Source organism: Brassica napus, chromosome A2, assembly GCF_020379485.1.
Source record: "Brassica napus cultivar Da-Ae chromosome A2, Da-Ae, whole genome shotgun sequence".
Classification (NCBI taxonomy): Eukaryota; Viridiplantae; Streptophyta; class Magnoliopsida; order Brassicales; family Brassicaceae; genus Brassica; species Brassica napus.
The window spans coordinates 8,625,510-8,877,512 of NC_063435.1; the positions used below are offsets into that span (position 1 = coordinate 8,625,510).

The 252,003-nt window shown below is 34.4% G+C and overlaps 32 protein-coding genes, 2 long non-coding RNA genes, 2 other non-coding genes and 3 pseudogenes across 46 annotated transcripts; 18 read left to right on the forward strand and 21 right to left on the reverse strand.

Moving 5' to 3' along the window:
- The first annotated feature begins 2,077 nt into the window (after positions 1-2,077).
- Positions 2,078-2,502, forward strand: LOC106409465 (heat shock protein 90-5, chloroplastic-like). Its single transcript, XM_013850101.2, has 2 exons — positions 2,078-2,326; positions 2,389-2,502. The coding sequence occupies exons 1-2, from the start codon at positions 2,078-2,080 to the stop codon at positions 2,500-2,502; spliced, it is 363 nt and encodes a 120-aa protein (XP_013705555.2).
- A 6,397-nt stretch (positions 2,503-8,899) lies between these two features.
- Positions 8,900-12,655, reverse strand: LOC106419569 (transcription factor TCP1). The gene is made up of 2 exons (XM_013860387.3): positions 9,250-12,655; positions 8,900-9,153 (listed from the first exon to the last, which is right to left on the reverse strand). Exons 1-2 carry the CDS (start codon positions 10,253-10,255, stop codon positions 9,143-9,145), a joined length of 1,017 nt encoding a protein of 338 aa, XP_013715841.2. The 5' UTR covers positions 10,256-12,655; the 3' UTR covers positions 8,900-9,142.
- Positions 12,656-14,344: 1,689 nt separating this feature from the next.
- On the reverse strand, positions 14,345-17,536 carry LOC106419586. Its single transcript, XM_013860404.3, has 15 exons — positions 17,227-17,536; positions 17,047-17,144; positions 16,886-16,972; positions 16,690-16,810; positions 16,586-16,604; positions 16,424-16,497; positions 16,320-16,338; positions 16,035-16,234; positions 15,801-15,943; positions 15,522-15,713; positions 15,356-15,446; positions 15,109-15,277; positions 14,918-15,028; positions 14,742-14,837; positions 14,345-14,651 (listed from the first exon to the last, which is right to left on the reverse strand). The coding sequence occupies exons 1-15, from the start codon at positions 17,368-17,370 to the stop codon at positions 14,647-14,649; spliced, it is 1,569 nt and encodes a 522-aa protein (XP_013715858.2). The 5' UTR covers positions 17,371-17,536; the 3' UTR covers positions 14,345-14,646.
- Positions 17,537-26,348: 8,812 nt separating this feature from the next.
- Positions 26,349-27,614, reverse strand: LOC111214407. The gene is made up of 2 exons (XM_048752048.1): positions 27,053-27,614; positions 26,349-26,560 (listed from the first exon to the last, which is right to left on the reverse strand). Exons 1-2 carry the CDS (start codon positions 27,612-27,614, stop codon positions 26,349-26,351), a joined length of 774 nt encoding a protein of 257 aa, XP_048608005.1.
- Positions 27,615-27,906: 292 nt separating this feature from the next.
- Positions 27,907-31,661, reverse strand: LOC111208832 (glutathione S-transferase T3-like). 2 transcript variants are annotated; one of them, XM_048755195.1, is made up of 2 exons: positions 30,610-31,661; positions 27,907-30,519 (listed from the first exon to the last, which is right to left on the reverse strand). In XM_048755195.1, exon 2 carries the CDS (start codon positions 29,746-29,748, stop codon positions 28,981-28,983), a length of 768 nt encoding a protein of 255 aa, XP_048611152.1. In that variant the 5' UTR covers positions 29,749-30,519; positions 30,610-31,661; the 3' UTR covers positions 27,907-28,980. The 2 variants fall into 2 exon arrangements, with proteins under 2 accessions (XP_048611152.1, XP_048611156.1); XM_048755199.1 differs by having other exon boundaries at positions 29,964-30,519.
- Positions 31,662-33,373: 1,712 nt separating this feature from the next.
- On the reverse strand, positions 33,374-35,756 carry LOC106409484 (aldehyde oxidase GLOX1-like). Its single transcript, XM_013850119.3, has 2 exons — positions 35,244-35,756; positions 33,374-34,900 (listed from the first exon to the last, which is right to left on the reverse strand). The coding sequence occupies exons 1-2, from the start codon at positions 35,688-35,690 to the stop codon at positions 33,569-33,571; spliced, it is 1,779 nt and encodes a 592-aa protein (XP_013705573.1). The 5' UTR covers positions 35,691-35,756; the 3' UTR covers positions 33,374-33,568.
- Positions 35,757-39,154: 3,398 nt separating this feature from the next.
- On the forward strand, positions 39,155-40,708 carry LOC111203253. The gene is made up of 2 exons (XM_048755209.1): positions 39,155-40,104; positions 40,309-40,708. The coding sequence occupies exons 1-2, from the start codon at positions 39,453-39,455 to the stop codon at positions 40,677-40,679; spliced, it is 1,023 nt and encodes a 340-aa protein (XP_048611166.1). The 5' UTR covers positions 39,155-39,452; the 3' UTR covers positions 40,680-40,708.
- Positions 40,709-42,723: 2,015 nt separating this feature from the next.
- On the reverse strand, positions 42,724-47,621 carry LOC106391978 (calmodulin-binding transcription activator 4). Of its 2 annotated transcripts, XM_022701959.2 has the most exons (14): positions 47,569-47,621; positions 47,347-47,429; positions 47,125-47,250; positions 46,920-47,035; positions 46,705-46,793; positions 46,560-46,614; positions 45,842-46,475; positions 45,580-45,668; positions 45,359-45,443; positions 45,062-45,285; positions 44,273-44,922; positions 43,561-44,125; positions 43,201-43,494; positions 42,724-43,107 (listed from the first exon to the last, which is right to left on the reverse strand). In XM_022701959.2, the coding sequence occupies exons 2-14, from the start codon at positions 47,354-47,356 to the stop codon at positions 42,997-42,999; spliced, it is 3,048 nt and encodes a 1,015-aa protein (XP_022557680.1). In that variant the 5' UTR covers positions 47,357-47,429; positions 47,569-47,621; the 3' UTR covers positions 42,724-42,996. The 2 variants fall into 2 exon arrangements, with proteins under 2 accessions (XP_022557680.1, XP_048611168.1); XM_048755211.1 differs by having other exon boundaries at positions 47,347-47,592.
- An 835-nt stretch (positions 47,622-48,456) lies between these two features.
- LOC106391989 (probable DNA primase large subunit) lies at positions 48,457-51,905 on the reverse strand. The gene is made up of 18 exons (XM_013832750.3): positions 51,678-51,905; positions 51,543-51,604; positions 51,356-51,459; positions 51,197-51,278; positions 51,055-51,114; positions 50,927-50,984; positions 50,783-50,802; positions 50,600-50,683; positions 50,442-50,506; positions 50,316-50,364; positions 50,189-50,236; positions 50,014-50,103; positions 49,858-49,917; positions 49,662-49,721; positions 49,332-49,406; positions 49,159-49,244; positions 48,767-48,860; positions 48,457-48,667 (listed from the first exon to the last, which is right to left on the reverse strand). Exons 1-18 carry the CDS (start codon positions 51,814-51,816, stop codon positions 48,539-48,541), a joined length of 1,365 nt encoding a protein of 454 aa, XP_013688204.1. The 5' UTR covers positions 51,817-51,905; the 3' UTR covers positions 48,457-48,538.
- A 3,677-nt stretch (positions 51,906-55,582) lies between these two features.
- Positions 55,583-56,784, forward strand: LOC106419597 (probable methyltransferase At1g27930). The gene has a single exon (XM_013860413.3). The coding sequence runs from the start codon at positions 55,655-55,657 to the stop codon at positions 56,519-56,521; it is 867 nt and encodes a 288-aa protein (XP_013715867.1). The 5' UTR covers positions 55,583-55,654; the 3' UTR covers positions 56,522-56,784.
- Positions 56,785-84,581: 27,797 nt separating this feature from the next.
- LOC106391997 (F-box protein At1g67340-like) lies at positions 84,582-86,541 on the forward strand. The gene is made up of 3 exons (XM_013832761.3): positions 84,582-84,916; positions 85,001-85,163; positions 85,592-86,541. The coding sequence occupies exons 1-3, from the start codon at positions 84,678-84,680 to the stop codon at positions 86,321-86,323; spliced, it is 1,134 nt and encodes a 377-aa protein (XP_013688215.2). The 5' UTR covers positions 84,582-84,677; the 3' UTR covers positions 86,324-86,541.
- A 1,523-nt stretch (positions 86,542-88,064) lies between these two features.
- On the forward strand, positions 88,065-88,816 carry LOC106409494 (annotated as a pseudogene).
- A 489-nt stretch (positions 88,817-89,305) lies between these two features.
- Positions 89,306-90,414, reverse strand: LOC106392006 (REF/SRPP-like protein At1g67360). The gene is made up of 2 exons (XM_013832773.3): positions 90,041-90,414; positions 89,306-89,963 (listed from the first exon to the last, which is right to left on the reverse strand). Exons 1-2 carry the CDS (start codon positions 90,278-90,280, stop codon positions 89,493-89,495), a joined length of 711 nt encoding a protein of 236 aa, XP_013688227.2. The 5' UTR covers positions 90,281-90,414; the 3' UTR covers positions 89,306-89,492.
- A 229-nt stretch (positions 90,415-90,643) lies between these two features.
- On the forward strand, positions 90,644-92,562 carry LOC111208835. Its single transcript, XR_002660737.2, has 2 exons — positions 90,644-92,328; positions 92,398-92,562. It is a non-coding gene; the product is annotated as an uncharacterized LOC111208835 (long non-coding RNA).
- Positions 92,563-95,420: 2,858 nt separating this feature from the next.
- LOC106392013 (ELMO domain-containing protein A) lies at positions 95,421-101,780 on the reverse strand. 2 transcript variants are annotated; one of them, XM_048755223.1, is made up of 8 exons: positions 101,528-101,780; positions 96,706-96,848; positions 96,435-96,619; positions 96,316-96,370; positions 96,113-96,233; positions 95,979-96,026; positions 95,799-95,893; positions 95,421-95,720 (listed from the first exon to the last, which is right to left on the reverse strand). In XM_048755223.1, the coding sequence occupies exons 1-8, from the start codon at positions 101,619-101,621 to the stop codon at positions 95,622-95,624; spliced, it is 840 nt and encodes a 279-aa protein (XP_048611180.1). In that variant the 5' UTR covers positions 101,622-101,780; the 3' UTR covers positions 95,421-95,621. The 2 variants fall into 2 exon arrangements, with proteins under 2 accessions (XP_048611180.1, XP_048611182.1); XM_048755225.1 differs by having other exon boundaries at positions 96,706-96,833; positions 101,528-101,770.
- A 271-nt stretch (positions 101,781-102,051) lies between these two features.
- On the reverse strand, positions 102,052-103,885 carry LOC106375633 (probable arabinosyltransferase ARAD1). Its single transcript, XM_013815593.3, has 3 exons — positions 103,236-103,885; positions 102,733-103,164; positions 102,052-102,624 (listed from the first exon to the last, which is right to left on the reverse strand). Exons 1-3 carry the CDS (start codon positions 103,719-103,721, stop codon positions 102,208-102,210), a joined length of 1,335 nt encoding a protein of 444 aa, XP_013671047.2. The 5' UTR covers positions 103,722-103,885; the 3' UTR covers positions 102,052-102,207.
- A 7,896-nt stretch (positions 103,886-111,781) lies between these two features.
- Positions 111,782-113,206, forward strand: LOC106392065 (60S ribosomal protein L17-2). The gene is made up of 6 exons (XM_013832846.3): positions 111,782-111,851; positions 111,946-111,982; positions 112,076-112,116; positions 112,437-112,770; positions 112,845-112,912; positions 113,001-113,206. The coding sequence occupies exons 1-6, from the start codon at positions 111,849-111,851 to the stop codon at positions 113,043-113,045; spliced, it is 528 nt and encodes a 175-aa protein (XP_013688300.1). The 5' UTR covers positions 111,782-111,848; the 3' UTR covers positions 113,046-113,206.
- On the forward strand, positions 112,210-112,342 carry LOC125589640. The gene has a single exon (XR_007325813.1). It is a non-coding gene; the product is annotated as a small nucleolar RNA snoR74 (small nucleolar RNA).
- Positions 113,207-116,930: 3,724 nt separating the features above from the next.
- LOC125575268 (F-box/kelch-repeat protein At1g67480-like) lies at positions 116,931-119,681 on the forward strand. Its single transcript, XM_013815596.3, has 5 exons — positions 116,931-117,111; positions 117,525-117,594; positions 117,675-118,430; positions 118,505-118,823; positions 119,224-119,681. The coding sequence occupies exons 3-5, from the start codon at positions 117,970-117,972 to the stop codon at positions 119,530-119,532; spliced, it is 1,089 nt and encodes a 362-aa protein (XP_013671050.2). The 5' UTR covers positions 116,931-117,111; positions 117,525-117,594; positions 117,675-117,969; the 3' UTR covers positions 119,533-119,681.
- Positions 119,682-120,888: 1,207 nt separating this feature from the next.
- On the forward strand, positions 120,889-123,407 carry LOC125584132 (F-box/kelch-repeat protein At4g38940-like). Its single transcript, XM_048752056.1, has 2 exons — positions 120,889-121,113; positions 122,409-123,407. Exons 1-2 carry the CDS (start codon positions 120,889-120,891, stop codon positions 123,405-123,407), a joined length of 1,224 nt encoding a protein of 407 aa, XP_048608013.1.
- Positions 123,408-129,707: 6,300 nt separating this feature from the next.
- LOC125589687 lies at positions 129,708-129,814 on the forward strand. Its single transcript, XR_007325859.1, has one exon. It is a non-coding gene; the product is annotated as a small nucleolar RNA R71 (small nucleolar RNA).
- Positions 129,815-132,250: 2,436 nt separating this feature from the next.
- On the forward strand, positions 132,251-133,714 carry LOC125585693. Its single transcript, XR_007322686.1, has 6 exons — positions 132,251-132,537; positions 132,650-132,726; positions 132,847-132,986; positions 133,077-133,148; positions 133,222-133,290; positions 133,386-133,714. It is a non-coding gene; the product is annotated as an uncharacterized LOC125585693 (long non-coding RNA).
- A 3,971-nt stretch (positions 133,715-137,685) lies between these two features.
- On the reverse strand, positions 137,686-139,421 carry LOC106392074 (p21-activated protein kinase-interacting protein 1-like). Its single transcript, XM_013832852.3, has 3 exons — positions 138,686-139,421; positions 137,967-138,264; positions 137,686-137,882 (listed from the first exon to the last, which is right to left on the reverse strand). Exons 1-3 carry the CDS (start codon positions 139,352-139,354, stop codon positions 137,815-137,817), a joined length of 1,035 nt encoding a protein of 344 aa, XP_013688306.1. The 5' UTR covers positions 139,355-139,421; the 3' UTR covers positions 137,686-137,814.
- Positions 139,422-147,359: 7,938 nt separating this feature from the next.
- On the forward strand, positions 147,360-151,517 carry LOC106392083 (U-box domain-containing protein 7). 4 transcript variants are annotated; one of them, XM_013832867.3, is made up of 6 exons: positions 147,360-147,536; positions 148,016-148,088; positions 148,316-148,501; positions 148,635-148,742; positions 148,899-150,058; positions 150,507-151,517. In XM_013832867.3, exons 2-6 carry the CDS (start codon positions 148,038-148,040, stop codon positions 151,354-151,356), a joined length of 2,355 nt encoding a protein of 784 aa, XP_013688321.2. In that variant the 5' UTR covers positions 147,360-147,536; positions 148,016-148,037; the 3' UTR covers positions 151,357-151,517. The 4 variants fall into 4 exon arrangements, with proteins under 4 accessions (XP_013688321.2, XP_013688313.2, XP_022557712.2 ...); XM_013832859.3 differs by having other exon boundaries at positions 147,370-147,536; positions 148,011-148,088; XM_022701991.2 differs by lacking the exon at positions 147,360-147,536 and adding an exon at positions 147,818-147,840 and having other exon boundaries at positions 148,011-148,088.
- Positions 151,518-151,871: 354 nt separating this feature from the next.
- Positions 151,872-152,846, reverse strand: LOC106392103. Its single transcript, XM_013832881.3, has 2 exons — positions 152,792-152,846; positions 151,872-152,710 (listed from the first exon to the last, which is right to left on the reverse strand). The coding sequence occupies exons 1-2, from the start codon at positions 152,792-152,794 to the stop codon at positions 151,970-151,972; spliced, it is 744 nt and encodes a 247-aa protein (XP_013688335.3). The 5' UTR covers positions 152,795-152,846; the 3' UTR covers positions 151,872-151,969.
- Positions 152,847-157,690: 4,844 nt separating this feature from the next.
- LOC106392110 (urease) lies at positions 157,691-162,571 on the forward strand. Its single transcript, XM_013832889.3, has 18 exons — positions 157,691-158,023; positions 158,115-158,188; positions 158,274-158,319; positions 158,428-158,533; positions 158,822-158,964; positions 159,048-159,158; positions 159,253-159,416; positions 159,493-159,874; positions 159,952-160,060; positions 160,149-160,288; positions 160,372-160,509; positions 160,592-160,683; positions 160,836-160,965; positions 161,058-161,216; positions 161,417-161,584; positions 161,788-161,922; positions 162,022-162,093; positions 162,184-162,571. Exons 1-18 carry the CDS (start codon positions 157,898-157,900, stop codon positions 162,403-162,405), a joined length of 2,517 nt encoding a protein of 838 aa, XP_013688343.2. The 5' UTR covers positions 157,691-157,897; the 3' UTR covers positions 162,406-162,571.
- A 3,687-nt stretch (positions 162,572-166,258) lies between these two features.
- Positions 166,259-172,894, forward strand: LOC125585696 (lipoxygenase 6, chloroplastic-like). The gene is made up of 9 exons (XM_048755249.1): positions 166,259-166,770; positions 169,455-169,729; positions 169,828-170,062; positions 170,151-170,471; positions 170,553-170,638; positions 171,023-171,136; positions 171,226-171,530; positions 171,626-171,892; positions 171,979-172,894. The coding sequence occupies exons 1-9, from the start codon at positions 166,392-166,394 to the stop codon at positions 172,736-172,738; spliced, it is 2,742 nt and encodes a 913-aa protein (XP_048611206.1). The 5' UTR covers positions 166,259-166,391; the 3' UTR covers positions 172,739-172,894.
- A 1,680-nt stretch (positions 172,895-174,574) lies between these two features.
- LOC106419612 lies at positions 174,575-177,704 on the reverse strand. Its single transcript, XM_022702005.2, has 5 exons — positions 176,505-177,704; positions 176,301-176,420; positions 175,166-176,212; positions 175,019-175,088; positions 174,575-174,939 (listed from the first exon to the last, which is right to left on the reverse strand). The coding sequence occupies exons 1-5, from the start codon at positions 177,123-177,125 to the stop codon at positions 174,908-174,910; spliced, it is 1,890 nt and encodes a 629-aa protein (XP_022557726.2). The 5' UTR covers positions 177,126-177,704; the 3' UTR covers positions 174,575-174,907.
- Positions 177,705-182,802: 5,098 nt separating this feature from the next.
- BNAC02G17360D (remorin 1.4) lies at positions 182,803-184,474 on the reverse strand. The gene is made up of 3 exons (XM_013876483.3): positions 183,386-184,474; positions 183,199-183,280; positions 182,803-183,064 (listed from the first exon to the last, which is right to left on the reverse strand). Exons 1-3 carry the CDS (start codon positions 184,150-184,152, stop codon positions 182,849-182,851), a joined length of 1,065 nt encoding a protein of 354 aa, XP_013731937.2. The 5' UTR covers positions 184,153-184,474; the 3' UTR covers positions 182,803-182,848.
- A 5,092-nt stretch (positions 184,475-189,566) lies between these two features.
- LOC106392190 (uncharacterized membrane protein YuiD-like) lies at positions 189,567-190,920 on the reverse strand. 2 transcript variants are annotated; one of them, XM_022702025.2, is made up of 5 exons: positions 190,636-190,920; positions 190,387-190,543; positions 190,233-190,283; positions 190,063-190,155; positions 189,567-190,003 (listed from the first exon to the last, which is right to left on the reverse strand). In XM_022702025.2, the coding sequence occupies exons 1-5, from the start codon at positions 190,773-190,775 to the stop codon at positions 189,926-189,928; spliced, it is 519 nt and encodes a 172-aa protein (XP_022557746.1). In that variant the 5' UTR covers positions 190,776-190,920; the 3' UTR covers positions 189,567-189,925. The 2 variants fall into 2 exon arrangements, with proteins under 2 accessions (XP_022557746.1, XP_013688442.1); XM_013832988.3 differs by having other exon boundaries at positions 189,567-189,977; positions 190,636-190,916.
- Positions 190,921-195,585: 4,665 nt separating this feature from the next.
- Positions 195,586-199,314, reverse strand: LOC106392198 (DNA polymerase alpha subunit B-like). The gene is made up of 15 exons (XM_013832997.3): positions 199,127-199,314; positions 198,952-199,027; positions 198,654-198,785; positions 198,125-198,584; positions 197,946-198,025; positions 197,662-197,737; positions 197,397-197,576; positions 197,035-197,139; positions 196,842-196,937; positions 196,653-196,745; positions 196,513-196,551; positions 196,365-196,406; positions 196,142-196,269; positions 195,934-196,060; positions 195,586-195,842 (listed from the first exon to the last, which is right to left on the reverse strand). The coding sequence occupies exons 1-15, from the start codon at positions 199,206-199,208 to the stop codon at positions 195,693-195,695; spliced, it is 1,866 nt and encodes a 621-aa protein (XP_013688451.1). The 5' UTR covers positions 199,209-199,314; the 3' UTR covers positions 195,586-195,692.
- Positions 199,315-199,541: 227 nt separating this feature from the next.
- LOC106345351 (lysine histidine transporter-like 2) lies at positions 199,542-205,225 on the reverse strand. Its single transcript, XM_013784559.2, has 6 exons — positions 203,909-205,225; positions 203,143-203,526; positions 202,407-202,906; positions 202,235-202,326; positions 202,069-202,137; positions 199,542-201,967 (listed from the first exon to the last, which is right to left on the reverse strand). The coding sequence occupies exons 1-6, from the start codon at positions 204,088-204,090 to the stop codon at positions 201,869-201,871; spliced, it is 1,326 nt and encodes a 441-aa protein (XP_013640013.1). The 5' UTR covers positions 204,091-205,225; the 3' UTR covers positions 199,542-201,868.
- LOC125584134 lies at positions 205,192-207,761 on the reverse strand (annotated as a pseudogene).
- A 2,396-nt stretch (positions 207,762-210,157) lies between these two features.
- On the forward strand, positions 210,158-211,075 carry LOC106392206 (thionin-like). Of its 2 annotated transcripts, none has more exons than XM_048755268.1 (3): positions 210,158-210,351; positions 210,578-210,628; positions 210,736-211,075. In XM_048755268.1, exons 1-3 carry the CDS (start codon positions 210,219-210,221, stop codon positions 210,834-210,836), a joined length of 285 nt encoding a protein of 94 aa, XP_048611225.1. In that variant the 5' UTR covers positions 210,158-210,218; the 3' UTR covers positions 210,837-211,075. The 2 variants fall into 2 exon arrangements, with proteins under 2 accessions (XP_048611225.1, XP_048611228.1); XM_048755271.1 differs by having other exon boundaries at positions 210,171-210,351; positions 210,551-210,628.
- Positions 211,076-211,974: 899 nt separating this feature from the next.
- Positions 211,975-213,954, reverse strand: LOC111212416 (putative L-type lectin-domain containing receptor kinase V.8). Of its 3 annotated transcripts, none has more exons than XM_048755278.1 (2): positions 213,518-213,954; positions 211,975-213,421 (listed from the first exon to the last, which is right to left on the reverse strand). In XM_048755278.1, the coding sequence occupies exons 1-2, from the start codon at positions 213,952-213,954 to the stop codon at positions 211,975-211,977; spliced, it is 1,884 nt and encodes a 627-aa protein (XP_048611235.1). The 3 variants fall into 3 exon arrangements, with proteins under 3 accessions (XP_048611235.1, XP_048611231.1, XP_048611241.1); XM_048755284.1 differs by having other exon boundaries at positions 212,541-212,683; positions 212,760-213,954; XM_048755274.1 differs by having other exon boundaries at positions 211,975-213,954.
- A 7,567-nt stretch (positions 213,955-221,521) lies between these two features.
- On the forward strand, positions 221,522-223,179 carry LOC106392214 (very-long-chain 3-oxoacyl-CoA reductase 1-like). The gene is given in 3 exon segments (NM_001316039.1): positions 221,522-222,153; positions 222,243-222,312; positions 222,922-223,179. Coding segments are annotated over 3 exon segments (960 nt in total).
- A 1,551-nt stretch (positions 223,180-224,730) lies between these two features.
- Positions 224,731-225,692, reverse strand: LOC125585712 (photosystem II core complex proteins psbY, chloroplastic-like). The gene has a single exon (XM_048755292.1). The coding sequence runs from the start codon at positions 225,429-225,431 to the stop codon at positions 224,829-224,831; it is 603 nt and encodes a 200-aa protein (XP_048611249.1). The 5' UTR covers positions 225,432-225,692; the 3' UTR covers positions 224,731-224,828.
- A 12,830-nt stretch (positions 225,693-238,522) lies between these two features.
- LOC125589559 lies at positions 238,523-238,589 on the reverse strand (annotated as a pseudogene).
- A 7,181-nt stretch (positions 238,590-245,770) lies between these two features.
- Positions 245,771-246,435, forward strand: LOC125584136. The gene is made up of 2 exons (XM_048752066.1): positions 245,771-245,961; positions 246,006-246,435. The coding sequence occupies exons 1-2, from the start codon at positions 245,771-245,773 to the stop codon at positions 246,433-246,435; spliced, it is 621 nt and encodes a 206-aa protein (XP_048608023.1).
- The last annotated feature ends 5,568 nt before the right edge of the window (positions 246,436-252,003 follow it).

The window sequence follows — 252,003 nt, forward strand, 5'->3', positions numbered from 1 at the left end:
TCTGAAGTTAACCCAAGAGGTAGAGATCTCAAGATACAGCATACGGGATGAGAATGAATTACGAAGGATGGATTAAAATCCGGACTTAGCCGGAAGAAAGACTTTATTTAGGTTCACCCAAGTTAGAAAAGGATGGGACTGATAATCAGCTCTGAACTTAGTTGAACTTTTCATCCCAAAATCGTCAACACGACAAAAGAAATCGCCAACGCGAATAGGAAATCGCCAACGCGAAATCGATCATAGATAAAAGCTATTCACAACCAAAAACAAAAGAAAAGGATGGTAACCGGCGGCAAGAGCCACCGGCTACCGCTTTCAACTATAATTAAGTAACCTGTTTTAGAGAGAGGTGGGAGAGAACTCGGAAGAGAACTTTTTTGATTTAACTCTGGTTCAATTAATATCTCAGTTTTCGTCTTTCATAAAGAAGCAAAATCTCTTTCTTTGGTAAGAGCAATCCCCACTGTCCATTGGACATGCGCTAAACATTTCATATTTTTATTACATATTTTGAACATTACCATTTCTAAAAAATGAAGTTGAGTTTGACGTAAATCTTCAACTTCATTTTTTATTCGATAGCTAAATTGTAAAGAAGTTAAAATAAATTTTGGTCAAATCAGTAAATTTTAACCCTAAATATTGGACGCAGTGGAGAGGTCCAGTCAAGGTCAGAGTAATAAAAAAATAATTAAAATAGTACCACAACGACACGCAGAAAAGATATTGTGTGAATATTAAAATCAGCTATTTGTGGGTGTTTATTTCATAGGATTGTCTGACAAATTTAATTTTATATAGTAAAGTTACTCTCACTTTTCAACCAAAATCTTCTGAGACAATCAGTTTCCAGGCATTTGCTTATTAAAATATTATAGATTATTCATAGATAACTTAACTAATTCAGCTAGCCAAGTCGAGATAAATTGCCAGTACACTTTTTACTTTCGTTGAAGTGTGGAAAAAAGCAAGAAAATGAAATGATTTTGAAGAATTGAAGAAGTAAGAAACGGAAGCTAATCCGAATATACGTTCAGTAAAAAAAACAAGAAACTGAAGCTAATCCGAATATCCGACCCAACTCTTCCACATATAGTTTTGGTAGTTTTCTCCTAACATATGTATGTACATAAATACTTTATATATAAGATAGAACCAACTCTATTCTCATTTTTTCCTTTCTACCAACTAAAAATCTTTTGTTTGCTTATGTATTCCTTCAAGAATCAAGATGGTATTATGTGCTTCAGAATGCTATTCGGATTTGAAATCTGAAGAAACGATGAACAATTTTCAAAGGTATCTATATCTCGCATGAGCTGCATGTATATCCTTGTCTAAATTTTAGAGAGCATTTCTTTCTTTGTTTTTAATTCGTTGCAAGAATTGGTTACTGACTATATACTTTATCTAAACGTCAACGCACAAAGCTTCAAGGTTGATTCGTTAAATATTTAGGAGAAAATGATACGTGGATCATCTAATATATATACTCAATTTTAAGTAGTTTTATTGGGTAAGAGTTTTCAACGAGGTTCGTAATGTTTAACTAATTTTTTTGTTCCAGTCCAGCGTATCGCTTTTGGAAGGGTACTTATACTTTCTATACATCCATATGTGTTAGCAAATGCTATATAGGTAGAGTTCCAAATAAGAAAATTAAATGTATATACAACTAAATTTATGCAAATAATAGATAATAAAAGGACTTGGTGGATACAACGCATACCTTCTTCTTTTTTTGTCTAAATGGTAAATGTCATTACTAAGTAATGTAGGTTTGGTACACGATTAATTTGACCACATTTTGCTTAAAAGCAGTCTGGTCTTTTTTAAAATGCATATCTATGAGAAGAAGGTACTATATAGTCTGTTAGACCATGTTTAACGGTACCTCTTGTGTGGGTTCTTAAGCCCAAACCCATTAAAAATATTTTTAAAAAATAAAAAGAAGTAAGAGGCGGGTGTCATGAAATCCTGCGGGAGAGGCGCCTCTTGCACTAACGCACTTCGTCTCTCTCTCTCTCCTTTACGTTACTCCAACTACACAACTACTTCTCTGTAATCATCTAAAATGGCTCCTGCTTTGAGTCGAAGCCTCTACACGACTCCTTTGACTTCACTTCCACTCACCCCGACCCGTCTCTCTCCTCTCAGAACCGCGTTTCTCCCTCGCGCCGGCAGTGGACTGAGAACCAGCGTTTCATGTAGCTGGAACCTCGAGAAGAGATGCAGCCGCTTCGCCGTGAAGTGCGACGCCGCCGTGGCGGAGAAGGAGACGGCTGAGGAAGGGTCCGGCGAGAAGTTCGAGTACCAAGCCAAAGTTCGTTCCTCTTCAAAAAAGTTTCGATTTTTATTTCTTGGTACTTCTCAATTTGGTGAAAGTTGGATAAGCTGAGGTTCTTGAGTGTGACAGAGCCTGCATTGCTTGGAGATGGTGGTGTGCTTGAGATTAGAATCAAGCCTGATCCTGATAACGGCACTATCACCATTACGTAACGATAAATACTCAAATTCTTTTCTAAGTTCAGTATTGACAATTTTTAAAATGATTACTTAAAGAGATTGGAGCAAGAGGCACTTCCCACAATTTTCTTAAGAACCCAAATTAAGAACTTTACCATTGGAGCCAAAAAATTAAGTGTTTCTTAACTACAACCTCTTAACTATCATTAATTATTAAAAAATTATTAAGAACCCAATTTCAACTCTTAGGGTTAATCATGCTCTTATTTTTTTCTGCAATTAAAGCTGATATATGTCAATTAATTGTTTCCTAAATCAGATTTAAGTTCATAAGTCTAGTTGTAGATAATCTAACTAGAAGTTAAATCAATAAAAGCTCGTTGACATCTTAAGTCAAATGAGTTTAACCTAATACTAGTTTTTAATGTAGAAGTTAATAGTCCCTTTTCCAAAGGTTTGATGATACTACACACCGTAGAAGTTAACTATCCTCTTTTCCAAACTCTAGACGCCATTAATATATACTTTCGATCTAGGAAAAAGCATATAGTATATCATCACAAACAATTCTTATCTGGGCAAGAGAATATAGTGTCAAAACTAAGTTCTATGTACCACATATTTGGATGGCCAAATCATAACCAAAGGCACGCTTCCACGGTTCACACACACTAGTGCTCAGTTTCATTTCAATTTTCCATATAACTCAATCAAACGTTTCATGTGTTTGTGTGGATATATACTCGTATAAGGGACCCTCAACATTCATCATCATGCATGTGTGATTATGTGGGTCATAATGGAAATTAGGGTTTGAGGAACGAACCTTATGTAGAGCTTTCTGTGAGATGATTAACTGTAAATTGATTAGTCTCAAGGACTGTTGTGTGTAGCACCTAATCGAATTATGAATCTTTAGTTGGACAAAGGCAGTTTGGTATAAGGGAAACATTCCTAAGCATGCTTTCACCTTTTGGGTTGCTCATCTCAACCGACTCCCAACTAGAGAAAGGACAGCAGGTTGGGGGCAAAACAACCCAAGTCTATGTTGTGTGTGCGGAGCTAGCTCAGAATCGAGAGACCATCTCTTCCTGCACTGCTCCTTCAGCGAAAGTGTCTGGAGAACTGTTCTTCACAGGTTTGGGAGACAACACCTTTTCTGTGATTGGTCTGAAATGGTTGCTTGTGTTAATCTTTTACCAACCGCTTGTGTTACACAACGATCACAATGTGTTACACACGAGTTCGAGAGAAAGAATAAGATAGACGTTTCAGGCTTATAAACTTTTCTGAAAATACTTTTGTATTATTGAGATTCGGTTATATGTTTACAACAGATGATTGATCTTTATATAGAGATCGAATCAATACAAGTATAAGAGACACAACTCTTTATACTAAAGGACACAACTTGAAGAGTTACAACTCTTTGTGTAATAACATAAATAACTAACTTATGTAAATGTATTAAGGAGAGATTAGATTATAGTTTAACACTCCTCCTTAATCATATCTCGACTTGACTCCAAGCTGCTTCCTTAGATCTTCAAATCTTGAACCGCCCAATGCCTTTGTGAGAATGTCTGCGAGTTGATCATCCCCTTTGCAATACTTCAGTTCAATGATTCCCTTTTGCTCAGCTTCCCTCACGAAATGGTACTTGATCTCTATGTGCTTCGTCCTTCTGTGTTGCACCGGATTCTTCCCAATTGCTATTGCTGATTTGTTGTCACATAAGATCGGAATGCCTCCTTCAAACTTCTGACCAAAGTCTTCAAATAGTCTTTGTAACCACACTGCTTGATTTGCTGCTGCACACACGGCTATGTACTCTGCCTCAGCCGTTGATTGCGCCACTGTTTGTTGCTTGCTTGACTGCCAACAAAACATGGCTGATCCAAGAGTAAACACATAACCTGAAGTGCTTTTCTTGTCTTCCTTAGAACCACCCCAATCGCTGTCTGTGTAGCCTACAAGTCTTGGTTCTTTCACGCTTGTGAAGTATACTCCAAAGTTTGATGTTCCTTTGACATATCTTAACACCCTCTTGGCTTCTTGGTAGTGCTTCATGCGAGGTGATGACATGTATCTTGAGAGATAGGCGCTTGCATACATCACATCAGGTCTTGATGCACACAAGTACAAAAGCCCTCCAATGATGCTTCTATACTTAGTCGGATCTCCATACTCCTTGTCATCCTCAACTCCTTTTCCTTGTGGTGTAAGTGGGTTGCTTACACTCTTGCTGTCTCGCATCCCAAACTTGTCTACAAGTTTGTTTGCATACTTTTCTTGTGAAAGAAATATGCCTCCATCGTCTTGAATTACTTCCATTCCAAGAAAGTAGTTCAACAATCCAAGATCCACCATCTCGAATTCTTTCTTCATGTTCTCCTTGAATGTGTTGATGCTCTGAATGTTGCTTCCTGTGATGATTATATCATCCACATATAGACTCACGATCAACACATCTCCTCCTTGCTTCTTGATGTATAAGGCCGCATCATTCATACTCCTCTCAAAACCGTTTTGAAGAAAGTATGAATCTATCCTTCCATACCATGCCCTTGGGGCTTGCTTTAAACCATATAAAGCTTTGTGTAGCCTTAACACTTTGTGTTCCTTCCCGTGTGTCACATACCCAGGCGGTTGTGTGACATACACTTCTTCCTTGAGGTCGCCATTGAGAAAGGCTGACTTCACATCCATCTGATACAATTGCCACTTCATCTGAGCCGCATAGGCAAGTATGGCTCGTATTGTATCATGTCTTGAGACAGGGCAAACGTCTCAAGGTAGTCAACACCATACTCTTGAGAGAACCCTCTTGCAACTAGCCGCGCCTTGTGCTTGATGTGATTGCTGTTTGCATCGGTCTTGATCTTGTAGATCCACTTCACACTTATCACATTCTTCTTCTTTGGCTTGTCCACTAGTTCCCACGTCTTGTTCTTCTCAATCATGGCTATCTCCTCATTCATTGCTTCTCTCCATTCCTTGGTACCACACGCTTCATCATAAGTGTATGGTTCTTCATTTGCATGAAGACAAGCTTCTATAGCTTGAGCCGCTTCATCAAGCTCTACTCTCGGTGCCCTTTCCATGATATCAACCATGGACCTGAACTTCCTTGGTGCCTCAGAAGTTTCTTCATCTCCACTACTAGTATCATGATCATCATTTTGAAAAGAAATAGGGCTGAAAGTACCTCCAAATTGTTCCTCAGGACTGGATGCACCTTCGGTTTGTTCCTCAGGACTGGATGCACCTTCGGTTTGATCCTCAGGCGAGTGAGAGTCTTCCATAGACAACTCCAATGTCTTCCTCACTTCTTCTTGCCTTTTCCAATCCCACTTCTTTCCTTCTTCAAACTCGACATCTCTTGATACTTCAATCTTCTCATTCTCCAAAATGAGAACTCTATAGCCTTTGGATTGGTTGCTATATCCAACAAAGACTCCACGCTTTGCCTTGACGTCTAGCTTCCTCCTCTTTTGATTTGGGATATGTATGTAGCATATGCTACCAAACATTCTCATGTGTGACACATCTGGCTTGTGTCCACACCACTTCTCTATAGGAGTGACATCTTCTTCTATTGCCTTTGATGGCAGACGGTTTTGAAGATATGAGGCAGTGTATACCGCTTCTGCCCATAACTTGAGCGGTAAGTCTTGTTCTGCCAACATCGATCTAGCCATCTCCACCAAGGTCCTATTCATGCGCTCCGCTGCACCATTTTGTTGCGTGAATAAGGCAAGGTGACTTGCTTATTGATTCCTTCTTCTTCACAGAACCGGTTGAATTCTCGTGAAGTGAACTCACCACCTCCATCTGATCTCAGTGTCTTGATGGTACAATCCGACTGCTTCTCCACCATTGCTTTGAACTTCTTGAACAGTGAGAATGTCTCTGACTTTTGCTTCATGAAGTATACCCAACACATGTGAGTATGATCATCCAAGAATAGCAAAAAGTATCGGCTTCCATCAACAGACTGGTGCTGCATCGGCCCACATACATCCGTATGTACAATCTCAAGCTTCTCTCTTGTCTTAGTTTGAGATTCCTTTGGGAAGCTTTTGCGTGATTGCTTTCCAAGTCTACACGCCTCACATGCTTCCTTCTTGACTTTAAACTTTGGTAATCCCTTTACCAAGTCTTTGTCTTGCATTTGTTGCAACCTTTTGTCGCCTACATGACCAAGTCTCTTGTGCCATGTCTCCATCTTTCCTTGCTCACTAGCGCTCAAGGCCTCTTCTACCTGAGCCGAACTCATCCTGATTCGATAGCTTTTGTGAGTCATTGGGATATCCATTATCCTCCTTCCTTTTGCATCATCTATGATGCATCTCTTCTCTTGGAAACTCACCCGGTATCCGCTTGAAACAATTTGTGGAACACTCAACAAATTTTTCGCCAAACCCGGAACCAAGAATACATTTCTGATGGTCTTCTTGCCACCTTTAGTCATGACGGTAATGTCTCCTTTACCGGCTGTCATGACTGTGCTTCCATTTCCAATCTTTATTGGAACCTTGATACTCCTATCAAGCTTTGAGAAGTAACTCTCCTCCTTTGTCATATGATTAGTTGCTCCACTGTCTACTAACCAGACATCTTCCATCACTGTTGTTGCTGCTTCGCTCGCACTGAACAACATGTGATCTTCATTTGAATCTTCTTCGAGACTCACATGTGCCTTCTCTTTCTTCTTTGAGTAGCACTGATTTGCAAAGTGGCCTAACTTGCCACAATTGTAACACTCCTTGTTACTTCTGTGATCCTTCTTTGGATCTTCCTTCTTCTGTTTCCTCCAACACTCGCTCTCATTGTGGTTGTTTCTCTTGCAGAAACCGCACCACTTCTTGCCTCCTTGGCGCTTTGAGTTGTCTTGTGTAACACCAGAATTTTTGTGTTTAACACGAGCATCGAATGCTCCTTCACTGGTGCTTTCTTCTCTTGCAGCCAGCCTTGCTTCATGAGCCTTCAAAATCCCGATCAACTCTGTCATCTTTGTTGAAGTCAAATCGCTTGTTTGCTCCAACACACTGACTATGCTATCGAACTTGGCTGGGAGAGAGATGAGTATCTTTTGTATGAGTTGAACATCTGACTTCTGTTCACCATGATAAGTTAATTGATTTGCCAATTCAACTATCTTATCTGTGAAGACCTTAATGTCTTCATTCTCATACATCTTCAGATTCTCATACTCCCTTCGCAATGTTTGAAGTTTAATCAAACGAACTTGAGGAGAGCCTTCATACTCCTCCTTCAATGCATCCCACGCCTCTTTGGATGTTGATGCTGCTGCAATCCGTGAGAATATATGATCCGATACAGCAGTTTGCAAGATTTGCAAAGCCAATGTATCGTTCATCATCGCTTCTTCTCTAAGCGATCTTGTCCTTGCTGTTTCAGGGGTTTCATCCACTTGTGCTGGTGGGGCTGCTACGCCTTCTTCAACCACAGACCATAACTTCCTGGTCTTGAGAATGGTTGTCATCTTGATGCTCCAGAAGTCGTACTTCTCTCCATCAAATATGGGGATTACTTGATTCTTCATCGTTTCGAATGATTCCGAAATCGTATGACAAAATCCTCTAGCCTCCTTTTCTCCACGCCAAGTGTTTCTCTTACTAGTGCTTTTTTCTTTGTCCTCTCAAACGTAAAGCTCTGATACCATGTTAATCTTTTACCAACCGCTTGTGTTACACAACGATCACAATGTGTTACACACGAGTTCGAGAGAAAGAATAAGATAGACGTTTCAGGCTTATAAACTTTTCTGAAAATACTTTTGTATTATTGAGATTCGGTTATATGTTTACAACAGATGATTGATCTTTATATAGAGATCGAATCAATACAAGTATAAGAGACACAACTCTTTATACTAAAGGACACAACTTGAAGAGTTACAACTCTTTGTGTAATAACATAAATAACTAACTTATGTAAATGTATTAAGGAGAGATTAGATTATAGTTTAACAGCTTGGATATCATTGAACTCTGGCCAGTTCAGTTTGACTCTAAAAAGACTAGTAGCTCAGACAGTGATCTTCCACATCTGGAAAGAACGGAATGCGCGCCTCCACAGCTCCACCATCTCCTCCCCAGTAGTAGTTTTCAAGCGGATTGATCGCAGCATTCGGGACTCTATATTAGCTCGCTCAACCCGCAAGAACTTCAGAGGTCTACTTTCACAATGGTTCACATTTGAATAGTTGCTCCTCCTCTTTCTAGTATCTTTGTTATTTGTAGGCTTTTTTCCACTTTTTTTTTTTGGGCCTTAGATAACGTTTAGCTCCGCCGAGCTGTTAGCTTGTAACCGTTCCAGTTTTTGGTAAATAAAATTCACATTTTATCAAAAAAAAAAATTATGAATCTTGGACTGGCGTTCGCCAAATATTTAAATAGTTTTTAGATTCATCTTCATTATACTTTAAAGGTTACAATATACCACTTGAAATAGCTAAACAATTTGAAGGTAGACACTGAATCATAAAAAGCTATCTTGATCAATGACACATAAGATCAGATAACAAGCATATATATATCTAGAGGAACACAAATAACCAACGATTTAATATACATTGAAAAGATATAAAGGATTATTTTCCTTACATGTTTAAATTTGATGCCTACTGCCCGGAGAATATCAACCTTTAAGGAAACCCTGCCAGATAAGACAAGAGAAAGATACATATCATGGAATGCAAAGACATAAGAATCATAAACTACGCTAGAGAAGAGTCTTGAACCAAAACTTTACCCCTGGGGAAATTCCTGTTGGTGACTGCACAAAAGAGTTGATCCATAAAAGGGTTTTGATCATAACCATAATCCAAGTTTTGAGGCAGAATGGTATTGTAGTTGCTGCTAGAACCCTTATCTTTTAACATAAACGTCCCATAATGCTGATTGTAACTTTGATCCATATCCGTCGGAAGATTGACATTTGTCTTGGTTAAGATACATTCTTGATTATCAAACTCTTGGATTGCTTCCTTGTAGAAAGAGTGTGTCATGTCATCCCCTTCATTGAAGATTATAGACCTCTTGAATGGGTCCATGATTTCAGTTTGTGTGATCTCGGAGACGGCTTCTGGATGATCATAGACCATCTCTCTTGTTATCTGCTTTGACTTTCCTCTAGCTTTGTCCATTAATCCCTTTGAAGATATGTTGCTCTTCTCTGTCTTCTTGACCTCATATACCACTTCTTCGCAGGAATCTGGACTCCAACCATACACAAAGCTCTTATCGCCATCTTCTTCATCCTCTTCTACACCACCCCTATTGTTTCCATAATCTCCATCCTTGTTGTTGAGCTTTTTTTCTTGGACAAGCTCATTGATGCCTCTTCTTGATTTCTTGAGAAGCCAGTCCAATGTTTCACTGGCTTTATCAAACCCCAACATATCCTGGAGATCGAAGAATTGTCGAGCAACTCCAATAGAAAGCCTTACCCTCCTGTCTCTAAGACCTTGTGCCGTGTGAATCTTGCTGTGTCTATCTTTCTTCACCGCCTTCTTGATTTCTCTCGACACCTCAGGAATCTCATAACCTTTCTGATTCACAGCACTGTTTGAGTTAAACGACATGTAATCTATCAGAGACTCAGGCACGGCTGATACCATTTGACCCGGAGATGCTGTTGACTGATGATTGTAGGGATTACGGATGATGCCTTGATGGCCCGGCAGCGAAGAAAGGTAAAGTGAGAGAGGGTACACTCCACTGTTACCATTATTGTAATCATTGTTGGAAGAAGACATCACCGAGCTTCAGAAATCAAAAATCAAGAATTTGCGTTTTCTTTTAGAAATAATACCACAACTTTCACATCATCAAAAGAGAGAAGCAGCTAAAAAGAGGAAAGAGAAAAGATGAAACCCAGAAACAAGTGAGAGGGAGTAAGCGTCCAACTCTGATTTCTGACTCCAAGACAAAAACTGCTTTATAGATATTAATGGTAGATACATGAGAGATGTGTAACAAGAAACTAGTTAGCTATAGAGTGACGAAGACATGGTTTTGTGTTTGTTAATTGTAGATTTGCTTGCAAAAGATGATTTTTGGTATGATTTAGAAATATCATTTCTTCCTCATTCAATTTATACAGGTAAAAAATTTCAGCCTAGGGTTTAGTTTTTAGGGTTTTCAATTCCAGATCCTATACGAATTAACTTGAAATGCAGCTACTTTTAGTATCATCTTAGAATTACTTTTACTATGTATACGTATGCAAGTTGGTCCCTTTGTATGTAATCTCGGCAATAGGCCAATGGCATTAATATCAACTGGTCCAGAAATATAACAAAGAAAACTCTGAAATGCAAGTTGGTCCCTTTGTATGTAATCTTGGTTCCATTTCGATAATAAAGACTGGGCTTTTAGAGTCAGGAGTTAAAGATGTTCTTGAATGTACACTATTTTGCTTTAGGGATCTCGAATAAGTTCTGCTTTTCATTATATTTTTTATCCAGAGGTCCTTTAGTTTTTTTCCTAAATACTTGCCATGAAAATGATAAATAAACTCTTTTATTTGGGGTGAAAGTTTTGTTCCAAAATAATCTGTAGTGTATATAACATAAACATTAACCCCTTTTTAGGGTTTTGTCAAAAGAAAAAGGAAAGTGGCTTCAATGTGACCTGAGTTGGTTCCCCGTACGATTTCATATAAAGATTTTGAAAGGATTTGTCGTTTTCAAATTTTCATTTTGACGTCCCTAGCCTTTAGTGAAGGGTTGTTTGTTCTTATTTCAGGGAAAACAACAGCGGCATATATCTATTGAGAAAACGCCATTTTTTTAAAACATTTTTTTTTTGAAACACGAGAAAACGCCATTTAAATCCAGAACTTTCAAAAATAAGTAAAAAAAAGTTCCAACTTGTCACATATGTTACAGTTCAGTTAGTTTAAGCGTAGATGTTAGTGTTGTTTCGTTTCTGGGTTTGATCCATCGCTGGATGGATGTGTTACACCATATATAGTATTAGTGTGTCAGCCGGATCTCGGGTCTGGGAGGGAGGATTATTTGGGCCCGAAAGTCCAGACATCTCCTGGTTATAAGAAAAACTTGAACTTTTAAGTACGCCAAATAAATCCTAATTTTTTAAAATGTTCCCAAATTAATCCTAATCCAGGGCCGGTTCAATGGTGCCATGAGCCCTTGGGCAAAAAAAAAAAATTTAATTTCCAAACTATTATTTTTCTTTAAAAAATCTAATAGATATATGTTTTTTTCAAAATACCAGAAGTATTTTTTAAAATAAATCTATGGAGATAAAAAATACTTTCATATAAAAAATATTTTGGCCCTTTTTCTTATTTTTAATATTAAAATACAAGTATTTTTTTTTAAATCGGGCCCTTATCTATTAAGAAATAAGAGGACAACGGATTGGGTCCAGGACTGTTGCACCGCTCGCTCCCTATCTAAGCCGGCCTTGTCCTAACCTTCTGTCAACTCATGCTTATTAATCTTTTCTGAAAAATCTGCATATCCAGACCCAAATCTGAAAAACATGCATATCAAAAAACGTTTAAATGACTTCAAAATGAGAAAATGAGTGGAAGATTAGATATATCTACCTTTATAGAACAAAACAAAATAGATATCAAAAATTTATAGATTTACTTTTAAATGAGTAGAAGATAAGAGCCATGTGATAAAAAAAATCTACAAAAACAAGATAAATTTGTGAGATGAGACAAAAAAATGAAAAATTCATATAAAATTTGATGTTTTCAAGTTCAAATGGATTAAAGAGAGGTTGAAGAGTTATAGTGAGAATCATTACATTTTTTTATATATATGGAGATAAAAATGTCAATTTAGGTTAAATATTTTCGATTCAGAAGACGTTCAGGGAAGTCTTCAATTAGATGCCTTCTTGGAAGTCTTCTACCTCTAAATATACTACTCGCACAGAATCTAAACTCTAAATTTATACCTAAACTTAAATGATTAACTAAATAGAAAAAAACACTTCATTAAACTTAAAATAAACTTTGAAACTGTTTAATATACACGAAACTAAACACACAGAGGTCAAATTTTAATTTTTCAAAAAAAAATGTTTAGCTTCCAAAATCTAACCGTAAAAATACACACAATACTATAACTTATGTTACTAAATCCAAAACCAAATAATATAATGACTCACTACATTCACTAATATATGTTGAAAAGTTTTCCTCTTATCAAAAAATTTTCGAAAAAACTAAAAAAATATGTTTAAGATCTATAATATGAGAAAACTTCACGCAAGTCTTATCGCAGAAGAAGACTTCTAGGGCTATATTCGTAAAAATACATTCTGTTTTGGGTTAGTATAGCATTTGATTTAAGTTGGAGTATACTTTTGTGTTTAAAACCAAGTTTTGGGTCATATTTGGCAATTTCCCCAATATAAAAAGTATTTTAGTTTTCATAATTTATCATTAATCAGATATAATATTTTTTTTTAAATTGTTAGTAACTAATGTCAATTATGAAATGCAATAAATAATGAGGAAACAAAAAAAAATATTCCCATAATAACGATAGTAATTTGTTTATGAAAATAAAACTTGTAAGAAGTAGTTAACAAAAATAAAAATAAACATTGGTATAAGGTATATGAAAAACAAATATACACGTAAACTGCATATAATCTAACAATTTCACATTTGATTTTTATTGTACAAAAACAATTCTCACATGATTGTATTGAAAATTATTTATGTTATAGAAATGTTGAATGGATTTTGGTTATTGTTACTACAAATTATAAGTTTTGATTATATAAGTTTAATGAATGAATAAGTATAAACTTAATTTAATTTTAAATAGTTCTTTAACACTTATTTTTAAAATATCATTTAATATAATAGTTTTATAGAAATTCCCTAGGATATCATTTTTTTAAGTTTTTATCACAAAATAACTCTCAATGAAAAAAATGACCAAAATAAGTTTTATTAAAAAGTATAAATAAAAAATAAATATTAAAAATTTCAAAAGAAAAGTGAGTTATTTTGGTCGTTTTTTTTTAGGATTATTTTGTGACAAAAACTAAAAAGAAAATATTTGAGAGAATTGCTCATAGTTTTATCGTTTAATATTTTTTTTTCTGAAAAAAAATCAATAAAAGAATAAGGGGCCAAAATTTCTTTATTGTTTCTAGCTTCATAAATGTTAGAGCCGGTTCTGCCCATATCTACTGAGGTTTTTGAGTTTTTCAGATTATGGACTACCTTTTCTATTGGCTGAGAGCTCAACACCATTTAGTATTGCGGAGTTCTATACAACTACCATTATATCCAATGTAAATCGAATATGTTTGAACCACTTTACAGATATAGTTGAGCCAATTGTACTTACTTTATGATAGAGTTAGTACATGAAAACATATTTGATGAAGCTACAAGCACGTATATATATATATATGCTTACTAACCTATCGTTGATTACTAACCTATTCTTGCTAATGAACTGGAGAGAAGAAGAGACAACTAGGCGAGGGCTTTGTGAATTGCAAAAGCGGTCAAGATAATAGAAAGTAACCGCAGAGCAGAGTAAGAAATTATAAGATTAATAGATATGAGTAGTGTTGTAATTCGAAGTTACTTTTCAATTTTCATAAGTTAGATGTTAGGGTTTTGAAGAGTACATGTTGTAACGTAGATCCTTAAGCTCACCTAGGCGAGGCTTTGTGGATCGTGCCTTAGAGGACTATAATATCCCTTACATTTGGTACCAAAATTGAAGACCAAATATTCAAAAGCTTTGGAAACGTTTTTTTCTCTAAGATTCAAAAGGAACAAGCAACATTGTTGTGTTTACTAGGGGTGGGCTAAGATTAGATTATAAAAAGTTACAAACCTAATATGTATTCTCATATGAAAAAACTTTCAACTGTCTTATTAAAGATTAGTGCGACTAAAATAAAATTAGAAATTACGAGTAGATTATAACTGATGTTGATAATATTCTGAAACAGCTAAGATTGAGGTTTTTTCATTATAATAAGAGTTTGAGGCATAAAACAAGCATATCATCAAACAATAGAATTAGCCGAACTGATGGAAAGAAGCCAAGATAAAAAAAAAAAAAAAAGGGAAGAAATGAGTTAAATGACTTCTGAAAATTACATGATGGCCTTCCCCACTCTTCAAGTTTCAACCTACAAAAAAAGCAAAGAATTTATATTGTTTCATGTCCAGGAACTTGATTAATTTTGACCTTTTAAATGCATATATGAGAATGAGCTCACCTTTGGCAGAGATATACTTCTCAACCTCTTGTTTCTGCTCAGGCTTAAAAGCTAACCATTTTTCATGTGGGGATAAATCACCAAAAGTACCTAGATCTGTGTATGAATAAAAAGGATGAGATCTCAAACACTCCCAATAAAAAAACGTAAAACAAAGAGTTCAGTAAATTTCACACCTTGAAGCAGAAACTTTGGTTCTTCTTCAAAGCACTTGAGTTTCCAGAGAACAAGACCATCATCATTCAATAGGATGGGGTCAGTTCCAGCAGCATCACATCTTTGCCTCTCTGCAAACGAGTTTCATTAGGTTAAGCATGAAGCACAATATATGCAAGACCATTAATTAAAAAAGAGAATTTAAATTTACTTCTAGATATCATGCCCTTTGCCTCCAGCATCTTGTCATGAGCTTCTTTAACTTCAGCTTTTATTTGAGACAAAATTGCATGATGCTCTTCAATGGATAACGGTGCTCCGTTTCTTTCCATATGGGCTTTGGCAAGATCACCTTGCATCTTCTGCCTCAGCTGTTTCTCCTATGATAAGAAAAATAACAAAGTTTAGCACAAATAGTTTTGATAGTTTAATAACATCTTGACAGATTATAGAAATACCTTTTCCTTTGCAGCTGCAGCCTTTTCTTTTGCTTCTCTTCTCTGTGCTTCAGACTCCACACTTTTGGTCTCAATGAAATTTCTCATTGCTCTGGAATGATTCCACACAAGTTTGTTAAGTCAAAACGAAGCATGAATTACAAGATAAGTGAACACAAATACATACAGAGTGCTAAGTGACTCATCACATAAGAAGTTGAGAAGCTTGAGCCTTGTTGACGCATCCATCTTCGTATACTCAGAGACACCTGAAGTGAAAGTCTCTGGTGGGAACACATCACTCAGAACACCTGACTGCAATAGGCACTCTCCAAGAGAACTGAACCAAGTGCTGTCTGTTGCACTTAGAGACAAAGACCTGAAACAATCATATTCAAATGCATCAGAAATAAGAACATATACATATATACATACCATTTCAGGGTAAGAGTAAAAAGAATCATACATATCTCTATCATGTGATATTAGTTCCAGCAACTGGATCATCATTGGGATAACAGAGCAGTATTGTTGCCTCCTTGTGCTACGCCCACAAGAGAACAACTCAGAAACAATAGATTCAGCTTGCCCTTCTTTCAAATCAAGAGCCTAAAAGAAAAGTCCAAAATGAAACACAGATTAAGATTAAACACCACAAGGAAAGGAATGATTACAGATGATAAGTTTATTTACAAAATACCTCTCCAAAGGCTGAACAAAACTCAAGAAACTGCAATACATTTCCTGTTTCTTCACTCGGTATATCAATCCCTGCGACATTAGTCAAGCTTATACCAATAGGAAGTTTAGCCTCAATCTGAATATCCTCCTCTTTCACTTCGTTGGTGGCTTTGGCTTTCTTGATCTTGCCAGCCGCTTTGCTGTTCTCATTGGCAACATCTGATTCATAACAGTTAAAACTGTTACCCTTAGTCTGTTCGTTATAAGACAAAAAAAAAAAAAAGCAAACCGATACCACTTGTACCTTCAATGGAAACATCATCCTGCAAGAAACAATATAATCAAATCAGCAACACATAAATAAACGTATATCTAAATAAACTTGAATAAGATTAGATAAATGAATACCAGGTTTGCCTTTGTTTTCTTATTCAAGGCATTCTTCTTCTTGCCAGCCGCTTTATTGTCCTCATTGGCAACATCTGATTCATAACATTAAAAACAGTTAGTCTTAGTCACTCCTTTCTAATACAACTTTAAAGCAAACAGAGTCACTGTTGCCACTTCTACCTTCAATGAAATCATCCTCCTGCATTAAGAATATAATCAATTAGCATCATTAACGTCACACAAACAAAGCTTAGATCAAAATGTTCTCGAGTTACCAGCTTTACCTTTTTCGCATAAGCGAAGCTATCATCACCCTCAACTTGTAGAAGCTCAGAGACTGATGACAACCCACTTGCTTTAGCTCTGTGTGACAATATTCCTGTAGGTTCCAGTCCTTTTTCCTTCCTGTAAAAACCCTCAACACAGTTTACCTCAAAGCTCAACTCTCAAAACCAATAAAAAAAAAAAAAAAAAATTTACCTGCAGAAACTGCAGTTGCAGAGGCCTCTGCACTTAGGACAATGCCAATCACTTAAGGTAGCTACCTCTTGTGCCCTCTCACCATACCTATTAATACATATAATAACTGATCAGAAAACACATAACCGCAGGAAAACAAAACAAGGAAACTGAAAGCAAACCTGTTCAACAAGCAGGTATGGCAAATGTTAAGTTTGCATTGCTTGTTATTCTTCACGGCCTTGCATGACGCTACGAAGTCCATCGTCTTCTGTCGGCACTGCAAGAAAGAAACAAGAGCACGGTCACAAACATGATCCATCATCGGTTTCGATTTGAGACGTGTAGAGATGTGTCTTCACCTGGTGACAACATTTGCCGTTGCTAGAGTCGTAGATCCTCCCTCCGACAACTCGAACGCCTGGGTTCGTTTTGCGTTTCGATGGTTTCTTGCCGCTGGGCTTCTTTGTGCGCTTAGATGGTTTCGTCGATGCGTCCAAAGCCATAGCAATTGGAAAGATGGAGACTTTGTTATCTGGGTTTAGAGGGATGATCCAGGAGAGAGCAACCAAAGCTATTTATGAGAGACGAAGGGGAAAATGAAAATGGGGTTTTGGAAGAAGAGGGAAAGCAAATTTCGAAAAGGGACTTTGGCGCTTGTGCTTTCCCTTTGGGTATTTTCAGTGCTGAAAGTATATTTTCACAAAAAGAAGTAAATTTTTAATGGTCAAATTCACATTTTCATTTAAGGAAGTAAATCCAAAATGTATTTGACTTTGACTTTTTTTCTTGCAAGGTGGAGGCATTGAATCTAAAAATTGGACTGAATCTGAAGAAGTTTAAGTTTCCATTAAATTCTAATGTTATACAATTGTTTTATGTATGCGTGGACACTTTACCCGATACCCAAAACTGTACCCGAAAAACTTGACTCGAAATCCGAACCGAAATAGTAAAATAACCTAACGGATTGACGTCGTCGGGAGCATAACCGAACATATGTATACTTAACCTTATATTTATAGTTTACTTCTCTCATCTTATTTTATAAATATATTATGATGCTATATATACATACTTTGAGATCATATGATATACATATAATTATAGACAAAATGATTTCCTACTCACTTAAATGTATGTCAAAATTTTTGTTTCATGCATTAATAAAAATTGCATCCAAAATTTAAAAATAATAATCAAATTAGTGTCTTTTTATTTTTAAAATATCATCTCTAAATCTATTAATCATTCAGTATATATATAAAAAAAGCAGTTAAGCGAGAGTTATATTTTTTAAATACAAGAAACTTGAGAAATGAAGAATTTAATTTTGTTTTTCAAAATCTAAATATCCAAAATCCGACCCGAAATAACTGAACCCGAACTAAAAATACCCGAACGGGTTCTATACTCCTATACTGAAATACCCGAAAATCCGAAATACTCGATTTGAACCCGAAGGGATATCCGAAAGCCCACCCCTAGTTTTATGGATAATTCTCTCAAGTATCAATTTTTAATTTTTTGTTATCAAAATAGCTCTAAAAATGACTAAAATAGTCCATTTTTATTTTAAAAGTTTTAATATTTATTTTTTAAAAAATTTGAAACTTCACATCTCTTAACTCTAAACTATAAGTCTAGATTAGTTAACCCTATGGTATAAGTTTATACTTACATTTTAATAAAACTTCTTTTGGTTTTTTTTACGTTGAAAGCTATTTTTGTGAAAATAAACTAAAAAAAAACTATTCTAGAAAATTCTTGTTTTATTCATCAATTTGTTATAATAATATTTATAATTTTATTGTATCGGAAATTTTAAATAACGACGAAAATTTATACACTCAAAAGGGAGATGATACTGATACAATGATAATAGCGAGAGAAAATATGTTATAAGAAGGAGAAGAGATGATGTGTTTACAATCGAACGAATTCGTTCGTTTATATAGAAGTAAAAAGTAGTAGTTATTGTATGCGCATAATGACAGATTGGCTCCATTTAATTTACATTCATATAGTTTCATCAAGTTTGGTGTGTATAATATTGGTGTTCCCTTTCTTCACGTTTATAACACTTCTCCTTTGAGACCAGTGCCACTATCGTTTTTTGTTTAATGTCTTTGTTGCCTCATTAAAAACCTTTATAAGAAAATCCAATGGAAAAAACCATATAAGGTAAAAAGATTAAAACGACGCAAGCTTTCCCTCGAATATGTCATCTCATAGATCCATTTGATGACGCATCCCAATGCTATGGACATGTTTTATGAATACCGAAATAGGAAGTGATTTTGTGAAGAGGTCTGCTTCATTGTCACTGTAAGACCCGATCCCGGCCGTCTACGCTGCGGTCGACGCCTCACGTTGCTCAGTCCACTTCCTGGCCGAACCTCTAAATTTTTCGCCATTTATCTATAATATCACCCATAGGCAAGGGCTAACTTAGATTAGCTTAAGACTACCTTAGTCATTTCCTAGCTTAGATCATTTCAACTCATATGCAGCGGAATATTCTCTACAAACCATTGGACTAAATCCAATCTAATACTCGTCCGGTCGAATCACCTCAGCTGTGGTAAGTCTACCCAACTACCAGCTAGTTCAAAGGTCGATCCTAAACCCGAATCAAGTCATACAAATCCGAGGTTCCATTCCCCTAAACCATTCTCTCTAGACCTATACAAGTATTGCTAGATCATACATTAGTCACATCCACAGAGCTTGTCAGCTCATCGGCCGAGCTGCTCTAACTGAATGAACTCATAGACCAGCTGATCGAGTTGTGACACTCGAACTGATCTAAGACAGAGCTATGGCCAGCTGCCATATACTGCGTGCAGCTCTTTACTCATAAAACAACTCCGTTAGGTACTTAGTCATTTAACCAACTATCTCCACAAATTTAAGTAACCCTTGGGAAGTCTTCAAACATCTAAGGATATGCATTCGGCCCTTCGCGGCTCATGCACCATCCAAACATCCTTTTGCCTCATCAGCTTATAATATCAAGTCCAGCTTATGGACTAACAATGCCCATCAGATCCTAAGTCAATCAACTATGGTTTAATGTTCAAAGTAATCAAAGACTGAATCTCTTAATCTTAATCCTACTCAATGTCTCTGGAACCTCAGCAATTTTTACTAAAAATTCAAGTAGCTAAATCCAAAGCCCATTTCAACCCAACCTTATTTATTCCTTTATATAATTAGAGTAAAAAAGTAAAATTCATCTATTCTTTCTTCTATAATAGGATAAATCTATTATACATGCATATCATTTGAGCAAAAGTTATCATATAATAGAGTTACTCAATTTTAAAGGAAAATATAGAGAAAAAATAGAATTGCTCTAGAGATGCTCTAAGGTCAAGTAAGTAGGTACGTGTAAGTACTTTCACCAATTTTCTCTAGCTTCTCAAATCAAGAGCTACCACTAGGTCCCACATCGGCAATTATACCTGGTTGAAGAACCCGTAAATGACCCGCTATGCAATCTCAGCAGTTTCTATTGCATCGTCTGCAGCAGCCGAGTAACTGTCACCAGCACATTGTTCGTTGTCACCTGGATTTTAGCTGATGGATTTTGACGGAGAAGTAAGATCATAAAAGAATCAACAAGAATGAGACATATAATAAATGATTTTCTAAATAATATTATAAAATTGGATATTTCGTCCACGCATGCGGACATAAACGTTTTATAAATACTTATTAATACATGCATTACTAATATTCATTATATAGAAATAAATCTCAAAAAATCACTAACTATTTTCTTTTCAATTATATACAATTAAAATTTTTACTTGATTAATATTTAATTATGTATTTTTTAAATTTTTAAATTTTTATTAAAATATGTTTTCAGATAACAACAAAATATATATATATATATATATGTGAATTTTTTATTTTAAAATATTTTGATTTTAGATTGTTCTCACTATTATTAGTTTTAATCACTTATCTGTTAATAAAAAATTAAAATTTGTTTGTATTTTGTGGTTAATTTATATATTTTATTCATTAAGACCACTATAACTGTTAACATGAGAGTTCGAATGCAAAAAATTATTTCGCAAATAATAGTATAGATTTCTGGTTCAATTTAAATTTGGTTTCAATTATTCGTTTTTCTTGGTATAAAACATTTCAGTTTAACCAGTTAAGTTTAGTTTGGTTTAGATATAATTATTTTAGTCTGTTTAGAAGGAAACAGATCTGCAATTAAAAAAAAACACCATCTAAGGTCAAAAGGAAACATATTAGTCAGCAGTAGTTAAGTTTGTCAAGTCAAGGTGGAAAATGAAACAAACTTGTGAAAAACTATAAAATCTATCATAAGTAAATAATTTTTTTTCAAAAAGAAACAAATTTGCACAAAACTAGTAGGCTATCAAAATTAAATAAATTTGTAAATAAAGAAAAAATAATTTGAAATTAAATCATTATTCTTCTCAAAATTATATAAATATGTCAATATATATATATATATATTGATAATATGGGGAAATCTGATTAAGTGTATCAAATTTAACTAAATTTGTGGAAACAAATAAATATATTGTAAGAGTTTATTCCTTCATGTAATTGATAAAATAAGTCTTATCTTAGGACAACTTAATATTTTGAGTTGTAAAACATACTAATAACTTTAATATGAATAAGACTTTTGATAACAAAAGAAGAGGAATAACATACATTAAAAATAAATCAATAATTGAAATAAACTATAAATTTAATTTAGTATGAAAACGATAATTAGTGACAAACAAATATTTCCCTGATTTTATTCAAAAAATTAGTTTGTTGATACATAATCAGTTTTAGTCAAACTTCATAATCTTATTATTCAACGTCAACAAAGTGCCGACTATTGTTTTGCATTTGTTTAGTATGGTAGATTAGACAAAAAATACTATCTATAATTGGTATGGTGGAATATATGTATAAATTGCTTTGTTGTAAATCTCGAATTACCTTTGATTCTAATAACATATCCATGAATTTTTTTTAACATATCCATGAATTAGTGTCAATAATATACAATAAAATATGAATATATTTGAATAAATCGTTATTAGCAAATAAATCAGATTTATTTAAGGTAAAATAATAATAATAGAATTAAAAGAAAAGATTTTCAAACTATACCAGGCAAGAGACCTCATATAAATAGAGCTAGCTCTACATGAAGGACCAGAACATTATATAAGACAATTATATATATAGTTTATTACTAGAAAATATGAGTGCCATAAAAAAAATTGTTACATTTTTTCTCATAGTGTTGTTGGCAATATCACTGTCAAAGAACGACGTTTTGGGCTTTGAACGTATGTTGTTTTTTACAAAAATAAATCTTTTTTTTTGTTATGTAAACAACAACATGACCCTGCAAATATCATATAAATTGATAATAGTTACTAGCCATGTACATTCATGTCTATATACTTATAATAATATTTTATTTAATATTAATAAATATATATATCATATAATAATACTGATGTTTGATTGTATATGTGTAGAGCCAGAAAACTGCCTTGGTATCCAATGTGGACCAACTGCGCACGGAAGATACGGAGCGTACGAGTGCCAGAAGGAATGTCAAGGCCGAGGATTCCACAGTGGGCAGTGGCGAAGCCACGTTATAGGGTCTGGGTGCAAGTGCACCCGTAATTATATCAAATCGAAACTTTTGCATATAAAAACAGTTAAGTTTAGGTAGCTACTATGGTAAAAGGGCGCATATGCACCCCCACTTTCTTAGGTTCGATGCTTGCCAAATGCATTTTTTATCTTTTACTTGCAATAGTGCACCCAGTACTTAAAAAGTCTAGATTCGCCCCTGACAGTGGGGCTTGCTTTATTATTTCTACACATGATACTCAATGTTGTTGCAATAAGTGATAAAATAGTCAGTCAATCCCCTAATGATTTGAAGTTTCCGTGGTGAATGCATTTTTACTTTAGAAGATGAATCTCTTATTATGGTCACTTTTCGTATTTCTTCATAAACGAATCTAATAAATATAAACTACTTTATTATACTGCTGATTTTATTCAATTGAAAATCTGTTCAATTTTTTTCAACTAGTGTCATGTTAAACTAAAAAAAATCATGTACGAGTGGATTGTTTTTTTTTTAACATTGGATAATTATGCTATTACAATTACGAAAAATATTACAGACGATTTTACAGTCGACAATTCTATCTGCCGTATGAGAATTCACGCCTGACTGTATCATCTGAGCCGCCATATGAGATCCATGCTTGCCGATATTCCTTGCGCCATACTGCAAATCTCTTGTAAGCTTTTTCTCTCTTAATTCGCAGAATTTCGCCTTTTCCGGGATTTGGAATCCAGATCTCATAGTGTACAAGAATTAATGGACCATTAGTTAAACTACTGAACCAAGGAGGCTTCCACGAGTGAATTGTTACGAATTCAATAACAATTGTTATATATTACATCCGCTCTGTACATAGACGCCATTACTGTACATGTAATTGTTTCAAATTTGTTTATGTAACCGAGTAAATTTATTTATCTTCAGTAACTATTTTACCAGTATTATTGGTTGTACAAGGTGAAATCAACTTCATTAAATTAAATAGATCAGATTTAAGATTTTTTTATTTAGTTTTACAATTTAATTGCATTCTCCGACCGTCTACGGTTAATTGGCTTTCCATGCCCGATCTCTCGATCGGCGGACCTTATTCCATGCGATAGACGGTGCGTTAGTTTTTCCAAAGCTCAAAAATTTTGTTTACTCATCCTCCAATCACCACATTACATTTTTTGTACTTTGGCCTCACTCACACGATATCACGAATCACTTCCTGATAAGTCACCAGACATCATTTCACTACTCCAGCTCAAGCATCCTTAACTTTAGAGTTCTAAACTAATGTGTGCCCAAAAAAATAAGTGCACATTGGTGACATAGGTAGTCAAATAAATTATTTTAAGACTTTCCATATACCACAAACCGGAATGTTATAATTCACCCCCTCTCACAGAACGCTACGTCCTTGTTAGTGTGGGTCTAATACCACTTGTAACATACCGACTGCCATGGCTAATGGGCCTCTCACGCCTTCTCACTCGGACCGTGGACCCATTATATATAACGGGCTGTGCGTTAATTTTTCCACAGTTTGAAACTCTTTTTTACTAATCTTACAATTCCCACATAACTTTTTCCCGTGCTTTGGCCCACTCACACGATACCACATATAACTTTTCGATAGGACACCCATCCTTCCACTATTTCAAATCAACCACGCTTAACTATGGAGTTGTAAAATAATCTGAAATTGTAAACGTATGTGTGTCCTAAAAAGTAAATGCACTTTGGTGACATAGATAGCCAAATTACTTCTCTTAAGTCTTTCCATATATAACAAATCGGTATATTACATTGATATATATTATTTATATGGAATTTATTTTTATTTTAATAGAACTGATTTTTATTTTTAAGGGATTCTAATTTGAAATGTCATTTTTTAATATAAATATAAGAATATAAAATTATTTTAAAATACTAAAAAAAATAATACTATATCTATATTATTAAAACTAAAGTACACATTGAGATTGTTTGGAAACTTGAATAGTAGTCTTAATGAAATTTTTTTTGGAAATATGGATATCAGTTTAAAAAAAAAGTTTGTTTGTAAACATGAATAGTAGCATAAAAAAATATAATATTGTTTGAAAAATGGATAGCAGTTTAAAAAAAAATTGTTTGGAAACATGAATAATAGTATAAAAAATATAATATTGTTTGGAAACATCGATAACAGTATATTAAAAAAAAAAGTAAAGGGCTTATGTTAATAATAAAAATTTGAAGTCCATATGATAAACTATCTATTTGAGCAAACTTTAAAATATACATAAATTGACTAATCTAATTACCTAAAAGCATTTTTTAAATAAAATAAGCATAAAATAAAATTTAAACTTTGTATACATATTTCAAATCAAAATAATAACTTAAGGTTTTCATTTATATCAAAAATTGATTTAAAATATACATATATTCAAAATTTTATTTTTACTAAAACATTTTCCAATAACCATTATTAAAATAATGTTTTCAATATATATAAGAAACACACAATAAAAAGTCCAATTTCATATACCAACTTTAATTATGGTTTTTATATTTCACATTAAATTTAAAAATATTATATATTATTATTTATACGGTAAAACATATAAAATACTATTAATTATATGATTATTTATATGATGGTATATATAAATTACGATTAATTATATGATGACATATATATGATATATAATAGTGACTAGGGGTGGGCTTTCAGGTATCCGTTCGGGTTTGGTTCGGATTTGTTTGGATTTTGGATTTCTGGGGTCAAAGATTTAAGACACATTCAAATATTTCTAAATTTTTGTTCGAATTCTTTTCAGATCTTTGTGGGTTCGGGTTCAGATAACCTATTTAAATTATTTTTAAAATTTTTAAATTCATTATATACTTTAAATTTCTCAAAATCTATAAACAAAATAAAATATCACATATAAATTTGAATAATATATGGTAGAATACCTAAACTTAACATATAAATTAGTTTGTTTTAAGTATTTGGATCGAGAATCAATAATTATTTTAAATATTTTTGGTGTTTTGAGTATACTTTAAATATTTTAGATATTTATTTTTGACCATTTGTAGATATTGTTAAGTATTTAAACCAACTTAAAAGTATCATATGTATTATGGATGTCTTTATATACATTATTAAATCTAAAAATAATTAATATGTATAAGTATATAAACTTTTTTCGGATACATTTGAGTATCCGAATACTTCGGTTTGGATCAGATTTCGAATATCTAAATATCAAAATTTTGAATAATTTGGATCAGATTTCGAATATCTAAAAATTGGGTTTTGGAGATAGGTTTGTTACAATTCTCTCCATGTTGATGGGAATTTGACTCAAATTCATAATGCTCAAATCCAAACCATAACCCCCTATCCTAAAGGATACATCGAAGACACGAAGAATCTACCAGAAAGAACTCAAACACAAAATGGAACTTTTACTGAAGGATCTTTCTAAAGGAAACAAATGAATTTAATGAATGAAATTTTGAGTAGGGCTACAATAGAATAAGTTAAGACCATGAGCATTAGTGAACCCCCTTGGGGTTCACAAGTATTTTTTAATATTTTTATGTGGGTCCATGAATAGTTAAGAACCTGAATCTCTTGTTTTCTGCATTAGTGAACCTAAAGAAGAAGTTCATAGAAATAAAATAATAATATTTATTATTCATAATAATTATTTTTTTTTCAAATTTCTAATTATTGAGAAAACATGAATAAAATAATACATTAAAATATATTATAAATATTTTTAAACATTTTATTCAATACATAAAGAGTAGAATACATAAAACAAGAAATTCAATAACATACAAAGCTTATTCATCGTCATCACCAAACTTTTGCCATATATTTTCCATTAAATCAGCTTTAAGACGAGCATGTTTCGCTGGATCTCGAACTTCTCTGCGCATGCCTAACATATCGACATGAATACTATCCCTCCTTGTCACCCTCGAACTTCTACTTGACTCTCCTGACTCGAACTCAGATGTGTCAATTTGAGCGTATCCGTGTCGTTCGTTCTCCACTATCATATTGTGCAATATGACACAAGTTCTCATTATCTTTCCTATCTTTTCCTTGTCCCATAGTAGAGCTGGGTTTTTAACAATTGCAAACCTTGATTGTAATACTCCAAAAGCCCGTTCGAAATCTTTTCTGGCGGATTCTTGCTTTTTTGCAAATTTCTCGGCTTTAGGACCTTGAGGAAGTGGGATGGATTGGATAAATGTTGACCAGTTTGGATAAATTCCGTCAATAAGATAGTAGGCCATACGATAAGTGTGGTTGTTGACCTTGAACTTAACTTTTGGTGCTCGACCTTGTACGATGTCATCGAAAACCGGTAACCGATCAAGAACATTGATATCATTGAGGGTACCTGGTAATCCGAAAAATGCGTGCCATATCCAAAGATCTTGTGATGCCACAGCTTCTAAGACAATTGTCGGCTTTCCCGTACCACGTGTGTACTGACCTTTCCAAGCGGTTGGGCAGTTTTTCCACTCCCAATGCATACAATCGATGCTGCCTATCATCCCTGGAAAACCGCGTACCTCTCCAACACCGAGCAATCGTTGAAGATCCTCAGCTGTAGGGCTGCGTAGATACTCATCTCCAAACAATTTTATAATTGCATTAGTGAAATTTTCCAAACATAAACGTGAAGTACTGTCAGCAAGTCGGAGATACTCGTCATATGTATCTCCTGATTGACCATATGCCAGCATACGTATAGCTGCCGTACACTTTTGAAGTGCAGATAGCCCATACCTTCCGCAAGCATTTCGTCTTTGCTGAAAGTATGGAACTTCATTATTTACACGTTCGACAATGTGGAGGAACAATGGCTTGTTCATTCGAAAACGCCTCCTAAACATTTGCGGTGGGTATGTAGGATTTTCTTGGAAATAATCGTTCCATAGCTGATTGTGTCCTTGTTCACGATGTCTTTCGATATAAGCCCGTCTTTTCTGCTTGTTGGGGTCAGCATCTATCACTGAGTCGATGAAATTATCAACTACTTGGTCGACCATTTCTTCTAAAGCTTCATCAACTTCATCACTTGATGAGGAAGACATTAGTGAAATTTTTTCCTAAAATCAGAAAAGGGGATGTGTTCATATTTTTTATAATATTTTTTTTTCATTATTCTATTATATTTTTTAAAATCTGGTTTTTTTCATTATTCTATCATATTTTTCCTAATCTTCTGTTTTTTTTCATTATTCTATCATATTTTTCCTAATCTTATTTTTTTCCCATTATTCAATAATATTAATCAACTTCATCACTTTTTTTTTTCATTATTCAATCATATTTTTCCTAATCTTTTTTTTTCATTATTCAATTATATTAATTCTATCATATTTTTCCTAATCTTTTTTTTTCATTATTCAATTATATTAATTCTATCATATTTTTCCTAATTTTTTTTTCATTATTCAATTATATTAATTCTATCATATTTTTCCTAATCTTATTCATTTCCCATTATTCAATAATATTAATCAACTTCATCACTTTTTTTTTTCATTATTCAATCATATTTTTCCTAATCTTTTTTTTTCATTATTCAATTATATTAATTCTATCATATTTTTCCTAATCTTTTTTTTTCATTATTCAATTATATTAATTCTATCATATTTTTCCTAATCTTTTTTTTTTCATTATTCAATTATATTAATTCTATCATATTTTTCCTAATCTTATTTATTTTTCATTAATATTTCATAAATTATGTTCACTTACCTTGAGTTTGTTGTTGAGTGTTTGAAGGTTGTTGTGGTTTGAAGCAAGTTGAGTTGTGAAGCTAGTTGAGGTTGTGAAGGTTGTTCAAGTTGAGTAGTTGTTGTGGTTTGAAGCTTGTTGAGTTGTGGAGAGCACCACGATCAGATAGAAGTTTGTGGAAGTGTGTTGTTACAGAAGAGAGTATGGAGAGACATAAAGAAGAGAAAGAAGAGAAAGAATAGAATAGAAGAGAAGTTTGTCAAGGGAGAGAGTTCAAGTTTGCCTTGTTCTGTACAATAACGAAAGACAATACATTTATATAAAGGGAGAGAGTTTAAGTTTACACATAGATTAAGGCTACACAACCATCCGTGAATCAACAGCAACATTACAACAAACATGATCCGTGAATCGAAATGACATATAGTCTAGACATAGTACATGAAAGATGTAGCATGAAACAAAAGGCTACACTTTCTACCCGTGATTAAAAACTGACATCATACCCGTGGCTTCAAACAGAGAAAAGACAAGAGATTCCTTCACCTACAACACCCGTGACTTCAAGACGCTTTCCCACCTGCAAAAGAAAACACAAGTTCAATGAACACATTCAAAATGTAATCAAAACAATTAGACAACACATTCAATCAACACATTCAAACAACACATTCAAAATCAATCATATTCAAACAAGTTCCTACACATGAGACGTCAAAGCATTTCAGAGATGAGTTTCTCCTTGAGAGCTTCTTCACTAGGGGAAAGTGTGTCCTTTACTAGCAGACGATCAAGGATCTTTTGTCTGGAAATGGTGTTTTTATTTGCTAGGATGCTATGTATTTGATCATAAGCTACGTCGTCTGGCTTCTTGCGTTTCCCCGCTTTGCAAGCCTTAATGCCTGGAGGCCTAACCTCTGCCTCCTCAGCCACCGGCTCCGCACCAGATTCCTTCTTTTTCTCCTTCGGCTGAGAGTGTGACTTCCACTTCTGATCAAACCGAAGTTCCCTCCAGCAATGTTCAAGCGCAAACTTGACATTATAATCATTGAAATAGATGTCATGAGCCGCCTTCATGACATCATTTTCACTTTGCCCACTAGCTTGCTGCTTCAGAGCGGCCTCATGGGAACCCACAAACCTACAAACCTCCGCATTCACCCTTCCCCACCTCTGCTTACATTGACCCCACTCTCTAGGAAGGGAGCCAATGAGCTGAGGACTAGCATTGAAGTACGCCTCAATTCTCTTCCAAAAAGCGCCTAACTTCTGCTCATTACTAATTATCGGATCTTTGCTGGTGTTCAACCAAGCACTAATCAACTCAAGATCTTCTTTTGTGGTCCACTTTCTCCTTTCCGCTGGTTTAACTAACCCGGGAGAGCTAACATGTGCCTCAGCAGAGTCTACGTCTATTGTAGGACTGCTCTGCGAAGCTAACAAGTTAACAAACCCGTGAGAGTTTAGGGAAAAAGGGTCCATTGTGTGATTTAGGTTTGTTGTTAAGAGGTTTGTGTGATTTTTAAGGTTTGATTGTTTGTGTTTTTAGAAGTGAAATGCCTATGTTTTAAACTAGTTTCGCATTGCTTTATTACACAACAACTACTGCAGTAAATTACACAACTACTTAACTTAATTACACAACAACTTATTCACAGTTACCATTCATTACCCATCAAATCACTTTAAAATTTTTCGATAAGTTTTTAAACATCAAGTACGAGTTGTACTCTACCTAGTTAAGAGTTTGAAAAGTTATTAAAAATTATAAAAGTTTTTAACAGAAACATTTTAAAACATTTAATGCTCTACTCAACCTAATACAATCCTAATTCACTTCTACCTACGAAGTAACCAACATCTACTTGCAGTTCTGTTCTAGTTCAGTTAAGATTGAGTGTTTACCTTTGCTTGTTAGTCGAAGCAGAGCTTCTCCAGCACAGAAACTTGCACCGTCAGGTTGTAAACCTCCCCAGTTAGTCGATCAACCTGGTCACTCCGCCCTTTTGCCTCGGCCTGCACATAGAAACAATAATTAAATTGTGATAGTCAGGTAATAAGTCATTACAAAAATTGCAGCAAAATAGGAGACGATATACAAACTCATTTACTCACCTCCAGAGTCTGAATATTGTTTTTGAGACTCGGCACCCACTTCATCACCTCCTCTGCCTCCTCAAGACGCTTGAGTAAGCGTTCCATCTGCTCCTGGACACCAAACACCCAAGGCTGACGGTAGTGAAACCCATCAGCCTTGTTTGGAACAAAACAAATATCAGAGGTGGTTTTTCAAGAAATATATTCAATGTAAAAACAAAATCAGGACATTCAAACACACATTACCTCGTAGTTGACGCACGTGAAGAACCTCTTCCCAGGAAGAGTGTCGTACTCCTCCTTGGCTCGAACCTCGTCGATGATTCTCCCACCACAGGAACACCTTCTAGGAATCCCATATTCTGAATCACAAGTATATTGTAGCATGTCAAAATACTCCTTTTGTCTCTTTGAATGGCTTCTCTCATCCGCGGGATCCATCTGTCAAAGAAACAGAATATATTAGAACATTATAATCGAAACAATATACTAAACCGACCCCTATATCGAGCCCTCTTGAGGAATTAAAACTATAAAACGAATCAACGAATCAATTGAGAACCCTAACTTCAAACCCCTCAATCGATTTGAAATCTCACACAAACAAACCCTAAATTAAACGCGCATGTCGATTTACATCAATTAATCGAAACCCAGTTATTGATTTACATCCGAAACTCGAAAACCCCAAATTGATATCAAATCTCACTAAACAATTTCGACCAAATTCAACGAAATTAAACCGTCGATCTACTCGATACTCACCAGAGGTCGTGGAGAAGACTCTCCGTCGTCGATTTGAACGAGAAAATCGGCAAGACTCCGCGTCGCTCGTATTATCGCCTCTCACACAACAAACCCTAGATTTTGTTTCGAGAAGAGAAAATGAGAAGAGACACGGGGAAACCCGTCTTTCCTCCCCCTCTACGCGGTTTGTTTCGTCCAACCAGGAAATGACGCGTGGCTAAATCCGCTTCATAGCGGATCAACCGTAAGGCCCGTTTCATCGATACAAACCCATTTTTTATTGTTTTTTAATCACTCCGGCCTTAGAACTCGGGCCCGTGAACCCGTCTAAAGCCCCTGATGCGCATGGTCTAAAAGCTCAAGGCATCAGCTCAATCAGCATAAAGCTTTAGAATAAGAAATGAACACCTAAAAGCCAACAATGAAAATAAGTAAAACACATATCCTACTCCTACGAAATGAACCCAGATTTTCACCTAGCCACTATGAGATGGTGAAGTGCGTTCTTAATCGGATCTATGATTGGAAGCACGGGCAACTCTAACTGGCGATTCCAGCTCATCTTCCCCCTGCAAATCTTTAGACGGAACCTCCTAGGGATTGGAACTCGAGATATTAATGGCTCTATCAGTGATTAACTCCACTGATTCCATGGCTTGACCAACGAGGCAACGATCTGCTTCACCAAAAAAAAATCAAGGGTTTCAAAATGCTATTAAAAGCAACTGAAATGTCCTTATGGAATCTCGCCTTGTACAACTGGCAGCATTCCTTCATAGGTTTTGTCTTGCACCTCTTAGCCTTATCCAGAAATTCATCAGTCAATCTTTTACTGAACGGAATCTCTGCAGCATCTGAACTACGGTTCCATACTAGCACGTCAGGAACTTTTTCTTGAGCTGCCCATATCATCAATCAGGATCTTCCACAGATGACCCAGCTTCCTCTTAAGCAGCTCCTCCGTGGACGACAGCTGCACCCACCCCGGGAGCACTGCGCCTTCCTTGGGAGACCACGTCTTCTTTTGACTGGCGTCACTTTGGGGTCGGGTGATTGCAGAAACAACTAACGGCCTTGTTCTAGACGCCACTATTGTGCCATCATCTGGAAATGGGACATCAACAATCTCCGTTTCACCGTTGACTTTGGCGGGTATGTGAAATGTATCACATTACCATTTCTGTCATAAATGGACTTACTAGCATATGCACGAGTTCCGTCCATGAAGCATAAGATCATCTCCATAGTAGACTCCGGCTGGCGAAGACATCCTGTAAGTAAAAGGATCCTATCAGAAACATAAGTATAAGCATACACATGACATATGGTTGATATATCAAAATATTTCGCAAAGTTTTCACAAACTAAAATAATGATTTGTAAGAGGCTGAAATTGATCCCTCAGGTTAGTACTGAGAGATCTTAACCTAGAACCAAAGTGTAAACCCGTTCACCCTACAAGACGGAGACACGCGTCTATACCATTAGGCAAGCCACTATGTTCCGCCATCTGTCCCAGAATACCCAGATGTGTTCCCTGTTGTTTAAGTCCACAAATCCAACCATATCCATCAATCCTACTTACAGCCTTGCATGCAAGAAAATGGAAGCAGAGGAGTGAGCAAGTGGAATGCTTAGAGAGATAGCTTCTAGACCAGCCTCTCCGCATGAACAATTATACTACTCAATGCAGAACATGGACTAATTAGCCACAAACAACAAGATTCATGTACAACATTAAATTCACTACAAGTTATCACCAAACATGCATAATCACAATTATAACTCAATAGACTATCTACTTCCCACTGCTATGCCTCCTAGGCCAACCGCCTGTACAGACAATATTGGGCCACTGCTGTCCCCCCAAGGCCATCACCCGTTCACAAAGTGCCCTAACATGCCCAACCAGCACTCCTATCGTTCAGACTCTTCTTCTTCACCGATCTTGACCTGCAACAATCACATACCTCACATAGTCTCATCCTAACAATAAAAATCCACCAATATTTACCCAAATATTTATTATTCTTAGATGCAAACAAAACTATATAAAATTTTGAAAGATCAATTTTGTAAATAGAAATTTTAATAATAAAATGAGATTGTGAACAGTTTTTCTCAACTTGAAAGGATATTATTCGTATCTTTATTTTTTATTTAAAATGATACACCATTAAAAATGATTTTTTTTCTTCATTTTTATGTTTTTTTTTTCAAAACGAAAGACCATTAGAGATGAGCTTTCCATCCCATTGTCATGAATCATGATAATTTATCCTTAAATCTCTTATCTTATATACAAAATAAATTTAAACAAATATACAGTAACTGTAAGAATCAAAATAAAATATTTATGTTAGTAGAAAAAATGTTTTATTTTACAAAAATGGTATGGGTGCGACAAATGGCTAAATTCAAAAATATGTTCATCATTATTTGTACTTGGTAATTAGACTCACACGATCTGAATCCATTCTCCAACGCTTGGGACACCATTGTAGACAGCATAGAGAAGATAATAACCAGGAGGAGCAACATTTCCACTGGGAGGAGCAACAGCCTGAATCTGATGAACGTCACCATGCTCCTTCTTGACATCAGAAATACCCAACAAGAGCAACCTCATGTTCATCGATACAGCATGTGTAGTAAACGGTGGTGCCAACATTGTAACCATGACATTCTCCTTTGCCACATTCGCTTGTTTAAGCTCGATCTTCACGTTAAACGTTTGTCCAAACTTGATCTGTTTCGGTGTATCGGTGTGCACAATCTTTGGTCTCATATTGGCAAGAGCCGGGTCGAGATAAGGCGGTGAGAACTTCTCGATGCGGAGCTCGGTCGGGTACTCAACGTCGTACCTGTAACCATCGTTGGTGTTGCTACCACCGATAAGAACTTTACCATCAGGAAGAGCGATAGCGATGGAATGATACATGCGGGGGATAGTGGAAGCGGCGAGTTCTTTAAAACGTTTGCCTATTGGTTTGTTTGGAGTGTACAAGAGTGGTGTGAAGTTCGGGTCTTTGGCTAAGCCCCATCCAGATGTTCCATGTTTCGCGCCGTTAATGATGAGAACTTCCCCATTGGGGAGGACCACAGTGTCGCTCATGACCCGCGGCGCTGGCATCTTCTCTGTTTTCCATGCAGGCCTTCTACTGTTGAGGCTTATCCTTGCACAATCATTCAAGGCCGGATCGAAAAGCTTCAACCTGTCAGCACGGAAGTATCCATCCTGTCTGGCGCCGCCACAGATAAGGACGTCAGCAGGGATGACAGGAGGGTTGTTGACGTAGAGGCGGATGGGTAGAAGAGCGGAGGAGGCGGAGCCAGGGTAGTTACGGGCACCGCCAGGGAGCTGAGGGAACTCTTTGATGACTTTATTTGTTTTCGGGCTAAGAAGGATGGAACGGTTGTTGGCGAACATGAAGAGGTTACCATCAGTGTTGAGCCAAACGAATGGGTATAGATTGTTTTCTTCTCGGTCAGTTGTTTCTTTAAGAAGATGCGAGTCGTAGAGTTTCTTGTTGTCCATTCCTTCCGGGAGGATGTACTCGTAGTTGAGAGCTTGTCGGCCTCCAACAACGATAAAAGTGCCATCAGGGAGAGTGGCTTGTGTTGAGTACCAGCGCTGTGCAGCTAATGCCTTTGGATACTCCACCCAGTTGCAGTTATCGCATGAAGCAAGGTATCTGGCTGTGTTTGCTCCTCCTTGGAATCCTCCAGTGCTTACCAATGTCCCGTTTATGGTTAGTCCTCCTGACGAACACCATGTGTCCGTTGTAAGCTGCCATAATAACAAGGTCCTTATTTAGGTGTTTTGTAAGGTTTTACCAAAAACATTGGTGTAGTAGATTAGGATGAAAAATAATTTTAAATTCTTGGTGTAGATTTGTATCTACAGTTTTTTTTATATTTTTCTATTTCAAATTAGATGATGTATTCAATTATCAAAGTAAAGAATTTTTTTTAATAAGACTATTGTATTTTCAGGTTGTTTTATTATTGTATATTTATATAAATAACTATATTTTAAACTCATATGCATAATCTTAAAACGTTTTAAGTAATAAAATGGATGAAGTATATTAAACTAGTAATAATAGTAATAATAAACAGTAATTTGTTACCGATAGAGGCCTGATGTGTCCGGATTCGATATCAATTAGGACAGAGTGAGCCCAACAATCAACTTTATTATGGACGTGGTCAAAAACGTGGCAAGGTACGCCTGGAGGGAGCTTGATTTGTGAAATTCTCCAAATGGTTGCGTCGTAAAACTGTACTTTGTTGATCAATGGCAGAAGAATAGCGTGCATGGCCGATACGCCGGAGCTCTTCAGGAATAACTCCCATTTGCCGGGCCAATTCATCTCAGCAACTTGGGCGATGCCGCCACGACCACCTCTACCCTTACGGTTTCCTGCTCTCTGTGGTTGCATCTCGGCGGCTTCATGTCCGTTCCCCGTCTCCGTTTCATCCGATGAACCAGTATCACCTGAGAAAGATGGTTGAGAAAAGACTGCTAACAAAACAATGATAGATAGTTTCCATAATAGGCTTCTTGACGCTCTCATTTTCTTGACTCTTTTTATTGTCTCAGGTTTAATTGGTTGATGATTGCTTATGGAGAATAAGTTAGTATATTCAGGAATTTATAAGTTTATGTTTGTTTATTTTTGTCTTTTTTTTTTTGAACGAGAGGTTAGCAAGTTATTCCTCGATTCATTGTCTTTTGAACGGTGGTTCCGTAAGCATTAGAATGACTGTTTTATGTTAAAGGCAACATATATTTACATGCGTATGGTGTCTTTTGTATGGTGTTCCCTTTTTCTCTATTGATTTTATTTGTTTATGCTCGGCTAGTTTTTCTTTCGAATGGTTGGTTAGAGCAACATTAACGTTTGGGTTCTTAAAAAAAAAGTTTTTAACAACAAAATATCATTATTTTAATATATTATAATTAAACATTTAAATTTTAATTAAAATTAAACAACTAAACTAATTAGATGTTGCTGGAAAAAAAGGGTCGTTATAAGGGCATGATCGAGAGAGAGAAAGCGTGAAAAGTAGCCACGGCATCCGGTGGCGCGTCCGAGCGCATACCGGCGCCGTTGGTTCTCTTCTTTGTTCTTCCGCTCATGTCTTCCTGTGTTTTGCTCCGATCTGTCGACTTTCTCCGACATGCGCGCGGTTCTGGGCAGGAGCGAAGCCAGACCCGATTTTTCTTGGGTGCATACAATTAATATAAGTTAAAATAATTTATAATATAGTGATATAGTGGGGCATTGAACTCTGGATCATTGAAAAATGTGGGTGCACCTTAACCAAATAAGCTATTTCAACCATTACGTACAATGCAAAATAAATTAAAATAAAGATAATAGGGGGTGCACGTGCACCCAGACTCTTCCACCTAGCTTCGCCCCTGGTTCTGGGTTATGGTTTTGCTCCGGGAAGACTTCGGCTCTCTGCAACTCTTCTTCCTCTGGAGTCACGGCAAGGAGGTAGGACTGTCAGATCTCCTTTTTCAGCGTTGTTTTTGTTCCGGGTTGTAGAGGCTTCCACAGCTCTTGCATCGCCGTTAAAGTTCCCGGGTTGTGGAGGCTCCTTCAGCTCTGTGGCGCCGGCTACGCTTCCGGAACGTGGAGGCTCCTACAGCTCCATTGTTGCCGGCTTCTGGTCCCTTAGCTCCATTCTAGGGTTTAGTTTCTTTCTTTTTGATGGTTTGTTCACTAGTTAAGGTAAGTTCGCTCGGGTTTGTTGGATGAGCTCTCGTCGGAGGACGATGGAAGCTATCCGGTGGAAAGGTTGATGTTAGTGCGAAGCCCCCTCCTTGGTCCCTGTATTGAACTTTGGCGGATGAGATCTCGGTCATGATTGATTCTCTCCATGATTAGGCGCGCCTGGGAGGTTTGGCGGTCGCGGTGAAGAAGGTGAGGAGTCAAAGAGCTCCGGTGTGGACGGTGAATCGGCGGATGATTCTCCGGTGGTAGTTGAGGAGGAGGAGATGTTGCGGATCGCGATGGAAGGCGGCCCGACATCCGATTCTCTCTTGGGCCTACGAGTTGCTGGGTTTGGTTATTGGGCCTTAAGCCCGTCTTAGTGTTTTTGGGTTTTAGCCTGCTCGTTTGTACCTCAATGGTTGTTTGTGGCTTTTGTAGGTTTCTGAGGAACTTGGGCTTTGGGCATGTTATTAATATAACAAATCTTGAGGGAAAAAAAGGCATGATTATTGGAGAAAACCTTAGTAGGTTCTTAATAAATATTTAATTAATAAAATTAAGTAAAATAGTGTAAAAACACTAAAAGATGTTCCTTATGTGCCTTATTTAAAGGACATTTCTTGCCATCTCTTAGCTAAAAGCTGTTTTTTTTCTTTTTTTTCTAATTCTTAATTATAATAAGATACTTGTCTAAGTATCTTCCAACATGCAATTTAAGAACCTATGACTACTTTCTCTCCTAATTTTGTATTTTTTCTTTTTCTAAAATTATTAGATATTCTTAATATCTCACTTTTGGAGAAGCTCTTAGGTTTTACCAGTATATACTTTTACAATCTAGCTTCTCCAGCAGTACTTTTTAAGTAGGTATCTCACTCATTAAAAAAAGAATAGTCAGAAAGAGATAAAATCTATTTTTATACAAAAATATTAGTATGATACAAAATCAATAGATTTGATATATGTCATGCTTTAGTAAATATGGTTTTTTCTGAGTTAATTGTGTTCTTTGAGAAATCATTTTTCGTTGAATAGAAATATTAATATAATTTAAATAAAAAATTTTATTTAGAAAAATAATACTTGTTGTATATATTTGTAATATATCACGAATTTGTGTATAAGGATTAACATCTTAAGAATATTTAGAAAATCTATGATAGTTAAAATATATATACACAATTAGTAACTGTTGGGATTATATGTTCTGATATATCTGAATTCATACTTTTTAGATTTGTTTGATTTGGAATTAAAATTTATTTAAATATATTATAACGGTTAATTTTCAAAATGTATAGTATATTATTGTGTCAAATAATTTAAATGTGTAGTTAAAAATAATAACTTAAACGTATTTATAGTATAACTAATACATTATTATGTAACACATAATACATTATTATGTAACACATAATACATTATTACGTAACACATAATATAATATTGTAGGACTGGGCATAAAACCCGAATCCTAAGAATTAAACCGAATCTGATCCAGAAAAAATAGTACCAAACCCAAACCAAAAATGATTAAATATCCGAACAGATTCAAAATTTTGGTATCTAGAGAACCAGAACCGAACCCGATCCGAACCAAAATATTACGAATATCCGAATACATCTGAATCAGATTTATACACTTAAATATATTAGTTATTTTTAGATTTATTATCAAATCATTTCATGTATTAGTATTAAATATTATGGTATAGTTAGATGTGATTTATATATCATATATTCTATCATATGTGTATGTATTAGCTTGGTAGTATATGGTATTATTTATATGACCCAAGAGTTTTTCTTATTTCTTTTACCAAATTGTCATTAGTGAATAATTTAAATTAATAGTAAAAATCAGCGACATATATTGTAATAAACACATCAACTAAAGATTTTTTTCAGAAATTATTTATTTTAATAAATTAGATTATAATTTAGAAGGTCTAAAATCGAAAGAATGGGACCAAACGCGTTTGTATTATTGGTTAGGCTCACCCGACAGCATTTATGAGTAATTTGATTTCTGATTTTTGCCTCGTAGATAAAAATATTTTAAAAAGGTCTAAAAAGTAAAATATAATACAATAGCTAAAGGTTTAGTCCAAATAAGATTCTACATTAATAAATAAGATAAAATTTATGAAAACACATCTGTCTTATTAATCTAATTTCTATAAAATAAAATCAATATGTACCATAGCGATATAGATGATCATACTTTATATATATATAACCCTATTTATGGGGCATCATTTTGCGAAAACAGCATATAGTACACTGGCTAAAGATGTTCTATATCGTTGAGATACGAGAGAGTATATCAGCTTTTAGAAAACATTTAAAAAATAAAAAAATTTGAAAGAGAACTGAGATTTCAAACCATATATTCTGATAAACTCACAAAAATCTTTCATGCCAAGTGTTTTATCGTGATTGATTATAACCTTTTATCATTTTAATTTGAAGTCAATAATCTATTTATATGAGAAATATTTTATTATAATTTTGTATGAAAAGCTTTTCTCTCTGACGCACATTTCAAGACAAACGTTCTCCGACGCCGGTGGAGCAAAATTTCACCGGCGTCGCCTCCGCTCCATCTTCCACATGTCTTCTCTCGTTCCAAGTCAAAGCTTCCATTATGTTTCTTGTTTCGCCGTTTCTCAATCATTATTGGATCTGGGGTCCTCAACATTAAAAAAGACCTTCGTGGTCACTGCTCGTGTTCTTGAGACCACCAGAACTGCATTCTACACCGGGGGTTCCCGGAAAAGCTGTACAACCACCTCTCTACGCCACGACCCGAAGAAGGAAGGGCTCTCTGAGCTTCACCTTGCAGCTAACTCCACTTGCGCAAGTGGCGCATCGTTTCACCGCTTTCCCCTCTCTGAGTTCGGACTTCACTTGAGCTTCAGATCTGTGAGGACCTTCATAGAATGTTCCGGATCTGAACTACTTTTGAAGAAAGCTCAAAGCTCAGGCGTGTTGAGCGTCTCAGGCCGCCGCAGTCCATCATTTTCGCTTTGTAAACGGGGCTCCGTTTCCTTGCTCGGCGGCTGCTCAACCCCCATCCGCCGGACCATCACGATCTCCTCTCCTCCACCCTGCGCCACAGACCGTTATCCCGGCGACGAAGTGCTTCGTAGCTGGAGAAGCTCCGCCGCACACAACTTTCCCATCAAGCTCAAATCCAGTGAGGCTGCAGACGTCAGCCCTAACCTTTCTTCTACATGGGCCAGGCCCAAGTTGTTTTCAAGAGGTATCAGTCCAGTTTCTATCTCTCAAAATATTAATTTTATTGAGAGGACCAGGCCCAGAAATTGCTTTGCGGCCTTGGTTTTATTTATACCAATGATCTCTGGTGGGTTCACCGAGGCTTTGGTCCGATCTAGAGTGCATATAACGCCATATATGTCTGTTCTAAAGAGATTTTCATCCTCGTGGTTGCCGGTGGGTTCATCAGCACCATCATCAAAGACCTTTCTCATGAGAAGTGTCACCTCTCCTGCAATAAAGCAGATGAAATTGCCAAAATCCCTAACCGTTTTGTTATCTTGCGGAACGGTCTGTACGGGGCCTGAAGATGCAACGGGTTTCGTTTCGACGATATTCCGAGGTGTGGATTGGCTATCAACGTCACGATTTAATGTGACTATGTTTCAACTTTCCGGCTGTGCCGTGAAATTTACCTTGACGCATTCGAGTTGTTCTCTGAATTCGCTGTCGATTTATCCTAGAGGTTTCTCTACATCTATCATTTATGTTGTATTGTCTTACTGTTTTGCTTCTAGTGCTAGGATTGTCTCTTCTTCAAAGTGTAATCCGGAAGTTTAAGTATTAATGAAAGTTTGTGTTTCAAAAAAAATAATTTTGTATGAGAAATATATTAATTATAATTTTAAGTATCTAAAGCAATTAGGGTTCTCTAAGAACTTAAATTCAATATTCCATAATGAACTAAGCAGTAGACTAGTAGTAGTAGCCTAGTTGAAAGAAGAAGGTTTGGGGTAACCTATCAGTCGTGGGTTCGAATTCTCTCAAGAACTAAGTTGTTTTTCTTGGCCGGACGAAGATAGAGCTATGCTTAGGTCTAACTAGAGAATTTGGAGCCGGTTTAGTGGTCTGTACTGACTCCTTTGGGGGATTAGGACTTCTTTGCAACCAGTTATGCTATGGACTGGAATCCATAGAGACAAGGCTGCCATCAGTCCCAAAAATGTAGCTGTCTGTATGAAGTTCCGCTAAGAAAAGGTGGTCTAACATTTGCATACGAAAATTCAAGCGGCTTGAAACTTGTAGCAGAGTAAGATCCATAATAAATGCTTCAGACATTGCGTTGATATACCTATGTCGAAAAAGCAGAAGCTTCAAGAGGAAGAAGAGTTTGGGTTGCTTAATGGCCGAATTATCGATCATGGAGAAAGGATACAAGACGGGATATGGTGCATGAAATATATCATGTGAACAAGATTTTAACTCTATAGAGCCTTTGAGAGGTGTGAGACCACGCATCCCCTTTTTCTCTCTAACCGTAAAAATCGCAGGGTCGTTTGGGGTGGAGGCTCTTCGTATCTGATGGTGACGTCGGAACGATTCGAGTTCTTCCACCTCCTCCCCCTCTTTCGTTTCTGACGGTGACATCGGAACGATTTGAATGTTGGGATTGTGAAATCCCGTGTCCAACTCTATATTATTCGATTAGTATGATATTTTCCACTTTGGGCTAAATTGGCAAACCCACATGGATTTACTTTTGGTTTCCATCCCAAAAAGACTCGTACTATTAGAGTACACTCTTTGTCTAATTCTCCAATGTGGAACTTAGTTTGTTACGTTACATAGAACATAATAGGAGTAGAAATCTGAATGTACAATCTGCTTACTAGTTGGCTAGAAATTTGAAGATTAAGACTAATCATTCTGAAGTCCTTGTCCTCCGCTAAATACTATACATGAGAAGGTTTGGAAGATTCAGACGATACCCAAGATCAGGATTTTTCTATGGAAACCGCTGAGTGAGGCCCTTCCTGTGGTCTAATCAATGCTATAGGAATGAAGGTGGATGAAAGATGTCAGTTGTCTGGTATGGGTGAAGAATCGATTCATCACTCGCTTTTTGAATGCTCAAGTTCAAGACAGGTTTGGGCTCCAGGAAGCCAATATGGGTTTCAGAAAGCCAATGCTTGCACTAATATCAATTTTCTTCTTAATATATAATCGGTGTCGCGTGGTGATAATGAGGATAAAATAGCCTGGCCAATGATAGTGTGGTTTATTTGGAAGAGCATAAATGATTTCTTCTTTAATGGCATAAGATGGTCGCCAATGGAGATTCAGCTCAAGGAAAAAAGGAGTCGACAGATTGGTATTTAGCTCAGCTATTGGAGAGAGAAGTATCAAATGAAGCTGTTACATCAATGGTTCAGAACATAGGTTGGTGGAGAGACCTCCTCATCAAGGGTGGTTGATGTGTAATGTGGCTTTCGAGTGGGATAAGGAGAAGGGGCTGATGGATGGAGCGTGGGTGGTTTAGGAATTACAGAGGAGTTGTTCTAATTCACAGTAGACGAACCTTCTCTAATGTGCTCAGCTTGGACGAAGCTAGGCTGACAACCATTCTGTGGGAAGTGAAAAGTATGACCAGTTTGCATTTCAATATAATTATCTTTACTGGTGATTTTAAAGAGATGTTCTGTGCAGTAGAAAAACCTCATCAGTGGCCTGCGTTTAGGCACCAGGGCGAGGAGGAAAAAACCTCATCTAAGTTTGCTTTCAAGCAGAAGGAAAAAAAAAATACCATGTTCTTTGTTTGTTTTTCTACCCAAAGACGGCTTGGAGATACGCACGTGCCACCTCTATGTTAGACTTGCCTGATTGCCTCTCTAAAACTTATGCTTTATCTTCTTTGTATTTTTCCTTTTACAAGAAAAATTCATTTATGCTTTTATAAGTTGGCCACAATAAAGAGAGAGAGATCATTTACAAACACTCGCAACTAATAACAGCTTTTCCCACTTGTTTTCTTCTTCTTCTTCAATGCAACTCTACAAAACTACTTTCACTCTTGAAACTTCATAAATCTACAGACTATTATTATTATTTAATACCTCTAAATCCACAGTTTTTTTATCTAGCTGCCTGTCTTTCCCTCTTAAGGCAGTGTACGCAAATTCTCATATCGCATATCCGCTATGTCCAGCAACACATCATCATCCTCATCACCACCGTCTGTTCCTAATGTCTCTGTTTTCCCAAGCTCAGCCTTCAAACATTTAAAGAATCATTCAAAAAACACCTCAAACACACTAACTTATTAGTTAACTAACTATATCCTCCTAAGTTAACTAGTACTCACCTTTGTCTGACAGTATCTCTTGAGCACGCGCTGGTATTGCTGGCGAGCGTCCGGAGAATTAGTCATCGACAGAACACGAGAGAAAGCCTCATTCACTGCTCCGTCTACTTTCTCCTTGCGGAACACTTTGAGAATGTCTTCATCTTCGCTCTCCTCTCTACTCTCTACATCTTGCCTAAACCCTTTAAGGCCAACACCTTTTCTTCTCCACCTCAGTACAACCTTATCTAGTATCCCTACTGCCCAGCAGATAACCTTGTAATGCTTCCTTACTTGGTAACCTCGAACATAAGCCTGCCAAGATAATAAACAGCTGCAATGATACCACCAAAGGCTAATGAGAAACAACTATAACCATACCTGTATCTTCACAACTTTCTGGCGCTTGGCAAGAAACTCTTTTCGACCTTTATAGCCACGGTACTTCTTCTGGATAGACAAAGCTGCTGAGTTGTAGTTCTTCACATTTCCAAACGCTAGCTTCGACATGGCTGCGATCCCTTCGATATCTGCGTAGATCCCGTACTCCTGATAGCAAGCAGCCATAGCTGCTTCTCTCTCTTGCCGCTTTCTGAACGAATGCGCACGAAACGCTGCCTGGATTCTCGCAGCTGCTTGAGCTACGTTTCTCAATGCAGCCCGTGAGTGTGGATCGTCATTACCGGGAGGACTTCTTCCTGAGATGGAATTCACGATCATCTCTGCTTGCATTTGAGCTGAGCCTAGAGAGTGTTCCGTTTCCTCGAGTGTGAGCGACGAGAGATGGTTTGTTAGCGCCACCTCTGATAAATAGCCTGCGAGACCCTTGTGGCCGTTAGAGGCAGCTATGGAAGCTGCGGTTTTACCAGCAGGGTCTTGCGCGTTGGGATCAGTCACTGCTCCAGCTGATGCCCCTGAGGCTATAAGGGCAGCCACCATTTTTTCTCTGCCACAGCAAAGACAGACAACAGTATCGGTTATTAGATTCAGATGAAAGCAATATTTGACTTATGATGCTATAACAATCTTTCACTCTATTCAAATAATAAAAGTTTAAATAACAGTGTTGGTCTACTGTTTATAGGCTGCTCACCTCCCATAGCGTGCAGCCCAATGAAGAGCGCTCCATCCGTTACTATCACGAAAATCCACACTGACACCAAGACCAAGAAGTGGATGGAGTGCCCACTCGAATCCAAGGCCTGCAACCATATGAATAATGCCTTGTTCTTGCTTTGACAAAGAACAAGATGTTTGATCTTCATCTTGTGATCTCGAAGACAGCCACGCATCCAGTTTATCTTTAAGCAGTTTTTGTAGAAGCCAATCAACTGTACTTGACGGTGTTGCAGTGTCATCTAGAATCGTGTCAATGATATGGCTCCATTCCTCATCATCATCATCAGCTTTGATTTTCTTCAACTTATCAATGCCTGGTTCTATGTTGCTTTTCTTATCTGATAGAAGAGTTTGCACAAACCTAACAAGTAAGAAAAGCTCATCTCGACTGCACGTAGAGCAAGATGTATCAGGCTTATCACGATACACGAACTCCTTTATTTGACTACAAGAGAGTCCATCTCGAGAAGTAATGCATAAGTTCACTTTCCCAGGGCCACATGGAGGGGCTTCGCAGCGTATGACACCTTCCTTAATGATCTCAAAAGGAACTTCAACGCTCCCAAACATGCAAGACCATGTTGATTCAGATGGATCACAGAGAAATGATCCAATGATTATCACCTGCATTGTCCAATTAATCACCAACCATTTATTCAAAGCATCATTTTCTGTATATCACTTATAAAGAGTAGATTTATCAACTCCCACATAGACCAGAATCTCATCTAAATATTTAAAAAGATGGTGCAAGAGATCACACCTTTGTAGTTTCATTGGCGTAACCCCACTGTGGTGAAACGTCCTGGATAGTAAACTCTTGCTTATGTGAAACTGTCGGTCTCATTTCTTGCTGGAGAGGCATCCTGATAATCCCTTCATCATCCATTATTCTACTGTACTCGGCATTATTCTCTGGAGCTCCTAGCTCAGGATAACGAGCAGGATTTTCGAAAGAACCAAGTTCTTGAGGCAACAACAATGTACCTGAAATTTAAACACAACTATTATAACCGAACAATGTTAAACAGGGCATGAAGCCTAACAGTATTCACCATACCTTGGTCAGCCTCGTTGCTGTAACTCCAGTTAGAATCTTCCTGCATTCCAGGTAGTAATCCTTTCACCGAACTTGGTGTGCTTCCCTGCTTTCAACAAAACAGTAGATAAACTCCTAGATTATAAACTTTTTTACTTACTAATTTGAAAATTAGATAACAGATACAAGATAGTCTTCCTCTTTTGATCCCACATTTCATTTGAATTATACGAGAGAATTACCTCAGAGTTAAGAGCTATAGAAACCTCACATGCCTCCAGCACATCTTTCCAAGATTCAGACGCTTGATCTCCACTCCCTCCATTACCACCTGTAACAAGAATTCTTTTTACTCTTACCTAATAACCTTATCCAATACCATACAGAGAAAAACAAGGAAAGAAAAGCATGACAAGACTACAAGAGCATGCTGAAGTTATACAGTCTACTACTGGGAGGAGCATAGAACGAAACTAAAACCAATGTTTTGTAACTTTGGCGTACCTGAATCATTCTTTACGAGCGTGAGATTGTTAGGATGATAATCGGCTCCAATATACCCTCCGTAACTTCTCTCTAGTCTGTTATTCTCTGGTCTCTGATGTCCAGTTGCTGGTTGAGCAAGGTGATTGATGTCCTCAGCAGAGTCTAAAGATAAGAGACTATCCAAACTTTCGTTTTGACTGTAGAGTGGATCTACATTATATTGGGCTCCAACGTACCCTCCATAACATCTTTCTAGTTTGTTATTCTCTGGTCTCTGATACACAGTCCCTGGTTGAGCAAGAAACTGGAGACCATCTAAACTTTCGTTTTGGGCGTAGAGTGGATCTACAGTACTAACAATGTCATCACCGAGACTCAGTTGTTCCTCAAGCCTCTTTATAGCCTGCCTATTTTCAAACACATAAGAGCTTCCACTGCCCTCCGGGGTCTCAACTCCGTTACTGTTGAAGAAAACTTCAGAGTTGACCTCTGCGATGCCCGGTGAAGTAGATGAATGCTGCTGAAGTAAATCAGTAGAGTCACCCATGTAGTGATTGTAGCTTGCATTCTGAGTCCCAATGGAGCTTGGACTTGAAAAGAGAGTGGAAGCATTCTGTGAGAACTGCAAAACAGTTCCACTACTTTGTCTTCCCTGAAAAGTTAAACCCAACCAATAACGTCTCAGAATGAAACCGAACTTATGGTATAATAAGTACAGCTTATAGGAGAAAGTCACCTCTTTTCCATCACTTATATCCCTGTAATGAACAAGAACAATATGGTCGTACTCCCTAATATAAAGAGCAATAAACTTCATGTGAGAAAAAATTTCACTTTAACACAACAAAGTAAGAAGTATGGAGTATGAGTGCAGCACTCACGGATCTAGCATCCAGTAGATACGTCTCTGGAAAGTAGGATCATGCTCTCCATGGACATAATAACAACTCAAAGCCTCGACGTTACCCACCTGTTCACAACACACACATCAAAGGAGTCATTAACAACCTTAAAGAACATATCTAAAGACTGGAATAATCTTAACCACTAGCAAACTAACATCTAAGAACTTAAAGATAAGTATCCCTAAAACAACCTTAAGGCGTTCGTGAGCTTCAGCGATAGCTCTACCATCCTTCTTTCTCCGCCACTGATGACCATCTTTACGGAAGAACTTAAGAACCCTTCTATTGAAAAGAAGCAAAGACCCACCTGAGACAACAAAGTTGCAAGCCTTTTGTATCAAAAACTAAATTCGTCTCATCTCAAACTAGTAAAGAACGAGTAAAAGTCAAACTTACTGGGAGGGTTTTGAGGTGCCTTATGTGTTAGCTGATAGCGTTCATGATTCTGCAAAATGAAGTGCACCTCAGGGGGTTTCAACCAACGAGTCTGAGCTTCATGGTACAGATTACTAATCTCGTATTCTATACAAACAAACAAAAAGGTTTAGCCTTTAGTCATCGGAAGACAGAAGAAAACGAAAGGTTTAACCTTTAGCCCTTCTGTGTTGAGAAACTCACCAGACTGCATAATGATCTATGGATTGAGGAATCAATCTACTTTGCTCTCGACACAAACATGAGGATCAGTTCGGTCTTCGTTCCTAGGATGTTCGCAAATGATTGATTAAGATAAGGATCGTAAATAAGAGAGAGAGGAGTCGGTAAAGAGTATTTAACGATAAAGAAGATGATTTTTAAGAAAGAAGGGAGTAAGGTGTTAAAAATTGACTATGGACTGACCAAGTTTTTTTCTGGGAACAGCAGAGGACGCTTCCGACAGATAGCCACGAAGATAGATGTTATGTTTATGCGTGATTCTCTGTGGCGATGCCCATGCTATCGAAGCGAGGCTATTGGTCGATAGATAGTTAAACTAATTCCTGTCAAGCTGTCTTCCTCGCAGCTACGGAAGGAAAATTACGGAATCACCCTTAGTCTCGTTTGACTTTAGTTGATGTAGAGAGACTGGAGAGCACGACGACAAATTAATTCAACTTGTCATTGACAATTTTTCGGGGTATAGTTGTCATTATTTTTAAGATTCTTTTTCTCATTAATATTATATTTATTCTTTGGCCGACGTTACTGAACTATGGATGATACTTGTCCGGTGGACACAGAGCAAATATCCAAAATTGTGGTGCTACTCATAATTAATTTCGATCTATTTAGATTAATAATTTTATAATTTGTATTTTATTTAGATATCCGTTGTTCATTATGAATATTTGTGTAAAAATTTAAATCTTTAGTAGGATACTCACTTTATAAAAATATAAAAGATTTTTATTACGAAGAAAACAAACAAAGAATATTCTGATAAATTTGACAACACAACCGTTGAAGTCTATAAAATATATGAAAATGATTACTGCATGATGATTTGAAGTTGGGAACTTGGCTTATTTTAATACCCTTAGGACATGTTGATCATATGCAAAGACTCTAATAGTGCCACGGAGATGAAGGTTTTTAAATGTAAAGCCATGCCACTGAGCTGGTAAAATAAGACCGAGTCCGAATCCAATGTATAATGCTGGCGAGGGAGACATTGCGTGAGAGAGGAGAGAACCATATTTGGTTTGAATATTGGTGTACTTAAAGCCTAAAGGTTTATGCATGCCATGGTTTTTAGGAGTTGAAATTTCTGAAAAAATTAGATTCTAATTCAACACAATTCCTCATCATATTCATAATTTGATAACATTATTTAAACCGGAGCAGGGGGCGTCTTGGATTTCAAAATCTTCTGACTCTCCTCGAAGTATTGGTTCGGATGGTTGATACCAGCATCACACGATGTACCATAAACAGCTTCAAAGGTCATTGTGCATGCAAGCTTTTAGTATTATTGTACATGCATATAAAGAAGACCACGTTAGTGTTTGCTCGTAAAAAAAAGATTTAAGGTTTAGTTAGAGATACAAAGATGAATCACCTGATAATGTTTGTTCCGCACTTGATCCATAACACCTTCCATTCCACGAGAACTCAATCCCATTCTACCAAGTGCTGCTCTCAGGTTATCCTCACTGTCATTTTTAGCACCATAAATCCATGAGATACATTACTCTGATATTCACCTAACACATCTTTACTTCAACGAAAGAGTCTACGTTTCTCTAAGATATACTCCCTATGTTTCCTAATTAAGATATAAATGAAAACTATAGCTAAAGCTCAAAATGTTTGCAGCCGCTAGCAACTGTTTCTATCCAGCAAAACAATAATACATGCAGGGTTGGTAGATACAACAACCTTACATGATAACTATAATGCTTTCCTAGTTCTTTCACAGAAAGAGAGCAGATTTTTACTAAGCAAACTGACCTGAAATGTCGATAAGGACAGCCATGATGATCCCCAGCACCAGGAGCAGATAAGATGATCTTCTGACAAGCATAAGGGGTATAATCCTGTAATTGCAATGTGAAAATTAGGTATCAGAAGCTCATCATTGCAGCTTTCCTTGACATGTAATGAAATTATAATAAGCATCTTACCGTTCTCTTGCCTTCCTTCCCGTAGTTATGGCGAATGGAGTAGGCGTACTCTTTATCGAATCTCTCAGAGCCAACCTAAAAATAAAAAAAAAAACAAAAAAAAACAAACAAGTGTCTATAGCTCAGTAGAACTTAGTTTTAGCCTACAAAAGTCTACCCATCATGTCCTTATTCAAATTTGATAGCACACAAAAACATGTGGAAAGGGAGTTGACCATGAAAAACTAGCTTTCTTTTGAGAAAGTTGTTGTAAACTGGATTATAGTACATATCAACTTCTAGGAGAGACATAAAACAGATATGATAAAAAACATTTTGGAATCAAGTTACCTTTTTGGTGAATTCTGCTCTCCAAAATGCTAGGGCGTCATCCAGCTTCAGACCCACACCCTACACATCAATAGCCAACTTCAGTGAGGTACAAATACAAGACAAAGCATAAGAAAAATTAACCTTTGGATCTTTACTAGCCTCAACTCATTATGTGAATATATGAGAAAAGGGAGGGGGTTTAAAGAGAATAGACCTTCAAAAACAGACCCAGTTGCATTCTTCCTCCATGTTTTAGATGATGATCTTCTCGAACCTGTGTGTGTAAAAGTTCACATGTTACAGTTGCATGGAAGTAAGATATGTAAAACAATGACGAATGGAAGATTTGAAAGCCATGAAGCAAACTTACTTTTTCAAAAAGATGCCTCATACAAAGTGGGAAGGAGCTCTTGGCAACTTGATCAATATCCTTAAGTGATATCTCGGCGTACTCAGTTGACTGTTGAGGAAAAGTAACAGCTTCAATGATTCCATATCTATGAATGTATATAATAATATAACAAGTTATAAAGGACGATCCTTACCTGAGAATAGTCGGGACCCAAGTAGCTTGTAGATAAGGCTTCTACTATCTGAATGATTAACGATAATAAAGTTAAGGAGACAAATGACAGTGAATAAAGCAGTTGATTTCAAGTCCAAGCGCTTAACTGGAGTTAGTCTGTCTTTCTCTCGCTCTCGAATGGTCGTAGTCCATTTTCTGCCAAAAAAAAAATAGAAAGTCTTGTTAAAGCAAGTTAGAACTTGTAGATATTCATATAACCAGGGAATAATAACCTGTTTGTCAAGATGAGGGCCTTTGATATATGAGATCGAAATTGTGTGACAACAAGAGAAACCAACTGATAGGAGAAATAAGGAAATCCAAATGAGAAACTACTATCAACTGAAGAGACGTTATATTTTGAAACTGGAAAGGGAAACCAATACTTTACCTGACTCCCAGCAACAAAGGCATACCCTTTCTGTATAAGTACTCTCCGGCTAGCTACAAGGTCAGGAACCTCTTCAAAAGGAACCTTTTTTTTTATAACGAGTAAATGAATAATGGATCAGATAAGTGAAACTCCTAGCTATTGGTATATGAACATATACAAAAGAAGATGCAGCAGGCGTACCTTGTAGTATATGGCTTCAACTGCAAAGAATAAAACAAGAAACTTTCCGTAAGAAAAAGTACAAGTCCTACTGCTAAATAGCTCAGAGATAAAGGTAAGAAAATCATATATAAATGCAGCAAAGTTCATCTATGTGATCATTACCTGTAGGTGAAATTTGACCCAGTGAACGTACCACTTGCCCCAACCTCTCCTTCAAACCCTGCAAATAGTCAAAGATATACGATTTGGACTCTGAATAAACACCATAAAATAAAACTCTAAAACGTTACCTCAAGTTCTGCTCCTGTGACTGCCTTATACGGTAATCCAAACTCTCCCACAATTGCTCTCTGTGAACAAGAATAGAAAATTAAACTTTTATCACCAGATACATCCAAAAGCAAACCAAACCAAAAAGAAGGAACAGAGTACCTGAGCTTCAAAGTTCTGAAGCCGGAACCTATGTCGGAAAAGAGCAGTCTCCATGCTAAGAAACCATTTCTTCAATTCATCCCTTTAAAAAAAAAAAGAATCAGCTTTAAGAAACCAAAACAAACTGAAGATAGAAAATAAGACAAGAACAAAGCTTACGATCTGCAATAAACGAGACGTAACACAAAATGTGAGATGATATCTTTGTTGAACATTAAGGACGCATCAGGGTCTCTCATATGTTCTTTCCACAAAGTGTCCACCTTTAATCACAAAAACGAATCGGATTGAGATAACAATTAACAAAACAATCTAGAAGCAATTGAGTTTTCATGGTGAAGCTCACCAGATCATCCATTTCCTTAGGGTTTCTCCCGCGGGCTAATCCATCTGAGACCCCTTTCAGAACTAATCACAAATCAACAAAATTGATCAGAACCCAGATAGATTCTCAGCGTAAGGAGATGGATTTGAGTTAAACCTCGGAGGCGATCTATGGCGAAGAGCTCGAATTCTTCTAATCGGACTTCCATCTGTGGAGCTGTGAGGTATAGTGGGATCTTGGGATTTGAAACGGTGTCGTTGGAGGGAGTTCGTTTCTGAGATCGTATCACCTCCATCTCTAACTTGTTCTTCTTTCGACGTTCTCTGTGTGTGTTGTTGTTTCCTCACTCTCTCGGCAAAGTAAGCACAAAGGGGCGCGGCGCTAAACAGAAAAGGGTTGACGATAAAAAGCGCGGGAAAATATGTAGGCTGGAGAGCGGGACTTTCTTTGTTGGGCCTGTTAGAGGGCTTTTGTCAGTAATAATATTAGAATAACGGAACCCACGAGATTAAAAAAAAGTTTTTTATTCTTCTTTTAACTGTGTATATAATATTTGTTTCTACAAATTTTGTTCATGAAAATTTATATGAAAAATATTTTGTGATAAGTAATTATTGTTTAGACATAATTTCACTTTTCGTTCTACAGATATTATAAAGTTGAATCTACCGTCTATGGGTACGTAAAATGTAATTTCATCTAATTTCATAATTATCTACAGTTATTACCAAAAGTATAGTGTTTTTATAAATAAAACTATACATGTCATAATATCCTCTTGCAAAATCATATGTGGTAATACGTGTGAGATTGGACAATCTTCAAAATAAGGACAAACTTTAAAAATGTTATTCTAGATAACATTTTAAATTTTCTATGTGAAAGTTATTAACAATTAATTTTGTGTGACCAATAATCTTATACCTTTTATTTTATTAATGATTGAAATGTAGTTAGATAAATGACTAATGACATTTTACTTTGAAAAAAAAAAATTCTTAATATATGTGCATAATCATAAAATGATCTATTTTAAAAACGGAGAGAGTTAACTATGTAACAAAATTTAATGATTTTCTGAATCTAATCTATGTGAAAAGAAATTATTTATAAAACTAAGAGAGTATAAGTAATTATTCTCTATGTTCCACACAAAGATAAATTTTTAGTGTTTTCACACATTAGATTACTATAAACAATGTATCATTTTTTGTAATTTTCAATAACCTTAACCAGTAGCTAACAAAAAAACACACAATAATTTTAACCAATAATAATTCAATAAATTTTCTTGCAATATACAGCTTTTTAATAGAAAACACAAAAGTATCTTTATGAAACAAATGTTTTTTTCTAAAACATCCATCTTAATTCAATGGAGAGATAATTAGTTTCATTTATAAAAAAAAATAGAAATGTTAGTAGCATTTCTTACAGCTGTAACAAAATCTTTGAGGGGGTGTATTGAGTCTAAAATTTGAAACTATTTGATTTTAGTGAGTTTTAGATGATTGTAGGTGAATATTAGAATTTCGTGTGATTTTTGTTAAACAACTCCAGAATTCCAACTAAAACCATGAGATTTAGATATTTATTTTTATAACTAATCTTCAACTTAAATTGTGTTCAATAACAATAGATTTCAGAGTGTTTTATAAAATGACAAGTTCAATAATAGTGGACTAGGTAATAATCTGCGCCTTGCGCGGGATGTGATTATTAGTTTCGTTATTTTTAATAAAAAGACACTAAATATGTTTAATCTGGATATTAGTTCGGTTTTAAGTTTTTTTTTTGTTTTTAATCTTTTGGTAAAAACCAAAAATTAATATTATTTGTTTATTTTCATGTTATGAATTTTAAATATTCGTCATGTCGAACTAATAGTTTCAAAACAGATAATAGTTTAAGAAATAAAAAAGAAAATTATTAAGACAAATAATTTCACTACAATTTGGTCAGTAGTGAAAAAAGAATTAAGAAAAATATTTCAACTTTCAAAAAATTAGATTCTTCAGTTGTGGTGAATACTTAGTTACAGAGTGTTCACATCAAGGTGCACATGTATGTGTATGTAAAAAATATATAAAAATAGTTTAGAAATATATAAAGATATTATCAATTAATATTAAATAACATTTTTGTTCAAAATAATACATGAAAAATAAAATTAAAATTAATTTAAAATAAAAAAGGCCTTGACATTAGTCATTTTTTCATATAAAGAAAATACAATTGTATTTGTAAATAAGGGTGGACACATATCGAATATCTGGGTATTTGGAAGCATTCGTATCGATTTGATCTTTAGCCACCTAGATATTCGGTGACTCGGATATCCGAAATATTTTAGAATTTTGAAGAATATCCTATTTGATCCGTAAATAAAATATAAAAAATTTAAATAATTGAAAAATTTAATGATAACATTTTATTACAAAAATAAAACATTATTTAACTTTTTAAATTCTAGTACCTAATATAATAAATTTAATTCATAAAAATATTGTAAAACTGATATCAAATATAATATATATATATATATAACGTATATATATAATTCTTTACATATATGTATATATATATGCATATAATAGATCGAATTAGATATTTGTTCTTAAAAATATTGGTATTTGTGATTTGCTTCTTTTTTGGATATTGTATTTTAGTATTTGATTGTTTCGTAGAGTTACGGATATCCAGATTTTTTTGTTCAAATCAAAAAGGATAATGAATCGAATTAAAATTTATGAATATTTTGCTCAACTTTATCCGTAAGCAATAAAAATAATATATATAGTTTGGCTTTTGATTTGTTATCTATTTTTATTTGAACCGAAAACTTCAGAGTTTTATTGGAACCATGTATGTGAGTTTTATATTAAAAAAAACATAAAGTAAATAGTGTGAACACATTTATGAGTATAGTGTGAACGCGTTAGCATATTTATTATCAAATCATTGTGAGGCTAACACGTGTCTATTATAATGTGAATGCATTTATTGCAATGCTTCTCTTTTAATATATAAGAGATTTTAAAGTGTTTTTTTTTTAAATATTCATTTGAATAACATTGGATTTATCAGTTTAATACAAATCATTTGAAACTCTTAGTTGAATACACCTCTCTTAGCATTCATCATTTCTTCATTATAGTTTTGTATTATTTTCATTATATTTTGAACAATATTGGGTTAACAACCCGTATAGTGAATGCATAGTGAATGGTTAAATTTACTTCACCTTTTTATAAGGACAATTCTGTCAAATAATTTTTTTAAAAATTTTGTAAAAAAAAATAACTTTCAAGGAGAAAAGTGACCAAAATAATTTTTTTTTTGTTTTGAAAATTTTAATTCTTTTTTTATGTTTTAAAATTTGAAACTAAATCCTAAGTCTAGATTAGTTAACCCTAAGGTATAAATATATTTTTATCTTTTAATAAAATTTATTTTAGTCATTTTTTTTCATGACTATTTTGTGAAAATAAACAAAAAATGCTATCATATGGAATTTTTATTTTTATAATCAACCAACGTGTCATTTTATGATTAGTTAAAAAATAAAAATAATAATAAAATAACTAGAACACGAACGTTAAGGCCGCCTAAAAACCCCTAAACTCTAAAATACTAAAATCAAAACCTTAAATTCTAAACCATAAATATTAAACCATAAACTCTAAACTTTAAATCCAAAATCCTAAACTTTAAACCTAAAATTCTAAATCTTAAACTCTAAAGCTTAAATCATAAACTCAAAACTCTAAACCATAAACCATAAATTTTAAACTCTAAACCCTAAACTATAATTAAATTTGCCTGATATAATAATTTTTTGTTCATTAATATGTCAACTACGTACGATACATTTTTTCTTACAATTACTATTTTTTAAGTTTTCAATTGGCAGGTAAATAATGCAATAAAATCAAGATCCGACCAGCAAAGATTTATTTATAAATGAAATAATTAAATTAGATGATAAGAACAACAAGTAACGTGCAATGATTGAGACCGACGTGCGTCGTGTTCGTTGACGTCTCCCTGAGCATTATTTCTCCACCTTCTCATCCACCCTTGTATAACAATCTCTCGCCAAACGCAAGAAAATACGAAAAACAAAATCAAACATGAATCACAAAAGTGCAAAGCACACGCTTCTAGAGCGACCTTGGTTCATCGTGCTGGCTCTAGCTGGACTTATTGGTGGCGCAGTGCTCATCACCAGTTTCATCCGATCTACGGACAACACTTTATCACTATGTTCCACGGCTAAAACAACTGCAAAATCCATAGCAGAATACACAGCCACACCAATCCAGCTCCAATCCATCGTCCATTACGCAACCTCACGCACCGTCCCTCAACAAACCTTCGATGAGATCTCTATCTCCTTAGAAGTCCTTAAGGACCGTTTACCTTGCAATTTTCTTGTCTTTGGCCTCGGTCGTGACTCCCTCATGTGGGCCTCCCTCAATCCAGGTGGCACCACTGTGTTCATGGAGGAGGATCCTGAATGGATCCAGGCCGTCCTCAAGGACGCACCGTCCCTAAGAGCCCACCATGTTCAGTATCGGACCCAACTTTCTCAAGCGGACCGTCTTCTCAAAACCTACCGGTCTGAACCTAAATGTTTACCAGCCAACGCTTTCCCCATCCGCTACAACGAAAAATGTCCATTGGCGTTGACTTCACTTCCTGATGAGTTTTATGATACCGAGTGGGATTTGATCATGGTGGACGCACCAAAAGGGTACTTCGCAACCGCGCCAGGGAGGATGGCAGCCATATTCTCATCAGCCGTCATGGCACGTAACCGGAAGGGTGCTGGCACGACGCACGTTTTCCTTCATGACGTTGACCGCAAAGTGGAGAAAGCTTACGCCAATGAGTTTCTTTGTGAGAAGTATAGAGTCAAATCCGCTGGTAGGCTCTGGCACTTCGAAATACCCAACGCCGCTAACATGAGCGATCAGCCAGGGGATCGATTCTGCTAGATTGCGCCCATATTCGGTTACTGGTTACTTCCTTTACATTGAACACCGCATAGCTTTTCTGATTTTTAAATCGTTTGTTTTTAAATACAACTATCCAAAGGCTTCACATTAAAATAAATCATTTATCCTATCGCTATTACTCTTTATTTTTATATGGTGTGCTGTAGAAAATTACTGAATCAAAGATCTAGTCTTTTTGACTTGGCGTGCAAGGCTGGTTTGTCTTGGACATCAATGTTCGAGGCTGGTTTCATTTTTGCTAAGTTATAAATTTTACAAATTGCTAAATGATTCATTGTTGTAATATTTAGGCGTTCTCACTTCTATCCAGTTAAAAGATGATTCTAACAAATAGGATGGAAATTTTAAGGTTAAAACGTTTAAAAAAAAGAGTTGTATGCCCTTGACAAAAAAATAAGAGTTGTATGAAAAATTTAAAATGATAGAGAAAGTAAACATGGTTGCTATCAACTTAAAATATCTCGTATATTTTAGGAGATTGATTCCCCCTCTCCCCATTGGTTATTTACAATAAGCTATTGAGATACAAACAAACCTAAGATTTTACGTGCAGTTGACAATCCTAAACTTTATTCTAGTCCTTATTCAATGATATATGTGGACCATCTGGGCTTATAATTGGACTTGTAGGTAGAAATGGGCTCAACTATTCATTAGAATCAATTGGGTCAATATATGTTCAAGCTTATCATAAAAGATGTAACAAGTTGACGACAGTTCTCGATAAAAGAAAAAAAATCTTATTATACTATAATATAATTTCTTAAAATCAAGTTTATCACTTAAATTTGATATATATATATATATATATATATATATATATATATGAAAATCTTTTAACATAATAAAAGTTATATACTAAACCTTTTTTGCTCAGCACTAAACCCATTAGTCCTATTAATATATTAGATCAATTTAAACAAGAGAAATACCCTCAAATAGCAGTAATAGAATTAGCACAGTAAAAAGATTTTTAAAATAGCATTAGTTAAAAGTTAAATGAACATTTTATATTTTGATTTAGGTGTATTAATTAGGATTTAGTATTAAAGGGTGGAGTGGGATTAATGTTTAAAAGTTAGAGTAATTTAATGTTTTCTTGTCAAATTAGTTTTATTTGGAGTATTTTTATCATTGAATAATATTTTTGGATAAATATTAAAATATAATTATGGAGATTTTCCCTGAAAATGTGTCATAAATTACTAATTCTAAATAGAAAGATTAGAACTTCTATTTTATAAAAGTATATTTCTATGATATATTATTTAATTGAACTTAGTAATTGACATGATCACAACACATGTTTAAATAGACTTTGACACATATAACTTCTTATATCAATTAAATAAAATTCAAATAAGATAGAAACGTAACTTAAAACCAGTTATCAATCAAACGTAAAACGAAGATTAGGTCAAGCCACTTCTTGTCTATGATGGCTTCCATAGCACCGGAGGCAATCACTTTTCTTGTTATCGTTGTCTCTTTCATAATGTTATATATGTTCTAGTTTTTCTTTTTTCCAAGATGAGATAGGTCTTTGGTTTAAAGGCCATTGGAGGCACATGAAGAATGTTTTCGTCAAGTAGTGGTGGTGAATCGGCAGTTTAGACAATCAGTTTTCCGTTGTGGCTTTTCTCTTTGGTTTTGCTCTGGCATTTTCGTTCAACGGTTGTGGTTTTTTTATATCTTATGTATCACCTCCTTTCAAATTTGATAAAGTTTCATTTTGGGTGGTCTGGCTTCTATTGTCTTCTTGGACACGTTTCAGTGATGGTGATATTTGATGTGATCAACTATCTATAAGGCTAGTACTTTTCAGTTTAAATTTGTTCAACGGTAGCTAAACTGAAGCCGACTAGGAACATAATTGATAAAGGAATAAAAGAAGAAGACTTGTCTACACTATGATAATTATTGTCATGTTTTCGTTAATAGTATTAGAAGTCCGTATACTGCTGGAACGGGAACACCTAATTGTCTCATTTCAAAACAAGACCATTTGGTATTGCTAATGTGTCATCAATTCTTATTGCTGGAAGCGTTACAACTTACCACTGGTACCAATCATACCTTGCGACTGGTGGACCTTGTTAGCTTGATTCTAGTATCCAAGAAGAGGCCTCCAAAGGGAAATGGCTGACTATGGTCTCTTTTCAAGATCCATATCAGTGTCTAGTAAGCTGGCTATTCCCAACTAGTGTTGGAGTGCTAGGGCTTGTTCCTAGACTTTTTGCTGTAATAACACCTACTGGTTTATCTTGTCTTTCGTGCTATATTATCTCTTTTCCTTTCTATTTATCTTTCCCTCCTAATCCTCTATCTTCAGAGGTGTGTGTGCCGGGAGAAATTTTGTTTGTCCTTATTTCTTTTCCTTTTATGGAATAAAACCAGTGTAAGAAAACAATTATCAGAACAACAATAAACGTTACTTTACTTGAATAGAAATGAAAAAAATGTCATTTAAATCATCAACTTTCAACTTTGGTTGAAATAAAGCACCTATTTTTTTGGTAAAAATTTCAAAATAAAAATTTCAATAATTTTCATTTGTATTCTAAAATAATTAATTAACATATCATTAATTGAGTATTTAGCTATAAAGTGATTATAAAAACTTTATAATGATTTATGATCAATTTTATAACTATGTATATAATCTTATTTGGATCATGTTAGCGAAATGTTAATTCAAATTTTAATTCTCAAACGAAAAGAGTTACCGGTTGATAGATTCTTCATGTTTCTTTATGTTTATAATCAATATCTTCAAAAACAAAATTTATATAATTTCTATGAATGTGTTATAAGATTCCAAAATGTTGCTACATCATTGGAATCACCAAGTATCCATATACCATTAATTTTATTCTTCTGAGAATCAAAAAGATACGTTAATATTTTCTTTTTAAAAAAAATTTGACAGTAAAATTATAAAACATAATCCATAATCCAATTAGGATTATAAGAATAGTTATTAAAAGTTTCATAATTATCATAAATAATTATAAAATTTCTTGATAATTATTTATAAATAATCACTGAACTAATGATATATTAACTTATTATTTTTAATATAAATGAAAATTATATAAATTTTATATAAATAAAATAAATAAAATAAATATTTTTGTTTATTCAGTATTCATATAGTTACTAAATAATTTATTCTAAAATTTAACATCCAATTTTTATTGAAAAATGCTGATTTATATTTTTACCAAAAAAATGCAACACCTTTAAAAGCTATTTTAGGCCTATTGTTAGTCAATTTTAACCGTTGACTAAGAGTATGACTCAAATGATATGATCAACGGAAGTTTATGATTAAAATGGCTTTTCAACCAAAGTTAAGTGTTTTTTGGTCTATGTAAAAATTGATGTTTTATTTCAACCAAATTCGAAAGTTGTGATTTAAAATGATATTTTTTTTCAAATAGAAATAGTTACTGTTTAATCAAGATTTTAGTAAAATAAATACATAGATAACTAGTAAACACTAATATGATTTAAATATAAAAGAATCTAAACATAATTTTTTTTTGTCGACAGCATAACCAGATTCTATGACAACTAGGCAAACCAAGTTTGGGAACTCTGTATCCATGTGAACAAATAAAAACAACTGTTTTCAAGCACTGTACGCCAGGTTATCTGTTCTTATATTTTGCGTTTTTGGTACACGTAAAATCTTCCAATACTGAAAATTTCCTTAAAGGTATGAATGTGAAGCATGAGAGAGACAAGAGATATACATGTGAAATAATTATGCAGAGAAAACTGCATTTAACACTTATTCATCAATTATACTAAAAATAATGAATAAACTAATAATGTTCTAAATGCAGATTATTGTTATATTGATTTTTTGGACTGCATGTAAAAAAGGGAAGGAGGGAGCTCGTGAATCGTGATGGGCAGGTGACCAATGGGCATTTGTAGTTTTTTTTCTCTCTTTAATATATCATCTATAAATAATATAATATTTTATTTCTGTTTATTTAAAATAAATTAGATTTTAGATTCATTAATAGTTTAATACTTAGTAAATATTGACTTATTCTTTTAAAATATAGTATGACATATACATGCACTTTCATGTTTTATTTAGTTAATTTTATTTTTTAATAAAGCAGTATTTTATCTTATGCTTAATTAGTTTTTTTAAATATTTTTAGTTGATTCATATATCTACATATATTAAAAATTATTCAAAATGTTTAGCTACACGTTTAATTAATTTTTAATGAATGATTAAAAATTTAATATGTTTAAAATAAGTTAAGTTTTATATTTCATAATACTTAGTAAAGAATTACTTAATTCTCTACAAATATATTATGACACATGTATGCATTTTATCTTTTACTACATGATTACTGTTTTTATATAACATTCTTAAAAATAGTTAAATATAAATTATATTTGTAATAGTTGAATACAATGTATTATAACACATGCATGGATTTTTTACTACATCCATTCAAATAAAAAAAAGTAAAATATGTTTTGAATTAGTTAATTTAATAAATTAGGAAAAATATATGTTACAAATAAGTTAAAGTTTATGATTAATAATATTCAATATTAGTTTGATTTGCATTTGTTATGTTTGATCTGCATTTGTTTTGCTTGATATGCGTTTCTGTTTGATCTGCATTATTTTTTATCTTCGTTACCTATTTGAGGCCTAAGTATGTGAATATCTTTCAAATATGTTGCATAAGCAAACCATTTAACCTAAACAGAAATATATATGATAAATTTAGCTGAAACCAATATAGAAATATAGAAAACAAAATAATTATTTCTTTCTTTTTATATTTTAGATAACCTATATATTTTTATTTGTTGTTTCTTTTACACGAGTAATGAAAATCTCATTTTTGAGGTTGAAATGGTGCTTAACTGATATAAAATCATTACAAGTGATTAGCGAATCATATTTGTAAATGCAATTATATCTGGTCAAAGGGATGTTCTAAAGTAAACTACTCGCTCTGGTAAAGAGAGCATATATATATTGACAGCACTGATAGCCTGAAAGAGAATTTCACTCACGGGACGATTTTGTATTTGTCAACTATTTGGCACAATTAACTATACACTACATTTCCACCCGCACAACCGTGCGGGTATATATTTTCACATTTATATATATAGATATTTGTTTTACATAATTATTATATATTTTGAATGTTACTCACCTATTTAAATGTTTGTATAATTATGCTAAATGTAATAATTTTATAGTTTTCATGTTGTAAATTAAAATCATCACATATATATATGTTGCTTATTATATATTTGTCTTATCGAATTTGCGTTTGATTACTAAACTAAAATTTTTAATGCATGAAACAACATATATGAAAACAATTTTGTATTTAATTTATTATAATCATGATCCGTAATTCAAATCGCTAGATTTTTTAAGTAATTTTTTAATGTTTATTAATTTTATATAATAAATTACTGTATATTAAAAAGTTTAAGATAAGTTAAAATTTTATACATGTATTATATAGTTTACTAATATTAACCCGTTCTACCAACATATTATATTTTTAGCATAAATATAAAATGAAAATAAAATATGTTAACTTATCAATTTAAAATAATTTTATCATATTTTGTTCAATATAACATTTTTATTTTAAAATGATAGATATTATTATAAAATTGATAAAATAGGATATAATTTTATTCTTTTAGTAAAATTTCATTACTAATTACAAAATTAGTTGAAAATATTTATATTTAATTTATAACAATTAAGATCTTATTATAATCTTTTTTCAAGAGATTTGTTAGAATTTTAATTTTTTTTGTAAAAAAAATTAAAAGATATAAAAGATATTATGATTAAAGTAGTTAAAAATATTATGTATATTAGCATTAGTGATATACATTTAATATAAAATTTAAATGATGGTCCAAATAAAAATATTACTCATCAAAAAATCATGATTTTTATTTTATTAGAAAACAAATTTGAAAAAATTAAAATAAATATAAATATTTATTTCTAACAAAATCTTTAAAAATTATTAGTAAATGTATTTGTGAAATTAATTAATTTGATTTTATTTAAATTTTTGTTTATAAACCAAAACTATGTTCAATTTTAATTTCTAATTATATTTTATTATAATTTAAATTAAAACTAACTAATTTTTGAAAGTACATTTAAAAAGATTCTAAGAAGATTTTAAAAAGATTTTGTTAGAACATTTTAAATATATTCATTTGTATTTCAAATAAAAAGATAAAGATATTAAAAGATATAATAATGAACTTATGTAAAATATAATATTTTATAGGAATGATCCGAACTAAAAAAATCACACATGAAAAGAAGTCATGAATTTTGTTTTAATATATAAGATAATCAAAGTTTGTATTTTAGTAATGTTTTTTGAGTTGGCTAATTTATGTATTGGATTAGTACATGGGCCTATTGTTTGATGAAATCATTGGATCATTTGGGCTGTAATTAAGTATGGTCTTACGTTTGTGGATATTTATAATTACTATTTTTAGTCTTCAGTTCCTCTTTGTGGCCGTCGCTTAACTCGCCTTCTCTATTTTAACTTTTAAGTAATCATCACCCTAATTCATTCTTAGTTATCTACAAAGAAAATTAATATGAGACGGGGACGTGAACTACAACAATTTAGTCAGTTTCAAATAGAATAAGAAAGATGCAGAGAGATGTCGCATTGTCGTAGTGAATTCGACAAAGGCAATCAAAATATTATAAAAGAGCATAATGAACCAGGACACTTAATATTTCCAATGGCAGGTTGCGTAGATGTACACAGATTTGAAATTTCTGTCGTTATCAATAAGAGTTAACTAAAGATGAATAGGCTTCAATCATAGCCGACCTTTTGCTGTTGAAATTACATCTTTCATATTATCGAAATAATATCTTTATGCTCACACATCACAGTTCGTAATAATATATTATCTTGGCAATGGAGGTATACACAAACAACAACGGTATCGTGTCGAGTTAGATTTCTATGTAATATAAATGTGATGTTAAATTGTTACAATTCAGGACTATAACACAAAAACTGTAATAAAAAAATTCTTAAGAAATATGTAAAGGTATTTTATTAATAATAATTAACTGGTCATTTGTCATTTGATACTAACATTAAGAAAGAAATATATATAGCTATTGCATTCCGCATTCGTTACTAAAAATCTGAAATCATAACATCCAAAATTCACTGTTAAGATATAACAACGATATAGTAATTTGCAAAAAATGACGGATAGAAAAATTGTAATTATTTATATTTATCAATCTTATGTGTTTTCTTAAATTTCATTCATTTTTATAAAATAATGTCGCGTTAATTTACTCAAGGACTCGCTACTCTGCACTTTACTACGCTATTTTTTTTTAACTAAAATAATGTCGCGTAAACAGTGAAACCCTAGAAAATTACATCGATTTTGCTAAAAACTTTTGCAAATCTATGGAAGCGAATGTTCAGGGGAGGGAAAGAAGACGGTGGAAGCTCGTGGCTTCCAACTCCGATGGACGCTATTTATTTTAATTACTCACGAAAGACAGTTTTGCCTGTGTTTCTGCCAGTTTTAGTAAGAGCCCAAAAAATATTACAAATGAAGACGTATGTTTAATTAGTATATTAAGGTTTAGCATGGAACTGATTACCGACTACTCCTTATGCCATTTACAAATTTTTCACAAGGAGACAAATGGATATATTAACTAACTGAATAAACAAATAGTCTTTAGCAAAAGGACAAGATGATGTACTTAAATAGTTTAATAGAAAATTAAATCACCAGTCTTCTAATAAGCGTTCGATCATCTAGACCAAAATTAGATACCGACTTTCTTTCTTTTTTTGTCAAAGTTGAACAGTTCAGATTTGAACAAAAAATGGATTATTGTAATGAGATTTAGGGCAACAATGGCTTGTAAAACTAACTGTTCTAGCACCTCTCGCTTTCAAACTCATATCAAAGGCCAAAGTTTAAAAGGCGGCGGCTGCATATGTCATTTGCAATGCATTTAGCTCTTGTTGTGATTGCAAATAGATAATATATATTATATTTACGGTCAACGTAAAAAGATTAGTGAGTAGATTAAAGTTAGATGAAAGAGCACTCTCAAACCCTTCTGGTTAATCCCTTCCGAGTCTCATGCATGGAAATCTAAACTAAATAACTAAACTAATTTCAAAATGAAACAGATATCGTTATTAGTTAATCTTGATAAGGTGTAACATTTTATCTTAGATATCAAAGTAATGAATAATTTAATAACGACTAAAGATAACCGGATATATGAGAAAATACGAAGTCACACGGTACGTAAAAGCTGAGTTACAAGCAAAACTAGCAAACAAGTTGAGTTAGCATTACTCTTACATAAAATTACCAACAAGAATAGAAAAAAACGCTCAGTGCTTTTGCAAAACAAGGAGAAAAAACTAATCTGAAGATAGAACAAATTTTTCTTTGTGAAACCATTCAAGATAATTATACCCAAAAGATAGAATCTACACGACATATATGAAAATACAACTGAAACATTTTCTCATACAAATACAGATATGTTAATATAGTGTGCTCAACTATATTTGCATGATGTTATCCATATAAGCTATGAATTTTCCGTTTGGATTTCTAAGGCGTTTGAATGTATTTAAAATAACTGACAAAAAGCAATAGAATAATTGACAAAAAAGCAATAAAAATAGCAATAACTAAAAAACTGCCAACAAGCATATATATATACGAATGATACTGGAATAGGTCAAAAACAAATTATTTAAGTATGAAGGGTGCAAAAATAACTCTATAACTGTACGCAATAAATATATGTAAGAAAGTGAAGCTGGATAAATAACTTTAAACGTGCAAGCTACCATCTCGAGTTTCTGATCCAACAAATTAGCCAAATATCATTGTGTTGTGATCAGTCTGAATGATGATGTCTGGTAAAGTAAGGAAAATATCAATCCAGAGTATTTTCTAGCCCTGATATTATCAGTCTGAGAATACCGGATGTGTTTCAAATTATCATTTTTAACTTACTATTTCTGATTCAACGTATTGCTAATTATCTTACTATTTTCCAATGCAATATTTGTAAGTGCGGATGAGTCGAGAAATATAGAGCATAAAGTAAACGACACACAAAGTTTGTTAACATAGTTTGTTTCCTACATCTTTGGGACCTTGTCCAGATTCTATTGATTACTAGAACAAGAATGCAAATACATCATTATTTGCTAACGCATACATCAGGCACAAACCTCTTGACACGTTCTTTTCTAGATAAATATTCAAGCATATATGTATAGATCACCAACCGGAGCACCGGAGCATATTGTCTTCTACAGCTGCAATCTTCAGAGACTTCTTCAATGAAACTTCATGTGCTAAATTTCTCCTGAGTTTAGGCTTCAGTCTCCAAGTCTCTGAAGGTGCGTTATTATGTACTTCACCAAGTATGTCACCAAGTACGTCAACCCCTAACGCACACCAAAGATACCAACGAGCACACCAACACCAACACACAACTTGGTCACCACAACATAACGGACAACTCCGCCACACGTAACGTCACAACACCAAGTACAGCGAAATAATCCGTCACACATTACGTCAACACCAACGTCACCAAACTAAGTCCACATCGGACTTTATCACAAACAGCTTCAGAATATACTTTGATACCAAGTTATACAATAAACAATGAAACCTCTCTCTCTTTATTCTCTAAGACTCTCCTTCTTATAAGGCACGTTCCTCATTATATAGTAACTTGCTCTCCAAATTCATTAAATGCACTTTAATGAACTTATATTTTCATATAAAGAAACTTTCTATTCATCTCCAAGTAAAACTTCCTCTCCAAACAAAACCATTTTGCTTAATGGAAAACGTCATTCGTCTTCAACAACATTTTTTTTTTAATTTTCCAAGTTTCACTTACATACGCAATCTATGTAAGAAAACCTCCTTATAAACATCTTCACAATTCAAAGTCTTGATATACGTCTTGACACACGTTTTGTTTTGTAGTACACCACAAATTACATCAGAACACCTTAAAAAATCACATCTTCAATATTTTGGTGATAGTGGGGAACTAAATCATTATTAAAGCTTAGTTAGTTATCCAGACAGACTTTATACAAATAATATTGTCAAGATATTAAAAAAGAAAGGGGAACACTGCAAAGTTTCAGACCTTACAAGGAAATGTAAATAAAATTTGTCGTAGGTACATATGACGCGAATGTATATATGTATAAGAATACTTTTTAAGTGGTTGATGAGTTTAGGTTAACAGTAATAATTTATTTATAACGGCAGCGCGCGAGGATGGTCTGTGCCAAAACCAGATGTGATTATTAGGGATATTAATTATAGCATAAGTGAGTGTAATTTGGCGAAGAGTGCATATAAGTTACTTACCATCTAGAACATGTTACATGAACCTAAAGGTTCTATGCTTAGAAAGAAAAGCGATTCAAACAATTGTGTCAGATATCCCCAGTTCAAACAACAGCCGGGACAAAACTAAGAGCATGTTTATCCCTAAGAAACCCAATAAGTTTCTTAGGTATTTTTTGTTTAAAAAAAATTAAAAAGCAAACCAATCGCGGACCGTCACGAGTCAGTGGGGCCCGTGAACAGTATAAAAAACTCACTAAAATCGGTTCTTAATTAGTAGTTTTTGTAACCGACTCTTAAGGGTTTTGTGGGGGCCCATGTACTAAAAACCTCACTAAGGATCCCGGATAAACATGTTCTAATATTACACAATGAAATTTCAAGAATTTGGCCTCGAACCTCTTGGTATTGAAAAAAAAAACTTAAAACTTAGGTGTGGAAAAAACTGATATCATATGACTTATCAAAAATGATATCATATGTATATATATTGAGAATTTCAAGTGACTATAGATAATTTTTTGAAAAGTTTGATTAGCCTTGAGTGACTAGAGAATTTCGTTAATATATCAGATCTTAGCATACCAATCAATGAATACACATTTTAAACGAGTAGTAGATCTAACGAATATGAAAACTTTACGGGTTAATGAAATTTTACTACGTACCCAAAAAAACTTATGGATTCTTTACCATTACATAGTCAAAACTTTTAGTACTGCATAGTCAGTTTCATCAGATATATAGTCACATGTGTAATATTTAAAATGAACTATTTTTGTTTCTTTCTTTTTTTTTAAAAGGAGAAAATTAGAGAATAACTTAGAAGTAGGTTAAGTTTATTCACCTATCATGCACGTAAAGGTTGTCCACGAAGTAGCCGGCATTAAGCAATGTTTAAGAGTTCTATAGAAATTTGGTTTTATGATCACGTTCTTGTTAAAACCCTAATTTTAACTTAACTTAATGCCGTTGACGTACGTTTTCAATTTCTAAGACTCTAGTAGTCGTCGGTCATGTGATCATGTTTTTCTCAAAGTATCAAGCTTTCCTTAATTACTACTTCTGTCTTCTCTTACGTAAAAAGGGTAAAATATGTGATATTATAGACGTTTCTTTTTCTTTTTTGAGAAAGGGTCTAGACGTTTCTTCTTTTCCCGTCAACAAAACATTTGTTTACATTCAGGTAGCCAACAATCATTTTTCATTTGTTTTATAATGGATTAAAAATACGTTTATAGTGTCAAAGAATATGATTTAGATACGTTTGTCAAACTAGCAGCTAAATGATCTAAGAAACCGATTACATATGTATTATCAAAGACTAAAACTGTAGCTGCAAAACCAAATGTAAAACTCACTTGAAAATCTAAATTCAAAATTTTCACTGATGTGTGTGGAACAATCGTATCGGCATCTGAACTGACTGAACATATGGGCTTTCGTCGGACTAAATTTTTTTTCATATCAGCATTGATTGTTTCGTATCGATAATATGCAAGTTGATAATCGACATATTTCAATATATTAAGAGAGTTCTATGTATTAATTTTTGTTAATGTCTCATAACATGAGGCACACCCCTACACTTTAAAACTAGTGTTTTTTGTTAATATTTGTTATAATAACGGATCCAATATTTGATCTTAAAAGAGTAACTAAATAAAAAAAAACATATTTTTGCGGTTTCAAATAAGGAAAGTTGGTAAAACTCAGTTTTAAAAAAATGAAACAAAAACATGAAATTTCATTTAAGTCATTTTAATCTCAAACTTTTGAAAATTGAACATTAATTTTTATTGATCAAGCTGTTTTAGATACATGAAAAATCAAGGTTAAGTCAATTTAATGGTTGAAATTTTGTGTCTCTGAAACAGTTTGGTCAACAAAACTTGAGGTTTAGAATGGATAATTTTTAAAATTTGGAAATTAAAATAGCTTAAACAAAAATTGAAGGTTATTCTGTTTTTTTTTTGTATAAATTGAGGGTTTTTGACTTATTGTTTTCCTAAAATTAAATAAAAATGAAGAAAAAGTGAATTATGTGAGAATGAATGGAATATTTTAGAACCGAATAAATTTTAGGTGAAAGAAAAAAAAATATAATAAGGAAATAATAGTGTTACCCCTCATTAAAAAGAATAAAAATAATACCAAAATTTATAATATTGAATCTAGATCGCACTCGTGAGCTATAACCCTAAATTCACTCATTTAATGAGTTTTTTTGTATTTTTATAGAAATGTAATATTTGTATATATAAAATATACGTAAAAATCTTTAAACTGATCTATGATTAATCAGTGATTTATCTCTTCTTTTTGTTGATTCACTAGGTCCATAATGACCATACAACTCATGCCTAACTCAATTTTTGGTGGCGATAGTTCTTCCAGATCTTTTGTTTTGATGGAGTTCTTACTAGAAACTATGATCACTCCAAAAGGTAACATGAAATTATTGAATCGACGGTTTGGAACGTTGATCTCATTGACTATGTTAGTATTAGTGAAACAATATAAATATATTTCTTATCTCGTTGACTCCTAATAGAGTAAAAGTAGATTGCAACCATGGTTAATTAGGTCGAAACTTTAGCTACTGTTTTCAGGTTATTATAAGAATTACTAGATCTCGATCGCGCAACCGCGCGGATTTTTGTTTTTATTTATTTTTATGTAAATATTTTGTTTTCAATTCTAAATTGGTATATATTATAATATATATACATATGTGTCTATCAATTTTTAAAACATAATAAGTTTACAGTATATTTTGTTATTGAATATATTATTTCAAACTTTCACATGTATTTGTATCTTCTTTTATATATATATATTTTTCAGATTATTATTTTATTATTAAAATTGTAACTATATATATAAGGATTAGTAAAATACTGTTTTATTGTCATATTCAAAGATATTGTTTAAACATAGGTTTATATTATCGAGTAAATAATTAAACACTTAAATTTTTTTAATTTTTAAAATACATTATATAGTTTAATTTTTTTTTATTTGTTTAAGGTAGTACAGAATAATTATTGTTAGGCAATATGATTTTTGTTATTTAAAAAAAATCTTTATAATTTTAAAAGTTAACATCGACAAATATTTAAATATTTATCTTATGGAGGTATAGTATTGCAATATTAAATTAAATCTATTTAATTTATACTATATATAAATCTAATGGATCATCTATTGTTTAAATCTAACTATTGATAGCACAATCAAAATTTCTGGTAGACCCAATATTTAAATAATAAGATTAGAGATTAAATGTAACATGACTTTCTAAGAATATGTCTATTAAGTCTTTTTTTTTAAATCACACATGAATCAAGGTTGTGACTTCTGTTTTAACATATAAGATTTCCGTTAAGATTCAACTTTTTAAAATAAAGATAAAACATTTATAAAAAAATATTAAGTCAACTATACATCAAATAGATTTGTTGTTTACTTTAAATCCCTATATATCTTTTTTTTAATTTTGTCTTTCTAGTTCTTTTTGTTTAGAACCATTTGCTTATGTGATTTAATAAAACAATCCAGAATATATTTTTTTGTAACTGAAAAACAATCCAGAGTTAAAAGAATAATAAGAAAAACATCAAAAATCTAATTAAATAACAAATCGTCTACTTGGTTGATTCGTATAAATTATTTGTAATAATACTATGTACTATGAGTTAGATAAATATGAGTAGCTTGAAGTTGTTGGAATCACGTGGTAGCCTCACCAACAATCGACGTATCCGTGAAAAATAAGGTGGCAGAGGCGAAGCAAGGCACGTGATACGGCGGCGAGAGTGGTAATTGAGCACGGGATGCCTTCACTTCGCTATGGTTGCCACGTATTGAGCCTCTCTACTTTTTTCCGAACCTATCTAGATTTTACGTTCATTTGTCTAAATCTAATAAAATGGATCAATCAAATCGTACCATTTTTTGTAGATCTGGGACTTATTATCCGAGATCCAGATACGTTTCGAAAATCCGGATATCCAGAAGAGCCGAATCTAGATCCGGATAGTAAAATGTTGGATCCGTCAAGACCAAATCCGAATATTTTGATTTTTAAGTCTGGATATCCGGATACGTAATTTTTTATTAATAATTATTTTAAAAATATTATATCTATAATATAAAAACTAATTTTATTTATTATAACTTTAGTTTTATAATAGTATATATAAATTTAATATAAATTTTATAATATTAGACATAGAAATAATTAAAAACATTATATACATTTTTTAAAAATCATTGTTAATATTTTATATATATTAATATTATTTTTTATTTATTTTAAAAATCCGAATCCGGATCCAGATATCCGCCGAATATTACAATTTTTAGAAGAATATCCGACACCCGGATATCCCAGAACCCAAATCCGAATAAAGATAATAAAATCATAGATCCGTCGGATATCTTAAAATACCCCAGATATCCAATTCGTCCGAGGCCTAGTTTATTGTGTTAAAGTCTTTAAGATGTCAGTTGAAAGTAGCCATAATGAATTCAGAAACAGCATTGTTACCAGGCCTATAAGAGCATATCTAATATAATACTCCATATTTTATTCTAAAATGGTGCAACACCAAAATAGAGTAAAGTTTTACTCCAATGTATTACACCACTTTTCAGTCCAAATATAATTTATTTTATTAATAATTGTTAATAATACCTTATACTTATAAAAATTTACCAATTAACCCTAACTATTTCATGTTTACAAAAATTCCTTAAAATATAGTTTACTTGAATTAAATATTTATTATTAAAAAGTACAAGAAATCATCAAAATACAATAAAAGACAATATATAAGTTGGTTCAATAATAAGTATTAGAATATTTTTCTAATGCATTTTGTAATGAAAAATGAACTTTTTTTATCTTTGATATTATTGAATCGAGCAAGACAATGTTGAAATCAGACATTTTCATCTTTTGGAATTTTGATATCTGGAGTTGGAGCTTCTTTTCCAATTTCAATTGGTGCATCGAATTCACGTTCATCTTCAATTATCATGTTATATAAAATTATGCATGTAATCATGATTAAGTGGGGTCAATACAATTTTTTTTAAATAAAAACAAATGTTTTACAATTAAGTGAAAACATCTTTTTTAAATAGTGGAGTCAGTTGACCATATTCTTTCCCAATTTCCTCCGTCCCTAGGTCTCACTCCGTATGATAGACGGTGTATTAATTTTCGTAGGTTTGAAACTCGTATTTACCGTTTCTACGATCATCACATGACTTTTCTTCATGTTTTGGCTTCATTACAAAATATCGCAAATCACTTTTCGATGGACTTATCTTTTCACTACTCCATCTCAAATACGATTAGTTATGGAATTTTTTCTAATTATATAACCGAAAAAATAATTGCACTTAATAATATATGTAACTAAGGGGATGATTGGTTGGGGCTGTAGATGCTCTGGACAGCCAAAATTTAGTCTACAGCTATATATCTCAACCAATCGAGCTTTGATTTCCTTAAAAAACTCACAGCAAAAAAATCTCTGCAAAATCAAAATATGGCTGTTGAGAGCTTTATTTCCAAAGCAAAAAATTAGTGCTTTAAAAATCAACAGCAAGGAAAGCTACAGCAAATAAATCTACAGATTAAATTCTACAGCAAAAAATATAAAGCTACAGCACTTACCAATCATCCCCTAAATCAGTTCTAAATCTTTCGTTTTTATCACAAACGGGATGTTACATAAAATTTTGATATGTATTGTAGTTGTACGAAGAAACTATGTGTGAATTTTGTTATTAAAAATCAGAAAACAAAACTTCGTGTAGATATTGTGAGGATAGTTCACAAGAAAGTCTTAAGATCAACCGGTACTTTAGACGTATAAAAATTTTATTATTCGAGACGTATCATATTTGTGCACAACTAATGTCGAATCCTATCCGTTTCCATGATTACTATATACTCCACAAAGGCAAACAATTATCTCAATTATCTCTCGTTGAAAATTTATTCTGAAAATAAACTTAAAATTGATTGGCACTAAAAACAATAAAAAAAATCTACTATGAAATAATTAGAATAAATAAAAATAAAAGATCACCGTAAAAAATACCGATATCGAGATAACAATGCACTAAAAATAAAATAATAAATAAATAGCATTGCATTCGTTGCTGATCTTTTTTATTTTATTGGTGATAAAATAATTTATAGATTATACATTTTATAATCTAATATTTAATTAATTAATAAGTACAATAAATTAATAAATATTTAAATTAGATTAATGTGAAACATAACATTTATAAAATAGTAACATAATTATCAAATTTATAACATTATTTGAGAAGTGAATTTTCTGATTTGTCATGTTTTCTATAATTTTAAGTTATTTTGTTTATTTGTCATGTTTTTTAATAAATAGTTGAATCATTCATTTAGATATATACTATTATACAAAATTTATTAAATAAATTGGAATAATATTTAGGATTGTCTGAGTCATCAATTTAAATCTATATTATTATTTAAAACGTTACTAAATAAAGAAGAATAAAAGTTATGTTTTAACTCCAAATATTTTGCTCAAGTAGGTAATATACATCAATAAATCTATAATAGGTTTTAAATTGTGTAAGCTTCATCATATGTAAATACTAGATACTATATGTTCAAAATTAAATTACTTTTTGGGAACATAATTTACTTATTTTGATTCAGTCTTTCTCAAAGAAAAAGTATACATTATTATTATTATTATTATTATTATTATTATTATTATTATTATTATTATTATAGATAGTAATTGGTAATTATTATTTAAAACTCGATATTATTGTAAATATATTATATTATATTGTTTTATTGATTTGGATTAGCTATACCGTTTGATGTTATTCAATTATTCTTTTGATTTTTTTTTTTCAAGATTTGTACTCTTTTTGATGAACATTCTCTTTGATAACTTTTAATTATAACTATTCAAAAGAGCTTTTTTTTAAAGCAATTTTACCAACATTGGTGTTATATCACATAGTATAAAAAAGAATCTTTTACCTCACAAGATAAATTTATAAAGAACAATCAAAATAACTTCTTGATTTGTCGAAAGAGTTAGAAAATATTTCCTTGAAAAAAATTAAAGAAATATTGAAATGTTACTGCGAAAAGAAAATTTTAGTCGGTGAATGAGGAAAAACACTATGTCCCTTAATATTTCTTAAACTTTTTACCATTCATGAGGAATATGTTTTCCTTTTCATTCTTCTTCATTCCTTTGTTTGTAGAGAATTATAGAACAAATCAATTTTTCATTAATTTTGATAAGGAACCATCATTCCTCATCATTCCTAAAATTTTATTCCTACTTGTTCATTTCTTATTTGTTCTTATTGTTCCTACGATGGTTACCAGTCACACTCATAATATCATATTGATAGTCTCTTCCTTTACTAATTATTTATTCTAACGATTTGTGTTATAGATGCTATCAGTCAAGTTTTTAATGTTGGACCTCTAGATGATCTCATTGCAAAATGAAGATCTTCAATTAGGTTAAAATTAGATATTTGTAATATTTAGCATATTTTATTGTACGTTAAGTTTTATTCCATATAATGTTAATAAATGATGAATTAGTTAAATGATCATTATATATATATATATATTGTAAAATATAAATTGTATATTTATACTATGTATTTTATATATTTTAATATTAAACAATTATATTCCTAACTAAAGGAAATTAACTTGCATTCATACATGACATACAACAACAAATATTTGTATCGGTAAAAATACAAGAAATATCACAATAATATATTTAAAAACAAAATAGTGAATAATCTATAAACTATAAAATGAATTTTTATTTTTAACATTAAAATATAAAAGTTAATTAACAAATTATAAACGTAATAATTATAATCTAAGAGAATACAGAGGTAATGTCTTGTAATTTGTTATTTTACTTTTTTGTCAAACAGTTTCTAGATCTAAATAATTGATAATATATGATGTTTGTTTGATACTGTTATTTTGTTAATGTTTTATGAATATGACTGAATCTACTGCATTCAGTGCCACCGAGATACTTTTAAGGGTTATTTTTAAATATGATCTAAATTTTCAAGTCAAACACAAAAATAATCCATGTTTTTTTGAATTTTTTTTTCTTATTCACCCTAGAAGTTTGAGTTATTTACGAAAATGTCATTATTTTTTTTTCTTTTTCTAAAATGAATCTTTTACCGTATCAACCTCGTCTTCTTGGGAAATTTTCTAGAAATCTTCTAAAAATCTTCTAAACCATAACCTAATTAAATAACTAACTAAATAGCAAATAACAATTCATTAAACTTAAAATCAACTTATAAAATGTTTCTCTAACGACTTACTAGATTGGTGACAATAAGAAACAAACGAATTATTTTTATTTTTTTAAGAAACAAATTCAATTAAATTTATGAGACTGTACCGAAGGGGGAGACATGTGGATCCCACACAAAGGGGTATAAGAAGATGACTGGTCATGGTGGGTCGTGGAGAATCACGTCAAGCAAGTAGCTTAACCAAGCCTCCAAGCTAACGCCGGACGAATCGTTTAATGTTCTAACCCATTATTTAATCTTCTTGTTGATAATCAATACTATTAAAAAGGAAGGATTTTGAAAAAATCTACATTTGAAAGTTGTTTGGACTTAGTACTTTTAAATTTTTTTGGACTTACCCTCTATATTATAACAATAATTGACAATCTTTTTTACCCTATAGACCCCTCCATTATTATTCTAACCATGCGAATTGTATACATTATTATTTATACATAACCACTAAAACCGATTGCTAAACCGCCCTACCTAAACAAAATACATTATATGAACCAAAACCAAAGCACAACCTATTATAACTGTTACCTTAACGAAATATTCATTTCCCTCACATACTACCATCGACTACAAAACACGTTACATGTAAGACATTTATAAAAGCTTTATACAAGATTTGGGTGTAAGATTATATGATTCAAACACTAAATTTCGTTAGTAAAATAATTTTCAAGATTATATGATTCAAACACTAAATTTCATAATTATGAAAAGCAAAATAAAACCAAATCCGCGCTTGAAAACGCGGATCAAAATCTAGTCACTATATTAAAGTCCTAATTACGTATATTAGTGGATTACCTTGTTAATCACATGTCTTTTCAACTTTCCGACCTTTTTGTCTTATAAAAGGTCAATCAGTTTTTTTTTTTCATTTTCTGAGGGGGGGGGGGGGGGGGGGGGGGGGGGGGGGGGGTAAATGCGTACTTGAATTTCTGTTTTTAACAATTCAAGAATTTTTTCTATTGATAATTAAGAGTATATATAAAGTATATTTTTTGTTTTATTATGATACGTCGAAAGTAGGTTTGTCGAAGTTACAAAAAAAAAAGAAAGAAAGTAGGTTTGTCGATCATGTGTCTTTATGTATTCTTTGTTTTTACATTTTGGTGTTCCCAAAATTTTTAATCGTGACCTAACCCCAAATGCACACAAATGACTTTAAATACAACTCAAAGCACTAAAATATCAAAACTATGAGCCATCACATGCAACCTTCTATCTAGGCCTAGGATTTTTACCCCAAACCGAAGTTTCTACCTAAACCCGAACCAGGAAAACCAAAACCGGATCCAAACCATTATACAAAAATATCTGAATGGAACTTATGAGCTTAGTACTTTGGCGTTTGGTTATAACCTAAACCAAACCGAAATCCGAACTTATATCTGAAGATATCCAAAATTAGCTAAATATGTTAATGTTTTTGTATATATTAAGGTAAGTTAGATATTTATAGTATTGGAAAGATTTTTATAGTTTGTCTTATTTTTTATTTTGAATACTTTTTAGTTAATTTAAATAATTTAACTCATTTTAATTAGATTTATGAACATTTTATATATTTTGAAAAACAATTGTCAATTTTTCAGGTTAAAAAAATATTTTTGACGATTTGAGACATTGGTTAAAATCCGATCCGAACCGAATCCGGAAGGAATCGAACCGGAACGACCCTATTAGTAAAATCCGAATGAGACTTATGAACATAATACCAAAAATCCGAATAGACAGAAACGAAACCGACGCCCTCACCCCCCCCCCCCCCGAATGCCCATGCCTACTTCCATCTTTCGCCATCTCTAGATTAGAAGCTACGATCATTCTATTGATCTAGATTATCACCAACTTTTCTCAAGAAAATGTCTAGAAATTATCTAAATAGCTGTATTTTTATTTTTTCTATCTGATTAATGTCTTCAATTGAATTTGTCATCATCGTATCCACTATAAATATACAAACCCACAACTCTATAAATAGAGAATAAATATTTGAGAAAGAGACTGATATTTTGGTGAAGAATAATGTTTTTTTCTATTACAAATATCAAACAAAAACCGAGGTACTTACACATAATAAATTTTTTGTCAAGTTATAGCGTCCAAATGACACATGCAGAACTAATGCGGTCAGAGCCGGCCTTAGGAACAAGCGAAAGAAGCACATGCTTGCGGCCTCCTTTTTATTAAGTATTTAACCGGCCACAATTTTTTAAAAGTTGTCCGTAGTGTAGTGGTTTAGTTACACTCGATAAATATGTCAGTTCATGGGTTCAATGCCTCTCAGGATCAATGTTTTTTTTCAGTCATTTTTTTGATTTGGGCTTGTGGCCTTAACAGGCCTAGGGCCGGCTCTGAATGCGGTGCAGTTGTATTAGTAACAAAAACATATAGATATATAGGTATGTTGATATTTTTGTTACTATAACTGCGGTGCAGTTTGTAAGTATTCAGAGCCATATTTTTTTGCCACTTGCTTGGTATATCAAGAATTAAACTAGACATTTTGACAAGCATGATTAAGCACCTACCAAATGATAGATAATTATTTTCACTAGAACAACATTCAGGCACATCCGGCTTGACAAAAAGAACACCTTATTCCTCCAACGACATAGCCATGAGGGATTTAGCCATAACCGAAGACATCTTACTACCGTTTAAACCTCTTCGCTTCAGTATCCGAGAACCAGCCAACTTTCCTCTAACCAATAGTAAACACCAAGACCAGGTTTAAACACCACTTGAGCACAGATAGAAGAAAATACAACATACTATCTTCATTTGTAAGCTTTTTAAAGCGATCTGAAAATTGCATGCAAGAGGATACTACCCATAAGAACTCATACACTTTTTTAGAAATTTTGTTATTTCTATTTCTATTTTATTTTTATTTTTTTCACCTTTTTAGGGCATCTCTAACATCATTCTATTTTCCATTATTAAATAGAGTTTAGAAGTGCTCCAATAATGCATGATATCTTTCGTTAGGAAGAACATGTCGCTGTATTAATGTTTGCTTTGCGTTGGGCTTCCAAGGATGTTTCAGAATCCACCAGTTTTAAGATTTATAAATTATAGAGAACAGTGCAGTGGTAATCTCTTACCATAGCTTCTCAACCAAAAAAATAATTTAAATTGTAAAAAAAAAATATAGATAAGCAGAAGAGTATCTTTGTAGAGAAACTCTTTTACATTACGGAGATACCATCACCATGTATGCTCTAAATACACAATAATGCATGATTTCATCGGCAAACATACAGGGGCAGACCCATGAAAAAAAAATGTATGTGGCACAAATAATTTTTCTGATGAAAAAAACATTAAACTAATAGTTGTAATATTTTTTAGAATTTTTTTGTTGAATTAAAAATTATGTTTTAGAATTTGATTATGGAACAATGCTCAAGCATAAAAAAGTACTCCCTCCAGTCCTGAAAGTAAGATGTTTTAGATTTTTTACTTGGTCCACAAACATAAATTTTTAATATATTTAGGTAATTTTTTATACTTTTAAAAAACATTAAATGAAAATATTTGAATTGATTAAATTTCATTGGTGAAAGTTATTAGAAAATGTATAATAAAGCAAAAAAATTAAATTATAAACATTTATTGAATTCTTAATAAGCGTGAACACTTTTAAAAAATCTTACTTTCAGAAACAGATGAAGTATGGATTTAGGAATCATAACCTCGGTATTATTTGTTTTTTTTTTGAAATTCTTTTGGTTAGTCTACTGCTAATATTGTTCAAATATGGTTGTCATTCAAGAATTCAAATATTTTTTAATTATTATTTTGATTTTTAGCTCATTATTTGATAACTCTAATTTTAAATTTGTTTGTGGCCTTCTATTCTACAAAAAAAAGTATAAAAGCAATTGAATAAAATCAGTTTTAATAAAACTACAGACGCATAACATACAAATTATAATCGGTCATACAAAAAACTAAATACACAACATTACATAGAAAAGTAAAAAGTGAAATGACTTAATTTGAAAAAGAATAAACGTTGAAAAAAACAAAAAGTTAAAATGAAAAAAGGTGCAGAGAACATCAAGAACAATACCATAAGAATTATTAGTAAGTATACACATATATACATGAAATTTAATATATATATATATATATATATATATATACACGTAACTCAACAAATAAATCCGTAAAAACATGACAATTGATTTCAACATTGCATAGGGCACAATCTATAGAAAACTCAACAAATAAATTAATAAAACATCAACCAATTATAAACTTTCTAACATAGTATGGGGCACGTGCCCCATTCACCTTGCCTGTAGATCCGCCCCTGCAAAAATGCATAACTACAATGTTATAAAAGTATCTCAAATCCACTTATATATTTTCTTTTATAAGAGCATTTAGAGATAAAACTACTCCATCTCATCTCTATTTCTTTTTTTTTGTAAATAGATATTGTTATTTTTATTTCTATTCACAAAGGAAAAAATAACATTTTTTGTATTTTTACTCTATATTTTGAGATTATTATTTTAGAAAAGTACATTGGACCAGATTACATCTCTATTATAGATGAAAAAATAGCAAAATACATTAGAATTGGTTTAATGTAATACTTTTATTTATTAATATCACTTTTGTAATAAAAATATATGCTTAAGTATCTTAACTTCTAAGGAGGCGATTGGTTTTCTCGCTACCACCCACAAACGCAGCTTTTGCGGTTGGTAGCGGTTGTCGGCAGTTTGCAACAATCACTCAAATCGCTCTAAACCACTTCAAATCGCTCTAAATCTCATAAATTCAAAAGCTGGCTCCAGCTAGCGTTTGCGGTTGCGGGCGGTTGCGGGAAGGTAAATTTTTTTTTCTTTTTCTTAAAACAATATATATACAAAGTAAAAATATTTAATAAAAAAAATTAAAATTGAAATTATGAAAATATTAAAATATATATATTTTATTTTAATTAATATTATAAAATTTTATAATAAAAATAATTTCAATAAATTTTCAAAAATTAAAATTATAACTTTCTAAATATAAATTTTATATTTATTATAATTTTATGATTTTTGATATTTTATAATGATATTAAATGTAAATATTGTTAATTTATTATTTGACTGTTACCGCATTTGGTAGTTAACCAGTCATAAATCACCCGCAAATACACCAATTTTTAACCGCAGTACCAGTCGTACAAATCTCTTAAAACCGCTAAAACCGTAACCGCCCGCATCCACAAACTCTCGCAACTGCAACCGCAACCACTGCGTTTAAACCAGTCAGACCCTAAAATATTATTATCATATAAAAATAGCCTGCCATCTTGCGGTGTGACGGCGGTCTCGCTTTCCTCTCCTGTGGCTTTACGCATTCCGTTTCATTTCAGTCGAGTAACTACCTGGTTTAGAACTGGTTTTAAACTGGTTTTGGTCTACGTCCTATAGTTTTCAATTTTGGTTTATTATTAAAATAGTCTCAAAGCATTTTTTTGTTCCTAAACTAGCATATGACCAAAATAAGTTTCATTAAATGAAAAAAAAGTTTCATTAAATGGATAAATATTAAGTATACCATTTCCTACAGATATATTAATTAAATAAATATTTAAATATATTTTTTTGATTTTTAATTTTTTTTAAAATGACGATCTTTCATAAAAAGAAAGTTTAGAAAAAAATCATAAATATTTATGATAACTTCATAAATTTGAGTTATATAAATATTTAGGATAACATTGCTGAATAAGTATAATATCCTCTTAAAATTTAAGAAGATATTGATAAATATATATAATATCTTCACAAAATTTTGAAAACTTTCAGAATTATATTTTAAAATATTTTTTGTACATTTAAGAAGAATATATATATATATATATATATATATATGAATATCATACAGAATTTGACTTATATGTATATTTAGTAAGATACTATTGAATATTTATAACATCTTTCTATAGTTTTTTTTGTCGGTTTTCTACTTTGCTAGTTCACTTGGAAGCGTGGTAGCAGACCATTTCGGGGAGCGTATCCACCCGCCTCTTTCTGACTTATCTGAGAAAAAAGAGAATCTCTCGAACGAGCCACTTTCGCAAGTGAGTCGAATCTAATATCTCGTGATCTAGGAGGGATATAAACCAATAAACCTTGTAAATCAGCGCCGTATAAGCTCTCAAAAATCGTCAACTCAGAGGAAAAGGCTGGGCAACCTATTGGGTTATGGATCATCTCTAACAGATCCAAGAAATCCATTTTAAATCTCGTTGATGTAATCCCTAAATACTTTAAATAAGGCACAAAAAGCAGTCCAACTCCGCATGGAGTGATGATAACCTTTTCCTACAGCCTTTGAGACCAAAATACTCTTGTGCTTAAAATCGTCATTTTTAAAGTGTTTTAATATTGAAAGTTTTGTTCAAAATTTAAAAGATTAGATTTTGATTTGAACATTTCAAAACTCCGACCTAATGCCTTCTAATACTTTTAGTAACCGGAAAATCAAAATAAGCTCTTGAAAAATACATCTACACCATTAGAAAATATAATCTAACAGATATGACTTTAAGAGAAATCAAAGTTGAAATCCACACCAAAATTAGATTAGGAATTGCTAATACATTGATAATAGAATGATTGTTCCACATTTTTAACAATTGAAGTGATTTTCCGCATCACAACAAGCAACAATCACGTCCATTGCCTACACGGTTATTTTTTCTAGATAGAGATAAATCATTTTATTTGGTTAAATCTATTTTGGAAAAGACCCCTTAAAAGAAATTTACTTTACAACCTGTCGAACAATCTATGATAACTATTACAGCGAAAATCAGAGCAAAATAAATATCTCGACTAAAAATGCTGGAGGAAAACAAAGTATCGCCGAAACTTTGGAAAAACAACCAGCGTAAAGCCAGAATATGAAAAAAAAAAGAAAATGAGACTATACGGAAAATATTCAAGCAGTGCTAAAAACCATCAGCGTGTCCTCAAAATGTTTCTAGACCATAGAGCAAAAATATTGGACCCTTCAAATTTATATTTATTTAAAAATTTACCTTATAAATATTTGTGACTACAGTTTATAAAAAAAAATACATATAAAAAGATTGGGACATCATAATTTACCTTCCTAATTACTCATTCTATTTCATTTTAATTGACGTTTTAAAATTTTAGTTCTATTTTATATAAATGACGCTTTCATATTTCTATGTAAAACTTTAATGTTGTTTAGTGTTTTAACTAATTATATTCTACTAGGTTAAAATCTGCGCCTTGCGCGGAATGAACATTGTATATATATATATATATATATATATATTGGATAATTAAAAATTCAACAACTATGACATATAATTAAACTGGTGTGAATATGTAAATAAATTTTATTAATAAAAAAAATATTGTTTTTTAATTTTATATCGCATATAGTTAAATTTAAATAATATGCACATATATATATAGAGTATATTTTTATATTGATATGTGTTCTACTCATTTGGGCTTTTTGATGATTTGTATCTTTTTATATCAAAAAACTTTAAATCACTGATAACAAAAATTTCATTTTGTGATGTTTAAAAATTTAGTAATTTATAATTTTTAACAACATTCAATGAAAAATTTAAAATTTAAATATTAAGTTATCAGTATTTGTTCAAAACTTTTATCAAAAAAATGTTCAAAGCAATATAAAATTGTCCAAAGCAAATTTAAAAATTGATTAAAATTTCTATGGTATATAGTTTATATATATATATATATATATATATATATATATCTTTTAATCTTAATATTAATAGATGAGACTTCTTAATTATATGATTTTGTAATCATTTGTATCATGTCATAAAAAAAAAATTAAACTATGGATCATAAAAAATTCAATGTGAGACATTTAATATATATATATATATATATAACATATACTGATTTAAAGTTAAACAAAAAATGATAGAGGGGTATACTAATTTGTATCAAATCTTTATTATTCAAAATCATTAATTGTGATATATTGAAAACAAAAATCATTAATCTTTATTATTCAAAATCATTTAATGAAAGAATTGAAAACATTAATAATTAATTTATAGCTAGCTTAATAAAAAGCTTATTACATATTTATATAGACCAACATATTTCTCTAATGATTATAAGAATCATTGTGGTGATGACACATGGCTACCTCAAATGTTGTAATATTCATCTTTTAATATATAGGTGTGCAAACAATTTAAACACCAACTAATATGAAACAATGGAAATATTAACATATGAAAGAACTCCGAGTCGATCCGGGGCAATCGCATCTATTGCCCCTTTAGAGTCGGCACTCGACATGGGCACAACTTATTTTTATATTGATGGCTAGAGAAACCTAACTCTCCCGTAAAAAGAAATATTTAACCGAGTTGTGTTATTTTAGTTGTTTCCGGAGTTGGTTTTTCTAAATTTTCATAATTATTATCTTTAAACCATTTTAAAAAATGGATTACATAAATTAAATGGGTCATTCTTTCAAAGAGGCTATTTTTTAAGTTTTTGTCACAAAATTACCCTAAGAAAGATAATGACTAAAATATATTTTATTAAAAGAGTAAAAGACTTTTATACCCCAGATAAATAAATTAAAAAACAAAAATAATTTTTTTTATTGTTTCGAATTATATTTTTCAAATTCGAACTTTTTATAATTTTTTTTTTCAATTTTCTCTTTGAAATTGGAAAATTCTTTTTAAAACTATTTTTTTCAAATTTTTGTTTTAAACTTTTAATATTTATTTTGTATTTTTACAATTTTGAAATCCACCCAAAAACTACATCCCTTGACTCTAAACCCTAAAATTTATATTAGTTAATTATATTTGTTTTTAATAAAATATTTTGGTCATTTTGATAGTTAGGGATTATATTTGTGAGAAATTTTTTTTTTATGAATATCTAAGGGTATTTCTCAAATTAAATTCCATCATTGCTTTTCTTTTGGTTTTTTTTTTCTTTTTTGTACCTCAGTCGATCCATTATTATCATCTCTTAAACCGCCTACTACGATAAAAAAGCAGACGTTGGGTCAATAGCGTTTTGGCCGGGAAACACGATAAACTACAGGGGTAAAAAAGACATTTCGATTCGCGTACGTACGTACGCAGGGATAAGAGAGATACAACTCAACCACTCTGTTTATTTATAAGCCAAGAGATAGAGAGAGAGAGAGATAAGGGAACCAGAGGAGAGACAGAGCTTTGTAAATCCTCAAGCCAAAGAAGAACACGAACATTATGTTGCCGTCAAGAAAAACCAAGAGAGATTTCTACTCCGCCGGTGCCGGAGACTGCATCTTTGCGCCGGTACGGAAACGACGGCGATGTGTTTCTTCTTCTCCCATTTCTTCGGCGCCGGAAACTAAAGCAGGATCCGATTTGCTAGACTCGATCCCCGAAGATCTTGTTGTTTCTATCCTTCGTAGACTTGCTTCCACATCTCGAAGCCCCGCTGATTTCATCAACGTTTTGATGACGTAAGCTTCCCGGTTAATCGTCAATATCTTCAATTCGTACAGAGCGCTTATGTCTAAGTCATAATTAATTGGTTTGTGTAACAGATGTAAGAGATTAAACAGTTTAGCTACGTGTCCTCTTGTTCTGTCGAGATTGTCTCGAAAAGCGTTCGCCGTAAAAGCTCAAAATTGGTCGGAAGCAGCTCACCGGTTTCTTAAACGCTGCGTCGACGCCGGAAATCTCGAAGCTTGCTACACTCTCGGAATGGTTAGTCGGTTTCCTAATTAATTCCTTAAATATTTTCTCTTTTGTTAGTTGGAAACTAAATCACTTATTTTCCTAATTAATTCTTAAATATTCTCTTTTGATAGTTGGAAACCAAATCACTTATTTTCCTAATTTGTTTTTCAAAATATACATTTTTGTTAGTTGGGAATTGAAAAACACTTAATTTCCTAATTAACTTCTTAAATATTTCTCTTTTTATTTTGTTATTTCAACATTAAATATTTTTTTTTCCTAAGTTGAACATTAAATAACTTAATTTCCTAATTAATTAACTAAATATTTTCAATTTTTTTTTAATTTTCTGTTTTGTTTTGTTTAACGTTATGTCTATTTTTTTTGGTCGAATTTTAACGTTATGTCTTTTTTTTTTTTTGTAACTGGTTTAACGTTATGTCTTGTTTGTGCAGATTCGGTTTTACTGTCTGCAAAACAGAAGAAACGGCGCGTCGCTGATGGCAAAAGCAGCGATCAGATCACACGCGCCGTCGTTATACTCTTTAGCCGTGATCCAGTTCAACGGGAGCGGCGGTTCCAAGAACGACAAGGATCTTCGAGCCGGAGTAGCTCTATGTGCGCGTGCGGCTTTCTTAGGACACGTTGACGCGCTACGTGAGCTTGGTCACTGTCTCCAAGATGGTTACGGTGTTCCACAGAATGTCTCAGAAGGCCGGAGATTCCTCGTTCAAGCCAACGCTCGTGAACTCGCCGCCGTTTTATCTTCCGGAGTCAAATCTCATCGATCGTGGCTCGCTTTATCACAGCCTCAAATCTCTAATCCTAACCAAAGCCATGGTTGTCCGTTGCTGAGCGATTTTGGATGCAATGTGCCGGCGCCGGAAACACATCCGGCGAATAAGTTTTTAGCGGACTGGTTCGCTGTTAGAGGCGGAGATTCCCTCGGAGATGGGTTGAGGTTGTGTTCTCACGGCGGATGTGGACGGCCGGAGACGAGGAAACATGAGTTCCGGAGGTGTTCTGTTTGTGGCGTTGTGAATTACTGCTCACGCGCTTGTCAAGCGCTTGACTGGAAACTACGACATAAAGTGGATTGTGCTCCGATGGAACAAGATGCAGCCTATGACGGAGAAGGCAACGTTCAGATTGACGGTGATCACGTATTGGTGGTGCCTATGAGTTAACGGCTGCTTTAGTTAGACGCGAGATGAGGTTGACGAAGATCTTGTTAGTTTCGGTTTTTGGTTTAATTAGTGGAAAGATTATGATAAAATATTACCAACGGTTAGATAAGAGCGTTGGAGTAATTTTTGTATTTTTATCTTTTGTAAATATGAGTAACAGGGAATGGCTACAATGTTTTTTCTATATGTTTCTCGTTAGATTTTAATTTTTTTTTCTTTTTTTTACTCATGAACAACATTCATTTCACCAAAATCTGAATACAAGTATTTGACCACAGGCGTTTATACCACTAATACAATAAGGCAATCTAGTATCGAATTTAGTCACTAACTTAGACTTAATCCTACCGAATTGAAACCTCCATTGTATATTAGACTATTGTGAGAATGAAATCATCACAAGACCCGCAGTGATCCATCTCTTGAAATTCTTACAACATCTACTAAAACAAAGAGTACATGATTAAACCCGATAATACAATTCTTAAACAAGCAAGTGGTACCAAAAGATAGTCATGATGCTTGTGACCAATGCATCTTCACCAAAGGCGCATTCTCGAGATAACCGCATACCCCAGGTGTTCAATGTTCGCTCCTCAGTCATAAACTAGACACAAAGATCTGGACTGAAAAGCAGGATTCAACGACAGCTTGTGACAGTTTTAACAGTTTATTTCTTGAAGTGCAGACCTCGTACCGCATGAGAACACGAACCGACCTCCCTGATGCTGGGATGTAGCAGCTACACCACGTACCGCCGATATGCGAGCACCTCCGGTTGACAATTCCTGTGATTTCAACCATCATAAAATTTAGAAATCTTACTGTGAAGAAGTTCCAAAGCCGACAATGAAAGATTTGTATTTCTTTTCCAAATCATCCCACAGATCTTGTAGTTTCAACTTTACTGTAAACACTGAACAGTTGGTCTTCCAAACAATTTTGAATGTAACAATGCTAACAAGAGTCCTTGGATCCATGTTGTCTGTGGATAACACTAATTTGACCTCATTAAGATAACTAGCCAAATTCATAGTAGTCTAAAATAAATGCATCTTTTACTTTCACTAATTGAAGTTCGTACCATTGAAGAATGCACTGAATGTTTTGGAATAAACTATGTCAGAAAAAAATCTAGAGTAATCAGTTTTTGGGATATAGATCATTTCAATCGGCATTATTGGCAAAACGAGTATTGCGGCTCTTGGAAAATCCAGAAACTATTTTTTGCTAAAGTAATCAAAGAAGATATTTGTTTTAACAAAAATATCTTGTAGATCATGTTTGTTTTATTCACCATTGTATGGATAGCGAAGTTTAGTTTATGATCGCTCTTTGGTTAAAAAAAGGTTGGAACTGTAGCGCTGTTTCTGTTTGGAATAATTCATAGATGCCAGCCTTTCTCTTGAGAGCAGCAACATATAATCTCCAAAATTTTATTCTACTCTCACTATAGAGTATAAACTAGTAGATTGACCCACATATAAAGATGTGGATTTCACAACGCATTCAAAATACGTTTGTATATCCAGATGCATTTATTAGACAAAGTTTACCCATTATTAGATTTGCCCTCTCAAACTCATTAAAATGACATTTTACTTTTTGAAACACGATGACATTTCACAAATCTGAAAAATATACAGTAAAATTGGGTTACAGTCTTACCGAGTGGCATGCGGTAGGGTAGTAAAAACGTGACATAAACCGCGTGGCGGCTCTAAGAAAGGGAAACGTCTTGTTTCCTCGTTACTAAGTACCAAACAACACGCAGTTTCTGTCTTCTCTTTCACACCACACCACACGCCCGCGAGTCTCCTCATTCTATTAGAAGTTCCCTGACTATCCCAAAAGCAGAGCATTAGCGATCGTCTTCCTCCTCTGGCTTCGTATCTAATCGTAAGTTTCCTTCTCTCTCCAAAGGGCTTATGCCAATCTCAATTTTATCGCCTTATGAGTAAACAAGTAAAGATTTTGATGCAGCCTAACCTAGATCTAGATTGGGAATCGAATTCGATAGAAAACCCTAATTTCAAAATCAGTTCTTGAGCAAGTTTAGTTTTTTCTTTCAATAGCAGTGATTTGGGGAACGAGATGGGATTCATAATGGAGTTTGCGGAGAATCTGGTGCTGAGGTTGATGGAGGATCCGGAGGTGAGAGACAGGAAAGCGAGGGAGCACATATATGAGATGCACGAGAGGTGCAAGAAGATCAAGGAGATGTGGGCTTTGCCTATTCGTCCTTATGGTTTCTGGACTTTTGAGCGTCACAACGCTCAGCTTCGTTGGGATCCTCAGATCAGTCAGGTTGCTGGTCGTAGGGATCCTTACGATGATCTCCTCAAGGACCACCCTTCTTCTTCAAACTGATCAAACAGTGGTGAGTTATTATCTTATGGTTACTATATGCAGCTTGTGAATATGATTTTCTCTAGTGTGCAACTCATAGCTGCATTTGAGTCTTATATGCTTAGGTTGGTCGAAATGGTGTGAATGATTAGTGTTGGCACTTTTGTTTCTGCTTGATGGACTAAGCTATGTAGATATATTTGGTAGTTGGCTTTAGCCATTGGTTCATCCGCTTAGTGGCGTGGAGTGTTGTGTATTGTTCATGTGAGGAGTTTGTACATCTCTCATTAGCGTATGTGCTTGGAATCTGCAGTCTTTCTTCATACATATCTAAGTTTTAGTTTCAGTTTCATTTACTTTTTTTTTTCAAGAATGACTAAGCTGTTGTTTGCAAGAGGACCTCAATTTTGATCCGTTTGTTTTGTCTGTTTCAGAACGAAGATGCTGTCTGGAAGGATGCGTATTCCTTTGTTTCTTTTTGTTCTTAAGGTGCCTGGAAGCTTGGTACAAACTCGAATAATAACTCTTGAAGACTTGTTTTCAAATGAGAGATTGTTTTTTAGTAAAGCTGTTTTGATTCTCTATTTGCATATTTGATATGAATATACTTTCTGAAATGTGACAACTTCCCAATGTTCTTAAAGGTTTGTTGCTCAATATTACCTTCTTTGTTACATAGATATGAAATACACACATCAACAACCAACAAGAAATGAAAACACTACAAGACCAAGTTCTGTGATCAAAGAAGAACAAGAAAGAGCCTAATAAGATCATTTACACAAGTAACCAAACCCAACAAACCAGACTCACAAATGTTTCAATCAGTGTCCGAATCAGACGAGGATTTGTTTCCATCAGTAGGGGTGGTGGTCGTATCTCCTTTCTTCTGCGCTGCATCTTGTTCTTTTTCATAAGCCTTGACAATGTCATCAACAGGAACCAAAGGAAGATAACCAACCACAGGGTAACCCATCTTGGTCATGTCAGTCACCAAACCGTTGTACTTACCAGACAAGTTTGCAGCCAGTGGCAAAGCTTTGTTTCCCACTGCATGAATAGGTTTGTACCGGTTGAGTTTAACCCAGACTTTAACCGAGTTAGTCACAACGAAGTACTTGTACTCAGTTGCAGCATAGTTAAAGGCAGCTTTAGGACCACCGGTACGAGCCTCTTTCACAAAGCTTTGAGCCTTCTCTGTAGTCATCTGGATCAGTACATGTGCTTGACTCACTACTTGCTTAGCCAGTGGAGGAGCATGCTTATCAAACTTGTTCGAAACTTCACCTACCTAGAAAGCAAACAAAGTAACTAGGTCATCAGATCTACTAATCAAGAACATGGAAGGAGATTTGAAACTGGGTTTACCTTATGATCAAGAAAGAGGAGGAGAGTATCTGGAACATCTTTGAATTTGTTGAAGACAGGGGTGACGACGGTGGTGACGGCTCCTTCCACCTTTCCCACGGCCGGTTTAAGAGGACCGGAGTTTTGTTTGGCGTAGTCGTAGAGGTTTGAGAGGCTAACAAGAACCTGGATCGCTGCAACTCTCACGAACCCTAGGTGGTTAAGCCCTAGCTCCTTGCTGTTCTTTTTCTCTGTTTCCATCTACACACCAAAGAAACAACTCAACAGCCTCCACCTAGTTCTCTTTTGCTGTGTGTTGAGCTCTTTTAGATTTGGTTCAGAAGTCTCTCGCCTGTCACACTACTAGTGTTCTCTATATTGTGTTAAAAAGCAGTAAAGTATCTTTCACATCAGGTTGAGGATTGGTTGTAAAACGAAAGGGATGGACTTAGTCCACGTGATCTAACGGTTGAGAATAAATCTGGTGAGGTTGGGCCTGGAAAGAGAATCATTTTATTGAGTATCGTGTCGTGTCTAGATGCTTCGCTGTGGGCTCCGCGTGACGTAAACATTCAAGGAGATACCGACAAGGACACGTGTATACTTCCGACTGCATGGTGATTGTGTAAAATTCTTTAAGGTTTTTTTTTGGAAAATTGCAGTACATATACATGAAAACTTGGATAGACAAGCAAATAAAATAGTACTGAAAAGGTAGAGAGAGAAAGAGAGAAAACGTGTGTGAGAGAAGGCCGGCGTCCGGCTGCGCGTCCGAGCGCGTGCCGGCGCCGGTGGCTCTTCCCCTTGTCGATCCAGTCTAGATCTACTCTGTGTGCTTCGATCCGGTGTCCCTTCCGATATATTTCCGAATCTGGGTTAGGGTTTGTTCCGGGAAGAGTTCTGCTGATGGAGAGCTTCAATCGGCGGCAAATCCTCCTGTTCTGGATTCGTAGTGAGGATGTAGGACGGCGGTTAGTCGCTACAATTTTTCGTTTGAGGTTAGTTTTTGCTTCGGGAGGCGGAGGCTATGATAGCTCCGTCGTCGTCGTTTAAGATTCCGGGAGGGTGGAGGCTTCCTCAGCTCTGCGTCGTCGGCAAAGTCTCCGGGAGGTGGAGGCTTACCCAGCTCTGCGTCGCCGGCTCGTGCTCCGAGGGGTGAAGGATCTCTTTACCTTACCTCGTCGGCTCTTGTTTTTAATCTAGATTTGGTTTAGGGTTTGTCTTTTCTTTTTTTCTTGAGTTTGTCGGTTGAGCTCCGAGAGCGATCTCTCGTGGTTGGAAGAGAGAGAGGTGTCTAATGCAAGTTGGTGATGTGCTGTGCGGCGGTGATGTTCCTCGGGTGTTTTGCTCGAACGGTGGCGGATGTGATCTCGCTACGGCGATTGATCTATCCGATAAAGATAATACACGAGTAACTCACGGCTGCGGTCAAGAGGGTGTGGAGGTCATGGATTAGGCCGGTCACAGTGATGCATGTTCCTGTAATGGCCGGTGAGACGCGTCCTCTCCGACGTAGGTGCTCCCGGTGGTGGCGACGTTGCGGGTTTGGGCCCTGAGCTAGGGCGAATCGCTTGTTGTCGGAAATGGGATGTTTGGATAATGGGCTTGGGCCTAATTTGTATGGTTTCTTTTTATGGGCTTTCGATGTGGGCCTTCGGGTGTCTGTAAGCTTTCACTGGGCTTCGGCCGTTATTCAATTAAAAATCTACTTAGACGGAAAAAAAAATACATGAAAACTTATTTAATTAGCTAAATGGCTATGGCTACTGTACACTTTTCATAATTCCAATAATAACCTTATTGAAGCTCTCATGTATAGGTCTGACAAAAATCTTGTCTTTATCCTCCAAGCAGGCATATGAATGATTATTGAGAAATCGAACTAGTGAAAATAATAATTTCATCTCATTTTTCTATTTTTCTAAAGCTCTTATTCCCCTTAAAGAGTTCTTTGATTTTGAAATAGTGTCTTCTTCCCATCGTGAAGAGATATTAACATAGTCTTTCGATTCTAAAACAATTTCCCTTTCGATACCAAACCTTCAACATAACAATCCACAATGACCACACCCGTCACCACCGAGCAAGCAACCAAGATTAACAAAGCCGGTGTACGGTCGCCGGAGGATCGTCAAACCGGTGTCGTCTCAGAAGGCGGAAGTGGAAGGGAGAAAGGAGAGGAAGGTGCGGACTGCGGAGACGGCAATCGCGGTGTCTGTGGATGATGAGAGCGGATAAAATTTGGTTAGACAGCGATCATCAGCTACAAGAAATGTTTCTCTTGGATTCTCCTCAAACCATTTCTTCAGGTAACGTCACTTATTTGCATGTTTCCACATAAAATCGGAGCAAAGTAACATATCTTCGATGTGTTTCAGGTAAATCTGGTCTAATGATTTAAATTGCAAATAAAGAGTGAGCATTTCTTTTTTTTTCTGTCTCTTAATTATTTCTGTTTTGTAGCATTTTGGACAAAATTGTAATATCACTATGCCCTTATATATGGTTTTGCAAATAAATAAAATTAATGCATGATCACCTAATTATTTTGTCTATTTTGGTTATTTACCTAAATTGGCCTATAAAAGAGTATTTAGGTTCTCTATACCTACAAAAATCCATAATTAGCTATCTACCACTTCACTGTTTTTTACACTGCTCACAACTGGATAATCCGATTTTGCCCTCATCCAAATTCTCTCTCTCACGTGTTTCTTGAAGTTCTCTGCAACATCTTACATTTCTTTTTTATCTCTAAAAATAATTTCCTCCATCTATTTCTTTAACTATAACCAAAAATTCATATACTTTCACCACTCACTTCCCTCCGTTGTTGACGTTGTCATCTCCCATTCTTATCCGTGAAAATCACAAATGGAAACAACATAATCTCGATTGACACATTACAAATGGAAACAAAAGGACTCACGAAGATGTTCCACCACGGTGAATCTATCTTCTGGTAGATATGTTCATTCAGCGCACCTCATGGCTCCAATTAGTGTTTCTCTCTCGAAAATATCATATAACATAACCGCTTCGGCGGTTTTCTCGAAGTCGCACAATATAAAAGATTTAAAATGATTCCATGGCATGTACGAAATAAATATCTTTGATTCACGAGCTGGTAAAAGCATGTGGACTAATGGATCATGAGTGTAGCAAAGAAATAATTGGTTTTTTTCTGAGATCGATGATGACGACTTGAATCTCACATGTTTCAGTTACAAGTAATTGCAGCCACTATGTAACAAGCTGTTAACCGATAAATATTGGATTAGTTGATACAAATTAGGCATTGTGAGCTGATACAATTTTGGTTATATGTTATCAAACTGTAGGTGCTGCTAACTAATAAATAATTGATAAGATGTTACAAGTCATTAGTTGATACATGTTTGATTAGATGTTACAAAACATGTTGTCGCTTTAAAAAATGATTGGTAAGATGTTAAAAATAAGTTTTATTAACCAAAACATGTTTTCTTAGATGTTACAAAATATATTAACCATTAATATGAAAAATAACTCGCTAACAAAACATGTAGTATGTTAATATATATTGATACATTCATTGAGAGCATACCTTCGGATTGACAATTTATCACTAACAATTCATATAACATTTAAGTTAAAGTGTAGTGTTTAACATTTTTGTTAGCGTACTAGTAATTTAAACCCCAAATTCCTCAATGTCTTGTGTTTTCTCTCTTTGGAACGAATTGCATATTACCGATTCTTTAAAATCAAGCAATCAATCACAATCACTAACTCTTCCATTGATATTCAGCTCCGAAAACCAAATGGAAAAGTTCATAAATTAGAGAATTGTGATTTTGGATTGATGTTCTATAACTCTGAGAGATTTTTGTGAGACACATATTTTTGAGTCAATTATTCATTGGAATACATAACACATCCAATATTAAATTATTGTAACAGTGGCTAGGACATAGCGACGAGAAGGAGATGTGTGTGACTGCGACGATAACAAAATCAGTTGTGGTTACAGGATTCAGAAAAGAAATTGGGAGATGTGGATTTGAGAAGAAGTTGCACTGTTGATGAAGAATAAGAGAAGAGATTGATATCGGTGAAGATGAGGAAGATAAACGATGAAGACGTTGATTAATGCTTCTCTTTCTTTCTCTCACGTAGTCACGTGGTATGTGAAAGGATAAAATAGTAAAATAGCGTTAAATCTGCTACAGAAAATACCAGTTTGTATGTGTTAGGGTACTTTCTTAATTTTAGCCCATATTAGGTATATTGAGTAAATTGACTCATTATAAAATTATATAATTTTATGTTACTTATTTTTTTTTTGGTCGAACCTTTCATTACTTGCATTAAAATAAAAGAGTTTACAACATAACTGAGATAGGCGAAGCAACAACCAGGGCTGCTTTAGCTAATCTATCAGCAGTTTCGTTCTTAATTCCAGGGATAAAAGAAAAAGAGATAGAATTCAAGGATCGACTCATCACGCCAATGTCATGGAAGATGCTTTGAATAGCAGTCACAGAAGAGTTTCCTGTGATGAGATCCATATGTTACTTATTTAACATACTGAAATATTGTAGAGTTGATTTATAAAATTATTTATAAAACATCTGCGCGACTAAGCTCTAGTTATTATATATTAATACTTGGATAATAAGCATGTCACATTAGTGTGGATTGTGTAGTAATTAAGAACATCAAATTTTTTAGTGTAGTGTAGTGGTTCATGGATAATTGTATAATTGTTTTATTTCATGCTTTAGGCGTCCAAACCATATATGGTGGGTAGACTACCAAAAAAGTATATATGGCCGGTAGCTACAAAATGACATAACCCCTAAGCAATTAAGCAAGTGACCTTTGGTGCTGTACTTCTCACCACAAATACCACAAAGATATAGGAGTAATTGTTTTGTTTCATGCTTTAGGCGTCCAACCAGATATTTTTTTTCCGTCATAAAGTTTTCATTTTCATTGAAAAAGGGCAAGGCCCTTTTTCAATGCCGGTAGAAATTGACCTTTTTCAAGGGCAAGGCGTCCAACCAGATATGCCGGTAGGAATTAGAATACAAAAAAAAAAAAAATGTAGCTACAAATGACATAACCCCTAAGCAATAAAGCAAGTGACCTTTGATGCTGTACTTCTCACCACAAATGCCACAAAGATATAATACTTAAAAGCAATGAAAATAGTCTAGGAAATTGAAGTTAAAAAGCTCAAAAATATGTAATGAAGTCAGTGTGTCAGGGGAGGATATGAGATTATGCTGTCCAGTATTGTCGAATTATGGATTATGTAGTTCCAGAACTGCATTGATAATTCGCTTAAACAATATTAATGTTACCAGCTCAATAGTTCATATCTTGTGGTCTAGTGAATTTGAGGTGAGGATTCATATGTGGCTCCGACATAAGTCAATTAATTTCGAATGCTTGTACATGATAAGTATATTCAGATTACAACAATTTATATCAAACTTATTCACTCATCTCGCAGGTCAGATATTCCTAAGAAAATAGACCTCTGGCTCTTTGTGTTTCCTTCCTTGAAATAGTCTAACTCTATGAGTGACAAATCAAGAACTTGATAGGTAAAAGACTAAGAGAGAAGAGAGAAGGAAGGCATATCTTCGATCCTGAAAACATCATCCATCATCAGTTCTCTCTCCAGCTGCGCCCTTGTACATCTCAACACATCCTACACCATCCATCCATCTCATCATCCCCATCACAAGCATATATCTCGTATATATATCATAACGAAAACACAACTCACGTTGAATTCCATGTAGGTGGCGTTCCTGTCTAGCCATTGTTTGTCCATCACCGCAAAGGCCACGCAATAAAGCAAATCAAAGGCCCATTCGTTTTCTAATATTTTCCAAAAACCTTAGTCAAATATCAAGTAACCAAAAGAGACATGATATATATATATATATATGTTCACATCTTTTACCTGATAGCATTTGTAAGAATACCGACCCTACAAAAGTCCTAGGCTTTGCTGCACATGTAGTTGAGTAAACAACAAGTTTTGCATCACATCTAAAGCAATACATTAATGGAGAGAGAGAGTGAGTGGATACTCACAGGCTTCTAGGTCGAGCATTTGCATGATCATGAAGGTAATGTTGACACCAGCTACAGCGAATGGATACTCCCAAGCCGCTCTTTTACCTCCTTGTTTCTTTAAAAGACGCTGAAACGAAGTCTAGACCAATGGAACCAAGAAAATTACATAAAAGAGGGTTATGAACGTTCTGTAAGTAGAATGTGATGAGAGTTAGGTTTACCGGGAATGTCTTGGCAAAGAAGAGAAGATTCTCCAGTGATATGAATCCACCTCCTCTGATAACAAACAAACAGTAAGCACTATTTTTGGGATGATGTATGTTACTTGTGAGAGCCTAACCTGAAATCAGTGGATGGATCTTTTCCTTGCCATCCCATATCTTTCCACTGATCTGATATTAAAGCCTCAAGCTTTTTCTCGGGATACGTTGCTGACCACAATGCTCTCAGTGCATCCTGATGGTCAGGCCGCGACGCGTCGAAGCAATTATTCATTCTCTTTGTCAGCCTCTTTAGTCTCTCTTCCTGAAAATAGAAAACACATTCATATAGTTTCATTAATAGGCTAATAGCCAATCATCGTAGCTGTTATTTTCCTATTAGTGTTATACCTGCAATGGTGTCAAGTTAGAGCAGATGCGCTCGTAAGCTCTCTTGCGGTAGAAGCACACACATGTTAGCCTCTTCTTGATTCTCAAACTCGGCGTGCCAGTGCCACCACAACTCGCATCCTCTGCATCTGCATTAGTCAGCCCTACACAATATAAACAAGATCACATCGAGAACACAAAGCTAGCCTAAGGAAGGTTCTTTTAACCGCTATGTTGTTGATAAATTTACGTTCTTCTAACCAAATTGGGCTTGAGAATTACATGAAAGCATCCAATACTAAGTACTACTATAGAATTAAAAGTAGTAGCTTCCATTAGAACTGAAGCTTCAAAACAGACTTGTTTAAGTCATATCAAGATGAGGGGCCCAAGAGTTCGATTAATAAATAAACTAGGATAAGACCTGCGCCTTGCGCAGGGTGAGTTTATTTGTATATATTATCGATAGTTTCTTTTATACATTTGATCATTTTATTTATATATATAAAATATTTATTGTTGTTATTATATAATTTCTTTCCAATGAATCGGATCAATTTTTATTAAAAATAATGGAACAAAAGTATAATTAATACATCATGAGTTGATCGGATTGGACATTAAACAAATTATGACTTAAAACCTTATTTTTTTCATCGAACACATTCTTGAAAAAAGTGAACAGTATTGTTTTCACAGTTGAATTATTTTGACTTTTATCTTCTATATGGTTTTGAAAACTTTCAAATCAACCATCGAATTGATACATGTCATTTTAATGTTTTTAGTCGTATACTTACGGAAAACTTACATTAATTTAAAGTCGTTTTAAAAAAATCAAAATATAACATATAAGAAAAAATCTAACATATAAGAAAAATATAACATATAAGGTGTCCTCATTTTTGTATTTTAAATTCGTTTAAAAAAATATAACATATAAAGTTTCTTCATTTTTATAATTTAAAGTCATTTTAAGAAATTCAAAATATAACATATAAGAAAAAATCTAATTTTTTTATTATATGGTTAATGTGATTGTTTATTTTTTTTAATAATATAAAATTAAACAAAATGAAGAAGGATGCAAAAATTGTTATCAAATCTTTATTATTCATAATCATAAATTGCCATATATATGTAAATAATATTAGGTAATTTAGTAGCATTTATTTAGGGAAAGAATACACACATCTTATATTTTAGGTTAATATAATGTTCTCTAGTGGACATTAAACAAATTATGACATAAAAATCTTATTTTTCCCCTCGAACACATTCTTGAAAAAGTGAACAGTATTGTTTTCATATTTGAATTATTTTGACTTTTATCTTACATATGGTTTTGAAAACTTTCAAATCAACCAGCAAACTGATACATGTCATTTCAATGTTTTTAGTGGTATACTTAAGAAAAACTTACTTTTTTGTAATTTAAAGTCGTTTTAAAAAATTCAAAATATAACATATAAGAAAAATATAACATATAAGAAAAATATAACATATAAGGTGTCCTCATTTTTGTATTTTAAAGTCGTTTTAAAGAAATATATAACATATAAGGTTTCTTCATTTTTGTAATTTAAAATCATTTAAAAAAATTCAAAATATAACATATAAGAAAACATCTAATTTTTTAATTATATGGTTAATGTGATTGTTTATTTTTTAAAAAAATATAAAATTAAACAAAAATGAAGAAGGATGCAAAAATTGTTATCAAATCTTTATTATTCAAAATCATCAATTGTCATATATATGTAAATCATATTAGGTAATTCAGTAACTTTTATTTAAGGAAAGAATACACACTTCTTATATTTTAGGTTAATATAATGTTTTCTACTGAACATTAAACAAATTATGACATAAAAACCTTATTTTTTTCATCGAACACATTTTTGAAAAAAGTTAACAGTATTGTTTCCACAGTTAAATTATTTTGAATTTTATCTTGCATATGGTTTTGAAAGCTTTCAAATCAACCATCGAATTGATACATGTCATTTTAATGTTTTTAGTCGTTTATTTAAGGTAAACTTACATTTTTGTAATTTAAAGTCTTTTTAAAAAAATTCAAAATATAACATATAAGAAAATTCTAACATATAAGAAAAATATAACATATAAGGTGTCCTCATTTTTGTATTTTAAAGTCATTTAAAAAATATATATATAACATATAAGGTTTCCTCATTTTTGTAATTTAAAGTCATTTTAAAAAATTAAAAATATAACATATAAGAAAAAATCTAATTTTTTTATTATATGGTTAATGTGATTGTTTAATTTTTTTAATAATATAACTTTAAACAAAAATGAAGAATGATGCAAAAATTGTTATCAAATCTTCATTATTCATAATAATTAATTGCCATTATTCATAATAATTAATTGCCATATATATGTAAATCATATTAGGTAATTCCGTAGCTTTTATTTAAGGAAAGAATACACACTTTCTATATTTTAGGTTAATATAATGTTCTCTAGTGTTATATAATTATAAAATAATGTGACACCATTAGATTAAACTATACTTTATATTAGATGCTCTAGAATTCTTTGAAATAGAATTTAGAAGGTATTTAGAGTGCCACCTAGGATTTGGGGTTTTTTTTAATTAATACAAAATTAAGGTTCTAATTTTTCAAATGCTTCTCAATTAATATATAGGGGATTTCGGTTTATGTATATAGGAAACCAAACAGAAACCTAGCCATGAGTTCTGTTTGGTATGGTCGACTACTCGACTTTTGCCAAAAAATAAGAAAAATTATAGTCTTCTTATTCCTAAAAGATCGATTTTTATAGTATTCAGTATTCACACAAATTAAAAATATAATAAATATTCCAAATAATTTTTTTTTAATTTTATTATATTTTTTTCAACAGCTATCAAACAATAATATTTAATTCAAACAAATATCTTCAATTGATGTTTTTAAAATTCTATGTCCGTTTTTGTATTTGATACAACATTTAGATGCATCTAGATGAAAGACACAATTTATATTATTAATAATGAAATAATTATAATATTGGATAAATATATTAAAGTTATATATGTAACAAAATAAAACACAAATTTGCGATTTTGACAAGAAAATTGATTTTGCCATTTTGAATAAAATCTTAGTTCTTGGCGGAAAGATCGATTTGCAGTTTTGGCGAAAAAAATTTAATTTTTTAATTTTGGTGGGAAATTTTAATTTTATGATTATGACGGAAAAAATCAGTTTTGTAGTTTTGGCCAAAAACTCTATTTTATTGTTTTGGTGAAAAAACACAAATTTACAGTTTTGGTTGGAAAATCAGTTTTGTAGTTTTGGCGAAAAAATCGATTTTCGGTTTTGACAGAAAAACTTGATTTTTTTTTTAACTCAATTTTTCAGTTTAACAAGAAAATTCAACTTCGCTATATAGCAATTATTACAATACTAATCTAATTAAACTTTATGTTTGTATTAAGAGTATATAAATCTTTTGACGTGAGATGCAAATTTTGCTCCAAACTCTACACATTTTTGCATCTCGAATATTTAAATATTTTAGATATTATAGATTTTGCATCTGAATGTTTGTATTGTCTAGATACAAAAACGAACAAGAAATAAATCTAAAAATTCTATTTTTCGAAAACTGAGGAAATGTAAAAGACGTACAACAAAGCTAAAGCTTTTTATAATTTCTGTTCAGTTTGGGTCCAATTTGGTTTATTTACATTCAGTTTAATTTTGGATCAACGTTTTGTCATGGTTTCTGGTTCGGTATAGATTGGTTAATCAAGATTGGACATTCCAAGATCTCATTATGGTGACAAGTTACCTAACAATAGACCTATAGACTATAATAATTCTTGACGCCATATGGAAACATTATGACTACCCTAACCACTAGCCATCTACTTCAGTTTATAGAAACTTGTCAACATATGCCCTAGAGGCTGATTTAGATATATGGGGGACCAAAAGCACAAGACTAAATATATTTTATATCTTTCTCTATAATAAACTTTATATTCTAGAAATTAGAGTTAATCCAAGAGTGTCAAATTATTTACCAACGAGCACAGATCTACTTGAAGTTTGACTCACGTGGCAGACCGATTGAATCATTCACGGATCTCCCAAACCCGCCCGATTAAACTAAACCGGTAAAATCCTATGAATGACCGATGCGAATTATTCACCGGGGGACCCACAGGGGGACCCAATCTTTTAGATTATGATTCAGACACGAAATGAAGCCGATGCTCCTTCTAACCCGGACACCTAATAATTGTGCCAAGAAGAGTCCTAAAACATCACATATTATTGTATACTTTTTATAACATGTTCTGTATATATAATATCATTATAGTATTTGAAACCATAAAATAAAAATTATAAAATATTAATTTTCTTGTAGATGTGTTTTTTGGTTTATCATTATTAACACACGTTATTGAGTCGCCGGTCAAATATACTGTAGACAAGCACATACTCTGCTACAGTTTACCAGCTTTGAGTGAATGAAACATCACTGACAACAGTTAAATTATACCCACACTTAGCGCAATGTGCAACATTCAGACATTTACAACTAAACTAAACTAACTTTGATAGAAAATGGAGATTTTAATTAAGAAAGAATGATTGGATGGTGAAGGTAGAAAATTTCAATTTGGTTTCCGTTTCTAAAGAACCAGAAAGAAAAATAAATCTTTGGCATCACATTGGATCTGATCTAACAAGGAGAATAAATATAAATGAACAAAGATCAAATACGGATATTGCATTAATATAATCGGCGTTACCAACTACAGAAAAGTAAATGTACAGGCGAGAGGAGGAAAACGTACCGGCCGAGGAGGCAGAGACGTCAGAATGGGCGGAGGCGGAGGAGGGTGGTGAAAGATGACGTGTTCCGACGCATGAGATTCTGACAACTCGCATCTCGTTTAGAGATATTCTTCTCCAGTCTCCAGTTTGTATTTTTGGGCGGAGAGAACGTGCCTGTTACTACTTACTAACTACTACTCTGTTGCTCCTCGTCAGCTTCGGCGACTGTGAGTTATATTTATAAAGATAGCGAATGACGCATATGCCCCTTTCATCATTCAGGATCTAAAGATATACAATTGCATAATATGCCACATAAACACGTTTTCTGATTTTATTGCTACTTAACCATCTAGTTGCGGTGATTAAGCCCATGACTCCCCAGTCCCCACAAAGGCACAAAGATACTATGCTCCAAATGGTCGGCATTATTATCTCTAGTGGGTTTCGAACAAGACAACATGAATAGGAAAGGAGAAGCAGCTTGATCCCCTCTTGTTTCCACTAAGAGTTCACAGCAACATGAACTCTCTAATCCCAAACCTTTTTAAAAATTATTATCTGGTTATAAAAATGATGTTTTTAGAGTATATATGCCTATAAAAATGGGTCACGAAACTCAAAAAGGTAACAAAAGAATCAACTAATGTACAGTATTGGAAGGAAAGAAAATGATAAGGCTTGATCTTGAGAAGATTCTTCAGAGCCACCAATCAGGGACTTTCAACCTCCTGTTTCTATGTACAGCGAGCTTGACATTCGGTATCTTGTGTTTCACCTGTCTCCACAACATGTTAACCGCGTCTTCTCTCTTGGGCGGGTACTGAAACTCGAAGTGATGAGAAACGTTCTTCAAGTTTGCCCACATCTTCAACCATTTCTCCTTGGGAAACTGCCGTAAATTGTCGAGGATGAAGCCTGGTTCAAGCGCCTCTTTTACAGAGTAGAACACTGAGAACTCCGAGTAGTCTATCTCATCTTCGAACGGCAGCTCGATCTTGTCGCTTATGATGACCGGGATGCAGTGGCTGACAATGGCATCAAATAGTCGGCATGATGACGGAGTGTCTCCAGCTGGATGCAGACAGAACTTTGATGATCTCATCCCTTCCGTAGACTGGAGTGGCAAGCAAAAAAAACACAATAATCTTCCTATTATTCCTCACTAAACCAGCTTACGAAGAGCAAGGACAAACACATGAATCAGTAAGACACAAGAGCTTACCACTTTGATGTTTTGCGTTGTTGCTACACTCTTCTCATAATGAACATCAGAGTTACCAGCCAACAACTTCTCCAGCTTGAGACGGATTCTCCCTTCAGCCTTCCTAACAGTATTCCCACGGAAGTAAAGAAGCGTGCTGCGAGCTTCAAACGGATCCGGAGTACTATCATCCCCATCCCCATCCCCAACACCAACACTAACACCATCCTCTCTAAAGGACTCAACAACATGCACATACGGAGAAACCACATCTTTATCTAACCGTGCCATCTCCTTCGGGTAACGCCCAAAGTCAGCAACAATAAGAATCGACGCGTTCACTTGCTGCCTCAAGAATCTAAAGGCATTAGGATGCGTCATGGGAATCACGTGGTCTCTCCCACCTGAGCGTTGCCAGTAGTTAGAATTCTCAAGATACTCCATTAAGTCAACCTGAATTAAAAAAAAAAAAACATCAACCGTTAATCGCCGGTCAGATTTTCAACGATTCATCAGATCGTCACCTGCAATAGCCGGTCAAACTCCGTATCCGGATCGGTCATGTTCTTGCCGTGAGTGTTGAAGCTCAAGGAAGAGAAGAAAGGGACGTAGAAGGCATCCGCCGATTCCGGATCAAAAACCCTAACCGCCTCTCTCTCTCCCTCGCCGTTGTGGAGAAGGGAGGCCATGAGCCAGTACTCGACGCTGTGCTGGCGCTTGATCCCGGAGGTCTGGGGCCAGGGAGGGAGGTTCTTGGCGGAGATTGGGTCGACGTCTGAGATGTGAGGATCCATCATCGCGATGTTGAATTTTCGAGGGAGGTCGTACATGAAGACGCGGAGAGGTTGTGGGGAGATGGTGGAGGAGTTACAGGGAGAGGAGGAGATGCCGCGGGGGAGGGACTGGAGCTGGGTGAAGTAAGGGCTTGGATCGACGGTGCCCATGTAGATGGAGTAGGAGGCAATGAGGAAGACGAAGAAGACGATGATGCATATGGTTTTGCCGTACATTTCTTCGCGATGAGATGAGATTTGGATCCAACCGTCTCGCTTCTGTTTTTTGTTGCTTCAGTTTTGACGAAACGTATTGAGTCATAATAGATTATTAAGATTCTTCTAGTCAGAATTGATCTGGTAATTATTCAGGTTTTAAGAGTCAAATCCCAATAATAATTTGAAAGTTTTTTTTTTTTTTGTCAATAATTTGAAAGTTTATAGATCTTGAAATTGTAGCGTATAACACAAAAATGTAAAACTGGATTTGTTGGGAGTAAGTATTTCATCTGAGATAAAACGGTAGAAACTATTGGATTAATACTTAGCGTAATGAGTGGAATTAGGCAACTAAAAAAACAAACAAAATAGTTAGGCAGATGGATGTGAAGATGGGATGAGTTTATAAATATAAAACCCTGAAATTCGTAAGTAACTTTCAAATTATAAAAAAATGAAAGAGGATACATAGTGGCAAATATCATATCCAATGATGATGATATCTACAAACAAGATAGGCGGCCAAAATAAAATGTTTGAGATACCATGTAAAGTTGTTTCACCGAGAAGTTTGGAGGAGTTTCTATATCAATAGATTTAAAAGAGGTGATTCAAGGTGGATGAAACTGTAGTCAGGACCGCCGGAAATAAATCCATTGGAGAAAATAATCTGGACATGAAAGAGAGGAACATCGTGGAAGAGGTTTCTATATTTATAGATTTGAAAAAGATGATTACTGGCTCGACCACTAGAAAAAATGCTTTGTAGAAAATAAATTGGAGAGAAAAAAGAGCAACAAGGATTTCTTCAAAATTTGGAGGAGGTTCTATATTTATGGATTTGGACAAGATGACTCAAAGTGGATGAAACCGATGACTGAGCCACCGAAAATAAAGTCTTTGATTGGCGGATTTTTCAAATCTCAGTTGAAGTACAAAACTGATGAACTCTGCCAATATATTCGTTAACTTATTCGGTTAAGTAATTGGAACACCGAATAATAATCTATTTAGTCTGTCTCATGTTAATCATATAAACATTAAGTTTACATAACAAATTTTTGGTTTCCATGACTAGATTCTTGGGTGTGGCATGATGCTTTTCAGAAGGAGAGAGACAATGTTCAAAGTAGTTGTTGTCGAGATATTTTGAGTGAAGCGGATCAACAACGATAATACATGTTGCATGCATCTACTAAAATGGATTACTAAACTGTTAGCTGGATAAACTGTATAATATCCAGAGATCATACTAAGATTCAATACTGCTAAGTAGATAATATGTGTAATATTCGGATGATTGATTAGGATTTAATATTTGGTATAACTATCTGGTTATATTAATAATTAACAAGATACGTGAAAGTTTTTCGATATTTTGATCATGAGACGGGTTGAGAGTTTATTTTGTGGCAATCTTTTGTAAAAAATCATCATCATATTGATCACCTCATAATTCAAGTCTTTCAAATCCGCAAGTTTCTAAGAAATATATACCAATTTCATGTTCTTACATTTAGATCATTTTAGAAGATTATAGTTGACATTTAAATCTACCTGATAACACTTACATATATCATTTTGTCAAATCAACTAAATGTGGACTCATCTATTTGGTGAATCGATTCAACAACGATCATCTTGACTGTTTCCGTTTTATTTCTTTCTTTGCTTTCTTCTTATAATCTTGTAGAGATCATCTTACATTAGGTCTCTTTATATATAGGACCTCTTTATCTTTATCCTATTACAAGTATATCTAGGAATCTTATCTTTATCCTAAACATATAAGTTATTCTACTTATCTTTAATAAATAACTTGCTTTCTAAGTAATCTTTCTTTTGAAGCTTATCCAACATTCTCCCTTCTAAGCTTCATATCACTTTCACTTAGTTTCTGAACTCTGATCAGCTCCCTCATCTCCTTGAATTTGATCCTTGCTAGTGCCTTTGTTAATATGTCTGCACGTTGCTCTGCTCCTGGTACATGTTCCACATCAATGAGCTCTCTTTCAACACATTCTCTAATGAAATGGAACCGCTTGTGAATGTGCTTGCTACGCCTGTGGAAAACTGGATTCTTGGCTAATGCTATAGCTGACTTGTTGTCCACGCGTATCATTGTTCTTTGAACTCTTCTTCCTGTGATCTCACTCATTAGCTCCTGAAGCCAGATGGCCTGTTTAGCGGCTTCTGTCGCTGGCATGTATTCGGCTTCACAGGAGGATAGAGCTACCACGTCTTGTTTCTGTGAGCACCACGATATTGGTGTGTCACCGAGACAGAACAGATGCCCAGTTGTGCTTCTTCCATCGTCTGGATCAGTATTGTGGCTGCTGTCGCTGTATCCTACAACTTCTTGAGATCCTCCATACTTGTACTTCAGACCGAGATCGCATGAGCCTTTCAGATACCTTAGAACTTGCTTCAACGCTTTCCCATGAGACTCTCTTGGTGACTGCATAAACCTGCTTAGTATGCCGACACTAAAAGCCATGTCTGGTCTTGTATGCATCAAGTATCTTAAGCATCCTATCTTTCTTCTGTATTTGCTTGCATCAACCTCAGGTTCTTCCATTGCTTTTGAGAGATGTACGCCAAACTCCATTGGAATGTGCGTTGAGTTGCAGGCGTTCATGTCAGCTTCTTCCAGTATACGTCTTGCGTAAGCTTCTTGCTTGATCGTGATGCCTTGTGTGCTTTGCTTTACTTCTATCCCAAGGTAATAGGTTAATAACCCCAAGTCCGACATCTCAAACTTCTGAGACATTGCAGTCTTGAATTCTTTTATCTTCTGAGATGAGTTTCCTGTGACAAACAGATCATCAACATATATAGCTACTATAAGTAGCTTGTCTCCTTCTCCTTTGCGATACACGGAGCTCTCTTTAGTACACTTATCAAACTTTAAGCTCTTCAGGATCTGATCCAACTTTGTGTTCCATGCTCTAGGGGCTTGTCGTAGCCCATACAATGCTTTCTTAAGTTTGAACACTTTGTGTTCTTCTCCTTTCTTCTCAAATCCCTCAGGTTGGTTTACGTATACTTCTTCAACTAGCTCACCATGTAAAAAGGCTGTCTTAACATCTAGATGGTGGATCTCCCATCTACACGCAGCAGCCAATCCAATCAACAATCTTATTGTCTCTATTCGAGCTACTGGTGCAAAGACTTCCTCGAAGTCAATCCCTTGTTCTTGAACGTAGCCCTTTGCCACAAGTCTTGATTTGAATTTGTTGATGCTGCCGTCTGCGTTGCGCTTGATCTTAAAGATCCACTTGAGACCAATTAATTACTTTTACTCCTTGTGGTTTCTCAACTAGGATCCAAGTCTCATTCTTAACTATAGACTCGATCTCATCCAGACATGCTACTTTCCACTTCTTGTTCTTAAGAGCTTCCTGTATACTTCCTGGTTCATCATTTAACGCAAGTAATAGAACCTCACATTCAGCTTCAGCCAGCAGAATATAGTCTTCAAGGTAACCTGGTTTCTTGACTTGTCGAGATGAGCGTCTTACTTCTTGTATAGGTTCATGTTCATCTGCTCCAGCTTCGATGACTACATCCTCTGTTTCCTCTGTTCCACTAGATTGAGTTACTGCGTCTGTCACCTCCTCTTCGTTGCTTGCTCCGACGACAAAAGGGCCACTTCCATTGTCTTCTGTGCTTCCCCATGTCATATGGAACATACCAGGCTCAGTTTGGACTTGCTTACTTCCTCCCTTCCAATTCCAACGAGCCTTTTCATCAAAGACAACATCTCTACTTACAATGATTCTTTTTGAAGTAGGATTGTACAGTCTATAGGCCTTTGAACCTGGTTCAATGCCTAAATGAACCGCAGCCTCTGATCTGTCGTCAAGCTTTCTAAGCTTGCCTGAGTCTATCTTCGCATATGCAACACACCCAAATACTCTTATGTGTGATAGACTTGGCTTCTTCCCTCTTATACTTTCATAGGGAGTTTGATTCTTTAGAGCTCTGGTGGGAACTCTATTGATCAAATACGTTGCGTGACGAACAGTTTCTCCCCACAGATAGTTCGGTACACTCATTGCTTTTAGTATACTACGAGTCATCTCCATTAATGTGCGGTTTCTTCGCTCAACCACACCATTCTGTTGAGGTGTATAAGGCGCTGTCAAATGTCTTCTTATTCCATTGTTGTTGCAGTAGCTTTGAAACTCTTGTGATGTGAATTCTCCACCTCTGTCTGTGCGTAATGTCACTATCTCTTTGTTGAAGTCCTTCTCAACTAGCTTCTTAAACATCTTAAACTTATCATATGCATCACTCTTATCTTTCAATAATATAGACCACATGTACCTTGTGCAGTCGTCAATGATGACAAAGATGTATTTGTTGAGAGATAGAGTTGATGGAGAGATTGGACCGCAAAGGTCTGCGTGTAGTAGCTCCAGTGCTTGCTTTGCTCTAAACGCCGTTGCTTTTGGGAATGATTGTCGTGTTTGCTTGCCAACCAAACAAGAGTCACAAAGTCTTCTTTCTTCATTTATCTCTGGCAGGCCCAGAACCATTCCGTGAGTTGTCATAGCTTTCATTGTCTTGAAGCTAATGTGGCCGAGTCTTGCGTGCCATCTCCATGGTTCCTCATCTATCTTAGCGTGTAGACATGTAGCTCTGCCGACTTGCAACTTAATCTTGTATAGCCTGTTTGCGGATCTAAGCACCTTGACAATCAACCTTCCTTCAGGGTCTCTTAGTGTTAAGAAGTTGTCTCTCATACGCACATCACACCCTTGTTCTGTTGCTTGTCCTAAGCTTAGTATATTGCTCTTTAGCTCGGGGATGAAATAGATATCTGTTAGTAGCTTTTGTTCTCCTGTCTTAGCTTCAAAGAGAATTGAGCCTTTTCCACTTATATCAACGAATGATCCATCTCCAAACTTTACTTTGCCTTTGATGTTCTCATTTATCTCAGAGAAGTAAGACCGTTCTCCAGTCATGTGATTAGAGGCGCCGTTATCTAGATACCACACACCATCTTCTTTCTTATTGGTTTCTAGTTTCTTAGGCATCACCTTCTCTTCATTGAGAAACACCAACTCATGCATATACAAAGCTGCTTCTGCAGTTTCTGTTTCAGTTTTGTTGAGTTCTTCATCATCTTTCTTTTCGGTACACACTGATGCAAAGTGTCCCTTCTTCTTGCAGTTGAAGCAAACGATCTGTGAGTAATCCCTTTTCTCCTTGCTTTTCTCATCATTGTTACTCCTGCCACGGCCTCTTCCTCTGTTACTTCTGCCACGGCCTCTGTATTGTCCTCTTCCTCTTCCTGAATTATCTGATCCTCTTTGATCATAAGACTTATCAGTGTTTGAGTATAGAAGACTTCCTTGTTGCTCAATAGGTTCAAAACCTTTTATTCGTTCTTCATAAGCTTTGAGCCTTCCAATTATGTCTTCAAAGCTTGTTGTATCCAAATCTAACAACTGTTCCAACGAGGCTGTCATGTGGATGAACTTTGATGGTAGACTATTAAGAAACTTCTTCACAACTTTAGGTCCCTCAATACTCTGTCCTAATGAGGTTGCTTTTGACGCAAGCTCCGATATCTTTCCTGAGAACGTATCAATCGAATCTGAGTCATCCATCTTCAAACGATCAAATTCATTCATCAGCGTCTGAAGACGAGCTGACTTAACACGCTCTGCTCCTAGGTTTCTTGATCGTATAGCTTCCCAAATTTCTTTAGGGGAACCCAAGTCACCAACTTGTAAGATCAAGGATTCAGGTATGGACTGAAACAAGAGAGCTGTAGACAGGTCATTCTTCTCTTCTTCATCTGTTCCAGGCTCTATCGTTTCCCATACTTTGTGCACACGCAGAAGCACCTTCATCCTCATTGCCCACACCGTGTAGTTCGACGTCGTCAACATCGGACATACCACAGCACCAGGTACGCCATCTTTAAACTTTACCAAAGCTTTTGAATCTGCCATTGTTTTGTATCTTTATAACCAGTGATCTCCTTTTCTAACCACAAGCTCTGATACCAATTGTTGGGATTGCGAAAATCCCGTGTCCAACTCTATCTTATCTTATTAGTACGATATTGTCCACTTTGGACTTTAGAGGCTGGCCCGCATGGATTTACTTTTGGTTTCCTTCCCAAAAGGCCTCGTACTATTAGAGTTGGACATCTCTTTATATATCAGACTTTCCTTTGTCTAATATCCGAGGTGGTGAGACTTAACTTGTTATCTCACATTATCTAGATGAACAGTATAATATCCAGATATGATAATAAATTTAATACAATTAGCTGCATACGATGTGTAATATCCGGCTGATTGATCAGGATCTGGATAATACAAAATTAATTTCTTTACAACTTGTAAATGCCTGAATAGATCATTTTGTTAGCCGAGATTTGAAATATTGGATACCTCCAAATAAAATTGGTATTTTTGAAGCATGTCGGATAAAGAATATATTAATATGAATATATGTTATCTTTAAAAAGCTTAATAACAACCAAAAACTAGTCAACATTTAGCTTCATCAGAGTCACCGTTTTGCCTAGGTCAGAGTCATATAAGTGCTCTTCCCGGAACTTCTCCTGTTAATGTAGATCAGTGGAGTCACATAAGTGTACCGTAGAACAAGAAGCATAACTGATTCCTGTAATTGATTCACATAAAAAGTAAAAGAAAAACATTGACAATAGATCAATATAACTCCTAAAGAACCATCAATTAAGAAATTTTCAATTTTATCGTTTCAACTTTATACCAATTTGAAACCTTAGAATTTCCAATCACGAGAACCTGCAATTCGAACATGAACCAACAAAAATCTTATTACAAATCATAGTTTAATCAACAACTACCATAATGCTTACCTTGTAAACTTGCTTTATAATCACATCACTAATGATCCTAGTGTTCAAAGGTGAATCTTTCGAGAAGAGCTTTAGGGTCATTCTTATCGGCGGATTGTTATAGTTCTAGATCTGCTCTGTACTCGTTTCGAGAGAGAAGATTTGGAAACTTTAGACGTCTAGATATTAGGAGTGCGTATAGAACAATAGGGCGCTCTCTCGCCATATTGATAAGTTGAACATGGCTATTTCCATTTTTTTAGTATGTTCCCTTTCATATATACTCACTATTTAAACAAAAAAAATATACCCACCACAAATTCCTTTAATACTTTCATCTTAAAATATGATAAATAAAAATTTAAACCAAAAAATAATTATACTAAAATTATAATAAAAATTAATTTAATTATCAAATTACTCAAATTTTTACTAATTTTTTTTCCAAAAAAGAAAAGCAATAATACATTGCAAATGGTCAAACATCAACAGTACTCATATTGGAACGATATATGCATCGCAAACCACCCTATTTTTCAACTATGTATATTCAAGTTGTTTATGATTTTCACCAAGTTTTTCAGGTCTTAAACAAACACCAGATGCATTTTTTGATACTTTCAATCAATTTAACTATCAAATGACTCAATTTTTTTTAAGAAGAACTTTTTTAAAGAAAATAAATAATACATTACAAATATTCAAACATCAACAGTACTCAGATTGGAACGATAAATGCATTGTAAACCACCATATTTTTCAACTATGTATGTTGATTTTCACCAAGTTTCAATCAATTAACTATCTTAAACAGACACCCGATGCATTGTTTGATACTTTCAATCAATTTCTCTTAAACATTATGAGATAATGCATCATTGGTTTACAGTTGTATTTTGCCTCCGTATCATGTTAAGTTTCATGGCATATGACTCAAAATCAGTAATGCATTAATTCATGTCGTCGAAAAAAAATAGATCATTTTATGTATCTTTGAACTTATAATATGAAATCATAACCACTGAAACCTCTCAAAATATTATACCGTGAAATTCGAGCGGCTTTCTGTCCATCTCATACCAATAGGTAACCACTGAAACCTCGTATTGGTACTAACATTAGTCACAAAGCGGAAGAAGCAGAATAGCCCAATCCATAAAGTATTAACGGGTTAGCCCATGAAATTAACAGGCCCACTTTGCTAGACCAATTAGGGTTTATGTCGTTTTCGCGTAATATAAAGTCATTCGTTACACTTCTCTCATCGTTTCTGCAGCCAATTCTCCCATTTAGCAGCCATGGTAAGCTTCTCTCACATCTTTTTTTTTTATTTTCCGTATTGCAGATTTAACTTAGGCTCAGCCTGCTGATTTTTGTTATTCTGCGTTTCGCTAGGTGAAGTACTCTCAAGAACCCGACAATCAGACCAAGTGTAAACCTCCTTGTTCTCAGTACCATTTTTACCCTTTTTTTCTATTCGATTTTGATTAATTCTTTTGCTGAAATCTGCGTTTGATCATTGCAGCTTGCAAGGCTAGAGGATCCGACCTTAGGGTTCACTTCAAGGTAATAACATTCTCTCTTGTCCTTTTTTTTTTTAGAGTTTGATGTAAGGGAATGGTAGTTTAGTCTAGTCTTATCTAAGTAAAACCTGATTGAGAAAAAGCAGAGCTCTGTTGCATTTGACAGATCTCACGTATACTTCAGGGAAATTGAATTGGTCATCGTGATTGGGTGAATCTAAGTTTTGATTTTATTACAACTAAAAGGTTCAGTACATGATGGTACACTGATGTCTTAGTTTATGTCTTATTTTAGTGACTAATGGTTCAGTTCTTTGTTTGGTTTTCTTATAGTGAGTTTTTTTGTCTGGTTGTTTGATACAGAACACCCGTGAAACAGCGCACGCCATCAGGAAGCTACCATTGCTCAAGGCGAAGAGGTACCTTGAAGATGTGATAGCTCACAAGCAAGCCATTCCCTTCACCCGTTTCTGCAGAGGTGTTGGAAGGACTGCCCAAGCTAAGAACAGGCACTCTAACGGTCAAGGACGTTGGCCCGCGAAATCTGCTCAGTTCGTTCTTGATCTGCTTAAGAACGCTGAGAGCAATGCTGAGGTGAAAGGTTTGGATGTGGATGCCCTCTTCATATCACACATCCAAGTGAACCAGGCTGCAAAGCAAAGGAGAAGGACTTACCGTGCCCACGGAAGAATCAATCGTAAGTTTTGTAATTCACTTCTCTCATTGGTTTATGTTTTTTTGACTCGCATTGTTTCTTTTTCTTGTTTGTAGCTTACATGTCAAACCCATGCCACATTGAGTTGATTTTGTCTGAGAAAGAAGAGTCTGTCAAGAAAGAGGTATTAACTCTGTTCCCATTGTTGAATCCCGGATTTAAGCATGTTAATAAGAGTGGTTTTCATGTTATGTTGTTTTCGATATTTGTAGCCAGAGACGCAGTTGGCAGCCAAGTCTAAGAAATCAGCAGCTTAAGCTTTCTTTGTTTTTTTTTAGTCTCTCCTTTTTGTGTTGTTGAAAGAGATTTTGTTTCATTTTTCTCCATCTTTGCAAGACGTTAGATATGTTTTTTGTTGGATCTTTTGTTCAGTGTTGCTGTTTGATGATGGTTAGTATTATTCATTCGAATTTTTCTAGTTCCGCTAAGCTTATATCCTGCTTGGTGTCAGTAGACATTCTTTTGCTCGATCTTTCATGTCCCCGTCTTGGTCTTCTCCTACCAATTCGTCTGGTTAAAGCCAGGATGTATCAACCTTGGTAGTAGTGACCGGATTGAGGCTTTATGTCATCTACCACTTGTTGAAACTTCATTAACTCGCTGTTCTTCGGATCACTTATTACCAATTATCTGAGTATGACAGAATGGTCCAGCCATTTTAGACGATTTCTTATCTTTAGTGTGAGATGGTTAGCAAGACATTAATTTTACATATATTTTTAAAACTGAAATATTTTTTGGTACGGTTTGGAAACAAAATAACAATTTAATTGAGAATTGTTTAAAAATATAGATAATATTATTTTTTATTTACATATTTAGTTATTACATTTACAATAAATTAATTATTTTTTGTATTTTTTTATTTACAAATTCTATCACTATATTTAAAATCAATTTAAATTAATTAATTACGAACACTCACTAAAGAAACATAATTATTATTTTTTTGCGCTAGAATTTATTTATTTTTAGTCAAAACACAACATTTTTATTTAACTGTTTCAAACATCTTTGAAGCCACTTTAAACGGAAGGTAATTAAGAGGTTATTTGTTAAAATTAATTGATGGGTGGTCTTACTATCCTTCAAAATATTTTTTTTTGCTATTTAATACAAATGGCTATTTCTTTTGTTATTTTACTATTTTAGTGAAATTTTAATGGTTTCTCCTATAAGAGAGGATTAACAAGTAGAAGCCCCAAAAACAATTATTCAGCAAAATCAAATAAACAAATTAGAGGTTAACATTTTTATCTTTAATATAAAGAAAAAATGAACTTTTTTTGTAACTGGAGAAAAAATGAACTTGAGTCAAACTAAGTCCTATAATTAAGGCTATGAGGTATTGCATACCTCAGATTAGAAATTTTTGAGAAACACCTAATTTATTATATATATTAATACGTCTTCTTCTTTCTTTTCTAAAACTTTAAGAAATACCAATCCATTTATATATTCTACTATGGGGAAATCCTTTCTACCTTCATTTACTATTCTTGCCATCTTCTCAATCCTTCTCTTAGGTATGTATTTACATTTTTTTTTTAACACTGAATATTTCATTGTGATGGAGTCCAAAAGGATAAAAGTGTTAAAAAAAGGTATGTATTTACATTTAATAATTTCTTAGATATAAATGTTTAGGAAGAAACAATTTTATACCATTTTAAATCAATAAAATATGAAATTTACTATATTATATTTTTATTACATATATTTTAATTCAATATTTTAATATTTATTTAAAATAATCTTATGTTTAAATAAAATTTTGATATAATACAGAAATGAGTTCAAATTTGTTGTACTATATCTAGGAAACCAACCTAAAATATTTTTAAAATTTACTTAATACATTTTTTTAATTTGCACTTTATAATTTTATATATAAACTTCATTGGGATACGAGTTGACTAAACATATTTCTATTGACATTTGATAATAATCATTCTATCTCATTAACATAGATATATTTCTTCGAATTTCAAATTGTTTTACAATATTGATGTCATATACTTTAAAGAAAATTTATATGAAATATTCAAATATTTAATATATCCTATATTTTTATTTATAATATTATGTTCTATTTTCAAATAAATCAGATTAAACTGCCATTAATTATTTTTTTACAAAAGTACAAAAATTAATATTTTCTATTTTTTCACCAACTAATATTTATGTTTTTGTAATAGGAGTGGAATGTAGTCTTATAAATAAATGTTTCAATATTATACACGCTGACCGTTGCGAAGTAAAAGAGTGTGAATCTGCATGTTCGAAGAGATATCAACAAAGATTCATGAGATCTTTTTGCAATATTTCAAATGGTGGTCGCATGAAAGGACGTGCGCAATGTGCATGCGAATGGCAAGTCATAAAGGGATCTTGCAAAATGTAGTTTAGTGATAATAAATCTCAAATCATATTTAAAAAAAATAAAATAATATTTTACATAAATTTCTAACTTAAATACATGTACAATTCTCAATCTTGAATAATAAAATATAAATATTTAATTATGGTAATATAAGTGAGATTTATGGATGACACAATATATGTATCTTTATTTTATTATTTTTGTTAACTTAACTTATTTGATATTGGGGTTTCTATTTTATTTTGAAATAAATTATTTTGGAAATATTAATATTTTTGAAAATAATAAACTAAAATGATGATTTGTCATAATACGATTGGTGGTTTTAAATCATGTAGACCCTCTTAATGGTTTATAATCTCAAATTTTATATAGTATATATTTATGTTAAATTTTCAAATATTCAGTATATATATATATATATATATATATATATATATATATATGAGTCAATTCCATTTTAGTGATTTATTTATTAGTTATTTGATATTGGAACCATTTTGTATTGAAATAATCAATTTGGAAATTTTATCATTTAAAAAGATAGTAACCTAAAATTATGGTTTTCATATTTTGATTGGTTGTTTTTATCTTATGTGTATATTCTCAGTGGCCTATAACCTCAATTTTTATACAGTAAATAAAATAATGATTTATTATATTTTTTCAAGTTTTGAAAATATTATGTGAACATTCTCAAATAGAGGTAAAAAATAAAATCACTTATAGAGAGCCAATAGTAGACAAATAGAGAGCAGAAAACTTAATCATCTTTTGTCAATATACAATCAATGTTGCCTATTTGGTTTTGGTGATTTGTGTCAACCGTAAAAATTAAACACAGCGGTTGCAGGAGTTTGCGGATGCGGGTGGTTGGGTTTCTAGCGGCTTTAAGAGATTTGTATGACTGATTTTGCGATTAGAAATTAGTGCGTTTGTGGGATAGTTATGACTGGTTAACTACCAAATGCATCAGCGATTAAATAATAAATTAAAAATATTTATATTTTATATAATTATAAAAATATCAAAAATATAATATTATAATAAATATAAAAATTATATTTAAAAATTTATAGTTTTAAATTTTTGAAAAATATAGAAAATATTTTTATTTTGAAATTTTATAATATTAATTAAAATATAATAGATATATTTTAGTATTTTTATAATTTCAATTTAAAATTTTTATTTTTATTTTTATTTTTGTATTTATATTGTTTTTAGAAAAAAAAGAAAAATAATTTATCCTCCCGCAACTGCAAACGCTAGCTGAAACCAGTTTTTGAATTTATGAGGTTTACACCGGTTTGAGTGATTGTTGCAATCAATAAAGATCGTAGTGTTGCAAAATGTTAAAACCATTTAATGAACAAACATTATTATAAAAATTCATGCGAATGCGCGTTGGTTATCATCTAGTTTAATGCTATTTCAACATCAAATTTGATGTTACGGTCAAGAGTTTATTGAGAAATTGTTGTATGACTTGTATTCAAATATGACTCCTTTCCAAGGTTGGCCCTGACCCCAACAACCAAAAAGACCCCAACAAACAAAAAAAAAGTTCTTAATGGACAATATAGTCTGATGGAGTAGAGTTTACTTTATAAAAATAAAACATGTCTTCGTCGTGGTCTGAATAAAAAACATGTCTCCGGTAAGTAAATGGAAAATATACAATATATAAATAGATGGTGATGGGGTGAAAGTGACGTGGTGACTAGTAGACATGATTATCTTATGGCCGATCCACCGTATGATGCTTCCTCCTGTGATTTTGCTCATAAATATAATAATTGTCCGAATCTCACGCTCCCCTTTATAAATACACCATCCTTATTATTATTACATCTCTCTCTCTTCGTCTCTGCAAACCAAGTTCAACGCAAGAACAAAGAAGACTCAAAAGAAAAAGACAAGGCCTCCCTATTCTCTCGGTACTTTCTTTCATCTCTATCCTTTTTATTTCTTTCCGCCATTTTCGCTCTTCTTTCTATAAATGTCTTAGCCATTTGGATTTTAAGTTTCTTCTTTAGAAATGAATCATCCGCTTTAGGTCTCTCACCACCATTATAGTAATTTTTCTGCAATTTTTGATTCATTGTTAGTTTTTTTTAATGGTCTTGGAAGCACCGATCTTGAGATCTTAGCCAACTCTAGAGAAATTATATTCATTTTTTTTTTCAGGAAATTAATTGATATCCACTGCTTTTTCCTGATTTTTTTTTGTGGTTATATGATGCTGCGTGTTCTTTTTTATTTTTAGTGGAACATCCTATCTCTTTGTTTGATTCTCCTGATTGCGATCTTATTGGTTCTTTGACTTATCTGAAAAAAAAAACAATTGCAGAACATTAGCAAATTCTAAGATATGGATGTTGCGGTTGGCTAAATCTCCTTGACTAGCATTCCCTTTAATGGTATGTCTTCTTTCTTGCAACTCTCTTTTGTTTTGGGAACCTGTTGTTGACAAATCTTTTAATCTTTGTTTTGGTTTTAGATACAGAGATGTGTCTGAGAAGAAACAACATTAATTTAACGACAATCTTAGATCCTAAAAACTCTAGAAACGAAGCCATTGGTATGGAATATGAAGCTGGACATCATCATCATTCATCATTGGTCACTGCGATAGTCTTCTTCTCATCAAACCTGTTTATTCCTTTGTCTTTGAAAATCCCTATACGTGACGGGTTTCACGAGATTCTTCAATAACTACTTCTTCATACACCAAAACTTTACTTTAGATTAAATAGATATTTATATTGGGAGATTTAACCACTCTTGTTCAAAAGATGGAGGCTGTTGTTAGTGGGAAGAAAAGGATGGTAAATCTTGATCTAAGCTCACGGTTGTTGTCTGAGCCTTTGATCCCTGGGTTGTCTGATGATGTGGCCAAGCTGTGTCTGGCGCTGGTGCCGCGTTCTAGCTTACCTTCCATGGGACGTGTCTGTAAGAAATGGAGGTATGTCGTTCAGAGCAAAGAGTTTATTACTGTGAGAAGACTCGCCGGTATGCCTGAGGAGTGGCTCTATGTCTTAACCATGGATGCTGGAGGGAAAGAGAGTCACTGGGAGGTGATGGACTGTCTGGGACATAAGCTATCATCTCTTCCACCAATGCCTGGTCCTGTAAAGACAGGGTTTAAGGTGGTTGTTGTTGATGGGAAACTTCTTGTTATTGCTGGTTGTGCTATGATCAGTGGCTCTCATGTTGCATCTTCTGATGTTTACCAGTTTGATACTTGCCTCAACAGGTTCGTCATTTTCTTAATTAATTCCAGCATACTTTGTGAACTTTGATCCAATGATTTAATACTTTTTAATCCAGCTGGAGCAGACTAGCTGACCTGAAGGAGGCTCGCTATGACTTTGCTTGCGCCGAGGTGAATGGACTTGTTTATGTGGTGGGAGGTCACGGTGGAGATGGTGAGAGTCTGTCTAGTGCAGAGGTTTACGATCCAGAGACAGGGGTTTGGACTTTCATACAGTCTCTGAGGCGTCCGAGATGGGGATGTTTCGCTAGCGGCTTCAACGGGAAGCTCTATGTGATGGGTGGGAGATCCAACTTCACCATTGGTAACTCAAAACTTGTTGATGTGTACAACCCTCAGTGTGGCTCCTGGTGTGGCAGAAAAAACGGTGTAACTGTAAGTGTTTCTCCTCAGACGATACTCATGATAGTATGTTTCTTTAGCTTGGTTTTAAAGTATAGAAACCATGGTTACGGCAAATCAGTACTATCCGAAACAATTTTCAAAAAAATTTGATAATCTAAACCATTCTACATCGATTTAAATCATGTTTAAATCCATCTAGATTAGTCTAAATCCGTTAAATTAACTAATAATGTCTAATTTTGATAATTCATCAAAAAAAATACAACTAAAGTCAAAAAATAAAACATCTTGTATAAATGTGAAATATATATAAAATAAATCAATAATTTGTCAATGCATAGGCCAAGCCTAAGTTCCGAATAATCTACCGAGTTCTTGAACATTGATAGAGAGTATCTCTAATATTTGGGTGCTCTTGATACAATTGCAGATGGTCACAGCTCATGTTGAAGTAGGAAAGAAGCTCTTCTGTATGGAGTGGAAGAACCAGAGGAAGATGTCTGTCTTCAATGCAGAAGATGATACTTGGGAAGTTGTGGCTCTTCCGCTGTCAGGAAGCTCGAGCGCCGGGTTTCAGTTTGGTAAGCTGAATGGGAAGCTTCTGCTTTTTTCATCTCAAGAAGAGACTGGTCACAGCACTTTGCTGTATGACCCGGAAGCTGCACCAGGCAGGCAGTGGAAAACATCTGAGATAAAACTGTCTGGTTCCTGCGTGTGCAGCGTCACAATCATAGCCTGATTGATGATGATCTTATTGATACCATTGTTGTTAAATTTCTCCATGATCCAAACTCAAATAGAGCGTTGAGTTTTAAACTGATCTTAGATACAGTTTGAATAAAGTGGTGTGTGTGGTTTGATTGAAACTGTTTTTTCCTTGTAACATATGTTGGAAGTTAAAAAAAAAAATGAAATGTGCGTTTGATTTGTGTAGGCTATTATACTATTTCTCGCATTGTCCAAAACCTGGATCAGAATATGAATATTAGTCAAGTCCACAAGAATCTGTGATACAGGAGAACTGCTACAGCTTCTCCTAGATCTTTGCCATCTGCAAGAGGATTGGGGACAGTGGGGTGGCTAGAACACGACTCAGTCTTGCCTTACACGGTATCCTGTTGGAGTAGCATACCTGAGCTAAAACATGAGATGAATTTGTAAAAATCTGAAGATACATCACCAAACTTCTGTCGGAAAAATGTTTAATACTCCAGAGACAACTTTGACAGAGCTGACAATCTCAGGAAGCAACTTATAAAAAGTTACAGACTCGCAAGTAATCTGAGGGAAGAACTTCTGTGTGGCTTTTTGGAGTAACTAAGATCATAGAATCTGTAACATGAGCTCACGTTCAGCACTTTCCCAGATGAAATAGTAGTTCTACTCAATACGACAGAAACAAACCTCTAGCTGAATCCTTAACTTTTTCCGTTTCTTGTGATAGTTGTTTATATATTTCCTGCAACTTGTGGGTTGTATCAGGTGGATTCCTTTGTCTTCTTGTCCGCTACTGAATACCGCATGGTCCATCACAGTCATGTAAAGGTCCACTCGAGTTTTATGGTTCCCTCAATCAATGGAATGCTCTAGAGACGTGTAGTGTGTTTGTAAGAGATGTGCAACTGAGGATGGAGTTTAGGGTAGATAGCCGAAATGGAGTTTCTTTGCTCACCTGTACGGTTATTAGCTTGATATTCGTAGAAGTCTTCGAAGATCTTAACAGGCTGAGAAAAAAAGATCCCACTAATACATAAACAAAAGTACACAACAAGAAACAAAGAATAGATTCAATAAAAACCAAGCTTTCATATACAAGTTTGATTCTAACATGTAAAATGCGATACACACGTATGTACTACACCTTGTGCATTTGCAAAATTAACAGAATCCAGATGCTCAAAGTGGAGACAAATTGTTCGAAAGGAGAAAAAAGAGAGAGAGAGACTGTAGTCCCCCACAGGTAAATCTCCAAATTTATCTTTCGTCCCACATCGGTTACTTGACTCAAAATTGTGTTGTTTATATAAGTCTTCAATCTAAAGATTGAACGTCGAGCTCAGTAACAAGAGTTTGTGACCCATGTGGGGACAATAAGATGGTGGAACACTGGCTCGGCCCACCGGTCGGTTCTGTATGGCATCTTCTGGACCGCCCAGTCCAAGCCGAGAGTGATCCGTTTGTGTTAGGCGAAGGCTTGATTCAGGCGGTTCCTAAAGAGGGGAGGGCAATGCGTGAGGCTGGTTTCACAGAGCAGCGATCACCTCCCTCTCTCGGCAGTGGACGGATAACGGATCAAAGCCACTCAGGTCCACATGGCCTGGTGGCTCGTACCCAGATGAACCACCATTTTTTTTTATTTACACTTTCCTTTCTTATCAATAGAAATTCCACCAATGTTTACAGAACCAAAATTAGCATGTCCACGGGACCACAGCCAAAAAGCACTACAACCGCGTATAGGTGGCAATATCATTCTTTCCCTTTTATTACTTGTGATGTAAGAAGAACGAGACACAGCCATTTTCGAAGAAAACTAAAAACAAACATTTTTGGACTTTTAATAAAAACAACTTTGTTAGAAAGTGCTATTAATTAATAATATTTTCATAAAGTCAAAATTCCCATTTTGTGAGTAAAGATATCATTTAAACAATAATGTGTGAGTAAGATATCATTTAAACAATAATGTGAAATAATTGATTTGTGTTTCATATCTATAAAATAGATATATATATATATATATATAATAATTAATTGTAGACAGTTAGTTATTAATTTCTATAATAAATTATTAGACACATTAAACAATAACTATAAATATAATTTTTTTATTAATACAATATATTAATTTTGAAAAAAAAATTGTAAATAGTTTCAAATTTTAATTATTTATATTTTAATAAGATAGATTATTTGATAAAATTATATTTTTCTCACTCTTCATATTCAGTTTTGATAGAAAGAGTTGTTTTATATTTATTTATATAGAAATAAATTTAGACAATTTTAAAAACAATATTAAAATTAGTTTTTTTTAGACTGTAAACATTGATGAATATCATATTATTCGTCACTCTTTCAAGTTTAGAATGTCTCAATTAATCATAATTGTTTATATATATATATATATATATATATATCTTTTCGAAATTATTATCACTATTCACAAAATCATTCACAATTTGATCAACTTGTGACTATAAATAGTTTAATCTTGTAATTATTGACTATTAAAAGTGATTATTAAAATAATACATAGTTTTATTAAACGATGCTTTTTTGCGTTAGCTTTAACAGTGTTATTCATAAACCATTTTCTGGTTTTTAATAATGCATATAAATGTAGATCCACTTGTCATAATTGGAATACAATATAGATGAATATAAATATTTTTAAAATTTAAATACAATTTAATGTAAAACTATTTTAATCAAGTGAAACTTTAAATACAAAGAGATCTCTCTCCTACTTGTTTTTCCATCCCAGTTATATATGAGATTCTTGAGTTCTCCTGATTCAATCGCAATATTTGCTCTGTCTCTCTCTGATTGTTGATTTGAAGATACCATTCATGATTATGTCACTGCCTGAAGACATCATCATTAACATCTTAGCGCGTGTACCGAGATGCGACCATCCAACAGTCTCTCTTGTTTCAAAGCACACTTGTTGCGTCGTCTGATATATACACCATACGATCTTTGTTGGGATGCACCGAACATTTTCTCTATGTTGTTCTCTATAACCGGGACCACAAGGATTACCGTTTGTATACTCTCTGCCGGAAAGCTAACGGCAAACACAGCCGCTTGGCCCTTATCCCTTGGCTTCCCGCTGTGCCTCGACGTGGACGCTTTGTGGCAGTGGGTTCAAAGATATATGTGTTTGGTGTGATCAACGACAACTATGACAATATGACATCGACTGCGTACAGCATTGACTGTAGATCTCACACTGTGCAACCACTCCCGAGCATGCCGCATCTGTTCCGGTTTGAAACAGTAGCTGACATCATCGATGACAAAATATATGTAATTGGACGTAATTACCTTAAAGAAATAACAGTGGTGGTGGTTGTTTTCAATACAAAAACACAGATGTGGGAGCCTGGGATGACAATTCTAGACAAGCCTGTAGGAAGTGTCATAGGGATCAGGTATGGTTGTGTGGTGATGGCTAATAAGATTTACGGGATGGATTTTGTATATGACCCAAATGAAACTAAATGGGAAACGCCCGACGAGACGCTGAGTTCGAAGAAGTGGTATCATGCGTGTTTCATTGATGATGTTATGTACTACTATGATTTGGTTGAGAACAAGTTGATAGCATATGATTCTAAGAAAAGGTGTTGGAAGGCAGTCGAAGGATTGGAAGAACTGTTGGCCGTGATAAGAGTTCGAAAGTTGTTTAAGACTCTGAGATACGGTGAGAGACTGTTGTTTTTGTTTTCTATAGAAGAAACCATTGGGGTAGCAGAAGAGATTTGTTGTGCAGAGATTTCAATGGAAAGACGCCAAGGAGGTCAGATTTTTGGAAAAGTTGAGTGGTTTGATCGTGATTTGATTACTGGAAATTTTGACGTTATAAAACCTCTAGATGTTATGCTTTGACGCAGGAACCCTCCATATAATTGATTGCTTATAAAAGTATGTTACTAACTTTGAGATACTAGATTTTGAGACTAACTTTTATTCGAAAAATTATTTACTGAAAAATAAGATTTTTATACATATTATTTTCTTACTCTAAAAAATACATATATATATATATATATATATAACTAAACTAAAATTTATATAACTTTATGAAAATAAGAAAATTCATTTATATACTCTTCCTCATATTAATTTTACTTCTATATTAAAACTGTAAGATTATAATATGAATTTATTTTAATATTTTGTATTTTAAAATTTTATTTTATAATAATATAAATTAACAATATGTTGTTCAACCCGCTCACACTTGATAAATATTTACATGTTTATGAAATAACTCGCAACTAATTATAATCTTAAAGCATAAAATGTTCAATATAAAAATTATATTAATGTGAACTCAGTTTAATATTGTATTTTTATCAAATTAAAATATATTAAATTATTTTTTAGTATTCTAATTTAAATCTGCATATTAAATATTAAATATTAAATTATTTATTATTTTAAACAGTGGGCGGCAGGGACATCTTTATAAATATATTAAATATCAAATTAAATATTTAATATTGTATTTATAAATATTTAATATTGTATTTATAAATAATATGTATAAAATTTAATATTGTATTTATAATATGTATAAAATATCAAATTAAAATATTAAATATTTTAAACAGTGGGCGGCAGGGGCATCTTTATAATCAACGCATGTATTTTTTATCAAATTCAAATATATTAAATTATCTTTTAGTGGTCTAATTTAAATCTATATATTAAATATTAAATTATTTATTGTTTTAAATTTTTTATTTTAATATGTTGTTTCAATAAGTTAAAATATGTTGTAAACTTTACGAATATATTTGATTTCGTATATGTAATTATTTTATATTTTATAAAATATTTAATAAATAGATTAAGTTATTTTATAAATTTTTGTTGGTGTATTATTTTAATTATTAATTATGTATATATAATATTATAGAAATGTTATTTCTTCAGTGACAAAAATGTTATTTCTTATTCTATAAATCAAAATGAATTAATATTCATTTATAATAATAGTTAATATTAATAAAAAAATATTATTTAAAGTATAGATTTATTCTTAAATGATTTTTTAAGGGTGTGTTAGCTTTTTCGCTATTCTTGGTTAGACCCATTTTTTGGTTTTTAATAAATTTTCTATAAATGTGGATACAGTTGTAGAAAATGCACTAAAGTATAGATGAATATAAATATTTTAAATTTAAATAATCTTTAACGTAAATTTTGTTTTAAATATTTAGTGAATCTTTAAAGAAAAACATCATGAAATAGTTCTAAAAAGGTTTTTATCACAAAATAGCAAGCACACTATGTGATATTAGGAGTTTTCAAGGCTCATAAGACAAATGTTGTAGTATAAAAGATTGTCGAACCAGTTCTGAGGGATATCAAAGCACTGAGAATGCAAGTACTCACTTAATCTAACTGCAACCAATGATTTAGATGGGTTTTAAGCTATGACTAAAACTAAAAAGCAATAACAGAATGATACTTTCTTGACTAAGGGAAAAGAGAACTCATGGGCATAGGGATTAGACCTTGGGTGATCAAGTATCGAACTAAGGATGGCAAATGATCAATCAAACTATCAACCTTAAGCCTAGACACAATTCTAAGCAAGCTCTATGTCTAGATGAATGCTCGTTTGCTAACATATCTCAAACATCAAATGTCTTTGGTTGAATAATATGAAAGCAATCATTACTAACAAGTCTATTAGCTATCTTAGCACCTTTAACAACAAATGTCTTTGGCAAAGTATACTAAAAGCCTAGGAGAGTTGTCTCGGGCATTTCATCGAACACCTTTCGGGTGAGAAATGCCTAAGGATCAACAACTGAGTGGCCAACTCAGAAGATGCATTATGATTACTCTACTAGCAAGGAACAAGAATGATCTACACTAAAACATCCTAGAACTAACCTAATCACCCTTAATCTCCCTAACCCATGAATTCAAAAGGTGATTACTCACTAATCTCCATGATTCCTCTTAAACCCATATTGGATTTCAGATTAATCATGTAGAGAAATAGATAAGAAATCAACAAGAACACAAGAACATAACAAATCAAAATCCAAGAGATGAACTTCTCAAGAGAGTTCTTGTGTATTTCTCAATAGATCCAAAAGATAAAAGATAATCTGCCTCTGGTGGCTACAAAAGATGTTTAAAACATAGGTTTTAGAAATGTAAAACGTGCATAATGAAATGACCAAAAGGCCCTTGAGAAATCATAAGTTCGAGTGAAATTGAGACGCGCAGCGACCTCGGCTCGTCGCTCCGACAAGTCGCTCCAGGCTTCGGGAGCGACCTCGCTGGGTCGCTGCGAGAGGTCGCTCCGAGAGCGATTTCTTGTCTCCGGGAACCAAGATGGCGAGCGATTTCTCCCTGTCGCTCTGGACAGGTCGCTCCAAGCTTCGGGAGCGACCTCGCTGGGTCGCTGCGAGAGGTCGCTCCGAGAGCGAGTTGTGTGTCTCCGGACGTGAAAACGCGAGCGACTTTGTGCAGTCGCTCCAACGGGTCGCTCTGGATCGGGAGCGACCTTGGTAGGTCGCTCTGAGAGGTCGCTCCATGGTCATCTAAGACTGTTCGGAGTAATGAGAACGCGAGCGACTTCATGGCGTCGCTTTAGGAAGGTCGCTCTGAGAAGTGGGACACAGCGACTTCGTGATGTCGCTCCGGGAGGTCGCTCCCATGCTCGGTTCGTCCAATGGTCACCTTTTCACCTCTTTTGAGCTCCAAATAACCTCATGTGGTACTCCAGTACCTAATAGAGACTCATGTATGCAAAATGCAACCTAAACATGTCTGAATCCTAATCTATATGATGAAAATGCTCAAGGATGAATGGATAAAACAATGCAAATATGCAAGATATCAACTCCCCCAAACTTGTTCTTTTACTTGTCCACAAGTGAACTTTCTAGAACTCATAGGGAGAGAGGTTGAAGGAGGGAGCACATAGCCAAAAGAAACACAACTAGCACACTCTCTTATTACACTCTAGCTTCTCTAGGCCTATCTTAACTCTTTTTGTTCTTACACTCATCATCAAGCATCCACACATTCAAATCAACCAACTCTCACATTCATTAAGCACAAAACATCAGGTGAATTCTTGCAAATGGTCAGTTGGTCCAAGTCATTTGGTTGGGTAAGGGAAGGCTTTTATTCAAGTGATTCAAGAGGTTCAAAACATATGATCTTTAAGGTGGTTTACTCTCAAAACAAGTAGCCTTGACATTGCACATAATATATCTAAGAAAGGGACCAACTCATGCATACAATGCTCAATCTCCATTGTTCTACCCTTTTCCCAAACATACAAATCACACAATCATTTCCCAATGTCAAACCCAACTCACATCTCTCACCAAAAGATCCTAAGAACTTTAACTCCTTCTCTTTGAAATCTACAAGGGATTTTTTCACAACCTCAAAACATTTCTTAGCTCCTAACAACTTTGCTAGCCCCCTTTTCTTTCTTTTTCTCTTTTTTTTTTTTTTTTTCTTTTTTTTCGTTTTTTCTTTTTTTTTTTTTTTTTTTAGGCTGGGGGCCAAGACTTTTCAAAACTTGAGCTAGAGGCTTCTATACTGGTCCCAATAAAACAATTCACTTAAGCACAAAGAGTCTATTCTTTTCCTTTTTCATTTCTCCCAAATCATAATCACAACACTCACCCCCACCTATAGCTAGACAATAGAGTGTCCAATCTAGCAAGAATGAAGATCAAGCATTGTCGTTCCCGATACTCTCAACATTATGCACATGTAAGACTTTCCGAAAAAGGCCTCACTCATCAAACAATGAAAGCTTAAAAGGAGGAAAAGGTTTTGGGAGTGGTCTACCACTAGAGTTTGTCAAAAAAGATTGGTATAAAAGATGTGACAACTCAAGTGTGTATAGCCATGACTCAGTACACAAGGGACCATGAGCAAGAAGCATTAAGTTCGTTCAGTTCAAATAAGGTTGTAGTTGGCTTCAAAGACTGAGTTTCAGCAATCAACAAGTTTCAGGAAGAGTTTTCAAGGCTCGAAACATACAAGTCTTTTTGAGAGGTGCAAAAGCTAGTCAAGTGCAACGTAGTGTTCTTTACAAGGCATTCAAAATCATTGCTCCCAATGCAAGTGAATGCAACCTATATGCTCTAGACTCTCCTAAAAATGCAAATGATGCAAACTAAATGATTGATTTTTTTTTTTTTATCTATGCAAATAGGTATGCCATGCATGACTCAATGAAACAACATCAAAGCAAACATGATCAAATACTTGGTACCTCCCCCAAACTTGAGTTACACAGTCTCTGTGTCGTCAAGTAGAGAGAGATACCGAAAAGAAGACTAATATGCAAAAATGAAATGGTATATACAAGGGAGTGTGGTGGGTTACCTTCTATAGGAATGAGTAGAGGGAGATGCTCCCTCCTCGTCGTCCTCAGGTGGTAACTCTTCAAGGTGCTCATCAGCAGGAGTGCCCATCTCTTCAATGTAGAAGGCTTGCCCGAACACAGTTGGTTTCCTCATTTTCCCCTTGATGTCAAAGTGGAGGATGTTCTCTTTACCCAAATGGAGATCAATCGTGCCCTCCTTCACATTAACAATAGCTCCTGCTGTAGCTAAGAATGGCCTTCCTAGAATCAATGGATCTTGAGCCTCCTCACCCATCTCAAGCACCACAAAATCTGTAGGTATCTCATACCTTCCAATCTTCACAGGGAGGTCCTCTAAGATGCCCACAGGGTACTTCACTGAACGATCAGCTAACACCAGAGAGAGTCTACACTTCTTGTACTGAGTGAATCCAAGCTTCTTTGCAACAGACAAAGGCATCAAGCTGACACTAGCTCCCAAATCGCAGAGACTTTTCTCAAATACCATAGGTCCAAGAGCACAAGGTAGTGTGAAGCTTCCTGGATCCTCTAATTTCTCTGGAACATCAAGCCTCTGGATGATGGCATTGCACTCATGGGTAAGAATCATCATGCCTTCCATCTCCTTCTTCTTTGCAGCTACAACATCTTTCAGGAACTTGTTGTATTGAGGAATCAACATGAAAGCATCGATGATGGGCATTGCAACCTGAGCTTCACTCATTTGCTTCTCAAACAGAGCCTTGTACTTCTCTAGCAGCTGCTTCTTGAATCTACCAGGGAATGGAAGTTTGGGTTCATAGGGAGGAGGAACAAAAGAACTTTCACTTGCTGGAGTAACAACTTCACCATCCTTTACTGTCTTCTTCTCTTCCCCAACCTTTCCTTTACCTTTGGCTTCCACTATCTTCTCCAAGATCTCGTCATTGATCTTCTCATCAACAATCACCACTTCATCATCTATGTTGATGGCAACCCCCTCACCTAGTTTCTCAGCATCCTTGGTGAGGGTTCTAGGAGGTAACTGCTTACCACTCCTAAGGGTGATAGCTTTGGCCTCCTTGGGATTTTGGTCAGACTTTCCAGGTAGAGATCCTTGCTGGCGATTCTGGTGAGTGTTCATGGAAGCAAATTGATTCTCTAAATTCCTGACTGTAGAAGCAAGGTGTGAGAATTTGTTGTTGAGCTCATTGTAGCTCCCATCAATCTTGGAATGAAGGTTCTTCAACTCATAACCAACTTGCTTCTCACTTCTAGTCTGAGACTCCAAGATTTGTTTCAGTAAGGTATCAGTGCTGCTCTCTTGAGGAGCAGAGGAACCAGACGAGGGGTTTTGCTGAGGCTGATAGCTGCCTTGCTGGTTGTTTCTAGGCGGATAACCACTCTGTTGGTTGTTGGGATAGGATTTCTGTTGGTAGTTGTTGTACTGAAAGTTGGGCTCCTTTTTGTACCAGCTACCATTGTTGTTGATGAAACACAACTCCTCTTGACCTTCCAAACCCTCAACCTCATTGACAGCAAGTGGATCTTCCTGCTTGGAGTTACCAACAAACTTCAGCTGCTCTTGGGTTGCTTTTTCAGCAATGAGTAGGTCGATCTTGTCTTCCAAAGCTTTGATCTCTTTCCTCGTCTGCTTATCATCTGTTCTACTGCCTCTGTCGTGGTCTCCACTGTAGACTGCATCACTCTTTACCATGTTGTCAACCAGCTCTTCTGCATCCTCCTCAGTTCTCCCCAAGAAGAACCCATTGCTAGCTGTATCCAGTCTGGCTCTGTACTTAGGAAGAGCACCACGGTAGAATGTGCTCAGCAAGCTCTCCTTAGAAAAGCCATGGTGTGGGCATTGAGCTTGGTAGCCCTTGAATCTCTCCCAGGCTTCACTGAAGCCTTCCAAGTTCTTCTGTTGAAAGCTGGAAATCTCGTTTCTCAGCTTAGCAGTTCTTGAAGTAGAGAAGAACTTCTCCAAGAATGCTTTCTTGCAGTCATCCCAAGTAGTGATGGAGTCACTGGGTAGAGACTTCTCCCACTGACGTGCCTTATCCCCCAAAGAGAAAGGGAATAGCTTGAGCTTTAAGGCATCTTCGGACACACCATTGGTTTTTGACAACCCACAGTAGCTGTCGAACCTGTCCAAGTGATCAAATGGATCCTCTAGAGCCAAGCCATGATACTTGTTGTTCTCGATCACGTTGAGGAGTCCTGATTTGATCTCAAAGTTTTTGGCTGCCACAGCGGGTGCTCGGATTCCCAATCTATAACCATGAATGTTGGGGCGGTCAAGTGCCAATGGGTCGAGCTGCTCGCTGTTGGTTTTGAGGTATGTCTCCCATATCAGTACTCAATCTCTGCAAGTGAGCCTGTTGCTCTTCTTCTCTTCTATTTCTAGCACACTCTCTCTCTAAAGCTCTGATGTCTGCAGCTATTGGAACTAGGTTTGATGGACCCCTGCTCCTCAAGTTCATACACCTGTAGATTAAAGGGATGTGAAGAAAGAGAATCAGTAATAAAAGAAAATAAAAATGACTTAGTCTCAAGCAAGTGACTAAATCTCTATGTTCAAATCTACTCAGAATTTGGCAACGGCGCCAATTTGATATTAGGAGTTTTCAAGGCTCCTAAGACAAATGTTGTAGTATAAAAGATTGTCGAACCAGTTCTGAAGGATATCAAAGCACTGAGAATGCAAGTACTCACTTAATCTAAGTGCAACCAATGATTTAGATGGGTTTTAAGCTATGACTAAAACTAAAAGCAATAACAGAATGATACTTTCTTGACTAAGGGAAAAGAGAACTCATGGGCATAGGGATTAGACCTTGGGTGATCAAGTATCGAACTAAGGATGGCAAATGATCAATCAAACTATCAACCTTAAGCCTAGACACAATTCTAAGCAAGCTCTATGTCTAGATGAATGCTCATTTGCTAACATATCTCAAACATCAAATGTCTTTGGTTGAATAATATGAAAGCAATCATTACTAACAAGTCTATTAGCTATCTTAGCACCTTTAACAACAAATGTCTTTGGCAAAGTATACTAAAAGCCTAGGAGAGTTGTCTCGGGCATTTCATCGAACACCTTTCGGGTGAGAAATGCCTAAGGATCAACAACTGAGTGGCCAACTCAGAAGATGCATTATGATTACTCTACTAGCAAGGAACAAGAATGATCTACACTAAAACATCCTAGAACTAACCTAATCACCCTTAATCTCCCTAACCCATGAATTCAAAAGGTGATTACTCACTAATCTCCATGATTCCTCTTAAACCCATATTGGATTTCAGATTAATCATGTAGAGAAATAGATAAGAAATCAACAAGAACACAAGAACATAACAAATCAAAATCCAAGAGATGAACTTCTCAAGAGAGTTCTTGTGTATTTCTCAATAGATCCAAAAGATAAAAGATAATCTGCCTCTGGTGGCTACAAAAGATGTTTAAAACATAGGTTTTAGAAATGTAAAACGTGCATAATGAAATGACCAAAAGGCCCTTGAGAAATCATAAGTTCGAGTGAAATTGAGACGCGCAGCGACCTCGGCTCGTCGCTCCAGGCTTCGGGAGCGACCTCGCTGGGTCGCTGCGAGAGGTCGCTCCGAGAGCGATTTCTTGTCTCTGGGAACCAAGATGGCGAGCGATTTCTCCCTGTCGCTCTGGACAGGTCGCTCCAAGCTTCGGGAGCGACCTCGCTGGGTCGCTGCGAGAGGTCGCTCCGAGAGCGAGTTGTGTGTCTCCGGACGTGAAAACGCGAGCGACTTTGTGCAGTCGCTCCAACGGGTCGCTCTGGATCGGGAGCGACCTTGGTAGGTCGCTCTGAGAGGTCGCTCCAGGGTCATCTAAGACTGTTCGGAGTAATGAGAACGCGAGCGACTTCATGGCGTCGCTTTAGGAAGGTCGCTCTGAGAAGTGGGACACAGCGACTTCGTGATGTCGCTCCCATGCTCGGTTCGTCCAATGGTCACCTTTTCACCTCTTTTGAGCTCCAAATAACCTCATGTGGTACTCCAGTACCTAATAGAGACTCATGTATGCAAAATGCAACCTAAACATGTCTGAATCCTAATCTATATGATGAAAATGCTCAAGGATGAATGGATAAAACAATGCAAATATGCAAGATATCACTATGGTCACAATAAACAAAATACGTTCATCAAAGAAATAAATGACAATTATATTTATACTTTGTAGATATATCTATCTATTATTATAAAGAAATGTGACTCTCTCCTTATTAGGACACGTCATCAAATAAGAGTATCCCTTTAATAATTTGCAGCGTTTTGGTTTCTGACAAAATAAATATTCTGTGGGTTTGGGTTTAATAAACTGAATAATCCGAAAGCCCAGTAGCATAGTCCTTTTAATACACATAAGCCAAAATTAGGGTTTTCTCTCTACGCCATCAAGCGATGATCGTCTGCTTTCTCTGTCATCTTCTATGGTGTTTCCAGAGATTGTCTGACACAAATCGACATGAAAAATCTCTCTGTTGCCTTGCAGTCGCGTCGATTTGTCTTCTCTTTTAGTAATCCGAAATGCTATGAGTTACAGATCCAACGAATTTGTCGCTTTCTTAACTCCATAGACCGATGTGAAGCATGATCTTTCATTGAATGAGAGATATCATCCAGAACTATATAAAGGTTAGCCTTCTTCGTTCCGATATCATCCTTTCATTCCGTAAAAACGCCAAAGTTCATCTATTTTCTTTGAAACGGCTTACTCATCAACCCTCCTTTCTTTTTGTTATCGAAGACTGCGAAAAGCTGTCACCGACCGATGAGCAGACCAAGAGTTTTACGAAGCCTTCTGTCTCATCGACAACTCAGATGGTCTGTTGTTGTTTACTTTTATTGTACTTAATACACAACCTTTTATTTATCCGAACAGGTCATCGAACTGATGATATGATGGATTAGTTGATATTTATATAAGTTGTGCGTGTGAAACAGGGTTCATCACGAAGGAGAAGCTAAAGAAAGTGATGAAATCGATGGGGAAGAATCCAAGGGGAGAACTTTGGGAAATTATGATCGATGTCAACGTTGATGGCAATTTAGGCATCTATATAATGGCTCAAAACACCTCTCAGGTATAGTATGTATACGCTCAAACGTTTTAGTTACAGTGAAGATTAATCAACGAGCGTAGATTATAAAACTACAAATTAAATTTGGTTTAGGACTCGGCATGGGATGATACTAATAGAAATATTCAGTGTGTTCGAAGGGAAAGTTTCATCTCGACACTTGAGGTAATATTATTTTAAATTTCTTCTTTTTATGTTTCATATCATTTATATGTAATTCCTTATTATGTTTAATCAGGGAAGCTTGAAGATCTTCAACCACCATCCCTACTTCAAATGGAGTTACAAAACATAGACAGATTCTCAGGTATTTATTGCTTAAACCTCCTCCTTCCTCAATCATTTGATTGCATTCAATTCTATTAGCTGATGAATTTTATTTGTTTTGTTCCTATGTGTCAGAGAGTAGGCGTCCACAGGTGCATCAGGAGGTGCTGACGGTGAGAGATCAGCTGGAGAGATCCAGGATTGTCGAGTTGAGGTGCGAGGAGACGGAACCAGAGATTCACGACGAAGAACAAGATAGACAAACTTACAAGTGAAGACATTGGTTTTTGTTTCTACATACGCATTTTCATCTAATTAACAGGTTTCCTATTTATTATTATATGCTTCGTGAAAGCACTATGTTATTTGATCTAGAATAAAATGTAATTTATGTCAATTTGCTCGGAATAATGAACATGTTTTTAAGCGAGATTTTATTTTTGAGGAAACAACAGTTGTAGCTATATTTTGGTTGCTAATGGGTTTGGCTTGAAGTTTGAAATAATACTTAGAGGCACAATCAAATATCATTTGAAATGGGTTGCTTGAAGCTCCTACTGTTGTTTCATTGTGTATTCTTCTGTTCTTGAGACATCAAGAAAGTGCATGAATCCATGATACAACTTCCACACATCGTAATTCATTTGCCCGTCATTTACCAATGTTAATTGGCGTGTCGTTCCTCAAATTCTTTTTAGGCTGATCATTGGTGCATTTGAGTTAGGTCCTAAGACCTTGGGAGAAATGCATCTGCAGAGTCAAAGTTTGGGGGTAAATCAGAGAACTCATCAAGAATAGAAGTCATAACTAATCCAATTTCCTTTTCTTTCTAACCTTTCAGTTTTGTTTAAAAGTTATTTTTTATTTTTGTTATATTTTAGGTCGAGGGCCTTTATAAATAAAATATCACTAGGATAAGATCCGCGCCTTGCGCGGGATAAACTTTATATATATAAATTATTTTATATATTATATGCTTATAACATATTATGAAATAATAAATATATATTGAATAATTAAAAAGTCATTATCTACTAATTATATAATTAAATTAGTGCAAACATATAAATAAATTTTATAAATTGAAAAAATATTTTTTCTATTTGATATGATATATAATTAAAGTTAAAATGATAGTAACATATATGGTATATTTTAATATTAATATTTATGAAATGATGCTTTTTGCTCATATTTTTTTTATTATTTGTATTTGTTATAGCAAAAAGTCTAAACTAGTGATAACAAAATTTTCACTGTGGGATTAATGGTTTATGTAATTGATAATATTTTAAAAAATTAAGTTGTCAATATTTTTTCAAATTTTTTATCAAAAAAATGTTCAAAGTAAATTTCAAATTAAGATATTTATATATTTTTATATGGCATATAGTTTAATGAGTATTTGTACTCCCTACATACAACTTCCCCTTTATTTGCACTCCATACTCTATTTCCCTTCAATTTTTTCCCCCTATTACTACCATTTTCCCTCAATTCAATGGTATCTCACTCTTTTTAGTATATTGAGCTAATTTGCTCTAGTTTAATTTAAAATGATACATATATTTATATATCTTTTATTTTTGATACTTATTAAATGAGACTTTCAACTTATATTATTTTTAATTATTTGTATCATGTTATAACAAAAGTTTTAAATCATTGATCACAACATTTGAATGTGAAACTTTTAACAGTTTTAGTAATTTATACTCGTTTTTAAAAATTCAAAATATAATATATAAATAATTTTTTAAATTTTGATTATATAGTTACTATGATTTTTTAATTTATTTTAATAGCTTAAAATTAAATAAATATAATTATAATACACACTGATTTTTATCAAATCTTTATTATTCAAAATCATTAATTGTCATATATACTTTAGCCACATTAGGCAATTCTGTAATTTTATTTAAGAAAATAACGAAGCACATTTAATAGTGTACTAGATTTTGACCCGCGCTTTTAAAGCGCGGGATTGTTTATTGATATATATCTATTATTATAACAAATGTGTTTCTTCATAAAATTTATATCAAGTGTTTTTATGATTTTTATTATCAGTTGTTTTTATATGTTTATGTGATCCTTTTTATCTATAAAATATTAATGCTGTGAAATTTATGGTTGCAAAATTTAGTAAGAAATTAACTTCAAATTATTTGCAATATAATTAATTTTACAATGACATGTAATATTATTAAAATTTTAAAAGACTATATAATTTAAATTAAGAATGTTTAGCAATATAATGTAAAACCATATTGTAAATATATTTTTATGTTTATTAATTGTAAATGTGATATTTTAATGTAATATCAGAAAAATGTTTAATTGTTTTGTTAACATCAAAATTAAAATATTGAAATAATTAATTCAAAGTTTATATAATTAAAGGTTGTTTGATAAATATAAAACGAATGGGCCCCCAACAAAGTTGTTGTTGTCGTTTGTAGTCCAATAAAACTAATACTTATTTTTGGTCTTATAGACCATTTGTATATATATATTGTTTTAAGTTTTTATTATGCACTGATTTTGCTTGGTGAATATGTCACATGCCTAATATTATGGCTGCATTTAGTGATAATGTCGAAATTTGGTTCCTAGATTTTAGGAGAATCACAACGTAATATTTATTGTAATTGGTTTGAAAAAAAATCAGGCCAAAAATAGAAGTATAACAGTTAATGATTTTATGTAATTGTTTTGTAGATTTGATTGGTGGTAATTAATGTTGACATTTTTTAAAACAAAAAGCAAAAATAGGAAATGGCAGTCCCTTGTAAATAACTCTCAAAATCAAGGGCAGAATCCTATTAGGGATTCTGCTTTAATAGTATAGATTTATTGTGGTTTAATAAAAAGCTTATTATATATTTAGATGAACCAACCTATTTCTCTAAGGATTCTAAGAATCATTCTAGTGATGACATGTGGCTACAAAAAAATATTGCAATGCTTCTCAAATAATATATAGGGGATTGTAACTTCAGGTTCGAGGAATATATTTAATTTCCTTTTTGATTGACATAAACCTAAATATGCGAGAAAATATTAGCTTTTTGGTACCTAGCTCTTCCTTCCTCACAATAGTCATGGTTACATGCTTTCCTTAACCTTTTTTTGCTGAAGAGAATGTGAGACGTCTTGGAAGAAAAACGTTAGTGTTTTTTTTTTTTTTTTTAAAACAAGACGGCAGTGTGTATAACAGCCAAATAAAAGTGAATCTCAACATTTTAAAGATACAAATGGGGCGCTGAGTTCACATACATGTTCTGTGAACTCCGCAACTTGAATATTTTCTTTACTTTAGTGATTTTGCTTCCTCGCATGATATCCAAATTAATAATTGAGGAAGCTGATGAATCTGAGGCACACAACCATAGAAATACTTTCATTAGTTGGGTTTAGAGATTATTGGTGTTAAATTAACACCAATTAATATAGAACTAATTAATAGATTTTTCTGTCTTATATAAGTGAATGTAAAGAATTATAGTATTTTTTTATGAGCTGACACTGGCTCATCTTTAACAAAATTCAGGTGAAGCAAATAGAAATACTCGAACAAATTTGAAGCAAAAGATGATCCTATGGATGAAAAAGAAACAGTATTCAAGTACATTAAAGTGGTGTTGGATACCATAGACTCAAGCTGGGAAGAGCTGTTACCTGAAAACAGAATTCTCCAACCAGATTCCCAACCCGGCTTTTTTCATCAATATACCATTCTATCCTACTCAGCTTTGTGCTGCTGAACATGAGCCTCTCTTAATGAACTCATCTTCGAGTTCTACAAGTTTCCTCAACGGGTTTCTTTTTGTTACACCAAAAAAACAAAGTCTTCTCATTCAGTCGTGAGAGCTTCGTTCACAAGAAACTGAGAGAGAAAATAAAGTTACTCTACTTACACCAATCTACTATAATTTTTAAAAAAATTCTACGTGACATATTGTTATAGTTAAACTAGAATAAACATTGAAGTAAAATAAATAATTAATTTTTCTAATAGTTAGACAAGTATATAATTTCTAAAATGAACAATAAAATAAATAATTAAAATTTGTTGTAAGAAATCTATGAACACTAATGCTAATTTTTACTTAGACGTAATGGAATATTTAAAATAAATTTATAATATTAGTTTATTTAGTTGCCCGCCCGTAGGGCGGGTTTACCCTAGTTAAAATAAATAAATATGTTTTGATTTTTTTGCGAATATGTTTATAAAATAAACCCCGAACAACACTAGTCAGTAGTCAGTATTTGACCCTCTTTGTTGTTTCCATTGGCATGTGTTTATTGGAAACCATTAAACATTGAATCAGCTTTTACTATACAATATTTGGTTCAATCAAAGTTTGAACAAACTAGTGATACTGAATAATGCACAACAAGCCAAGTTAGGAGTAAAGATTCACAATAAAGAACAGTTTTCTTTCACATATAGAGGGTTTAACAAACTTGTTTAATTGTAATTCGACAAGAACATACGTGAAATCATATTTTAAAAAAGATTCTACCAAAACTTGTATCAGAAAACTGTCAGCTCTCATGCTGAGTTCGCCCCTTCTTCTAGCTGCTGAGCTTTTTGATTTCCATTCTGTGGCCGTCTCATAGCTGAAATAAAACAGAGAAAGATTAAGAATCATACGTTATTTGTATGTTTAACGGCAACATGTATTGTGAAAAGGATAGGCTCACATTTGAGAGCTGATCCAGCAAGACATGTAAGCCTTGACTTAGTATTTGTCTCAGCTAATGGTTTTGCATTCTCTTTAGCAGCCATTCGCATGTCCCAAACACGTATGATCCCATCAGAAGATGCAGAAGCAACCAAGTACGGATCTTCTGATGCACTTTCGCTGTCATTCCTGGTAAGCGTCACCACACCCTTGATACGAGCTGGGTGAGCATCTTGTATGGCATAAGCAAGCTTCCCGCTATTCGTATCCCAAGCTGTTATTGCCCGATCCTCACCAGCTGTAAACAGAGTCCCACTCTGTTCCAAATTAAGCAAACATTTCAGCCAAGGTATAAATCACCAGAACAACTCTACCTATCCAAGATGGGCTCTTCCTAAATTCCAAATTAAAGCATAATTAAAACTAAACAATACAAAGAGTTCCACCCTGAAGCAATTCATCACACTTAAAATAAAAGGTGGGCTCTTTCATTTTTGGCAACATAGGAGCTCTAGTAGCATCTTGATGTAGCATCAAAAGGCACAAAAATGAGATCTTTTTCAGACAAGGGTCTCAAAGTTACTTCCTTTAGACATATACAACTGATTCTCAGACACAAGTTCAACAAGACAACAGACAGAGAGATAAAGAAGCAAAGAGCAGCTCTAAGACACACAAAAATGAGATCTTTTTCTGCTAAGAATCTAAAAGTTATTCTCAGTAAAGAAAGAATCTCACATCTCCAGGAGAAGCACAGAGTATAGGCTTGCGGCTACCATTATCGAGCTCGAGAAGAAGCTTAGCATCCTCAGACTGATGAACACCAACTTTACTATTAACCACCATGAAAAACCTCTCCCCACTCGGATCAAACTTGACAAGACTCGCCTCGTGCCCCAGCCTGCAACAAAAACTCCTCTTCCCCCTCACCAGATTCAACATCGCAAAGCACTCGTCACGGTACACCGCCAACGCGAGCTTCCCAGAGGGATGAATCGAGAGATCGTTGACGGCCTTCTTGTGAGGACGAAAGGACTTGAGGAGGACGAAAGGGTCGGTGTCGAAGATGGCGACGGAGCCGTCAGCGGCGGCGGAGATGAGGTTGCGAGGGAAGGAGAGGGAGGAGGGGGTGTAGAAGGAGAGGGCGGTGATGGAGGCGGTGTGGTTGTGGTCGAGGAGGGAGCCGAGGGAGGAGGCGGAAGGGAGGTCGTAGAGGTGGATGGTGTCGTCGGAGCCGCCGGAAGCCGCGGCGGGGCCGGAGCAAGCGACGGTGGTGATGGAGGAGAGGTGGGAAGGGTAGGAGAAGAGAGGGGAGAGGGTGAGGGTGTGGGTGTCGGGGTCGTGCTTTGTGGGTTTGAGCTTGAAACCCCATATGAATCTCTCGTAGGAGCCTGCGATGATGCTCATTGCTTTCTCTCTCTCTCTCTCTCTCTGCTGCTCTTCCAAAGTAAAGTGTTGTTTGATTGAGAAGCTTATTAGGGTTTTAGGATTTTGTCGGTTGTATTTAATCGATTGTCTTTTTCGATAAAATATTAAAATGTAGTCGTAATCGAACCAGACTAAACCGATTAAGTTTGTGGTTCATGGTTCAAAATGGCTGGGCACCCATGCTTAATACCCGGTTTGTACTCGGTACTAGTTCGGTACTTGGCCTCTAAAACCAATTTACTTGTAATTATCACAAGACACGTAACAAGTACATCAGATTAAATTTTTGCAGGTACAAACTAAATACCAAATTGTTAAAAAAAAATCAACTACTCGGCTTATTATTACTTGTTACTCGTTTTCATACTATTTATAAACTAAAAAATTATTAGTGGCTTATTAATGATTATTTGAGAAAACTATTATTTATATAAAATTAGAAATATATTTTTAATATCAAAGTAATATTGAACATAATACTTCAAAAATTATTGTTGTGATTATAATATTGAATATCATATAATTTACTATGAATATATATATATATATATATATATATATATATATATATATATATATATATATATATATTTGCTAAAAAAAATCTTGCCAAATATTTTTATAAATTTGAAAATGTTGATTTATTTAATTTTTAAGAATATATACATAAACAAACAAGTAATAAATCAAACCAAGTAAAATATAACTATTCAAATATTAAGCAAGTACTTGGGTAACAAGTACTCGAAATAATCACGTACAAATACAAGTCAATATTTATGATACTTGTTTGGATGGGAAAATGACCAATTTCGACCCCGAAAAATTTCAGTCGTGTCAAATACAAATCAACAAATGGTCAGTGCCAAATATGATCTCAATTCAATTATTATTTAAAATACTATCCGAACTTTTTAAAATGTGTATAAATTTATGTTGACTCTAACATAAGTTAATCAACTAAAACGACTTTGTTTAGATCTTTTTTTTAAATGATCATTCCATGACTCGAATCCGTGCCATAATACCCTTTAAAAGGGGCACACTAACCACTGGGTTAAAATAACTTTTTGAAATATTATTACAATTTTCAAATTATAATAATTACTATAAATCTTCATCTTATCCAATTAAAACTTTGGTGATGATTGTTTCTCATTTATATAAATACATTAACATTTGTTTTACATATCATCTATACTATACTAAAAGGGGGATATAAGCCATGGAGAGGGTGTCCACATAGGATAGAAAAATCAACCAATCAGAGAACCCGAAATTGCCATGTCATCTCATTTTTTTTCGTAAAAAATAAAAAAACAATGCTAAGGTGAGGATCGAACCCGGGTTAGTATGATATATATATAGGACAGTTTACCACTAAGCCATTGAAACTTTCTTGGACACATATACAAGAACCACTAAGTATATAATCACAAACTCTTATGTACATTTACAATAATATGAATTCAACTTTCAAGACTCCGATACTTTATTTTGTAAAAAAAAATAAGTAAGTGACTAAGCTAATATATTCTTAGAAAGTGTGAGAACGTTGACAAGTATGAAAAAGCATAGATTTTTGTTTTCGTGACAAAGTTAAGAATTTTGTAAAAGTAAGTTTAACATATAAATTTTCGTGACAAATATGAAAAACCATAGATTTTTGTAAAATTTTGACAAAACAACTCATAACATACTTCTCTAATGTCTTAATAAAATATTATTTAAGGGTGCAATAATTAAATATATTAATTCAATAAATTTTGTAATTTATAGACAAAACAATAACACAACAAATTTTGAAACATTTGTTTAACCTATCGATTTTTTTTCATGAGAATCCAACTAAACAAGATAAAAAAATAATTAGATTTACAAATATTTAATTACCATTTTATTCAATTTTGATTAATTTCAAATTATCATAATGTATCTTTTTGAAGTTACAAATATGAAAAAGCATAGATTTTTGTACAATTTGACAAAACAACTCAAAACATATTTTTCTAATGTCTTAATAAAATATTATTTAAGGATGCAATAATTAAATATATTAATTCAATAAATTTTATAATTTATAGACAAAACAATACCACAACAAATTTTGAAACATTTGTTTAACCAATCGATTTTTTTTTCATGAGAATCCAACTAAACAATTAGATTTACAAATATTTAATTACCATTTTCTTCAATTTTGATTCATTTTAAATTGTAATAATGTATCTTTTTGAAGTTACAAAAAAATAATGTTCTTTTTTTATTACACTAGAATTATATATAGATTATATATACACAAAATAAATATATTATAACAACATAAATTTACTTTCCCCGATTCATATGAAAACTTTTTAAGTTATCCACCAAAGCAAATTAATTAAATCAATGAAATTGTTAAAATACAGCAAATTAATATATTATTTTATTTTAAATTAAATTATTTAAAAAGTGTATTTTTGTTAAAACAAAATAATAAATAAGTAAAACTGATTTGATGGTAATTTTTATGATATATATATATATATATCAATTCTGTGAAAGAAACAGAAGCTTAATATGGAAAAAAATCTTAAATACAAAAACCTCTAAAAATTAACAAAAAAACTAATAAATTAAACTATGATATCACTTAAAAGCTTCTTAGACCATATTAATAAAATATTTAAGCGATAATTAGACAAATTTGATTTTTTTTCCAGCAAAAAGTTTATTATTAATTAGCATCAGTTATTTCAAGATGTTTAAGAAATGGTGGACAAAAAAATAGGATGGACATTAATGATATATGAACTATGAATAGTACTTTGTGAAGCAGACTTAGATAACATATATGCACATACATTTTCAGTCCTTTTTGATGCCTAAATTCAATTTTTTCAGAGTAATTATTCCACAAATAGATCGTATGAGATATTGTTTTGATATGTAGATTTGTTTTTTCAATGTTAAGAAGATTGATAACTGTAAAAATGTCTCATTCGTATATGATATGTCTATAACCGAGTCCCCAACATGAGACAAGTTTGTTTAAAAAGTAAATAATTTTATTTTTCTTATATTATATAATAAATATATATTATTTACTGATAATAAAAATATAGTTATTCATCTATCACAAATATCTATGCAAATATGTGAATCAAGTACAACAATCAAACAACATAATGATTTCCACAAAGAAAATTTAAAAAATATATTTATGTTATGTAGTCATATTTTATATTTTTAAAATAATATAATACAATATTATACATTATTTTTTAGAATTGAGAAATACATATAATATCTTATCCGCGCGTAGCGCGGCTAAAAAATCTAGTATCTTTAATAAACTTATATCTTACTAAAATATAAATATGAAATATTAAAAATTATACTAAATTAAATATACACTTAAAACTTAGAAGCTATTTATAAAAATTTCTTATATAAATTATTTTTAACTTTTAAACTTAAGTGGGATTTTTTTTTATTTTTCAAATTTAATATTATATATTTGTGATATTTTTTTCAAAATGTTAAGTGGCCTCTTACCTTTCTTTCACTAAGATTTTTTTTCCAAAATATTAGACATATTAAACAATAACTAAAATATATAAAAACATAAAAATATAGTATATTATATTAATTTTGAAGAATAAAAAATTACCATTCAAGGTTTAATTTAAAATAATTTATATAAAAAACTTATAAACGGTTTCAAAGTTTAAGTTTTTTTTTTTAATTTCGTATAATTCATAAACCGTTTTATCTTGTTAACGGTTGACTAATTTATGTTAGAGTCAATGTTAATTTAGGCACATTTTAAGAAGTTCAAGTAGTATTTTGAATTATGATTTAGTTGAGGTCGTATTTGACACTGGTCATTTGTTGAGATCGTATTTGGCACGACTAAAACTATTGGGATCGAAATTGACCTTTTTTTCCTGGTTTATTAATCTGGTCCGAAAAGTGGCCCGGTCATCCCATTAGCTGATGGTTCATAGAAGGTTCAGTTCCGCCGAGATTGTTAAAAAATATATCATTGTCTCAGAAGGGGTATGATGGATTCTACGAGATTGATGGTTATACGCACAATTATCACAAGACTATTATCTCGAGGAGGTATTAGAGATAAGATCCCACATTAAAAATATGAATGAGACTTAATTTATACTAGATTTTGACCCGCACGCCCGTGCGGGTATATATTTTAAAAAAATATGATGCTATTTATTTTTTTATGTCACTATTTAGGGTTGGGAAAAAAACCCGAATTCGAAGAATCGAACCGATCCCAATCCGAATAAGAAGTACTAAATCCGAATCATAATTGATTAAATATCCGAATTATTCAAAATTTTGGTATTTGAAGAATTGAAACCTAATCCGATCCGAACCGAATTATTTTGGGTATTCAAAAAATAGATTTATATACTTATATGTATTAATTATTTTTAGATTTAATATATATAAAAACATCCAGAATATATATGATACTTTTAAGTTCGCATAAATGCTTGAAAATATATACAAATAATTAAACGTAAATATCTTAAATAGTTAAAAAATACTCAAAATCCAAAAATACTTAAATAATTATTAATCATCTATCCAAATATTTAAACCAAACCTATTTAAAATGGTTATCCAAATCAGAACCAAATCCTCAACTATCTAAACTGAACACGAAATCCCAAAAAGACCCGAAAACGAACCCGAACGCCCACCCATAATCACTATTATATATATATCCACATATGTGTTATCATAGGTTGCAAAATATGTGTTATCATATAATTAATCGTATTTTATACGTACCATCAAATAAGTTTTCTTATAATTAATAATATTTTATACGTACAATCATATAAATAATCATATATATTATATTTTAAAATTTAATGTGAAATATAAAAATCATAATTTAAGTTGGTGTTTGAAATTGAGCTTTGTATTTTATTTTTATTATGTATATTGAAAGCATTTTTATAATAGTTATTGGAAAATATGTTAGTAAAATCAAATTTTGAATATATGTATATTTTTGAATGAATTTTTGATATCAATCAATTTTGAATTATTATTTTGATTTGAATATATATATCAAATAACATAGACCCATTATTTTTTAATATAATGTAATGGACTTTCAATTTTTTTAATAGCATAAGCCCATTTTTTTTTTCTAACTTACTACTATCCATGTTTCCAAACAGTACTATTTTTTAACTACTATCCATATTGCCAAACAATCTCATTTTGTACTTGAGTTTTAATCTATACTATTATTTGCGAAGTAAATTTTTGGAATCGAGCTTTCACGTTAAAAGTTAGAGTGGTTAATATCGTTTATACCCTTAATGAATAAAATGTATAACTAAATTAAAAAATAAAAAAGAAATTTTAATTTATTTGATTAGATAATTGATTAAAATTAATAATAGTAAGAATTATCTAAAATCTGAAAATATAATTTTAAAAATAGATAATTTCAGTATATATTGTATTGTTATCTAAAAAAGTCTTTTAGTAAAAAGTTAAAAACATGAATTATATATAAAAAGTTAAAAACATGAATTATATAACTAAATATTAATCAAATAAAATTCTTAATTATATAATTAAAATAGAATATTGAATTATCCAAAATCTAAAAATATAATTAAAAAAGAGATAATTTATATATATATATTGTATTGTATTGTTATCTGAAAAATTATTTTATTAAAAAGTTAAAACATAAATTATATAATTAAATATTAATCAAATAAAATTCTTAATTATATAACTAAAAATAGAATATTGAATTATCCAAAATCTAAAAATATAATTAAAAAAAAAGATAATTTCTATATATATATTGTATTGTTATCTGAAAAAGTATTTTAGTAAAAAATTAAAACATAAATTATATAATAAAATATTAATCAAATATTTTTTTAATTATATAATTAAAAAATATAATATTAAAATTTATTTTAGTATAATAAATATAGTGTACAAAAAAACTTTTCAAAAATTATGAAAATGTTTAAGCTCGCATTCCGGACAAAACACCTAGTAAGATAGATATAAGAAATTTGGACTAATTCAATTACTGTCGATATGTCTTTTTTTTTTTTTTTTTGTTGTCACTGTCAATTGGTCTTAAGTTAAAAGTGCGAGATAACTTAACAAAAATATCAATTTTTTTAAATGTAAACTACAGTCATAAACTAAATCAACTATTTGATGGGCTTTTTGAGATGTTTATTTTATAGAAGATTAGAAGTTCTAAAACTGAGTTTTTTTTTAAAATGAATGCGTTCTATAAGCTGAGGAAAAAACGCATATCTATGGAGTACTACGGAAGAAGCAAAGAAAAAGAAATATGCTATGTGATAATTTGGTGGAGTGTCAGAGAAATACATGCTAAAATGTTCAAGTGAGATAACATAATTTAAACGACAATTTGTACAATTTTCCACTAACTTTCTGATGAAATACGCCAAAAACATCCGCACTATTTGCAACCAGAAACACTAAGCCCCCTCCAAAAAAAGGTTAACCGCAAACACTAAACTCTTCAAAAAGTTAAGATTTTTTTACTCTTCAAGACACTTTATGTCTTTGAATTTACTCTCCAAGACACATTGCACATGTGACATACTTCTTCCTTAGTCATTGTCTTCTATACCCTTATGGTAGAGAAAGTAAAAAAAACAAACCGGTTGAAATCCTATATTTTGGTTTACCAATTGTACCAACCCTATCTTTAATTCAGATTAACACATTTTTCTCTCTCTCTCTTTTACAATTTTCTCTCTCTCTCTCTCCAACACTTCCTTCTTGCGGCGATTTCTGAAAACCCTAGATCTAAGTTTTTTACAGTCTCTCCTTCCATCTCCTTGCGTTCTTCACACACTCTCCGCCACTCCGCCGTTCTTAAATATCCGCTGCTTCCTGTACTTGTCACAGTCGCTAGCTCCTATGGAGGAGGATCACATCCACTCTCCACTCGTCAGCCAATACGTGGCACAGCTTTACGGCTCAACTTCTCACAGCAAGTCAACAACTGGTGAACCCGTCCACGCTTCACCCATCCACGCCTCACCCATCCACAATCCCCAAACACCTTCATCCCCATAAATGTTTCACCCGTCCACTCTTCCTCCGTCCATGCTTCACCCGTCCATGCTTCACCCATCCACACCTCACCAATCCACAATCTCCAAACACCTTCATTCCCCATCAACGTTTCACCCATCCACGCTTCTACCACCGAAAATCCTTCCGTACACAGCCCACCCGTCCACAACTCAAGGAAATGCAGTTGGATCTATAAATGTCAAACCAAAAACAAGAACAAACTGAAACCTTCAATTTCTGCCAAGAACAGCTCCAATAAAGACAAAAATTTAGTGTACTCGGTCGCTTCCTCTACATCCAACACAATAAATTCACGTCCTTATCAAAGCTGACTTACTTCTCAAGTTTCAATTTTGGCCTTTGATTGAAACCACAAGATCCAAATCCGACGGTCAAGATTAAGGTACTTCACTCAATAAGCCTAACCAATAAATCCTCCTAGGAAACAAATAAACCGAGCTCCATAGGCCAAACCGGTTTCCTTTTGAGAATCAAAAAATCAAGCTGTCTTCGATAAGGGTATATTCGTCTGTTTTTTGTCTTTGGCCAAAGGAAAGTGCTTCACATGTGCAATGTGTCTCTTAGTGCAAGAGAAAGACAGAATGTGGCCCATTATGTAATCAACTCAAAAGTTAATAATCCCACTAACCATAAAAACCTTTAAGCAGAAGCAGGAGTTACGAAAAATCAGAATTTACTAAACAATTGAATATGTCAACTTACAGACTTTACTACAACATCATGTGTTGGAGAAAACTGCCTAAAACTAGAAATAAAAAAATAAAAAAGGTTAAATATAAAATATTTTATAGAAAGAACCGTTCAGTAGTCAATTAAAATATTAATTATATGTCACGGTAATGCCGTTCCGAACTTTTTAAAAATTACACACATAGGTTTTTAAGTACTACCACTCGCATATCCCCCTTCTCTCTCTCTCTCTCTCTCTATTTCATTCAGTCCATCTCATGGATCGATGCCAAGAACAGAAACCCTAATCACTCTCTCTCGATTGTTAATCTTTTATGAAGTCTTACAGTCTCCGGTATGTTCTGTTCTTCGGTTCTTTTTTTTTTGTTTGGTTGTTATTGTTGATGCTGTTGCTGGTTCCACACGTGTTCTTCGCAGCTTTAATTTTATTTTTAGAAAATTCGCGTTTCTATTAATCGTTTTGTTGATTTTTCCGGTTTTTGTGGAGCTGACTGTTTCCTCTAAAGCCCCATCTTTTTCTGTTTCCTTGTTCTACCGTTTATTGCAATTTCCAGGATCGTTGTCTGAGTAATTTTTCTGTTTTTTTTTTTATTTAAAAAATTATTTTTTCTGGGTTAAGATCCTTTCTTAGAGCTAAGGTAATTTCCTTAATCAGTTTTGATAATTTTTATTTTGTTTTTTTTTACCCAATCAATCATTTTTTAATTCAGAAGCAGAAAGGCAAGAGATTGAGTTAGATAATTTCATGATGTATATGTATGTGTGTTTCTTGGTACTGATTCATTTTGTTTCTGGGATTTTTTCGTAGCTCAGAGTTATCAGGTGAGGGTTGATCATGGATGTGACAGAGCTCGAGGAGAATCTCTTCGCTGCTAGCGATGCCAAGGTTCCTTTTCCAATTCAAATGTTTTGGCTTGCTTTTGTTTTTTTTTTTCATTTTTTAAGGCTAAACTTGCAAACAAAAAAAACTTTTGTTACAATAGTAATTGAGTTATCTTAGAGAACCATTGTATCACCATTATCTGATTTTAAGATGATGGATTTGGTGTGGAGATGTATGTTCTTGTTGTTTGATGGTGTGCACTATACTTATTATGTTTATTTGAAACGCAGTTACATGGAGATATGTGTAAGGAACTATCAGGAGTTCTCTGCAAGGTACTCTCAATCTTCCCGTCCTTGGAAGGAGCAAGACCTCGCAGTAAATCAGGGATTCAGGCCTTATGCTCTTTACATATTGCACTTGAGAAGGCAAAGAATATTCTTCAGCACTGTTCCGAGTCTAGTAAGCTTTACTTGGTGCGTTTTTTTCCTCTTTACTCTTTATTCCCTTCTCTCGCTCTTTGGACGAGCTTTACGCATTCTCTTTTTTTTTTTTGTGTGTGTGTTTTGATTTCTTTTAATATTTTATTGCATTCTCCAATCCAAACAGGCCATTACAGGGGATGCTGTCCTTTTAAAGTTTGAGAAAGCCAAAGTTGCTCTCATCAACAGTCTTAAACGTGTTGAAGACATTGTTCCTAGCTCTATTGGGTCTCAGGTACTCTTTTTTTTTTCTTTTAATATTTACTTCACTACACATTGTTTCGTTGTAATGATTCAGACAAGTCCACGTGACCAAGTCTCTTGTTGCTTGATAATAATGTTCGTCTCTAGAGATCTGATTAGTACAGTTTTCTATTGAAATTTCTTTCAGATTTTGGAAATAGTTGGTGAGCTAGAGAACACTAGGTTCTTGCTTGATCCATCAGAGAAGGAAGTGGGTGATCAGATCATTGCGCTGCTCCAGCAAGGGAAAAAGTCTGACAACTGTAATGACAACACAGAGCTTGAGATTTTCCACAAGGCGGCTACAAGACTCAGCATCACTTCTTCTAGAGTGGCTCTGGCGGAAAGACGGGCACTGAAGAAGCTCATCGACAGGGCACGCGCAGAGGAGGACAAGCGCAAGGAATCAATCGTGGCTTATCTGTTGCATCTTATGAGAAAATGCTCCAAGCTATTCAGAAGTGAGATCTTGGATGAGAATGACTCCTCTCAGGGCTCAGCACCGTGTTCTCCCACTGTTCAAGAAGAGAATGGGAGTGTTCATGGGTTTGGTCGTCAGCTGTCTAGGTTTGGCTCCATGAACTTCAAGCCCATCAACAGTCCGAGATCAGGACAGATGCCTGTTCCACCTGAAGAACTGAGATGCCCTATATCTCTGCAGCTTATGTGTGATCCTGTCATTATTGCTTCAGGGCAGACTTATGAACGGGTTTGTATTGAGAAATGGTTTAGTGATGGGCACAACACTTGCCCAAAGACTCAGCAACAGCTCCCACATCTCTCCTTAACTCCCAATAACTGTGTTAAAGGTCTTATTGCAAGCTGGTGTGAACAGAACGGGACTCAAATCCCGAGCGGACCTCCGGAATCTCTAGACCTCGACTACTGGACACTAGCTCTCTCTGGCTCCGAGTCCACCAACTCAAAGTCAGTAAACAGTATAGGCTCGTGTAATATGAAGGGAATACAAAATGGTACTACTGTTGTGGAACAACAATACACAGAAGAAAGTTTTGTGTCTGATAATGATGATGATGGTAAGGAGGATTCTGACATGAATGTGCTTGAGAGATATCAAGATCTATTGGCTGTGTTAAACGAAGAGGAGGACTTGGATAAAAAAGGAAAGGTTGTGGAAAAGGTCAGGCTATTGCTGAAGGATGATGAAGAGGCCAGGATCTTCATGGGAGCAAATGGGTTTGTTGAAGCTTTGTTGAGGTTCTTAGGATCGGCTGTAGATGAGAATAATGCGGCAGCGCAGGAAAGAGGAGCTATGGCTTTGTTCAACTTAGCCGTCAACAATAACAGGTTAGTATCTCCTGCTACTGTCGGTAATAACTAGGCCTGGGCATTCAGGAGCTTCCTCGTCGGATTTTCGGTTCGGTTGATTCGGATTTTTTGGTATTATGCCATAAGACTATTCGGGTTTTACTAATTATCGGGTTGGGTTCGGTTCTGGCGGATTATAACCAATGTCTAAAATCGCTCGAAATATTTTTTTAAACTAAAAAAGATTGAGAAAAAATACTCAAAATATATAAGTTATTCACAAATCTAATTAAAAACTAGTTAAACTATCTAAACTAACTAAAAAGTATCCAAGATGACAAATAAAACAAACTACAAAAATCTTTAAAATGCTTTAAAACATCTAAATTACCTTAAGATATATTAAAACATTAACATATTTAACTAATTTGGGATATTTTCGGATTGTGTCTTTCTCATTATGTGTTGTCTTTTTCATGGTCTTCAGGAACAAAGAGTTGATGTTAACTTCTGGGGTTATACCTCTACTAGAGAAAATGATATCTTCTTCCGAGTCCCATGGTCCAGCAACTGCGCTGTATTTGAATCTTTCATGTCTTGAAGAAGCCAAACCCGTGATAGGTTCAAGCCAAGCAGTGCCTTTCCTTGTCCATATTCTTCAAGGGGAAGCTGAAAACCAATGCAAGCTCGATGCTCTCCACGCCATCTACAACCTGTCCACATATCCTCCCAACATCTCTGCCCTCCTTTCATCCAACATCATCAAGACCCTCCAAGGCCTTCTCGCATCAACAGTTGAACATCTGTGGATCGACAAGTCATTAGCCATATTACTAAACCTTGCTTCGAGCCAACAGGGTAAAGATGAGGCGGTGTCATCACAAGGCATGATCAGCAGTCTAGCAACAGTGCTTGACATGGGTGACACAACGCAGCAAGAGCAAGCTGTTTCATGTCTTTTGATTCTATGCAACGGAAGAGAGTCTTGTATCCAGATGGTGCTACAAGAAGGTGTGATACCATCGTTAGTGTCAATCTCAGTGAACGGGACTACGCGAGGCAGAGAGAAGTCTCAGAAGCTTCTAATGCTGTTCAGGGAACAGCGGCAGCAACGGGACCAGCCATCACTGAAGAGAGATGAGGAGCCGCCATCACAGAAGGAAGCTCCCAGGAAGTCTCTGTCGGCACCAATGTATGTCCATGAATCACCAGCTCAACCTTCAGCTTCAGGTCCGGAATTTGAACCAAGAGTCTTGTCGAAATCGATGTCGAGAAGAAAGTCGTTGGCAAGGCCGTTTAGTTTCTTCTGGAAGAAAAGCTACTCGACTCGCCAGTGAGTGAGGGAGTGAATGAATGATATGAACAGCCTTTGTATGTAAAGCTTTGTTTTTGTTTTTCTTCTTACAAGTTACAAAACGTCATCTCATAGAGAAGAAGATATGTACAGGCCACAATGTGACTACACTCGATTTTGCTGCTTTTTTTGGTTAGCCAAAAAGAAGAATGTATATGAATGAAGTTAATAAATAATAAAAGTATAAAACAAAACCACAATGTTATAGTATAACATAACTACAAAAGCCTGTTCCAAATTATATATATAACAATTAATATTTTCTTTTGTCAACTACTCAGTCTCAGACTAACTAGACCAAGTTCAAAATGTTGAAAATTTTACTTTGTATGGATTTTTCTCAAATTACTCTTGAATTAGTTATTAATATAATTTGTGAGAAGTTCCCAATGTGGATGTCTTTATGTTCCTCTGTTTAATAAAACAAAAAGAATTTCACTAAGTTAATGGTAACTTAAAATATGATATTAAGTTATTAAATAATTTACAAAGAGATGAACAGAAAAGTTATAGAGGTGGGGGAGTAGGACAACATAGTCTACTAGTTTGTGTTAGTGTTGTTGTTTTGGAACCGTATATGAGAGTTAAAAGACCTCTCAGGTGGTGGTCTCGTAGGAATCAGAACGAGAGCATGTGAGCGAATCAGCGCTTCGACTACTTCTTTTCATGGGCTTCTGGATCCAACCGTTCTCAAACAGATCCAAGATAGGATCTCCCTGGTTGCTGCTGCTGCGACCGGTGCTTCCTCCACCATCTTCACCGCTGCTTCCTCTCTGTAACGCCTCCTTGTAACTCACTCTTTTCCCATCATTCTCCAGTTTCATCTCTTCTTCAGACATTGATCCTGTTCTGCTAAAACTGCTATCCACCGTGATCTCTTTCTCGTTTGTCCCCTTGTTCTTATCCCTCCAATGGCCTAACACGTTCACGAGAGAATCAACCCAGTAAAGTGCTTGAACCAGGATCATGTCCACCCACGCGGCTCTGTTCATCATTCTTGGAAGCTTCTCAAGAAACGTGTCGAGTTTTATAGGCAGAGACTCTGCTGCGGTTAGAAAACCGGAGGTCTTGTGGAAGAAGAAGGTGGTTGAAGGGAAGTAAGCCTCGATTGCGAGGATGTGGTCGTCGGCTACGGAGAGGATTGCGAGAAAGTGGCGACGGAAGGGACTTGTCATGGAGGCGAAGAAGAGAAGGAGTTGGAAGAGTTTCTGCACGAGGAAGGAGGCAGGATTGGTCGGAGTCTTGGTTCTTGTGTAAAGGACGCGAGACATGGAGAGTATGGTAGCACCACAGGTCTCAAGAGGCCGAGGTCGTGGTATCTTTCTCGCTGTTTGTTCCTGCCATAATCCATAATAACAAAATAAAACAAAATAAGATGGCAAGAGAATTCGAGAAATGAACAGGGAAAAAGTACATACCATCTTAAGATGAGGAATGAATGAATGGAATGCTGATGCAAATTCAGAGGAGAATAGTTCTTTGTAATTTTTCCAGGAAAATGTTGACAATTTTGTTCTTTTCGTATTGGTTTGAGCATTTTATAGGTAGCTGCTTTAAACGTTAAGGGGAAAGTGAGCGGTTAAACTCGATTTCAGCTGGAAGGTTTTTTGAATTAGCGGTTACGCTTTTTTCTTCTTTCTATCCCATCTTCGTAGCTAAATTACTTCTTTTTTTCTTTATCCGGGCAACGGGCCAATAGTCTTTTTGAGTAAAATTTCACTTACATTTTTTTTTTTTTGAAACCAAATTTAACTAACATTTCTACATCAATATTTCTATACCAGGAAATTTATGTTTCGAATCCCAGAAAAACTATTTATTAGTAGTTATACAGATTAATAGACAAAAAAATTTACCATTTTTTTATGATACGTAAATATAATCATTAACCTCATATCTTTATAAAATGTTTTGTGGTGTTATAAGTAGAAATTTTGAAATTAAAAACTCTATTAATCATCGAATTTGATATGTTTTTTTTTTTGAATTTGATAAGTTAACCGAGAAGTTGTGTTCTTTGTAGTGCTGGAAAGCGAGTTAAATCCACGTCATTTAACTCACTCCGCATAATCCACACATTGTTGATCCACACCAGTTCTCTTAAAAATTGTAGATAACTTGCAAGACTTATGGGTAATTTTCATTTTCTAAAATAATTATTTTAATCATATTTTAATTATTTATTTCATAAATAATATTAATTATATATGTAGTTAGAATAACATAATTATTGAAGTTTATATACTCTTTCTATGATTTTTTTTTTAAATTTATAAGTTGTGGATACCCGCAATTCAAATTAAGCCAATTCACAATTGTTCTACAAAAAAACAAATTGACCCATAAATCAAATTTCTTCAGTTCTATTAAGTTAGGGTGTGTTTGGCTATTAGTGTAGATGATCTTCGCAGCCACAAATACTTATAGCCCAAATTTAAAGATTTTTAAAAATTAAAAATTAAAAATTTAGATCCAAAGCAAAAAAAAAAAATCATAGTAATATTTCTACGGCCAAAAATGAAATCACAACTCTTAACAGATCAAACGAGGCGTAATGTAACAATTTTTGGCATTAAATATTTACACAATGACGAAATGTAACAATTTTTGGCATTAAATATTTAAGGGATCAACAATAAAAATGTTATTTCTTTAAATTGATGGCAAGCATTAGCTACCACTCCTTTTCAAATTGTTCTCTTAACAGTACTAAGAAAGAGAATTTTTACACTTCCACAAAGAAATGGGAATATACCTTACCTCTCTCACAAAGTAACAACCAATTTACAATAATGAAGATATACTTTAGAGAAACTACAATAAAGCAAACTATTACACAAGAAAAGTAAATATATCATTAATAGTATCTGAAAATTAAAAACAAAAAAATCAAAATATACTTTTGATTTATCTAACTTTCTCAAAGTTTATTTTGTTGTCACCATACATGATACAAAGTTTCCTTATGTTGGCACTGCTGAAGTTATATTGTCATAATGAGCATATGTAATTTTAGTATTTTTCTGAATAAAACTAGAATATATATATACATTATATATATATATATTAAATATATCAGTTACACTCACAATGTTGAATGTTACACATAAACAAATTATATAAACATGGAAAACAATTATTTGGTATAAAAGATTTGATTTACCAAAAAAAAAAGGATTTGATTACCATAAAAATGGTATCATACTTGGAAAAAAACAAATATTTTTTTTTGAACAAAAAAAAAAAAAAAGGTGTAATTAGGTGGGGATCCTTTGTATAAATACACGAAAACTACCCACCATTTTGCTTCCCCTCTTGTCTCTCAAAAATTTCAATCTCTCTTAACATCATAGATTGATTCACACATACATGTATCCATATATTCGTGTATGTTATACATATAATACACATGGAATTGTGGGTTTAGCTGAAAAAGTAGAAAGAATGGAAGGAAGAAAAGAGAGCGGTTCATCTTCTCCATCATTAACATCTCAGCTTTTTGGCTCGAGAGATAATCCTCCTCCTCCTTCTTCTTCTTATTCCTCTTGGATTTTCGGATCCATTTTTGCTCCTCCTTTAAAGGTGAGTTTCCTTTCTCCAAAAGCTTCGATTTTTTTTGTTTGATTTGGCGTATCCATTAATTGCTGAAGATTTCCAATTTCGTTGGGAATGAATTTGGAAATTTTTTAATTATTCTAATTTTATCATAGCGGAATTAATTTTATTTTTTTGTTCGTATTCATAGTTTTTCTTTTGTTCCTCTGTTTGCAAAAAGGATTAATTTTGAAAAGGTAGATCATTTTTTTTTAAAAAAAAGTGGAAGACCCTACACAAGATTAAGAATAAGAAGAGTTTTCGTGATTGGTAGCTTGGTGCACAAGTTTCTCTAATCCAAATTAACACTATTCTGCTCAGATTTAGAAATTTGATGGATGTGTTCTTTTGTTTCATTAGGTTATGGGATGAGAGACTGGAACTGGTGGCAGTGGTGGCTGGAACGACAAATCCTCAAATTAACCTAATGAAACAAAAGGACACACCCATCAAATTTTAAAATCTGAGCAGAATAGTGTTAAATTTTGATTAGAGAAACTTGTGTGTCAAATCACCAATCACGAAAACTCTTCTTATTCTTAATTTGGGGTTGTGGGGTCTTCCACTTAAAAAAATGGTCTACTTTTTCAAAATTAATCTTTTTTTTTTATTTTGCAAACAGAGGAACAAAAGAAAAACTATGAATACAAACTAAAAGATCAAATCAATTCCGCTATGATAAAATCAGAATAATTCGAAAAATTTCAAATCTATTCCTAACGAAATTGGAAATCTTTAGCAATTAATCGATACGCCAAATCAAACAAAAAAAATCGAAGCTTTTGCATAAAGGAATCTCACCTTAGAAGGAGGAGAAAAAATGGATCTGAAAATTCAAAAAGAAGAAGAAGGAAAAGGAGGAGGATTATCTCTACAGCCAAAAAACTGAGAGGTTAATGATGGAAAAGAATACGAACCACTCTCCTTTCTTCCTTTCATTCTTTCTATTTTTTCAGCTAAACCCACAATTTCCTCTGTATTATATGTATAACATATACAAATATATGGAGACGTGTATGTGTGAATTAATCTATGATGTTAAGAGAGATTGAAATTTCTGAGAGACAAGAGGGGAATCAAAAGGGTGGGTAGTTTTCATATATTTATACCAAGGATCCTCACCTAATTACGCTTTTATTTTTATATTTTATATTTGTGTTTTTTTCCAAGTATGATAACGTTTTTAGGGAAATCAAGTCTTTTTTTTGGGAAATCAAATCTTTTATATCAAATAATTGTTTTCCATGTTTATATAATTTTCTTATGTGTAACATTCAACATTGTGAGTGTAACTGATATATTTAATGTATATATATTCTAGTTTTATTCAGTAAAATACTAAAATTACATGCTAATTATGACAATAAAACTTTTGCAGTGCCAACGTAAGAAAATTTTGTATCATGTACGGTGACAACAAAATAAACTTTGAGAAAGTTAGATATTCCCTATATATTAACCGATGATCATTTAAAAAGTTTGTACTAATTAAAAAGACTATGCTTAGGTGTCACTTAATTAGTATGTCAATTTAGCGTACAATGCAGCTTAAAAATCAATTAAAAAAATGTTGGTCCGAATCCAATTACTAGAAAACATTATATTAACCTAAAATATAAGAAGCGTGTATTTTTTCTTTAAATAAAAGTTACAGAATTAAATTACCTAATATGATTAATATATATATGATAATTAATGACTATGAATAATAAAAATTTAATAACAATTTTTGCATTTTTCTTTATTTTTGTTTAATTTTATATTCTGAAAAAAACAAAACAATCACATTAACCATATAAGAAAAAAAAATTAGATTTTTTCTTATATGTTACATTTTAAAATTTTAAAAATGACTTTAAATTACATAAATGAGGAAACCTTATATTTTATATTTTAAAATATTTAAAACGACTTTAAATTACAAAATAAGGAAACCTTATATGTTAGATTTTTGAGAAATTCCTTAGGATAACACTTTTTAAATTTTTGCACAAAAATAGTCTTAATGAAGAAAATGACCCAAAATAAGTTTTATTAAACAGTAAAAATATAGGGTTAACTAATCTAGACTTAGACTTTAGAGTTAAGGGGTGGGGTTTTGGGGATAGGGTTTCAATTTTTTTAAAATAAAAAAATTAAATTTTAAATTTTCAAAATAAAAATGAGCTATTTTGGCCATTTTCTTTTTGAGGGCTAATTTAAAACGACTTTAAATTACAAAAATGTAAGTTTTCCTTAAGCATATGACTAAAAGCATTAAAATGACATGTATTAATTCGATGGTTGATCTTAAACCTTTCAAAACCATATGGAATATAAAAGTTAAAATAATTCAACTGTGAAAACAGTACTGTTCAATTTTTTTCAAGAATGTGTTCGGTGGAAAAAATAAGGTTTTTTGTATCATAATTTGTTTAATATCCAATCCGATCAATCCATGATATAATAATTATAGTTTAATTTCACAATTTTTAATAAAAATTGACCCTGTCCATCGGAAAGAAATTATATAATAACAATAAAAAATATTATATATGTATAAATAAAATAATCAAATATATAAATTTTTTTTTATCAATAATATATACAAATAAACTCACTGGGCATGTCTTATCCTATCCTAGTATCAAAAGTATATTTTGATTTTTTTTTGTTTTTAATTTTCAGATACTATTTTATTGTTATGATATATTTATTTGTCTTGTGTAATAGTTTGCTTTGTTGTAGTTTCTCTAAGGTATATCTTCATTATCATGTACGAATCTATGACACACGCATCTACGCGTTAAACTTATTGAAAACACGAGACTGTGAAGCTGTGCGAATCACAGACAGTCAACTTAATCTCTTACCCAGTCAGGTTTTGTCCGGACATCGATCTGTCTCTGTCCGTAGACTTCCTCCTTTCCTGATTAGATTTGGAAGGAGAAATGAAGTTGCTGCCGCGGGAGATCGAGAAGTTAGGTCTTCATCAAGCTGGTTTCCTTGCTCAGAAGCGTCTTGCTCGTGGTATTAGACTCAATTACACTGAAGCTGTAGCCCTCATTGCCACTCAGGTATCCTCTGTTTCGACATAGATAGAGTCAATATGTATACTAGTTAGTGCCTCATCATTTGAATTGTTTTTGTTCAAAACTGGTTGTGTAGATTCTTGAGTTTGTTCGTGATGGTGATAAAAGCGTGGCTGAGCTCATGGAACTTGGCAGACAACTATTAGGAAGGTGATATAGGATGATGAACGCTATATATAAGTCAACGATGATTCTTTAATCTTGAATACACTATTTGCATTCTTGTTTGTAACAGGAGACAGGTTCTTCCTCCTGTCGTACATCTTCTGTATACAGTTCAGGTGTTTGTTTCATTAATTCTCAATTTCTTTTTTTCTTATGTTGCTTGATTTTTGGCTTTTCTTTAGGACGTGTGTCAAGTTTGTTGTAACTTGTTAAGGTGCTTTTAGGTCGAAGGGACATTTCATGATGGTACAAAGCTAATCACCGTTCATGAACCCATTTCTCGTGAAGACGGGAACCTTGAACTAGCTTTACATGGATCTTTCCTTCCAGGTTCGTGGTTTTGATCGTTTTCATTCTACGGCTTATCTTTTAATTTTCTTGGAACACTGCTCAGAGTGAATACTTCTTGAGGTCATTCCAGATTTTAAATTAGCCTAATATCTCATCCCTACATTGTTGTATGTGGATTGAATTTTTTTTCCTACACAAAAGTGTGTTCTTCTATGCGTTAGAAGCTTAGGAGAAACCAACTTAGGTTATCTATTTCATGCCAAACAGCAGTTAATAAATATTGTTTATGTGGAGAGGTTATGATATGATCATGGATCGGTTTCGCAGTCCCTTCACTGGATAAATTTCCTGAAGCTCAGGATGAAGTGATTCCTGGCAATATAACATATGGAGATGGAAGTATAATAATAAATCATGGAAGGAAAGCTATAGTCTTGAAGGTCGTCAACACTGGGGACAGACCAGTACAGGTCTCTTCATTTTCTACTCAACTCTCAATTGTTTTATAAAGATAAAGTTCATTTTCACTTAATTTTTCAGTCTCTCTTTTCAGGTTGGGAGTCACTACCATTTCATTGAAGTGAATCCATTGTTGGTGTTTGACAGACGCAAAGCTCTTGGTATGCGTCTAAACATACCAGCTGGAACAGCTGTACGGTTTGAGGTTCGATTTCTGAACATATATCTCTTGTTTCTTGTCTATAAGTAAGATGAGCTTTAAGTCCTACCATTATTGAAAATTTCTGTGCTTTTCGTAGCCAGGAGAAAGGAAAAGCGTTGTGCTTGTGAATATCGGTGGAAATAAAGTGATAAGAGGAGGAAATGGAATAGTTGACGGCCCGGTTGATGATGTCAATTGGACAGTTTTGATGGAAACCATGGAGAGGAGAGGCTTCAGACACCTAGAAGAAGGAGATGCTAGGTTAAGTCCTAGTTATTTTGTTTCTTTACTTGCTAAATTCAACTAAAAATCAAGTTTTGATTGGTTTCTTTTGCAGTGAGGGGATCTCAGGGGAAGATCCTACATTTACTACTACACTTTCTCGTGAAAAGTATGCAAATATGTATGGTCCTACCACTGGTGACAAGCTTAGGCTGGGTGACACCAACTTATATGCAAGAATAGAAAAAGATTACACTGTTTATGGCGATGAATGTGTATTTGGAGGTGGAAAAGTTCTAAGAGAAGGCATGGGTCAAGGAATAGAGCATTCTGATGCTCTTCTTTCCTTGGATACTGTTATTACCAATAGTGTGATAATTGATTACTCAGGAATATATAAGGCAGATATTGGCATTAAAAATGGTTATATCATCGGTATTGGGAAGGCAGGCAATCCAGATACCATGCATGGTGTGCAGAGCAATATGCTTATTGGGGTAATTTAGTTTACTATTTAAAACAAAGTAAATATCACTGTGGGCTGCTTATAAATGTCTTGTTTATTTCCTTATAGGCCAAGACTGAGGTTATTGCTGGAGAAGAGATGATTGTAACTGCAGGAGCTATAGATTGTCATGTGCATTTCATATGTCCTCAATTGGTATATGAAGCAGTGTCAAGCGGTGAGCAAGAGTATTCTCCTTGAACATATTATGGTTATCTTTAGACTCTGATTTTGATCACTTGCCTCCATTTTATAATTATCTTTAGGCATCACAACTATGGTTGGAGGAGGAACAGGGCCTGCTTATGGTACACGTGCTACCACCTGCACCCCTTCTCCGTTCGATATGAAGTTGATGCTGCAGTCCACGGATAGTCTGCCTCTAAACTTTGGGTTTACAGGGAAGGTGTGATATGTTTTCCTTTTTGATAATTATATGCTTGTTATCTGGCTAGACCTCTTACGGTTAGCAAATGTATCGTTGTTTAGGGAAACACATCTAAACCCTTGGAGCTTCGTCAGATACTGGAGGCTGGGGCAATGGGTTTAAAGCTCCATGAGGACTGGGGAACTACTCCTGCTGCCATAGACAATTGCTTAGCAGTTGCAGAAGAATATGATATACAAGTCTTATCTTTACCTTGACATATTATTTTAAGAAACTAAATAAGGAGTTTTCATATATACTCAAATGGTTTGGATTTGACAGGTGAACATACATACTGACACCTTAAACGAGTCTGGTTTTGTGGAGCACACAATCGATGCATTTCGAGGGAGAACAATACATACATACCACAGGTTCATACACCTTTCAGATGATTGCTTCTTAATATTAGTTAGGAGGTGTAATTGGCAGATATAACTAAATATGTTTATAATAGTAAGGTCACTGCCTATATTTGAAGCAACTATTGAAGTTGTATATTTGTTTGTTGAATCCTTCTGGACAGCGAAGGTGCTGGTGGTGGACATGCACCTGATATCATCAGAGTTTGTGGTGTAAAAAATGTACTCCCCTCATCAACCAACCCAACACGGCCATATACAAAAAATACCATAGATGAACACCTAGACATGTTGGTATGAGGATTTGATAAGAGTATACTACTGGTAGTGAATTAATTTACTTATTTTTCTTGTTAATAACCTCATGTGCAAACAAACACAAGCAGATGGTGTGCCATCACCTTGACAAGAACATCCCAGAAGATGTAGCTTTTGCTGAATCAAGGATAAGAGCTGAAACAATAGCAGCAGAGGACATTTTGCATGATATGGGAGCAATCAGCATTATTTCCTCTGACTCACAAGCCATGGGTCGCATTGGAGAGGTTCATCCCTGTAAACCATAAAACATACTGTGGAATCAATACTTGAGATTCTAGGTTCTGATTCAGTAGCTACTTCACTCTTTTGCTAGACTCTATTTAGCTGAAAGCTTCCAAATTTACTCAGTATGGGAGACCTATTCAGTCTCTTGTATGCTCTTACTCTTTGCATTAAAGAACTGTGGTATCGTTCTCTTGTGCAGGTAATAAGCAGAACTTGGCAGACTGCTGACAAGATGAAGGCTCAGAGGGGAGTGATTGGTTCTAGCACAGCTGGTGATGATAACGCGAGGATAAAGAGATACATTGCAAAGTACACCATAAACCCAGCTATAGCCAACGGGTTTTCTGACTTAATTGGCTCCGTTGAGGTATACTAATCTTCAGCACAGACGTCTCATATCTTACTATACATCTTTCTTTTCCTGCTGGAAGTTTTTAGTTCCATAGGTCAATAGATGCCAAATTTACTTCATGCATTCTGTAAATGAGAGGGCTATAAAATTTGGTAACATCAAAGCTATGTAGCCACTTGTTTTTGCTTACTCAAATTGAAAAATGTGCTGCTATGCAGGAGAAGAAGCTGGCTGATCTGGTTTTGTGGAAGCCAGCTTTCTTCGGAGCAAAACCAGAAATGATTATTAAAGGTGGAAATATAGCTTGGGCTAATATGGGCGATGCAAATGCTAGCATACCCACTCCGGAGCCGGTAATCATTACTGACTACTATTGTATCAAAATGCACCACACTTATCTAGTGGATTAAAAAAAATTCAACACTCTTTGCTTTTTTATATTATGACTCCAGGTCATATCAAGACCTATGTTTGGTGCATTTGGAAAGGCTGGAAGTGAAAACTCTGTTGCATTTGTCAGCAAGGCAAGGACGCTCTTATCATACAATATAATATTCCTTTCTTTCTCCTCCTGATTTTGGATTCAGTTAGTTTCTTTATTTTAACAAACACAGGCTGCCTTGAGAAACGGGGTAAAAGAAGTATATGGACTGAAGAAGAGGGTTGTAGCCGTATCCAACGTGAGGCAGCTCACAAAACTCGACATGAAGCTGAATGATGCGCTTCCAAACATCACCGTGGACCCAGAGACATACGTTGTCACGGCAGATGGTGAGGTACTTTCGTGTGCGCCAGCCAGTTCAGTCCCTCTCTCCCGGAACTATTTCCTCTTTTAAGGTTGTAATTTGCTTTGTGGGGTCATAGGCACTGCTAACTAAAGCACTATAGCAAGCATACGCATAGGTGCTGGATTTGTAATAATAATAGCTACTCTGAAGAATTTTTTTCCTAAAAAAAGCTGCGAGAAGCAAATATAAATTGGTGAGCAATTTTTAGATTGGATTGAAACAACTTTTTTTTATAAGAAAGAGATCAATGCAATTTGACTCTGTTTAGTTTCTGTTCTTATTATGCTTCGTTTTGATTTAAGTAAACTCATGTATGTTTCCATGGAGTGTTTTGAGTTTGGATCAGCAGTTACGGATCTGGTGTGTCTCTCCATCGTCGATGACCCGTGAACAAAGGTATCAATCATACATTAACACCAAAGGGTCCCTCGTGGCTTCGACTCCTACTGGAAAAAAAGAGAGCTGGGACTACGGTTTATGTGGCTTGGAAGTTCGTCTCAATTAATCTAGGAATCATGTTCTGATTCAAATTAAAAATAGCCTTAAAAAGAAGATTTTACTAATTCAAAATAGGAAGAATTTTACCGACCTGAACTTATGTAAATAAAGGATTATATATCGGTAATAAAAAAGCATATCCTACCAATATGAAAGAAGATAAATATCTAACGAGCCACTCAGCAACGGGATTATCATATCATTTGTGCTTTCAGTAGCTTTGCCACGCTATTGGCATGTGGAATCAGTCAAAAAGGTTCCATATGAATTGTGGTGATAGATATGATCAAGGATTCGTATTGTTAGATGAGAGTCGTGTCTCTTTCTTTTCTTTTCTTTTTTATAATGGCATGGATCCATTAGTGGACTTCCCTGGTTCTTGTGTGGCTTTGTGGGGGTAATAGCACTACATCATTACAGCAGAGAAAACTGATATGGTTAATTTTACCAAAAAAAAAAAGAAAAATTGATATGGTTATCGTCTTCTCCTATTAAATGGTGGTTGTCAAATGTCAACCATTACAGAGTACAAGATCGTAGCTGGAAACTACGTGAAGGCAGGCTTGGGTAATCATAAGATTGATATGTATCTTTTATTTATTAACTAAACAGTCGCCGATCAGAATTTTTTCCACGAGTAACATATTAAAAAAAAAAAAAAAACATATAATATGTCTGAAATCTATTTTCTGTTTTCTTCATTTCCCTTTTATTTTATTGCAGGAAAGCAATGGTTTCGTTGGCATAACATGAGTTCAAAGTTATATAAAATCCATCTCCAAGTCATGGTCTTCGTACATATACACGGTTCAGTCACAATTTGACCTGTTCACACGGTTCCACTAATTAATTCAGATTTCAGACTAGGTGTAATTATTGGGTATTTAACATTACTATTATTTATAATCCGCGAACGTTTAATTTTACAATAAGCCTATCACCATAGATGATGCCGATTAAAAAACATTAATATTTTTAAAACCGGACCGATCTGATGATTAGACAATGTTCGATGATGAACCGATCATCTAATCAAGTTAGATCTAATAACTGGTTCAATCATGAATTTATATAGTATATAGTTTAATTTTATAAATTCCAATACTTATTCCTAAAATTTCAGAATTAAAATATTTTTATATTTTATATGGCATAACGTTTGATTTAAATATTTTTATAGTATATAGTTTAATTTTATAAATTCCAATACTTATTCCTAAAATTTCAGAATTAAAATATTTTTATATTTTATATGGTATAACATTTGATTTAAATGATATTAACAATATATATTTTTTATTTGAATATCTATTGTTGAGACATTTTACTCATATGGTTTTATGATCATTTGTATTTTGTTATAAAGACAAAAAAATCATTGATTACAAAATTTTAAATACGACACTTTTACAAGTTTTAGTAACTTATAATTGTTTAAAAAAATTAATACATAACATATACAATAATCTATTGTTTTACTATATGGTTAATGGTTGTTTAATTATTTTAATAATATAATTTAAAAATGATAGAAAATACACAAATTGTTATTAAATATTATTCAAATCATTAACTGTTATATATCTATACTATTATTTTCGAAGTAATTTTTTGCATTCGAGCTCTCAAATTAAAACTTAGAGTGGTTAATATCGTCTACACTCTTAAGGAATAAAACATCTACACTATTATTTGCGAAATAGTTTTTCGCATTCGAGCTCTCACGTTAAAAAATAGAGTGGTTAATATAGTCTATACCCTTAAGGAATAAAACATGTAAATATATACTATTATTTGAGAAGTATTTTTTTCGCATTCGAGTTCTCACGTTATAAGTTAAGTGGTTAATATCTTCTATATCCTTAAAAAATAAAACTATAAATTAGACAAAAAATAAAAGTGAATTTAAAATTTATTTGATTAGTTAAGTGATTAAAATTAATAATAATAAAAATTATTCAAAATCTAAAAAATACATTTAAAAATAAAAAGATAATTCCTATATATGTTGTATTGTATCCAAAAAAAAATTTAATAAAAAGGAAAAAAATTAAGATTTATTTATTAATAACGAATATAGTGTAAAAAGAAAATTTCTAAACATATAATATGTAAGAATTTTAAAATGAAAAATAAATAATAATTTAACATTATAATATTTTAATTAATAAATTATGTATTAATAAGTAATTATAAAATATTTATGTTCGCATGTGCGGATGAAACACCTAGCTTTAATTATATTTTCGTAGATTTTTTTAATTATAATTTCGTAAATTATTTATTCATTTTATAGTTAATTTAATAAAATATACTATATATTTAAATATAATAATATATTTCTCTAAAAATTTTAAAAATCATTATAATGATTACATATAACATAGCTCACCTATTGTGCTCACGTATTGTAATGTTTCTTACTAGAAATAAAAACATTAGAAAAGAAAGAAAAAGGAGAGACAAAGTCAATTATTTATGGGATCCGATTATTTATTGCTATATCATCGTCTTCCCGAAGCATCCACCAGTTAGATTAAAAGAAAAATCTACCAATTGATTGAAAAGTATTATCGAGAGATTTGAGGATCGGCCAAGGAAATCGCCACAATTTTAATAATTTGATTAGTTTTGATGATCAGAATCAGAAGAGCATGTGCTTAATCATATCTAAAACATTTAAAATCTAAGTAACCTACAGCTTAACAAAGAGACAAAAATAACTAATACAATCATCGTCGTTCTTTTTCAAAAAAAAAAAAAAACAAAGAGACAAAAATAACTAACCTTATAGACAGTCGATGCCCAAAAATAACTAATACAATCTGTTTTATTTGTGACAGAAAAGTTACGGCCATTCAATTAAGAAAATGTAAGTAACCTACAGCTTAACAGGATATGTATTTTACAGATCAAAATTAAAAACACATGTAAAAATAGGAGAGGATTAAATAGAAAACTTGAAAGAAAAAAATTCATTATATTCTAACATATTGTTGTGTGTTTAAAAACTTTTTTACATTACGAATATTAACATTATAACTGTTAATATTTACATTACATAAATATTCTAATATCAAACACAATTCAGAATATTCCTAATATTTATCATTTCTACATAAAGTCACAAATATTTGTCCTGTTTTTTATTGCGTGGACAAATGAGTATTTGGAAGGGAAAAAAATTAGTATTTGGATTTTGGAAGATCACGTAAACTTCCAATTCCGCTTATACCATTAAGTACACGTGGCTCTCTATTTGTGGAACATGCATCTCACGCGCTCTTACAGGCGTGACAGGGATACATCCACTAACGGTGAAAATGAAATGTCAACACTCACTCACTTACGGTCAAACAAATTCCCTGTCTGCATATATTTCAGTTTCTCTAGTCTGAAAATTAACCAAAACGCAAACGTTTAACACGTCTCACGTTCCTCTAGCACGAGGTCCATGAGCAATCGCTCACGTCGGCTTATTTATCACATCTCTCTCTCTCAATCCAAACACAAGAGAGAACAAAAATAAAATAAAAATGTTTGTAGCATCTCCGGTGAAAACAAACTCCTACGGTGCCGGCCTGGTGAGATTTCCGGCGTTTCCCGTACTTCCACGGCGGCGACAACACATAGTTCCACTTTCCAGAAAAGTCCGAGCTGTGATAAGCCGGGAAGAAAAGACGGTGGATCAAGAAGATGGAAAAAATACAAACGGTTCACTAGTAAGTAACACACCCGCGTTTCCATGGCAGAGATCTAAGTATACGGGAACAAAAACGGTCATTGCGGTTGTGAAGATCAGGAAGAAGATGAGAGAGAAGCTAACTGAGAGGGTTGAGCATCAACTAGAGCTTTTAATGAAAGCCATAGGTCAAGGGATGTTGATTCAGCTTGTTAGTGAAGAAATCGATCCTGGTTCGTTTTTTCTTAACTTCTTTTATTTCTCTTTTACCAAATTTGCATTTTTGATTTGCCTTTTTGCATATAAATCAGTTTATTACTTTTTGGGCTAGAGAACAAAACGCCAAGTACTTATTAGATTTATTTAGTTACAGTTTACCAGTTTGTTCGTTTCTTATACATCTTGATTTTCTGTCTTTTTTGGATTTATCCTAGACTTAGCTTAAGATTGTTGGAAAAAAGAAAAAAAAGCTTCCGATTGTTTTCTAGCACTTTTTTGGTCGCGGTTTTGGTGCTAAACTCAAGAAGACAGCTACTCTGCATAGTTAATGATATTTCAGTGAACTTAGTGGATGTTAATTAAGAACCCATCAGCCAATAAGTTCTTATTCTCTTCCTATTTCGCTGTCACGGCCGTTCTGCCAGAACTAGTTGGCGGTGGTCAAATCTAATGATAATCTATATTGCAAAACCGAATCTTTCATCCTCCTGGCTGGATCTGACATTTTTATATATTATTTTCTTAGATTTTCTTTCTGAATTATTGTGCCAGATCGTCGAAGTTATCAATCCGATTTTTCCACTCTGTATTAAATAGTAAACAATATGTTTTTACTTTATAATAGTATAATTTAGTAACAGGTTTAGTATAATAAATTAGTGAGAGTCTTGAATAATGTGGAAAAGAGATTTGACTTTTCATGCCTTCCTTTTTGTTATTATGGGGGTTTTAAGCACATGTCTCATTTTATTTTAAGATTAACACCTTCTGTGGAAGGATCTAAGAAAGTTTTTCAACATATATTTAAATAATTAATAATATATAATTGGATGACCGACTTAAACACGAAAATTTCATCATAGTCTTTCGTAGTATTGCGAATAAATAGAAAACGACTTATTTCCACACCAAAAATATCGTATAGCAACAATTCCACATAATCTTTCATGTTCATCCTAATTGCACACATTTTAAGCATACAGACCTATTTACTTCCATTTTCAAAGATCAAAACCGAAACCGACGAAAGTTTACCTTGGTTTTAATGATTTAGAATAAACCGATATTAAACCAGTTGGTATTGAACTGAAAATAACACCGACCCAACATGATATCTATACAGTACCCGACCTAACTCTTTAGTAGGATGTTGGATTGGGTTCTATTTGGATATCAGATTGTTTCGGGTTTTAATTTCAGTTCGATACCAACTGGTTTGATATCGGTTTAATTAGTTTCACATTTGTTTAGGTTCTAAACCATTAAATTAAGCTAAACCTTTGTCTTTGTGGCTTCGGAATTTTAAACTTTTAAAATGGAAGTAAATGGGTTATGTGTTCAATTAAGACGATCGTAAAAAATTGTGTGGAGTTGTTGCTATATGATATATATAGTGTGGAAATATGTCTTTTATCCAAAACTATTAAGATGGGATTTTCATGTTTTAAAATACCAACTCAATGTTATATATTAATTTAATATATGTTGAGATATTCTAATAGATCCCTATTGAAATTATTCTTATAACCTTAGCATTAGTGAGGTTTCTTCCGTTTAAAATAGTGATTAGAGTAAATGCAGAGTAAATGAATTTGATCTGATTGGCAATTTTTAAGCGTAAATGAGAGTAATAAGTAGGGGTTATTAGTTGTATTTTAATGGATTTGAAAATCCGAACTAAATCTAGTGTTATTGGTTCTGTAATTTTCAAATCTGTATTAAATCAGGTGTTATTGGTTTAATGATTTATAAATTTTATATCAAATCAAGTGTTATTCAATCGTACAAATTTACTAATATATTTGATTGTATAATGGATTTGAATGGATTTGTTTGGATTTTTTAGTTAAAAATACAAAGACTCAAATTCGAGAAAAAACCTCCGGATTTGCATATTTTACTTGGATTTATAAATATTATATAGATTTCTAAATCAATCAAAATATATAAACCAATAACAATGTCTCAGCTATATTAGTTGTGCCAGGAATGCTTTTCAATCACACCCTCTATGTATCGTATGAAAACGGAGTTCTTAACAGTAATAAAAAAAAAATTAATGAAGTGTTTATATTGATCCATCCTTATTTTTTTAGAAATTACTATATGGATATTTCAAGTTTTAAAACTCCCATTATTATTTATTTAATTTTTAACCGGAGCCTTCAGCTCTTGCGGTAAAGGGTTCACAACTATGAGTATCGCTAGCTAAGTATCCCCACTTGGGTTCGAGTCCGGCCATCCGGGACGTTTTAAATGGTAAAAACTGTGGATTCTACTGGTTTCGTGGTGATTAATCTTTGGACCTAAAAAGCTTTCGAGATCACACCACTGTTATAAAAAAAATCAAAAAATAATTATTTAGTTTTTATTTATTTTTTTAAAACTCTTCTCTTACTATTGATGGAGTACTCTTAGACCATGATTAACTCCAGTTTCTTAACTGGAGTTTTTAGTTTCGGATAAAAGACGGGTTTTAGCTTTTCTTAGATTTTAACTGAGAAAAGCTAAAAACCGTCTCTTAAATGAGAGATATAAGAGCCGTCTCTTAGCCGAAAAAGTGTTAAAAAAATCAAATCCTAAGTTAAGCTGGGGTTAATCATGTCCTTAAACGTTTACCAACACACTTTTTCTATTCGTTAATGGTGTTTTTTCTATTCGTTAATGGTGACATAATGTTTGTTATTGTATATTACAGAAACTGGTTCAGGTCGAAAGAGTTCAGAAACTCCGGTGCTTGGACTCCCCAAGGCTCGCAACGATTCCAGGTACCTGGAATTCACAGCCAACTTCACTGTCCCGACCGACTTTGGTAAACCAGGTGCCATTCTTGTCACCAACCTCCTTTCCTCGGAGATTTGCTTGTCGGAGATCATCATCCGTGAGGGCAGTGACACCATTCTCTTCCCTGGAAACACTTGGATCCACTCCAGGAACGATAACCCTGAAGGCAGGATTATCTTTGCAAGTCAAGTGAGAATACTTCTTCTTCATCGTCTTACTTTCTTATAACTTTTGTTTATTTTTTATTTTTGTTCTCACACTTATTCATCATCATGTTGCTTCATTAGACATGGTTACCTTCCAAGACTCCAGCGGGGATCAAAGAGCTACGAGAAAAGGACTTGACGAGTGTCCGTGGTAACGGAGAAGGCGAGAGAAAGCCTCATGAGAGGATCTATGATTACGATATCTACAACGACATAGGCGATCCTCGTAAAAAAGATCGAGTTAGACCTATTCTTGGTGTCCCAGAGAGGCCCTATCCAAGACGTTGCAGGTCTGGCCGGCCTCTCCTTTCAGCAGGTGATCAATCTCTTTCTCTCTCACTCACTTTACATAGTAGTAGTACAAAGACATTGTTTTGGTCTTCTGACTTGGTGAATTCATTCAGACACACCGTTTGAGAGCAGAGGAAAGGACAAGGATGAGTTTTATGTTCCGAGAGACGAAGTTTTTGAGGATATCAAGAGAGATACGTTTAGAGCTGGGAGATTCAAGGCTCTCTTTCACAACCTCGTCCCATCTATAGCAGCTGCATTGTCAAACCTAGACATTCCTTTTACATGCTTCTCGGATATAGACAGGTTATACAAATCTGATATTGTCTTGAGACACACCGAACCAAAAAACAAAGGCCTTGGCGGTTTCATTGATGGGATCCTCAACGTTGGTGAAACACTACTAAGATATGACACTCCTGCCGTTATAAAATGTAACCTTTTTCATTCTTGAATTAGTACCATCATTCTTGAAGTAGGTATATATCATGAATTTTTATGGTTTGTTTGTTCAGGGGACAGATTTGCGTGGCTGAGGGACAATGAGTTTGGACGTCAAGCTCTTGCTGGTGTCAACCCTGTTAACATAGAGCTTCTGAAGGTATGTTTAATTTACCATTTGTTTTCAACAAAATGAAACTATATCCTAGGAAGCAATCCAAGGTGGAAACTCCGTATCTATGTGGACAACGTATTTAGTCTGAACTCTTTCTCTTCGTGCCAGCTTGCCTGCTAGGCCGGTCTTGGACATAGACTAGTCAAGTATTGGTCTACTGCCCCTAAAAATGTTTCAAAAAAAATTCACAGAAATAGGCTTCCAAATTTATTTAAAAAATCTTTTATTAAAATAGTTACTAAATTGTTATAGCTCCCAAAATCTCAGGGCATGCCTGGTTGCTACTGAATTTGTGTATCATGGATTTTACCATTTCTATATCAAAAATATTCTGTGAGAGTTTCTGAAACTTGTTGTATGTATTGACAGGAGCTGCCAATAAGAAGCAAGCTTGACCCGGCTATATATGGATCTCCAGAATCTGCTCTCACAGAAGAACTGATTGGTCATGAAGTTTTACACTATGGAATGACTTTGGAACAGGTTTAGTGCTGTTACAACAATTGTTTTATAGAATCCTCTCATCTATTTGATCCTAAGACTAAAAGTCTTAGTTTATGTTTGGATGGTAGGCGTTTGAGGAGAAGAGATTGTTTCTCTTGGATTACCATGACATGCTCCTGCCATTTGTAGACAAGATAAACTCCATCAAAGAGGATCCAAGAAAGACATATGCTTCTAGAACAATTTTCTTCTACTCAAAGGCAGGTGCCCTGAGGCCTTTGGCCATAGAGCTCTCCTTGCCTCCCACGCCAGAGAACGAGAACAAGTTTGTTTATGCTCACGGACATGACGCTACTACTCACTGGATTTGGAAGCTAGCCAAAGCTCATGTCTGCTCAAATGATGCTGGTGTTCACCAGCTAGTTAACCACTGGTAACTTAAGTTACTTGAACTTTGTCTCCAGCTTTGTTAGTAGTTTCCATTGATTTGTATTGAAGAGACATATAATTTGGAAACTAAACTCTCAGGCTAAGGACTCACGCTTGCATGGAGCCGTACATCATTGCTACTAACAGACAATTGAGTTCGATGCATCCAGTTTACAAGCTGCTTCATCCTCACATGCGCTACACGCTAGAAATCAATGCGCGTGCACGTAAAAGCTTAATCAACGGAGGAGGGATTATAGAAAGTTGCTTCACTCCTGGAAAATACGCAATGGAACTAAGCTCTGCGGCATACAAAAGTATGTGGCGGTTTGACATGGAAGGACTTCCTGCTGATCTTGTCCGAAGGTTAATAAAACAAACACACAAACACTCTTTTGTTTGGTCATACTGTCTCTTTCTCTAATAATTCTATATGTCCTCGTATTATACAGGGGAATGGCAGAGGAGGATTCTTCAGCGGAGTGTGGTGTGAAGCTTGTGATCGAAGACTATCCGTATGCAGCAGATGGTCTTTTGATCTGGAAAGCCATCAAGAACCTAGTTGAATCATATGTGAAACACTTCTACTCTGATCCTGACTCCATAACATCTGACTTTGAGCTCCAAGCTTGGTGGGACGAGATCAAGAACAAAGGTCACTACGACAAGAAAGACGAGCCTTGGTGGCCTAAACTCAACACAACGCAAGACTTGTCCGAAATCCTAACCAACATGATATGGATCGCGTCGGGACAACACGCAGCCCTTAACTTCGGGCAGTACCCGTTCGGAGGGTATGTCCCGAACCGTCCTACGCTGTTGAGGAAACTTATACCACACGAAAACGATCCAGACTACGAAATGTTCATGAGAAATCCTCAGTACAGCTTCCTGAGCTCGTTACCGACACAGCTCCAAGCAACAAAAGTGATGGCGGTACAAGAGACGCTCTCGACGCATTCTGCTGATGAAGAGTACTTGATCGACCTGAAAGAAAACCAGAGACGTTGGTTTCAAGATGAGGAAGTGGTTAAGTATTTTAGCAAGTTCACGGAGGAGCTTGAGGAGATAGAGAAGAAGATCGATAATAGGAACAAAGATAAGAAGCTGAAGAACAGAACAGGTGCTGGGATGCCTCCTTATGAACTACTTATACCTACTTCACCACATGGAGTCACTGGCCGTGGTATTCCTAACAGCATTTCCATCTAGATGTGATTATCATGTCGTGAAAATATAATAAAAATTGTCTAAAATTTTATTATTACATTTTTATTAGATAAGATAAAATTTTTATTATATTTTCTTGTTTTTACATTTTTAATCTTTTAGTAATTTTATTACAGGTACATCTTTAGATAATTTTTATTATATTTTATGGGTTCTTAAATTTTTAATTTATACATATATAATGTTGATGTTAAAAACACATCAAACTCATATATTTAGAAAATAAATTTAAAAATGCTAATTTTGAAAATTATGTTACTAATTTTTAGATAATATTATAAAATTTTGATTTTTTAGATTTTTAATGGTAAAACCCTTCAACTATGTTTACTTAATATAGAAACTCATAAACTAAAGATTTACCAGTAGTAATATTAATTATGACATGCTATAGTTTAATTCATTAAATAAAGTTTGTTTGGAGTTTTTCGTTAAATATTTTTAGTTTGAGAGTTTTTATCCAAAAAAATCTTAGTTGAGGGATTTTAACGTCAAAAATCCTAATATAATTAGCCAATGTTTAAAAAACACATAGCAGAATTTTTTTTATGTATAGAGTTTGCTTGATTGTTGATTATCTTGATGACTTGGATGAAATTTGTTGATGAAGTCTGCTGATAAAATCTACAAATGAAATCTGTTGATGAAGTACGTTAATGATGTATGCTAATAAAATATGATATTTCGGGTTCATTCTAAAATTGTAAAGATCTTTAAAATCTAAAAACACTAAATTAAACTAAATATGAATTTTTTTTTTGATACTAGATTTTATAAGATGAAATTAATTAAGTTGTACAAACAATATTTTCAGATTTACAAAAAAAAAAAAAAAGTAAACGTTAATAAACTGTAAAAAAAATATAAATAAATATCTGATGAAAAATAAATTTTACATGTGCAAGAAGTCTGCTAATGAAGTTTGTTGTGCAAGGTTCATACCTGAAAATTTTGTAATGTAGAACTGCGTATAATTTAAAATATATTTTTATACAATACCAGAAAAATTAACGTTCTAAAAATCGGTATAGATGTCCATCTAGACGGTAAATCGCTCATAACCGAGAATATTTTTTATATCTAATTTTATGTTATTCAAATCGGTTTAAGCATTCTAAATTGGTTAAATCTATGAAAATCAGTGTAACTCGATTTAAGTTGGTATAACAGTATTAAATCAAACAATAATGTTCCATGTTCTTTGTCAATTAAGATATCTTCCATGTTCTTTGTCAATTAATATAAGTATTCAAAAGAAGTAGGGTGGACAAATAAACCGAACCAAATTAAATCGAACTGAATTAATCAAACTCAAACCGACCCAAACCAAATCAACGTATATATCTCGATCATTGGATTAAAAGTTTTTATTAGCGGAACAGTTCGGTTTGGTTTGCTTTAAAACCGAACTGGGCTGAAAACCCAAAATATTTATTTAATTACATTAACTAAATATACTAGTAACATTAAGATTTAAGATAGTTAAATCATTCAACATAAACGACTAAACATATTTTTATATATTTTACTTATTCAAAAAGAAAAAAAAAACAGAAACAACAATGAGAAAACATGACTTTTCTACACTTATTAAAACCAAAAAAAAAGCTCAATATAATCATTGTACTAGGTTTGGAGATAATGTTTTAAAACTGTTGGATTGTATCTTCTATATTTTCTGTGACATTTGTTTTTAAAATTAAAAATAAAGAAGTTAACAATTTATTGATCAAATAATGATTTGTTTTATGTTTTATAAATTATTTTTTAACCGGAGAGAACCAAATTAAAAACTAATCCGATTGATATGAACCGTACAAAAACCAAACCAAACTCAAACCAAATCGAATACAAACCAGAACAAGCCAAACTAATTTTGGTTGACTGAAGTTAAAGTTTTCTTAGAACTTAAATAACCAAAATGAACCGAAACCAAACCAAACCCACCCGAATTTCAACAGCAGACCACGTTTACAAACTAAACGGATTGCAAAGAAAAACAATAAAAAAAAAAGGTTCAGAGTAGGGCAAAACATCACTAACGTATTCACCATCTTTGACAAGGTACACGATACATCGCATATGGTTTTTTGAAGTTGTTCCTCTTCCGATGCAGCTTTACATAGCTTCTATACCAGTACCACTGACTGACTAAGAAGAATCACTGTCTTCTTCATCACTCTCTGTTGTGAACACAATAAGAGAAATGAGGGCAAAAACTTAATGCACAGATTAGAAAAGCAAAACCAAACTATGACTTACCATCCATATCCTTGAGCATATTCGAGAGATCACTAATTTGTTCCTCTTCTGTTGCTGCCTCACGTTCAACCTGTATGACATTACTCAAAAAAAAATCAATGGACACTATAAAAAATGAGTATATAGTACTACAAATTCAGCATTTACCATGGACATAATACAGTTGGTGTGAAACACATCCTTACAGTCATCACATGTGTATTGATACTTATGACCAGAGAACTTGGTGTCTAATCCGCAGATAGAACAAATTTTCGGGGCATAAATTTTCTTGAGGTTAACAATATGCTGATGGCGTTGGTTCTTAACATAGGTTGGAAACCCAATACATTCTTCATGGGCGCACACGTTACAAATATCACAGGCGTAGAAGGACGCACCACATGGTTTATTGCAAATAGTGCAAGGGCGGGAGGAGTCATCGCTCAAAAAGTTGTAGAGACAGTGCTTGTGGGTCTTGATCCTTGTTGATATACCCACTGCTTGGATGCATTTAAAATGGAAGCTGAGAGAGCAAGTGGAACAAAAGAAAACATACTTTGAAATATCAATATCGGGTTTGCAGGCAGTGCATTTGGATCCAGTTTTCCGTTTGATCATATATAAAATGTGATTATAATGAAGTGGATGATTTTCTAGTGCCCCGTATCGCCTCCAAAGTTCAATACACTGAGAATGATAAATCTCTTCACAGTCAGGACATGACACTATGTTTCCATTGCACAGCCTGTCATCACAAAGAGTACAAGCCACCATATATGATCTTGAGACCATAACTTGAACCAAGTCATGTCCTCCTTTCAAGCAAAATTTTCCTTCTTCGTATCTAATGAACTTTTGCCCCCTTTGTAATTCTCCAAGACGCATTTTAACGCTTACCGCGCATTTGGTACAAATGATGAAATCACATATGCGGCAGAATAGATTGAAATAATCTATCTTTTCTTTGCAGGTGTCACATCTCATATTAGTAACCCCTGCAGGATAACTTGGTAGAAGTGTCAAAGGATGATTCAAATGGAATCTATACCTCGACTGTTGACTTAGCTTTATGCAGTTATCATGTGCCTCGAAACGACATGTCTCGCATTTCCATAATCTTCCATGTATATACCTATAACAGATCCAGCATCCTTTCTGAGACGCCGTAACATAGCGAGACCTCAGCACATGATTATGCGTAACATCAATAACCTACAAACATTTACCCTAAGAAAAATTATTATTTGAGGCCTCAACAATGCTGGGAGTCCGTAGTAATATAAATGTCATACGTACGTACCACGAGTTTGTTTTCTAATTCCTTAGTTTCACATTTATCATCGTGATCAGCTGGTGGACTTGTAAGTTTTTCACCATGATGAGAATACAGATCTTTCAAGTACAACGGGGAAGGCATTTCCTGTGATTCATAAAGTAGTTAATCATCATCCTTACCATCAATCACCAAAAGAAGAGAAAAAATAATATATATACATATATGTACCTCATGTAGAATGCACTCAATGTGACTTAAAAAACCACATTCTTCGCAGCAATAGACATGATGTCCTGCGTGTACCATTGTCTCACAAACGTCACAATACTCCAAAGAGTCATCTTCGGATAAGAATATTTTACACATAACTGGATGAATGTGATAAGATTTGTTGACAACTAACTCGGGTATCTCAAGACACTTGAAATAAGACCTCCAACCACACTCCACGCAATGATACAAGTAGTCCCCATAGAACCCATCATCGTCAGTCATGCACACCCGACATCCGGTTTTAAATCTTAGTTTAGCATTATTACCTAGATAAAACAACTTGTGCTGGTGAGACTTGTGCATCAAACCTCGCAACAAGGAATCTGCACACCTCAAGTGAAGATAAAAACTGCATTCTAGGCAACTAAGCGGGGCACCTTCGACATGGAGCCCGCACGCATCACAGACTTTTCCACCACCACAAGTATGTGTGAAATCAAGGCGTGTGAGAGGGTGCGCCTGATGCACTGGATGTTGAATCTCTCGAGGAAGGTCAAGGCATCGCTCGTGAGCAAACAAGTAACATTGAGAACACCCGTAGGATACAGCAGAAGGAGTAAGAGGAAGCTCACACATCAAGCAGGAGCCTCTAGCGTCTGGTCCTGGTTTACACCTCCTAAGGAAGTGCGCATGACTGTAATGGAGCTTTTCTTCCGCGTACCAACTCGTCTTGGTGTTGTTCAGGATGGCGCAACCAAGATCCAAGAAGATCTCACAGTCTTTACACTTGTAATAAAGGGACTGATCAGAAAACAAATCCCCGCACCCGGAGCAGAGCTTGTAACTCTCGTTCCCGTCTTTCTTGCCTAGACAAAACTCGAGAGGGTGGTCTGGATGAAAATCATGTGACACCTCGAGTGGTAGTTTCGAGCAAGCTCTACAGAGATCGAAGTTGCAAAGAACACATGCGAATTATATAGGTTCGTCCTTGAAGCAGATGTTGCAGATGCCGTTGTCTATGATCTCCGGCGAGGTCAGCAGACATTCATGGGCGCCGTGCTTGAGCTTTACCATCGCAGAAACCGATTCAGATTGACTAATTTAGCTGTAGAGATTCTGAGAGACCATCATAAATTTAAAAGCACTCACATTCGTTCTTTTTAAAGACCAGACAAGAATAATCTTTATGGTTTCTCTCTACTGTTTCAGTCTTATTTTACCATTCATACTCTGCTTTTGAGAACGACACTGACCGGGTCTGCCACAAACTCAAACTTTTCCATTTTTTATTTGTTTTGTATTATCATTCTATCTCTTTTTGTTTGATTTTAATTTATTAAAGCTTGCAATTCAATCTTATATCTTAACCATGAAATAAACTTAAAGTTGATATGCTTAAATACAAGTTTACCCTTAATTAATTATGAAATTGTTTAATTAATTTTTTTGATTCATTACTAAAAAAACAAACAAATGCGATCAAAGACATCCGGCACCAGGCTATTAGCAATACAAGTAATGGGCGTGGATGGTATACACTTGACTTGACTTTATGGAAGAAAATGTAACACAAGTCAGAAAATAAGTATGAGACAACACACGGGGAGGCAAAACAGCATCAGCTGACATGACCAGTGGAGAAGCTACATGCACTAAAAGAGGGGTAACTACCCACCATAACTTTTTGATTTTTGGTGACAAGAAATCATGCATGCTTCTCCCAAACTAGAAGCATTGAAACATATACGTCACGGTGTTTAAAACGCAACAATCCTGTGCAAATGCATAAGACTACACACCGTACACAACAAGATAACCTAGACTAGACACCCAGAAAAAAAGAATCGAAACATTAGCGACTTACATACAAAGAGAGAATCCCAAATACCCTGTGAGAGATTTGGAGACAACAATCGAACCAAATGATATAATCAGAAACGTCTTCTTGGGCTTCATGAGAAGAATCAAAGGTCGACAGTAAATCATGGTTGCAGGAAGAGAAATAAAAAGGTTCAATAACTGGAACATGCTCATGATTCTTGAACAGAACCATGAAAGAAGTCTGTGTGATTAGAGATTTCATGAGTGGTGGAGTTTATGAAAAAGTTTGTGTGATTAGAGATTTCATAAGTGGTGGAGCTTATGAAGAATTATGTTGTGTAATTAGCAGCACAGAAAAGCATTTGTGGTTGGAAGTCAGTGACGACTAGTTAAGAGAAGCAGACAGATTTCTCAAACAAGACATGAAAGAAGGATATTTTGAAGATTCATATGGGTAATTTCAAAAGTGTTAACCCACAAGTGGAGGAACATCTGATGTTGAAACTTCAAGAGAATTTTAATATCAAATGTTGAAACTTCAAAAGAAGTTTAACCTACAAGTGGAGTTACATCTAATGTTGAAACTTCAAGAGAAGTTTACATAGATAATGGATCGGTTTCAAATGCTAGGAGAAGCATAACGAATTCCATGGAAGAAACCAGTTTGGCCTTGGGAGTGTTCAGTGGTTGTTGTGAGAAGTCTTGTGGGTAATTTATTAGCGTAAGTAGGCAGAAATCTTGACATAAGGATTTAAGTGTAGCAATATGCAAGCATGTCTGCAACAAGAAGGACGGCTATCTAAAGCCATCATTGTTGTGAAGGGTTTGTTTCAGTTTTTTCTTTTGTGATCAGACCAGAAAAAATAGCTAATTTTATGTTTGGGATCATTGCAAATAAGAACACATCGCAGCGGAAAACAAAGATATAAGAGAAAATTAGTTTCTCATGTGTATAAGAAGCTGAAACAACAAGAAGGCTGAGAATGGTTGTTGTAGAGACATGTCCAGAACAGTTCCAAAGGCAAGTTCTGAAGTATATTGTGACTAAAGGTGAATAACAGTTAGTTGAAAATCACAATTCATTGCAAGGAGACACAAGTCAGTGTCGGAAGGATACATCTTCATAACTAAATCCAGGATTGTCAAGTTAAGAACCAAGTTGAGGTTGGTATTCAAACTAATATGGAGGTTTGTGGAGTTACTTTGAATCCAATTGGTAGTCTTAATCAAATGGAGTTCTAGCTTTTGATGAAACCAAGAAGATTCTTCCTCAAGAAAAAAGTTTTATTTGGAAAAGGAGCAAATACTCAAATTAAGCAAGAACCAACTGAGAACATACTTTAATATTGTCGGTCTATCGATATTTCGTTTCAAAAAAAATGTTTTTTTGAGATTTGTTTTATCACACAAAAATGTCATTTTAGAATTTCAATGTAACTTATATTTTTTTTAAGTTTTATAATAACTACAAAACACATTGCTTTATAAATAATTTTATTTATCTTAAATATTATTAGTTATATATATGCAATTAATAAAAACATAAATTCATTTCATTTATTTTTTTAATATGTGTAGAAAATATTTAAATGACACTCTTTACAAAACAGAGAAATTATCTATTGTTGAAAAATGTCAAACAACTCAGTTGTTACTCCTTCAATTTCTTAAAAAGTGTCACTATGATATTTTTCACATAAAGTAAAAAATGATTAAAATTCATTTATGTTCTTAATATTTACACATATTTGACCAATAGTATTTGAGATAAATTAATTTTTTAATAAAATTAATATAATTTGCAGTCAATATTAAACTGAAAATAAAGTTTAATTTGCATTAGAATTCTAAAATAACATTTTTGTTTAACAAAAAAAATGTCAAGCGACACATTCTGAAAAATAGTGAAAGTATGAAACAAAGGAGTGGTGTAGAAAATTACTGATCTACTAATTTCTCTGATGATATCAACGAATAAAGTCCATTTATTGTTTTTGGAAACTGTGCTCCACTCGGAATATGCGAAGAAGAAAAGGATGAGCTTACGGTGATGATTGGTTCGACTGTGGCTTTAAAAATTTAGCTGTAGATGTTTAGCTGTAGATAAATTGGTTGTAGCTGTAAAGTTGTTACTGTAGACTTTTTCTGCAGAGATTTTTGCTGTAGTTTAATTTATTGTAGCTGTAAGTTATAGACTGTAAATATTTTAAAATAAAATATATGAAAGATGTGTTGTATATATAAAATTATTATTTTATATGAATTAAAATAATTTATATTAATATTTTGTTTATTAATTATCAAAATTTATTGTAATTCAAAATGTGATATGTAAATAATATTTATATTATTTAAATATCTTAATAATTAAAAAACACTCAAATTCAAAATTAAAATATTTATAAATTTTTTTATTATGATTATATAATCTATTTGATATTATAGATATTTTTTTTCATTTTACAGATTCTACAGCCTATAAAAAAATAATGTAGTATTTTTGTCTAAAATACATAAGAAAAAGTTTTGCTTTATTTTTTTTGTTGTAGCTTTAAAAATAAAGCTAAAGTATGATTGGTAAAACTAAATAAAAATTTGATGTAGATTTTAATTTTTAAAAGTAAAGCTACATCATGATTGGTAAATTTAGTGATTTAAAAATAAATAAAGCTAAAGTATGGAGATAAAGCCCAACCAATCACCCTCTACATCTCTTTTATTAAAAAGGAAATATTCTCTTGGATCCAACTTTTTATGAGATTTTAAATTAAATACATTTTTATTATTAAATAATTATTTTCAAACAACACAATAATTAATTTATATTCAAACAATATAAAACAGTAACAAAATATATCATATAATTAACCAAATAAGTTACAAAGATTTTGTTAAAAAAGCTTGAAATAACTATTACATAATAATTTAATAATAGCTATTACATAAGAAATATATATATATATATATATATATATAAATAATATACAGTAAATATAATAACAAAAATAATTATGAAAATATTCAAAATATATATTATCTAAGATAAATGCTTAACATTAATTATAAAAAATAAATTCAAACTCATTATAATATGAACCAAATTATTAGCAAGATATATTACACAAAACAGTTATAACAATATTAATTGTTAGGATAAATTCATGCATGTACGTTTATAGTAGTACGGAACATAAAAACAAAGTAAGGAAAAGAAGGAAAAGAGATCATAAATATTGTTCTATTGATTTTTAGAGCATGAACTATAAAATTGATGTACAGACCTTAGTTATATCCGTCTAGTTCTAATATTTTGTGTATAATGATCAATCTTTTTTTTTCTAGGGTTTAGACCCCTTTTGTATAGGAAGTTCATAGTTGGCAATTAGATTAGAGAGTTCCATAATCAGAAATATGGAAGAATTTTCTTTGGTATAAATCTTTCATTTTATCCGAAAGCATGGATGAAGCTTAGTCTGATCAGAAATTTTCTCCAAACAAGAATCAGAAAGTCGGCATCCTCCTCAGAAGCATGAATAATGTCTTCCTGAATTATCTATTCCCAACATTAATTATTTAATTTGGCTATATAAAATAAATATTACTCCCTCTATATAATTTTAGTTGGTGTTTAAAGTTTTTACACAAAAATTAAGAAAATACAAAATTTTATGTAGTTTATCTTAGTTACATAAAAGTAACATTAAATAAAATTATTTTAACAAATAAAAAAATACCATATTTTATAATTGGTTACACCTTTTTAATAACATTAAATTTTATCTACAATAGTAAGAACATCACATAATATGAAATAAAATTAAAATTTCTAAACACCACTTAAAGTGATAGGAAGGAAGTATGTAACTAAAATATCTCTTACCACTTACCACTAAACAACATTTAATTAATTAAACAAAATAATCATTTAGTTTATAAAATTTGTTTTTTTGTCAACTTATAAAATTTGTTTAATCGATTTAAAATAAAACCTATGGCGCCACGCAGATCATGATCTAATTACATGTTATAACATCAATTTCTTTTTACTATTACCTATATTAACAAACAATAAAAACCACGTTTGAATTCAAACTTTTGTTAAACGTGTTTTGAAACTAATTTTGTTGAATGTTACCGAACACTATCGGTATCTTCTTCATAATTGGTCTCACGTTCATGGTCAGACTATCTTTACTTTAATTCCTCCCAGCCGTTAATTTGTTCCGTTAGTAATTGCGTCACTAAGAACATCTCCAATGTAAAACTTCATTTTTTTCTCTAAAATAGAGTAAAAGTGAAAATGAAGTAAAATTGCTCCAACCCTACTCTATTTTCTACTCCATAATGGAGTGATGAACAAACAAAAATAGTTTACTCCATTTATGGAGTAAACTTCATTATTGAGTGAGATATGGAGTTGGGTTGGAGCATTCTTTACTCCATATTCACTTTTACTCTATTTTCGAGAAAAAAATGGAGTAGAAATGCCCGATTACATTCTAAATACAATAATAATAGAAGTAAACACAAAACAATGGCTACCAACATAGAGAGAAAGAAGGAAACTTAAAAGAGAATGAAGAAGGCAAATGACCGCTTCTCCTTATATAGTCAGCTCTCTCCGATGTCCTCACCGACATCTCGTTCAGCTTCGCCTCCGCATTTGCTCTCCTCTCTTCCGCTATCCTCTTTGTCGCCGCCAGCTTGTTCGCCGACTTCTCCTCCGCTCTCGCTTTCATCCTCTCCGCCTTCACCTACACACACATTCACTTCTTGAATTTTAAGATAATTATTCATTTTTCAAAGAAATATTTGCTTAAATATTGAATCCAAACCAACACCAAAACCGGTTTAAACCGATCCACAATGTATTTGATGAGAATCTTACCTCCATTTTTTTCATCTCCATCTCGGCCTTTCTCTTCTCGTGATTCTCCCAAGCCTGTATCTTCACTTCCTCTCTCTTATACCTAACCACATTCCAGCAAAAGTAAAACCTCAAAACACTGGTATATAATGAAGCCACGTTAGCACCAATTAAATCATTCATTAACCAATTAATTAGTGTTAATCACCTAGCCATGAACTTAGCGCGTTCTGCTTCATCCCAAGCCATGGCTCGAGCTTCCATAGCATTCATCGCCTTAGTATTACTGTTATCTCCTAATCCAATGTTTTCATTATTATTACTCGCCACGCTTCTAGTCTCCGTCACCGTCGCCACCTCCGTCGCCATCCTCACCGTCTCTCCGCAGCGAGAAGCTCTCACCGGTGACGTCACAGGACTTCTCCCGACCGGCGTTGTGGCCCGCACAGGCGTAGCTGTTCTAGAAGGCTCCTGGCTCCCGATCGGAGTCATCTCAGTCCCCATGTCCCTCACGCAAACCGATCGAATCGCAGCCGTAGGATTAATACTCTCTTTCCTCCAAACCGAACCACCTGGTTCTCCACAGTCTACGTTCTTTGTCTCCACCTCCGGCCTCCCCGCCGCCGCGTCTCCGTCTTCGTATTCAACGTACTGATCTTCTCCTTCGCGTTCTCTCTGCGAAGCAGAAGCTATTAGTCGAAGATCATCAGCGTTGGAGTTTCTCGGTTTACAGCTCCTCGAGTGGTGGTTCTTCTCTCCACCTCCGCCGCCGCCGCGAGACAAACCAACTCCGGAGAGCCATTTCTGAGCGTCGTCCCATTTTGACGGTGCTGGTTTCCCCATGGTAGACCGGTGGTGGTTTGGTGTCCGGTTTGCGCCTTTCTGAAACTCAAAACCGATATTACCATGTCCGTTCATCTCTGGCGTCCCTGGTCCGAGACACCCTTTGTTATCTTCCACCCCTTGAGATCTCATTCTTCTTAGGATAAATAAATAAAAACAGAACACAGAGATCTATCTGTTCAAACTCTTACAAGAAGTCAGGAGTAATATAAGGTTTTATATATTCATTAATGGATAAAGAAGGAGAGGTGACTTCAAGAAGGGATTAAAAGGATATAAGTGGAAGTGAGGAAGATGTGGCGAAACAATCAAAGAGTCGTCACTCTCGTAGACCCAACTTTATGAATGTGAGAGATTTAGCAGAGAGTCATTAAATGCCAGATGGGTTGTTGTAGAGACGAGAATGATAGTCTTTATAACTCCAATTAGTTCTGTCTTTTTTTCTATCGAAATGACACAATCATATACCCCCAAAGATTTTTTTTCCTTAGTTGAAAATAGTGCAAATGGGTTTGCTTAATTATAATAATGCTCAGATCTGGTCCGTGAAAATGCTTTGGTACTGACACTAGTTATCGAATAGTAGTACTCCATACGGATGTGCTTTACTAATAAAAATCATAAAAAAATATTTTTGCGAACTATATTTCTAAAAACATCTATTTTAAAAAACTAAAACGAATATCAATCTTGTTTGTTTCCCATTATTATCCGACTCCTGTATTTTATTTCTCATATATTATTTGGATTCGTGTAGATGTATAGTACATTGTGAGAGTGTGACCAAATAGATAGTATCACTAAGAGTTTTTTTTTTTTGGAGAAAATCATTTTATTATATCAATTCCTAAACTATAATAGAAACGTTTCACTCGTGAATCGTTTTTTGCTTACTACTGTTTTCAAAACGTTGCATTATTCTATTACCGCTTACCTTCCTTAATCGCTAAAGAAAATACTTGTTTCGTTTTCGATCATTAGTCGAATAAGTCTTTAGAAACATCAGCTAACGCTGTGTTTTTATATACGAATGGCACAGTCATGTAGCCCAGAAGAGTCGTGTAATTGGGTTTTTATAATAATAAGCTCAGATCTGGTTCGTCAAAAGACTGCCAATGCTGTAAAGAATAGTATTCATCATGTGTACGACTGTACGTGGGAGGAAGTGACTCGACAATCATCTACTACTATAGTATAGTGTTAATAAAATAAAGCAATACTCCCTCTGTTTTTTATTATAAGTCGTTTTGAAGCTATGCACATAGATTAAGAAAATCATTAATTTCTTATATTTTCGAAACAAAAACATCATTAATTATTTACCTAACCACAATTTAACCAATAGAAAAATAGAAGATATATTATCATTGGTCAGACAACATTAATTACTAATAAATGTTACATAAAAAACCGAAAACGACATATAATTTGGAACAAAAAAGTTTCTCTAAAGCGACTTATATTAAAAAACGGAGGGAGTAGTAATTATGCAAATGGGAATAATCACGAACAATTAGGAGGAATCTCGGGAAAACCAAAGAGTTTAGCAAAGAGTTAAAACTTCCACTGCAATTCCCGAGAGCAAATTTTTAAAGATACAGTTGTACTTTTTAACGGTAACTTTTAGAACCTTTGATTAAGATTTAGATGAATGCAGTTTCGCAGAGATAGTGATACGTGTACGGGTAGAGATATTGGAAGGAGCGGCGAGCGATGGTTTTTGCCGGTCCGGGTTGAGGGCAAAAGTGGGTCCATGTTTGTCTGACAAACTCACGTGGTCCTTCAAAGTGCCCCCCTACTGCTTGTGGACTGGACCGTCTTGTTGTTTTCTTTTGGATTCGTTAGCATGGTACTTCTTTTAAACTCTCATTTTCTGTTTTTGTTAAGTTTTCTAATTTATGAAAAAAGTTATTTAAACTGGATATAAAGTTAGAATGGATTAATAACTAAGGACGTAAACAATAAATGCTTACAGTAGTTAGAACAAATGAGGAATAAGGAAAACCTCTTTTTCTCACTTTAATTTTTTTAAAATCAATCAAATTAAATATCTATCTATTTTCTTTTACCTATAATATATTTTTTTTGTTTGTTTTTCTAGTTTTCTAATTTTCGTATATTTTATTTTGTGTTCTATTGAAGCTTTCGAAGTATGAGATAATACTTTTATAAATATTTTCTAGAGATTTCATGACTATTCATTTCTACTAATCCCAATAGTGTTATCGCTATTTTCTTTTTGTTTCGGAGGATGTCAAATTCTGGAGGTATTGAGTGGATTTCGTGTTCACTGGTTAATGCTTGATTCATCTCGCAAGATGGAGTAATCTTCTTCACTTTGTTTAAGGATTTGAGTTGTTAGGAATCTGTTTGACCGCTTCAAATCAGAATCATTATAGTTGGGTATGAAATATAAAGCTCCGTTGAATAGATAATGGTTGCAACAAAAGTTTGACCCAAAAAAAAAATGGTTGCAACAAAAGATGTGAGTATATATACAAAGAGGAAGCTAGAGTATTACAAGTTAATGAGTTATATATAGAAATATTGTTATATAATCATTGATTGATCTTTAATACACAGAATGCGTTTCGACAAATATTCTACCCCCGAAATCTGTCGTTGATCTCTAGGTTTATGCTCTGAAGACTATATTGAGAATCCTGCCATCTGGTTATGAAGCAGAATAAATAAATGGTGGTACTTAGATGAAGCATCCATGTGGCGTTGGGGACATAAAGCTTCACCACCGGTGAAGATCCATCACAGAGATTTTGAAGGCGGCGATGCTTCAGAGACCTGCTCTGAACAAGACATATGTTGTTGAGGTGTCGATGGATAAGATTAAACGCATAAAAAAATAAAACAAAAAGATGATAAGATTAAACGTGTGTGCGCTCACGTATCTTAGGCTCATCATTTTGTTTTTTTTTTTTTTTGAAAAGGCTCATCATTTTGTATGTTATTCGGCTTTTTTTGTTTGATACCAAAACTTTGCTTTTATGAATTTTTGATACAAAAGATGGTGGACAAAAGAAAAAGTAAACAATAGTTGACGTTACTTGTAAATGAGTAGTTTACAGAATTTGAATTTCTCATTGATTCGGATACTTCAGAAATCTTATGAATGAAACATGATGTATGTGGATCCAAATAAACCTTAGAATTGTTTTTGTCCCTAATGTTGTGTCAAATTAGTAAGTAGTTGATATGAAACCACGAACACATTTATATTATCAGATAAATTTTGTGTAGTTACTGTAACATGCGACATTCAATGAAAGATGTATTGGTTCTCTTGACATAATCGTTTGAAGTTACAGTCGTTTAGTCCATAGTTCATTCATGCCTTTCGTTTCGTGACTTGCTCTTCGGTGCGGTTTAGTGCTACAAAAACAATGTTTCAAAATGCTGGACAACAATGCTTAAACTTTGTTCACTGATTATGATACATGGTAGCGTGTTATAAGAATTTTCTCAACAATTTATACACACACTGTTCTATAAATATTATTAATAATTTATAAACACAGAGGCCAGAGCCAATCGAATTTATGGGTGATGGTATAACGTAGAGATGAGCAAATAAACTGAATCTAATAAATCGAACTGATCCGATGAAAATAAATTTGAAATAAACTGAATCCGACATAAATATCAATGGACCTCGTTCTAAGATGTTTTGGATTATGAATTTTACATTAATCTAAATTCGAATGGATATCCAAAAATATTAAAAAATTCAAATCTCAAGAAATTTTTTTACCAAAGTCAAATTCAATCCTGGATAAATACTCAAAATACTATTAAATACTTAAAATAATTACATGTTAGATGAATAATCAACTCATATAGTTAATTTAATATATATATAGAGATATTTGGTCAAAGATTAAAGATTGTATTTTGACAATTTTATAATATGCTTGTGTTTGAAGATTAAACAATTGTTTTTTTTTTGAAGTTTAAATAAGATTTTTTTACTTTTATCAAGTTCATAGTTTCTAGTTTTTATTTCTTTATTTTTTCTTCTTAACAAATGAATCATTCACAAAGCTTTTGTTAGTAAAACTTGTTTAAATTTGCCAAGTTTGTAAATTAAATTGTGTAGTTTTGAATTACAAGCAAATATTTGGATAACCAAAATCCGATGTATAACCGAATCCAAAACTAAAATGGGTTCAACTAAGTTTACAGTGTATATTCGAACCAAATCCAAAGAACTCTGAATTAAATCATAACATAACTTTTAAAATATCCAAATGGAGTCAAATTTTCATGTCTCCATAAAAATCGAAACCCAAATAAATTCAAACCGAACCCTATTGGACATATGAGTATCCATACCTATTATAATGCATACCAACATAAACCGTTAATTATACTCTTTCCGTTTTGATAAGATAAATGTTTTCGACTTTTTTTTGTTTCAAAATGATAATTTCAAAATGTTAATCTTTCATGATGATTTATGAGTCAAATACTCCCTCCGTTTCATTAAGATAGAAGTTTTAGAAAAAAATTTGTTTCACAAAAATAATTTTTTTTTATGTTTTTAATACAAAAATTGTAAATTTCAATAAAATTAACTGAAATTATTGAAATACTATTGGTTGAAAAGCATTGAAATTCGATAATTCCAAAAAACGATACATGATTAATGTGTTTTCTTAATATGTGTGAAAACATCACAACATCTATCTTTAAGAAACGGAGGCAATACTAAATTGTAAATTTCTGATTTTGTTGTGTTATTAAAATTTTATTGGTTTGAATTATAAAAATATGTAATCTGCATTTATAATTAAATTGTAGTATATTTTGTAACATGTGTGAAGAACCATGATCAGAGTAATGAATAATGCAAAACATTGCTTCTCAACTCAGTCTTGAAGTCTAGAATTGCTTACATTTGGATCGGGTTTGTTACTAATAGCCAGGTTTATGAAGAAGTACATGTTTCTCTCTCTCTGTAGCTCAGTTTTCCAACAAATTCACTAGGAAGAGTAAATGTTATTTTTGATCTGTTGTGCGCTTCATGGCTCTTCTTACCAGGAGAATTCTTTAAGGCCACACACCTCCATACATATTCTTGCTGGTGAGTCTTTGGACTGGTGATCTCGGAGCTCTTACTGCTCGCAAAAGACAGTATGTTCCATCTGCTGATCAGGACTCTCTCATATGGCGTCTTTGGTTAACTAAATCTCTGTTTATTTCGTGAGGTTGTGCCGACAAGAAAAGTAAAGAGGTCCTTATAATATCGCCACTAAAGGAATCATTTCAGATATAGCTCATGCCCTCTTCAACGTGGCAGAGGAGACATAAGTTAATATACACTAAGATATGTGTTTAATAACAAGAGATTAACATTAGCTCTACAGGCTTTCTGTGTAGATATAGTGGAAGTTAAATGAATGACAATTTTGACCCAAGAAAGAAAAGAGAAAAGGATATGACACTCTTCTACGGGTGGGATATCAGTAAATATTTGAAGAGAGGTTCCATTGCTTGGCGATGTTTTGGATTTGACCCTCCTCTGCAATTTAACAAAGAACCACTATAGATATGGAGGTTTCCATAAATTTGAGTTTAAAAATAATGATCCTGCTGAATCTAAACATATCATACTCGTTTGTTAGTTCAAGGCAAAAGCTCCTCTGTTACCACATCATATATCCGTGTAATGACCTTTTTCATGTTTTCTTTACAAGACCCAAACCTATACTATGTTGTCAATGATACAAGCTGAGCACCGGAAAGAAACTTGGGTCAATGACCCAGTTTCCAGAGTCCATTTGCTTGTCATGGCTGATTCAGCTACATACCAGTGACTTTCACAAAAGATGGATAAGAAGAGAAGAGGTGAGCTCTTGCTGCACCTTAGGCTACTTGGCTGTCAAGGAGACTAAGTAGCCAACAACTGCTGTAGCAGTTCCAAGGATCCCACCCACAATGACCTGATGACACATAAAACAGATATGGTCTAACATGAAAGCCATCTCTATTGATCTGAGCTGCCTCAATTTTGCATTATTCGCTTACCTGTGGAGGGGTATGACCTAGAAGTTCACGCAAGGGTCTGCTTTCAGCGAGGGGATGCTCTGAAGGAAGTTCATACACAATCTGATTGAGAACCTGGAAATGAATCAGACCCAAATCAGCCAAAAAAAAAAACAGATTCTAACAAAAAAAAAAAAAAAAAAAAAAAAAACCTCAGCTTGGCGTCCAGCATGTAATCTTACACCAGTTGCATCATACATAACCTGCCGCAGAGAAAAAAAAAACACAAAACCCCCTAACTATTTAATCCTCTCCTCAAGCCTTAACCAACAAAACTGATAAGAAAAGTTACTGGATAAGCCATACAATGGAAGTGAGAATGAAAGCCATAGCGAAAAGAGATCCTACAAAGCCTTCTTGTAAACCAACGGCCATAGCAAGAGCTGTAACAGTTGCTGAATGTGAAGAAGGCATTCCTCCAGACCCAACAAGCCGTTTCAGATCCCATCTCTTTTCCTTGTACCTTTTGACAAAACATACAAAACAGAGTTGTCCGTAAAATCTCTGTCTTTGTCCAAACCATTCTCAGAAACTACATATGAGTAGTAAACGTACCATGTGGTGAAGAACTTGATGAACTGTGCCATGGTGAAAGCTAATCCGGCGGAAAGCAGAGGATAGTTCGTGAAAATGGAGAAATAGTGGGAAGAAGAGGAAGACGATTCCTCCATTAGACGATGATCGGTTGATCTCATTAGGGCTTCAAATCAATAACGAGAGCTCTACTAGATGAAGACATGATCCATAAGAGGAACCCTTTGCGTGTGGAAAAATCTTTCTTTATTTTCTTCTTCCTCGAAATATTCTTTCGTGTTTGTTTTCTAGCTTCTTATTTGCAACGGTGCTATTTAATATCATTTCCCAACCTAGGAAGGAGAAAACGTATTTATCCGAAATTGTATAATCAAATTATTTATCTTATATATTCTGTTTCCAAGAACATTTTTATTCCTATTTTTATTTTTATTTTTATTTTTCAGTTTTCGAGAGAAAAAAAAATAAAAATCGGCTATGCGATTTAAAATTCAGGAATCGAGTGTGTATTCATGAAATGTAGCATGTGAAATGGGGATATGTATGTGTTAAAAAAAATGAAATGACGATATGTATAGACGTTAACTTATTTTTATTTATTAATTGATTTGTGATTGCGCATATTTTTTGTTTGCAATTGTGATAAACAAGCGACTTTCTGTGGAAGCACCGTGGTCTAGTGGTCAAGGTTTAAAGGCTTCTACACCCAGGTCTGGGGTTCAAACCCCAGACAACGCAATTTCTACAGGAAGAGGTCTGGGTTTCAATTCCCGGAGAAGGCGAATTATGCAGAAAAATTAGAGAAAATGCTTACAAGAGATCTTCAGCATGGCGCAAGGAGTACCGTCAGGAATGGATCTCGTAGGGCTACTCAGGGTGATGCAGTCAGGTGTGAATCCTCATAAGGCAGGTAGAATTGTCGGCTATAATATCGTCTATGTAATGTTTCTCATAATTTGTAATAGCATAATTAACCAGACAAAAAAAAAAAAACAAGGGACTTTCTCTCTCTTAATTCTCTCTCTATCTTTCAGAGAGAGAAAGTCGTCGATCCGTCTCAACGGTTTGTCTTCAGTTTTCAGATCTGTCTCAATCTGTGTTTTATCGGGTTTTTCTCTCCGGCGTTGATGGCTTATAAAGCGTCGCATGACCGACTCTGTTCGCATCTTTCATATGGTGGACGACCGGCTTCTGGCTCCGGGGACCATGCCTCTTTTACGGGGTTGGACCGCCGGCTCTTGGTTTCGGAGACCACACTTTCCTCTGTGGTGCTGGACCGCCGGCTTTTGGATCCGCTTCGCAGCATCCTCTGATGTTTGACGGTGAATTGGTTACATGTTGGATCAGATTTTGTATGGTCTCTTCTTCTTTGTTCCGTTCTGTTCCAAACGATTTCCGGTTCGATTGATTCGATAGTGATGTTCAATTGGAGGTCGGAACTCCTCTTGAAGAAGAGATTTTTTACACGTCTAGGCGATGGAAGCTAAAGCGGTGTGGCTGGGTTTTCACCTCCAGGTATTGACATCGCGGTTGCTTTGCACGGGATCCTGTTTCCGGTGTGGTTCTGGTGGATCTCCGATTAGCAGGTCGTCGGTGATGCTTTTGCCGGTGTTGTGCGGTGGCGATTCGGCCTTAGGGCATGTGACATTCGAGTGGCGATGTTGTGACATGTTGTAATGTGTTTTCGGCTTTGTTCTTTGGACTTTGTCCCTTTAATATTAGATGGTGAAAAAAATGCCTCTTTGTTTGCAAGTTTGCTTAGGAATATGTTTTTTAGTTCTTAAGCTTTAAACAAAAACTGCGTGGACATATAATTTTAACAGATACACAAATTAATGATTTAAGAATATATTCATCTATATTTGGTAAAACATACCTGAAAATAATTAGTAAAAAACCTAAAATTCTGGAAACTAGTTAAACCATAAATTTTGAGAAAATAATAACTTAAATATATTCATTTATTTTGGCTAGAACATACCTACCTACTTAATATTAATCTAAAGAAATTACATTCGCTATTTGATATGAATTAGTCAAGGTATATTGTCCTTTAATGATTATATTCCATGGTAAATCCGAATGAAACATTTGCATTGGTTTTCAAAATTTTAATAACCTAATTATATATAGATCATATAAACTCTAAATTGTTAAAAAAATCAATACTATTAAAACAGGAGCAATTTTTATCGACTATGTTTTGGACTACAAAAAAAAGTTATAACAGTCCAACTAAATTCAATTCTTTTCCCTATAAAAGTGGTTACACTAGATTAAATAATATATTTCATAATATCTAACCATGTCGAACGCTTATTAATCAATTGTACTATATATATATAAATTACACAGTTTCCTATAACTTATATACTCTTATTAAATTCACAGTCAATATCAAATCGATGATATCGTCATGTTTTTTTTACACGAATCCATATTGTATGTTTCCACCAGGTATTGTATGTTCCCACCATGACTTTGTATCATACACCCATCGCCCATAATTATTTTAACATTGGATAGATGATAATATGCCATCAAACCAAAGTTTAATATATTCCTAATTGTAGAATTGCGCCTTGAAGTCATCCAATATCAATTAGATACCTGGAACCATCATAAATGTAAAGCTCAGAAAAGTTTCATCAAAACAATGTCAATTTTTGTGAATAAACGAGTTTAAATAAAATTCTAACAATATATGTATCATTTAGAACATGAAATAGATTTAATATAGTTATAACCGATTTAACATCCAGATTTTACATTTAGTTTACTTGATGAAACTATAATCAGTATCGATTTTGATAAAGTGTAGATGTTGAATCACAACAGTTATAACAGATGATAATGTACTGCAAAATCCATATATTAAATCCCAACGATATGTTAATTTAAAAATATAATTCTAACAACTTCAGTTTACGAAAACGGTTTTAGAATATTTTCTGTATCTATATCCCTAGAATATTCTTGATATCAAATTAATTATCTTAGAAGATCGTAAAACTTATAACCTGTCCACACTCCTTATATATATCAACTCTAACATCGCACTTAAACCAGTCTAAACCTCTTAAAGTGTATACCAGTATCAAAAGTCATGGGTTCCATAATCAAAATTAGCAATCTAACAGATGTTAAGCCTTTCAAGACTTCATGGAGCGTCCAGGTTAAAGTGCTCCATACTTGGAAGTCATTCAATCCCCAGTTTGGTTCATCACTTGAGATGGTGGTATCTGATGAAAATGTATGCCATATTAGATTGCTATATTGCTCGAATAATATTTTTTATATATCTTATCTGCTGAAATTTTGATTTTTATAAATGTTATAGGGTGTCAAAATACACGCCAGTTGCAAGAACCCTTTCATTGAACGTGTTGAGAGTCTGTGTCGTGTTGGAGAATGGATAGTTATTAATAACTTTTCCTTAAGTCATGCGACTGGATATGACAGGGTCACCAGCCATGTTTACAAAATATCATTTGTGTGTCAAACTTCTATAACTGAATCATTGCTACAGTGCAACAACATGTTCCTCGACATCCATGCCTTTGATAATGTTCTAAGTGGTTCACTTAACACAAGTTTCCGTATCGGTACTTCACTATTTTAATTTGAATATTATTTTTTCTTGCCTGATACATAAAACCAAATATCGATAATTTATTTGTGTTGGGTTATTAACGATAACAGTTTATTAGTTGGGCCCAATTGTTTAACTTTTTGTATGTATTATTCCTTTTACTATATGGGCTTTTAACTAATCAGTTTAATTTTAAAATTAAATGATTTAAACTATAACACAAAGTAATTTATATTAACGGTAACACACTATCATTTACAATATAATACATAAAATTACATATACAACATTGTTTTACATGTTAATTGATAGCTATTGTTAATTTAAATTACCGCAAGTATTTTTATAAAGTAAAAAATATTACAAATCATTTTAGAATTTCAATATTTAGAGGCAAAACGTATTATATAGCGTAACTATTTGTTGTTTTATGAAATTGATGAAATAAACAAGTCGATTCCACAGTCTAAATGTATAGAAAACATGATTATATAAAATTTACATCAAACATAAACCCGCGCTTTGAAAGCGCGGGTCAAAATCTAGTATATATTAAAATTAACCTAAAAGTGTTTATGGCCCTTTGACTCTTAGATCTAATAGGGAGTAAGACGACCTAATAAAACAAAAATATAAAAAATTTTACACGAATATATTTTGAGAAATATCATCTAAATATATTTTGTTTCTTCACGAATCGCATTTCATAAAATTTTGATATGATAAATAGAAAAAAACTTGCACAACACTATAAGACAGAAAATGAACAGTACATGTTGTACATGATGATGAAATTACAAGCAATAAAGGATAAGAGTGTGAGCATGTATCCGATGATGACTGTAAGATCATTGTTGATGATCTTTATTTTTATTTTCTGTTTGATCTGTGTTTTTTTTTATTTTTGTATCATTCGCATAAAGAAAAAGAAAGAAAATAAGGGAGGAAATGACTTTCTATTTGTGAGGAAAAAAAGGAAAACTTTATGTTTAACTATAATGGGCTTTAACTTTAAAGCAAAAAAATTTTGGGCTTGGTAGACAGGGTTGTTATACTACATCTCTATAAATGATGAGTAAACAGCATCACACCACATAACCATTGTAGGAGGTAAAATTGCTTAAGATACTTGATCTAAGAAAGAAATGTTTGAAAATTTTCAACTGTGTAAAATAAAAACATCATTGGTTGCCTTCAAAAGACGAGGAATACACTCACTCGAGGAAGAATGTCCCAAAGAGTCGCTGATATTTAAATATATTAAATTTTGGGTGTCATTCGATACGTTAACCTTTTTTGTCTTGTTTGGTAAACCCCAATGTTTTGTAAATCAGCCGGTTTCCGCTCAAATAAATTGCATAGAATGGTAACATAGAAAATGAGAGGAACCAGAGGCTTTTTCTTATATATGAAATACCAGAGCTGTGTTCAAAATAAAAAAAAAATGAAATACCAGAGCTAGCCTAAACAGAAAGCAGTTTCTGTTTTAAATAGAGATGACGGAAGCATGCATCGATTCTGGATCGCCCTTGTAGGTAAGCTCAACAAAAGTACCTGCACCTTCTCCTTTCGCAAGTCTTCCAGGGTTTACACACACACACTTGGCCGCATCTTCCCCTTCCCCAATGGATAAAACCTTCACAACATTCAGGAACAAAAAAAAAACTCTGTAACTTACACATCACACAACTTCTGAATTTGATGTCAATATTAACATACTGACTCACCTTCACGAAGTACTTCATGTCGGATGGAAGTAGGAGAATGTCCGGGATTGATGAAATCTGCAGCGCCTGAGGAGCTAGTCTGGAATCATAAGGGAGGCTCTCCGGCGGTGGATACAGAGGATAGAAGCTGTTTCATTACATTATACTTTTTTTAGTATATGGTAGCAGCTGAGAATATAGTTTGAATAGAGAGTTACAGTGCTTACACCTTCGCTGACGAAGGAGATGGCTAGCGAGTCTGCCCAAGCGATCAGTGGGGACTCCACTTGGGTTTCTCGACATCTCCTCCACACTCAGTTGCTTCAGTACATCTACTGTGCAGCAGCCTACCTTCACCTGAGAATCCTCCAATCAACGTTTATATTTTAAGGACTTTGAGAGTTGAGAGTATATGGCTCCTCAGAAGATAATTATTACAATGATTTTAATACCTGGTTTGCCTCAAAGGTCCCCGGGTTTGATAGGCTGGTTATCTGCAAGTATGGGAGAAAAAAAAAAGAAGGAAAAGAATGCAGTCAGTTATATCCGGCTGTGAACAGAGAATTTGAGTGATGAAATGGAAAATTTATTATCAAGTACCTGATGTTCGAGATCAGGTATGTGAATGTCGAAAGGAGGCTGTTAACGCAAGGGGAAACTTGTCACGTCAAAACAGAGAAGAGAAATGCATAAAAGCGAGAAGAGAAGTTTTGAGAGAAAAAATAAAAATAAAAAAGCACCTGTGGGAATATGAAATCATGGTTAGCATCACGGAGGGATGGAACCAGAACCACTCGTACTTCTGAACCCATGAATTCCACATATTCTTGCACCTGTGAAATTCAAAAAAGAAAAAGAAAACATGAAGATCTTTGTTTATTACAAAGTCAGTCAGTGTTGAATATAACTTTTAGTTTTATTATCAGTACCCTCCTGATGACTTCCACTTGAAAAATCTCACTGAAGGAGGCATCAACAGCTCCTTTCTCAATCTCTGGATGGTTAGAATCCACAAACGGTCCAAGCTGAGTTTTAAAAAGCAGACCGTAAATGCCCCCAAGACAATCACATACCACATATATAGTAGTCTATAGAAGGCCTGAATGAATCTTAGTTACTCACCAGCAAAAGTAACTGCGGTGGCTTTCTTTTTGCATGGGCTAGTAGCTCACTCAGTGGCTCAAACAGCAAGTTGTCTAATGTAGTGAATGGTCCGGACGCAATTATCTGTCAAGATTAATACCCTTAAGCATCATTTCGAATCCCAAACTAGAAAATAGAACAGATCATACATGCTTACGCACTTTTCAAATATCACCCAAAAAGAGCAACATAACACATTAATTTTGTCTGGCAACATCGGACCAGAAACTAAAGGAGCTCTAATCTTTACAGTTACCAGCCTAGCTAACCGATACAGGACCGTGGTTTCCAAAATTTTCAACATTTTGCAATTCTATCATCTCAAAAAGTCGCATACTTACAAACGAAACCTCTGACTTTTCACGGGATTCTTCAGCAAGAGTTAAGACCTCCTGATCCAAGTTTTGCTTCTTAGCAGGAGGTAGATCCACGTCAACAGTGAGTGTTAAAGGAACTGTATCCAGCAGCTTGGATGCAGTGAAATAATGTCCACTAGGATTTTGTCCTTCAATGCCAACAATCTGCATCAAATTCAGACCACCTCCACATGATTATTAAGAGTCTTGTGTGGAAAAAAAAAACAAAAGACTGAATGTTGTTTATCACCTGGCCAGGAAAAATGGAGAATTGATTTAGTCTGTTCAAGTCCAGTGGAACACGCTGTCCTGAAGTTCTCTCGGCACTGCGATGATAGAATTTGATGCCATTAGGATAAGGAGACACAGAATATTCGGGACTAAAGTGCTCCACATGTGATGCCATTATCTAACTAAAAAAATCATTTACGCAACTCTAAAGAACAGGATTCATTATCCTTCATACTAACTATTTTACAGTCAGAACAGAATGTGATTACATTCAAAGAGAAGTGAAGTCATAATTTGAGTTACCTGCTTTGCAATAGAATGGACTTGTCATTCAAGACCCCCTCTCCATCACAACAAATCATCCCAACAGAAAAAATGCTTCTCTGAAGCAATCAATAAATAGCACTTGTAAGCAAACTCTATACCCCAATGTTAAACTTCTTTGAAACCAAAGTAGCATCTATTATAATAACCAAAGCTACCTGTGAAGCAACAGCTGGATCAACCTGCTCCTCATACAACCCCGAGGCAGCAAATGCATCTGCATGCCTCACGATCCGCTTCTCGAGCGAATCAAACCTGTCCTCAGTTCTGTAATACATGAACCTACAACCCGGTTCAGGGCCAAGGCCATTGACTTTTAGAGAACACCTGCGTCTTGTCTGAACTTTCTTAATAATCATATCATCCTCACTGTTTTCCACATCATTGTTATCTCCGTTCTCTGCCTGCGCCGCCGCGTCACCTATGTTGAATCTCACCACAAACTTTTGGCCTCGTTGACCAAAAGGAGTCACATGTCCAACTGACTTCCCAGTAGAGTAACCGTAATCCCTCGATTTGCTTATTGAATCAAACGGATCCGGGAGTAACCGTTGAGACTTGCTTGTAGGGGTAGTGACGATCTCGTCTTCTGTATCTTCAGGAATCCCATCCAAAAGCCTGGGACCAAAACAGTGTGTATGACTCTTTAAAGCTTCTAAAAAGTTGATGCAAGAAAGAAACACTTACATGTCGACATCTCTGTTTGAGTAGATATGCAGACCAGACTCCTCTTTCATAATAGATTCTTTCTGCTGGTTCTGTAGATGCAGTAGAAACCCATCCATCTCCTCGTTCTTTACTGTTTGATCAATACTTTGTCTGTTACAACATAAAGAAATGATTTTTAAACTCCATCTCTCATAAACACTAACACAAAACCAATGAACATCATCAAGCTATACAATAAACTTATAAAAATCAAAACTTTGTCTGTTACATCAAGGTTTAAACACAAACACAAACTCACGAATATACTTAATTTTACCGATTGAGATGATAAAGTTCCCAGCTTGAAACGAGTTCGGAAGGCTTCAGGCTGTAGTTTATGCAGAGGGTAACACCTGCAAAGCCGCTCAGGAAGAAGAATTAGATAACTCAAGTTTGGTGATTTGGAGAATGATAAAAGAGATTGGGCAAAGTGAAATTAGGGTCGAGCTTACATCTCTGGAGAATCTCGTCTTCTTCCGCAAGAGCGAAACCGCTACGGCTGAACTCTTTCTTAATCTCTTCATTCGTCGCCATCTCTCGCTCTTTCGACCTCTCTCTCTTTCTCTCTCTCACAGTTGCGTTTCTTAAGAGAGAGATTTATTGTGGCGACCGGAGAAGACGGGAGGAACCGGCGGGAAAATGTCAGATTTTGGGCGGGATTGCCTTTTTTTTTTTGGTCCTTGTTTAGTGGGCCGGTCTTTAATGGGCCTTCTAATTTTCAAAGTGGGAAGATGTAAAGAGTTCGACGGTTTGGGATAATTATGTCTACTTCTGATTATTACTAAACCAAACTTTTATTTCGGACAATCGTTTAGGATAGGATCAGTGTTTTTAAAACCGAAAACCTGATCGGCAAGCGAACCAGAAATATTTTGGGTCACGGATCATTGTGATTCGACCGTTCGATCGGGTTTGATTAGTTTAAACTTAATTTTACGATGTTTTATTTCATTCTATTGATTCGCTGCACCTCCATGATTAACCTTACGACAAAAGTCATAAGTAAGAATTCTTTTCCCCTTTAAATCTAAACTATGAGTGACATATGTCCATGCTAAATCTTGTTTTCTACGAGTGGAACGTTGTGATGACCAGGAAATAACTATTTATTGTCACCTGAAATTGACCAGTTCGGTTCAGATATAATATATTTACCTGACAAATAATGTTATGGTTATCGGTTTGGTTCCAATTTTACCCGGAGCTGGTCAGATGCTCGTTTAAACCGAAATCCACAAACAAGGATTTGCACATTCTGAGTCTCAAATCCTGGTTGGAAGGGAAAAGTTATAGTTTCATTACCACGTAACTTACTTGCTATACCTTTCACTTAATAACAAATATACAATATTTGTTCAAAAATTAAAATGATAATAAAAATAAATATATAATTTCCGTATTTACCCGGTCGGAACTAACCCAGATCCAAACCGAAACATTACCGGATCCTATATATATAATTTTCTATGCCCTATCCAAAACCAAACATGTTCTATCCATAACCGACCCAAATAGCCGAAATCTAAGCCCTAAGCATAACTTTGTTTTCATCATCATTCAACTGTTCTATCTTCTGTATTCACTACACATCTGTATTAGGAGTTCAATGTATATAGGACGTTGTGTACGCATTGTTTCGGATTCAAATCTTATATTACATATGTCGTTGAAAAAGTCAACAAATTTTTTTTAATTACATTCAAAAGATATCTTGCTAACAAAACAAACTATGAGATAGCTCTCACGTTAATTTTTTATAATAGTCAATTACAAAATTATTATAATGAATTATACATAATTACATTTACAAAATTATTTTTATTTTATTTTTGCTTGATATAATTTTAATTAGATTTTTAATTTTAATTTTGTTTTTCTTTTACTCTCTTACAAAACCCACATAAATAACTAAAAGGAAACATCTATAAATATGTAAAGTTTATATATATATAACATATATAATTTTTTTTCTTCATATTATTAGAAAAACATAAATAAAATATATAGATTTTAAAATTTAAATTTATTTTCACAAAAAATAATATAGGTATTTTCTTTAAAAAATAAAAATATATTTTCAAATCTAAAACTTAAAACTAAAATAAATGCAACAAAAACTAATCAGTTTTTAACTTAAATAAAATCCAAAAGTAGCTGTGGTTCATTTTAAACAAATATATAACTCAATATGCCCATACAGTATAAGTAAGTGAACTGATTGTGATTCTAACTTAAAACTAATGAACATGTGAAAATTATATGTTAAAAATTATCATGATTTAGTTTGATTATAAATATTTATATACATGCATAAAATTTAAAAAATTACTTATTGTGTTCACTTATACAACTCCGAACTGACAACCCTTTCCCATTTGTTTACCTAAACAACATCTATCAAAATTTAAAATAATTTTACAAATATATATTATGAATCCAAGACAATAAACCAAATTAAATGCAAATAACAAAGCTAATGTTATTTTAGCCTATTTAGAATCATGAAACATTTATGTTTCAACTGAGATGAATAATGACAATCTTATATACTCAAAAAATAACTGTATCGATCAAATTGTTTATTAGTAAAATCAGATGTTTTAAAAAAAAATCTCCTATTTGTTTTGCATACATATAAATTATAAACGATTAAAAAACTTTAAGAATAAAATAATAATCAATATTATAAATTATATATTTTGTAAATGTTAATATTTCTACATGAGTATGGAAGAAGCACCTATTTTATAAATAAATGAATGATATTTAAACTTTTTTAATATCTTACTTCCTTTTTAAAATAGTTTGTATATTGAACTCGTTGGGGATAAATTGTAAAACTCTCTACGTGTTAAAAGTTTGAAAAAACAAATGAGAAAAAGCACCTGAAACATCAGATATATGGTGCAATTAGATGTCGTTTTTACGAACAATCTATATATCATACATGTAAAAGAGGCGATATATTTATCCCAGACAACATGATGTATACATCGATGGTTTCATATTTAGACCTTTGTTTAATATTATTTATATAATTTATAAATAGAAGATACATATACATCAACAAAAGAAGAGAAAGTTTAGAGGCAGCCTTAAATCATGTTTTTAATTTAAATATATAATATCATTACATTTGGAAGTCCTAAATAGACGGTATTCCAAAAATAAACGCATGACTGCATATAATTTGTTCAAGAGAAGAACTTGTAGTCACTGGCAGACATGATAATGGTTCTGAGGCCACCAATGGGAGCTACGATCGTTAATATTACGCCGACCACTATGCAGAACTGCAATTTTCACATAAACAAACAACAATTTGTAGTCAAATTTAACAAAATTAAATAAAATGACATATATGGTGGAATATGATGAGTAAAAGGAAATATACCCAGTTAAGAGACCAAGACAATCCATACTTCTTTGGTTTCTTGAGAATCAACCACATTATGCATGGCAGCTAATCATAGGAAAAATAAAAAAAGTGTATCAGAATAATTTTTATGGTTTCTTTGAAATATAAGAATATTCTTAGTTTTGTCAACAGAATTACTTACGTAGTAAGTTGTTGGGGCAAAGGCAAATCCTCCAAAAAAGCCGAGTAATCCTCCAAAAAATGGAATGCATATGCCAACGAACATGGTTAAAGCTGTTCCATCAAGCAGTCAGTGTATTTCATATTTTGTTATATAAGAGTAGTGATTCAATCTGAAATAAGAGAAAACTTACCAACATATGAAGTTCGAGTGATGAAACGGAGTTTGAAGGAAGGATCAAACATCATTTGTTTTACCAAAAAGGTTTCAAGCATATCAAAAACCGGCATTGCGAATATCTGATAGCTTCCAATAACATGAATAACCACGAATGAGTTAGCCATGACGATAAGCCAAGTTGGTTTCTCCAGTGACATAAGAATATTGTCGTCCACATTATTTCCAAAAATATAGTAGCAAACAAATGCAACAGGAAAATAGCAGATGGCAACCACGATGTAGGCAACAACCACTCCTCTCCACATTGGGATCTTAGATGGTTTCTCGGGAGTTGAAGGAATAGTAGCTTGAATCTCCAACACAACATTATGACCAGCATATGCAAATGCGACATCTCCTAGTGCGTTCATGAAGTTGAACACTTTTCCTGAACTTGTCGTAGCTCTAAACGTGTAGTCTACATCTGGTTGTACCCCTTTCTTCACCGAGGCTCCCCAAGCAATTGTCGAGTAGCTGCATTTATTACATATAAATCCATATTAAGAAATCTCATATTAACTATAAGTTACATACTGAAATAGTATATAGGCAAGCTATGATATTCACTAGTTATCAATTGATTTTGAGTTGAAAGCTACAAGAAAATATGGAAGCCTAATAGATTTTTTTTTTTTTTTGATAAATGGTTAAAAACTTATAAACAATATAGAGCCATTTTATCATTATCATATGTATGAACTTGGAATTACCTTAAGGACATAACGGCTGCAGCGAGGGAGACACCAGATATGGAGTTAAAATTAGGAAGGTGAGAGAGAACAAAGTGTACGGAAGCAAAGATCATAATCCAAAAGCTAGTTCTTATCTCTTTGCAATCAGTACAAAGAAGGTCATGGATTTTTTTCAATGACTTTCCTCCCGTCACCATGTACACAATGTTCACACCTACTTCAACAATTAGCTGTTGTGGCACCACAATCCATAGTCCAAGCTTCTCTCCAAATGCATGCTGTCCCAGCTCGTGGTACCTGTCGAACCTCTTCCCTGGAACCATCTCGTGCATCTCCACCATTTGCCATATGGTGTAAAACGTTATCAGCCATGACATAATCATGACTGTCACTCCAGGTCCCCTGCCATCAAATTTATAAACGAATCAATAACTAAAATATTAGTGGTCAGTCTCAAACTCTTTGTAGTTCATGAGCAAATTTGTTGTTAAAGATATGTTAACATTTAAAAAGTGTTCGATTTAACATTTTTAATTTTTATACAGGTTCTAACTTGTATACACATTTTAAAATATTTTATGATTTTTTTCTTTAAATCATGAATTGTTCGATTGCTTTAGATACATATTAACATATTCGACATTACTAATCAGCTTGGAATCGTCATCAAATCAAAAGTAAACATGTATATTGTAAGTGTGTTTGACATTAATAAGATATATAACTAGATATTTCACTTTGAGATCTTTATAAATAATCAGTTTGAGATAGTATGGTATAATACCATCCTAGGTTGGACATGGCATAGGGCAAGCTGAGTACACCAGCACCGACCATGGCTGTTACATTGTGAAACGCGGAATACCACCATTTAGCGTTTCTGGAAGACGTTATTGGCAACCAATCGTCCACTTTCTTCTGCCTTGCAGATGCAGCCTCGTGTGTGGACAATTGATTTTCCCCCATATTATTTCTTCTCTTGGGTACAAAAGACAATGCCTACCAAACATGAATTGAAACCAAGAGAGGGAGAGAAAAAGGTGACACACAAAAGATACTGTCAGGTACAATTATACAACACCGACGTTGTTAGATTTGTACCTTGCAATGATAAAAGCTGGTTTCTCTCGATTCATTTATACAACTTAATTCCACTATTTTGTTCTGTTTTATCTTTTTAGTTAGTTAAAAATAGAAAGAATGTGTGGATATACAGGTTGTGTGTTGCCTTTACGATATGTTAGTTCGTTTTCTGTTTGATAAGAAAGTCATGAGCTGGGGGTCATGGGAACGTTCTGGTGTATGTTCTGTAATTACATAACCTACTACTTTGGATTCTTTGTATTTTCCCATATTTTGGTGTGGAGATTTTTTAAAGTCAATGCGTCTTCAAAATGCATGAATTTAGGGGTTGCCATGTAGAGTGTTTTGATATTCTTAACCAAATATCATGAATAAAGTTTGTAGTGTTTAGTTTAGTCAATAACTGACTTCTTTTGTTGCAACTGTTAATTTGAATTACAAACCTAGGACGGTTATAACAGTCACAACATTTAAGATAAATAATTAATATATAATCTAGGACGGATATATAACAACTTACAACATATTGACCCCACATTTGTAAACTAAGACCTATTTTGAGAACATTTCATCAACGATATTTTTATTGCGATACTATTAATGAAATTTAATATAGTATTTATATATCTATGTTGTTTAGGATAAATATAGTTTCTTTTACATGTATCGTGTATAGATTTTTTTGTGAAAACGACATCTGATTTTTTTTTTTGATAAAAAACGTCATCTGTTAACTACAATAAAGGAATAACATTGTACATTTGTACGTAATATCTAGTTCTTTTAGATGAGTTTTAGAAATCTCGTATTATCATTTGACAAATAGATGATGACTCATCTTGTTAGCTTCACGTTTGTAGTTATGAAACTGGTTAAAATCATGTAACACAATTCGTCTTAAATGGGTCGAATTGAAAACCAAAACTTGATAATTAAATTTAAAAAAAAAAAGAATGAAAGAAAATAGTCTAAATGTTGTTTCGTTCATCTCCTAGACTTATTTTTGGCGGCTGCACTCTTAGTGGTCGCTTGGTTTGACTTTGAAGTTGCACGAGCTGCTTGTTTATCTTGATTGGTCACTGAACCTTGCGAGCCACGGAATTGTGCTGTTCGCTTGTCCTTTCTCCTGGGTCTGTAACTTGACCTCTCCCTTCTCAGAAGCCATATTTCGGGTCTGGAGGTGGACCCGGGTTTGCCAGATCAAATCCTTTGGGATACTTTGGTTTTCTCTAACTTCTTCCTGAATTGCTAAAGTAGCAGCAACAACACTGTAACATCCCGAGTTGTTATATATGGAAATGTTTAACATGATTAATTTGGCTACTTATGTCATCAAAATTGACTTACCTTTTCCGCCACACATTCGTTTAGAACTTCAGAGTTAAGTGTGCTTAGACTGAAGTAGTGAAAGAATGGGTGACCTATCAAAAAGTGATTCGCGATACCGTGCAAAGCACAGGGAAAATTCATATGGTGATTGCAGGGTTCGTAAACATTCGGGCCTTGGAAAATTTACGGACCGACCGTTAAAACGGGATGAGGCCCACGAGCCGAGAGAGCGGGTGGGTGGCCCATTAGCGTGGGCGATCAGAGCATTACAAGTGGTATCAGAGCTGGTTATCCATCTTGGTTTTGACCTAAGAAGCGTCTTGAGACCTGTCATGGGGCGTAACGAGGACGTTGCGTTCTTTGAGAGGAGATGAATTGTAACATCCCGAGTTGTTACATATGGAAATGCTTAATCGGATTGATTTGGCTACCTATGTCACCAAAGTTGACTTACCTTTTCCGTCAAACATCCGTTTAGAATTCCAGAGTTAAGCGTGTTTGGACTGGAGTAGTGAAAGGATGGGTGACATATCGGGCTGTGATTCGCGATACCGTGCGAGTGAGGCTAAAGCACGGGGAAATGTTATGTGGTGATTGAAGGATTAATAACAATGATTCCGAGCCTTGGAAATTTTATGCTCCGACCGTTGGAACGGGCTGGGGCCCACGGGCTGATAGCGGGCATGGATGGTCCATTAGCCGTGGGCGGTCGGGCGTTACAAGCACATTCCATGGCTTTTGCTCTAGAGGTATTATCTAGGTTTTCTACATCGGCATCCTTCAACCCAGGTAACGGCTTTAGCTGTTCCTGTAAGTTTCTGCTTTTTCTACATTAACACGAGAAGTGTAGCCACAAGACCAACTAGTGCATCTGTGCTTTTACATTTTTTACAATCTTCTCGTATAGCCTTGAAGCCTCTTCTTCTTGACCATGTCTGAGTTTGAAGGAAGCATCCTCCAGTATCAATATGCTAAGCTTATTGTTCTCAGTCATCGAATTTGACCACCGGTTAATTGCTGAGGCAAGAACAGCTGCAGCACCATCATTATCCCCAGTTCGCTCTTTGAGGGCGACAATGGTGGCACAGTTGCAATAAAATGATGGATATCGGTTATTCTGGATAGGGACTCTGCTGCTACATGAGGATGACTAGAAGAAGCAACAATTGGAAAAGTTTTCAGCACACTGTCCAAGAAGTTCTTTGGATTTTGCAGCCTTGTTCTCTCTCACCAAAACAACAGCTTGAAGCAATGTAGGAACAACACTCTCAGCTCATGTAACAGGCCCGACAGCACATCACAGAGTTTTCGTGCCTATGTTAAAGATTATCTTAACTGGTCAAGACAAAATAAGCAAAGAAGAAGAAAAAAAGAAAAAAGAAAAAAAAAGAGAAGAATAAACTAGATTTACAGTTAAAATACCTGATCCATCTCATTTGCATGGAGGAGCGGATGGACGGAATTAGCATATATAGCTTCCTTTTGTTTCTTTGAAAGATTCGCATAAAGTGTTTGAGAAAAACCAAAGTTTTGTCAGTCCTTTTCTTTTAGTCGATCAGGCTTCTTCAAGCTATCTGAAATATCTTTGGAACCTTTCAAGGCAATAAGAGGTTGTTGACAGCAAACACTAAGTGATGATTCGTCGGCCATATTTCGTTTAATGATGTCTACATAAGAGCTGATGGATTCTTGAGTTTGTCCAAGGACCTTATGAGAAAAACTACATTACTAAAAACTGGAAGACATCCTAACCAGAGAGTAAGGTCTAAATCTTGTCTCCAAAGTCGATCTAATGACGGTAAACAAGCGCTTGTTGGGAAACAATCCACTAGTAAATATATGTTTTTTCTAAAATTTGTGTCATAGAGTACTTAGTGTCGGTCAACACCATTTTGGTGTCGCTCGACACCCACCCACCTTTGGAGTACAGAACGACACTCTACTCGATTATCAGATACGTATTCTTTTCTTAGTTTTCTTGAGTTTTCCTTATTTATATTTTCCAATTTTGGACTATATAGAATTTAGGACAATTTTGGAGGTAGTTGCTAACATTTTGTTTTGTTTTGAGTGTCAGTTGTGTTGTTTAATTGAGTCAGTTGGGACTATTAGCTTTTCTTGGAACTAATCACCTATATGTTACATATCACCATTCTTTGAGTTATTGATTGCAGGTTGTACAATATGAAAAACCCAAAGTTGATTGATCTGCCAATAACATCCATGCTTGTGAAAGTGTATGAAGGATCCAAACTGGCCTCCAACATAATCAACTTAATTTCTTGTCTTGAGGCTTGGTATACACTGGATTGGATTCCTCGTTCAGGTCTGAAAAGGCATGTCTGTGTGAGTATGGTTCTCTTCTCTCTTCACTTCAGCATCTAAAAATAAGAAGAAAAAACTTAGATGATTTCTTGAGTAGTAAAGGGGTAGGAAAAATTTTGATGGCCCATTTATTTTACTACACATGGAATGATCAGACAAAACTGAAAGCAAGGGGTAGGGAAACTGAAAGCAAGGGGTAGGGAAATTTCTTTATCCCATTATTCGCCAATACTTTGCAAGAGCATGAAAAGAAAAAAAAACAGAGATAAAACGGTTCAGAGAAGTGGGAAAAGAGAAAAGAAAGGAACCAAAGTAAGAATGTATGTGTGATCATAAATGGGTAAGAGTCCATGTGTCATTTGATTGATACCCCGAGATGAGAGTTCATATAAGGCTTTTAAATGAGGTCAGTGATGATGCGTTTGGATAACTCTTGCGAGCTGTGGGCTGAAATGGCTTGGTTGCTAAGCTTAGTTAGGTATATTACATGAAGTACTTTCTAAGGTTGGTACAATTTGATGTCGCTTGCAATAGGTATGGAGAAAGTGATTGTTCTAAAGGATATATGTGTTCCTTCGTATTAATACCTCTTCCACAATTTTGTTCTCTGTTTTGCTAAGGCAAGCAAAAGATAAGTCTGGTGGAGTTTATGTATCATGGTTTTATGTAGCATTTTGGAAACTTTGAAGCTTTTTGGAGTTTTGAGAGAAGTGATGCTGAAAACATCAAGTTGGAGTCGAGAATTTGGTTCGGTGTCGATCGACACCCATGCTGTATGACCAACCGACGCGAGTTTTATGATATTTCCAGAAATTGCACTTTGGGCTAAAAGTTTTCAGTATTTGAAAGTGCCTTACTGAGTTTTTACCCTATATTATATTTTCTTAATCCATTGTCTAGGTTACGCTTTACTTATGATTAATTTACTTTAGAGAGCTTTGGATAGAAATATCAAAACTCATTCAGAGATTGATTTGGAATAAAAATATGTTTATATCTTTATCTTAATGCAATTTATTTAGACTTTGATTATGCTTTCCTTGAACATACCTGAGTAATCACCTTCTTAGATATGATTTTCTAGGGTTTATGATGAATTGCTAAGTTGATACAATTGCTAAGGTTATCTATAAATATCTTCATCATTGATAGATCTTAATGTTAAGGTTATTGATTGCATGAAATAATCTTGATGAGATAAATAATTATTCACAAAAGGATTTGGTTTAGGAATTTATTGAACATATCAAATCTAGTTCGAATCCCAGCCACTGGGGAATTAACATTTCGGCATCGCCAGGGACAGAGGACCGACACGTGGCAACACGTGACTAGTCTGGATCACTTCTGTGGGGCCAGGATACCTCTGTATAATTCAAAAAAAAAAAAAAACTTATCAAATCTGAACTTAATGTTTGTCTTAGTTTTATGTATTCACAAAGAGATCTGAAATTCTAGGATATAGATGTAGATAGTTTCTGTAGCGAAAACTAATTAACTTTATCATTGTGATTTGAGTTCTAGAATCATTCTTAGCATTCTATTATCTGCAATTCTGACTGGTCTATTTGAATTCTCTGGATGTTGCATTTTTCTCATTTGTCTTACAACTAATCTATTTACTGTTTCCTTTACTGTTTTTATTATTATTGTTCTAGCTTACTCTGAAACTCAAATCTATTATGTGAACCATTAAATCTATCCCTAAGTGCTACTTCACGCTCTGAAATTGCAGAATAGCTCAAGGGTAATTTGAGCATAATACCCAATTTCCTGTATTAACTGAAAACCCTCAACTTACTCCAGATCCATTTGTTGAATTTCGTTCTCATACTAGCAATACTCTCATAACATTTTCTTTATTCTTACAAATAAAATATCTAGACAAGCGCTATTAATTTGAAAGATTGCTGGGTGGGTACTCGGTAGCCATCGGTGCAATAACTAATTGAAGTTTGTGGTGGAAAATTGTATAACTAGTTGTTAAGAAAATATATGAAGTATCAAAATTCAACAAATTTTTGGTTAGCATTGAAGTGGACAATTTAGAAAAAAATATCGGGAATAAAAATGAAATGATTCTCTGGATGCCATTGATTTGAAATAAATTTCTGGGAGGTGAAGTAGTTTATGGTAGTGTCTACTCTAGACAAACGCCATGTATTTGAGACAAATTGCTGAGACTGACCCATGCACTAAATAAATACCACGCGTGAGCATTAAATAAATGAAGTTTGTGGTGACAAATTGTTGTACAACTAATATATATAACGAATCTGGTTTCATCACCATTTCACCAATACAAGCTTAGTGTTTTCTCTACATTTTGTGATCAAACAAGTAATATCAATCAAAAGATGGAAGGCAAATTTGTGATTTTAAGTGTACTCATAATGAGTCTTGTCATGGCGCAAATTCAAGTAGAAGCAGAAAAGATCTGTTGCCGTAACACTAGAGCTAGAAATATATTCGATTCATACAGGGCTCAAGGTATCCCCTTGGACTTTTGTTTTAAGAGTCACTGATTGCGTAAGCTTCCCTCATAATTTTTGCCCACCACAATTTCCAGCAAATCGTCTTGAACACTCTGGTAAACTGAAATTTCTGTAATTTTTTCTGATGATATATATGGGCATTTTATTTTTTTGTGATGCAAATTGCATGTGTGTTTTGATTTTTTTGGCTCAAGCTGATGTTGTCAATGAATACTGCAAAGTGGGATGTACATCCTCCTTGTGTGGTCCTTTGACCACTGTCCAGAACTCGGGTAAATAAAACTCCACAAGTTCATTAACATTATTCTTATCACAATTCTATTGCTTAGAATAATAAAGACAAGAGAATAACTCATTGTAATATTATTTCGGTAACTAGGTGCAAGTGAAATTGGAGATGGAGCGGTTGAACAATGTGCCAACGCATGTTCAATTTTATGCACTACTGGCTCTACTAAGCTTGCAGTTGAAACCGCCTAAAGAGCATATCCTCGAAGATATACAAAATCTAAGTTTCAGAGTTGTTGTTCTTGTGTTTACAGAGCTGTGTGCTAGTATTTCAATAAAAGCTCTTTCTGGGTTGTATGTGTATCGTAGAGGGTTGTCGATCCTGCCTTCTACTTCCTATTGAATAATTGTCATGGTTTGAAATTTGGTTAATTTGATCATAAAGATTTTTATAAGAGGAAAAAGAAATTAAAATTAAAGATTTGATATTATTTTTTCTAAAATGAAGCCGGTTAACCCGTGATCTTTTAAGTAACCTAGTCCGGACTTAATACTTAAACTCAACCAAACTCAAAAAAACATGCTACTAACCAGTATTTGACGACTACTCATTAGCGGTTTGGGGATCCCTTGCGAGGAAACTGTTGGAACTCTGTTTTAATTAAGACTAGGATAAGACTGAAAATTATTTAAGAAATATCTTATGGAAAAATAAAATTTATATTCTTGATCGAATTAATATTTTGGCCAAATTTTTTTAAATTTTTTTTGTTAATTACATAATTTGTTTACTAATGAGTTGATCTCATTTTAAAAAATATTCTAGGTCAAAAAATCACTTACCGCATAAGAACCTAACGTTTAGACAGAAGAATCTCAGACCTACTATTTGGTTACAATGAAACTATGCCAGTTCGGTTTTGTATCATGATTTAGAAATTTAAAAGTTAATTATGGTTATGAGAAGTTTACGTTCACGTACCAATCCTATTATCTTCAATATTTTTCCTATTTTTGTGTCATTTTTTTTTATTTTGGTTATTCCTCGATATAAATATTAATTTTTAAGTTTATTCTCATTTCGTTATTTTGTTTTGACCTGAAATTTAAAAAATGTTTAAAATTAAAAATTATTAAAGAGATACATGCTCCACCTCGGGTGACTAGTTGTTGCATAAAATAGTTGACGCCCTTGAGACACTTTGCCCAATGAGACCAACACATTTATGTAGACTATAGACTTTAAATAGAGTTTTTCGTTCTCTACCATTTTATTTGTTGCGAAATCAAATGAAAGTCGGTTCAGTTACAAAATTTTATACAGTAAAATAACATAAATCTCTTCATAGATTGAATTTAAAATGTCCATCATCTAACTTCTTTTCAGGTTTCATCGTCCATGGGAGATGAAAGAATTTGTGAACGGTAACGTACTCATTGAATTCATGTCGAGTAGCATTCCCATTGATATTTCAGGCTGTCCTCTCAATCTCTCAGCCCTTACCACATCAAGAAGATTATCTGGAAGCTGCAAAACGCCATTCAAGATCCGCATAACCGCACTCATATCCGGTCTAACCGATTCAGCCTGATACGAACACAACACACCTAGCTTCAAAACAAGCTCAATCTCACCCCTGTTTGTTTCCTGACAGATACTTTCCTCAGCTGCATCAAAAAGTTTCCCTTCCTCCCAAAGCTCTAAGATCCAATCCACAAGAACTTCCTCGTTCTTCGCTTCACGTCTCTCAATCAGCCTTCTACCGCAAACTACTTCAAGCATAACCAACCCAAAGGCATAAACATCAGTGCTGGTAGTTGCTCTTCCTGTTCTTAGAAACTCAGGTGCAATATACCCGAACGTTCCCGCCACTTTAGACGTCTGAGGATCAATTCCCTGATCATACAGCTTCGCCAATCCGAAATCCCCAAGCCTTGCATTCATTTCTTGGTCTATCAAAACATTAGCCGGCTTAATATCTCTATGAATGATGACTTGTACCCATTCTTGATGCAGATACAGTAGAGCAGAAGCAACATCTTTGATGATCTTGAAACGTTGATCCCAAGATAGACGTTCTTGATTCTCATTCTTGTCGCTACGGTATATATACTTGTCTAGGCTTCCATTGGGCATGTAGTCATAAACCAGGAAGAGATCCTCCTTATGTCTACAATATCCCAAAAGCCTGACTAAATTCGGATGTCTGAGACGGCCAATGGTCGAGATCTCGGCTATAAACTCGCTCTTTCCTTGGCTTGAACCATGAGAAGTCCGTTTCACAGCAATCTCTGCATCAGAACCCGGAAGTGTTCCTTTATAAACTTGACCAAAACCTCCACTTCCAAGAATTTGTTTCTCCTTAAAACCCTTTGTGGCATTGAAAAGCTCCTTATATGCAAACCTGTGAGGTCCATACTGAACCTCCCATTCCTCAAGAACCTCTCTGACCTTCTTATGCCTCATATAGAAGAAGAACCCAATCAAAGAGGTTACAAACGCAACGGTCATCGCCAATATTAAGCAGGCCGCCAGGACAATCCTAGTTTTATCAGTCACTTTCTTGGGATATAGAGGAAGGGTGGGGACTACACTAATATCAAACGATGGATAGTCGACTTCAGGACCAGAGACCGAATTCAACATATAGTGGATTGCTCCAACCGAACCGGTTGATGCCGTGAAGCCAAGATACATCTCCTCCAAAATGTAGGGTGAGAGATCTCGTTTTAAAGACAAAAGAGGTTTCAGGGGCGTCTCAGAGAACTCGGCAGGGCTTAAGGTTACATTGAGCTGTTCATCAGGTTGGCTATAAACGATTGAAAGCCGCATAACCTTTCCGCTGACTAAAGAAAGATTGTGAAACTTTCCATCATTATCATCATAGTAACCGGCAGGAGCAGAGATAACAGACCTCAAGCCATTGATGTTGATCCCAACATGGTTGTCATCAAGATCTCCAAACTCTTCATCTTTATGTATATCTAGCTCGATAGCTATTATGTTATTCGAGGTCTTACCATCGGTTGTCTTGTTGAATAATCCGAGGTACTGGTCGGAGGAAACTCCGGGAAGGTGTCTTGTAGGAGAGAGAACGCAAGTCATACCGTGTGTGCCGGAGTGGTTATGCTCAGGCACGATTCCGAAGTGGAAGTGGAAGTTGAAAGACGAGTTCTTGAACAAAACGGGGTTGCTGTTGAAAACGTGACCGTATGAATGCTTTGAGGTGTTCGTCAACTTTGTGAAACCGCTGGAGTCGAAAGTTGCAGATCCCTCCAGGATCAGTTTGCCATTGGAGTGGTAAGTAGATGAAGACAGAGTAAAGAACAGAATGAGAACTATTTTCCAGAGTTTGAATTCACGAGACATCCTCTGGTTTTGCCTTTTGTTCTTTTTCTTGTTTTTGCTAATGGGAAGCGTTTGATCTTAGTGTGATAGTTATATATCATAATATCATAGTAGTTAAGTAAGAACATTAAAGTGATGGGAACGAATGTTCTTGTGTTATTCCTTGCTATTCATAAGAAAAACATTTGTATACACACACATGGGCTAAATCAAGTCGTAAAGCAATCAAAAGTTATCTTCTAATCCTTAGATTTGATTAAAAGCAATTATAGTGGGATTGGTAGAGCGCGTCTTGGTAAGAAGAATAATCATGGGTCAAAAAACTGCATCTTAAGCCTTCAAAGGATTAGAAAAATAACAACACTGGAAAGCAAAAAAAGTTAACAATTAAAACAAAGCTCTCTTTTCACAAACAAAGTTTCGTAGAACATTACACGACAATTTTATAAAAAATAAACAATCATAACAATGCTTTTTTCCTTTTCACGACTAAAGTTTTGACTATAAAATATACAAGTTTTTGGGCATGTTTTAATGTAGATCATGACAAAATTTTCTAGTAGTTTCAGGGCTGACTCTAGGGATTTATGGGAAGATCATATGCCCAGGATCTACGCTAGACTTTGAATGAGTCCAACCATACAAAAAATGTACTAGAAAATATATCAAAACTTTTATTTACTTATGATTCTATGAAATTTGGACCGATCCGACTGGTATGAAAAAAGAAGTGAAGACCTGTTATCCTGGATTTTAGACCCAAAAAAAAAAGTCATGGAATAATCGTTTATATTTATATAAAGGACTATATACTATGGCTTCAAATGGAGATGAAGATCAAAAAAATATATCAAACATCTTAAATACATATCAAATAGATTATGCAAAAGAAATGCAGATCAATAATTATACAAAACAAATATATATAATCTAAAAACATAGGAATTTCCAATGAATTTCTAACCGGCGAAATAAACATTTGTCAAAAATTACCTCTTGGCTCGACAGAATATTGACCAAATATCGACGAAATAATTTTTTTAAGGATATAGATTATAATTTATGTTACTTTACATTTAAAATTTTTAAATTTTTTAATTATATTTTAGTTTCTTAAATTTTTAAAGTTTTTGTTCCAAAAAAAAAAATTGGAGTTCAATCTGCATTATAAATGGCTTGCATTTATTTTGTTTTTTTGTCAATGTCACATTCAATGCCATACATTGTTTCATAGAATTACACATCAAAAATCTACAATCTGTGGCCTATTAAAAATAGATTTCATCTTGTCCAATCAATTTAACTATTGAGATTTATAATAGAAATACTATACTATTATTATTATTATTATTCATGGATCATTTTTCCTTTTTTTTTCAAAACAACATAAAATTATCATAATGGACTTACCACTATGAGTTTCCCAGCATTTGGAAGTCTTTTTCTACTCTGATTGCAGCAGCAGCTCCAAATAGCATACCAATTTAACAACAACAAAAAAACTAGTTGTTAAATCCTGCAAAAAATTATCTGGGTACTTCTTCTCCGATTTGGTTTCGCAATAACCACCATGGCGTTTGGTTAGGTTTTTGTTATGTTTGTGGTTTTGGGAGGGCTCTAAGTTTTGTGTCGTTAGTCTGTTAGTTTTCTTTGCCATGACAGGTCTCTCCACCTCTCCGCCTGCTGATGGGAGCTTCAGTCCCTCCGATCCTCAAGTTTCAGACTGAAGTTGACCGACGATTTCCTGCCTTTGTCGTTGTTTTGAAGCCGGATCTTTAGTGTTATGCTCGGGTGAAGGGACCGGAGCTGAGCTGTTGAAACATCCCTTCCATCTGCCAATACTTCACCGGTGCCTTATCCGCTGACTTCTCCTAAGCGGTTTGGATTCACATGGAGCCGTCTTCGTCGCCTTCTGGAGTACTTGATATGGTGTGGACTTCACCGGAAGTGATGAACGGACCAGGAATTTGTCAATTCTGCTTTGCATGTCCGTCGCTTTCAGGACAGGTGCCTCATATTGTTCTCTGATTGTCTTTGATCTTTTACTTTTTTTGTTGAAGGTTCCGACATAAAGCTTATGTTTAGGTTTTCTGAAACTTAATGGTTGTCTCGAAACCTCACATTAGCTAAGGTTTAATCACAATCATAAAGCTTTAGTCACATCTTTATCATTGTGATTAAACCTTTTTTAGAGTCTTTTTAACCTTTTTGAGGTTTTTTAAGGCACCTTTTCTTTCATTAGCTTCTTAGGTACGCTATATTTGGGGTTCGAATGGTAAAAGCAGTTCAAGCGGTGCAGATCAAGCATATCATGCAGATCAAACAGATCAAGAGCAGATCAAGCAGATCATGTGGGAGAAATGCAGACCAAGTAGATCAACGGTTGGACTGGTCCAACCAGATTTTAAATTTAAATTTTATATTAAATTAAGTAATTATATATATAAGTATTACCTACAAAATTATTCTGATGCAATTTTATCATTGTTAGAATCTAAAATGATATCAAAATAAAATAAAATAATATAAAATATGACAAAATCAATTTATTTAAATGTTTATTAGAAAACATATGAAATTTTTATGATTTTTATTAAATTACAATTTTTAACTTAATTAAAAACCAGCTTTTAATATCGAACCAGGTCATGATTTTAGCATGTTTGACCGGTTTTTGATTCGATTTACCGTTATAACTCAAATCCGGTTTTTAACACAACCAGAAACAAGTCAAAAAATGAGTCACATTCTAACCAGTTTGATCTACCGTTCCACCGCTCCGGTCCGATTTTCAAAACATTAATTACAGTTTATAATGATAAAAGCAATTTAAAAAAATATTATATATTTAAATAATAAAAATAAAAATAATATACATAATATACAAATACAATACATAAATAACAATAAATATTTCACTAGAGTTATGTTACTAATTTTTTAAAATTAAAAAATGAAAATACTAGTAATTAACCAAATATTTATATTTTCCATTAACAAGAAATCTCATTGTCTATTTATCTCTCTTTTTATATGATATGTGAATTTTTAATTATGTAAATGTATAATATTGTAGTTTAAATATGGTTAGTATTAAATATAAAAGATTATAGAAGATTATTAAATATATTAATCATTGGTAATAAAATCATTTATTGGTCAAAAAAGAAAAAAATGTCCCATCACCAAATAGTAGTGGACAGAACTTCATGTGGGGGATTTGCTTTTTTCAGAAAAAGACAAAACATTCTGAACTGCCTACAGTTCTCCTGCCAAATAAATTTTAAAAACCGAAAATGGTGAATGAGTGAGTGTCCGAATGGAGGAACGGGACAAGTGCAGTTCTCTCGCACTACATTTACCATTCATCATTTTCTGTTTGCAAAAGCAGTTCAAGCAGAAGATTTGCATGGAGTTCAATATTTTTTATCTTTTTGTGGAAAAAGCAGGAGATGCAGATCTCACCCGTCAACATTTGGTGGTGTTGATCTTTTTTTTTTGTTTGGTAAATAAATAACTTTGTCACAACACTAACTTTAAAAATATAACTATCTAGTTTTATGAATATAATATTTTAATTTTATTTTATTTACAACTTTAACAATACAAAATTATCATTCTCTATTTATCATATTTTGTCATATAATTTTTAATTTTCTTAAATAAAAGAAGGATAAATATCTTATAAAACATTTACAGGTATTTCAGGCGATCTTATAACATCTAAGATATTTGTTTAGATATTTATGTGTCATTTTTATTGTTTTAATATATGATCTATAATTTTGAACTGATTTTTTCATTCATAAGTTATAATAAATTATTTGATCGGTTTGATCTGGTTTTCTCCTGTATGATCCGCTTGATCTGCACTTGTCCCGCTTGATCTGCACTTGTCCTGCTTGATCTGCATGATCTGCTTGATATGTCCCGACTGAACTGCTTTTACTATTCGAAGCCTGATTCAAGTGCAGTTCTCCTGCAATAGCAGATGGTTTGCCTTTCTCCTGCCTCTCATTCATAACCTTGATCTCATCATAACTACATGTATCTTTCTTTGTCATTATTTTCTTAAAGAAATTCAGATATTTATAAAAAAGAATGGGAAAGAAGTCATATAAAACGCATCACTTGACCATCATATTGATTCATTCATCAATAACTCTAAAATTTATATCCGAAAGAAGACTAAAACAATCTTCAATGTATTTTCACTTCTAAAATAGAAGAACTACATAATTGAAGTGAAATATGGTTTAATATATTCATCTAAAATAGTAATTTCTAAATATAAAGAAAAGATAAAGGATGCTATTTCTTTCTCTATAAATAGAGAAAAATATAGAAATCCAATAAAAAAAGAAATAGAGATATGTTTGATCAATTTTATTTTTAGATGCTATTATAGAGGTGGAAATAACAGTAGGTTGGAGATCTTATGAAGCAGGATGCTGTTTCTTCTTAGTGTGCTGTCAAATGTCTTCACGTTTCCCATTAACCAATAATATGATTCGTATGCGTTGTTAACCAATACCATATTATAATCAAATATCAATTGTATTTTAAGGTAATACTTCTATACACATTTGTTTTGTAAGGAGAAGTATGAATGAAAGATTGACATTATTCCTTGATTCATTAGTCTTTGTTCAAATTTTAAATTTTATGATCAACTAGGGATTAGCCCGCCGTAGGGCGGGTGACCAAATGTTGAAGTACAATATAAAAAAATAAATTGATTTACAGTAAAATTAACATTAATTTTAACTACATATTTTCTTAATTATTTTCATTATTAGTTTATTTTTTGTTTTTTTTTAAATTATATAATTGAAAAAGTATTTGTTATTTTTTGCTTAAGTATTTTCCTACTTTGAACATAATAATAAGTATAATGAAGTTTATAAATTTTACTTCAATTATTTCTCTTTTGTTAATTTTTGTTTCTTAAATTCAATAGTTTGTCTTTTATATATATTTTTAGGAAAATGTAAATTTAGACAAAACAAAAATAAATATCTAATTCACGGTAATAGAGAAAATATTTTAAATTAGGTACTTATTATAAAAATATAATATATTAACAAACTCTTTTGGTGAATCATGTATGTGTAAGTTCCGCCTGTGCGTATTTATTTCTACTTGCTCACATATGTTGTAGTGCTTTTATGTGACAGTTTTGAGAAAGGTTGTTGGGTAGCTGTTATTTAAAACGGAATCCTCGCCTTCAGAGGCGTGTCTTGTTAGGTTGTTAGACTGATGGTAAGATCATCTGTGGGGCTTGATTATATTTTATCTGAGTTTCTCCTCATAGTTGTGTATCAGCTAGTATGTGTTGTAGGTGATTGTTTTTGTCGCATTTTGGGTCGAGAAATTGTTCGAAACCATAGAGAGCATATGGAGAATAATTACTGATAGTCTGCCACGTAGAGGATAGTAAATTTAAAATAGTCACCATCTTTTAGCTCTCAAAACTGAGGTAGACTCTCTGCAGTTTATTGCTAAAGTTATCTTCAAATGTGCTGGTGAGGTGCTCACCTCTTTTTCCAGTCATTAGTATATTCAAGCATTTGGCAGGTGGGAGGAAGTTATAAGAGTTGGTTCCTCTTACCTATTGACAAAGAGTTCGGGATGGAACATTTGTTTGGAACGTTTTTTTTTCAAACGTTCGGGATGGAACATCTCCTCCGCAAATTACTATTCATCCCTGTTTAAAAGTTTGATCCCTGGTGATCAAACCAGAAGATCCGCAGAGACCACTTGCTGACTATTTACAAAACGATTTGAAATTCTAGAGAAGAAGATGAGTGATGAATGTGCTGAAAAGTAGTACTACGTAAGTATCTTTTGTACAAAATCACTTCACATGTTGATGCAGCTTTGGTTGCAGGGAATTATCTACTGCCTATGACTGATCCCCTATGTATCTTTTGTGAGCAGTTTAAGAGAAGAACTGAACGTACCTTACATGATATTGCCAGTGCGACATAAGGATGAGCATGAGTGCCATTTGAAGATATGGTGATGTTGAGATGAAGGTCTCAGAAGAGAAAGCTGCAGAAAACGTTAATGTGAATATGGAGGAAATAGAAATTTATAGGCCTTTGGTTGGATTGATGTGTGGAAACTCAAAAGACCAAGAACCAAAACATAGCTGATATGAATTGGGATTATTGTTATTGCGATTAACTATTATTTGGTATTTGACTGGACTTTTATTATTCTCATTTTAGTAGCAAATTTGGAAGCAAGGCCATGATGATTTTAGTAATATGTGTATCTATTTGGTTGGACCGGATCTCAGTTAAGTACAAAGCGACTGCACTAAAGAGCAATATTACTTTTTTTTATAAATCACTGGTGGGACAAAGTTTTGCTGACGATCAACGCGAAGAAGAAGAAGAAGAAAAGTTAAAAAAAAATGACAACAAAAAGATTCAAATAAGAAGCCAGATCTAAATAATTTTTACTTAAACTCAAGTGAAGAAAAAATATCCTAAGAAATAGCAGTGGTGGATGTTGGACTTGGTGACTCAGGATGCTGGGAGCTTAAGCATTGCAGGCTTTTTTTTTTCCGGCTGGCTCATCCTCAGGAACTGGTGAACCATCATCAGTTAATCCACCACAGACAGGTTCATCATGCAAGGCACCTGTAGTAGCAGAAGCTCCCTCCATCCACAAGCCTTAGTTCTAGCATAACCGAGAAGCAGTGTCCCAACCGTCGCCCTACACCGACCAGGCTTCAACTGAGAGAAGTTGAGAATTCACCATTATAGTAGCTTCTTTCAGAGAGAATTTGGAAAGGCGGGTGATTCTGTAAAGAATAGTTGTTCGGGATCCTCACATCTGGTTCGTGCAAATGCCTCTGCTTCGGGTCTCATATATATAGTGTAAGATAGATGAAGAACGTATGGAAGCTGGACGGATGATGATTTTGTTTATTGGTATGATTGAATGCTATCAATTACATCAAATATCTATTCCGGCGGAGGGAGGATAAGAGTAATTTCGACGGTTTCAGAAACGTGGTGATAGAGAGGAAATCGAGATGATAGAGACAAAGTGAGAAAACGTTTTGGGTATAGGCTCTTAACCTAATTTGCAGTAAGTCCAGAAAGCCCGTAATGTTTTGCATAATTATTTTGAGAACGAAAAATTCAACAATTTTCTACAGAAATCCAAACCCCTTTTAAAAATTGAACAAATGAGAACGTGACACTTGATAGAGCTCTTATTCCACAACAAAGCACCAAATTATTTAGAGGTGCCAATAGTCACGTATTGGTTGAATTTGTATCTTCCGTGTGAATTGCAAAGTGAGCATGTGATCTTTGAGTATGTCATTTGTAAAACAGACATGTCAACATCGGAGCTGCCAAGTTTCATATTGACATAAACGAAGTTCAAAAATAAGAAAGACGATACAAAATTAAATTAAAAAAAAAAAAACAAATAATTAATAAGTGAGGTGAGAGAGTAGTTAATTCCGGTGGGTTTCTGCTCACCCATCTTCGTCTCCTTCCTCCCATCTCTCTCTCTCTCTCTCTCTCTCTCCTTAAAAACCCAAACTTTCTCTCGAACCCATCTCATGGAGATCTGCACTTACTTCAAATCCCAGCCCACATGGCTCCTCGTCCTCTTCGCCCTCGGCTCCATCTCCATCCTCAAGTTCACCCTCACCCTCCTCACATCCCTCTACATCTACTTCCTCCGCCCCGGCAAGAACCTCCGCCGCTACGGATCCTGGGCCATCATCACCGGCCCCACCGACGGCATCGGCAAAGCCTTCGCCTTTCAGCTCGCCCAGAAAGGCCTCCACCTCGTCCTCGTCGCCCGCAACCCCGACAAGCTCAAAGCCGTCTCCGACTCGATCCAAGCCAAGCACAGCACCACCCAGATCAAGACCGTCCTGATGGACTTCTCCGGAGACATCGACGCAGGCGTGAGGCGGATCAAGGAGGCGATCGAAGGTCTGGAGGTTGGGATTCTGATCAACAACGCGGGGGTTTCGTACCCTTACGCTAAGTACTTCCACGAGGTTGATGAGGAGCTGCTTGGTAACTTGATTAAGATCAATGTCGAGGGGACTACCAAGGTTACTCAGGCTGTGTTGGTGAATATGCTGAAGAGGAAGAGGGGAGCTATTGTTAACATGGGGTCTGGTGCTGCTGCTCTTATCCCTTCCTATCCTTTCTACTCTGTTTATGCCGGCGCTAAAACGTGAGGAGTCTAGATCGAGAACTGTTGTTTTGTTTGTTACTTGATGATGTTTCAAGAAGTGACATTTTTTTTTTTTTTTTAAATCTCAGGTATGTGGATCAGTTCTCAAGGTGTCTCCATGTTGAGTACAAGAAAAGTGGGATTGATGTTCAATGCCAGGTGAGCTTTCCTGACTCATTGCTTGAGATTTGTGTTGGAAATTGCTTTCAGAGTTCGTCTTTGTAAGAAGAGAAGTAGAATTAAGCAATGAGTTAAACCAGTCCTAATCTCTGTAAGAACAAACGATGTTAGTGCGGAGTGGTCATAGATTCATAGGTTAAGTTACCAAGAATAGTAGTTCTTGGCTTCATATGTTCCCCTTTGGAAAATAATGAAGTAGTTAATTAAGTTTTTGTCTGACTTTGTTAATGTGTAAAAATGTAGTTTCTTGAATCCATTGAAGACGTTATGCTGTATCTTTTCATGGTTTCCTGACACTGTTTAATGGACCTAGAAGGTTGATGATTTTTGTTTCAAAAGCTTATTTTAGTGGTTTTTGGATTGAGGAACTACTATTGCATCCCATTTCTCTTTGCTGAATACTTCTGTGATGTGAGATCTCGTTTCTGATGCCTGTTTATGTTATAGAATGTCAAAACTAGAAAACTAATGGAATATGTATCATATGGCCTTAGCTCACTGTGTAGTTGTCTGTTACCAAATCAATTTAATGGGTAACGCTGCCCAATAGCCTTTTTGGTTTATTTATATGGGTGAGTGTTTTCATAGGTACCCTTGTATGTTGCTACAAAGATGACCAAGATAAGAAGGGCATCTTTCTTAGTTGCATCTCCAGAGGGTTACGCAAAGGCAGCACTGCGTTTTGTAGGCTACGAACCACGTTGCACACCTTACTGGCCTCACGCCCTCATGGGTTATGTTGTCTCTGCATTGCCCGAAAGCGTTTTTGAATCCTTTAACATTAAGAGGTGTCTCCAGATCCGGAAGAAGGGCATGCTTAAGGACTCCAGTAGTAAAAAGGAGTAAAACTTTTGTGGGGTTATTACTGCAATATCTTCTTATGCAGTTGGTTCCTCGTAAAGTTTATGTTCTAAATCTTTGTAAGACTTTTATGCTTTAGTATCCATGTTCCCAATTTATTTTTAAAACTAAAAACCTTAACGTGCACGAATCATTGATATCCTGCCTGTTTTTTTTTATTAAAATAAAATTGAATGTTAAAATGAATTGGACAGCATAGTTTGTTGTATTGTCAACGGTTACATCTGTAATCAGACGTTGTCACGTTGACAGCTTATTTTATAAGTGACATACTAGATTTTGATCCGCGCTTTTTAAGCGCGGGTTTATTTTTAAAATTAAATCAATTATTTTTATATATTTCTATATAAGATAATGTAGGTTTGGGTATATTTACCCGAGCGCACTAAACCGTATCAAATTAGAAAAAATCCAAAATTAAGCTAAATTTCATAAATAACTGAGCATATTATATATATCTTTGGAACCAAAAAATAGAAACCAAACTAAGAACCAAATGAGTACTTAAAATTTTAAAATACAAATTATATACCTATTTAATATAACTAAACCATTAAAAAATTTATACTATTAATAAAACTATACATGGTAATGTTTACGTCATGTGTAAATATGTTTGAATAATCTGTCATATATTCATGGAGATTTATTGTTAGAGTAATTATATAATATATCATGAGAAAATAATAAATGAGTTTATTTAAATTATGTAAAGTATTTATATAGTTAGAGAAATATAAGGTAAAATCAAATAAATAGTTAAGTCTAATGAAATGGTCTAACAACCTTGTATAAGTAGATTTTTTAGGACTCCTTCCCTTTTAATAGTATAGATAGCACCGGTAGGAAACAAACCCATGCGGCCATTAGTATTGCATAATTTAGTTTATCAATTCCATGAAGTGAGTGACTAACGAAAGGTAAGGTCGGTCTTTCTAAACATTATTCATGTGTATAGAGAGTCTTTAGACAATAAACGTGAGGATGATATTATACTGCAAACCAAAGTTACCACCACTTTACAATATGAAGTACTGTGATCCAAAGATGCAAACAAACACACTGATAATTCTTGCATTGTAAATTTCAGAAGCAACACATTCTTAATCTATTTCTAGATAGTTTATGTTTTACCAGGATATGCATTCCAGCTTGCAAGTAATTCATTTCATCCTCACAAAATAACTAACTGTTTCCATAATCTCATATGTAGGCATGTATGTAGGAGAGTCACATTACACAATAGCAAGAAAACATGCAAATGCAGAATAAAATGCGACATTTTCATCCTTTAACTAGGTTTGCAGATTGTATCTACGGTAGGTTATGGAGGATGATTTTGAATAAAAAAAACAAATCATATTATATGATAAATTATGGCGGTTGGAAAATCTTATATGTGAAACCTACTTAAAACTAAAATTGAATATATAGCTAGTAAAAACAAGAATATGTAAATAGTTAAAGCTAAATTTGAGTATATTTTGAGTTTAAAAAAAACTGAGTATGATTTTTTTGTTCTAAAAAAAAAGAATATTGTTGTCCAAAATTTAACCAGAGAATCTGTCCATGAAACAAATGATTAATTTTACATTTTGAATCCCAACAATGATTACATGTAAATAATAAGATTATTACTTATTCCTCATTTTGTTGAGTTGGTTCAAAGCAGGCTGCAATATATTGTAAAGAACCCAAAGCAGAGCCGGCGCAACCACGAACAACAACAACTGTCCCCTGTTGTCTTCAACTTTCGCCGCAGCTTCCGCCACCGCCACCATCTCGTTGACCATACTAGCGGAGGCCTCCGGAGTCATAGTCAAAAGCCCTGACGCAGCGAGACCACCACCGATGCCGAGACCCACGACGACTCCTTTGCTCGCGCGCATCTTGTTGATCTGGTTAAGAGCTGGCTGGAGGATGTTGAAGAGGACCCATCCGATGGCCGGGACGATCGGGAGGAGGAGAGCTAGGCCGCGGTTGTCGCTACCTTGAGCCGCCGCTGCCAGCTGAGCGATCTGGTGAGCGGCGAAAGCGGGCTCGGAGTAGCTGAGGGAAGAGAACACGGCTCCGGCGAGGGCGGTGCTAGTGACGGCGAGAGAGACGGTGGGTTTTGGTGGGGATGGGAGGGAGATGGAGGGTTTTGGGGAAGAGATGGGTTTGGTTTGGTTTAGGGCTTTAGGAAGGGATGTGTTTAGGGACATGCATTTTGCTGATGTCGCCATTGTCGCTGCCATTGATCGGATAACTTGAAGATGAGAGAGAGGTTTGAGGAGGGAGTTTGTGAGATGTGTTTTTGGGTTACTTCTCTTATCCAATGAGAAGGAGGATCAATGGAAATGAAAGGCCTTTGGATACTTCTCTTATCCAATGAGAAAGAGTGTTGGAGATTTTTGTGAGATATAAGCCACAGATTCCGTGCCCCCACTGTCCTTTTTCTTATCACTTCCTCTCTCCTTATTTTTAGTTTACACACCTAATTTTTAATTATATGACTCTTTACAAAAACTCTTCGGTATTATACTATTATATAATTCCTACTTTTGTCAATCTTTTTGACATTATTCAATAGATGTCTAAGTAATTATGTAATAAATATTTGAGTTTTGCAATAAACAACTATATTTCAAATAATGGTATTGCTCATTAAGATTTGCAAAAACTTTTCAAAAATTATGAAACATATATTTTTGTCCACATTATATTTTGGTTAAAGTTAATTTATTATTTTCAAATGAATTCTAGTAAACCATAAATTTTAAGCAGACTTTATTATAATTCTCAAAATATTCTTTTATACGGTTTTCAAATTCTCCTTCCAAAGATTTATATCTATAAAACCTAAATATGTATTTTTGTGTTTATATTAAAAGATTACTAATTAAGTCTTTTTAAAATTTATGGTTTTGTAAATTTTATTTGAAGTCATTAGCCTTAACTTTTAAGCAGACTTCATCAAAACTCTATATATCGGATAATTTTCAGATTTAAAAATGTACATTTAAAAAAACTTGAAAAATAGCTTCGGATTTTAAAAATAATTAAAATGTATATCAAATATTAATTAGTACACATCAAATGATGTTTACTAAAGAATAGTTTTATGTACACTTCAAGTGATGTCTTTTAAAATGTGATTTTGTAATTTTTTTTATCTCATATCGATTCTATAATTTAAATAATTTATTAACATAATTTATTTTTTTGTAGATTTTATTAAGCATACTTCATTTGAGCCATCAAGATTATGACAATCATCTAACTATTACGAAAAAATATTTGTGAACTAATAAAACATGGGAAATTCTTACAAGTACCACATTTATAATACCATTTTTCATGTTTACATTAATTATTTTTACCATTACTTTTAATGAAGGGTAAAAAATATTTATACCCCTAGTATTAACTAATCTAGACTTAAGATTAAAGTTGAGGGGGTGGGGTAGGTTTTTTGGAATATGAAATTTAGTATTCTAATAGATATATAAATAAATACTTAAAAAATATAAATTAAAAAAAAAAATAGTTTCAAACATAGTTTTCGATTTTCAAAAAAAAAAATTTGAAAAAAATTCAAAAAAATGTTTTATAAAAGAGTTCGAATTTGAAAAATTATAATTCAAAAACATAAAAAAAAAATCTAATTATTTTATTTAAATAATGATTTATTATATATATAGAAAATAAGTGTATAAGAATCTTTTACCACTTAATGAAAAAAATATTTTTGAAAGTGGTAAACATGAAATTCCCCCATAAAACATCATAGTCCCGATATTAATATATATTATAACTAGATCAAGTAGAAGATATATCTTATATTTTAGAATTTATATATTATTATTTAAATTTCATAAGAAAATATTTATTATTAAGAACTAAATCGAGATATTATACTGTCATATATGCATCTAATAGAATTAAATTAAAGTATTTCAAATACATATATGCACCAATAAGTTGATATCTCATGATTTTAATGAGTTTTAGATTTATATTTTAGCTTATTATGATTATTTTAGGTTGCATTTAGGTCTTTATGTTGCATTTGCATACTCATTTGCATATCATAGGGGTTGGAATGCACATTTAGAAGCACTCCGGAGCTTCAGGACGTGCTGTCACGGCTCGAGCTGAGACCACGACGGTGATTCTGAGCACAGCCACGGAATGATGACGACGACGGCACGTCGAGATGTCGAGAAGAAGAAATGAGGAACTCCACGCGGGTTGAGCAACTCGGGAAGCTGTACCCGCTCGCACCGGAAGAGACGTCAACACCAGTCTCACGCGGGGAAGGACGACGCGGGGAGCTGTACCCGCTCGCATGAACTGAAGGCATGGCGACGGCTTAACGCGGGGAAGCTTACGCGGGTGGAGCGACGATCCCTACCCCGCGCCGAGACTTATCTTTAATCGAATTTTAATGTTTTTTAAGGGTTTTTTTTAGACTTTTTAATGGGAACCATTAGGTTTACCAAAGACATATAAATACTCTTGTAATCCTAAAGTTAGAATCTATCTTATTTTCTATCTAATCACAAAGAACTTTGAGTTTAAAGATCTAATTTTGATCATTATCTTTTGTGATTGCTTAGATTATATCGATCACTAATCATGATTAACACCAAATCATCATTGAATCTTGGGTTTATCATGATAATTAGTGAGTAGTCATCTTTGGATTCATGGGTTAGGGAGATTAATGGTGATTAAGCTAGATCTAAGGTGTTTTAGTATAGATCCATCTTGTTCCTTGCTAGTAAAGTGATTTTAATGCCATTTTAGAGTTGACATCTCTAAAGTTGAGCTTTAGGCATTTCATACCCGGAAGGTGTTTGATGAAATGCCTGAACCAACTCTCCTAAGCTTTTAACATTCTTTACCAAAGAGATTTGTTGTTAAAGGTGTTAAGATGACTAGTAGACTTGAGATTAATGATTACTTAGATAACATTCAACCAAAGGAATTTGATGCTTGAGTTATCTAGGTAAATGAGCATTCATCTAGGGATAGAGTTTGCTTAGGATTGTGTCTAGGTCTAAGGTAGATATAGATTGGTTGAAAGTTGACACCTTTAGGTTGAATCTTGATCACCCAAGATCAATTCCCATAGCCCATGAGTTCTCCCATCTTATAAGAAAGAAAGCTTTGTCATTTATTGCATTTTAGGTAGAAATCTAGTTTAAAAACATCTCAAAAACTGGTAGCACTTAGATTAAGCATGGTCTTGCATTCTCTTTGCATCATAATCACTTAGAACTGGTTTGACATCCTTTATACTACAACATTTGATTAGGAGCCTTGAAACTCCTAACATCAAATTGGCGCAGTTGCCAAATTCTAAGTTGATTGTGACATTGGGATTTAGTCATTTGCTTGAGACTAAGTCAATTTTTATTTAATTGTGTTATTGCTTCTCTTTGTCCTTCTCCCTTTGCATTTCAGGTGTATGAACACAAGGAGCAGAGGTCCAACAAACCTAGTTCCAAGAGTTGAAGACATTAGAGCACTTGAGAGGGAGATAGCAAGACAAAGAAGAGAAGTAGAGCAACAGGCTCACTTGCAAAGGTTGGGGCTTGATATGGAGAATCTGCCTCAAGATGGTGAAGCCCAAGGAGGCAATGGTCCAAGAGTTGATCCTTTTAGACCACAGCGCCAGCCACAACACCCACATCGCCAAGCTCGTGCCATTGGAGCCTATGATCAACCTCACATTCATGGTCATAGGTTGGGAATCAGAGCACCAGCTGTGGAGAACAACAACTTTGAGATCAAGTCAGGGCTGCTCAACACTATAGAGAACAACAAGTATCATGGTCTTGCTGCTGAAGATCCTTTTGATCACTTGTACAAGTTTGATAAGTATTGTGGCTTGTCCAAGATAAATGGTGTTTCTGAAGATGCTTTCAAGCTGAAGCTATTCCCTTTCTCATTGGGAGACAAGGCACACCAATGGGAGAAGACTCTTCCAAGTGACGCTGTCACTACTTGGGATGAGTGCAAGAGAGCTTTTCTTGACAAGTTCTTCTCTACTTCAAGGACAGCTAAGATCAGGAACGAAATCTCTGGGTTTCAACAGAAAGGTCTAGAGAGCTTCAGTTGTTGGGGTCAAAATCGGTCACGACGAAATCAATCTCTGAAAGTCCGTAAAAATCAGCATAACCGTTTTTACGAAAAGTAATCTTCATAAAGATATCTTTACGAACAGCCTTGCAGTAAAATATCGTCCAAATCTCAATCGAACCACTAAATACCGATTGTCCGAAGGCAACGGACATGTATCCAAATCGGCCGCGGACAAGCTCGAGTATGGAAATCAGACCGCGGACAAGCCAAGCTCGATCGATACGCGGCGACCAAGCATGCACACAGCTCGGTCGCTACGTAGCGACCGAGCGAGACGGATGCTCGGTCGCTACGTCGCTACCGAGCTCAGCCAAGCTCGGTCGCTACGTAGCGACCGAGCGATCGTCCCGCTCGGTCGCTACATAGCGACCGAGCTCGAGCCAAAGCTCGGTCGCTACGTAGCGACCGAGCGATCGTCCCGCTCGGTCGCTACGTAGCGACCGAGCGATCGTCCCGCTCGGTCGCTACGTAGCGACCGAGCTCGAGCCAAAGCTCGGTTGCTACGTAGCGACCGAGCGATCGTCCCGCACGTAGCGACCGAGCTCAGCCAAGCTCGGTCGCTACGTAGCGACCGAGCGATCGTCCCGCTCGGTCGCTACGTAGCGACCGAGCGATCGTCCCGTTCGGTCGCTACGTAGCGACCGAGCTCAGCCAAGCTCAGTCGCTACGTGGCGACCGAGCGCTCGTCCCGCTCGGTCGCTACGAAGCCGACCGGGCTCGAGCCAAAGTTCGGTCGCTGTGTAGCGATTGAACCTTTCCGAACGTCAATACGACACCAGTTCTTGCATTCTCGTCAAAACCTTCGAATGCTATCTCCCGAAGACCGTAGCAAGCTCAGTCCATGTTTCCCGCCATTCTAATTCATCGATCAAACTTCGCGGATTAGAAACCGCGGAAAACTCGTAGTAAACGTGTCGAGTCGGAAGACGGCCCAAAGGGACCTAAAACACGACTCGAGGCCCATCCTACGATTTTCCTAATCAAAAGCCCGTAAACCACAGCCTGGTTTACGCTTGGTCCACAAGGAAGGATAAATGTCAAGTTTCCGCGGATAAATACGGAAGTTTTGAAGATAATTGTGAAGATCGGGAAAAATGGAATATCTCCATTTTTATGCTATGACGGCTTAAGGGCAGAAGAGTAAAAGCGTAAACCGACCTTGGAGCTAGTATATAAGGAGTCCTAGGCGAGGAGCAAGGAGGAGAACTTTTTAGATTCGGAATTCTCTGCACTTAGAAACTTTAGGCTTATTCTCGACAAGTTCGGTTTCTATGACTGGCACTCAATTACTAGACGAACTCGCCCAGGCAGTTCGATCTCTTGTCCAGCTCTATCAATTGAACTACGTTCGGCTTGATCCTCGAAAGGGGTACGTAGGCAGCCTTTAACAAGGTTCAGTCCGAAATCAATCTAAGCCTTTTAGATATCTTTTTCGTCCTTTGTTATCGAGCTGCGACTCAACTAGGATTAGGGTTTTATGTTGCTAGAACTAGGTAACTCGCTGACGGCCCCTGCGGCCAAAGCCTTTGTATTCTCTTGTAATGATCGCAACGCTCTTACGCGGACTCGAAATAAGATCTACTGTTTTCTCTAAACTCGTTTGTTATCTTTTCATGATTTCCGCATATATTCGATCACTTGTCGTTGGCTCTCGCAGAGATCCGGGACCTCTGGGAAATTAGGGTTTTCCTAGTTTCCTTATTTAAACGGAAATCGACAGTGCGAATTTCGGTTCCCACAGTTTGGCGCTAGAAGGAGGGGGGGTTACGGATTACTCTTACTCATGGCCACAAAACGCTTGATCGAAACGATGTTTGGATATATGAAAGACAAACTCGCAGCACTGACTGCTCCTATGGCCAACGCTTACGCAAACGCCGTAGTTTTCAACAAAATCGAAAACTTAGTCGCGACCTTCCGCCACAGGAAGAGCACTAAAACAAGCTCGCGATTCCTCCCTGTAAACAAGAAGGGAAACGATAAATCTTATCAAAACCCGTAAACAAATCTCGATGCATAAGGGTTTTACCAAAACACGTTTTCCGAAAACATTTCGGAAGGATAAAACTTGTTCTCCCAAAAAAACCGCTGAAAAACCCCTACGTTAATCGCGGAAAAAGGAAACACAACAAAACGATTACACAGCTCGGTCGCTACGTAGCGACCGAGCACGCACACTGCTCGGTCGCTACGTAGCGACCGAGCACGCACACGCTGCTCGGTCGCTACGTAGCGACCGAGCACACACGCTGCTCGGTCGCTACGTAGCGACCGAGCACACATGCTGCTCGGTCGCTACGTAGCGACCGAGCACTCACACGGCTCGGTCGCTACGTAGCGACCGAGCACGCACGCTGCTCGGTCGCTACGTAGCGACCGAGCACACACGCTGCTCGGTCGCTACGTAGCGACCGAGCACGAACACGCCGCTCGGTCGCTACGTAGCGACCGAGCACGCACACGCTGCTCGGTCGCTACGTAGTGACCGAGCTCAACCCAACTCTCCACTCGCTACATAGCGACCTGTAAGGCCTCAGAAAGGTCCTCCTTTGGGTTCTCTTTCGAATCCTCGTCGAAACGCTTTTCGTTTCGTCTCAATCGGAGTTTCCGTTGAGATTTTACGACGAACACAAGTGGGAATCTTCTCGGCTTGCTTCCACTCGCTACGTAGCGACCTGTCAGACTGTCAGTCGCTACGTAGCGACCTGTAAGGCCTCAGAAAGTTCCTTCTTTGGTTCTCTTTTGAATCCTCGTCGAAACGCTTTTCGTTTCGTCTCAATCGGAGTTTCCGTTGAAATTTTACGACGAACACAAGTGGGATTCTTCTCGGCTTGCTTCCACTCGCTACGTAGCGACCTGTCAGACTGTCAGTCGCTACGTAGCGACCTGTAAGGCCTCAGAAAGGTCCTTCTTTGGGTTCTCTTTTGAATCCTCGTCGAAACGCTTTTCGTTTCGTCTCAATCGGAGTTTCCGTTGAGATTTTACGACGAAAACAAGTGGGACTCGTCTCGGCTTGCTTCCACTCGCTACGTAGCGACCTGTCAGACTGTCAGTCGCTACGTAGCGACCTGTAAGGCCTCAGAAAGGTCCTTCTTTGGTTTCTCTTTTGAATCCTCGTCGAAACGCTTTTCGTTTCGTCTCAATCGGAGTTTCCGTTGAGATTTTACGACGAACACAAGTGGGATTCTTCTCGGCTTGCTTCCACTCGCTACGTAGCGACCTGTCAGACTGTCAGTCGCTACGTAGCGACCTGTAAGGCCTCAGAAAGGTCCTTCTTTGGGTTCTCTTTTGAATCCTCGTCGAAACGCTTTTCGTTTCGTCTCAATCGGAGTTTCCGTTGAGATTTTACGACGAAAACAAGTGGGACTCGTCTCGGCTTGCTTCCACTCGCTACGTAGCGACCTGTCAGACTGTCAGTCGCTACGTAGCGACCTGTAAAGCCTCAGAAAGGTCCTTCTTTGGGTTCTCTTTTGAATCCTCGTCGAAACGCTTTTCGTTTCGTCTCAATCGGAGTTTCCGTTGAGATTTTACGACGAAAACAAGTGGGACTCGTCTCGGCTTGCTTCCACTCGCTACGTAGCGACCTGTCAGACTGTCAGTCGCTACGTAGCGACCTGTAAGGCCTCAGAAAGGTCCTCCTTTGGGTTGTCTTTTGAATCCTCGTCGAAACGCTTTTCGTTTCGTCTCAATCGGAGTTTCCGTTGAGATTTTACGACGAAAACAAGTAGGACGCTTCTTGGCTTGCTTCCATTCGCTACGTAGCGACCTGTCAGACTGTCAGTCGCTACGTAGCGACCTGTAAGTCCTCAAAGGGTTCTTCCTTTGCGTTCTCCTTTGAATCCTCTTCAAAATGCTTTTCGTTTCGTTTCAATCGGAGTTTCCGTTGAGATTTTACGACGAAAACAAGTGGGACTCGTCTCGGCTCCCTTCCACTCGCTATAGCGACCGAGATGACATCCTCACTCGCTATAGCAACCTGTCAGGCCTCAAAGGGGTCCTCCTTTGCGTTCTCCTTTGAATTCTCATCGAAACGCTTTTGGTTTCGTCTCAATCGGAGTTTCCGTTGAGATTTTACGACAAAAACAAGTAAACCTCATCCTAAACTCCTTGGCTTGTTTCTGCTCACCCTACCTCCATCTTTGCGTTCACTTTCGAATCTCGATCGAAACGTCTCTTGTTTCGCCTCGATTGAAGTTACCATTGAGACTTTACGATATAAAAAAAAAAAAACCGCAAAGACCTATTTTCTCGCATGGATTCAGATTAATCGTATAAAACGGCAATGGTTAACTTAACACCTTAGCCGCCTTAACTATACGATTACGTTGGACCTTTTTACAAAAATCGACGTCTTATCTAAGGAGAAGATAACAGTCAAGTTCGGAAGATAAATGTCAAGTTTCAAAGGGTAAACACCAATATCGGAAATGGCGAACATACACGAGAATAGGAAACGGAAATGAGCACGCAAAACTGAGAAGGGACAAAACTGCATCTTCGAGAGAACTAAGGTATTTCCGACTTGAAATTTTTGAAATCAGACTTGGAATTTTCGTAGGAAATTACTTTGAGGCTGCCATAGAACTTTAGGGAACGTAAAACCTAGGCGGATAGTCTAGCGAACTAAGTTTTAAGCGATTTTTCCTGTCTCGATATATTGTCCCATAATTGTTCATCCAAATCTTGCAAACCGATCTAAACTCTCCGAAAGTCGAGAAATGATCGCCACGCATATCAAGCTCGCTTCCTAAAGAGAGAAAAAGTTAGAGACATGAACGTCGTCTTAAAACCGATTCGTTTCTGGCAATTTTCTCGGAACCGACATATCCCAAGTCGTCAACGTGGAAACAACCAAATCACAGTCCAAGCGTCGTCTATAAATCGTCCCGAATTATCGATCATTCCAAACATCAGGAGAGGAAACGTACACAACCCTTCAAAGTATCGGTTCAACCGTTTTTCTTTCGTAAAAAAAAAAGGGGGAGTAGGTACGTATACTATACTCGTATACTCCCAAACTTCAAAAAACTTCTGCAAATCGTCAAGAATAGGCAAACGACAATCTTAATATTCGTCTAAACGCTAGCAACATATCCAGACGATCATGAACATAATCTCAAAAACTATACATCATTTCTTGTCGCAATCATGCGTACAGAAAACTTGTACCAATATCAAACTGAAACTCGACGATTAGCCAAAGTATTGAAGCCTTTTCCGGCTTCAGAAAGCCAGTTTCGTTTTAAACTTAGCGGCGAGAAATCTTCAATCACCAAAGCATTTCTTTCAGTTTCCGTTGTACCAAGTAAGTCACGGAAAAGTATCGAAAACATTTGCGACGAAGAAAACTCGAGAATATATGTAGCATCGTGCACATTAAAAGAAGCACTTTCCTCCCGATGGTTAGCTAGATCCACTTCTGGTTGACCAATTCTTTCAAGAAACAAATGTGTCATGAGAATCCTCTCGAAAAACCTATGAAAAACGTTCCGCGACTAGATCGTATTGAAATAAACTTCGGTAATACTCCATGGGTAACGCCAAGCAACCTTCACCTAAGATCAAAATCACAGCGGGAACGTTTCTCGTAGAACCCGCAGAAACAATGCTACTTTGACATATGTATACATATCACTGATTTACGACCTTCGTAAAATCGGTTATATGATATGATAAATTATCGTATAGCCCACAATCGGAAATCATATGATAAATTCTTCATAACGAAACTAAGTCCTAACAACCAAACGGTTAACGGAAAATCTAAACTTTTCGAAAATTGACCAAGTTCAATACGCTCCACAATTCACTTTAAGCCCGCAACGTTTTAACCACAATACGCGGCATGTAAGGAAAAATTCGTAACAAAGCTTCTAGAGCTATACGAAACATCCTAAAAAATGCACGAAATACATCTCGGAAGGCCAACTCTTCACAAAGCACCATGAAGGAAAACACTTGTTCCCATGGACAAATTTACACGACACCTCAGTCATAATTCCTCGATCGCAAACAAAACTATTAGCATCCGAACAGGAACAACAATTTTTGGCTGCGAACATTCTTAGTCAAACCAGAATGTTTCTCAAACACAGGGCTAATACTAAACCCTCGCAACATCGCGAAATATCTTCAAAGCCCGCGAACATTTCAAGCACGAAACGTGGCATACGAAAGAATAACAAATCTTCAGCATCGCGAGACGTCGCGGACGCCTGAAGATTAGTTCTTCGACGAAATTTCCTTCCTCGATAAAAACACCTTCATGGAAGACCAGACAGTCATACGCACTAACATCTTCTCAAAACATATTCTTCGCGAAGACTCAAAATAGTAATTTTTACCATTAAGTTTGTTGCTGATCACAACAAACTCTTAACGTCCTAAACAGACTTAGCCATCTCGTAGAAGATGACTCTCTTACATCCGACACAAGGATAATAGCGCTATAAAAGAAATCCGAAATTTTGGTCCAGCACTTCCGGTCTCCGGAGAGATGCTCGATTCCAACCATACAAGTCGTATAAGCCGAGAACCTATCGCGGACTTTAAATCGGTATGGAATCAGGATGAAACTGAAACGGGATACGTAAGTCGAATTAGTCATCGCACCCTCTAAAACCAGGAGTAAACCTAGGTCTTGCCCTAAACCCAGCGCACTGGTCTCTAACATCTCTAGGCATAGTATCAAACACCCTGATACGAGATCCCAAAATTTGTCTCTTTGCCAATATTCGAACGTCTTCAGAAAATCCCGCAAGTTTACACACTGCGGAAAACTCTCGAAACAGATTATGGATATGGCAATTCACACAGAGTTAGATTACGAGACGACAACTCGTAGTCTTCCCTCTACACCCATACAAAATGCCATCGGCAGCAACACGCCTTATAACCGCTACATAAAAACTAGACCATAAAGGTCCTACTGGAAAACTAGTCATAAGAACCTTAACTCCAAGATGAACTACGAAAGGCTTGATCCCTTCAACAAGGGTACGTAGGCAGCCGTCATAAGGCGCAGCCCCAATCTTATCGCGTTTTCTACTTTTAGGAGAGCGAGAAGATCACTTACCACAGACCTTTTCAACCATTAATTCCGCCTAACTCACCTAACTTGCCTAACTTGCCAAGCCACTCGCTAGAACCTCACGCTAGAAGCTCATGATTCTAACGAGCTGGGGGGCTAACTGTTGGGGTCAAAATCGGTCACGACGGAATCAATGTCTGAAAGTCCGTAAAAATCAGCATAACCGTTTTTACGAAAAGTAATCTTCGTAAAGATATCTTTACGAACAGCCTTGCAGTAAAATATCGTCCAAATCTCAATCGAACCACTAAATACCGATTGTCCGAAGGCAACGGACATGTATCCAAATCGGCCGCGGACAAGCTCGAGTATGGAAATCAGACCGCGGACAAGCCAAGCTCGATCGATACGCGGCGACCAAGCATGCACACAGCTCGGTCGCTACGTAGCGACCGAGCTCGAGCCAAGCTCGGTCGCTACGTAGCGACCGAGCATCCGTCTCGCTCGGTCGCTACGTAGCGACCGAGCGATCGTCCCGCTCGGTCGCTACGTAGCGACCGAGCTCGAGCCAAAGCTCGGTCGCTACGTAGCGACCGAGCGATCGTCCCGCTCGGTCGCTACGTAGCGACCGAGCTCGAGCCAAAGCTCGGTCGCTACGTAGCGACCGAGCGATCGTCCCGCTCGGTCGCTACGTAGCGACCGAGCGATCGTCCCGCTCGGTCGCTACGTAGCGACCGAGCTCGAGCCAAAGCTCGGTCGCTACGTAGCGACCGAGCGATCGTCCCGCTCGGTCGCTACGTAGCGACCGAGCTCGAGCCAAAGCTCGGTCGCTACGTAGCGACCGAGCGATCGTCCCGCTCGGTCGCTACGTAGCGACCGAGCTCGAGCCAAAGCTCGGTCGCTACGTAGCGACCGAGCGATCGTCCCGCACGTAGCGACCGAGCTCAGCCAAGCTCGGTCGCTACGTAGCGACCGAGCGATCGTCCCGCTCGGTCGCTACGTAGCGACCGAGCTCGAGCCAAAGCTCGGTCGCTACGTAGCGACCGAGCGATCGTCCCGCTCGGTCGCTACGTAGCGACCGAGCTCAGCCAAGCTCGTCGCTACGTAGCGACCGAGCGCTCGTCCCGCTCGGTCGCTACGAAGCGACCGGGCTCGAGCCAAAGTTCGGTCGCTGTGTAGCGATTGAACCTTTCCGAACGTCAATACGACACCAGTTCTTGCATTCTCGTCAAAACCTTCGAATGCTATCTCCCGAAGACCGTAGCAAGCTCAGTCTATGTTTCCCGCCATTCTAATTCATCGATCAAACTTCGCGGATTAGAAACCGCGGAAAACTCGTAGTAAACGTGTCGAGTCGGAAGACGGCCCAAAGGGACCTAAAACACGACTCGAGGCCCATCCTACGATTTTCCTAATCAAAAGCCCGTAAACCACAGCCTGGTTTACGCTTGGTCCACAAGGAAGGATAAATGTCAAGTTTCCGCGGATAAATACGGAAGTTTTGAAGATAATTGTGAAGATCGGGAAAAATGGAATATCTCCATTTTTATGCTATGACGGCTTAAGGGCAGAAGAGTAAAAGCGTAAACCGACCTTGGAGCTAGTATATAAGGAGTCCTAGGCGAGGAGCAAGGAGGAGAACTTTTTAGATTCGGAATTCTCTGCACTTAGAAACTTTAGGCTTATTCTCGACAAGTTCGGTTTCTATGACTGGCACTCAATTACTAGACGAACTCGCCCAGGCAGTTCGATCTCTTGTCCAGCTCTATCAATTGAACTACGTTCGGCTTGATCCTCGAAAGGGGTACGTAGGCAGCCTTTAACAAGGTTCAGTCCGAAATCAATCTAAGCCTTTTAGATATCTTTTTCGTCCTTTGTTATCGAGCTGCGACTCAACTAGGATTAGGGTTTTATGTTGCTAGAACTAGGTAACTCGCTGACGGCCCCTGCGGCCAAAGCCTTTGTATTCTCTTGTAATGATCGCAACGCTCTTACGCGGACTCGAAATGAGATCTACTGTTTTCTCTAAACTCGTTTGTTATCTTTTCATGATTTCCGCATATATTCAATCACTTGTCGTTGGCTCTCGCAGAGATCCGGGACCTCTGGGAAATTAGGGTTTTCCTAGTTTCCTTATTTAAACGGAAATCGACAGTGCGAATTTCGGTTCCCACATCAGTGAAGCATGGGAGAAGTTCAAGGGCTATTGGTCTCAATGCCCTCATCATGGTTTCAGCAAAGAGAGTTTGCTTAGCACCTTCTATAGAGGAGCTCTACCACAGTGCAGAAACAGACTTGATACTGCCAGCAATGGTTTCTTCTTGGGAAGAACTGAGGAAGAAGCAGAGGAACTGGTAGAGAACATGGCCAAGAGTGACTCAGTCTACAGTGAGGAGCATGATAGGATGAACAGAAGTGATGATCAGCAGACAAAGAAAGAGTTGAAGTCTCTCCAAGCCAAGTTGGATCTACTTCTTGCAGAAAAGGCTAAGCAGGAGAAGATGAACTTTGTTGGTGACCAGAAACAAGAGGCACCTCCAGTGATCAATGAGGTTGATGGTTTAGAAGGCCAAGAGGAGCTGTGCTTCATCAATGCTAATGGCACATGGTACAAGAAAGAGCCCAACTTTCAGTACCAAAACAACTTCCAGCAAAGACCACTCTACAACAATCAGCAAGGAGGTTACCAAGCCAACCAGTCTCCTCAGATTCAAGGAAGCTCTTCTCAAGCTCAAGCTCCAGATTCAAGTGTGGATTCTATGTTCAAGCAACTCTTGGAATTTCAGGCCAGAAATGAAAAGACCATGATTTATGAGTTCAAGAACATCCATGCAAAGATTGATGGGAACTATTCTGACCTCAACAACAAGTACATGCAACTTGCCTCTCATCTAAAGGCTTTGGAGAGTCAAGTTGCTTCTATGTCTTCATCCTCCAAGCAGCCAATGGGGTCTCTACCAGGGAAACCAGAAAATAACTCCAAGGAGTCTTGCAATGTTGTTTTCTTTACTACTTCTCCAAAGATTGAGCTGAGTGATCATGAGAAAGAGGAGGATGAGATTGAAAGACTGGTATATGGAACTGAGTTCGGGGAAGTTGAGAGATTTGTTGTAGCCACAGCTGAAGTACAGATTGTGAAGAATGCTGCCACAAAGGTTGAAGCAACGAATCTGCAAAGAGCTGAGCACAAGGCTGAAAAACAAGTTGAGAAGAGAGCTGACAACAAGCTGAAAGAGGTTAAGCTAGAGGAAGCAACTAAGGTTGAGTTATCACCCTATGATCAACTCCCTTTCCCCCAAAGAATTCTCACCAAAGCTCAGAAGAAGGTGCTCTCTAAGTTTAGAAAAGATCTTAGTGATGTTGGGGTCAGGCTTCCAGAAATCTCGGGTATGCGTGAAGCTCATATCCAGATGATGCTCATCAACGACATTCTAGACCACCAAGCTGAAGTGGCCGAGCTTCTGAACATCTCCATTCTGAAGATCGATCCACCAATCCCTTCAAAGTCCCTCCTTAAGCTTGAGTCTCAAGGGATGTTCACATTGTCTTGCTACCTTGGTAAGCTCTTTTTGGATGATGCTCTTGTTGATTCTGGTGCAAGTGTGAATGTGAAATCAATGGAGATGATGAAGAGTCTAGGGATTGAGAGCATGGAGCCAAACACATCTTCCCTACATTTTGGAGATTCCTCTTCTACAACTCCTATTGGTCTCATCAAGGATTTCCCTTTGAAGATTGGAGAATGCACCATTCCTATAGATCTCACTGTTCTGAAGATGACAACTGAGAAGAGAGTCCCATTGATCCTTGGCACTCCATTCCTTACAACAGTGGGAGCGTGCATAGACTTTGCCAACAAGAAGGTCACACTCTTAAATGTGAACAAAGCTGTCTCTTATCCACTACAATCCCCAAAGATGAATGCTGAGTATTGTGGAACAATCACTTGTGGAGCATCCTCCATTGAGAAGACCAAGGCTGAAGGGGTTGGTCTTAAGAAAGAAGGTCTTGCTAGAGAGTCCTCTAAAGAGTTGTGTGATAAGCACTTGGAAAGTGCTAAAAAGAAAGAGGTGAGTAGAGCCACAAAGCCTGTTCATGACAACAAGAAGATTGTGAAAGAGCCTCATCTTCCACCTCTTGATAAGACTCCTCACACACTCACTCTCCACCCAATGAAGCTTAAGGATGGGGCTATTGAGTATAAGATCAAATGCAAGGGAAAGTCTACACCATTCTCAAGTGCAAAGGCCATCATCACTCCACAACTCCAAGATGATCCAATCAAGCTTCAAGAGCTTCTCTATCAAGTCCTCACCATCACTCTTGAAGGAGGGAAAGATCCTCCTCTTCACTAGCCAATTGGAAGGAAAGTCAAGCTAGAGACTTAAAACAAGCTCACTTGGGAGGAAGTCTCATGGTATCCTTTGTATATATTTTTATATTTCTTTTTCTCGCTTTAGTGTGTTTGAATAAGCTTAGGGACAAGTTTGGGGGAATTCTCAAAAATTCCCAAAGGTCATGTCAAAAATTCCAAGGTGACAACAAGTCTTCCCTCTTCATTTTCCTTCTCTTATGACAGCCAACTTCAAGTAAGTGCATTCCACCTTTGTAAATATTTAGTTTTCATGTTTATCCTTTCCCTTAGATCTCTTCTTTGAGCTTATTCTCACACAAGAGACTGTGTGAAGTAAGTTTGGGGGAGAGTCTACAATCTCACATTGTGTTTTGTTTTGTCTACTTGTCATTAAGTCTCATGCATTGCATTGTGAATAATTATTTGCATAGAAAATCCATAAAATTTTAAAAATTTCGAAAATCACAAAAATAAGCATTTAGTTGCATCATTTGCATCTTTAGGATTGAGTCTAGAAGCATTTAGATTGCATTCATGCATTGGGAGAAACCTTGTAAAGAACACATATCTAGAACTCAATTTGACATCCTAGCTAAACATATCAAGTAGCTTAAGCATCTTTTGAAAAAGCTTGTAAGCTTCGAGCCTTGAAAACTCTTCTTGAAACTTGTTTGCTTGCTTGATATTGGCATTGTTTTTAAGATCAGCTCCAATATAAACTTGGCTTGAATGAACATAATCTTTCTTGCATATAGGCATTTGCATACTTGATCATAGATCTCATACACATTTGGGTTATCTTATTTCCTCATACCTATCTTTGTTAACCCAAATGGCACTCCCTACCCTAAAACCCTAGCCATTCTTTGAGACCAAACATTGAATTGCATGAGTGAAGCCTCTTTTGATAGCTTGTCATGTGCAAAATCTTGAGAGTATTGGAGGCGACATAGGTTTATTCTCATCTCTAGCTAGCACAATGAGTTAGCATTTTGGGATGGTGAGAGGGGTTTGTATGTTCTAAATTTCATATCTTGGGTTTGGAGAGTGAGAAAGATGAGAGATGAGCAAAAGAGTATGAATAGAAAAGAATACTCTAGGGATAAAAAAAAAAATAACAAGCTTTTGATTTTGCAACAAAGGACCTTCCCCTTAAAAAAAAAAAAAAAAAAAAAAAGAGAAAAGAAAAGAAAAAGAATCAAAGAGAAGTTGGGGAAGGAAATGAGAAAGAGTTAGAGCTAAGTGTTGTAAAGAAAATGAATTAAAGTCTCTAGTTGGTTAAGTCAAAAGAAAAAAAAAAAGAGTTGTTCATTGGGTGAGTGATGTGAGTGGGTTTTATTTTGGTTTTGAGATGATGATAAAAGGGTAGAACTTGTAATCACTTAGGAAAAGGGTAGAATGATGAGAATGAATCTATGTATGCATGAGTTGCTTCTAATCTTAGATAAATTTTGCATAATGATCAAGTTCCTTGTTCTTGAGTGATAACCACCTTGGAATAATAACATTTGAATCCTTCTTTTCATTCATATTAGACCATTGCTTACCTAGCCAAATGATTGAGATCATATGTCTATTTGTGAGAATTCATTTTGGGTGTGTGTGTGTGAATCAATGTGAGAGCTGGTTGAAGGAACTTGTTAGTTGATGAGTATTGCAACTTGAGTAAAGGCATAAGAGTATGGATAAGCCTAGAGAAGCTAGAGTATAATAAGGGAGTTACTCATGCTATTTGCTATGTTTCTCTTGGGATGTTAGGTTGAAGGCTAGAAAGTGTCTCTTTTGGTTATGTATTTCCATTTTCAATTCCCTCCTCTTTGATTGATCTTGAATGTTTACTTGAGGACAAGTAAAGGAATAGTGTGGGGGAGTTGATATCTCATGATTTTAATGAGTTTTAGATTTATATTTTAGCTTATTATGATTATTTTAGGTTGCATTTAGGTCTTTATGTTGCATTTGCATACTCATTTGCATATCATAGGGGTTGGAATGCACATTTAGAAGTTTTGGGCAACATTGGAAAGTTATTGTTGCAAGTCAAATACTTTTGAGTCAGAAATGAAAGAAGGCGAGAATCCAGGGACCGAAGTTGCAAATGCAGAAATTCGGTGGGGTTAAATTGCACAATCAAAAGTTAAGGGGCTAAAGTAAGGATGTTTCTGCAATTTACAAAGTTGTGGGCTCTTTTGTAACAAATCCAAAGTTCGAGGACCTGCTGTGCAAAATGGAAGAAACCACCATTGGAGAAGATCGAGAGCTTCCTCTTCGCCGGACCTGAGTTTGATTCAGCTCACCGGAGGTCGCAGAGAGGAGATAAGCACGGAGACGGCTTGACCTTGAGATTCAGAAGCTGAAGAGATCCCGTAGTGGAAAGCTTGGCGGAGGAGAGACGACGATTGAAGCTTGATGGCTGCGACGGCGAGAAGCACTCCGGAGCTTCAGGACGTGCTGTCACGGCTCGAGCTGAGACCACGACGGTGATTCTGAGCACAGCCACGGAATGATGACGACGACGGCACGCCGAGATGTCGAGAAGAAGAAATGAGGAACTCCACGCGGGTTGAGCAACTCGGGAAGCTGTACCCGCTCGCACCGGAAGAGACGTCAACACCAGTCTCACGGGGGGAAGGACGACGCGGGGAGCTGTACCCGCTCGCATGAACTGAAGGCGTGGCGACGGCTTAACGCGGGGAAGCTTACGCGGGTGGAGCGACGATCCCTACCCCGCGCCGAGACTTATCTTTAATCGAATTTTAATGTTTTTTAAGGGTTTTTTTAGACTTTTTAATGGGAACCATTAGGTTTACCAAAGACATATAAATACTCTTGTAATCCTAAAGTTAGGATCTATCTTATTTTCTATCTAATCACAAAGAACTTTGAGTTTAAAGATCTAATTTTGATCATTATCTTTTGTGATTGCTTAGATTATATTGATCACTAATCATGATTAACACCAAATCATCATTGATTCTTGGGTTTATCATGATAATTAGTGAGTAGTCATCTTTGGATTCATGGGTTAGGGAGATTAATGGTGATTAAGCTAGATCTAAGGTGTTTTAGTATAGATCCATCTTGTTCCTTGCTAGTAGAGTGATTTTAATGCCATTTTAGAGTTGACCTCTCTAAAGTTGAGCTTTAGGCATTTCATACCCGGAAGGTGTTTGATGAAATGCCTGAACCAACTCTCCTAAGCTTTTAACATTCTTTACCAAAGAGATTTGTTGTTAAAGGTGTTAAGATGACTAGTAGACTTGAGATTAATGATTACTTAGATAACATTCAACCAAAGGAATTTGATGCTTGAGTTATCTAGGTAAATGAGCATTCATCTAGGGATAGAGTTTGCTTAGGATTGTGTCTAGGTCTAAGGTAGATATAGATTGGTTGAAAGTTGACACCTTTAGGTTGAATCTTGATCACCCAAGATCAATTCCCATAGCCCATGAGTTCTCCCATCTTATAAAAAAGAAAGCTTTGTCATTTATTGCATTTTAGGTAGAAATCTAGTTTAAAAACATCTCAAAAACTGGTAGCACTTAGATTAAGCATGGTCTTGCATTCTCTTTGCATCATAATCACTTAGAACTGGTTTGACATCCTTTATATTACAACATTTGATTAGGAGCCTTGAAACTCCTAACATAATAAGTATACAATAATATTATAGTTTCATTGTCAAAATATATATATGCACGCAATAAGCATATAATATTATAATTAAATTTTTATAACATAATATTGGTTAATACACATCAGAAATTATATATTGTTTTAAAAATATGATTAATAAATAATATAAATACGTTTATAAATACGCTTATACATTTACGTATACAAACGAAGATATATCTAAATATTAGTTATTTAAAATTTTAAATGGTATAATTTTATAATGACTTAATATGAAATTAGTAAAGCATACTTCGAATACGATTTCATAGAAAATGTATATAAACCGTTTATATTTTGTCGATTCATTTTTATTTTATTATTGATATTAGTATAAAATGCAACAAACTATTAATATAAACAAGCAGTAGTGCAAATTGAAAATCTAGTTAATTTTTTAGCAAATATTGCTAAACCAAACTTTCTATATCAATAATAAAATTATAAGAATTACTAATTGAATATTTATGAATATGATAATAAAAGTTAGTAGTTCGACGAATGATGTGATTGTATTTTTCAAGAGTCAATGCAATTTAAATGGCATGTTTGTTGGGTTCATAGATTTTTACCGTGGGTATACAATCAGCCACCCAATTACATTTATATTTTACAATTTAATGATTTTATAGTCTTAACTCTTAACCACTTTTTAAAAAAAATTAATGATTTTTTTTGCTTAACTCTTAACCACTTCACCAAAGCTTTTTACTGTGCATACACTGTCCAATATCATACACAAGTGAAGAGTTTGTGGTAGGTTGTTATGGTAGCTTGCAACGTGGAGTAGTTTCTCTCCGCTTGTGTTTTGAGGTCAAGGTCATCAACTTATCTATTGTTAAGAATAAGCTTCAAATCGTAAGATAAGGCAGTATAAGAGAGATTTTATTGATTGCATGAGTAACAAGAATCTAACCACGACGAAATCTTCTGTCGGAAAGAGAAAAAAGTACAAAACATAGTTTAGGTCTCTCTTAAAAAGAACCAACCATGAAAAACAACGTAGAAGAAGAACTCAATTAAAGCAACATGTAACCCTTCCAGATTGCCATCATATGTTGCATCAATGATTGCTTTCATCTTCAAAAACAAACTAAGGAAATGTGTTAAGAAGATGGTGAAGAAAATCAGAAACCAGATCTGAACCAGAGTCAGCAAGTCTGAAGCAAGATCCATAGACTCAGAAAAGAGATATAGCAATTTCAATCCTATACAAATACTACCATTACACAATAAAAACAAACAGACACCACCATACCAACAAAATGTCTGGATTTTTGAAGCAAAGATCTAAACCAAGTTTCTACGAAAAAATTGTTTACATCATATATATCTTAACTCAGATACATAAATAACCTCATGAAAAGAAACTAAAAATAAGGATGCACTATCACCATACTGAGATAGCTTTGCACTATCACCTCACGCTGATTGATCTACCCTCAGCTAGCCAAACGGAGGATGTTTACTCTTGGGTTGTGAATGGGGTTGATTGCAGAGGCTTCTCATCAGCAAAAACTTGGGAAGCTCTGCAGCCAAGAGAAAGTAAGAAAGATTGGGCGGACCTAATCTGGTTTCAAGGCTGCATTCAAAAACATGCTTTCCACATGTGGACAGCTCAACTAGAAAGACTCCCTACAAGGACAAGAACAGCCTCTTGGGGACTAAGCGTCTCTTTATCCTGTCCTGTTTGTCTGGTAGGATTGAGACAAGAGACCATATATTGCTCCATTGCGGTTTTGCTGCAGAGATATGGACAGCTGTTTTCTATAAGATGGACCGTCATCAAGCACCTTTCACCACATGGGCTGAGCTTCTATCTTGGATTAGAAGATCATCTGCTTCAGCGCCTTCGCTACTCCGCAAGGTGGTTGCTCAATCCGTCCTCTACAACACTTGGCGCCAAAGGAATAATGTGATTCACAATCACATACTATTACCGGCGAGAACTACATTCAAAGTCATTGACAGAGAAGTGCGCAACACATTCTTCGCGAGAAGGAAGAGACGGAAATTCAAAAACCTCCTCTTTTGTTGGCTAGCTTAAGGCTGTAGATTTCACTAATAACAAAAATGATCTAGTGCTTCCTTGTTCTTATTCTTTTTGCCTTGGAAGCATCTTCTCTAGGAATGTTAGTAGTAACTTCCTCTTTTCATTTATATGATATTAACATCTTTAGCAAAAAAAAAAAAAGATAAGGAAATAGAAACTTAAGAACCACATATCGAAGGAGCTTCGCTTGAAAGACTTTGGAGAAATTATGCAAGCAAGAGGGAGGAAGCGCAGTGACTAACTCTAGCCGTGTCCCAGCCTTTTATACATCTCAAAACTAAATCAGGGATCACCACAAAAACTCAAGGAGGGAATAGGAATGATGAAATAACTTTTACATAGTATAGCTCAATGTAGCCAATCTTAGTAGTCTTCAAGTAATTCATTTTACCAACTATAATTAATTCAAGAAACTATAGCTAAACTACAATAAATGAGAAAAAGAGTTCCCAACCTAACATATTTCCTAGGTCAAATATTTCCGTATTCGGGAATACTAATCCATTTTACTCAAAGGCAGGAATGGAGCCGAGTCTGAACAAGAGTTCTAGGCAAGAACTGGATGCCGGCATCCTGTTCGGAAGCATGAATAATATCTTCACGCCTTCCTGGATTATTTATTTTCAAAAATTATAATATTTTGATATGCTTTTAGTTTTTTACTTCACTGGTTTTAGAATAAACATAAAATTAGTCATTTGAAATTTGGCTTTTCTTTTATATTTCAATTTCTTAGGATATAACATTGTAATATATTTAGGTTAATTTAATTTATTTTGCTTAAAACACTCGATCATGATAAAAAAAAAGATTTATTTATTATTTTAACAAAAAGGTCATCACTAGCTATGAGATAAGTTGTATATTTATATAGATTAATATATTGGAAATTGGGTTGTATAACCATGAAAAAAATTATAATCCACTGCATAACCAATTTACCTGACATTTCTATACACGGCGTTAGATTTATATAATAATACTGTGTTGCCCCTTTCTGCAACCGGTGAAACCTAAAGCAAAAGCAAAAAAAAAAAAATCTTAGTTATTATCTGTAAAAAGTAAATCGTGGCTTACCTTCCTTCACATCAATTCTTTTAACTTTCTTTGATAACTTTTGAGAAACTGAAATTTCTCCGTCGACGGTTTTCTTCACCTCTTCGAGCCCACCATTTTCTCTACACCATTGTCGCCGTCAGCCTTGTCCGACTTTATTCGCCTTCTCGAAGTGTGTTGCAAAGGGGATGTCGTCTTCGCTTCTGAAATCGATTGCGAGAAGACGGCGTTACAGTCTAATCGGCGAGAAGGAGCAACCCGAGCCTCGTCTCCTTCACATCGGCGATTCATCAGAGATCTGTTGTGATACTGTAAGTTCTCGATTGTGTGCCTTCAATTCTATTATTGTGATGTTTACTACGAAGTCTGGGATTAGTTATGTTTGGAATCGAAAAGAACATATTAGGAGTAGAACTATATTGTGTGACTATGCTATGTGAAATGGAATAGCTTAAAAACTATGCTATGGGAAATGGAATAGCTTAACGTGTTTAGTATTTGCTCTTGTATGTTTCCACTGAGTCACATATGTATTAAATTTGTCTGTTGTCTATGCATATCATTACGTCTTACCTGATTTTCCTTTTATTTTGTTATATTGTACGTTCTATTTCACATGTACTTTTCTAGACGGATGTTAACACCTTTACCTTTTGCTTGTGTGTGTCAGGTTACAAATGGAAGATTTAGACTGCTAACTAGATTGTTCGAAACTGGATTTGAGTCATCTAGTGAATATATTCTCATTTATATGTAATGGTGCAATGTGTATATAAATGGAATAAATTATGTGCATGTACATGGAACCATCATACATATGAAATGGAATGTTATATATTTATTTGGAACAACAATAAAACTTAGATGAACTGCAAATTATTTCGTTAACCAACTCACACAAATGTAGACTTCTTACAAACTTTTCTTAACCTATATGTAATGACACTCCACCAGTTATTTCATCGTAAATTTACTATTTTTATTCTATTTGCCGAACTTATAATAAAAATATGAATTTACAGTGAATAAGCATGAGGTATGTTTCGTTGTATTTACAGTGAATAAGCATTGAGCCAAAATTAAGTTTTTCCATGCAATTATAGAAATTTCATATTATCACCAATACGTATTATTCTATTTATTTTGTTCTATTTTATTTGGGTTTAAGGTTTATATTTGAATTTAGGGTTTATATTTGGGTTTAGGGTTTAGTGATTAGAGTTTGGAGTTTAGTATTTGGAAGGTGGGGGTTGATTTTGGGATCATCATTAATTTCTTTTATGCAATCATAGTCATTTCATAATTTTATTAATAAGTACTATGATATTTTATTTTGTTCCATTCCATTTGAGTTTAAAGTTTACATTTGAATTTATGGGTTTATATTTGGGTTTAGGGTTTAGTGATTCGTGTTTAGGCTTTATTATTTGAATGTGGAGGTTAAGGTTGAGGTCAACATATACTTCTTTCATGCAGTCATAGTCATTTCATAATTTCACCAATACGTGCTATTTATTTTGTTCCATTCCATTTAAGCTTAGGTTTTACATTTGCATTTATGATTTACTAGGTCCGTGTCCGCGCTACGCGCGGATTATACGCTTTAATTTTCAAAAAAATATATTATATTTGATGAAGAAAAGAATGAAAATATACCTTAATTTTCATTTTTAACATCTACGTAAATTAGTTATCCTGGCGTAGATTTTCCATTGGTGGTTTAACTTTGGTAAATGTCAAAAACGCATCTAGCTTCACCCTTACAATTCTATACTATTACTAATGAAGTGAATTTGTTGATTTGTCATGTTTTCCATAATATTAAGTTTAATCATATTTTATGCCAATTATTAATTTTAATAAATAATTTAAATGATTTAGCTAATAATTTATCATTTATCATGAAAATAATAAAGAAATTATAATGATACTATCATATTTAAATTAAATTATATTTACTTTAGTAATATTAAAATAGTATATATATGTTTATATTAGATTTGATTTGTAATATTAAACTGGCTCTATTTCAATATATATATATATATATATATCAATATCACCTAAGATAGAATGAATATATCTTGTAAGAAAATTTTTATAGGATAATCAAAATCACTCATAGTGATAATTTCTGAAAGATAGGTAAAAATTTCAAAACTATTTATACTATTATTTGCAAATTTTTTTGATCCCACGTTAAAAGTTAGAGTGTTGAAAGTCTTATTACCCTTAATAATTAATTATATTAGATTTTTTAATATCTAATTACCCATCAATTAAAAATGATTTCATTAATTTGATAATCATCATTATCTATAAAATTTAATATTATGTTATCCAATAATATATTATATCATTATATTTTAAAAATAAATATAAATCCTTGTATATAGTTATATATATATATAATTTCAAGTTTATTTTATATAATAAAATAATTTTTATTTAAATAAATTTATCGTATATTAAAATTTTATTATTAAATATTTTTAGATCATGAAAATAACTTTCTCTCGATGGAAGCTAACTTGCTCAGTTTAGGACCTACGTAGGGGGATGCGCCTAAAACTCTGCGAAGAAAGCCATGCTTTACCTTTGATCCTATGTGCACCCCTGTATACCGAAGGTGTCTTTGGGGTGACAAAGCTGATTTGGTTAATTCCAAACAATTGATAATATATCTATTTATAATTAATTGTAAAACTATTAAACCTGCAAATGCGGACAGAACACCTACTGAAAATGTAATATGAAAATAAAATCAGTTTTATCAAAGTGATGCAAATTAATATAAAATATATCATTCTAGTGAACTGATGTAATATTAATTAATAATACAGTTAATTATTATAATTGATTTCAAATAATGAATATTTATTTCGTTTTTAAATAAGTAATTTAAAATAATATCATTTATTTATATGATTTAAATTAAGTGATACAATCCAGTCTTTTTTGTAGTGTTTTTTCTAAGATGAGTTTCATTGAATCCCAATTATTGTCAGTATATTACTGAAAATATGATTCCAAAATATAAGGTACTAACAAAACGTTTACCAAAAAAATTTAAAAATTACCAACAAACATTAAACAGTTTGGACTGTGGACAATGTGATGCCTTACACTTCCGACACTCGTCTTCTTCGCCAGTCTTTTCATTAAAATTCTCGACAATTACATAATCTATGTAAATATTATCTGCTTAAGATATATTAATGCTTCCGAGAATTTTGATATCTTCTTGTGTTGACTCCAATAGATCCTGCAATATATGAGAGGATTCAAAATCTTGAGAAATTAAATACTCAATCCAGCAAGCTAAATGATTTTGAAAAATCAAAGAAGAAAATAGTCGATACAAATAAAATAGATAGTTAAATCCAAAAAGCCCAAAGAATTAATGAACCATGCATACCATTGTTATATGTCTTTATGCAAATGTTAAGGCTATGTGTTTGCAGAATTCCATTCATTTAGAAGCACTTTCAAATCTCGGAGCATATTTTTCATGAGAATTTGAAACTATAACCATACTCCCGCGCCATAATTTAACACAACCCAATAACTTAATAAGCTGTAGACAGTTGGTAATGTCTTGCTATTTTTATCAAGATAAGAGTGGGAAAGAAAGCAAAATACCAATAGAAATTGAATTGGAAGATATGTAGAAAAGAGAATATGAACAACTTCTCTATTGTATGATCTAAGGTGAAATATGGTGTATTTGGGCTAAAGAGTTTCAATATTTTCGGGCCAATTATAAGTCTTGTTCAAGCCCAACAACAAATTGAAATGGCTTACGATTTGCATCAGAAATAACGGTGATGTAGCACTTTGATTGGATAGGAATATTTATGCTGACGTGTCATCCCTTAAAAACCTCCAATTTAGTTGCTTTTATATAATAGAGATATTTGGGTTTATGATTTAGTGATTAGGGTTTAGATTTACTATTTTGGGTTGAGGGTGGAGTTGGGATATGGTTTATTATTTAGGGGTTGGGATGATGTTGGTGCCCTATTGTATTTTGATATTCTATTTTGATGATATGGAATAGAATACTTTGAAATTTTTAAATCATGTGCTAATGCATTCTTCGACTTAATATATGTAAGTAAATGAAGTAGCCCATTTTTTGCTACAGGTTTTAATTTTACATCACTCGTTTTACTGCATACAGTAAAAATACATTTGGTTACTGTCCCTTTTGACGTGGCTTCCTCTTTTTCTTTTAAATGGAATAACTCTTAAACATTCTTGACCATATATTCCATCGATTACGTATCTGCTCTCCAAACCGGCGACGTCATCACCGTTAACTGGGAACCTGTTAAATGAAAGGGTAAAACCGGCTGGTATGTGGTATAAAAGTCTTAACATTACATTGTGTCAAAATCAATGTCATTTACCTAATTTACACACGATATATGGCTATTAGGCCAATAAGTCCTTAATGTATCTAGATATAATTTAAAAATTCCTAATATAAATTTAAGAAATTTA

Bases quoted from the DNA above. Each gene is read 5' to 3' on its own strand.
- LOC106409465 (XM_013850101.2), top strand. From the start codon at position 2,078: ATGGCTCCTGCTTTGAGTCGAAGCCTCTACACGACTCCTTTGACTTCA. The intron at 2,327-2,388 runs GTTCGTTCCTCT...ATTTGGTGAAAG, and splicing joins AGTTCGAGTACCAAGCCAAA to TTGGATAAGCTGAGGTTCTT.
- LOC106419569 (XM_013860387.3), bottom strand. From the start codon at position 10,255: ATGTCTTCTTCCAACAATGATTACAATAATGGTAACAGTGGAGTGTAC.
- LOC106419586 (XM_013860404.3), bottom strand. From the start codon at position 17,370: ATGGCTTTGGACGCATCGACGAAACCATCTAAGCGCACAAAGAAGCCC. The intron at 17,145-17,226 runs GTGAAGACACAT...TCTTTCTTGCAG, and splicing joins ACGGCAAATGTTGTCACCAG to TGCCGACAGAAGACGATGGA. The intron at 16,973-17,046 runs GTTTGCTTTCAG...ATGTATTAATAG, and splicing joins CATACCTGCTTGTTGAACAG to GTATGGTGAGAGGGCACAAG.
- LOC111214407 (XM_048752048.1), bottom strand. From the start codon at position 27,614: ATGTCTTCCTCATCAAGTGATGAAGTTGATGAAGCTTTAGAAGAAATG. The intron at 26,561-27,052 runs GTATGCATTGGG...ACAATATGATAG, and splicing joins GATGATAGGCAGCATCGATT to TGGAGAACGAACGACACGGA.
- LOC111208832 (XM_048755195.1), bottom strand. From the start codon at position 29,748: ATGGACCCTTTTTCCCTAAACTCTCACGGGTTTGTTAACTTGTTAGCT.
- LOC106409484 (XM_013850119.3), bottom strand. From the start codon at position 35,690: ATGAGAGCGTCAAGAAGCCTATTATGGAAACTATCTATCATTGTTTTG. The intron at 34,901-35,243 runs GTAACAAATTAC...TTATTATGGCAG, and splicing joins GACACATCAGGCCTCTATCG to CTTACAACGGACACATGGTG.
- LOC111203253 (XM_048755209.1), top strand. From the start codon at position 39,453: ATGTCTTCTCTCGTTCCAAGTCAAAGCTTCCATTATGTTTCTTGTTTC. The intron at 40,105-40,308 runs GTATCAGTCCAG...TGGGTTCATCAG, and splicing joins GCCCAAGTTGTTTTCAAGAG to CACCATCATCAAAGACCTTT.
- LOC106391978 (XM_022701959.2), bottom strand. The intron at 44,923-45,061 runs GTGTGATCTCTT...TGGACAATGCAG, and splicing joins ACGCCAATGAAACTACAAAG to GTGATAATCATTGGATCATT. The intron at 44,126-44,272 runs GTGAGCAGCCTA...TTGCTGTGGCAG, and splicing joins TGGGCTGCACGCTATGGGAG to AGAAAAAATGGTGGCTGCCC.
- LOC106391989 (XM_013832750.3), bottom strand. From the start codon at position 51,816: ATGGAGGTGATACGATCTCAGAAACGAACTCCCTCCAACGACACCGTT. The intron at 51,605-51,677 runs GTTTAACTCAAA...ATTTGTGATTAG, and splicing joins CGCCATAGATCGCCTCCGAG to TTCTGAAAGGGGTCTCAGAT. The intron at 50,684-50,782 runs GTACGCCTGCTG...ATAAAAAAAAAG, and splicing joins TTGAAGCCATATACTACAAG to GTTCCTTTTGAAGAGGTTCC.
- LOC106419597 (XM_013860413.3), top strand. From the start codon at position 55,655: ATGAATCACAAAAGTGCAAAGCACACGCTTCTAGAGCGACCTTGGTTC.
- LOC106391997 (XM_013832761.3), top strand. From the start codon at position 84,678: ATGTTGCCGTCAAGAAAAACCAAGAGAGATTTCTACTCCGCCGGTGCC. The intron at 84,917-85,000 runs GTAAGCTTCCCG...TTTGTGTAACAG, and splicing joins TTCATCAACGTTTTGATGAC to ATGTAAGAGATTAAACAGTT. The intron at 85,164-85,591 runs GTTAGTCGGTTT...TTGTTTGTGCAG, and splicing joins CTTGCTACACTCTCGGAATG to ATTCGGTTTTACTGTCTGCA.
- LOC106392006 (XM_013832773.3), bottom strand. From the start codon at position 90,280: ATGGAAACAGAGAAAAAGAACAGCAAGGAGCTAGGGCTTAACCACCTA. The intron at 89,964-90,040 runs GTAAACCCAGTT...TTTGCTTTCTAG, and splicing joins TCCTCTTTCTTGATCATAAG to GTAGGTGAAGTTTCGAACAA.
- LOC106392013 (XM_048755223.1), bottom strand. From the start codon at position 101,621: ATGCGAGTTGTCAGAATCTCATGCGTCGGAACACGTCATCTTTCACCA. The intron at 96,849-101,527 runs GTACGTTTTCCT...TATATTGTGTAG, and splicing joins CGTCTCTGCCTCCTCGGCCG to GGCTGACTAATGCAGATGCA. The intron at 95,721-95,798 runs GTGAGTTGTGTT...TGGATGGTGTAG, and splicing joins CCACCTACATGGAATTCAAC to GATGTGTTGAGATGTACAAG.
- LOC106375633 (XM_013815593.3), bottom strand. From the start codon at position 103,721: ATGTACGGCAAAACCATATGCATCATCGTCTTCTTCGTCTTCCTCATT. The intron at 103,165-103,235 runs GTGACGATCTGA...TTTTTAATTCAG, and splicing joins AGTTTGACCGGCTATTGCAG to GTTGACTTAATGGAGTATCT. The intron at 102,625-102,732 runs GTAAGCTCTTGT...TTGCCACTCCAG, and splicing joins CAACGCAAAACATCAAAGTG to TCTACGGAAGGGATGAGATC.
- LOC106392065 (XM_013832846.3), top strand. The intron at 112,117-112,436 runs GTAATAACATTC...TGTTTGATACAG, and splicing joins ACCTTAGGGTTCACTTCAAG to AACACCCGTGAAACAGCGCA. The intron at 112,771-112,844 runs GTAAGTTTTGTA...TCTTGTTTGTAG, and splicing joins TGCCCACGGAAGAATCAATC to CTTACATGTCAAACCCATGC.
- LOC125575268 (XM_013815596.3), top strand. From the start codon at position 117,970: ATGGAGGCTGTTGTTAGTGGGAAGAAAAGGATGGTAAATCTTGATCTA. The intron at 118,431-118,504 runs GTTCGTCATTTT...TTTTTAATCCAG, and splicing joins TTTGATACTTGCCTCAACAG to CTGGAGCAGACTAGCTGACC. The intron at 118,824-119,223 runs GTAAGTGTTTCT...ATACAATTGCAG, and splicing joins GCAGAAAAAACGGTGTAACT to ATGGTCACAGCTCATGTTGA.
- LOC125584132 (XM_048752056.1), top strand. From the start codon at position 120,889: ATGGTGGAACACTGGCTCGGCCCACCGGTCGGTTCTGTATGGCATCTT. The intron at 121,114-122,408 runs GTGGCTCGTACC...TTAACATCTTAG, and splicing joins ACTCAGGTCCACATGGCCTG to CGCGTGTACCGAGATGCGAC.
- LOC106392074 (XM_013832852.3), bottom strand. From the start codon at position 139,354: ATGAGCATCATCGCAGGCTCCTACGAGAGATTCATATGGGGTTTCAAG. The intron at 138,265-138,685 runs GTGAGATTCTTT...AATTTGGAACAG, and splicing joins TCTGTGCTTCTCCTGGAGAT to AGTGGGACTCTGTTTACAGC. The intron at 137,883-137,966 runs GTGAGCCTATCC...GTTTTATTTCAG, and splicing joins TGCTGGATCAGCTCTCAAAT to CTATGAGACGGCCACAGAAT.
- LOC106392083 (XM_013832867.3), top strand. From the start codon at position 148,038: ATGGATGTGACAGAGCTCGAGGAGAATCTCTTCGCTGCTAGCGATGCC. The intron at 148,089-148,315 runs GTTCCTTTTCCA...TTTGAAACGCAG, and splicing joins TCGCTGCTAGCGATGCCAAG to TTACATGGAGATATGTGTAA. The intron at 148,743-148,898 runs GTACTCTTTTTT...AATTTCTTTCAG, and splicing joins CTAGCTCTATTGGGTCTCAG to ATTTTGGAAATAGTTGGTGA.
- LOC106392110 (XM_013832889.3), top strand. From the start codon at position 157,898: ATGAAGTTGCTGCCGCGGGAGATCGAGAAGTTAGGTCTTCATCAAGCT. The intron at 159,159-159,252 runs GTTCGATTTCTG...TGCTTTTCGTAG, and splicing joins GAACAGCTGTACGGTTTGAG to CCAGGAGAAAGGAAAAGCGT. The intron at 159,417-159,492 runs GTTAAGTCCTAG...TTTCTTTTGCAG, and splicing joins CTAGAAGAAGGAGATGCTAG to TGAGGGGATCTCAGGGGAAG.
- LOC125585696 (XM_048755249.1), top strand. From the start codon at position 166,392: ATGTTTGTAGCATCTCCGGTGAAAACAAACTCCTACGGTGCCGGCCTG. The intron at 171,137-171,225 runs GTTTAGTGCTGT...TTTGGATGGTAG, and splicing joins ATGGAATGACTTTGGAACAG to GCGTTTGAGGAGAAGAGATT. The intron at 171,893-171,978 runs GTTAATAAAACA...CGTATTATACAG, and splicing joins CCTGCTGATCTTGTCCGAAG to GGGAATGGCAGAGGAGGATT.
- LOC106419612 (XM_022702005.2), bottom strand. From the start codon at position 177,125: ATGTGTGAGCTTCCTCTTACTCCTTCTGCTGTATCCTACGGGTGTTCT. The intron at 176,421-176,504 runs GTACATATATGT...TATGAATCACAG, and splicing joins TTGAGTGCATTCTACATGAG to GAAATGCCTTCCCCGTTGTA. The intron at 174,940-175,018 runs GTAAGTCATAGT...TGTTCACAACAG, and splicing joins TATGCTCAAGGATATGGATG to AGAGTGATGAAGAAGACAGT.
- BNAC02G17360D (XM_013876483.3), bottom strand. From the start codon at position 184,152: ATGAGATCTCAAGGGGTGGAAGATAACAAAGGGTGTCTCGGACCAGGG. The intron at 183,281-183,385 runs GTGATTAACACT...GAATGTGGTTAG, and splicing joins CGCGCTAAGTTCATGGCTAG to GTATAAGAGAGAGGAAGTGA. The intron at 183,065-183,198 runs GTAAGATTCTCA...ATGTGTGTGTAG, and splicing joins TGGAGATGAAAAAAATGGAG to GTGAAGGCGGAGAGGATGAA.
- LOC106392190 (XM_022702025.2), bottom strand. From the start codon at position 190,775: ATGAGATCAACCGATCATCGTCTAATGGAGGAATCGTCTTCCTCTTCT. The intron at 190,544-190,635 runs GTACGTTTACTA...TTTTGTCAAAAG, and splicing joins ATCAAGTTCTTCACCACATG to GTACAAGGAAAAGAGATGGG. The intron at 190,284-190,386 runs GTATGGCTTATC...TCTCTGCGGCAG, and splicing joins CTTTCATTCTCACTTCCATT to GTTATGTATGATGCAACTGG.
- LOC106392198 (XM_013832997.3), bottom strand. From the start codon at position 199,208: ATGGCGACGAATGAAGAGATTAAGAAAGAGTTCAGCCGTAGCGGTTTC. The intron at 197,140-197,396 runs GTAAGTATGCGA...TAATCTTGACAG, and splicing joins AAAAGTCAGAGGTTTCGTTT to ATAATTGCGTCCGGACCATT. The intron at 196,938-197,034 runs GTGAGTAACTAA...TTTAAAACTCAG, and splicing joins CACCGCAGTTACTTTTGCTG to CTTGGACCGTTTGTGGATTC.
- LOC106345351 (XM_013784559.2), bottom strand. From the start codon at position 204,090: ATGGGGGAAAATCAATTGTCCACACACGAGGCTGCATCTGCAAGGCAG. The intron at 203,527-203,908 runs GTATTATACCAT...ATTTGATGGCAG, and splicing joins GCCATGTCCAACCTAGGATG to GGGACCTGGAGTGACAGTCA. The intron at 202,327-202,406 runs GTAAGTTTTCTC...TTGATGGAACAG, and splicing joins CACTCGAACTTCATATGTTG to CTTTAACCATGTTCGTTGGC.
- LOC106392206 (XM_048755271.1), top strand. From the start codon at position 210,219: ATGGAAGGCAAATTTGTGATTTTAAGTGTACTCATAATGAGTCTTGTC. The intron at 210,352-210,550 runs GTATCCCCTTGG...TTTTGGCTCAAG, and splicing joins CGATTCATACAGGGCTCAAG to CTGATGTTGTCAATGAATAC. The intron at 210,629-210,735 runs GTAAATAAAACT...TTCGGTAACTAG, and splicing joins GACCACTGTCCAGAACTCGG to GTGCAAGTGAAATTGGAGAT.
- LOC111212416 (XM_048755274.1), bottom strand. From the start codon at position 213,954: ATGTCTCGTGAATTCAAACTCTGGAAAATAGTTCTCATTCTGTTCTTT.
- LOC125585712 (XM_048755292.1), bottom strand. From the start codon at position 225,431: ATGGCAGCGACAATGGCGACATCAGCAAAATGCATGTCCCTAAACACA.
- LOC125584136 (XM_048752066.1), top strand. From the start codon at position 245,771: ATGCACTATCACCATACTGAGATAGCTTTGCACTATCACCTCACGCTG. The intron at 245,962-246,005 runs GTTTCAAGGCTG...ACATGTGGACAG, and splicing joins GATTGGGCGGACCTAATCTG to CTCAACTAGAAAGACTCCCT.